The sequence below is a fragment of the Phyllobates terribilis genome, unplaced genomic scaffold, assembly GCF_046119375.1.
Source record: "Phyllobates terribilis strain yellow unplaced genomic scaffold, ASM4611937v1 Scaffold_1__5_contigs__length_1240528914, whole genome shotgun sequence".
NCBI classification, from domain to species: domain Eukaryota; kingdom Metazoa; phylum Chordata; class Amphibia; order Anura; family Dendrobatidae; genus Phyllobates; species Phyllobates terribilis.
Genome location: NW_027362761.1, coordinates 120,434,386 through 120,722,743, shown reverse-complemented (window position 1 = coordinate 120,722,743; position 288,358 = coordinate 120,434,386). Strand labels below are relative to the sequence as shown.

Genomic DNA, 288,358 nt, shown 5'->3' with positions numbered 1-288,358 from the left:
CTCAAGATACTTGCACATAAGACTCACAACAACAGTTACCACAAACAGAGCTTTCAAGCATTGTTGAACCTCCTACTCCAACATTATTCACGACATCAACTGCTCCTGAGCTGCCTGCAGGAAAAAGCACATCTAGATCTTCCTCCAGATTTGCCGGCAGGATATTGGCTTTGCTCTTTAATGTTGACTAGTATGGTCCACGGCAAATTATTCAATGTTTCTATGTTTTCCCTGAAGCCCCAGAGGGGAGAAAAAGAGAGAAAAACATGCTTGAGCCCATGCCCATGTGTGACACCCCAGGGGTCTGGTTGCCACAGTGATAGAGATATTACGTCTGAGAGCAGGTGGGAGGTCCTTTGGTCAGGGATCCTGTGCATGCCACACCTCCTGCCCAGTCTTGGGAGGGGAAGGACTTCCCCTATATAAACCCGGGGCTGAGGCAGAGTGAGTGAGAAAGAAGACAGAACAAAAGTAGAGAAGAGAAGCAGCATAGCAAGAAACATCAGGAGCTCTGTGGGGAGCAGTGTTACAACAAGTCAGGGGCTGGCAGCTACAGAGCTGGCCCTGACTGAGAAGATTTCTTACCGGACCCGGAGTCCGAGGCTGTGGGGACTAACTTCTACCCAGCAGCAGAAACCGTCCGGCAGAGGATTTCAGGTCCTCTGGCCCAGAAGCCCGAAGGCACGGTCACACGCGTGGGACCAGCACCGCCATCGTGGAGCGGAAGCCATTAGAAGGCCCCGAGTCACCGGCCATACGGGTGAGCACCACACGGTACACTCAGGGACGTGGGCTACTTATTCCCGCCTCTAGCAAGGTAGCCAGAAGAGTACAGTTAGTTGGGAAGGCCTACAACTCCGCCTGGCCAGGGGAGATCACATCTGCTCAAGGACTGACCAGGCCCCTATCACTAGCAAGTACTCCGGGAGGGTCTATCTTTGTCACCAGTAAAGACCCTGAACTACACCGCACCGTCTCTGAGTGGTTCCTGCTACCCCCATCATCCACGTCGGCTGCCCTGAGGCCATACCCCTCCCGTTGGGGGTTATACCATCCACGCTGCACCATCCTTCGACCGGCCTCAGCGGTCTGCCCTGCAGCGGCAGCTCCATAGCTGCATTCAACGGGTGGCGTAGTCATCAACCATCTACTGCTAGTACATCGCCGCTCAGTTTGACTCCCTGGGCACGGACCGGGTCGCCGCCACGAGACTACAACCCTCAAGAGATCCGGCTCCGGGTAAGCTCCCGCGTGCGCAACGCAGCGCGACACAGGCCCAGGGGCGCGTCAACTTTGGCGTAGTCGGCAGGATTTCGTGCCCGCAACCACCGGGTACTGCGTGTCTGAAAAGCAAAGACTGTTCAAACTTACCAGTGGTGAGGTTTCCCGCCATCCGGCGCCATCTTCTACCTTCTTCCCGCCATCCGCGAAGTTTTCCCGCCATCCGGCGCCATCTTCGACCTTCTTCCCGCCATCCGTGGAGTTTTCCCGCCATTGGACGCCATCTTGAGGACGCCGCGCGGGAAGAAGAGGGGCGTGGACTCCGAAAGCGCGCGAGAACTGAAGCCCCGCCTCACGTCCGGACGTTGCGTAAGGTCCTGGAAGGAGCCCAGCAGACGCCGACGTCACCGGAGCGCGACGGAAGGTCCTCAACCCTGACGATCCACTGCGGAGCCGCGGCCTACGGAACAGGATCATCGCAAGATAGGCCACGGTCCACTAGGGGGGAGGAAGATGTCGGATACGGAGGAGAGCTTCACTGCCTCAACCCCCGCCAGCGCCACCGCTGCTGCAGTTATGCCCTTCACCATGCCCTATATCCCGGGAGCAGCTTGGCTACCCCAGTACTCAGGGGAGTCACATACCCTGCATGACTTTAGAGAAAAGCTGGATAGCCTCTTCCAGGTGTACCCCCTCACAGAAGAGCAAAAAGTGAGCATCCTGGTGGCAGCCAAAAGGGAAGTAAAATCCTGGCCACCTGGGAGGAAGACTGTCGCAGGGATACTAACCCGGCTGAAGGACACCTTTGATACCCGCACCTCAGCTGAGATTAAGCTTAGATTCTACGGGTGCAAGCAGCGAGCGCATGAGAGTATAAGGGACTATGCACTAAACCTACAAGAGGCCCTGAGGGCCATAAAGCAGACCGACCCTGATGGGGTGGGAAACGAGGACAGGCTGTTGACTGAACAATTTATAGAGGGTTTATATTGCAATGCCCACCGAACCCAGTTGCGGGCAATGGCCTTACAGGATCCCCATCTAGACTTTGCACAGTTCAAGGACAGAGCCATCCGGGTGCTCCGAGAACCGGCACCGGGTGGCGTTGTGACCCACAGGCGCCCAGCTATCACTTACCACCAGGAGGCGGCGCCCTTGTCGGCAGGGCCTGTGGGAGCTGATGCGCAGGCTTTGGACAATGACCCGGCTCCAGACCTACGCCATCAGGTCCAAGAGCTAGCTAAGAGCGTTGCTGCGCTAACCCGAACTGTGCAGTCTTTACAGGTTTCCACCCCAGGGAAGATCCAGTTGGCATCCGGACCGGAGGACATCCCGTGGCGTCGACCAAGGAGGACCCCACCGGCCAGAGGAAGACCCAGTGACCGATACAGCGAGGACGGACGACCCATCTGCCGCCGCTGCAATCAACCCGGACATATGGAAAGGTACTGTTCTTTAAACGGGCACAACCTGGGGTAGAGGGCCAACCCCCAGGAAAAAGATCACCAGGCCCATCGAACTGGCGCGACAGATATGTGGGAGGACGTCCAGTCTTGCCTGTGGTACTGGATGGCATTCCCATGAGTGCCCTACTGGACACCGGGTCACAGGTCACCACCATCCCGTACGTGCTCTTTAAGCAGTACTGGAATGACTCGGATATTACCCGCTACCCTGACGACGACTTGAGTATCATCGCCAGCAATGGCCAGCCCGTGCCACAAATCGGATTTAAAGAGGTGACCATCAAAATCGGTAGAGTCGAACTGGCAGCACAGGGACTGATCATTGTAGACATTGACAAACATGAGAGCCACCCAAAAATAACTCTAGGAACTAATGTAATTGAGAATTGTCTTGCAGAAGTGATTTTCCTTCTACAGCAGGTTGCCAAGAACGCCAGCTCCGGCGAGCAGCGAGTGCTCCAGAAAGAGATCCGGGCACTGATGCGACGGCAACAGGTGGAACTCTCCGGCGGTGAGATTGGTAGCGTAAGAATGTGTGACCCTTTCCCTATTGCCATGCCCCCAAAAAGTGAAATGATGATTTGGTGCCGGGCAGCTATTGGTCTGAGAGGTAGAGATTACCAGGCAATGGTAGAACCAGTTTACTCAGACAGTAGGCCCACCATTTTGACAGCACGGGGGGTGATCAATGTACGCCATGGGAGGGTGCCCGTTCGCATAATCAATATCGGGGAGAGGGAAGTGTACCTGCCCCGGTATGCCACGCTAGCAAAATTATATACCATCAACCAAAACTCTATACAGTCTGTGGAACCCTTGCCTCCATCTCACCCGGAGGAAGGTAACGGCTCTAAGAAAGTAATGGAGGATTGGTGTCAGCAACTACACTTGGGAACTGACTCCACTCCCTCCCACCAGAAACAGGGAGTCTACCGGGTGGTTCAAGAGTATGAGAGAGTGTTTAGTAAACACCCGTTAGACTTCGGGCGAGTCAAGGGGGTAGAACACCGCATCCCCACGGGAGATCATCCTCCCATAAAAGAGAGGTATCGACCCGTACCCCCTGCACATTACCAACACGCCAAGGGGATGCTTAGAGACATGAAGGAGGCTGGGGTAATCCGGGATAGCTGTAGCCCCTGGGCAGCCCCGCTAGTTTTAGTCAAAAAGAAAGACAACACCATGAGGATGTGTGTAGATTACCGGAAAATCAACCGTATCACACACAAGGATGCGTACCCCTTACCAAGGATAGAGGAGTCATTGGCTGCTTTAAGGTCTGCTAACTTCTTCTCTACCTTGGATCTCACTAGCGGGTACTGGCAGGTTCCTGTAGCAGAGGCGGACCGGGAGAAGACCGCATTCACCACCCCGATGGGACTTAGCGAGTTCACCTGCATGCCGTTTGGACTCTGCAACGCCCCAGGAACCTTCCAACGATTAATGGAGTGCTGTCTGGGCCACAGAAACTTCGAGACGGTCCTGTTGTACCTGGACGATGTCATTGTATACTCCAAAACTTATGAGGACCACCTGAAACACCTGGCGGAGGTGTTCGAAGCTCTGGCGAGTTACGGCCTAAAGGTGAAACCCTCCAAGTGTCACCTCCTGAAACCAAAGGTGCAGTACCTGGGACACGTGGTGAGCGCTGACGGAGTGGCTCCCGACCCCGATAAGATCACCGCAATTAAGGGATGGCCAAGCCCCTCCAGCGTAAAAGAAGTGCGGCAGTTCCTCGGGTTGGTAGGCTACTACCGAAGGTTTATTCCCGGTTTCACCAAAAAGGCAGCGCCTATGCAGGACCTCCTGATAGGCCAGTCCCGGAAGGCCAAGAACCAGAAGCCGCCCTTCAAATGGGAAGAGCTAGAAGAAGAGTCCTTCCGCCAGATGAAGATGGCCCTCACGGGGGATGAAATCTTGGCGTACCCGGATTATAGCCAGCCCTTCATCCTCTACACCGACGCCAGTAACATCGGGCTAGGAGCCGTACTGTCCCAGATCCAGCAGGGGAAAGAACGAGTAATCGCCTACGCCAGCCGAAAACTGCGACCCACTGAAAGGAACCCCGAGAATTATAGCTCATTCAAGCTAGAGTTCCTGGCCGTGGTATGGGCAGTCACTGAGCGCTTTAAGCATTACCTTGCTTCTTCCCGGTTCACCGTGTACACGGATAACAACCCGTTGACACACCTGGACACGGCAAGACTCGGTGCCCTGGAGCAGAGGTGGATGGCCCGTCTGTCCAACTACGAGTTCATAATCAAATACCGGGCAGGGCGCTCCAATACTAACGCGGACGCCCTGTCCAGGATGCCCAACCTGCCGGACGAAGGAGAAGATCCGGAGGGACTGGAAGAGATTGAACTCCCTGCGTTCCACCGTCATGGGACTATCCAGTATTCCCACCGGGTAAGGAGTAAGCAGGCTGCTACGTTGAACCCCTTACCTCACTACAACTGGGCGGAAACGCAAGACAGCGACCCTGCCGTCCGACTGGTGAAGGAGATGCTGACTCGGCCGGAGGCTCGCCTTGAACCAGACGCTCCGGAGGAAGCCAAACAACTATGGGCAGAGAAGAGTCGACTGTTCCTTTACAAAGGGAAGTTGTGCCGCAGAATGGTTAACTCCCGGACGCATGAATTACTCTGGCAAGTAGTGGTGCCACGAAGAGACGCAGCCATGGTGATGGAGGCATACCACGACGGAGCTGGACACTTCGGGTGGAAGAAGCTGGAGTTCCTGCTGCGCGAGCGATTCCACTGGGTAGGCATGAGGGGAACCATTGAGAAGTGGTGCAGAGACTGTGGCCCTTGCAACCTGAGAAGGAAGGACCGCGCCAGCCAGAAGACTCCCCTGCAGTCCATCATCACCCGGCAACCGTTGGAACTGGTAGCCTTGGATCATGTAAAACTGACCCCAAGCAGAAGTGGCTACGTCTACGCGTTAACCATCGTGGATCATTACTCCCGGTTTCTGGTTGTCGTCCCCGTCAAGGACTTAACGGCTCAAACAGCAGCTAGAGCCTTCCAGCAGCACTTTTGCCGTCCACACGGGTACCCGGACCAAGTGCTGACGGACCAGGGACCTGCCTTTGAAGCGGAGGTCTTCCAGGAATTCTGCAATCTGTATGGCTGCCGGAAGATAAGGACGACACCCTACCATCCGCAGACTAATGGACTTTGTGAAAAAATGAACCAGGTGGTAATGGATCTTCTAAAAACGTTGCCCCTGGAAGAACGCAGTCTGTGGCCTGAAAAGTTGCCCGATCTGGTGGACCTATACAACCACATCCCGGTAGGTTCCACCAACTGTACCCCGGCTTACCTAATGAGGGCAAGACCTGGTAAGTTACCTGTTGACCTGGAAATGGGAGTCCTGACACCCGAGGACACTTCACCAGAAACAGACTGGGACACAGAGAGGCAGCAGCAGTACCGGAGAGTACAGGAGAGCGTGGAGCGAAGTCTCTGTCAGGCTAGGGAAAGACAAGAGAAAACTTATAACCAGTATGCTCCCGCTGTTCCCCTGGTACCCGGAGAGCAGGTCTTGAAGAGGAAAAGACGGCTCCACAAGTTGGACGACCAGTGGGAGAAGGACCCGTACACCGTACTGCCCTCAAGCCACGAAAACCCGAAGGTCTGTACCATCAGTAAAGACGGAGGGGAAACCACAGCCATTGTATCCCGGGACCACCTGAAGAAGTGTCCCGAACAACTGAGGAACCCTGAAGAGGAACAAGAAGACCATCGACCCGTAGAGGAAAGGGAAGATATGGTTAGTACCGTGCTCGGGGACTTCCCTCGGTCTTGGACTCAAGTCAATGGTGCAGTTGTGGTACCCGTACTCACCTTCCTCCAACCATCATCCCAAGAACCTACGGAGCAACCGGTAGAGCTGGAAGAACAGCCGGTCCAGGAGGCAGAAGACTCTACACAAGCAGACCCGGAAAGTCAACCCTCTGCTTATAGTGAGCCTGCCATACCCCTAGTGAGCCAGAGGGCCCATAGACAGCTGCCCAGTTTACCCTTGACAGCTCCTACACCCTGTAGTTCAGGGCCAGACAGTCAGCTCCGTAGGTCCACTAGGGCCACTAGAGGCCAGCTACCCGCACGTTGGAGGATCTAAATGTTTAAGCTATCTTATAATGTTTACTTGTTTATAGTTGCTTGTGCATAATTTTGTGTTTCTAGTTCTTTTTAGGAGTCCTTGGTGGATTTACCGGGAATCCTTGTACATAGTTGGAGCGTAACCCAGGATGGACTAAAGACTGTTAAGGACTCGGGGCAGGACAGGCCCCTACCTGGTTACGTCTCCCTGTTTTGGTGAAATGGACACCTTGCTTTTCAAAACTGCACCCGGTTGCGGACACGCCGTAACCATCTTATGTGTTTTTCTTATTGTATTGTTATTGCTATACCTTGTTATGTTTTTCTAAAAAATATGTTTAGTCCCGGAGTACTAAATTTCACTAGGGGGGAATGTGACACCCCAGGGGTCTGGTTGCCACAGTGATAGAGATATTACGTCTGAGAGCAGGTGGGAGGTCCTTTGGTCAGGGATCCTGTGCATGCCACACCTCCTGCCCAGTCTTGGGAGGGGAAGGACTTCCCCTATATAAACCCGGGGCTGAGGCAGAGTGAGTGAGAAAGAAGACAGAACAAAAGTAGAGAAGAGAAGCAGCATAGCAAGAAACATCAGGAGCTCTGTGGGGAGCAGTGTTACAACAAGTCAGGGGCTGGCAGCTGCAGAGCTCGCCCTGACTGAGAAGATTTCTTACCGGACCCGGAGTCCGAGGCTGTGGGGACTAACTTCTACCCAGCAGCAGAAACCGTCCGGCAGAGGATTTCAGGTCCTCTGGCCCAGAAGCCCGAAGGCACGGTCACACGCGTGGGACCAGCACCGCCATCGTGGAGCGGAAGCCATTAGAAGGCCCCGAGTCACCGGCCATACGGGTGAGCACCACACGGTACACTCAGGGACGTGGGCTACTTATTCCCGCCTCTAGCAAGGTAGCCAGAAGAGTACAGTTAGTTGGGAAGGCCTACAACTCCGCCTGGCCAGGGGAGATCACATCTGCTCAAGGACTGACCAGGCCCCTATCACTAGCAAGTACTCCGGGAGGGTCTATCTTTGTCACCAGTAAAGACCCTGAACTACACCGCACCGTCTCTGAGTGGTTCCTGCTACCCCCATCATCCACGTCGGCTGCCCTGAGGCCATACCCCTCCCGTTGGGGGTTATACCATCCACGCTGCACCATCCTTCCACCGGCCTCAGCGGTCTGCCCTGCAGCGGCAGCTCCATAGCTGCATTCAACGGGTGGCGTAGTCATCAACCATCTACTGCTAGTACATCGCCGCTCAGTTTGACTCCCTGGGCACGGACCGGGTCGCCGCCACGAGACTACAACCCTCAAGAGATCCGGCTCCGGGTAAGCTCCCGCGTGCGCAACGCAGCGCGACACAGGCCCAGGGGCGCGTCACATGCCCATGCCTATTTTTTGAGCTTCAATTGTGCAGCTAAGCTTCTGAGTTATACCGCCTATGCTTTGAACAGCATAAATCGAGCAACTGATTCCCTTTAACCACTTATGGATGTGGCGATTCTTCATTTTTATGCTTTCGGTATTATTTTCGCTTTCCTTATTCCAAGAACCATAACTTTTTTTCTTTTTCTTTCGACATAGACATGTGAAGGCTTGTTTTCTGCTTGACGAGTTGTACTTTTGAATGACACCATCCACTTTATCACGATTTACTGCAAAGCAGGAATAAAATTCCAAGTGTGGTGGAGTAGCAAAAACAACTTAATTTCACAATCTTTTTTTGGGGTTATTTATTTACAGCGTTCACGGTAAAAATGAGCTAGCAATATGATTCTCGAGGACAGTACAATTACAAAGATACCAAATATGCTATGATGTTTTGATCACCTCTTATTACATTTTTTTGTTATTGCGGTGGCTAAAAATAACGCAATTCTGGGGTTTTGAGCTTGTTAAGCCATTTACTGATCAGATTAATTCATTTTATATGTTGATAGATTGGATATAAAAATAGCAATATCAAATATGTGTATTTTTTACATTTTTGAGCTTTTATTTTTTTTCAGATTTTTTTTAACTTTTCACTGTATTTGTTAGTCCTCTTAGGAGACTTAAACCTGCGATCGTCCAATCACTTGTGCTATATACAGCAATGCTATAGTATTGCTGTATATAGCAAAAATCACAATCTCCTATGAGCGCCTGTCATGGGCTGGTTTTCACAGGAGTACATCACGACAGGCATGGGGGTCTTCAGCAGACCCCTGGCTGTCATGGCAACACATCAGCGCCCCCGTGATCAGGTGCTTAAAAAAAAACAACACAAAATAGCAAAAAACACATTTATTAAACCTGTAATCGTACCAACCGGTTCAAGAGCGAACAGCTTATTTATGGTGATCGGTAAATGGTACGAAAAGTGGCGTGATTGATTTTTTACTCCATTAAGCCCATACAAATTTCAATGTTCACACACAGTGTAAATGCTGCATTTCTTTCTGCTGCTTTTTATCTGCATGTTTTCTATAGGTGTCCACACCACACTGCGCTTTAACAATCTTCACTGATTATAGCATTTTTGTTGCAATTTTTTTATGCTCCCCCCTTATTTGATGCTGTTTAGGTGCAGATTTGATGCCGCATTTTATTGTGTTTTTTTTTTGTAGTATAGAAAAGATTTGATTCTGCAACAGTTTTTTTTTCATGCATTTTTTTTCAGACTCCCCATAGATGGGTAGCAACAAAACCGCACAGTTCAACAGCATCTTTAGACACACAGTGGGCAGGAGTTTTCATAAAATCACATATACTTCACTTGGACAGTTAGTACATGTACACACGTAGCATAAATGCTGCATATTTTGGCAGAATCTCTGCTGCGTTTAACTGTCCAAGCAAAGTGGAAGTGATTTCATTAAAACCCCTACTTGCTGTGTGTTTAAAGACGCTGTTGAACTGTGCAGTTTTGGTGCTTTTTATTTTTCTGTAGTGTTCAATGGGGAACCTGAAATAAACGCATGTTAAAAAAGTCATGTTTTTTCTCTAAAGGCTTCAATGTAGAACCTGAAATAAACTGAGAAAAAAAATCACATAAAAAAACTCATTTAAAAAAAAAAACGCAGTGGCTTTTTTAAGAGCAGAATCAAAGCTTTTCTGCACGATAAAAAAAAACACATTTTAAAAAAATGTGTAAAACTGTGTTAAAAAAAACACATGTAAATTGCTGCTTCAAATCTACACAAAGGGAAATTGCAGCAAAAATGCAGCAAAAATGCAATAATCAGAGATTTTTTTTTCTGCATAGTTTGTTGCGGACACATGCAGAAAACACGTAGATAAAAAGTATAAAAAAAATGCAACATTTAGGCTATGTGTGAACACAGCTTTACACACGTGTTTGACAAACTGGCACCTGAAAAAAAATAATACAGCTCATATAGACCTCATATAGAGAAGCTTACATAAAACTGAAAAAGTTATGAGTACTACAACTATGAACGAACGAACGAAAAAGAAATCCATAGGTTTGAACTGTCTCGGAAAGTCCCGAATTTGGGACTACGCCCTGCAGTCTCGGGGCGTCTACTGAATGTCCCTCACTACCACCAATACGTCTCCCTGTTTAATAAAGCTCTCCTCCTCGAGTGGGCTTATTAACCCTTTCCAGGCCACGTAAAGAGAAGTGTGTGAGGTCACCTGCATGAATCTAGTTAAAACGTCTGGAGACATTTGATGGATTAGACGCACTTGAATCTCTGGATGTTGGATTATGCTTATATTTATTTGTGTTTATCATGCTCGGGGATAAAATGTTAGTGTCCAATCTGGGTATTGCCTGTCCCGCAATCTAGAACAAATAGCATCTCCTCTACTTCATACATGTTCTCATTGGTGCAATTCCTGTAGGCACAAATTCATTCTCCGATAGGGATGGTACTTATGGGGTGACATGAACCAGCATTAAGAATAGTATTACCCATAATGGATTTGCAATAGGTACATTTATCAATTCTATTAGTAACAATATTAGACAGTAATAAATCAAGAAATGGAATATCTTTTTTTTGCCATTTATGAGTAAATTTGAGATTGTACAAATTATTATTAATACCTATGAAGTGGGGTACGGCCGACTCACTGCCAGACCAAATGATGATAGTCATCTATGTAGCCGCCGTACCACAAAAATTGATTTTACTTACTTGGAGTCTTTGTCATCAAGGTAGATCGTTTCTTTATAGTTGTTGAATTGTTCTTTTAGTACTTTTTTATTTCAATTAACATATGTTGTTTTCTCCCATGTCAAACATGACAAGAGGCTAATTTGTGATCTTATGTGCAGTCATACTATACCGTTCTCGTGAAAACACATTAAAATGATGTGATTAATGGAAATTGGGGATATAAAAGTAATAAACCTCACAGTCGATTGCTGGTGTTGTGCAAGTGGAAGACGATGAGGCTACTAAGAAAACAAAAATGTATCCTGACGTCATTCATTGCCCTATGTCCATATAGTAGTGTTCAAAATTATAGCAGTGTGTTCAAAAACTTGCCTGTGGGGGGCGCTCTATCTGGTGTTCTGCTTATATATTCATCTGTATGCTCTTATGACAGCTCATTGTGCCTTCACTGACTAGCCTCCTATTTTACATAATACATCTAGTAGTTCAGGGCTAGGTAAAATAGGAGGCAGGTCAGTGGAGGCACACTGAGCTGTCATAAGAGCATACAGATGAATATGTAAGCAGAGCACCAGATAGAGCGCCCCCCACAGGCTGCACCAGAGCACCAGCATATCATTATCTCCAAACTGAAAGTAAAGAATACACAAGAACCACAAGACGGATTTTATCAACCAAGGAATCATTTTAATCAGTGTAATGTCGCCCACCTGACAGTGTATGTGGTTTACTGATCACAATCCTGCTGACAGGTGTGCTTTATTCACAAAATCTTTATACTAGTTTTATTTCCATTCACTGGGAACATTGTACATTGTTTTCTAATTCAAAATATGAAGAGAAATGTGTATAATGTTTAACTACTTTACAGAGAGTAACAAAAAATGAACATTGGGCTGTTGTAAAAAAATGCCATCCAGTGTCTGCATTTGTCTTTACAAACTCACAATATGTACTCTTTTTTTGGAGGATTTAACATTCCTGTGAATCACTAACCTAATATTTGCATAGAGTCAACTAACTTCTGGTACCTGTCAACTATTATTCCAGCCCAGGATGATTTGACTACATCCCACAACTTTTTGCCATTTATTGGCTTTGCCTTAGAAACTGCATTTTTGATGTCACCCTACAATTGTTCTCTCGAATTAAGGTCCGGGGATTGGGCTGGCCACTCCATAACCTCAATTTTGCTGGACTGGTTTTGCTCATTTACTGGTGTGTTTAGGATCATTGTTTTGTTGAAACACCCATTTCAAGAGCATATCCTCTTCAGCGTAAAGCAACATAACCTCTTCAAGTATTTTAATATATGCAAACTGGTCCATGATCCCTGGTATGTGCTAACTAGGTGCAGCATAATAGTAAGAGAAACATTCTCATATCATGCTGTTTGCACCACCATGCTTCACTGTCTTCAGAGGGTACAGAGGCTTGAATGCAGAGTTTGGGGTGGTCTGACGAACTGTCTGTGGCCCTTGGATCCAAAAAGAACAATTTTACTTTCATCAGTCCACAAAATGTTTCTCCATTTCTCTTTAGGCCAGTTGATATGTTCTTTGGCAAATTGTATCTGCTTCAGTACATGTCTTTTTCTTAACAGTGGGACTTTGCGGGGACTTCTTGTTAAGAGATTAGGTTCACACAGGCGTCTTCTAACTGTCACAGTACTCACAGGTAACTTGAGACTGTCTTTGAACATCCTGGAGCTGATCGTTGGCTGAGCCTTTGTCATTCTGGCTATTCTTTGATACATTCAAATGGTAGTCTTCTGTTTACTTCGATGTCTCTCTGGCTTTGTTTTCCATTTTAAAACATTGGAGATCATTTTAGTTGAACAGCCTATCATTGTCTGCACTTCTTCATAAGTTTTACCCTCTCCAATCACCTTTTCAATCAAAGTACGCTGTTCTTCTGAACAATGTCTCGAACAACGCATATTTCTCAGGCTTTCAAGGAGAAATGCATGTACAACATGAGCAGGCTTCACCCTTAAATAAGGGCCACCTGATTCACACCTGTTTCTTCACAGAATGATTGACCTCACTAATTGAACTTCACACTGCTATTATTTTGAACATACCCCTTTCAATTAATTATTCAAATACACAGACTCAAAAACATGCAGATCATGAATGCGGAGTCTGGTGGTTTCTTAAAATCTACTGCCGCAACTGGTAAATTGTTTGACATGTGGTAATATAATTTATACCAAAAACAGTGGTTAATCTGGTTAGTCATATTAGACTGCTATTATTTTGAACACTACTGTAGACCTCATTAAATGGGTTGTTCTATTTCACACATTTTTGGCCCACAGACGTAGTGATATGCTTACTTAAGCTACCCTGGTCCAGTGCTGCCTCTCCGATTATTGTTGATCAGCTTGGTGATATCACAGTGCTATAGCCAATCACTGAACTCAGCAGCTCATGCTGTTTATACCTCGGCTAAGCTTAGTGATTGGCTGCAGCTCTGTTGATATGATGTCACAGTGCTGCAATCAATCACTGAATTCAGCAAGCAGCTTGCACTGGCTATACCTTGGCTGAGCTCAATGATTGACTGCAGCTCTGCTGACATGACGTCTCCACTGACGCAAATCAACAAAGAATGTAAGAGCAGCATAGACACAAAGCTGGACCCCAGTAGGGTAAGTGAAGCTCAGTTTGTTATTTTATGTGTGCCTGAGTTTGTCGCATAAATACAGTAGATGAAAGGGAACAAATCCCATTAATGGGAATTTTTCAGCAGGATTTAACTTCCCACCCAACTAATTATACAATGTGTGCATATAGCTCTTTCAAAGACAAGTCCAGTAACACCTTTATATTGGCAGTCATTTTCTTCATTACTGAGAAATGTGTTTGAAATTAATTGATATTCTAATAAGGCTGAAGAAATATTTGTAGGTCAGAAGCCTCGGTCACTCCAGGTCTATTCCCCACCTAGCGCCTCCTCCTCCTGCTTCACTGATGGCTCTTTTATCTGAAGTCACACAGCATATGGCTGTCAGTCAAAAGGGAGGCAGTGCTGGGTGGGGAATACAGTAGAGCTGGAGTGACTGAGGCTCCAGAACTACCATAGCCATTTATATAATCATTCGAACACTGATTTCTCAGTAACAGAGGAACGGACTGGCCATAGAAAGGTATTGCTGGACATGCTAAGAAACAAAAATAGTTTGCGTTGTGAAATTTTGATGTCCTTTTAAGGCCACATTCACACATTCAATATTTGGTCAGTATTTTACATCACATTTGCGTGCCCAAGTGCATTATTCCTCAGATAACCATTAGTAAAGTCATTAATAACAAGCCAAGCCGTGTGTATTTGTGTGTGCATTGCTCATACTTGAATTGAATAAAAAGAGATATTTTGAAAATGTTCTTTACATTTTTCATAATGTGCATATCATTACCAATTGTTTATCTCTCCTGTAATTTTCACGATTCTACGACTTTTTCTTCTTGTGTAGCAATTTCATTGTTGAAGAGTGAATGTGGAGATCACGTTAACATTACTAAACCTGTGTTTGCATTAAAGCATAAAATTGATTGCATATATTCCAAGGAGACCAAGGAGTGTTACATCTTTTCAGAGAAATTGGAGTATTGGCACATTATTGTATTATTTTGCCTCTGTTATAAAAATACAAAAAGAAAAGAAACAAAAGACCCTTTTTTGAGTCCCATTAGGGGACTTTTTACTCATTCTTATTATGAAGTCCAGTCACTCCTCTACATACCTGTACAGTATGACTGTGAATAATGACAATGTTGATACATTCATAAAGTGAACTCTGTTCCCGAGCAGATACACGCTAGTCTATTTTTACACACAATTTAATATTCCATTTAATATTCGAGTGAATGATTCATCATTAATAAGATCACATTCTCATATCGAGCAACTTGAAAACCACATAAAACATAAACAGAAACTAAGCAATGCTACCATGAGACCCATCGCTCTATAGAAATGACAGCTGATACCTCCAATGTTTCTGATGTTCAGAATGATGATTTTAAAACTTTAATGAAGCAGCTGGAGCAAAAAATGCTTAAAGAAACAAAAATTTGGTGGGATGCTACAACCCTTAAATCATACATTAAGGATATGATCCCCAGAGGACTTAGAATATGTAAACATTTTACTTATGTATATTCTGATGACATCCAATCTGAATGAAATCAAATCCTGTCTGCTTGTTCCCTGAAGCTCAGTACACATTAATTGTCAAATATGAGGAAATTGAATTAAGCAAATTAAATAATGACAACAAGATCATTCATAATTCCCTACATAAATATGAAAATACGTCAGATTTTTCCATATCTAAAGATAAAATAATGCAAAACGTGCAAAAGCTGCAGAATATTATTGCAACTACAAAAAAAACTAAATTCCAAAGGGATACAATTAATTTTGCTAACAAATCAATACCTGCAACCATAATAAATCGATTGTTAAAAACAGGAGGGGAGGTGTGAAGACCCGGGGTCTTCCGTTGGCGTAATGCTACTCAGACAACACAGAGTGAGGGTAAAACAGCATGGAAATACTCTATTGACCCACAAAGCAGACAATAAACACATAGAACAGTCCCAGCAAATACCCAAGATGGTACAACATTACACAGTCTCACCCTTCCCTTCTCTAGAACTGTTATGATCTGCAACAAGAACTAAGGAAAGAAGGGGAAAGCTGTCCCTACAGTAAGACTAAGCTGAATCTCTACGATGTAGCGGGCTGCCTGTTCCTAGCGAACAGACCCGCATTAGTCCTAGGCTAGTCTGAACGAAGACCTATAGAGTAAAGGAAAGGGGTCCCTAAAAGAACTAAGGACTGGAACAAAAAGGGACACCTCCTGAACAGAGAAGGTTGTTGCAGAAACGAAAGATAAACTGACAATAGGTACTAGAGGTCCCCAAAGGACCAAGCGAACTGAGATATAGGCACAGAAGCACCTGGCTAGCAAAACAGTCAAACAACACTGAAGTCCAGCAGAGCCAAAAAGGCGGAGCTGGAATATAAAGGCAGATGGTCATGTGACCGCAAAACACAAGATGGAAAAAAACAAACAGGAGGGTTCTAACAAGAACAGCTGCGTCTTTGGAGACTTCCAGGGCCGACTATCTCAACAAGTGGCCCCCAGCTTCTGGTGGGCCCACACAGAGAGAAGGTAGTGGCAAGCTTAGGAAGCTAGCAGTCCATCGAGGTACAAGGCCAGGAGACCCGAGAGCCCCACCCTGGCCTCTCTGAGAGTTTCCATGGGTTGCAGGCGACTGGAGGGTCCCCCCTGACAACCCCAAACGACATATCCATGGGGCCAGGTGACTTCCTTGTTCCACCCTGGTCTCCCCAAAATGTATCCACATCTCTCTGATGGGCAATGGAGCAGATCCATATCTTTCCAGTCAGGACTATATACCGTTAGGCTAGAATCATATAGAAGCCAAATATGTGTATCTTTAGGTAAAATCGTGCTTCCAAGCTGATGGTCTCAGAGTCAGTGTGTCCTCTTGCTTCTCCTTGATTCTCTCACCCAAGTCTCTTGTCAGCAGGATAGATAAACCATTTTTCTATTTACATATAAAGGTAATCAGTCACAGGTCAGGGTTAGGGAAGGCATTACTCACATGGCTCAGCTTTCATTGTTTGAGCTAATCTACATACATAATTGGTATCACAGAGGTTCTTGTAAATAACCTAGCTGACTTTTAGTACAATTTGTCATTAGCATAGTAAACATGATTGTTTCCAAATGAATAAAAGTCAACATTCAGGGTTATGCAAATAGTATGACCTTTTTGATCAGCAAGAGAAATACAAATACATTAATAAGACAACACAACACATGAGTGTACTTCTCTGGACTTAACCAATCTAATCTTCTGGCTAATTAAAATTTTAAGCTGTATTGTCACAGGAGGTTATTCCTATAGGGATCAGTTTTGCTAGCCCTAATACATCGATGGGATCCTCATCCTCCTATACAATTGAAGATTCTTCAGATTTTTCATTGAACAAAAACTTCTGTACATAAGTCTGCCTCAAGAACTTTCTATAATTCACAATAAAAAAAACATGCCGGAGGACAGGGAGAAAACATAAAAGCAAGAAGATACTCACCCCGCCTGAGGAACAGATATTAACTTGCCTTGTTTGGAATTTATCCAGTTATATTCCTTGTTACATGCAAATTTCTCTTCTTTCTAAGGGCTTAAGCTTCTCACGAAGAAACAAAATTAATGTATTCCAAACCATCTTAGATATCAACAAACTGGCAAGAAATGTAACTATAAAAAGCAAATTTATGGATGACGCTATGAATTTAGGAGGTTTCCAAATTTGACTATCGCACATCAAATTAATCCGGGACCAATTTTTCCTTCCAGGAATTAGTTCATCTCTCCAATCTCAAGACATTGCAATCTGATTCTTTATCACCAGTCGACTCATTAAATGATTGTTTCATTACTCATAATTAGTGTTGAGTGATACCTTCCGATATCGGGAAATATCGGATTGGATCGGACCGATACCCCAAAAATATCGGATATCGCCGATTCCGATACCGGAAACCAATGCAAGTCAATGGGACACAAATATCGGAATGAAAATAAACCCTTTCTTTCCTTGTAGGTTAATTCTACATGAAGGAAAACAACTAAGAGTAATGTAGAATGTATTGGGGGAGGTGGGGGAGACAATAAAGGCATAGAGGTTTAGCCCAATCAAATGGAATAGCAGGAATTAATATTTTTTTTAAGACGTTCGGAGTTACAAAGATATTGACTATGTTAAGCTTTTTTATATTTTGACAGATATTTATGTTTCGCTACTTCCATGCTCTTCACCTTCTTTTTTACTTCTCCCACACTTTCTCCTTCATCATCCTCAGCAGCAGCATCTTTTTCATCAACTTCTTCTTCACCTTATTCATCTTCTTCTTCTACACCTTCTTCCTATTATTCTTTTTTTTACATTCTTCATATTCTTCTTATTCAACTATTATTCTTCTTCATATTCTACTTCTTCATCTTCTTCATAATCTTCTTCTTCATCATATTCTTAGTTTTGACAGGCATTCCTGTAGTTGTTATCTATAAAAGTTTGAAGATTACACCTTCCGTTCTGTCTGTTACAAAAGATTTACAACAGGATTTGTCTGCGTTCAGTTTGGCCTGCAGCAGCAGGTATTTTCCAGGGGCACCACGAGGAGAAACGGACTCAGCCCCATACACTGCTTAGTCTTCTTCTGCTTATAATTTAGATAATATGTTTTGCTCTGATTTTTAGTCTTATGCTTAATGTTCTTCTGCTTTTTGTTCTGCAGCTTCTTGTTCTTCTGCTTCTTGGTCTTCTGTTTCTTGTTCTTCTGTATCTTGGTGGTTGTCTTCTTGTTCTTTGTCCTCTTGGTCATCTTCTTCAGGGTCATCTTCTTGGTCTTCTTTGGGGTGGTCTTCAGGGTCGTCGTCTTCGGGGTCGTCGTCTTCGGGGTCCTTGTCTTCTTCGGGGTGGTCTTCAGGGTCGTCGTCTTTAGGGTCATCGTCTTCGGGGTCCTTGTCTTCTTCGGGGTGGTCTTCAGCGTCCTCATCTTCAGGGTCGTCGTCTTCGGGGTCGTCATCTTCTTCGGGGTGGTCTTCAGGGTCGTCGTCTTCGGGGTCGTCGTCTTCTTCGGGGTGGTCTTCAGGGTCGTCGTCTTCAGGGTCGTCGTCTTCGGGGTCCTCGTCTTCTTCGGGGTGGTCTTCAGGGTCGTCGTCTTCAGGGTCGTCGTCTTTGGGGTCCTCGTCTTCTTCGGGGTGGTCTTCAGGGTCGTTCTCAGGGAGATCCAGAGTGATTACCAAAAACCATTTCAAAAAGCTTGAACTTGGAAATGTAGCAGAAGGTACAAGAAGGCTGAGGAACTGCCGAGAACCAGCTGACGGTACTGGAACCTGGATGGGTAGCAGAAGGTACAAGAGCCAATGGAACTACCGAGGACCAACTGATGGTACTGGAACCCGGTTACTAAGCAGGAGGTACCTGTGCCAGAAAGCACTACCAAGGACCAGCAGACATTGGTGGAACTCGGATACCGAGAAGGAGGAACCTAAGCCAAAGGCACTGCCTGGAACCAGCTGATGTTACTGGAACCCAGGGGGACATATTCAAGATTGACTTCCAAAGAACCAGCTAATGGTACTGGAACTCAGATAGGCAGCAGAAGGTACACGGTTCAACGGTGTTATGAGGCTTTGTAAGTTGTCCCGGTAGCGAGGATCTAGGAGGGTGGACACCCAATAAAGAGCAGTGTTGAGAATGTGGGCGATGCAGTGGTCGTTTCTCTGGCACTGCAGCATGAAATCAACCATGTGCTGCAGACTGCCAACTGGCCAAGAAACGCTGTCCCCTGCTTGAGGCGTGATCTCTGCCTGCTCTGCATCACCCCACCCTCGCTCTAGATACTGACTACTAGAGCATTGTGTACCTCCCTCCTCTGGACAGATGTCTTCCTCCTCCAATGACTCCTCCTCATCCTCACAAAGTGTCCCCTGCCTAGGCCTTTGTGAGGAACCACGTTGCGCAGACTGTACAGAAGCAGATGGCATTTGTGACTCCTCATCCTCCACCTCTTCCAAAACCTCCTCCCTTAGTGCTTGCAGTGTTTTTTCAAGCAGGCAGATAAGGGGGATAATCATGCTGACTAGTGCATCATCTGCCCTCGCCATCCGCGTGAAATAATCGAAGGCACGCAAAACGTGGCAGAAGACCTTCATAGAGGCTCACTCAGTGGTGGTGAAGCGTGAATGGCGCGCAGTGCGACTTGTTTGCGCCTGCTGCAGCTGGTACTCCATTACTGCTGAATGCAGCTCACACAACCTCTCCAACCTATGTAACGTTGAATTCCACCTGGTGGGTAGGTCACATATGATGCGATGTTCCGGAAGACGTAATCGGCGCTGCAGAGCTGCAATGCGCGATCTTGCGATGCTGGAGCGCCGCAGGTGAGCGCACTCTATGCGGACCTTGTGCAGCAGTGCATCAAGATCCGGATAGTCCCTCAAAAAACTCTGCACGACCAAGTTGAGCACATGTGCCAGACATGGGATGTGAGTGAGGTTGCCTAGGCCCAGAGCTGCCACCAGATTTCGGCCATTGTCACACACTACCATGCCTGGCTAGAGATTCGCTGGCACAAACCACACATCGCTCTGCTGCTTGATGGCATTCCAGAGCTCCTGCGCTGTGTGGCTTCGATTCCCCAAAGAAATTAATTTCAATACAGCCTGTAGACGTTTGGCCACGGCTGTGCTCATATCAGTCGTAACAGGTAACCGTTCACGGGTCGATGTGGAGGTAGACCGTGACGGCTCCTGCAGCGCTGATTCAGAGGAACTGGAGTATGAGGAGGAGTCAATGTGTACAGACTGGATTCCTGCAATCCTTGGAATTGGCAGAACACGTACAGCGCCACTCTCAAGATCTGTACCCGGCTCCACAACATTTACCCAATGGGCAGTGAGGGAAAGTTATCGTCCCTGTCCATGCTTACTGGTCCACGTATCGGTGGTCAGGTGGACCTTGCTACTGACGGCGTTTTGTAGCGCATGTTTAATTTTTCCCTCTACATGCTGTTGCAGGGCAGGGACGGCTTGCCTGCTGAAATAAAAGCGGCTGGGCACGTTGTATTGTGGAACTGCCAATGCCATAAAGTTACGGAAGGTGTCAGTCTCCACCAGCCTGAATGATAGCATTTCAAGGGCCAGTAGTTTTGCAATGCCAGCATTCAGAGCCTGTGCTCGGGGGTGGTTTGCCAAGTATGGGTGCCTTTTCTCCCATGCCTGTGCTAATGATGGCTGTAGACTGGCCTGGGAGTGTGAGGATGACAGGGAACGTGGTGCTGTGGGTGGAATGACACTGTGTCTCTGTACAACAGTGCCAGAGGTTCTTCCATGGCGATCCTGTGAGGAAGCCGAACCAGCTGTGTGTGAGCTGGAGGAAGAGGCTACAACATGAGCTGAAGAGGTGGTAGGTGGCGCTGTAGGTTGGCCTAGGTTTTCAGTGTGTCTTTGTAACTCCACCACGTGCTTGGTCCGCACATGTTTCCACATATTTGTGGTATTGAGGTTGCTGACACTTTTCCCTCTTTTCACTTTCTGATTACACAGCTTGCATTTGACAAAGCAAATGTCATCTGCAACTGTGTCAAAAAAGGACCAGGCACTGCAAGTCTTGGGAGCACCCGTTTTGGGTTTTGGAAGATGCATGCTCCTAATGGGTGCCGAAGTGGAGGCTACAGGCAACCAAGTCTGCCCCCTCCCTCTCCCTCCTTTTTGGGCCGTTTGGGGAATCTCTTCCTCAGAGCTGCTCCCACCACCTTCCTGTACCTCATGCCATGATGGGTCAAGGACCTCATCATCTTCACTACCCTCTTCAAACAACTGCTTCTCCTGGGTAGTCTCGAGAGCACAGTAAGCACCAGAAAGTGGCACCTGAGTCTCATCATCAGATGCGTACTGAGGTGTGCTGACCATAGGCACTGGCCCACCCGCCTCTTCAGATTCAGAGAGACAAAGCGGTTGCACATCACTGCATACTACCTCTTCTTTAAATTCTAGAATTCTGCTTGGCTGGCCCCCTCTTTCCAAGCCAAGAGATTCAGAGAACAGAAGTAGAGATGGCTCCTGTCCAGGGCTCTCTGACTGCCTGGGAAATTTGGCAGGTGGTGAAGAGACATAGTAACATAGTTTGTAAAGCCGAATAAAGACTTGCGTCCATCAAGTTCGACCTGTTAGTTCTGTAATTGACAGATGGGTGCTCTTCAGTGCTCAGGACCTGAGAGGATCTGGAACTAATTGAAGTCGATGCGTTAGCTGCCATCCATCCGACAACGTCTTCAATTTGTTCCTCCCGCAGCAGTGGGGTACGGCGAGCTCCTACAAAGCTCCGCATAAATGACTGTTCCCTGGTAAAACTGGGGGATGCTGAGTCACTGGTGCCCGCAGCAGGCACAGAATCCCCACGTCCTCTCCCTGCAGAAACTCCACGCCCACGCCCACGCCCATGACCACATGCCTTACTCCCTGCCTTCTTCATCTTGATAGACTGATAAAGATAGGCAGAAAAGTACTAAGGGCTTAGTGTGCTTATTCCTGAACAGCTGCAAACAGGTATAAGAAACACTAATTTTATAAAGTGTGAACTAGACTTTAATATGAGCTAATGTGGCCTACACAACTGTAAAGAGGAGTGTTAGGTGAACTTTATTTACGTTTTTTTTCACAAAAAGACACTGGATGTGCCCAAAGATGTAAAACCGATAGTATCACAAACTTTTTGTAGCTATTACAATGCAGGAAGGCAACCTACAATGCAATAGATGAGGCTACAAAAAATAGGCTAATACTAATCTGGCTGGGGCTGCAGGGCACAAGGCTGCAGAAAGGCTCCTCTATCTACTCCTATATAGTTTGCTTGCAAGCAATCTAGCTGGATACGGATGGAACCACCACACTAATAGGAGATATCAGGAAAAATGAGCAGCACTAATGCAAAAAAGGACAATGTATGAGGCAGTGATGCACGCTGAGCGGACTACAACCGGACGTGGCTGCAGAACACACTACAGCATGAGCTGCACTCACACACAGAGACCTCGCAGACAGCCGTGAACAGTACAGAGAACTGTGCACTAGCGCTGCAAGACAAAAGAAAGCTTCTCTAACTACTCCTATATAGTGTGTTTGGAAGCAATCTAGCTGGATACGGATGAAACCACACTAATAGGAGAAATCAGGAAAAATGAGCAGCACTAATGCAAAAAAGGACAATGTATGAGGCAGTGATGCACGCTGAGCGGACTACAACCAGACAAGGCTGCAGAACACACTACAGCATGAGCTGCACTCACACACAGAGACCTCGCAGACAGCCGTGAACAGTGCAGAGAACTGTGCACTAGCGCTGCAAGGCAAAAGAAAGCTTCTCTATCTACTCCTATATAGTGTGTTTGGAAGCAATCTATCTGGATACGGATGGAACCACCACACTAATAGGAGAAATCAGGGAAAATGAGCAGCACTAATGCAAAAAAGGACAATGCATGAAGCAGTGACGCACGCTGAGCGGACTACAACCGGACGTGGCTGCAGAACACACTACAGCATGAGCTGCACTTACACACAGAGACCTCGCAGACAGCCGTGAACAGTGCAGAGAACTGTGCACTAGCGCTGCAAGGCAAAAGAAAGCTTTATAAAGTAGCCTGGGTAAAGCACAATAAAGCCAATCGCTATCTCAAACTGTCCCTCAGAACAGCAGCGTCCTATCCCTAACTGAATTCACAGCAGAGTGAACCCAAAATGGTGGCGGCTTTTATAGTGCATCATGACATCATTTCAGCAGCCAATCACAGCCATGCCATTAGTTAAGATGCCTACATGCCTAACAGGATGTGCCCACACTTCTTAGGATCCTCATTGGCTGAATAAAATCAAACTGGCTCATTGCATTATGGGAACTTCCGATTCCGATATTCGATATTCTAAAAGTATCGGAATTAAGTATCGGAATTCCGATACAGCGAATATTGGTCGATACCCGATATTTCAGTAGCGGAATGCTCAACACTACTCATAATCCATTTTTTTACCCATACAATCGAGACCACAGATCCTGGATCAATTCCAGGATTTGATTGAAAAGGATCTGGTAATTCTTGATAAGAATTCACACTAGAACTTCAGCAATTTATCCTCAGAGGAGCATATAAGTCTTTAAACACTTAAAAACAACAAAGACATTTTAATCCACCCTGCAGATAAGTGGGGGGTGCGGTAGTAGTTATGAATTCCTCACTGTGCGATACTCCAAAAATGCAATTTTTAGAAGATATTACCACCTATACCAAACTTCCTTGCAACCCCAATATTATTTCCAAAAATACTATTTTCACTTCTAGAGGAGAATGGAGTCTATGGAGAGGAGAATGGAGTCTATGGAGTCTATGGAGACTATAGATAAAAAACTTATGGACTTACTAAATGTAGATAATCCCACTACACCTATATACCATGCATTACTGAAAATCCATAAGAAGGTTTCCCCCTTACTCTTTAGACCTATAATTTCGGGTATAGGTTCACTTAGCGAAAAATTAGGATCCTAGGTTGACCATTACTTGCAGCTGTGGTATCCAAATTCTCTTCCTATTCGTGGCAATCCAATTATGGATTGTTCAACTGTGATGTGATAGGGTTATACCCCTCTATATCTTAATAACAAAAAAATAGAATGAACGCTAGGATAGTTCAATAAAATTATTTTTTATTTCTGCATAAATGTGAAAACTGCCAATTGGCAGAGGGATAAAATTACATAAAAAAGGGGAGAAAACAGGAAAATCACAGGGAAACATATAGAAATGGTGGGTCTAATAAATTGGCATTATCTTCAGAATAACATATGAGCAGCACATTGTAAATATAATCATGAGGTTATACAGATATCTTTACAGGATTGTCGAGTGTCCAAGTGGACTTAAAAGACATATCACCATATACAGTACAGACCAAAAGTTTGGACACACCTTCTCATTTAAAGATTTTTCTGTATTTTCATGACTTTGAAAATTGTACATTCACACTGAAGGCATCAAAACTATGAATTAACACATGTGGAATTATATACTTAACAAAAAAGTGTGAAACAACTGAAAATATGTCTTATATTCTAGGTTCTTCAAAGTAGCCACCTTTTGCTTTGATGACTGTTTTGCACACTCTTAACATTCTCTTGATGAGCTTCAAGAGGTAGTCACCGGAAATGGTTTTCACTTCACAGGTGTCAGGTTTAATAAGTGGGATTTCTTGCCTTATAAATGCGGTTGGGACCATCAGTTGTGTTGTGCAGAAGTCAGGTGGATACACAGCTGATAGTCCTACTGAATAGACTGTTAGAATTTGTATTATGGCAAGAAAAAAGTAGCTAAGTAAAGAAAAACGAGTGTCCATCATTAATTTGAGAAATGAAGGTCAGTCAGTCCAAAAAATTGGGCAAACTTTAAATGTGTCCCCAAGTGCAGTTGCAAAAACCATCAAGCACTACAAAGAAACTGGCTCACATGAGGACCGCCCCAGGAAAGGAAGACCAAGAGTCACCTCTGCTTCTGAGGATAAGTTTATCCAAGTCACCAGCCTCAGAAATCGCAGGTTAACAGCAGCTCAGATTAGAGACCAGATGAATGCCACACAGAGTTCTAGCAGCAGACACATCTCTACAACAACTGTTAAGAGGAGACTTTGTGCAGCAGGCCTTCATGGTAAAATAGCAGCTAGGAAACCACTGCTAAGGACAGGCAACAAGCAGAAGAGACTTGTTTGGGCTAAAGAACACAAGGAATGGACATTAGACCAGTGGAAATCTGTGCTTTGGTCTGATGAGTCCAAATTTGAGATCTTTGGTTCCAACCACCGTGTCTTTGTGCGACGCAGAAAAGGTGAACGGATGGACTCTACATGCCTGGTTCCCACCGTGAAGCATGGAGGAGGAGGTGTGATGGTGTGGGGTGCTTTGCTGGTGACATTGTTGGGGATTTATTCAAAATTGAAGGCATACTGAACCAGCATGGCTACCACAGCATCTTTCAGCGGCATGCTATTCCATCCGGTTTGCGTTTAGTTGGACCATCATTTATTTTTCAACAGGACAGTGACCCCAAACACACCTCCAGGCTGTGTAAGGGCTATTTGACCAAGAAGGAGAGTGATGGGGTGCCACACAAGATGACCTGGCCTCCACAGTCACCAGACCTGAACCTAATCGAGATGGTTTGGGGTGAGCTGGACCGCAGAGTAAAGGCAAAAGGGCCAACAAGTGCTAAGCATCTCTGGGAACTACTTCACGATTTTTGGAAGACCATTTCCGGTGACTACCTCTTGAAGCTCATCAAGAGAATGCCAAGAGTGTGCAAAGCAGTCCTCAAAGCAAAAGGTGGCTACTTTGAAGAACCTAGAATCTAAGACATATTCTCAATTGTTTCACACTTTTTTGTTAAGTATATAATTCCACATGTGTTAATTCATAGTTTTGATGCCTTCAGTGTGAATGTATAATTTTCAAAGTCATGAAAATACAGAAAAATCTTTAAATGAGAAGGTGTGTCCAAACTTTTGGTCTGTACTGTACGTTTCGCCAGGTGGAGGAGTGCCTCTCTATATCTTGTCAAGTTGCCATCAGCAGTGTGGGAACAAGTATAGTTCCCACACTGTGCAGGTACAAGAATTTTTGATTATGGCCACTGTAACGGGTCTGGGAGGCGGAACCTCTGAGCTACTATACAAGGGGGCAGCCCTTGTAAGGGAGCGGGTGGCAGTCTCTGGATGAACGGACAGGGAGATACGGCAAGTGATCAGGGCAGTCTCTGGGTAAAGGGTAGGTACGACCTGTGATGGCAGAGCCTCCGGGTAGGCTAGCAGGCAGATGGTAGATGTGTGCTCCCAGGTGAGCAAGCGAGAGTCTCTGGAATAACAGGTGGTCACGGCACGTGACGGCGGAACCTCCGGGCTGGCAAGCAGGCAGGTAACGGAGAAGCGCTCCCAGGTGAGCGGGCAAGAGTCTCTGAAGTAGCTGATGGTCACAGCACGTGACAACGGAGCCTCCGGGCTGGCAAGCAGGCAGGTAACGGAGAAGCGCTCCCAGGTGAGCGGGCAAGAGTCTCTGAAGTAGCTGATGGTCACAGCACGTGACAACGGAGCCTCCGGGCTGGCAAGCAGGCAGGTAACGGAGAAGCGCTCCCAGGTGAGCGGACAAGAGTCTGAAGTAGCTGATGTTCACAGCACGTGACAGCGGAGCCTCCGGGCTGGCAAGCAGGCAGGTAACGGAGAAGCGCTCCCAGGTGAGCGGGCAAGCTGGTCCATAGACAGACTGACCGGAGTTGTAAGGCAGACCGTCGGACCTCAGGAAAGTAGGCAGGTAGCTGATGTGCGCTCCCAGGTGAGCGGGCAGGCTGGTCCTTTAGACAGACTGACAGGAGTAGTAAGGCAGACCGTCGGACCTCAGACTGGCAGACAGGTAACAAGTATTCAGGCAGGAATCAGGCAGGTAACTGGCAGGAAACTGGCAGGTAACTGACAGGAAACTGGCAACGGGACCTGAGGGCTGAAGCACAGGTGAGACACAGGTGCAAACAACATTGCTCGGGCACCTCCATTTTGGAGGAGGTGCCTTATATATGATGAAGTCCTCCGGCCATTGGCCGGGGACTCCTTAGGACGGCGCGCGCGGCCCCTTTAAGAGGAGGGGAGCGCGCACGCGCGCGCCCTAAGCACAGGGGCCGGGAAGGAGCGCGCGCTGAGAGCAGAGCGGGAGGAGGACGCCGGGAAGGAGCGCGCGCTGACAGCAGAGCGGGGAGAGGACGCCGGGCACGGAGCAGAGCGGTGAGGGGAGCAGCGTCCCTGCCTAGCAGAGGGCAGGGACGCCAGCGCTACAGTACCCCCCCCTTTAGGCCCCCCCTTTTTTAGGCCAGACAGAAATTTAGCTAGGATGAGAGGGGCATGGATGTTCTCCCGGGGCTCCCACGTTCTCTCCTCAGGACCAAACCCCTTCCAATCTACCAGAAAAAAGGTCTTTCCTCTTACCCTTTTGGTGGCAAGAATGTTCTCTACCTCAAACTCGTCCACAGCAGAAACCGGAGCAGGAGGCGTACCTGTAGACTTGGAAAAAGAGTTAAGTACCACAGGTTTGAGGAGAGATACATGGAAGGAGTTAGGGATCCGTAAGTTGGCCGGGAGTTTCAATTTATAGGCCACCGGGTTGATCTGACTGATGACCTCCAGTGGGCCGATGAACCGAGGCCCTAACTTATAGGAAGGGATCTTGAGCCGGACATATTTGGACGAGAGCCAGACTTTATCCCCAGGACGGAATTGAGGAGGGTCCAGACGTTTTTTGTCAGCGTGTCTTTTCATACGCTCGGAAGACTGAAGGAGTGCGGATCGGGTACTCTCCCAAATGGAGGAAAATTTGCTAACGAGAGATTCCGCAGCCGGGTTGTCCACCGAGGTGGAGACAGGAAAAGGAATCCGAGGATGCTGAACAAAGACTACAAAAAACGGGGATTTGGAGGAGGATTCGCTCTCGTGATTATTGTAAGAGAACTCGGCCCATGGTAGGAGATCCACCCAGTCAGAATGGTGGGCATTAACGAAGTGCCGGAGGTAACTGGTCAGGTTCTGATTGATCCGCTCCACTTGACCATTGGACTGTGGGTGGTAAGCGGAAGAGAAGTCCAGGGTGACGTCTAGTAGTTTACAAGTGGCTCTCCAGAAGCGTGAGGTGAACTGTACCCCACGATCCGACACGATGTGGAGGGGCAGGCCATGAAAACGGAAGATGTGACGAATAAAGTCTCTAGCTAGCTCGGGTGCAGACGGGAGGCCTGGCAGGGGAACGAAATGAGCCATCTTGGAGAAGCGGTCAGCGACCACCCAAATGACCGTACAACCGGCAGAGAGTGGGAGGTCGGTTATGAAGTCCATTGCAATATGCTGCCAGGGGGCAGCAGGTACTGGGAGCGGAAGGAGGCGACCGGCTGGCAGATGTCTCGGAACCTTGTTGCGGGCGCAGGACACACAGGCAGAAACAAAGTCTATTACATCCTTGTGCAGGGTAGGCCACCAGTAGTGCCGGGAAATAAGCAGGAGGGTCTTCTTCTGACCAGCGTGGCCAGCCAGTTTGGACGAGTGACCCCAGTGAAGGATCTTCTCCCGATCAGGTACTGATACGAACGTCTTTCCGGGAGGAAGACGATTTAGACTCACGGGAGCCACCTGCATTACTCTGGCGGGATCGATGATGTGTTTCGGATCTTCCTCGAGATCAGATACCAGAAAGGATCGAGACAAGGCGTCCGCCTTGACGTTTTTGTCAGCCGGGCGAAAATGAAGGACAAAATCAAAACGAGCAAAAAACAAGGACCACCGGGCTTGGCGCGGGTTAAGTCTCTGGGCATGCTGGAGATAAGCCAAGTTCTTGTGGTCAGTGTAAATTATTACCGGGTGAAGAGCCCCCTCAAGCAGGTAACGCCACTCCTCCAATGCCAGTTTGATGGCCAATAACTCTCGATCTCCTATGGAATAATTGCGCTCTGAGGAGGAGAAGAGTTTAGAGAAGAAGCCGCAAGTTACCATCCTCCCGGAAGAAGATTTTTGAGTAAGTACCGCTCCAGCTCCAGAGGAGGAGGCGTCCACTTCCAGGAAGAACTGCTTGTTGCCGTCCGGCGATGCAGCACCGGGGCGGAAGAGAAGGCCTGTTTTAAGGAAAGAAAGGCTTCTTCTGCTTCGGGCGGCCACTCTTTGGGATTAGTACCCTTACGGGTGAGCGCGGAAATTGGGGCAGTCCGGGAAGAGAAGTGTGGTATGAAGAGGCGGTAGTAGTTGGCGAAGCCCAGGAACCGCTGAATGGCCTTCAGCCCCTCCGGTCGAGGCCATTTCTCGATGGCAGACAGTTTCTCTGGATCCATTCGTAGGCCGGTCTGAGAAATAATGTAGCCCAAAAACGGAAGCGAGGTCTGCTCAAAGAGGCACTTCTCGTATTTAGCGAAGAGGTGATTCTGCCTGAGCCTGAGCAGGACCTGACGAACGTCCCTCCGGTGAGTCTGGAGATCCGGAGAGAAGACCAAGATGTCGTCCAGGTACACCACTACGCAGGAGTAGAGAAGGTCCCGGAAGATGTCATTGACCAACTCTTGAAAAACGGCAGGAGCGTTACAGAGACCAAAGGGCATTACCAGGTATTCATAGTGGCCATCCCGGGTGTTGAATGCCGTCTTCCATTCATCCCCTTGACGGATACGAACCAGGTTGTACGCCCCACGGAGGTCTAGTTTGGTGAAGATTCTAGCCCCCCTCAGACGATCAAATAATTCTGGAATGAGCGGAAGGGGGTACTTATTCTTCACCGTGATCTGGTTTAGGCCTCTATAGTCTATACAGGGACGGAGAGAGCCGTCCTTCTTTTTAACGAAAAAGAAGCCTGCTCCCGCCGGGGAGGTAGATTTCCGGATGAATCCCCTGGCCAGATTCTCCTCAATATATTCGGACATCGACCGGGTCTCAGCAGCGGATAAAGGATAAATACGCCCACGGGGAGGAGTAGTACCGGGTAACAGGTCGATGGGACAGTCGTATGGTCTATGAGGGGGTAATGTCTCTGCCTCCTTTTTATTAAAGACATCAGCATAAGACCAATAAGGAATTGGAAGTCCAGGTAGATTAGCTGGGGTAGGAGAGGGACGGACGGGATGGACGGGAACCAGGCAGGTCTTATGACAGTCTTGTCCCCAGCGAAGGACTTCTCCGGTTTGCCAGTCAAGCACGGGTGCATGTCTCTGGAGCCAAGGCAGACCTAGCAAGAGGGCGTGAGAGAGTCCAGGCAGAACATGAAAGGAGATACTCTCAGAATGCAGCATTCCCACCTGCAGAGTAATGGATTCGGTGATGAGTTGGATGGGGCGTGGTAAGAGCCCCCCATCCACGGCAGCCACAGACAAGGGTACAGCCAGAGGTTTGGTGGGGATGCGGTATTTCTCTACCAGGGACTGTGAAATAAGATTCCCGGCTGCTCCAGAGTCCAGTTGGGCTAGTTCGAAATAACGGTTCTCCCCGTAGACAATTGAAACTGACAACAGCAGGGATGGAGAGGATTTATTCTTGTCTAGGTGGACCTCTCTGAGCGAACCTAGACACAGGCGTTTCCCGACCTTTCCGGGCAGGCACGGATCTGGTGCTCCTTACTGCCACAGTAGAAGCAGGTCCCCTCGGCACGGCGTAAGTCCTGACGGGTCTTGACCATCTGGTCGACCTGCATAGGCTCAGGAGGGTGTACCTGGTTAGAGACAGAAGGAGTGACGGGTTTCTGAAAAGTAGGAGCTAGACGTGGTAACCTCCTCTCACGGGTGACCTCTCTGGCACGCTCCTGGAACCGTAGGTCAATCCGGGTGGCAAGAGTTATTAAGTCATCGAGAGTGGTAGGAGTGTCCCGACCGGCAAGTTCATCTTTAATACGGCCGGACAGACCCTCCCAGAAGACGGAAACCAGAGCGTCGTTATCCCAGGTCAGCTCCGAGGCAAGGGTACGGAACCGTATGGCATATTGGCCCACGGTGAGACTCCCCTGACGGAGGCGTAGCAACGATGATGCAGATGAGGTCTTCCGTCCGGGTTCGTCGAAGACTTTCCGGAAAGCCGTGAGAAAAGCAGGCAAGTTGGACACCAGGGGGTCTCCTCTCTCCCATAGAGGATTTAGCCAGGCCAGGGCCTCCCCGGTGAGATGGGACATGATGAAGGCAATTTTGGCCCGGTCGGAGTTAAACTGGTAGGACAAAAGTTCAAAATGCAGGGTGCACTGATTTAAGAAGCCCCGAGCCTGGACGGAGTCGCCTCCGAAGCAAGGAGGTGCAGAAAGCCGGGGTCCGGGGTAAGATACCATGGTATTAGTGGGCAGCGGAGCTGCCGGATTGCAAGATATGGCACTGGCGGAGGTTGTTGGTGGATCAGACAGAGTGTTCAGGCGAGTATTAACATTCCGCAGGTGACCCAGGATGGCCTCCTGTTGGGACCTCTGACGGGACAGTTCAAGACAGAGGTCCGAGAGCGAGGGAGCTTGGGTGCCACCGGGTTCCATGGCCCGAGCAAACTGTAACGGGTCTGGGAGGCGGAACCTCTGAGCTACTATACAAGGGGGCAGCCCTTGTAAGGGAGCGGGTGGCAGTCTCTGGATGAACGGACAGGGAGATACGGCAAGTGATCAGGGCAGTCTCTGGGTAAAGGGTAGGTACGACCTGTGATGGCAGAGCCTCCGGGTAGACTAGCAGGCAGATGGTAGATGTGTGCTCCCAGGTGAGCAAGCGAGAGTCTCTGGAATAACAGGTGGTCACGGCACGTGACGGCGGAACCTCCGGGCTGGCAAGCAGGCAGGTAACGGAGAAGCGCTCCCAGGTGAGCGGGCAAGAGTCTCTGAAGTAGCTGATGGTCACAGCACGTGACAACGGAGCCTCCGGGCTGGCAAGCAGGCAGGTAACGGAGAAGCGCTCCCAGGTGAGCGGGCAAGAGTCTCTGAAGTAGCTGATGGTCACAGCACGTGACAACGGAGCCTCCGGGCTGGCAAGCAGGCAGGTAACGGAGAAGCGCTCCCAGGTGAGCGGACAAGAGTCTGAAGTAGCTGATGGTCACAGCACGTGACAGCGGAGCCTCCGGGCTGGCAAGCAGGCAGGTAACGGAGAAGCGCTCCCAGGTGAGCGGGCAAGCTGGTCCATAGACAGACTGACCGGAGTTGTAAGGCAGACCGTCGGACCTCAGGAAAGTAGGCAGGTAGCTGATGTGCGCTCCCAGGTGAGCGGGCAGGCTGGTCCTTTAGACAGACTGACAGGAGTAGTAAGGCAGACCGTCGGACCTCAGACTGGCAGACAGGTAACAAGTATTCAGGCAGGAATCAGGCAGGTAACTGGCAGGAAACTGGCAGGTAACTGACAGGAAACTGGCAACGGGACCTGAGGGCTGAAGCACAGGTGAGACACAGGTGCAAACAACATTGCTCGGGCACCTCCATTTTGGAGGAGGTGCCTTATATATGATGAAGTCCTCCGGCCATTGGCCGGGGACTCCTTAGGACGGCGCGCGCGGCCCCTTTAAGAGGAGGGGAGCGCGCGCGCGCGCGCCCTAAGCACAGGGGCCGGGAAGGAGCGCGCGCTGAGAGCAGAGCGGGAGGAGGACGCCGGGAAGGAGCGCGCGCTGACAGCAGAGCGGGGAGAGGACGCCGGGCACGGAGCAGAGCGGTGAGGGGAGCAGCGTCCCTGCCTAGCAGAGGGCAGGGACGCCAGCGCTACAGCCACCTCCTATTTAATCATGCATAATTTTTTTCTCTTGACAATATATTCTTTTTACGAAAACAAGGTGTCAGTATGGGAGGGAAATTCTCCCCATCCCTGGCTAATTTAGTGATGGCGGTGCGGGAGGAGCAACTCTTGTTCAGTGATTTGAACCCCTTCAGGGATTACATACAATGGTATGAACGTTATATAGACAACCTCCTGTTTATCTGGAAAGGTACACAGGAGGACGCCTTAAAATTCACACATTACATTAACAACAATCCGTTTAACTTAAAATTCACACTTTTTTGACAAAGACAAAATTAATTTTTTGGATGTTACTGTCTGGAGACATCCATAACCATGCCATTGGTGTTTCCATATACAGAAAACCTACAGCTAGTAATTCCATGTTGCATGCAGAATCATGTCACCGACCACATATAATAAAGGATATCCAGTTGGGGAGCTTATACACACCAAGCGTAATTGCTCTAAACAAGAAGGGTTTTTGGCAGAGTAGAATAAAGTCCTGTCAGAAAGGGAAGATAAGTGGGTACAGCACTAAATTAAAGGGGCACATTAGTCCTGCGAGAGAGGGATCATAAATAGTAACAGAAGGAAAAAGACAGCAGGACAAAAAAGTTTGTGCACACCCAGAATATACAAGAAAATATTTCAATCTTTATTAAACAAAAATAATTTGAAGCAACAACAGGTACAAAAACAGTTTAAAAACATTTAAAAAAAATACAAAACAGGAAGGTGCTAAAGTGCGATAGCCTAATAACACCTTGTAGCAGGTAGAGGTAATATTAATTTTGACAGTATACTAACAATTTAAATATACTATAATGGACAAGATTGATGGTATAAGGTAGAAACAACAGATTGACCAAATACCAATAATAAATACAAAGAGCCTCTGATCAAGATTAGTTATAAGACAATCATGGCAAAAGAGTAGTCCTAATGATCAGCCAGACATATATGATAACCTGGTCAGTATACAGTGAAGGAAATAATTATTTGATCCCTTGCTGTTTTTGTAAGTTTGCCCACTGACAAAGACATGAACGGTCATTAATTTTAAGTGTAGGTTAATTTTAACATTGAGAGATAGAATATCCCAAAAAAAATCAAGAAAATCACATTGTATAAATTAGATAAATTTATTTGCATTTTGCAGTGAGAAATAAGTATTTGATCCCCTACAAACCATTATGAATTCTGGCTCCTACAGATCAGTTAGACGCTCCTAATCAACTCGTTACCTGCATTAAAGACACCTGTCTTACATAGTCACCTGTATAAAAGACTCCTGTCCACAGACTCAATCAGTCAGACTCTAACCTCTACAACATGGGCAAGACCAAAGAGCTTTCTAAGGATGTCAGGGACAAGATCATAGACCTGCACAAAGCTGGAATGGGCTACAAAACCATAAGTAAGATGCTGGGTGAGAAGGAGACATCTGTTGGTGCAATAGTAAGAAAATGGGAGAAATACAAATGACTGTCAGTCGACATCGATCTGGGGCACCATGCAAAATCTCACCTCGTGGGGTATCCTTGATCATGAGGAATGTGAGAGATCAACCTAAAACTACACAGGGGAACTGGTTAATTGTCTCAAGGCAGCTGGGACCACAGTCACCAAGAAAACCATTGGTAACACATTACGCCTTAAAGGTTTAAAATCCTGCAGTGCCCGCAAGGTCCCCCTGCTCAAGAAGGCACATGTGCAGGCCCATCTGAAGTTTGCCAATGAACACCTGGATGATTCTGTGAGTTATTGGGAGAAGGTGCTGTGGTCAGATGAGACAAAAATTGAGCTCTTTGGCATTAACTCAACTCGCGGTGTGTGTTCCACCAGTTCAGTGATGGTGGAACGCAGATACTGTCACTTCAGGCCGGAAGACTATTGGAATGATCGATATAGCGTACGTTTGGTTGGACCTTTTGGAGACCTGTGACATTGAGACCCTGAGGGCTACCTGCATGAGTATGTAAAAAATAAGGACTCATTCCAATAGTCTTCTTAAATTAGAATCCAGATGGATTTACACCTTAGACTCAGTAGCCCCCATAGGAATTAACGAGGATTTATTCTTTACTGGTTTCCTCATTAAATAATGAATTCATGTAGGGCCACATGTGCACATCTTCTGCACATCTCCTTCCCGGTCATTCTATTTCTGGATCATATATTCTCTTTGAGATAGTTGTTCATTGTCTTGTCACATATGGTTTCATGTTTGTCTCACTGAGCAATACTTTTATTATTTCTTGTCTTGTCATGTGTTACGGATCCGGATGGTGGAACCACTGTGCTGCGGTGCAAGGAGGGACCCAGAGGGGAGTAACTAGGTATCAACTCGGAGCGACCTAGGTCGTACGGCGGCAATCGACTCCGTGACCAGGGAGGATCCGAGCAGAGGGACCAGGTGCTACTCTGTGGACGACCTTGTAAGGGACCAGGTGACTCCCACGGTACAGATGGCAGGGACTGACCGATATTGCAGATGGGCACAGCAGGCAGGCTGACGAGTGATCCGGGTGGAGGGACTGGCAGACACGGCAGGTAATAGGCAGGAGCCTCTAGGTAGGCTGTCAGGTGGTCACGACAAGTGACGGGCAGGAGCCTCCAGGTAGGCTGACAGGTGGTCACCAGGTGGTCACGGCAACTGACGGGCAGGAGCCTCCAGGTAGGCTGACAGGTGGTCACGGCAAGTGACGGGCAGGAGCCTCTAGGTAGGCTGACAGGTGGTCACGGCAAGTGACGGGCAGGAGCCTCCAGGTAGGCTGACAGGTGGTCACGGCAAGTGACAGGCAGGAGCCTCTAGGTAGGCTGTCAGGTGGTCATGGCAAGTGACAGGCAAGAGCCTCCAGGTAGGCACGGCAGGTAGCGGGCAAGTGCTTCCAGGTAAGCAGGCGGGCAAAGCCCATAGACAGACTGGCGGACTGGACGGAAGACAGACTGTCGGGCTGGAGAGTAGTCAGGCTGGCGGACTGGACTGATGGTCAGGCTGGTGGGCAGGACTAGTAGTCAGGCAGCAGCGGGACCTGAGGGCTGAAGCAGAGGTAAGTACACTATGCATCAACTATTGCTCGGGCACCTCCATTTTGGAGGAGGTGCCTTATATATGGGAGGACCTCCGGCAATTGGCCGGGGACTCCTTAGGGCGGCACGCTCGGCCCCTTTAAAAAGGGAGGGAGCGCACACGCCCTAAGCAGAGTGCCCGGGAAGCTGTGCGCGCCGGCAGCAGGAAGAGGAGCGCTGGAGAACGCCGGACGGGGAGCGCGGCGGTGAGAGGGACGGCGTCTCTGCCTGGCAGGGGGCAGAGACGCAGATGCTACAGTACCCCCCCCTTTATGCCCCCTCTTTTTTAGGACAGAAAGAAATTTTTTAAGGAGAAGCGGGGCATGAATGTTCTCCCTGGGTTCCCAAGTTCTCTCCTCTGGGCCAAACCCCTTCCAATCCACCAGAAAAAGGTTTTTCCTCTTACCCTCTTGGTGGCCAGAATGTTCTCTACCTCAAAAACGTCCTCAGCGGAAACCGGAGCAAGGGGAGTACCTGGATTGTTGGAAAAAGAATTAAACACAACTGGTTTGAGGAGAGATACGTGTAAGGAATTGGGAATCCGCAAGGTGGCCGGGAGTTTTAACTTGTAGGCCACTGGGTTGATTTGTTTGAGGACTTCAAATGGACCGATGAACCGAGGACCCAACTTATAGGAGGGTATTTTGAGCCGAACATGTTTGGAGGAGATCCAATCCTTGTCTCCCGGACGGAATTGAAGCGGATCCAGACGTCTCTTGTCAGCATGTCTCTTCATAAGCTCGGAGGACTGAAGAAGTGCGGACCAAGTATTTTCCCAAATGGTGGAAAATTCGCTGACCAGAGACTCCGCGGCAGGGTTGTCCACAGAAGCGGAGACGGGAAACGGAATCCGGGGATGTTGACCGTAGACTACAAAGAACGGGGACTTGGAAGTCGATTTGCTCTCATGGTTGTTGTAGGAGAACTCGGCCCATGGTAAGAGCTCCACCCAATCGGTATGGTGAGCGTTAACAAAGTGCCAGAGGTAGCTGGAAAGGATCTGGTTGATACGCTCCACTTGGCCATTGGACTGTGGATGGTAAGCGGAGGAGAAATTCAGGGTGACATCCAGCAGCTTACACGTAGCTTTCCAGAAGTGTGAGGTGAACTGAACTCCTCGATCCGACACAATGTGCAGGGGTAGGCCATAGAGACGGAAGATGTGAAGGATGAAGTCCTTAGCCAGCTCCGATGCAGATGGGAGACCAGTCAGGGGGATGAAGTGGGCCATTTTAGAAAAGCAGTCGGCGACCACCCAAATGACTGTACAACCGGCAGAAACAGGGAGATCTGTAATAAAGTCCATAGCAATGTGCTGCCACGGGGCAGCAGGTACCGGGAAAGGGCAAGAGGTGACCGGCTGGAAGATGTCTGGGAACTTTGTTGTGGGCACAAGATGAACACGCCAAGATGAAGTCTACCACATCCTTGCGCAGGGTAGGCCACCAGTAATGCCGGATAATGAGCAGGAAGGTCTTCTTCTCACCGGCGTGGCCGGCTAGTTTAGATGAATGACCCCAGTGAAGAATCTTCTCCCGATCTGAAACCGCTACAAACGTCTTACCGGGTGGGAGACGAGTCAGATCCAAGGGGGCCATACTCATCACTTTGGAGGGGTCGATGATGTGCATAGGCTCCTCCTCTAGATCGAAGGACAGGAAGGATCGGACAAGGCATCAGCTTTAACATTCTTGTCCGCCGGGCGGTAATGTAGGATAAAGTCGAAGCGAGCGAAGAACAGAGACCACCGGGACTGACACAGATTGAGTCTTTGGGCATTCTGAAGATATGCTAGGTTCTTGTGATCAGTATAGATGATCACCGGGTATAGAGCCCCTTCAAGCAGGTAACGCCACTCCTCCAGTGCCAATTTGATGGCTAGCAGTTCTCGGTCTCCTATGGAGTAGTTGCGCTCAGATGAGGAGAAGAGTTTGGAGAAGAAGCCGCAGGTTACCATTCTCCCAGATGAAGATTTTTGGGTGAGCACCGCTCCGGCTCCGGAGGAGGAAGCATCAACCTCCAGGAAGAACTGCTTGTCGCAGTCCGGACGGTGCAGCACTGGGGCAGAGGAGAAGGCATGCTTTAAGGAAAGGAAGGCCTCCTCAGCTTCGGGCAGCCATTCCTTGGGATTTGCTCCCTTACGAGTGAGCGCAGAGATGGGAGCAGTCCGGGAAGAGAAGTGCGGGATGAAGAGACGGTTGTAGTTGCCGAAGCCCAGGAATCGCTGAATCACCTTCAACCCCCCCCCCCGGACGGGGCCACTTTAAGACAGCAGAGAGCTTCTCGGGGTCCATTCGTAGACCTGTCTGGGATATAATATAGCCCAGGAATGGAAGGGAGGTCTGCTCGAAGAGGCACTTCTCAAATTTGGCATAGAGGTGATTCTGCCTGAGCCTAAGCAGGACCTGACGAACATCCCTCCGATGTGTGGGAAGGTCCGGAGAGAAGACCAAGATCTCGTCCAGGTACACCACCACACAGGAATATAGAAGGTCACAGAAGATGTCATTGACTAATTCTTGGAAGACGGTGGGAGCATTGCAGAGACCGAAGGGCATCACACTGTATTCATAGTGACCGTCCCGGGTATTGAATGCCGTCTTCCACTCGTCTCCTTGACGGATCAGGACCAGGTTATACGCCCCACGTAGATCCAGCTTGGAAAAGATCCTAGCGCCCTTAAGGCGGTCAAACAACTCAGAGATGAGCGGCAGGGGGTATTTGTTTTTGACCGTGATTTGATTGAGTCCTCTATAGTCTATACAGGGACGTAGTGAACCATCCTTCTTCTTGACGAAGAAGAATCCGGCTCCAGCCGGGGAGGTAGATTTCCGGATGAATCCCCTAGCCAGATTCTCCTTAATGTATTCCGACATGGCCCGGGTTTCGGCCGACGACAATGGGTAAATACGGCCCCGGGGTGGAGTGGCACTGGGTACCAGGTTGATCGGGCAATCATATGGCCTATGAGGTGGCAGTGTCTCTGCTTCCTTTTTGTCGAAGACATCTGCATAGGACCAGTAAGGTGCCGGTAAACTGGGTAGATTATCCGGGGTGGGTGGCGGACGAACCGGGCGGACCGGGACCAGGCAGGTCTTATGACAATCCTGCCCCCAACGGAGAACTTCACCGGATTGCCAGTTCAGCACGGGTTCATGTCTCTGAAGCCAGGGTAGACCTAGCAATAGGGAGTGAGAGAGACCAGAAAGCACATGGAAGGAGATCCTCTCAGAGTGCAGCATTCCCACCTGCAGGGTTATAGGTTCTGTGACGAGCAGGATGGTCACCGGAAGGAGTCTTCCATCCACGGAGGCGACTGCCAATGGTTCAGCCAGAGGTTTGGTGGGAATATGATATATCTCTACCAGGGACTGGGAAATGAGGTTCCCAGCAGCTCCGGAATCCAAGTGTGCAATTTCAAAGTAGCGGTTCTCTCCCCAGGAGATAGAGACGGATAAAGTCAAGGAAGGAGAGGATTTACTTTTGCCTAGGACGACCTCTCCGAGCGGTCCTAGACTCTGGAGTTTCCCGGCTTCACCGGGCAGGAACGGATCAGGTGCTCCTTACTACCACAGTAGAAACAGCCCCCCTCGGTTCGGCGAGTTTCTAGATGAGACTTGACCATCTTGGTCTGGTCAATCTGCATAGGTTCGGGCGAGCGTGCCCGGGGAATTGCTGGTTGTGAAACTGGTTTCTGAAAAACAGGAGCAAGACGAGGAAATCTTCTCTCCTGGGCAACCTCCTTTGTACGTTCTTGGAAACGGATGTCAATCCGGGTAGCTAGTGACACCAGGTCATCCAGGGTAGTAGGAATGTCCCCACCGGCTAATTCGTCCTTAATCTGACCAGAAAGACCCTCCCAGAAGATGGCCACCAGGTCCTCGTTGTCCCAGGCAAGTTCAAAAGCGAGGGTACGGAACCGTATGGCATATTGGCCCACGGTGAGACTCCCTTGGCGGAGACGTAGCAGAGAGGAGGCTGAAGAGGATTTTCGTCATGGTTCATCGAAGACTTTCCGGAAAGCAGCGAGGAAAGATGATAATTCGGACACCAGGGGATCTCTTCTCTCCCACAGGGGATTTAGCCATGCCAGTGCTTCTCCAGTGAGATGGGACATGATGAATGCCACCTTGGCCCGGTCGGAGATTAACTGGTTTGCCAAGAGTTCAAAGTGCAGGGTGCACTGGTTTATGAAACCTCGAGCTAAAGCGAGGTTGCCAGCAAAACGTGGAGGTGCCGAGAGCCAGGGTCCATAGCCGGACGCCATAATAGAACTGGGTTGCGGTGCCGCGGAAGCAGGCGCTGCTTGACCAGAGACGGACACAGATGGGTCGGACAATGCGCCTAGGCGAGAGTTAACAGACCGCAGAAAGGACAGGACCGACTCCTGTTGAACTCTCTGACGTAAGACCTCCTGGTGCAGGTCGGAGAATGCGGGGGTCTGGGGGCCACCGTGTTCCATGGCCCGAGCAAACTGTTACGGATCCGGATGGTGGAACCTCTGTGCTGCGGTGCAAGGAGGGACCCAGAGGGGAGTAACTAGGTATCAACTCGGAGCGACCTAGGTCGTACGGCGGCAATCAACTCCGTGACCAGGGAGGATCCGAGCAGAGGGACCAGGTGCTACTCTGGGGACGACCTTGTAAGGGAGCAGGTGACTCCCACGGAACAGATGGCAGGGACTGACCGATATTGCAGATGGGCACAGCAGGCAGGCGGACGAGTGATCCGGGTGGATGGACTGGCAGACATGGCAGGTGACAGGCAGGAGCCTCTAGGTAGGCTGTCAGGTGGTCAAGGCAAGTGACGGGCAGGAGCCTCCAGGTAGGCTGACAGGTGATCACGGCAAGTGACGAGCAGGAGCCTCCAGGTAGGCTGACAGGTGATCACGGCAAGTGACGGGCAGGAGCCTTTAGGTAGGCTGACAGGTGGTCACGGCAAGTGACAGGCAGGAGCCTCTAGGTAGGCTGTCTGGTGGTCACAGCAAGTGATGGGCAGGAGCCTCCAGGTAGGCTGACAGGTGGTCACAGCAAGTGACAGCAGGAGCCTCCAGGTAGGCACGGCAGGTAGCGGGCAGGTGCTTCCAGGTAAGCAGGCGGGCAAAGCCCATAGACAGACTGGCGTACTGGACGGAAGACAGACTGTCGGGCTGGAGAGTAGTCAGGCTGGCGGACAGGACTGATGGTCAGGCTTTTTTTGGAAGTGCATTGAGGTGAAGGGTACATTGCTGGAAAAGGAAAAAAAAAAAACAACAAAAAAAAAAACTCTTTAAATCTCTTAGTTTGCGAGTGTGAACGAGCTGCGTGTGTCCGGAGCGTAAGTGCGAATGAAAGTAAATGTGTGACTTGTTTTTCAGTGAAGAGGTATTGGGAATCCTGCAGAAAATACCTGTGTGAATTGCGGTGAGTGCTGCATTGTGACCTGCTGAGTGCTTTTCTACCTGTTTAGATTTATTGGGCTTTTTAAAACCTATTTTCTCACTACAGTTTTAGTTTCTTAGTTTACTACCTGTGTATTTAAGGGTTAACTACATTGCACTAAAATCCTGAGGTGTAGATTTACTCACATGGGGTTAATTAAGGGGAAGGGGTCATAATTAAGGGTTTATAAGGGGCAGCTGGTTGGGCATCAAGTCCTTTGGAAGTGCATTGAGGTGAAGGGTACATTGCTGGAAAAGGAAAAAAAAAAACAAAAAACTCTTTAAATCTCTTAGTTTGCGAGTGTGAACGAGCTGCGTGTGTCCGGAGCGTAAGTGCGAACGAAAGTAAGTGTGTGACTTGTTTTTCAGTGACTTTGGATTCAGGGAGTTTGGAAGGGAGGACTTAGGACTGAATTGCTGACTGTATTTCATTCTTTCTTTACTTTACTTTTTACTTAATTAATCCACCTGACCTACTTATCTGATTCCCCCGTCCATACTTGATACTTAATTGATCCCCCGTCCATACTTAACTGATCCCCCGCCGATATCTAATTGATACACTTGCACATCCCTAATTGATCCCGTCCATACACCTATATATAAATAATTGTGTTTTGTACTTGTATTTATATACTGACTGTATCCCCATATTTAGAATGACGTCCATGTTGGCTGGAGCCGTGCAGTGTACATCTTGCGCAATGTATGCATTCCGTGAGCAACCGCTCGAGGATCCATACTGCTGCGAGAGATGTGAGCATATCGTGCACTTGGAAGCCCAAATTCTGGATCTAATTGCTCAGATAGAGATACTGAGGAGCATCGACAACATGGAACGGAGTTTGCTGCTCACCGAGCAGACACTCAATGGGTCAATACTGGGGGTGGAGCATAGAGGGGAAGTACAGGCTGAACAGGCAGGGAGCTGGATAACAGTTAGGAGGGATAGAGGGAAGAAGTATAGGAAGGCTGGTTCACAACCGGCATTATTGGAGCACGACAGATCCTCTGACCGCCGGGGGAGTGTATGCTCCAGTAATGAGGGGGAGGGGGGAAGTGTAGGGCAGGCAAGACAGGTTCTGGTAGTGGGTGACTCTATTATTAGGGGGACAGACAGGGCAATCTGTCACAAAGACCGGGATCGCCGAACGGTGTGCTGCCTCCCTGGCGCTCGAGTCCGGCACATCGCGGATCGGGTTGACAGGTTACTGGGTGGGGCTTGCGAAGACCCAGCGGTCATGGTCCACATCGGCACCAATAACAAAGTGAGTGGTAGATGGAGGGTCCTTAAAAATGATTTCAGGGACCTAGGTAGGAAGCTTAGGGCAAGGACCTCCAAGGTAGTTTTCTCAGAAATACTACCAATCCCGCGAGCCACACAGGAGCGCCAACGGGAAGTTAGGGAGGTGAATAAGTGGCTAAAGAGTTGGTGCAAGGCAGAAGGGTTTGGGTTCATGGAGAACTGGGACGACTTCGCGGTCGGCTACAGGCTCTACCGTAGGGACGGGCTGCACCTCAATGGGGAGGGTGCAGCGGTGCTGGGGAAGAAGATGGCTAATAGGTTGGAGGAGTTTTTAAACTAGAGACGGGGGGGGGGAACCAAGGAAATAGGTGGGATGTGAGGCAAGCAAGGGGGAAGGGGAGAAGTGAATATAATGAGGGTGGAGAGGGGGGTGGGGATAGTACAGTTAGATCGTTAGAGAAGAATAGGATGCTAAATAACCCCAAAGTTTTATCTTGCATGCTGACCAACGCAAGAAGCCTGACCAATAAGGCGGATGAGCTGCGGACGCTTATATCGGAGAAGAGGTATGACATCGTAGGTATAACAGAGACTTGGCTAGACGATAGCTACGACTGGGCGGTAAATTTATTAGATTATACTTTATTTAGAAGGGACCGGAAACAGGGGAAAGGCGGAGGAGTCTGCTTATATGTAAAGTCATGTCTAAAACCCAGACTAAGGGAAGATATAGGAGAGGGAGAAGAGGGGGTCGAGTCCATGTGGGTAGAGATAGAGGGGGCAAAAAATAATAATAAAATATTACTGGGGGTCTGCTATAAGCCACCAAATATAACAGAGGAGAATGAGAATCTGCTATTAGGACAAATAGACAAAGTAGCAAAACATAATGAAGTGATTGTAATGGGAGATTTCAACTACCCGGATATTGACTGGGAAACAGAAACCTGTAGATCTCAGAAAGGAAAAAGGTTCTTGACAAATATTAAGGATAATTATCTCTCCCAACTAGTGCAGGAACCAACGAGAGGGAAGGCCGTGTTGGACTTAATATTGACTAATAGGCCTGATAGAATAACTGAGGTACAGATAGGGGGGCACCTAGGTAATAGCGACCATAATATTATCGACTTCAAAATGCCCTTCAGTAGGGTTATCAATAAGGGAACAACAAAAACATTAAACTTTAGGAGGGCGAAGTTTGATCAGCTGATAGAAAGCCTTCAACTTATTGACTGGGACAAAGTTCTTAATCAATGGAATACGAATAGTAAATGGGAAACCTTCAAAAGAATTCTGAATACTCAGTGCGAGAGGTATATACCGTATGGGAATAAAAGGGCCAGAAATAAGAGGAAACCAATATGGTTGAACAAGAACGTAAAAGGGGCGTTAAATAGCAAAAAAGAGGCATTCAAGAGATTAAAACAGGAAAACAGTAAGGAGGCACTAATGTCTTACAAGGAAAAAACGAGAACCTGTAAAAAACAAATAAAATTAGCGAAGGAGGAAACAGAGAAACGTATTGCTAGGGAAAGTAGATCAAATCCCAAACTGTTCTTTACGTATATAAATAGTAAAAGGATTAAATCGGATAATATTGGACCGATAAAAAGTGAGGAAGGCAAAATCATAGAGAAAGATGAGGATAAAGCTAATCTATTAAATAATTTTTTTTCGACAACTTTCACAAAGGAAATAGAACTAACAGGAGAAATGAGAAGTGACAAGCTTAATCCTCCACTAAGTATGACTAATCTAACCCAAGTTAAGGTACAGAAACGCGTCAGTAACATTAAAATAAACAAATCACCAGGACCTGATGGCATATACCCACGGGTACTAAGGGAACTAAGTAATGTGATAGACAGACCGTTATATCTTATATTTAAGGACTCTGTTGAGACTGGGTCTGTACCACTTGATTGGCGACAGGAGAATGTAGTGCCAATATTCAAAAAGGGAGCGAAAAGTGACGCCGGAAACTATCGGCCGGTGAGTCTGACGTCCGTTGTGGGCAAAATTTTTGAAAGCTTCATTAAAGAGGCAATTACGGAGCATCTTGATGCTAATAATCTTTTAATCCCGAACCAACATGGATTCATGAGGAATCGCTCCTGCCAAACAAACCTGATTGACTTCTACGAGGAGGTTAGCTCTCGAGTAGATCAGGGGGAACCAGTGGATGTCGTGTATCTCGACTTCTCAAAAGCGTTCAATAGCGTGCCACATAATAGGTTGGTATACAAAATGAGAATGATGGGGCTGGGGGAAAATGTCTGCAAGTGGGTAGCTAACTGGCTAAAGGATAGAAGGCAGAGGGTGGTTATAAATGGAATATTCTCAGATTGGGTAAGCGTCACTAGTGGGGTACCACAGGGGTCTGTACTAGGCCCAATGTTATTTAATATCTTTATTAACGACATAGTCAACGGGATAAATAGTAAAATATCAATATTTGCAGATGACACAAAGTTATGTAAAACAATTAATACAAAAGAGGACAGTGCAGACCTACAGAGGGATTTGGATAAGCTGGGTATGTGGAGCATTAAATGGCAAATGAGGTTTAACGAGGAGAAATGTAAGGTCATACATATGGGAAGAAAAAATGGAAGTCACCAGTACTCACTGAATGGGAAATCATTGGGGAATTCAGAGATGGAGAAGGACTTGGGCATCTTGATTGATAGCAAACTAAATTGGAGTGCCCAAAGTCAGGCCGCTGCTGTAAGGGCAAACAGGGTAATGGGATGTATCAGAAGAGGTATAGCTGCAAAGGATGAGAACATTGTTCTTCCACTGTACAAAGCACTGGTCAGACCACACTTGGAATACTGTGCTCAGTTATGGGCCCCAATATATAGAAAGGATATAAAAGAGCTTGAAAAAGTACAAAGGAGGGCAACAAAATTAATAAAGGGAATGGAGGGACTGCAATACCCAGAGAGGTTGGCAAAACTAGGACTATTCAGCCTGGAAAAGAGAAGGTTAAGGGGGGACATAATAAATGTGTACAAATATGTTAGGGGACAGTATAGAGATCTTGCCCGGGATTTGTTCAAAAGGAGGGATATTAAGGTAACAAGAAGGCATTCACTAAGACTGGAAGAGAAAAGGTTTCAGCACCAGCATAGGAAGGGGTTCTTTACGGTAAGAGCAGTGAGAATATGGAATTCACTGAGTGAGGAGACGGTAATGTCAGATTCACTACACCAGTTCAAGCGGGGACTGGATGCATTTCTAGATACCAGGCAGATTTCAGCATATACTTAAAAATAAAATAAAATAGTAGGTTGATACAGGGATTTATTCTGACTGCTGGTTTCAGAGTCGGGAGGGAATTTTTCCTCAGGTGAAGATTGGCTAAATCATTTGGGGTTTTTGCCCTCCTCTGGATCAACTTTAGCAATTACAGAACTAACAGGTCGAACTTGATGGACGCAAGTCTTTATTCGGCTTTACAAACTATGTTACTATGACCTGAGGGCTGAAGCAGAGGTAAGTACACGGTGCATCAACTATTGCTCGGGCACCTCCATTTTGGAGGAGGTGCCTTATATATGGGAGGACCTCCGGTAATTGGCCGGGGACTCCTTAGGGCGGTGCGTGCGGCCCCTTTAAGCGGGAGGGAGCGCGCGCACCCCCTAAGCACAGTGCCCGGGAAGCTGCGCGCACTGGCAGCAGCAGGAAGAGGAGTGCTGGAGAACGCCGGGCGGGTAGCCCGGCGGTGAGAGGGACGGCGTCTCTGCCTGGCAGGGGGCAGAGACGCCGATGCTACATCATGTACATTGTCCTTGTGGTTTGTCTTTGTTACTTTTGTCCAGCATTTTCCTTGTTTATGTGGTATTTGTGATTCATGTGAGGACCCAGTGAAATTGACCCCTACAGTGCCTTGTGAAAGTATTTGGCCCCCTTGAACTTTTCTACCTTTTGCCACATTTCTGGCTTCAAACATAAAGATATAAAATTCTAATTTTTGGGGGAAGAATCAACAACAAGTGGGACACAATCGTGAAGTGGAACGAGATTTATTGGATATTTTAAACTTTTTTAAACAATTAAAAACTGAAAAGTGGAGCGTGCAATATTATTCGGCCCCCTTGAGTTAATACTTTGTAGCGCCACCTTTTGCTGTGATTACAGCTGCAAGTCGCTTGGGGTATGTCTCTATCAGTTTTCACATCGAGAGGCTGAAATTCTTGCCCATTCTTCCTTGCAAAATAGCTCGAGCTCTTTGAGGTTGGATGGAGGGCGTTTGTGAACAGCAGTTTTCAGCTCTTTCCACAGATTCTCGATTGGATTCAGGTCTGGACTTTGACTTGGCCATTCTAACGCCTGGATACGTTTATTTTTGAACCATTCCATTGTAGATTTTGCTTTATGCTTGGGATCATTGTCTTGTTGGAAGATAAATCTCCGTCCAAGTCTCAGGTCTTTTGCAGACTCCAACAGGTTTTCTTCCAGAATGGTCTTGTATCTGGCTCTGTCCATCTTCCCATCAATTTTAACTATCTCCCCTGTCCCTGCTGAAGAAAAGCAGGCCCAAACCATGATGCTGCCACCACTATGTTTGACAGTGCGGATGGTGTTTTGAGGGTGATGAGCTGTGTTGCTTTTACGCCAAACATATCGTTTTGCATTGTGGCCAAAAAGTTAGATTTTGGTTTCATCTGACCAGAGCACCTTATTCCACATGTTTTGTGTGTCTCTGTAAGGCGGCGGTGTTCACACCGTGCAGTAACTGAGGCAGTGACCCAAGCAAGTCCAACATAAACAGCTTTTATTCAGCAACTCACGGGTAAACAGAAAGTCCTCCGGTTCGCAGCCAGGTTAACATGAGTCCATAAACAACGGTTGCCGGGGACAACGGCCACGCTGGGCCGCTCAGAGCCTGACAGGTGCAGAGCCTTCCTAGGCGGTGGTTCAGCCACACTCAATCCTGCTGAGCTTTCCTGCTATGCTCCTAGCAGGTTGCAATATAGAACACCACTAATACTTAATGCAGGAATTTTAAAGGACCTGTGGCAAGAGCCACTGGAAAACCCGGGTTGGAGTGAGGAGGCCGCCCCACTGCCTCCTGTGACCTCCTCCAAGAAATGAAGGCCCTGCCGGGTTTTACTTACTCTGCCTTAGCCAGGTAGTCTGAAGAGGTCATTGCTCACCTTCATTCCTGCATTGCAGCCACAGCTGTGTCTGTGACTGCATTGCACTCCAATGGATTTAATAGGTCTCTGTACACATTCTGGGGGAGATATAAAGTCCCTCGTATACGATCCCGGTCACTGCCTCACATATCCCCCCCCTCTGTTCAAACTTGAGGGGTTGAACATTTGCCACCATACAGGGTGCCCACGACAGGGCATCCGTGTTTGCTTGCAACTTCCCAGGGCGATGTTCTACAGAGAAACTGAAATTTTGCAGTGACAGGAACCACCTGGTAACTCGCGCATTCCTCTCCTTGGCATTCCTCATCCATACCAAGGGTGAGTGGTCCGTCACCAAGCGGAACTGACGTCCGAGTAAATAATAACGTAGTGATTCCAAGGCCCACTTAATAGCCAAACACTCCTTCTCTACCACGCTATAGTTTTTCTCTGCCGGGACAAGTTAACTACTCAAGTAGGTGAGTGGGTGCTCTTCACCATTCACTTTTTGTGACAATACCGCCCCTAGGCCTACCTCCGAGGCATCTGTCTGTACAATGAAGGTTTCCTTGAAGTTGGGGCTGATGAGGACCGGCTGGCTGTCCACACAGAGCTAACTTCATGGACTGAAAAACTTCTTCTGCCTGAGGGTTCCACCGAACCATTACCGATTTTTTCCCTTTCAAGAGATAGGTCAGGGCCGCCATTCGCCCAGCAAAATTAGGTATAAACCGGCAGTAATACCCAAGGATGCCAAGGAACGCGCTCACCTGTTTTGTACTTGACGGTTTAGGCTAGTTTTTTATGGCCTCAACTTTATTGATTTGGGGCTTGATAGCTCCTCGGCCTATATCGGGCTTCCTCTAGCCCTATCGCACATTTTTTTGGGTTTGCCGTTAACCCCGCAGCTCTGAGAGAATCCAGCACCGCTTGTACCTGTGATAGGTGCGTATGCCAGTCGGTGCTAAAGATGATAATATCATCTAGATACGCGGACGCGTACTCCTGATGAGGCTTGAGCACTATGTCCATCAACCTCTGGAATGTAGCCGGGGCCCCATGTAACCCAAAAGGTAAGACCACATAGTGGTATAGACCCTCCGGAGTTACGAAGGCGGTCTTTTCCTTCGCCGAATCTATGAGAGGTACCTGCCAGTAACCCTTGGTGAGATTGAGCGTGGTAAAGTACTGGGCCTGCCCCAGTCTCTCAATCAGCTCGTCCACCCTGGGCATTGGATAAACTTTGACACTTCATTCAATTTCCGGAAATCGTAACAGAAGCGTAACGATCCGTCTGGTTTTGGAATCAGTACGATGGGGCTAGCCCACTCACTCCGTGATTCCTCTATGACGCCTAACTGAAGCATTTGTTTTACCTCAGCCGTGATGGCTTGCCTCCGGGCTTCGGATACCCGGTACGGTCTTATTCGCACCCTTACCCCAGGTTCGGTGACAATGTTATGTTGGATAATCGTAGTCCTACCTGGTAGCTCTGAGAACACGTCGGTATTGTGCTGCACCAGTGAGCGAGCCTCCCGTCGCTGCTGTTTAGTGAGGGCATCACTTATCCTGACCTCCCCCTCGGACGCTTCCCTGGCTGAAGGTAGAGAACACTCTGGTGATATGCCCGGGGTGACGTCTGTAACTAAACACTCTCTGTCTTTCCAACGCTTTAGCAGGTTTACATGGTAAAGCTGCTCAGGTTTCCTCCTTCCGGGCTGATACTCCCGGTAATTTACCTCCCCCACTTTTTCTCGAATCTCATATGGCCCTTGCCACTTGGCCATGAGCTTACTCTCGGCTGTGGATAACAGTACTAAAACCCGATCGCCCTTGTTAAAAAAACTGACTCTGGCTCTTTTATTATATGTGCGCCTCTGGGCTGCCTGGGCATCTACCAGATGTTCTTTCACGATGGGCACGACCGTCGAAATCTGGTCCTGCATACTAGCCACGTGTTCAATTATACTCCTATGTGGAGTCGGCTCTTGTTCCCATGTCTCTTTGGCTACGTCCAACAGACCCCTAGGGTGTCTGCCGTACAATAACTCAAAGGGAGAGAACACTGTGGAAGCCTGGGGTACCTCACGGACGGCGAACATCAAATAGGGTAGCAACATGTCCCAATCCCTTCCGTCCTTAGAAACCACCTTTTTTAACATGGACTTGAAGGTTTTATTGAACCGTTCTACTAGCCCGTCGGCTTGAGAGTGGTACACCGAGTTGCACAATTGTTTAATTTTTAGCAATTTGCACAGTTCCCTTGTCACTTTGGACATAAAAGGGGTCCCCTGATCCGTCAGGATCTCCTTAGGTAGTCCAAGGCGACAGAACATGGCAAACAGCTCCCGTGCAATCAGTTTTGCTGAGGTGTGGCATAGTGGTATAGCCTCCGGGTACCGGGTGGCATAGTCGACGACCACCAGTATATGTTGGTGGCCACGGGCGGATTTTACAATGGGTCCTACCAAATCCATTGCAATCCGTTCAAAAGGTACCTCTATCACTGGCAGGGGTACCAATGGGCTACGGAAACTTGCGGTGGGTGAGGTCAACTGACATTCGGGGCATGATTCGCAGTACCTTTTGACCTCCGCGTAAACCCCAGGCCAAAAGGACCGTTGCAAGATACATTCTTGCGGCTTTTTTTACCCCTAAGTGTCCACCCAGCAAGTGTGTGTGTGCCAAATCTAGAACCACCTGACGGTACGACTGAGGTACTACCAACTGTTCCACGACCTCGTCCCTGATCTTATCTATCCTATAGAGCAACTCACCGTTGACTACCATGCGTGGAAATACAGTATCTGCATTGGGCTGTTGGGCTACGCAGTTTACCTCTACCACCCTTTCCTGGGCCTGAGTCAGGGTGGGATCCTGTAGCTGAGCCGTCCCAAACGTGTCCCGGGACACTTCCAGCTCGGGGATCGATGGGGTCTCCTCGACCTCTCCTGCCAGCACCTCTAAGGGAAACCTATCGGGGTCACACTCTGTCCCTAGGTTGGACACCCCTACGGCAGGTTCGTCGGGTATAGCGTCTGTAATACATTTTACCGGGGGAGAGTGGATTTTGTTTTTCCACAGAGTCCAGAACAGGGGCAAGTCTCTTCCCAACACAGTCCCATAGGGAAGAGTTTTTACCACCCCTACCACATGTTTTATATCTCCACATGGCGTGGACAAAACTACCTCTGCAGTTGGGTACTCTCGGAGGTCCCCATGGATATACACAACCTCGACTGGCCGTCCACTGGGGTTGTCTCCTGCCACCAGCGACCCATGTACCAGAGTCACGAGGCTCCCTGAGTCCAGGAGGGCCTCCGTGGGATACCCATTAACCAGTACTTGGCATAGTTGGAGTTCACTGTCCCGGGGGTCGCCGTTCGCTGTGCAGACGGTCTGGGCATACATTGAGACCTGGCGGCTATATCCGCAGTCCATGGGTTCCGTAGTCAGGGGACAATTAGCAACCACATGTCCCGGCCCCTGACACCGCCAGCACCTAAGGGAGGAGGTACTGTTAGGTCTTATGACAGTTTGGGAGGGAATCGGTCTCCTGACACTCTCACTCCGAGGTTCCCCTTCAGCACGGGTACGGTGCTGACTGTCCCCAGCAGAGGTTGGCAGGAATCGGCGTGACAGCCGCGAGGGGGCAAAGTCCCGGATAAAGTCCTGAGTGGCCGAGTAGCGCTCGATCAGGCTGACCACCTGGTCGAGTGTGCCGGGGTCCCCTTGCCCCACCCAACGTTGGATAGTGGCTGGCAGAGTCCTCACCAGCCGGTCAACCACCACCCTCTCCACCATCTGGGCTGGAGACAATGTCTCAGGCTGGAGCCACCTCTTTACCAGCTGCAGGAGGTCATAAGCCTGAGACCGGGCGGGTCGGGCCTCCACAGAGGCCCACGAAAAACACGCTGAGCCCTCACGTATGTATTAACCCCCAGCCGGGCAAGGATCTCACCTTTGAGCCTCTGGTAGTCCTGGGCGTCCTCCCGACTGAGGTCGAAGTAGGCCTTCTGGGCATCGCCAACCAAAAACGGAGCCACCACTTCCGCCCATTGGCTGGCTGGTAGCTTTTCCCGCTCTGCTGTGCGTTCGTAGATGGTCAGGAAGGCTTCCACGTCGTCCTCTGGACCCATCTTCCTCAATGCTGAGCGAACCTTGTCCCGCGCCTCTCGACGTTCCGGAATCGGAGTTGTGGCCGTTTCCCGCAGGGCAGCAATCTGTTGCAGCATCAGTTCATTTGTTTTTTGCTGCTGCTGGTACAGTAGCTGCTGCTGCTAATTGTGCTGCTGTTCCCGCTCCTGCTGTTGCCATTGGAGACTCTGGTGCTGCTCCTGCTGTTGCCGCTGAGACTGTATCTGCTGCTGCTGGGTGAGTACTAGCTGCTTTAACAGCTCCTCCATTTTGTCCATGGGGTGGAACTGAAAGGTGGCAGGCCGAATTGTGGTCATGCAGCTGCCGGTGGGGGTATGCCTCAGTCACAATGCCCGCATTCTCCACCAAGCTGTAAGGCGGCGGTGTTCACGCCGTGCAGTAACTGAGGCAGTGACCCAAGCAAGTCCAACATAAACAGCTTTTATTCAGCAACTCACGGGTAAACAGAAAGTCCTCCGGTTCGCAGCCAGGTTAACATGAGTCCGTAAACAACGGTTGCCGGGGACAACGGCCGTGCCGGGCCGCTCAGAGCCTGACGGGTGCAGAGCCTTCCTAGGCGGTGGTTCAGCCACACTCAATCCTGCTGAGCTTTCCTGCTATGCCCTTAGAAGGTTGCAACATAGAACACCACTAATCCTTAATGCAGGGATTTTAAAGGACCGGTGGCAAGAGCCACTGGAAAACCTGGGTTGGAGGGAGGAGGCCGCCCCACTGCCTCCTGTGACCTCCTCCAAGAAATGAAGGCCCTGCCTGGTTTTACTTACTCTGCCTTAGCCAGGTAGTCTGACCAGGTCAATGCTCACCTTCATTCCTGCATTGCAGCCGCAGCTGTGTCTGTGACTGCAATGGACTCCAATGGATTTAATAGGTGTCTGTACACATTCTGGGGGAGATATAACGTCCCTCGTATACGATCCCAGTCACTGCCTCACAGTCTTCCCAGGTGGCTTGTGGCAAACTTCAAACGAGACTTTTTATGGATATCTTTGAGAAATGGCTTTCTTCTTGCCACTCTTCCATAAAGGCCAGATTTGTGCAGTGTACGACTGATTGTTGTCCTATGGACAGACTCTCTCACCTCAGCTGTAGATCTCTGCAGTTCATCCAGAGTGATCATGGGCCTTTTGGCTGCATCTCTGATCAGTCTTCTCCTTGTTCGAGATGAAAGTTTAGAGGGACGGCCGGGTCTTGGTAGATTTGCAGTGGTCTGATACTCTTCCATTTCAATATGATCCCTTGCACAATGCTCCTTGAGAAGTTTAAAACTTGGGAAATCTTTTTGTATCCAAATCCGGCTTTAAACTTCGCCACAACAGTATCTCAGACCTGTCTGGTGTGTTCCTTAGTCTTCATGATGCTCTCTGCACTTGAAACAGAACCCTGAGACTATCACAGAGCAGGTGCATTTATACGGAGACTTGATTACACACAGGTGGATTCTATTTATCATTACCAGTCATTTAGGACAACATGGAATCATTCAGAGATCCTCACTGAACTTCTGGAGGGAGTTTGCTGCACTGAAAGTAAAGGGGCCGAATAATATTGCACGCCCCACTTTTCAGTTTTTAATTTGTTAAAAAAGTTTAAAATATCCAATAATTTTCATTCCACGTCACGATTGTGTCCCACTTGTTGTTGATTCTTCCCCCAAAAATTAGAATTTTATATCTTTATGTTTGAAGCCAGAAATGTGGCAAAAGGTAGAAAAGTTCAAGGGGGCCAAATACTTTCACAAGGCACTGTAGGGGTCAATTTCACTGGGTCCTCACATGAATCACAAATACCACATAAACAAGGAAAATGCTGGACAAAAGTAACAAAGACAAACCACAAGGACAATGTACATGATGTAGCATCGGCGTCTCTGCCCCCTGCCAGGCAGAGACGCCGTCCCTCTCACCGCCGTGCTCCCCGCCCGGCGTTCTCCAGCACTCCTCTTCCTGCTGCTGCCGATGCGCGCAGCTTCCCGGGCACTGTGCTTAGGGCGTGCGCGTGCTCCCTCCCGCTTAAAGGGAATACTTTTTAAACATTTTGTCCCTCTATTTGATACTTACCTTTTGGAGCTTTATCTCTCTATAAAGCTCCATATAACATAACTTCCTCTCTATAAATAAAATTATCTGCGCAGATAAACAAATCGATGTTTCAGATTGTGCCCCACTGAACCTCTATCAGTGGGACACATCTGCACACTTACTTTAAATATTTAAACTCATATCCCTATTATAAATGGACCTTTCTATCTTATTAAAAATCGCCGCATCTGGAGCAACACCTCTGTATGATGCTTGCTTTCCTCCGGTATCATCAGGTGGAACTCATGGCGGCAACTAATACGTCACTTCGACGGAAGTGACGTTATCTGCTTTCCACCATCATTGAACTTATGGAACACACGCCGCAATTAAAGGAAACGTGTGATGTTAATATCACAGCTGCAGCCCACCTACTCCTTAAGCGCCTCACCTACATATATACGATCAGTGACACAGGTATGCTACCCCTGATGAAGCCGTGTCCAGCAGCGATACACGTAGGGCTTCTTATAGCAGGTAATATGTATATTTTTATTTGACTTTTATGCTCTTCTTATTTACATGACTATTATTATAACACTGACCAGGTTATCATATATGTCTGGCTGATCATTATGACTACTCTTTTGCCATGATTGTCTTATAACTAGGGTTGAGCGAGTATGTTCTGTTAACCCTTTCGGCGAGTATGCTCGGGCCGAGCACCGAGTATTTATAGCAGCTCGGTGATGTGGTTGAATCGCTCCCGTGTGCATGATTTACAACTGTTTGACAGCTTTATTACATGTGAGGAATGTGTAAGAAATAGACATTCCTCACATGTAATAAAGCTGTCACACGGTCGTAAATCATGCACATGGGAGCGATCTAACCTCATCACCGAGCAGCTGTAAATACTCGGAGCTCGGCCCGAGCATACTCGCCGAAAGGGTTAATAGAACATACTCGCTCAACACTACTTATAACTAATCTTGATCAGAGGCTCTTTGTATTTATTATTGGTATTTGGTCAATCTGTTGTTTCTACCTTATACCATCAATCTTGTCCATTATAGTATATTTAAATTGTTAGTATACTGTCAAAGTTAATATTACCTCTACCTGCTACAAGGTGTTATTAGGCTATCGCACTTTAGCACCTTCCTGTTTTGTATTTTTTTTAAATGTTTTTAAACTGTTTTTGTACCTGTTGTTGCTTCAAATTATTTTTGTTTAATAAAGATTGAAATATTTTCTTGTATATTCTGGGTGTGCACAAACTTTTTTGTCCTGCAGTCTTTTTCTTTCTATTACTATGAATAAATTCCTGTTCCAATGAAAAGAAAGTGGTTATGTGGCGCCCCAGCTGCGCATTAGTGCCACAGATCCTAGAGGGGTGCATGGACGGATTCCTCCACAAGAGGCCCTCACAGCATACACACACCTCCACCTTCCACCTCAGACAACCAGAGGGAGCCCGGATAGGGATATAAAAAGGGAAGGTGGAGCTAGGCAGTTCAGTCTAGTCTGTGAGAGAGTTCCTGCAGTAGATGTGCCTGAGAGAGGTCAGCCAGCAGTGGAGCTCAGTCTAGAGAACACAGCTAATAGTTCAGCAGTGGAGCACGAGGCTCCTGCAAGCTAGACTCAGGGAGCTCAGTTAGAGCCCAAGGCGTGCCGACGCCATAAGAGCGGTGAAGCGCGGCAAGCTGCCGCTAGTGTGTATAGCCTAGTGAGGGCCTCGAGCGCGGCCGAAGGCTAGAGGCGTGAGTAGCATTGGGGGCGGAGGAGCTGTACAAGCTCACCCCAGAAAATACATACCGGACACCGGGTCCGCGTCTACAGGGCCGTATATCCCCCTGTAGAGACAACCGGAGACCCCTGGAAGACTTCAGGTCCCAGGATCACCCAAGAGCTGATACATACCAGAGCCAGGAGTCACGGAGGCCCCGCAAGCTAGGAGCGTGTACTCAAAGAGAAGGCCCTACCACAAAGTCAGCCGGTGCAGGACAGAGACAAAGATAGGCCTAGCTCCAGGCAGGTCAGAAACTTACTACACAAAGGCAAGAAACAGGAGGCCCTACACCCGCTCATTGGGGAGGATCCTGATATGCACCCTTCACCTTACAGTGCTCCAGAATGTACCTGGACCTCCATCAGTAAAATTTACTTAAGTGAACTGTGTGTTTGCCTATCCTTCTTCAGTCCCGGCTGGGTTTCCCCTGTCCTGCATCCCTACATCCACGCTGCCCTGAGGCCTAGCTCCACCTGTGGGGAGCTATACCACCCAAGCTGCCTTAACACCGGCCTCAGTGGGCTGCCGCAGCGCTGGTGATCCTCACCAGACACCACAGGTGGCGTCACGAACTTTCACATAATTATCCACCCTTTTAAAAGAGAGGCCCAGGGTACGGGCCCGGGAGCCGACTACCGCGACATCCCCAAAACTAATAACAAGGCCCGGGCGCCGAGTCCTCCCCATCCCCTGGGCTCGTCAGTTACAAAAAGTCACACTTAAAGTGTGCGAGCAATATAGTAGTTGATATCAATAGACATTATTTACTAGATAGCAGTAATTACAAAAAAAAAATAAATAAATAAAAATCACTGTAAATCAAGGAATCCAATAACCTTTTCCATCCAATTCATTCCACTGTATGAGTAGAGCGTATCCATTATTAAAAAAATATTTACTGATGTGGAATCAAGACCTCAAACTGTCACAAATAAAAAATACTGATATTCGATTTATTGCCAAAAGGGCTCCCACCCTGGGAACTATTTTTTTTCTAGTATACACTGTGTAGCTTTACTGTCAGAGCCTTGCTGCAGTTCACATGTTAGGAAATAGAAAGAAAGCTTCCTGCTCACCACACCCGGATCACACACCTGCTTTTTTTCTGGAAGGGAGGAGGTTGTACAGAGCAGAACTGTATAAGGCCCCTTTCGCACGTTTGTGTTTCTGGTACGTGTGGCGTCTGCTTTCACAAGTACAGGAGACATGTACACATGCACACCCATCATAATCTATGGGGAAGCGCACATGTCCGTGTTTTCACACGTACCATGTGACCCACATATAGACATGCCCGTTTTTTTCCAGCAACACGGATAACCATACCTACCGCACACGCATGACATACGTGTCATCCATGTGACACGTACCAGAATAGAATGGAAAGATTTTTTAGGTGTTAAAGATGTGCAGATAGAAAAAGCAGGCAGCACTCCAATATGGACCAAAAACAAGTGGACTTTATATAGCCCATGTGGTGGGGCAACTTCCGGTGCAAGTGAACCTTTCTCAGGCTTTAAAAAGGTTCACGTGAACCGAAGCGTCACCACACCACATGGGCTATATAAAGTCCACTTGTTTTTGGTCCATATTGGAGTGCTGCCTGCTTTTTCTATTTTTATATACAATTTTAGAAAACTCAGATGTTTTGCATGGGAGGCCTTGCACTCACCACAAAGTGTGCAATTCCTTCTTTTGATTGATAGATATGGGGCAAATCAATAGATCTGGGTAAACAGATGATATATATTATCTATTACCCCAGATCTGTCTATCTGTGAGATATATAATCAGAGCCTTGCGTGTGTAGCTTACTGTATATCTATTAACCTAATAAATAAATGAAAAAAAGGACGTGAGGGTCAACCCCCATTTTTAATAATCAGAAAAGGTAAAGCAGACAGCTGAGAGCCGATATCGGGCTGGGAAGGTCCCTATTTATTGGGCCCTTCGCAGCTTAAAAATACCAGCCCGCAGCCGCCCCAGAAGTGGCGCATCACATTAGATGCACCGATTCTGGCTCTTAGCACGGCTCTTCCCGATTGCAATGGGGGAAATGGTTGTTGTGGTTGATGTCTGTGAAGTATCCAAAAACAGTAAGCTACACACGAAAGGCACTAAATATATACAGGTGCATCGCACAGAATTAGAATATCAAAAAGTTAATTTATTTCAGTTCTTCAATACAAAAAGAGTCATTACAAAACAGAGTGATCTATTTCATGTGTTTATTTCTGTTAATGTTGATGATTATGGCTTACAGCCAATGAAAACACAAAAGTCATTATCTCAGTAAATTAGAATACTTTATAACAGCTTGAAAAATGTTTTTAAAATCCAAAATGTTATCCTACTGAAATGTATGTTCAGTAAATGCACTCAGTACTTGGTCGCGGCTCCTTTTGCATCAATTACTGCATCAATGTGGCGTGGCATGGAGGCGATCAGCCTGTTGCACTGCTGAGCTGTTATGGAAGCCCAGGTTGCTTTGATAGCAGCCTTCAGCTCGTCTGCATTGTTGGCTCTGGAGTCTCTCATCTTCCTCTTGACAATACTGGCCAATCAAGCACAGTGATACTGTTGTGTGTAAACCAGGTATTGGTACTTTTGGCAGTGTGGACAGGTGCCAAGTCCTGCTGGAGAATGACATTTCCATCTCCAAAAAGCTTGTCAGCAGAGGGAAGCATGAAGTGCTCTAAAATTTCCTGGTAGACGGCTGCACTGACTTTGGTCTTGATAAAACACAGTGGACCTACACCAGCAGATGACATGGCTCCCCAAACCATCACTGATTGTGGAAACTTCACACTAGACCTCAAGCAGCTTGGATTGTGGCCTCTCCACTCTTCCTCCAGACTCTGGGACCTTGATTTCCAAATGAAAATTGGAACTCTGGGACCTTGTGGAGTGTGTCAATGACTGCCGTCTGGACATCTGTCAAGTCAGCAGTCTTTCCCATGATTGTGGAGCCTACTGAAACAGACTAAGGGACCTTTTTAAACGCTTAGGAAGCCTTTGCAGGTGTTTTTTGTTAATTATTCTAATTTACCGAGATAATGACTTTTGTGTTTTCATTGGTTGTAAGCCATAATCATCAACATTACCAGAAATAAACACTTGAAATAGATCACTCTGTATGTAATGACTCTATATAATATAGGAGTTTCACTTTTTGTATTTAAGAACTGAAATAAATTAACTTTTTGATGATATTCTAATTTAGCCAGATGCACCTGTATCTCATGGGATATCTAATTTATCTATTTACCTCATATTGATCTAAAATTAAAAAATGGAGGCAGCACACCAATTAGAATTATGAAATGGTTTAATATCCTATAGTGATGGCGACATTTTAGTTTAAAAAAAAAAGTGAAAAAAGTAAACCTTTCAGGTGTATAACACGGCCGAGTGCTTTGCAATGTCTTATTGGATAGCACACTGTAATAGTATTGGGCAGTGCAGATCCATTGTTTTTCTCATGACGATTTGGCATGAAAAAGACAATTGCAGCATGCTGCAAGTGCATCCGATGATTGGATCACCAGCACCCATACAAGCCTATGGGTGCGTGTGAAACATCGGACTGCACTCGGATGTCATCTGAGTGCAGCCCGACATCCGAGGACACAGAGAATGAAGAAACTAAGTTCTCCACCTTTCCGCACCTGTCAGACAATTCTCTCATGCGAGAGAATCGCAGCACAGTGACAGGACACGCGGATCAGACTCTGACAGAGTTTGATCCAAGTGATATTAGTATAAATCGGCCTAACTCACAGTCTGACGGATGAATTTCGGTATGGCAGATGTGCTGAAGAACACTACCTACTGGAATGACAAGTATCTAGTGGAGGAGGGATGAAATGGTATGGGGCTGTTTTTCAAGGTTTAGGCTTTTCTAGAGAAACAGTTTTGTTAATGCTGCAACATACCATGACACTTTTGACAATTAGGACTCCAATTTTATGGTAATAGTTTGGGGGGGGGGGGCACTTTTCTTTTCTACATAGCATGACTTTACCCAAGTGCGTAGAGAGGTACATAAAGACACTGATTAGTTAGATGTGGAGCCACATTAGTGTTCTGCATACAGCCCAGACCTCAACCCCATGGTTATGGCTCACCTGATTAGGTGAATTCGCCAAGCGCTAGATCGACAACTTGGATCAGAGCTGTTGGTGCAGCGAGCTACAGCTTCACTAGATGAGCTGCATGGAACATGGGTTACCTTTGTACCGCAGAGCCGAGTGTGCGGACAGGCACCTTGGAACAGCAAATAAGTATGTGAACAGGAACCTTGATACAGCAGAGCTGGGTGTGTGGACAGCATCTTCAAACAGAAGAGTCAAGTATGCAGACAGGTACCTTGACACAGCAGAACCAAATATGCAGGCACCCTTGGACAGCAGAGCCAAGTGTATGGACTGGCAGAGAAGAGATCATCCTGAGGCGCACTTTGTGGAAACTGTAACTACTATTATCAGTATTAAATGTAATCCTGGCTACAAAATATAACCAGGACCAAGAATTTAGCACATTTCATAAAAATGATTGCATTTCAGTCTCAGATTCATTTATTTCAGTTTTACATTTCAGGTTCTCAAACTTAACAGACATGCTAGTAAGGCTAGGTAAGGTCAAATAATTGTATTACAACATAAGTATCGTATATAGAAGCTAGGTCATGGTATTTACTAGAACATACAAAGTGATCATATATCCTGGCAGGACACAAGTCGGCTCTGCATCATTCTTCATTTATACAAGCGCTTGGTTCCCTTTTGGTCACTGGAATGACGCCATTATCATTAATTCCTTGCTTCAGATATTGATCAATGTCTCGGCAACATGACAGAAAGTTCAACTGTACACTAAAAAAAACAAAAAAAAAACCATGGTTACAAAAATTGCCCACACGTGGCACAGCGATGAATAATTAATTATAAAATAAACTGGAATATTTCAAAATGTCCCACAAAACGCTCCACACTCATTGAATCAGTATACAATTTTATGTATTTTATTTTTTGTTAACATATATAACAAACGCCTCAGCGCCTGAGACATACAGTACAGACCAAAAGTTTGGACACACCTCATTTAAAGATTTTTCTGTATTTTCTGTACATTCACACTGAAGGCATCAAAACTATGAATTAACACATGTGGAATTATATACTTAACAAAAAAGTGTGAAACAACTGAAAATATGTCTTATATTCTAGGTTCTTCAAAGTAGCCACCTTTTGCTTTGATGACTGCTTTGCACATTCTTGGCATTCTCTTGATGAGCTTCAAGAGGTAGTCACCGGAAATGGTTTTCACTTCACAGTGTGCCCTGTAAGGTTTAATAAGTGGGATTTCTTGCCTTATAAATGGAGTTGGGACCATCAGTTGTGTTGTGCAGAAGTCTGGTGGATACACAGCTGATAGTCCTACTGAATAGACTGTTAGAATTTGTATTATGGCAAGAAAAAAGCAGCTAAGTAAAGAAAAACGAGTGGCCATCATTACTTTAAGAAATGAAGGTCAGTCAGTCCAAAAAATTGGGCAAACTTTGAATGTGTCCCTAAGTGCAGTTGCAAAAACCATCAAGCGCTACAAAGAAACTGGCTCACATTAGGACCGCCCCAGGAATGGAAGACCAAGAGTCACCTCTGCTTCTGAGGATAAGTTTATCCGAGTCACCAGCCTCAGAAATCGCAGGTTAACAGCAGCTCAGATTAGAGACCATGTCAATGCCACACAGAGTTCTAGCAGCAGACACATCTCTACAACAACTGTTAAGAGGAGACTTTGTGCAGCAGGCCTTCATGGTAAAATAGCTGCTAGGAAACCACTGCTAAGGACAGGCAACAAGCAGAAGAGACTTGTTTGGGCTAAAGAACACAAGGAATGGACATTAGACCAGTGGAAATCTGTGCTTTGGTCTGATGAGTCCAAATTTGAGATCTTTGGTTCCAACCACCGTGTCTTTGTGCGACGCAGAAAAGGTGAACGGATGGACTCTACATGTCTGGTTCCCACCGTGAAGCATGGAGGAGGAGGTGTGATGGTGTGCGGGTGGGTTTGCTGGTGACACTGTTGGGGATTTATTCAAAATTGAAGGCATACTGAACCAGCATGGCTACCACAGCATCTTGCAGCGGCATGCTATTCCATCCGATTTGCGTTTAGTTGGACCATCATTTATTTTTCAACAGGACAATGACCCCAAACACACCTCCAGGCTGTGTAAAGGCTATCTGACCAAGAAGGAGAGTGATGGGGGGCTATGCCAGATGACCTGGCCTCCACAGTCACCAGACCGGAACCCAATCGAGATGGTTTGGGGTGAGCTGGACCGCAGAGTGAAGGCAAAAGGGCCAACAAGTGCTAAGCATCGCTGGGAACTCCTTCAAGATTGTTGGAAGACCATTTCCGGTGACTACCTCTTGAAGCTCATCAAGAGAATGGCAAGAGTGTGCAAAGCAGTCATCAAAGCAAAAGGTGGCTACTTTGAAGAACCTAGAATATAAGACATATTTTCAGTTGTTTCACACTTTTTTGTTAAGTATATAATTCCACATGTGTTAATTCATAGTTTTGATGCCTTCAGTGTGAATGTACAATTTTCATAGTCATGAAGATACAGAAAAATCTTTAAATGAGAAGGTGTGTCCAAACTTTTGGTCGGTACTGTATTACACCTCCTTAAAAATTGAAGCTGTACATATTTCATAATGCGCCACTCACAGCACACACATTTCCTCTGGCTGGTAATAGAATAATAAAGAAAAGTTCCTTCATGCCCGGTGTGGCCACTGGCAGGCTGTACAGGAGAAGGTAAGACAGCACAAGCAGCTTTCTTCTCTCTTAGGGCTCATTCACATGAAATTTTTATTGGACGTGCGCCATTGTTTGGCAACAGAGCCCTCCTCCGATTGAAAACAGACGTGTATATATCAATCTGGTTTGCAGATCAAGTTATATATATATTGTCATCCTCTGCTAGAACACATAACCATTGATGGCAGACGTGAGGAGGTCGTGTTACATAGTAGAGAATGACAGTCCATGTACGGCTGCTATTGATCCCGATGAATACGAGCAGCAGAAACGCGTCTTAAACACTTGCAGCAGCTGCAGGGCAGAGAAGGCTTTGATATTAGGAAGGAGGTAGTGCTGCTATGAATTGTCTGTAAAAAGGAGGGCATTATAGGCCAATTCCTATCATATACATACAATATCAATCTCTTCATTAACCCCTGCTGAACTCTGCAGACCCATAGAAAATGAATGGAGCAGAGGCTGTGCATGCGCACCTCTGCTCCATTCAAGGCAGGGCTAATTTCCAGATTCTAAAGCCCCTAATTTCAGGATAACAGGGGTTTGCAGAGGTTAGACCCTCAGCAATCAGCACGTTATTCCCTATCTTTTTGGGAATAAACCTTTTAGGGAATGAGGAGATGCACTACCAAGACAAGTTATCAGACTTGGTTTTTGTTTGCTTTTTACAAACTCAGTTTATTGCGGATCGAATTACACTGTAGAAATATACGGATGGACAATACAGAGATGTATACATGCACTACTTATGAAAGGAATGCAAAAGCCATGCCACCACGTCACGGTGACCCTATTCGGGACGGTCCTAACTCGAATATTTAAAACCTTACCGTTTGTCAAGTGACATGCATGTGGATAGGGGTTGAGAGGGACCGAGCCCGGGTAGTAGCCATGGGGAATAAGATGAATAGTATTCTCAGCTCAAGGGAAAGACAGGCCACACCTTTATATGCACAGGGTGCAAACTAAGAAAAAAACTAAAGAAATGAACTGGGAAATAAATTAGTGTGCATGCAGCATGTAAGTGCATGTTCATACATGTTCACTAAACAGAAAAAAAACAAATACAGAAACAACTTATGTATACTGGGTGTGAGAGCAATCTGCACCTCTACTGCTGCTGCAGGACATCATCTCCCAACATGCATTGTCCTAGGCTCCACTACAGGACATGTTGGTTTCATGGCTTCAGTGGAGCTTCAGCTTTCCCAAGTACCACTTTCTCTCCCCTACTTCTGTGAAACAACCGCTGCCATTACTCTGTGCTGTTAGACTGCGGGGTGTGGTGGTTTATGCGTGCAGCTTTCCGATATTAGTATTAAACTGTACTTCCCCTAATTTATGTTTAAAAGTGAAAAATGAAACTAAATAATAATGTTTTGGATTTCTTGTCTACGCGGTATGATCCAAGACTCCCTCCAAGGCATTATATGACGCTCCTGCAGTCTTCAGGTCTCTACCTGCAACAGTGGCTGGAAAGACTGGAGGAGTGCCTAAATTAGGGGCTGGAGCAAAGCCAGTATGAGTGGAATGGAGGATTAGACACAGGAATAGATACAGAAAAATACACAAAGTGCCGGTATACTAATACCAGAAGACGAAAGCTTGTACAAGGATTGAGTGCAGATAAGTCCCATGCTGAATACCAGAAGCTTCACTAACCAGACTGAGCGAGAAACTGGAAATAAAACATATTCCCTTGACACACTGTATGAAGTCCTATTTCGCACATTACTTGGATGCGCTCTGCTCTCCTTCAATGTGATGTCCGCTTGCTTTTGTTGCGCTTTGTTCACACATCAGTGGCACTCCCCATCATTATCGGTTTGCTGTGCTCACTTTTTATGGATCACGACATGCTGGGACTCCACCTATTTTTTTTTTTTTGTGCAATTTAAAGGGGTTGTCCCCTTTCAAAAGACTTGACTGCTACTTTATTTTTCTGTAAAAAAACAAAAGCAGCACTTGACTTACCCTTTCCAGGTCTGTAAACTGCAGCCCCGGTCTCTGCTTGGCTCTACGTCCCGTCGACAGAACTGCAGCCAATTACTAAACTCAATCGAGAATCATGCGGTCTACATTAGCAAGCTACTGAGCTTAGTGACTGGCTGTAGCGCTGTCGAGATGACGCCACGATCACCAAAGCAGCGCTTGAGAAGCAGCACTGGCTCGTGGGAGGGTTCATAAAGTGCGAATTGGTTTTCTCCAACAAAGATTTGTGAGGGGACAACCCCATTTTATACTGCTCACAACTCCTACCCTGCTCGTGGCAGGGCTGCATAGAAGTGCAAAGATGTCTAACCACTTAGCCAGTCAAATCGTAACTATGGTACCTAAGTAGTAAAACAGCTAGCTCAGACTTGTAGTTAGAGGTGGCTGACAGCTGTATAACACAGCGAGAACGCACTACATATAGAGCAGGCTTGTCTTCCTCTTCTTTGAACATGGTGTAGGCAGGAACAAAAAATTGCTCTTCTGTAAAACTGGTTTTATGCATTGCTGAAACATTGACAGACCAACGCTGGGTCTTCTGACCTGAGCTATTGGCTCCAATATGCCTATAAAGCTGTTCGCTCAGATCAGGACACCCAGTGGTCAGGTTGGGTCTTACATGAAACATGGACCATGCTTGAATTGGATGTGTAAAGTAGCTAAAAACACAACTACGCCATTTTTTTTTTGGCTTTCACTGTACAGTAAAAATGACTTTCAATATGATTCTTCAGGTCAATACAATGCAAGTGATTCCTTAACTGTTTTTACATTTTTTTATTTTAATGGTTAAAAACAAAAAGTACAAAAAAAAAAAAAAACACAACAAAAATATTTGGGTCAACATTTTCTGTCGAAGCTAAAGGGGGGCTTGTTTTTGGTGAGCGGACTTTTTATGCATTTTTTGGGTACATACAATGTTTCAACTGCTTTTTATTGCATTGCTTGTGGGATGTGTGGTAATTGAAAACTGGAAATTCTGGGGTTTCGATATTTTCTAATTACTGAATGGGTTAAATTAACATTTTGATATATCACACTTCGACAGACACATCAAAGCCAATACATAATTTTTCACAATTTCTTAATTACTAAAAGGGAATTTTTCAGTAACCTCAACCCCCCCCCTGCTCCCAAAGCCACGAATAGATCTTCTATCTGTTGCTGCATTCCTAAGGGATTAGCAATTTCATTCATATATACAGTGAATATAATAAGTCTACACACCCCTGCCAGGTTATTGTCATGTAAAATAAATCATATTAAGTAGAATCATTTTGCCACCTTTAACCCACAATCTACACAAATTCATTGAGACACAGGTGTCGATTGAAACAGAATTCTAAGACCTGTAGGCCACCCATGCAGTATGGGGTTGGGGGGTAAGAGGGTTGATCTCTCTGGACAAACACCCTTTAATGGAATGAAAAGGAGGCAATTTGAATTTATGTACATTTTAATTTTTGCATTTATTTATTTATTGTTTTTATTAAATTTCTTTAGGGAACTTGAAATCGATCTTCTGATGTTATTGCAGTGTATAGAACAAACAATTATTGTATTATATAGCCCAAATCACGATTTTCTGTGAAGCCCAATCTTCAGCATTTGGGTATTCAACATGGAGTGGCCCCAAGACAGAGCAATAAGTGCTACTGTCAGAGATTGACAGCTGCATTTAAGGGGTTACCGGCAGCTTAGAGCCAATCACTGCTGTTATGGGCAGATGCCAGCTGTATAAACCTGCATCCAGCGTGTAACATATATGTACTTCCCATGTCAGGAAGGGGGGGGTAAAAGGTCTTGCGTTCTAGGTGGTGCTACCTCTTCGCTGCCCTGGATGCTGCTCTCCATAAGACAATGCACCGTAATTTAGGATTTCTAAGAATATTGGAAGTCACCAGTACCTACAGGCTCAGTACACTTATTCAGCGATGGGACTGCACGCCGACTCCTAAAATTACATTTTTAGTAGGGGTTCCATATTCCTTCAAGTAGTCCTCTGGATCACAGCTCCAGACAATGCACTGGCCCCCCATATTCTCTCTCTATCCACAATGCCGCAAGAACGCCTTCAATAAAGAGAAAACGATAACACTTAGGAAGGTCCGGCTTAAGTGTTCTGCGCCCATCTAACACTCATTGTCTCTGATAATTGTCTTCTACCTGCACCATCAATGTTATGACTGATCAGGGAATAAAACTTAATAATTCATAGGCTAGATCATCAATATGAGATGGGTAGAGATTGGATACTGCAGTACTCGGCAGTGGCCTCTACACCATGTATAGGACTTAGGTGTTCTCTTCTGCAGCAGATAACAGGTGATCAGTGAGGGTACTGGGTGACAGACCCCTACAAATCTCACATTGATGACATACCCCTTCAAATCTAAGGCAAAATTACTACTTATTGTTGGAGCACTAATGTGAATGAGGTCTAAAAACAGCAGCCTGCCTATGATTACTAAAAGGTAGAACGTTTGTAGCAAACCACACTACAGTAAAAGTAAAGTGACAAACCAGTACCTTCATGTTCTGAATTGTGTCTGTCCAGTCCATGGCCGCTATCTGAGGTATGGCAGACAGTAGTATACTCGTCGCTTTATTGGAATTTTCTTTTAATGTTTTCAGCACCTTGTCTACAGAGACCTTAGAAAAGTAAAAAAGTGGTATAAATATCATTGGAAGGAGCAAAGACTAACTATTTTAAAGTTATCATCTGTGTATACAGAAGTGTCATCAGTCCTTGTAATCCTGCCTCTGATAAGAAATTGCTGTAAACTCTTTTTGGTAGGAAAGGACATACAAGTCTAAAATAGCACCAGTGGGAAAATGGCAAGATTATCATTATTTTTTTTTTTAATAAAAGGTTGTGATATGAAAAAAATATACCATAAATTTTAACAAAATACATCCAACACAAAAACCTGTTTTAAACAAGTCATTTTCTGATGAAATATTCCTTTTCTTTTAAAATATGAAACACATCAGATAGTGGTCAACTAAGAGCTCTTGGCCGAGCTCCCTCATACACATGTAACATACAGTACTTTTCATCATTTTTGCCTCCCCATATTTTGGCAAATGGCTTAGTTCTTTTTAAGTTTCATCTGGCATAGTAATTTTTGTCTTTAGAGGTCACAAATATGGCACTGCGGTAGTAGCGTGCGGGGTGCTGTCTCCAAAAGCACAGGCTGAGCAAAATGGACCCGAGTCATCAAAACTTTCTCTACAGAATTCTGGCTTAAAAGTCGTAAAATTTAGGCACAATTCGGGGGGACAAAATCTTCGCTAGCGAGAGCCTTATATTTTGGCTTCAGAAGAGGTTCTTCTTTGTGGTGTCTCCTTAAAGTCTGGATAGACAGGAAAGTTGACTCCATTATATACAATACTTTTACGCTCTCTCATTTCCCTAAGGATAACACCCCGATCAGATGAAAAACAAGCAAACATTACTGAATAAATTAATTCAACCCTTGCTCTCTAGGAAGCCCAAAATACATCAATTACAATGTCTAAATCTCCCAATCAAACATTTTGTTCTTTAACCGTGAATTTTCTTCTAATATTCTGGCCAAATCACTTCTAGACCTCTGATTTGCCTTCCATCTCTTCAAAATTTCTCAACCTCCAGCCCAGAGAACATCGAGCCTGGAAGAGACAGTGACTTGTGTAAGGGCCTTCCACAAACTGAAGAATTTTTCTGCGCAGATCTTATCCTGTGAGGTCCTTAAAATGTCACAATCTTAACACATTCTGCTTTACTTACCAGAGTTCAATGAGGAGATATCTGAGGCACCCTCCTGATTAGTTTTTTACTTTGTTTTGGTGAAATGTTTAACCTATATTGAGTAGCTGGGTTTATTAACCTCAACCTTAATTGTTACAGATGGACAAAAAACAACATCACAACAAAAACACCACCACCACCCAACTATCTGTAAAAGTAAAAAAACACAGATTTTATAAATTTGATAGGATTTCCCATATGGAGACAAGATATGAGAGCGATAGGTTAAACAAGAATTATATTTAGGTTTAAATCAGGTGTCAGCCAACAAAGGGCAAATAATAAAAGACGCTTAAATCCAGTCAGGTGAAATAGTGCTGATATATGAATATACACAGGGTCACAAGTTTGCGCTGAAAGTCCTTAGGATTTCATATCAGCCATCATCTGGCTTTAGTCCTCACCTCAGACTGACAGAAGGTGGCTCCAGGCTCATGAATCACAGCCACTGTGCTATAATGAGCGCTCAAAAGGAAACCCTCAGTGTAACACAGTTAAACAAGGAAAACCTCAGCAGGGGTTCTTAAGTTCACCCAGCCAGGTAACAGGCAGCCGAGCATAGCCACTTGAACATTCTGGACATCAGCTGTAGAAGGCAGGATGGTTGAGGAAGAAGCAACAATCAGCACGTCCTACGGCATATCGAGACAGGCGCCTCTTACTCCAACACACCCTCTGATCAAGACTGGCATGAACAACCGGTCTTGATGAATCAGGGCCTGTCTTTAAATGTGTGGCTTTGCCATCATGACCATGTCACAGACAGGAACTGAAGGTTTTTTGCTACCATGCTGTGTGCGGCCGTGTCTGCTGAATGAAATCATGTAGCGTGCCTTATGCAGTCTGTACCCGCCAGAAAAGATCTGCAAACTACAAGCCTCAACGGGAGACGAGACGTACCGGGAGAGGTAAGAGCTGTCCGTGTGGCCTTGGGGCCATCATACTGTGTGTCTGGACGGTTATAGGACATACTGCATACAGAAGACTTGTGGGGCCATCATACTGTGTATGGCGGCTGCAGGATTATCATATTGTATTTAGAGGGCATCACACTGTATACAGGGGGCTATGTGCCCATTTCTTTTACTCATATAGCGCCATTAACTCCACAGTGTTTTACAGACATCATTTATGTCCCAATTAGGGAATCTAGATTGTAAACCTCATCAGTATGTCTATGGAGTGTGGGAGGAAACCGGAGAACCCGGAGGAAACCCAGGCAAACACGGGGAGAACAAACTCCTTGCAGATGTTGTCCTTGGTGGGATTTGAATCCAGGACCCCAGCACTGGAATGCTGCAGTGCTAACCACTGAGCCCTATAACACTATATATAGGGGCTGTGGGGTCGCGGTGCACTAGACATCAAAATGGGAAACCATTTATTTGTATGAAACAGCGATGTAGGAGCTATGTAGAGAGACCTTTGGTCGCATTACCTCTGTCACAGAAAGTCACTGTGTAGCCTCAGCCTAAGTTGAAGTTTAACAAGGTGGCTCATATCCTAATGGATTATTTCTAAGTGGCTCTAGGACCCCTTTTTACTTTGAGACCTCAGATCTAATATATGGCACTGCTATGATGTGGGAAGAAGAAAGTCCCTATCTTCCTTTAGATGTCTCATAATTGGAATGGAACTGAAAGCAATGGGAGAGGTTGGTGCTTCCAGATAAGGTAAGCAGTTTCCTATAAAACAGCAGGTATCTCTGGGTAGGTGTAAGTACTACTAAAAAGCAAGCAGACACAAGCACTTTACAGAACTAAATATGTTGGATATGGGAAAGAAGTGCATGGGCTCAATACACGTACAAAATACAGTAGACAAAGATTATAATTTTAACAATGTTTTTCACAATTTTTTTTTTTACTATTGGGCCATTTGCTGCTCACACAATTTCTCAGAACTCTGATTTTGGAGGGTTTTACCAAACAGAAAAATACCTATTCTACAGATGAGTGAATACATTTCTAGGATGTCAACTGGCACAAAGTTTACACTTTTTTTGGGCAGAAGTTTGGAACAGCTTGCTTTTTTGTGCCATTTTTGAAATTTTGGTTGGGAAACATGGTTAGCCAGGCCAAACGCTGTATGCTATATATATGGATTGTGTGTGACTTTGAAAGTGTCACAATTCTCACTCCAGTAGAGGGATGGCATAAGTAATGGTATCAAACATGATGCAACACTGATACATTTTGTGCAGATATTGGCAAGGCAGCCTACAGAAAAACTTACATCCCTTCTTCTGCTGTATATCGAGATGCCTGCAGCACTGCCAACATCTAGATCTGGATGTTACCTAGGTCTCATTCTTAGGTCTGTGAATCACAGTGTTCTACATGGGTTTTTTATCAAGACCAAAGTCAGCGCAGCCGTCTACCAGGAAATTTTAGAGCACTTCATGCTTCACTCTGCTGACAAGCTTTTTGGAGATGGAAATTTCATTCTCCAGCAGGACTTGGCACCTGTCCACACTGCCAAAAGTACCAATACCTGGTTTAAAAACAAGACTATCACTGTGCTTGATTGGCCAGCAAACTCGCCTGACCTTAACCCCATAGAGAATCTATGGGGTATTGTCAAGAGGAAGATGGGAGACACCAGACCCAACAATGCAGACGAGCTGAAGGCTACTATCAAAGCAACCTGGGCTTCCATAACACCTCAGCAGTGCCACAGGCTGATCACCTCCATGCCACGCTGTATTGATGGAAAAGGAGCCCCGACCAAGTATTGAGTGCATTTAGTGAACATACATATCAGTACGATAACATTTCGGATTTTAAAAACATTTTTCAAGCTGTTGTTATAAAGTATTCTAATTTATGGAGACAATGACTTTTGTATTTTCATTGGCTGTAATCCATAATCATCATTAACAGAAATAAACAGAAATAAACACTTGAAATAGATCACTCTGATTGTAATGACTCTGTATAATATATGAGTTTCACTTTTTGTATTGAAGAACTGAAATAAATTAACTTTTCAATGATATTCTAATTCACTGAAAATAACCTCGGCACTCAATGGATATGAAAGAATAGGATTTTTTTATTTTAATTTATGCAGTCCAAAAGAAAAATAAACGTTTCGGTCACAATTGACCTTCATCAGTATTGCTGCAAAATACAAGTGATGCAGTACAAAAATTAAATTATTACAAGATCATACATTTGAACAATAACAAACTGAACTTAATGGGATAGGATGGGAAAAGGGGGGGGGGAAAGGGAAGAAGGTATAGGGTGCTGCCTAAAGTCGTGGAGGCAAAGCAACAAGCAACTAGGGAGGACATACCAGACTGCCAATGCTAGTGTGCGTGGCTGAACGGCCTGGACAGTAAGTCTCTAAGGCAGCCTAGAAGTATACAAATGCCAAGGTGAGAAACATTGGACTGGCTGTGCAACAAAGTATGGATAGTTCATTTGCGGTCTCTCTCATTAAATGCCCCTGTGGCATGATTTACATTGGCGAAACCACACAATCGGTAAAGGACCGTATCTCTAAACACAAATCCACCATAAGATGTAAAAACATGCTACTACCCATTCCCCACCATTTTATCACAAAAGGACACAATATATCACAATTAAAGTTCCAAGTCCTGGAACAAGTACCACCACCACGCAGAGGTGGCGATCGAATTAAAGTCCTCAAACAAAGAGAAGCTTTCTGGATCCACGAGTTGGAATCCAGAACCCCTAAAGGCCTCAATAGAGAATACGATTTATCAGCCTTTATACAAAAAGACTGCTTCTTTTCTTTTTTCACACATAATTTTGTTCTCATCTGTCCAGGCGGTATAGTCACAGGGTGGGAATACCCTAATATACTGCTCCATGGTTTTACTCTCATATAATGTTCCACAACTACTGGATGATTCTTATATTATCATAGATTAACATTATTGTACTATATTTTGTAATATGTATCAGGGTTGATGTGCATTTTTTCATTCTTTTTTTTTTCCTTTATAGAGATCCCTGCCCTCTGTTCCTGCCCTCCTATCCAGTCCCCTCCTCTGTTTCCACGGGGGCAGCGCACGCTCAGATCACCTGGCTCTCGTAGATAGTTACTTCCTCTTGCGTGGAACGCAAGCTCCTGGACCGCACGCATCATTCCTATCGTCACATCCGGTGACGTCATTTCCGTTTCCGCGCCAGCGCGCTCTGCAGCGTATTATTCAATTAGTTGTGCTCCCTATATATACTAGCGCCCTCCACACCACATGGCAGCGCTCTCTACCAGCGGGGGATACCGCGTAGCCCAAGCCATATTCAAGTCACCATTCAGGTATAGTACTCCCTGCTTCCCTTCCATACTTTGTTGCACAGCCAGTCCAATGTTTCTCACCTTGGCATTTGTATACTTCTAGGCTGCCTTAGAGACTTACTGTCCAGGCCGTTCAGCCACGCACACTAGCATTGGCAGTCTGGTATGTCCTCCCTAGTTGCTTGTTGCTTTGCCTCCACGACTTTAGGCAGCACCCTATACCTTCTTCCCTTTCCCCCCCCCCTTTTCCCATCCTATCCCATTAAGTTCAGTTTGTTATTGTTCAAATGTATGATCTTGTAATAATTTAATTTTTGTACTGCATCACTTGTATTTTGCAGCAATACTGATGGTCAATTGTGACCGAAACGTTTATTTTTCTTTTGGACTGCATAAATTAAAATAAAAAAATCCTATTCTTTCATATCCATTGAGTGCCGAGGTTATTTTCAGTACAGTATGGGTTCGGCCCCTACTCGTGCACCACTTTAAACAGCTGTGCAGTGTCTTTTTGATATTCTAATTCAGTGAGATGCACCTGTATGTGCTCATTCATTTTTATCCCTTTTTATACACACACACACACACACACACACACACACACACACACACACACACACACACACACACACACTTTAATAAAGTCTATACATTCTAGTGTTCTTAAATCATTAATTAAAAATGCACAAATTGAGGTCTGTTTGTTTCAAAAAAAGCTTTCCATCTGCTGTTCTCTTTGGAGCAACAACCTGACGATGGGGAACAGATTTCCCAGAAACACGTAGGTTTGTGGACACTGCAGGACTCAGTAGCTAACAATTGTGATGTCACACGCTACTACATCATCCATCCTAGTGTTTTAGTATATTTAAAACTTTTTTTGTTTTTGATGATTTATCATACGCTTCTGTGAACTTGGCCGCAACATTTTATCTTGATATATCTTGGCCTAATATAAAAGTATTACAAAAAAAAATACTAAAACTCCTATTTCTTTGTACTTACAGCCTGTTCATGCTCTTTCCAGCAGTCAAAGTCCGTTGCCATCGCAAGACTTGCATAACAGAGGCCAGCTTCTTTAGCCAGAACAACCTCCGGAACCGTCGTCATATTAATAACATCAGCACCCCAGAGACGAAACATGATACTTTCAGCTTTGGAACTGAAACGTGGGCCTTCTATGGTGATCATTGTACCTTTAGAGTGGCATTTCACACCAAGCTTCTTGGCAATATCTATTAAAACCTGCAACATAAAATAAAGCCCTCTTTAAATCAATCTTCTAAAAAAGTATATAAATAATGCCAAGGGTTGGTACGCCTTGTGTACAACCTACATTTTATATGTATACCATTCACAGATTCCCTTTAAGTTACATATTAATCCCATAGCTGCATTGGATACCACAATACCACAAATAGACCTTTTACAAATTTGGAATCCATCCAGAATATATGTTCTAGGAGAGCGCTACAGGGAGAGACCTGGCAGTCGGTGGCAGCCACAGGGGAGTCGTGGATTGGGTAGCATGTATCAGCTGTCATGTTCTGTTAGGGTACGCTCATACTAGTGCTTAGTGAAATGTATTTGTTATGGTGGCATAACACCTTTAAAGTGAAAAAACCTGAGTAGTCATTCAAACTTATGCTTCCCATAAATGTATGATTTTACGTATGAAGAAAAAAATAAATAAAATCTGGTCCTTAGCAGGTTAAATACCCTGCTGCTATTTAACAAAAAACTATGCCAAAATGTAGGAACAGAGTTGGAAAACTAAGTACATCCTTAATGCATCCATAATAATTAAAAGGGTAAGTAGCAGCTACAACGCAACTGCCCTGATTGACAGTGGGACCACATGTATAAAAGCATAAGTTTTGGCACTTTGCTGACCTGGATCATTCAAGTACGTGTTAAAGATGACCTTTCACTGTACTTTATAAATTTGCACAGAGCAACTTCTCCAGTTGGTGCTGCTCTGCTGATTCTGGGATAGTTCTCCTTTCTGCTCTGTGCCCCTCCATTCCAAAGTTATACCCCCCTGCGATAAACGTGCAAATTTTCTCTTCAACCAATGGGGCATATACCACCCTCACTGTGGGCACACCGTATACTTTGTTTAATGCTTGCCAATCAAAACATGGCTATGCCCACGGGGCAGCTGTGGTATACGCCCACTTGTCTGAAGGGAAAATTTGCACCAATATTACAATGGGGCATTACTCTGGAACAGTGGGGCACAGAAGAAAGAGGAGGAAAAAATATTAGATTTTATAATCAGTGTATTTGCACCAATTGGAGGAGGTACTCAAATAAAAAAAATCCAGTGAAAGGTCCTCTTTAACTCAATGCCAAAGAGGAAATACATCAGAAATTATCTACAGTCATGGCCGAAAGTATTGGCACTCTTGAAATTGTTCCAGAAAATTATTGCAATTACACTTGTTTTGTCAATAAGTCAATATAGAAGTCGTATCATATACGACATATGGACGTAGGTCGTATTATAAGTCAATACGACCACGCGTTTTAGAATTTGCAATGATCATTTCCATAACTTGAATTATGATATCATCAAGAGCTTGCTTTCGCGAAGCGTCCATCCAAAGCCTAGGAGGTTGTCCATCTGAGGCAGAATACAGATGTTTGCCAGTGATAAACTTTTGTTATACATGTTTATTTCCTTTTTGTGTATTGGACCAACATAAAAAACTGGAAAAAAGGCAAATTAGACATAATTTCACACACAGCCCCAAAAATGTGCAAAGCAAAACTGTTGCCACCTTTCCAAAATTGTGGATAAACAACTTTGTTTCAAGTATGTGATGTTTGTTCATATCCACCTGTGGCAAGTAACAGGTGTGAGCAATATGAAAATAACACCTGAAATCAGACAAAAAGGGGAGAAATTGACTCAATCTTTGCATTGTCTGTCTACATGTGCCACATTAAGCATGGAGAAAAGAAAGAGGAGATGAGAACTGTCTGAGGACTTGTGAACCAAAAATTGTCGAAAAATATCAACAATCTCAAGGTTACAACTTATAAGTCCATTTCCAGAGATCTTGATGTTTCTTTGTCCATGGTGTGCAACATTAATCAATCTGTTAACAACCCATAGCACTGTAGCTAATCTCCCTGGACTTGGATGCAGAGAAAAACTGATAAAAGGTTGCAATGCAGGATAGTGCGGATGGTGGGTAAGCAGCCCCAATCAATACCAAAGAAATTCAAGCTGTCCTGCAGGTTCAGGGCGCATCAGTGTCAGCACAAACTATCCGTCGACATTAGAATTAAATGAAAACTATGGCAGGAGACCCAGGAGGATCCCACTGCTGACACAGACATAAAAAAGCTAGAGTGCAGTTTGCCAAAATATACACAAGCCAAAATCTTTCTGGAAAATAGTCTTGTGAACAGATGGGACCAAGACAAAGCTTTTTGATAAAGCACATAATTATACTGTTTACAGAAAACAAAGAAAATAACAGTACCTATAGTCAAATATGGTGGATGTGCAAAGATGTTTTGGGGTTATTTTGATGCCTATGGCACTGGGTGCCTTGACTGTGTACAAGGTGTAATGAAATCTGAAGATTACCAAAGGATTTTGGGTCGCAGTATAGTGTCCAGTGTCAGAAAGCTGGGCCCCAAGTCATGGGTCTTCCGGCAGGACAATGACTCAAACATACTCCAAAAAGCCCCCAGAAATGGATGGAAACAAAGCGCTGGAGAGTTCTGAAGTGGCCAGCAATGAGTCCGGATCTAAATCCCTTTGAACACCTGTGGAGAGATCTTAAAATTGCAGTTGGGAGAAGGCACCCTTCAAATAAGAGAGACCTGGAGCAGTTTGCAAAAGAAGAGTGATCCAAAATTCCAGTTGAGAGGTGTAAGAACCTTGTTGATGGTTATAGGAAGCGATTGATTGCAGTTATTTATTCCATAGGGTGTGCAACCAAATATTAAGTTGAGGGTGGAAACAATTTTGTTCAGCCCATTTTTGGGGTTTTACGTGAAATTATGTCCAATTTGTCTTTTTTTCTCTGTTTGCTTTTGTGTTGTTCCAATACACACAAAGGAAATAAACGTGTGTATAACAAAACCTGTGTAATTGCAATAATGTTCTGGGAGAAATACTTCATTTTCTGGAACAATTTCAAGAGTGCCAACACTTTCGACCATGACCGTAAGAAAAGCAATTTTATATGTCCATCAATCTAGGAAACATTAATATGTCATTTCCAAACAATTTAGAGTCCATCATTCGATAGTGAGAAAGATTAAAAGTAATGTTCCCAGCTATGCGCTGGGCTGCAATATGCCTCTGTCCCTGCTAATTCCAATGTTCAGGTGTTACAGGAACCAGGACGGCAGCGGTAAAAGCAGATCCAGAGAACAGGGCAGAGGTGGTGATAGCAGGTATGGACACAAGGCAGCTAACATTGGTAGAACAACGTCAGGCTATCCAATGTGCTCTCACCTATGCAGCTTTTGTCCGGTCTGAATCTGCGATCACCACTGCAGTATTTGCTCCGCACACCCACTCAGATCTGCTACATCATAGTAACATAGTAACATAGTTTTTAAGGTTGAAGGAAGACTAAGTCCATCTAGTTCAACCCATAGCCTAACTTGTTGATCCAGAGGAAGGCAAAAAAAAAAAAAAACATGTGGCAAACACTAAGCTCCACATTGGGGAAAAAAATTCCTTCCCGACTCCATACGACAATCAGACTAGTTCCCTGGATCAACGACCTATCAAGGAATCTAGTATTTATAACCTGTAATATTATACTTTTCAAGAAAGGCATCCAGGCCCTTCTTAAATTTTAACAGTGAATCACTCATTACAACATCATGCGGCAGAGAGTTCCATAGTCTCACTGCTCTTACAGTAAAGAATCCCCGTCTGTGATTATGATTAAACCTTCTTTCCTCCAGACGTAGACGATGCCCCCTTGTTCCCGTCTCTGGCCTCAGAGTAAAAAGATCAGTAGACAGGTCTTTGTACTGTCCCCTCATATACTTGTACATAGTAATAAGATCACCCCTAAGCCTTATTTTTTCCACAGTAAATAACCCCAAGTGTAATAACCTGTCTTGGTATTGCAGACCCCACAGTCCTCTAATAACCTTGGTCGCTCTTCTCTGCACCCGCTCTAGTTCAGCTATATCTTTCTTATACACCGGAGACCAGAACTGTACACAGTATTCTAAGTGTGGTCGCACTAATGACTTGTATAGAGGTAAAATTATGCTCTCCTCATGAGCATCTATGCCTCTTTTAATGCATCCCATTATTTTATTTGTCTTTGCAGCAGCTGCCTGACACTGGCCACTAAACGTGAGCTTGTCGTCCACCAATACACCTAGGTCTTTTTCAGTTACAGTTTTGCTCAGTATTTTACAATTAAGCATATAATTATACATTTTATTTCCTCTGCCAAAGTGCATTACCTTACATTTATCCCCATTAAAGCTCATTTGCCATTTATCAGCCCAAGCTTCTAGTTTACATAGATCCTCCTGTAATATAAAATTGTCCTCCTCTGTATTGATTACCCTGCAGAGTTTAGTATCATCTGCAAATATTGAAATATTACTCTGTATGCCCCCTACAAGGTTATTAATAAATAAGTTAAAAAGAAGGGGGCCCAATACTGACCCCTGTGGTACCCCACTGTTAACTGAGACCCAGTCTGAGTGTTTTCCATTAATAACCACCCTTTGTTTCCTATCACTGAGCCAGTTCTTAACCCACATACATATATTTTCCCTTCTCCCCATTGTTCTCATTTTATGTATCAACCTTTTGTGTGGAACCATATCAAAAGCTTTTGAATAGTCCATATACACAACATCCTCCTCATAAAAGCTGATCAGATTAGTTTGACAGGAACGGTCCCTCGTAAACCCATGTTGATATTGGGTCATGAGGTTATTCTTCTTCAGATACTCTAGTATAGCATCTCTTAGGAAACCCTCCAGGATTTTACCCACAGTACAGGTTAAGCTTACCGGCCTATAATTTCCAAGTTCAGTTTTTGTCCCCTTTTTGAATATTGGCACCACATTTGCTATACGCCAGTCCTGTGGTACAGACCCTGTTATTATGGAATCTTTAAAGATTAAAAATAATGGTCTATCTATGACGTTACTTAATTCCTGCAGTACTCGCGGGTTTATCCCATCAGAGCAAAGCAAAGTAGACAAAGAGACTTATCGCTTTATCTGAATGTACAAAGCGCTATAGCAAGTGACAAAGTCATCTAGTCTTCTGTGCTTTGCAGAGGCAGCAGTTACACTAGCATAGCAGATCTCAGTGAGCGTGCATAGTGCTGCAGTCCTGATGATTTCATAGAATTCGTTTGACCCTCCTTCACCCTAATTCTTTAATGACTGGGAAATGTATTGTTTGAGCTTTCATTTTCCCTCTATTCTTCCAAGAGACATAACTTTTTTTTATTTTTCCATTGCAGTAGTCATGAGGATTTGTTCTTTGCGGGTGGAGTTGTAGCTTTCAATGACACAATTCACATTACTATTTTATGTACTGAAAAATGGGAAAAACATTCCAAGAGTGGTAAAATAAAACAATTCCCAAATTGCTTTTTGGGTTTGGTGTTTGTGGTATTCTTTATTTGGTAAAAATGACCTGACAGTATTATTCTTCATGTCAGTACAATGGTGATTTCAGTTTGCAATAACCTGCTAATGCTTATAATTTCAAAAATGACCATTTTTTGTTCTTTATTAAAACGAAAAGGTTGAAAACTCTGCTGTGCATAATAATTTGGAACATGCATTTTGCCATGTCGTGTTTGAAGAGCCCCTGACGTGTCTAAATAGTTGAAACCCCCCACAAGTGACATTTTGGAAACTACACCCCTCAAGGATTTTATTAAGGTGTATAGTGAACATTTTGAACCCAGAGGTACGACACAGAATTTGATAACATTAGGTCATCATATTGAATAAGTTGTCATTAGTCTTGAGCGCAAGTGCTCGCTACTTGAGTGTGCATCGGGTACTCAGGTATGCACCATGTATCACGGGTGCTCAAGTGACATGCTCGAGTCCCCGCCTGCATGTTTCACAGTTATTAGACACCCCAAAAAAACCATGTGGGGATCACTCGTGCATGGCAGGCAATCCCCGTGAGTTTTTTTTGGCCGCAAAGCATATGGTGTGGAGACTCAAGCACCCGCGATACTCAATGCATACCCGAGCACCCGATGCAAACTCAAGTAGCGAGCACTTGTGTTAAACACTACACTGTGTTCCATATTATTATGCAAATAATACATCTGCAATACATAACACATCTGCATCTCTGGCTGCTATGGGCGTAAAAGGGGACAAACTTATGGTGTGGCACCCATGCTCCCCTGACCTCTACCCCATTGAGAACGTTTGGAGCATCATCAAAAGGAGTGTCTATGATGGCGGGAGGCAGTTCACATCTAAGCAACAGCTCTGGGAGGGTATCTGTCCTCATGCAAAACAATTGAAGCAGAAACCATCCAAAACCTGATAAATTCAATGGACGAGAGAGTTCAGAAGCTCCTTTTGAACAAGGGGTCCTATATGCAAATGTTACATCACCTAGAATAAAGTTTTGAGTTGAAAACGGTTTGATTTCAGTTTGTAACAACCTGCTAATGCTTATAATTTCAAAAATGACCATTTTTTTGTTCTTTATTAAAATGAAAAGGTTGAAAACTCTGCTGTGCATAATAATTTGGAACATGCATTTTGAGTGCAGTTTGAGTGTTTTATTTTTTTTTAAATATACTGTTATCATAGGCAGTTTGTACAAAAACCTTTCAATTGTACTCTAATAGTTATTTGACTGGAAAATTACAATGACTGCAATTCATATACAGTACAGACCAAAAGTTTGGACACACCTTCTCATTTAAAGATTTTTCTGTATTTTCATGACTTTGAAAATTGTACATTCACACTGAAGGCATCAAAACTATGAATTAACACATGTGGAAATATATACTTAACAAAAAAGTGTGAAACAACTGAAAATATGTCTTATATTCTAGGTTCTTCAAAGTAGCCACCTTTTGCTTTGATGACTGCTTTGCACACTCTTGGCATTCTCTTGATGAGCTTCAAGAGGTAGTCACCAGAAATGGTTTTCACTACACAGGTGTGCCCTGTCAGGTTTAATAAGTGGGATTCCTTGCCTTATAAATGGGGTTGGGACCATCAGTTGTGTTGTGCAGAAGTCTGGTGGATACACAGCTGATAGTCCTACTGAATAGACTGTTAGAATTTGTATTATGGCAAGAAAAAAGCAGCTAAGTAAAGAAAAACGAGTGGCCATCATTACTTTAAGAAATGAAGGTCAGTCAGTCCGAAAAATTGGGAAAACTTTGAAAGTGTCCCCAAGTGCAGTTGCAAAAACCATCAAGCACTACAAAGAAACTGGCTCACATGAGGACCGCCCCAGGAAAGGAAGACCAAGATTCACCTCTGCTTCTGAGGATAAGTTTATCCGAGTCACCAGCCTCAGAAATCGCAGGTTAACAGCAGCTCAGATTAGAGACCAGGTCAATGCCACACAGAGTTCTAGCAGCAGACACATCTCTTCAACAACTGTTAAGAAGAGACTTTGTGCAGCAGGCCTTCATGGTAAAATAGCTGCTAGGAAACCACTGCTAAGGACAGGCAACAAGCAGAAGAGACTTGTTTGGGCTAGAGAACACAAGGAATGGACATTAGACCAGTGGAAATCTGTGCTTTGGTCTGATGAGTCCAAATTTGAGATCTTTGGTTCCAACCACCGTGTCTTTGTGAGACGCACAAAAGGAGAACTGATGGACTCTACATGCCTGGTTCCCACCGTGAAGCATGGAGGAGGAGGTGTGATGGTGTGAGGGTGCTTTGCTGGTGACACTGTTGGGGATTTATTCAAAATTGAAGGCATACTGAACCAGCATGGCTACCACAGCATCTTGCAGCGGCATGCTATTCCAGCCAGTTTGCGTTTAGTTCGACCATCATTTATTTTTCAACAGGACAATGACCCCAAACACACCTCCAGGCAGTGTAAGGGCTATTTGACCAAGAAGGAGAGTGATGGGGTGCTACGCCAGATGACCTGGCCTCCACAGTCACCAGACCTGAACCCAATCGAGATGGTTTGGGGTGAGCTGGACCGCAGAGTGAAGGCAAAAGGGCCAACAAGTGCTAAGCATCTCTGGGAACTCCTTCAAGATTGTTGGAAGACCATTTCCGGTGACTACCTCTTGAAGCTCATCAAGAGAATGCCAAGAGTGTGCAAAGCAGTCATCAAAGCAAAAGGTAGCTACTTTGAAGAACCTAGAATATAAGACATATTTTCAGTTGTTTCACACTTTTTTTTGTTAAGTATATAATTCCACATGTGTTAATTCATAGTTTTGAGGCCTTCAGTGTGAATGTACAATTTTATAGTCATGAAAATACAGAAAAATCTTTAAATGAGAAGGTGTGTACAAACTTTTGGTCTGTACTGTAGGTAAATTGGGAAAATCTGAGAAAATATTATTTGCATAATAATTTGGAACACAGTGTAGTTGCCATATCGTCATCTTTTTTTTAAATTTTTTTATTTATTTTTTTTTTACTTTTGAAAAAAAACCAAACCCTAACCCCAACCCTACCCTAGCCCAACCCTAACATTAGCACAACCCTAGCGTTTATTTTTTACGCCGTTCCTAGTGAAGTATAAGTGATTAGACGACCTTATTCTTCGGGTCGGTGCGACTACAGAGATACCAGAATGATGAGCTTCAAGAGGTAGTCACCGGAAATGGTCTTCCAACAATCTTGAAGGAGTTCCCAGAGATGCTTATCACTTGTTGGCCCTTTTGCCTTCACTCTGCGGTCCAGCTCACCCCAAACCATCTCGATTGGGTTCAGGTCTGGTGACTCTGGAGGCCAGGTCATCTGGCATAGCACCCCATCACTCTCCCTCTTGGTCAAATAGCCCTTACACAGCCTGGAGGTGTGTTTGGGGTCATTGTCCTGTTGAAAAATAAATGATGGTCCAACTAAATGCAAACAGGATGGAATAGCATGCAGCTGCAAGATGCTGTGGTAGCCATGCTGGTTCAGTATGCCTTCAATTTTGAATAAATCCCCAACAGTGTCACCAGCAAAGCACCCCCACACCATCACACCTTCTCCTCCATGCTTCACGGTGGGAACCAGGCATGTAGAGTCCGTCCGTTCACCTTTTCTGCGTCGCACAAAGACACAGTGGTTGGAACCAAAGATCTCAAATTTGGACTCATCAGACCAAAGCACTGATTTCCACTGGTCTAATGCCCATTCCTTGTGTTCTTTAGCCCAAACAAGTCTCTTCTGCTTGTTGCCTGTCCTTAGTGGTTGTTTCCTAGCAGCTATTTTACCATGAAGGCCTGCTGCACAAAGTCTCTTCTTAACAGTTGTTGTAGAGATGTGTCTGCTGCTAGAACTCTGTGTGGCATTGACCTGGTCTCTAATCTCAGCTGCTGTTAATCTGCAATTTCTGAGGCTGGTGACTCGGATAAACTTATCCTCAGAAGAAGAGGTGACTCTTGGTCTTCCTTTCCTAGGGCGGTCCTCATGTGAGCCAGTTTCTTTGTAGTGCTTGATGGTTTTTGCAACTGCACTTGGGGACACTTTCAAAGTTTTCCCAATTTTTCGCACTGACTGACCTTCATTTCTTAAAGTAATGATGGCCACTCGTTTTTCTTTACTTAGAATTTGTATTATGGCAAGAAAAAAGCAGCTAACGGTCTATTCAGTAGGACTACCAGCTGTGTATCCACCTGACTTCTGCACAACACAACTGATGGTCTCAACCCCATTTATAAGGCAAGAAATCCCACTTATTAAACCAAACAGGGCAGACCTGTGAAGTGAAAACCATTTCCGGTGACTACCTCTTGAAGCTCATCAAGAGAATGCCAAGCGTGTGCAAAGCAGTCATCAAAGCAAAAGGTGGCTACTTTGAAGAACCTAGAATATAAGACATATTTTCAGTTGTTTCACACTTTTTGTTAAGTATATAATTCCACATGTGTTAATTCATAGTTTTGATGCCTTCAGTGTGAATGTACAATTTTCATAGTCATGAAAATACAGAAAAATCTTTAAATGAGAAGGTGTGTCCAAACTTTTGGTCTGTACTGTATATCATTAAAAATGTAAATATTAATTCTTCACATTTTTGGTTTTTCTCATCATAAGCAACATTGTAAAAAAAGAGTGGGCCGAAATTCCTCCAGAACAATGTGACAGACTGATAAAATGATACGGAGTGCAACTACTCCAGGTCATTGCTGCTAAAGGTGCTTCTAGTAGATATACATTCCAGGGGTGTACTTAATTTATCACTGATTCTGCACTTTGTCATGTGCAATTCCTCATCTGAGGCTATATTTACTGAATTTTAATACCTTCTAAGGACTATGTTTTTTTTTTTTTTTACTATGTCCAGATACCTAAAACCACAGAATTTAAAGACGGAGTATTTAGTTTTTCTCTTTTTGGAAGGGATTCCATTAAAAAAAATGGCTACTGGGATAGTCCCCACGAATAGTAAAAGGTTAGCGTCTTATTCACCTTCTAGCCCATGTTCAGACAGCACAAGTGGAATAACTTGGAGAAAAGAAAGAAATGCATTAGCACTGCTGAGCGGCTCCATTTACCAAAACCCTTCGCAGTGCCATTTCTTTATTTTGTCCAAGTGTCAAAAGAAGGAAACAGCGCAGAGAGGCACATTTGGGGAGGAGGCGCTAGGGGCGACTGAAAGGACAGCACAGATATTGATGGACCTGAGGAGACCTCAGCTAGATAAGACACTAACTCTGTACTCAAGGGGAACACAGACAGAAGAGACCCCTGTGTAAGAACAATATATGGGCCCACAGTCCAATAGCTCATCATAATGCACAATTCCACCTGCGCTGTAGATGGAAGTGGCCCTCCCACCACCTCTTTGGCCCCTGGGCTCCTCTAGTGTCAGTGCACATGAACAGGGACTTGAGTAAGTTTAGAGTGAAAGTGAGCGCCGTCACTCAACCTCAGGGACAGTGCTAGCTATGTAAATCGGGGGCGTAACAGAGCTCCGAGACATTAGTCATGCCAAGGGTGCATTAAAACGCTCCTATTTGTATATGGATTAATATTATATTTTTCTGCAATTACACCACTAAAATGTATGTTACTGGTATGATTTTTATAGGGTCCAAGTCCCCAGCATCAGTATTTGGTCCGTATTCAGCCTAAGTATTTAAGTAGCTAAGCTTGCAGTTAGGGGGTGACACTCCCTTCAGAGCAAATTGCCACTTAAAAACCGAAGCAGCAAACTTTGTGCTACCCAAAATATGCTGCTTAAACCTAGCTCTATCTCTCGCCCAGTTCAGACGAGGCCTAGTTGGGCACATAGAGGCGCGAATCACAAGGGCTACGGATAAGGTCACCATGGCGCTGGACGGCTTTTACATTTTTTCATAAAAAAAATTCTTTTCATTGTATAGCAATATTGGAATTCATGCAATCATTAATTGCAGTGAACAGACACACAGTGTATATATGTTTGTATATTGGCTATGGCGGGTTTGTGCACCTGCATATTCGTGCAATGTTAAAAGGTATGCATGCCCTTTTTTATAGTATGTATTGAGGCCTGTCTGGGTACATGGAGAGGCAAGTCATCGTTAAAGGCCATCCAAAGCTAAAGAGTAATCATCAGAGAGATCAGCTTTCTCCTCCTGGACTGAGGTTTCATTTCCAAAATTCTCAATTCTGTAAGTGAAAGCTGATTATTACATTACTGAGATAAGAGATGGCAGGTGGTTCTGATAAGATTCTATGTGGAGGAAATGGAGAGGGAAGAGTTCTAGGCAGAGCTCCTCCCGGACGTCTACATAGAGTCCTATGAGCACCAACTGTCACATACTCTCAGTAAGGTAAAACTCTGTCTTCACTTACAGAATTGAGAATGAATGACGAGTCATGGAGAAAGAAGGACATTTCTCTGATAAGAAAATAAGCATCTTTGTTATATATATTGTGTACTATTGATTTATGAACTAGAAATGAAAAAGACAGTTCTTCTTTAACCTCTTGTTGTTGTGGTTGGATGACCTTTTCATTTCTTGATCAAAACATGGTAACTTAGTACCTTTTTGTTATGTGGTATCCATCGATTAAAACCTAATGCAAGTGAGCGCTAACAAATTCCGCCACTTTTTTCTGTCTAACAGTAAAATGAAGGATTTTGACAGTGTTTTTTTTTTTTAAATGGTATAAACTAGAAAAAGTTTCAACAACTGCAAACATTACATATGTATTAACATACAGTATATATGATGTGTAGATTTCTATATCCGCGCTCTCCATAGCTAACCTTGATCTGTGACATCTACCATCATGTACAGTCCTAAAGCTTAGGGGATGTAGTACTCACCTCTCGGGTTTTGTCACAGAAGGGCTCAGCCATCGGAATATGACAAACCCCTGGGAGACAGCTGGGCGACCCATCGTAAAACGTCTGCTGCCTTTTTGTGGTCCTGTGGACACAATCGCACATATACAGTTATGAAATCTTCAGCAAGCTCTGTAAGCACACCCCACTAAGAAGCTGACCGTCTGGACCTTGTCATGATACCATGCGGTGTGGAAATTACACTATATGGCACGTGGTCGTCCATGCCTCTTCCATGCGACGCTATGCTCCTTATGTTAACCCTTGCCTTCTTGTTGGAAGAGCCTCAATAAGGGTCTAAACCACATGAATGCCGTGGAAGGAATTCTGCGGCATAGTGAGGTTAATAAACACAATTATACTCTATAAAAAATTTTTTCAATTTCATGGGTTTGATAAAATTGCAAACAAATAACATTGGAATTTATGGAAAACAATTATTCAATAGATAAGTCTTTCAAGGAATTAAAAGGGAATTTCCAAGTTGCCCAACCTAAACCAGATCTTTAGTTAAAAATCCCCTTCATCCTCATGAGGACCAGTCTTTTAAATGGTAACATCTGTTAAACATGACATTATGTAACATAGTGACATCTGGTGGTAAAAAAGGGTTTTATCAGTCGACTAGTTTAGAAAAAAGGGTGACCTATATCACTTTGAAAAGGTGTCCACGTCCAACATGGTTAACCCCTTCACCCCCCTGCCTGTTTTAACCTTCCTGACCAGGGCAAATTTTACAATTCTGACCAGTGTCACTTTATGTGGTAAGAACTCTGGAACACTTCAATGTATATCAGTGATTCAGTGTTTCACAATACATTGTGCTTCATGTTGGTAGGAAATGGAGGTTGATATTTTTTAGAAATACAAATCATACCGAAAATTATACAAAAATGGGAGAAAATTTGTAATTTTCAAACTTTGAAATTTTATGCCCAGATAGTCCTACCGCACAAAATAAGTTACAGTATTTTTCGGAGTTCAATCAGCTGACGAGCTCTGGTGACCTCATTTACTGCACCGCTGCGTGAGAATTTTCTCACGCAGCACTCGTGCAGTAAGTGAGGTCATCAGAGCTAGTCAGCTGATCAACTCCAGTGACCTCACTCCCGGCAGCTCAGTGCTATACAGTGACAGGAGTGATTACACTCCTGTCACTGTATAGAGAGCTGTCCTCTAGAATGGTCACACCAGTGATTGCTGATGTGACAGCTCTAGAAGTGACCCAAATCTTCGTGGGACACTGGATTAGGTCATCATGTCGGACAAGTGAGGGATATGGTTGTTTTTTTTGTTTGTTTATTTTTTTGCAGGTGACAATGGCTTCAGCGGATTAGGCAATAGAAGAGTATAACCGTTTTTTACTTTTAAATAAATGATTAAAACCTTGTGGAATTTTATTTAAAATAAAAGACTTAATTCTTGCTGTGTCTTTATTTCCAAACCTTTACTACGGGGTTGCCACCGCAACAGGGCAAGTGGGAAGAGCTGAGACTAGGTGCCAGATTTTGCGCATCTTATTGATGCCCCATTTCTGGGGCCGCTGAGAGCTGATATTATTAGCCTCGGAGGTGGCCAGGATCCATGGCCCCTTCCCTGGCTATTAACATCAGCCTCCATGTGTCTGCTTAGCCTTTGCTGGTTAGATTTTATAGGGGGACCCTACGTCAATTTTTTTCTGGGGTCCCCATGTAATCTAGCCAGTAAAGGATAAGCAAACAGCTGTGGGCTGTTATTAATAGCCAGGGATGGCCCCTTCCCAGGCTAGTAATATCAGCCCCCAGTGGATGGCTTTTCCTCTGCTGGTTATGAAAATGACGTGGGAGCCCCTGTCATTTTTTTAATTTTAGGCTAAGTGCCCACGATCCGGACGTAGCAGCGCTTTGGATGCAGCATATTTTTGCTGCGTCCTATTGAACACAGGTAAATCCACATGTGTTTAGTGAACCAACCGCATTCAATACCTTCTAGTGGTCAAATTTCTGGTGCGGAGACTAGCGACTCTGCAAGAGAAATTGACATGCTGTGGTCCAGAAAGACGTGCCGCATGTCCGTGTCCATGGGTGATCCGCAGCCTCAGATGCACCTATAGTGGACAGGAGATTTCTAGAAATACCATCCACTATGCTGTAGCATCTGGCCGCTGCGAGGTTGACGCTGCATAAACACGCAGCGTCAAACCCGCAGTATTTCCTGATCATGGGCACGTACCCAAACTCACCCGCAGCATGTCAATTTCTGTAGCGGAGATGCTAGTCAGATTTTAATACATTGAAATTTCATTACATGCGGTGGAACGGTATGTACTGACAAAACAAGTGCGGCATTAGGAGTAATGGGATTATTTACCACATGTCTACTGTACGTTTGCATTATTTAAAAGACTTGCTACAATATTAGAAGGGTTAAAAGTTTAGATGCAATTTTTCATTTTTCCAAAAAAATTTACAAAGCCTATATTTTTAGCAACATTACTGAGGGACCGATATGTCAGAAAACCTGCAAACAAAACTGCAACTCAATGTATTCAAAACCCCATTCGGAAAGTTTGTTAATCCTTCAGGTTCTTCACAAGAATTAGTGAAAACAAAGTTTTATTTTTTTTTTTATTTTTTTTTTTTAACTTGTCGGAAACTTCTAGGTTTGGGCTCATGGGAGGGCTTGGAAGGGAAGGAGCACAATTTGATTTTTGGAGTGTACATTTTTCTGAAATAGATTGCTAATGCCATATTACATATGTAGAGTTTCCAAGGAGCCAAAACAGCAGAAACTTCCCACAATTGACCACATTTTGGAAATTACACCCATTTTGGAATTACAAGGAATTCATGTACAGATGTGGTGACCATCTTGAATCTACAGGTGCTTCACAAATTAAATCATGTCATATTATTGGGCTGTGAAAAATATTACGTTTTTTTCTACAAAAGTGTTACTTTAACCCCACATTTCTCATTTTCACAAGAGTGACCCCCACATGTGGTCAGAAATTACTGCTTGGGCACATAGCAGGGTTTGGGAAGGGAAGGAGTGCTAATTGTCTTTGGGAGGGCAATTTCTGCTGGAACAGGTTATGGATGCCATGTCACGTTTAGAGAGCCCCTGAGGTGCCAAAATAACAAAGCCCCCACAAGTGCCCCCTTTTTACAAATTACACCCCCCTGGGAATTCATCTATGGGTGTAGTGATGATTTTGACGCAATGAGTGTTTTCCTGAAACAAACAGGCAGTGGATGTTGCAGAGTGAAAATTGCAGATATGTCACTGTAGTGCCCAATACACTGTAGTGCCCAGCTTGTGTTTCTGCAGACATGGACCTCGGAAATTAAGTGGACTCTTCTCACTACCGTTCTGACAATCATGTGGACGCTAACTGCGGTTTTGGCATTGTGGGGCTAAGAAGGGAGGGGGGGCATTTGGATTTGAGCGCGCAGATGTCACTGGACTTCTTTTGAGGGGAGCAGTTTCACTTTCCCAGAGCCTTTGTGCTACCAGTAATGTGGAAACAAAGATTCAGACAGAACCTTTGACGGATCCATTCACAAGAATGAAGCAGACGGAGTCACTTTTGGATGACGCCTGGCCTCTGTTCAGCAGCGTCCATTTTCTTGGAGGTGCTCAAAACCGCGCTTTTTTGCATGCCTAAAAAGAGACCTTAAAAGATGGACACTGCAGGATCATAGGCCAGGCAGCATCCAAAGTGATTCCTTCAGCCTCATTATAGTGAATCTTTCGCCTGGGATTTAAAGGAATCACATTCCATAGATTTACACAGAAACCCTTATGTAAGTGCTCCGTTTAGAGCGCAGGATAAATGTGAACTGATAAACCAAAAGTAGGATATTCAGAAAGGGGCCCATAAACATGTAAACCAAGAGAAAAGAAAACCCCTTTAAAAATTCTATTTTATTTAATATATTTTTTAAAAATCCCAATAAAGCACCACATAAATGAACAAAAGACATCAAACTAGGTGATCTAGTGAATCTCTATATGGGTCCTTATTTTCCCTGCCTCACTGCAGGGGTTGGCGCCCTAGTGTAGTGAACGAGATTGGCGCCCCTGCTCCGTGTTGGCTGACCCTCCAAGTCCCTGTTATACCCTATATATAGCGTCTGCCTATATTAAAAAATCTAGGTGTGGTGTCACTTATTCCAGTTAAATAGATATATATAGGGACGACAGTATTGGATATATGGTTATCGTCTCAGGGCCTAATCTGGCCCTGTGCGTCACCCTACCTAACAGCGGATGTAAACTCTAATGTGTCATGGCTCCCCCGCTCATTGTCGGCTTGCCCTATACATCCCTATTGGGCTCTGCAGTGCTCAGTGGGTAAAGGGCTAAATGGGATAGAGGGAAAAAAAAAAAAAAGTAGAAATACCGCCCCACTATAAGAGACACCACATACCCTTTAATCAGAGATGCTTAAAGACAGAGGTATAAAGGCAAGCTAAATGAAACTCAGAGTAAATAATCAGTCCATTCCCATACAACCACTTATCAAAGCAGCTGTATATCACGATCAAGGATCCACGGCAATCAAATAGTTCCATTAATAAAGCGCATATATTTCCAGCGGGACAGGTGGTCCACAACTGTACCTTGTCATAACATATGCACTGTCATATAACTATCAATGCCAGTCAGTGCAGCTGCTCCCAGGAGTATGAAAACATGGATCCATTAAATAACATACTGCATTATATTCAAATGACGCATATATATTGCAGTCTGCATAATAGCAAAGAGTCTCCCTTCAAAAAATGCTAGTAGACAAGATTGTACTTATCTCATGAAGTTTTTTTCTCCCAAAGTAAAACCCAGCACGTCCCCCCCCACACTTTTTTGATAAGGGGTTCATCAGGGGATAACAACTGGAGAGCAGGGATACTTCAGTAAATTTCCCCAAACAGAGTGCAGGAGACTCAATGGAACGTTCCACTGAAGCGCTCCATTGAGTCCCCTGCACTCTGTTTGGGGAAATTTACCGAAGTATCCCCCAATAAGCGTCATCAGTATTCATCATAGTGACGCAGAGCTCTTTAATTGGCCAAGATATCATTGCAGACTCGTCAAGGTCAGCCACTTAGATTACGCAACATGGGCACAAAGGTCAACCAATAATAACCATAGGAGATGACGTGTTGCCACATAATTTGTTGACCTTTATGCCGATGTGGTGCAATCTAATTGACTAATTTGTCACTATGAAGAATACCGATGATGCTCATTACTGTCATTGGTAGGCACGGACTGAAGAATCATATCATTGGTAAATGACTATCTAGCCAATAGGAGAGCGCCACGTCATGATGGGTACCTATGACATGTACCATTGTCAGTTTCAGGAGTAGATCTAAAGATTATACGCTTGGTAAGCAGACTCTCTGATGTATATAATCACTATTATTATTGGATGCACTATATTATGCAAACATGCAACATACATATGTGGTGCTTTTCCAAGCAATGACAGTCCTGCATGTGATGTCAAAATCATAGGCTATATATAGGGGGCATGTCTGTGAGGATGCCATTCACCCTAATGTCACATCCCCTGATGATGCCGAAACTTTGGTGAAACATGTTGGTGGGACATGTGCTGTATGGTTGAATTTTATATACCCAATTATTGCTTAATCATATATTGATGGTACCCCGGGTTGCCATCTATAATATACAAAGATAAGCAACTGCACATGAACATATATTGAATAACTGATTATTTAAACTCACTATCTTACTCAAATGAATCACTTTAATTTAACGCAATGGTTTTACGGACCTAGAAGGGTTGTATGTCGTAGGGCTTAGCCCTTTTAGGATTCTTTAGTAAATATAATCTACACCCTTCCATAAGTGTACATATACATTTCCATTAATAAAGGATAGTACAGAAGATTTTATTCTCACCTATCAATAAACTGGTCAATTACAACTATATCTCCAGGCTGGATCTCCTCTCTCAGTGATCCGCAAGCTGTGGTGACCACAACGTGAGTACAGCCTTCCATCTTCAACGCCCAAATATTTGCTCGGAAGTTAACATTTGTAGGAGCTATTGTATGTTGCCTGCCATGTCTGCAGAACAGGGGGAAAAAAAAACACACAAAAGCAGAAAAAAAAAAGTAATTACATTTCAAGAACAGATTTCAAAGCAGATTTTTAAGGCTAATTATGTGTATAAAAATCAAACGCCATGTGATTTTGTAAGCATCAACTAATCCTATCTTTGATTTTAGCAACTAAATCATTGCGCTCACTGAATCTGCTTTTTGTCAGGCTTGTATGTAGAGTAACTGTGGTTGATGGTGAACTTGCAGCAGAACGGCTGTGTCTACCTCTGTCTCTCTAGCTCCTCCTCCTTCCATACACTTTCATGAGCAGCAACTGTCATATCCGTGAACTCCATTTTTCTTTCACTGGAGTTGGATTTTACCACTGATTTGAGAGTGATTAATCAGTACAGGCGAAGAAAGAAGTATTTTTCTATGATATACACTAGATATGAAATTGCAATACCAAGGAGGAGAAAAAAACAAACGGAAAAATAAGTCAAAATATGCATAAAAATAATATTTTACACAGCCAATACATGATGCATAAAAATCTGCTGCAAATATTCAACACGTACACATACCCATAGCATGCTATCAACAAGGTTATTAACCCCTATCTGACATATGATGTACTAGTACGTCATATGCCGGCTCCCTGACTTAGACGCGGGTTCAGGAACTGAGCCTGCATCTTTGCCGGCAGATGATGGCTGTAATATACAGCCGTCAACTACCTCTAACATGGAACGGAGCTGCGTCCACAACTGTTAACCTGTTAAATGCCACTGTCAATCCAAGACCGCGGTATTTACAGCGTGCGTCTCAGATGGGTGGCACTGTTCTAATGGCCCATCGGCATGCCCGCAACACGCCGACAGGTTGCCTTGACAGTCAGGGGTGTGCTGAAGACCCCATGCCTGTCATGACGATACACCTGAGAATGTCAGCCCGTGGCTGAATAGGAGGCCGTCATTTTTGTTGTATGTATCAGTACTGTAATGTCGTCGTGTATAATAGAAGCGATCAGACCACCACAGGTTCAAGCTCCCTGAGGGAACTAACAAGAAAAAAGATCAAAACGCCAGAATTGTGCTTTTTTTTGGATACCTTTAGCAGATTATTAAAAAAGGTACTGGTCTCGCAAAATGGTGACACAAAGCAAAATATATATATATATATTTTTTTTTACTATATTCTGAAAATTTTTTCATCACCTAAATAGAAAAAAAAATAAAAATTGAATGATGCATGTTTGGAATCACCATAATCAGACTGACCTGGGCAATCATGTTTACAGCACAATGAACGCCATAAAAGAAAACCTAAAAAACAATTGCATTTTTAATTCACTATTTTATCCCACTGGGAGCGTGTAGACCGTGTTTAATTTAGGAGAAAAAAAGATGGCTCCTCTTTAAAGATAATTATCACCAGGTTTTTGCCATCATATCGGAGCAGCAGCAAAATGTAGGGGCAGAGACCTCAATTTCAGTAATGTATCACTTACTGGGCTGTTTGCTATAGACCGATCAGTTCTCTAAATGTTGAGCTCTGTATAACTCTGCCCCCACCACTGATTTTCAGATTTCTGTGTACACTGTGCATAGGCAGAAAGCTGCCAATCAGTGGTAAGGGCAGAGTTATACAGAGCTCATGATTTTGAATGACTACCTGGTAGCAGGTTTGCTAGTTCTCGTCATAAAATTACTGTTTTATCTGCAGGTGATTATCAAAACTACAACAAGCAGCCCAGTAAGTGACATCGCTAAAATCAAGATCTGTCTCTACAATAAGCTCATCTCCGATTAAAGGGGTTTTCCCACGGACAAAAGTTCATTTTAATCAATAGATCTTGGAATAATAATAATTTCCACAATTGATGTGTTTAAATAAAATGTTCCTGTGCTGAGATAATCTTATACCTGTGCCCCTGCTGTGTACTGTGTAATGGCTGTGTCTGACCGTACAGGAACATGGTCTGATCATACCACAGCTCCTGCAGGAGAGGAAACAAAAAGTATACAGACATTACAGCAGGGGATCACAGCTAATTCTGTGAGGTGAAGTTATTTCTGCTTGTTTTTAATCATATTTTACCTCATAGAAAGCAGCAGCTGTGACCCCCTGCTGTAATGTCTGTATACTTTTTGTTTAAAGGGAACCCGTCACATCCTAGTTGCTATGTACACTGCCCCCCATTGCTTTGTTAGTGATACAATGTGCATCACGAACAAGCTTTTTTCATTAAAATCGGTAGTATTATAATGAGGTTATAACGTTTTATATACTTTGTACTACCTGCTCGTATTCAGTCATAGGGGTGTGATTCTCAGATTCAGTCATGGGCGGCGCTGTGTTCAGTCAGTGCTGGCGCCGCCCATGACATTTGAATACTGCCCCTGGCAAGCGCTACGTTTGTGGGGTGCATGCGCATTTGCACACATTGGGCCGCTGCTGATTACCAGCTTCAGTGCGCATGCGCTGTGAACCGTGGCTCCCGATGCGTGCGTGGTCAATGTATCTTGCGGTCACCGCATGCGCAGTAACACTGCAGTGGTGACCACACGACACATTGACTGCGCACACACGCCGAGAGCCACAGATCACAGTGCGTGCGCACTGAAGCTGGTAATCACGCAGCCTCAGTGCGCACGCACCGGAGCAGCAGCCGGACGCGTGCAAATGCGCATGCGCCCCTCAAACCTAGCGCTTGCCAGGAGCAGTATTCAAATATCATGGGCGGCGCCAGCACTGACTGAATGCTGTGCCCGCCCATGACTGAATCTGAGAATCACACCCCTATGACTGAATACGAGCAGGTAAGACAAAGTATATATAATGTTATAACATCATTATACTACCACCGATTTTAATGAAAACAGCTTGTTAGTGATGCACATTGCATCGGTAACAAAGCAATAGGGGCAGTGTAGATAGTAGCTAGGACGTGACAGGTTGCCTTTAAATTGTGTTCTCCTTTCCGTAAACATTATTTTTATTTATTGGACACATTTATTGTGATAGGGCTAGGAACAACAATTTATTTTTCATTTATAGCACACACAGGACGCTCTCCACAAGGTCATAAAAGACCTGTGGGGGCATTTCAACATTTAAAGACATTTTTATATTGCCGATTTCTGCTGTAACTGGGGTGGCTTTATTAGCCCCAGCTAGATGCATAGCAGAGCTGACTGAGTCTGCTAGAACCCGGATGCTTCTGCTCCTTCCTGGCACCCAGTGACCACATGATCTCTGGGTCCAAAAGAGGAAGCACTGTTAGCGCTTCCTATACTGTATGCTCAGCAATCAGGAAGGCAGGGATGGTAATAGACATCTCTGTCTTCTCTATGGGGAGTTCACCTACAAGTGCATCTCACTAAATTAGAATATCATCAAAAAGTTAATTTATTTCAGTTCTTCAGTAAAAACAGAGTGGTCTATTTCAAGTGTTTATTTCTGTTAATGTTGATGATTATGGCTTACAGCCAATGAAAACACAAAAGTCATTATCTCAGTAAATTAGAATACTTTATAACAGCTTGAAAAATCTTTTTAAAATCCAAAATGTTGGCCTGCTGAAATGTATGTTCAGTAAATGCACTCAGTACTTGGTCGGGGCTCCTTTTGCATCAATTACTGCATCAATGCGGCGTGGCATGGAGGTGATCAGCCTGTGGCACTGCGGAGGTGTTATGGAAGCCCAGGTTGCTTTGATAACAGCCTTCAGCTCGTCGGCATTGTTGGGTCTGGTGTCTCTCATCTTCCTCTTGACATTACCCCATAGATTCTCTATAATAGATTCTCTATGGGGTTAAGGTCAGGCGAGTTTGCTGGCCAATCAAGCACAGTGATACTGTTGTTTTTAAACCAGGTATTGGTACTTTTGGCAGTGTGGACAGGTGCCCAGTCCTGCTGGAGAATGAAATTTCCATCTCCAAAAAGCTTGTCGGTAGAGGGAAGCATGAAGTGCTCTAAAATTTCCTGGTAGACGGCTGCACTGACTTTGGTCTTGATAAAACACAGTGGACCAACACCAGCAGATGACATGGCTCCCCAAACCATCACTGATTGTGGAACCTTCACACTAGACCTCAAGCAGCTTGGATTGTGGCCTCTCCACTCTTCCTCCAGACTCTGGGACCTTGATTTCCAAATGAAAATTGGAACTCTGGGACCTTGTGGAGTGTGTCAATGACTGCCTTCTGGACATCTGTCAAGTCAGCAGTCTTCCCCATGATTGTGGAGCCTACTGAAACAGACTAAGGGACCTTTTTTAACGCTAAGAAAGCCTTTGCAGGTGTTTTTTGTTTTACTGAGATAATGACTTTTATGTTTTCATTGGCTGTAAGCCATAATCATCAACATTACCAGAAATAAACACTTGAAATAGATCACTGTTTGTAATGAATATATAATATGAGTTTCACTTTTTGTATTGAAGAACTGAAATAAATTAACTTTTTGATGATATTCTAATTTAGTGAGATGCACCTGTATGTCTGACAGCATTGCTCAGTATCTCCACTCTCCTACATCTCCTTGCAGCCGCTTCCAACGATGCTCTAATAACTATATGTAGACTGACCCAATGTGTAAAATCTATGGGCAGACAGGGAGCTATTACCATACTACTAAAGCTGGAATAGATCTTTAATATATCTACTCCTTCCCCCATGCGATCATCTGCAATCTCTGCAGTGACATTTCAAAAAGTCACTGCAGAGTAAAATGTGAATGCCCAAATGTTTAAAGGGAAGATGCCATAAAAAAATATATTTTCAACAATTGAAAAGATGTAAAGTATTAATGTTTTAATTTTTTTTTTACATATAAGTTTGTTTTCAATTACCATAAAATATGAAAAATTATTTTAAAAGCTTTGATATTTTCCACCTTTAAAACACAGGGAGAGCAGCTGCTGAAATTAGCCTTGAAAATCTAGCAGAGTTGTGTCAGTGATTACTCTGCTGTGCTCTGAACATGGTGGGGACAGCGGAGGGGGGTGGTGAGAGCAGCTCGGTGGCTCAGTGGTTAGCACTTTTGCTTTGCAGCACTGGGGTCCTGGTTTCAAGTCCCACAAAAGACAATGTCTGCAAGGAGCTTGTATGTTCTCCCTGTGTTTGTTCTCCATGTAGTTTCCTCCAACACACCAAAAACATACTGATAAGGAATTTAGATTGTGAGCCCCATTGGGGGAATAATGTACAGTTAGGTCCATATATATTTGGACAGAGACAACATTTTTCTAATTTTGGTTCTAGACATTACAGCAATGAATTTTAAACAAAACAATTCAGATGCAGTTGAAGTTCAGACTTTCAGCTTTCATTTGAGGGTATCCACATTAAAATTGGATGAAGGGTTTAGGAGTTTCAGCTCCTTAATATGTGCCACCCTGTTTTAAAAGGGACCAAAAGTAATTGGACAGATTAAATAATTGTAAATAAAATGTTCATTTCTAGTACTTGGTTGTAAACCCTTTGTTGACAATGACTGCCTGAAGTCTTGAACTCATGGACATCACCAGACGCTGTGTTTCCTCCTTTGAGGTGGAATAAGATTCTACAGGTGAACAACTGGCTACGTCGATGGTGCCGTCAACAAGGATTTGGATTTCTGGATCACGGAATGAATTACCTATACGATGGACTACTTGCTAGAGATGGGGTGCACCTTACGAAGACTGGAAAACATGTATTTGGAAGTCGCCTTGCTACACTCATCAGAAGAGCTTTAAACTAGAACAATGTGGGAAGGGAAGCAAAAGGCCAAAAAAAGCCATACAGCTGACAAATACTATTGAGATCTCTGCTACTGGAAGTGGAAAAGAAGAACAAAGACAAAAAAATCTAAATAATAAAAATATGGGAGGAAGAGAAACCAATCACAAACTAAAATGTTTTTATACAAATGCACAAAGCATGGGCAACAAACAAGGAGAATTGGAACTACTAATGCAGGAAAAGGAATATGATGTCATTGGAATCACTGAAACTTGGTGGGACGATACACATGATTGGAATAAAAGGCTAAAAGGATACAACTTATTTGCAAGAAACAGACTTGATAAACGAGGAGGAGGTGTTGTATTGTATGTTAGAAAAGCGTATATCTGCACAGAGATTGAAGCTTCAGAGACTGGGAGTTCTGTGGAAACTGTTTGGGTAAGAATACAAGGAGAGAACAACGGAAAGGACACCATTGTAGGCATTTACTACAGGCCACCTGGGCAAGCTGAAGATATGGATGAACTCTTTATGTATCAAATGACCAAGTTCTCCAAAAAATATGACGTAGTGGTCATGGGAGATTTCAACTATCCAGACATTTGTTGGGAATCTCTCTCAAGTAAAACTAACAGGTCAAGCAAATTCTTATCCTCTCTTGCTGACAACTTTATCTTCCAAAAGGTAGGGGAGAAAACAAGGGGATCTGTTACTTTGGATCTAATTCTTATAAACAGGGAGGAAATGGTTGAGGAGGTAAAGGTGGCTGGGACCCTAGGAGGCAGCGATCATGCTATTATAGAATTTTGGATAACTAGAGGAGGAAGACATGTGAAGACTCAAACTTCAAGGTTAGATTTTAGAAAGGCAGATTTTAAGAGTCTCAGAAAGAGAATAGGAGGGATCCAATGGCTGGATGTCCTTAAGGACAAAAATGTCCAGGAAGGATGGGAAATTTTTAAAAATGAGATTCTCAAAGCACAATCGTTAACAATCCCGAAAAGTAGGAAGAATGGGAAGCATTTAAGGAAACCAGGATGGATGAACACAGAACTTAAACACATGCTAAAAAGAAAGAAAGAAATGTTTATTAAATGGAAAGAGGGAGGCATATCTAAAGAAGATTATAATGCAGTCTGCAGATCCTGTAGGGCACGTATCAGGTTAGCTAAAGCTGACAATGAATTAAGGCTTGCAAGAGATGTCAAAAGCAATAAAAAAGGATTTTGGGGGTATGTCAAAAGTAAAAGAAAAGTCAAAGATGCTATAGGATTTTTACAGGATGAAAATGGAGAAATGGTAAGAGAGGATGTTGAGAAGGCCGAACTTTTTAATTCCTATTTTGCATCTGTTTTCTCTCAGAAAGAAAATGTAACATCAACTGATCTTCACTGTCCATTTAAAGGAATAGAGGAATCCAAGTTATCAGTAAACAGAAAGATTGTGAGGGAATATTTAGCTAACATAAATGAGTTCAAGTCTCCAGGTCCAGATGAATTACACCCCAGAGTACTGAAGGAGATTGTAGAAGAAATTTTAGAACCACTCTCCATAATCTTTGAAAATTCTTGGAGAACAGGAGAAGTCCCAGAAGACTGGAGAAGAGCAAATGTTGTTCCTATCTTCAAAAAGGGGAAGAAGGTGGACCCAGGGAACTATAGGCCGGTGAGTCTGACTTCTATACCAGGAAAGATCTTTGAACAAATTATTAAACAACATGTATGTAAGTACATGGATAAGAATGAAGTGATTAACCAGAGTCAGCATGGGTTTGTAACTAACAAGTCATGTCAGACTAACTTAATTTCCTTCTATGACAGAATCACTGACTGGGTGGATCAGGGAAATGCTGTAGATATAGTATATCTTGACTTCAGCAAAGCATTTGACAAAGTATCTCACATCATCCTTATTGAAAAAATGACCAAGTATGCAATGGACCAGGCAACTGTTAGGTGGATTCATAACTGGCTTAGTGATCGGACTCAAAGGGTGGTTGTAAATGGCTTCACATCCAGCTGGATTAATGTCTCAAGTGGGGTACCACAGGGCTCCGTCCTGGGACCTGTATTGTTCAACATCTTTATCAATGATTTAGATGAAGGAATTGAGGGTAAACTGATTAAATTTGCTGATGACACAAAGCTAGGAGGGATAGCTAATACTAGAGAAGAGAGAGAGAGGATTCAAAAAGACCTAAATAAACTGGAGCAGTGGGCAGCAACCAACAGAATGGTTTTTAACAGGGAAAAATGCAAAGTACTACATCTGGGCAATAAAAATGAAAAAAGCATATACAGAATGGGAGGAATAGAGCTAAGCAACAGTACATGTGAAAAAGACTTAGGTATACTAATAGATCATAGACTGAACATGAGTCAACAGTGTGATGCAGCAGCAAAAAAGGCAAATACAATTCTGGGATGTATTAACAGAAGCATACAGTCTAGATCACGTGAAGTCATTATCGGTCTTTACTCCTCTTTGGTCAGACCTCATCTGGAATACTGTGTACAGTTTTGGGCACCACATTTTAAAAAAGACATAGACAAACTGGAGCAAGTTCAGAGAAGAGCGACCAGAATGGTGACTGGTCTGCAAACCATGTCCTATGAGGAACGGTTGCAGGATTTGGGAATGTTTAGCTTGCAAAAAAGAAGACTGAGAGGAGACTTAATAGCTGTCTACAAATATGTCAAGGGCTGTCACATTGTAGAAGGATCATCTTTATTCTCATTTGCACAAGGAAAGACTAGAAGCAATGGGATGAAACTAAATGGGAGGAGACACAGATTAGATATTAGAAAAAACTTTTTGACAGTTAGGGTGATTAATGAGTGGAACAGGCTGCCACGAGAGGTGGTGAGTTCCCCTTCAATGGACGTCTTCAAACAGAGGCTGGACAGACATCTGTCTGAGATGATCTAGTGAATCCTGCTTTGAGCAGGGGGTTGGACCAGATGACCCAGGAGGTCCCTTCCAACTCTACCATTCTATGATTCTATGATTCTATGATGCTCTGCCAGGCCTTCACTGCGGTGGTTTTCAGTTGCTGTTTGTGGGCCTGTCTGAAGTTTAGTCTTTAACAAGTGAAATGCTGCTCAATTGGGTTGAGATCAGGTGACTGACTTGGCCATTCAAGAATATTCCACTTCTTTGCTTTAATAAACTCCTGGGTTGCTTTGACTTTATGTTTTGGGTCATTGTCCATCTGTAGTATGAAACGACAACCAATCAGTTTGGCTGCATTTGGCTGGATCTGAGCACACAGTATGGCTCTGAATACATCAGAATTGATTGGGCTGCTTCTGTCCTGTATCACATCATCAATAAACACTAGTGACCCAGTGCCACTGGCAGCCATGCATGCCCAAGCCATCACACTGCCTCCGCCGTGTTTTACAGATGATGTGGTATGCTTTGGATCATGAGCTGTACCACGCCTTCGCCATACTTTTCTCTTTCCATTATTCTGGTAGAGGTTGCTCTTGGTTTCATCTGTCCAAAGAATGTTCTTCCAGAACTGTGCTGGCTTTTTTAGATGTTTTTTTAGCAAAATCCAGTCTAGCCTTTTTATTCTTGATGCTTATGAGTGGCTTGCACCGTGCAGTGAACCCTCTGTATTTACTTTCATGCAGTCTTCTCTTTATGGTAGATTTGGATATCGATAAGCCTACCTCCTGGAGAGTGTTTTTCACTTGGTTGGCTGTTGTGAAGGGGTTTCTCTTCACCATGGAGATTATTCTGCGATCATCCACCACTGTTGTCTTCCGTGGGCGCCCAGGTCTTTTTGCATTGATGAGTTCACCAGTGCTTTCTTTCTTTCTCAGGATGTACCAAACTGTAGATTTTGCCACTCCTAATATTGTAGCAATTTCTCGGATGGGTTTTTTCAGTTAAGGATGGCTTGTTTCACCTGCATGGAGAGCTCCTTTGACCGCATGTTTACTTCACAGCAAAACCTTCCAAATGCAAGCACCACACCTCAAATCAACTCCAGGCCTTTTATCTGCTTAATTGAGAATGACATAACTAAGGGATTGCCCACACCTGTCCATGAAATAGCCTTGGAGTCAATTGTCCAATTACTTTTGGTCCCTTTAAAAACAGGGTGGCACATGTTAAGGAGCTGAAACTCCTAAACTCTTCATCCAATTGTAATGTGGATACCCTCAAATGAAAGCTGAAAGTCTGAACTTCAACTTCATCTGAATTGTTTTGTTTAAAATTCATTGTGGTAATGTCTAGAACCAAAATTAGAAAAATGTTGTCTCTGTCCAAATATATATGGACCTAACTGTATGTAAAGCGCTGTGGAATATGATAGCGCTAGGGTATGCTCAGGTCACAGCTGGAAGCAGCCACAATGCAGGAGATGTGATCAGAGAGACTGAAGTCTCCTATGTACAAGGGTGTCATATTTAAGGTGTGTAAGCGAAGCGCTCAGAGACTTACACACTCGCAAATGCAAATGGCAGCCCCCTGTGTCTGCAGAAAAAAAATTATGAAATAAAAAAAAAAAAGGTTCAAGTAGTGCATTTAATTTTGTATTAAAATAATTGATTATATAATCAATAATTATAAAAAAATAGCAGAACCTTCTCTTTAAAGTATTTATTGCTAAATTATATTATTTTAAACCGTAAAATCCTGCCAATTTCACAATGACCACGGAGACCCTTACAACACTTTTGCATGGTCGGTTTGGGTATGTATAGGGGCTGTGAAATGTGGATGGCAGAATTCAGCCCTACAAGCAGGTTTCTCACCCTTCTAGTTGGCCTATACAATGTACAGATATTGTGGGCAGCTTACATCAAGTAACATTTTATCCATCGCCTCTGTATATAAAACTGCAGAAATGGTCCTCCATGTCACAACTGAAGTGCCTAGAGGAGCAGGAAGGGGTTAAACTACAGGTCATTTTCTGACTATACATTCCTTTTAGTCCTTGTATAATGACATTATGCGACCTTCTAATATACCAGATTTTTCAGACTATAGGACGCATTTTATTATAAGACGCACCCCAGCTTCAGACAGTAGAACATAGGGGTCATTATCACTAATGTTACTGCACTAGGGTAGAGTATGAAGGTAACAGATCTACTGTTAGTGCTTCTCTGGAAATCATACACATAGCTGCACAGCACACACATTATGTACACTGTGCAGCACACACAAACAATGCTGTATGCACAGTACACACACATTATGTACACTCCGCAGCACACACAAACAATGCTGTATGCACAGCACACACACATTATGTACACTGTGCAGCACACACAAACAATGCTGTATGCACAGTACACACACATTATGTACACTCCGCAGCACACACAAACAATGCTGTATGCACAGCACACACACATTATGTACACTGTGCAGCACACACAAACAATGCTGTATGCACAGTACACACACATTATGTACACTCCGCAGCGCACACACACACACATTATGTACACTCCGCAGCGCACACACACACACACATTATGTACACTCCGCAGCGCACACACACACACACATTATGTACACTCCGCAGCGCACACACACACACAATGTACACTCCGCAGCGCACACACACACACACATTATGTACACTCCGCAGCGCACACACACACACATTATGTACACTCCGCAGCACACACACACACACATTATGTACACTCCGCAGCACACACACACACACATTATGTACACTCCGCAGCGCGCACACACACACACATTATGTACACTCCGCAGCACACACACACATTATGTACACTCCGCAGCACACACACACACATTATGTACACTCCGCAGCGCACACACACACTATGTACACTGTGCAGCACACACACACTATGTACACTGTGCAGCACACACACACTATGTACACTGTGCAGCACACACACACTATGTACACTGTGCAGCACAATCACACTATGTACACTGTGCAGCACACACACACACTATGTACACTGTGCAGCACACACACACTATGTACACTGTGCAGCACACACACACTATGTACACTGTGCAGCACACACACATTATGTACACTGTGCAGCACACACACATTATGTACACTGTGCAGCACACACACATTATGTACACTGTGCAGCACACACACATTATGTACACTGTGCAGCACACACACATTATGTACACTGTGCAGCACACACACACTATGTACACTGTGCAGCACACACACACTATGTACACTGTGCAGCACACACACACTATGTACACTGTGCAGCACACACACATTATGTACACTGTGCAGCACACACACATTATGTACACTGTGGAGCACACACACATTATGTACACTGTGGAGCACACACACATTATGTACACTGTGGAGCACACACACATTATGTACACTGTGCAGCACACACACATTATGTACACTGTGCAGCACACACACATTATGTACACTGTGCAGCACACACACATTATGTACACTGTGCAGCACACACAAACAATGCTGCATGCACAGCACACACACATTATGTACACTCCGCAGCACACACACATTATGTACACTCCGCAGCACACACAAACAATGCTGCATGCACAGTACACACACATTATGTACACTGTGCAGCACACACAAACAATGCTGTATGCACAGTAAACACACATTATGTACACTCCGCAGCGCACACACACACACATTATGTACACTCCGCAGCACACACACATTATGTACACTCCGCAGCACACACACATTATGTACACTCCGCAGCACACACACATTATGTACACTCCGCAGCACACACACATTATGTACACTCCGCAGCGCACACACATTATGTACACTCCGCAGCGCACACACATTATGTACACTCCGCAGCGCACACACATTATGTACACTCCGCAGCGCACACACATTATGTACACTCCGCAGCGCACACACATTATGTACACTCCGCAGCGCACACACATTATGTACACTCCGCAGCACACACAAACAATGCTGTATGCACAGTACACACACATTATGTACACTCCGCAGCACACACACATTATGTACACTCCGCAGCACACACACATTATGTACACTCCGCAGCGCACACACATTATGTACACTCCGCAGCGCACACACATTATGTACACTCCGCAGCGCACACACATTATGTACACTCCGCAGCGCACACACATTATGTACACTCCGCAGCGCACACACATTATGTACACTCCGCAGCGCACACACATTATGTACACTGTGCAGCACACACAAACAATGCTGCATGCACAGTACACACACATTATTTACACTGTGCAGCACACACAAACAATGCTGTATGCACAGTACACACACATTATGTACAATGTGCAGCACACACAAACAATGCTGCATGCACAGTACACACACATTATGTACACTGTGCAACACACACAAACAATGCTGCATGCACAGCACACACACATTATGTACACTGTGCAGCACACACAAACAATGCTGTATGCACAGTACACACACAGTATGTACACGCCGCAGCACACACACATTATGTACACTCCGCAGCACACACACATTATGTACACTCCGCAGCACACACACACATTATGTACACTCCGCAGCACACACACACACATTATGTACACTCCGCAGCACACACACACACATTATGTACACTCCGCAGCACACACACACACATTATGTACACTCCGCAGCACACACACACACATTATGTACACTCCGCAGCACACACACATTATGTACACTCCGCAGCGCACACACATTATGAACACTCCGCAGCGCACACACATTATGTACACTCCGCAGCGCACACACATTATGTACACTCCGCAGCACACACACATTATGTACACTCCGCAGCACACACACATTATGTACACTCCGCAGCACACACACATTATGTACACTGTGCAGCACACACAAACAATGCTGCATGCACAGTACACACACATTATTTACACTGTGCAGCACACACAAACAATGCTGCATGCACAGTACACACACATTATGTACACTGTGCAGCACACACAAACAATGCTGCATGCACAGCACACACACATTATGTACACTGTGCAGCACACACAAACAATGCTGTATGCACAGTACACACACACATTATGTACACTCCGCAGCACACACACACATTATGTACACTCCGCAGCGCACACACATTATGTACACTCCGCAGCACACACACACATTATGTACACTCCGCAGCACACACACATTATGTACACTCCGCAGCACACACACATTATGTACACTCCGCAGCACACACACATTATGTACACTCCGCAGCACACACACATTATGTACACTCCGCAGCACACACACACATTATGTACACTCCGCAGCACACACACATTATGTACACTCCGCAGCACACACACATTATGTACACTCCGCAGCACACACACATTATGTACACTCCGCAGCACACACACATTATGTACACTCCGCAGCACACACACATTATGTACACTCCGCAGCACACACAAACAATGCTGCATGCACAGTACACACAACTCTGCTACACACCGGTCAACTACATCAAAACAAACACACAGCACACACACCTGAGCAACATCAAAAGACACAGCACAGATCAACTACAACATCAAAACATACACAGCTCAACTACAAGACAACATTTCATACATCTTTTATTGTACGTTTTTATTTTTATGCAAGATGCAGCCAGTCCCTTTATTGTTGGCTGGGTAAATTGGGGTGTCTGTCCTTGTGGGGTGCACTTATATAGTGCTGGGAAGTCCATCTAATCTAATAGTAGGAGTCACCAATAGGCTGGAAGCCAGACATTGCGCATCACACGTATCTGTGTGATTAGCGTCCTATACAAGCCTCATCGATGTGCATTTATAATGATGGGCAGCCACCCCCTCCATGAATGGTAGGTGTGAGAGGTTGTTCATCGGTAATTCATTTATCATGGTGGTCTGCTGCATCCTTTACAGCATAGGTATTGGGACCTGGTGTTAGTAAGTAAGGCTGACATTTTTATGTGATGAGTATGTTGCAAAAACCAACAACATCAGAACAGCGCACAGACTAGAGAGGACCATGGTTTCAAGTTCTGACTGAAGGTTCCTCAGCTACTCCGGATGTGCAGCGTCCACGCAGGTCCTGGCAGCTTTCTCTCCTGTCCTGCACCAATCAGAATTATCAGTATCAGACAGGAAGAGAGAGCGGTTCTCAGCGATCGGAGAGGACGCCATGTCAGCTTTCTCCTCTATCACATGAAGATGCACATACTTTTTAAAAACATTTTTTCTTGTTAAGAAGTACACCTTATAGTCTGAAAAATAACCTAATTTACACAATGAATGTTCCTATCGTCTGAAAGGAAAAGAGACTGCCAATCTCTCAAGCCCCAATATCCGTTTACATCACACTCTGTTACCAGACTACTGCTCCTCACCGATGAAAAGCCAGAAGACCTTAATAACTTAAGGGGCGCCATGACATGCATAAACAGCAAATAGCAAGCAGAGATCTTAAAAACAGTGAGGAATCACAACAAAAAGTAGATTGCAAAGTTTCAGAAATTGTCTTTATATTATTCTTATGCTTACCTTGCAAGAAGCACGCAGTCCACATTTTTAATTTTTCCAAGAACCAAGGCATCTGATGGCTAAATAAGAAGAAAAAGATATTATAGTTTAGAGAAGCAACAAATAAAGTAGCACTCTGTAGCACTATAGTATGCAAACATATAGTTTGGTTATACATGGAGATGGTTACTCTTAGTAAGCACCTGTGCACACCCGTTTTCTGTTTTGGAAGTGACGGTCAGACTTTGGATATTTGCATACTTAGTTTAGAGAAGCTCCTAAGGGTTATCCCACATAATGTAAACCCAAAAATGTCTAAGAGATTGCTGTAAATGGCAAGGTTTTACTCTTAAAAGGGGATTGCCAGGACTCAGGGGTGGTCAGACACTGAACTTCCCCAGCTGTTAGTGGGTCCTGCAGCAGTTGGCTGTACATGGTGAATACAGTGCTGTGTGCTGGCCATTCCCATGGCTGCCATTCACTTCATCGGGAGCTGATCTGCAGGTCATCAGGTATATCCAGCTGCCGCAGGACCTGATCACTGGAGAAGTGGTGTGTCTGACCCCCAATCATCTGATACTGATGCCCTGTGCTACAATAGAGAAATACAAAAACTATCGGCCATTGTGGCAATGGTGCACGTGGAAAGATAGACTATGTAAAGTCGAAAAAGTCCCGGCATGTCCATTTAACAAAACCTATGTAAGGCTATGTGCCCACGATGCAGAAATGCTCCGGATTTTTCCTGAGCGTTTCTGCATCTCCCTGGCAGAAAAAACGCATGCGGATTGTACATGCGGATTGTACATGCGTTTTTCCTGCCAGGGACAAGCGGAAGTGACGCATTCTTCACATGCATTTCCGCATGCAGGTTGTCAAGCGCTTTCCAAGCGATTTTAGCATCACTTGGAAAGTGCTTGATAACTTGGTCACACTATATAAATCCATGCAAACGGCATGGATTTATATAGCGTGACCGAAAGAATGGTAAAAAATAAATATATACTTACCTTCTGATGGCCCCCGCAGTCTTTATTCGCTAAGTCCTGGCTTGCCGGCAGCTCCCTGTACACTACACTGAAGGACCTGCCGTCACATGACTAAATGACGTCAGCGCAGGTCCTTCAATCCACCGCGATCTGCCGGCAAGCGAAGACAAGGAGACCACGAGCCATCAGAAGGTAAATATAATGTTTATTTTATTATTTATTTTTTTACAGGTTCTATGGTACCCGGGTCCGGAGGAGAGTCTCCTCTTCTTCAAACCCAGGTACCATTGAACGCATGGAATGCGCATGTACAGATCCAGTGATGCAGATTACATGCGTTCCAAGTCAATGGCGGCGAAAACGCAGTGCTTCCGCAAAATAATTGGTAGTGCTGCGTTTTTTCCCCAATGATAATCCGCAGCGGAAATTTCCGCAGCATGTGCACAGCAGCTGATTATCATTGGGGGACATGGCAGGCCTTCTACCAAGCGTTTAAGCGTTTCTGCAGCGGAATTGCCGCTGCGGAAACGCTTAAAAAACGCATCGTGGGCACACAGCCTAAGTGCCAGGACCTTTTTGACTTTACATTATCCTAACAATAGGTCATCAATATCAATGTCCCGGAAAACCCCTCTAACACAAAACTATTAAAACACTAAACATTTGGGTTTTTGCAAAAGGGCAAGGTAAACATGAAAATTCTGTATTGTGGCAGTGCACTAACCGTGATCACGTGGCCCCAAGCTGGGAAATCCTGCAACATTGTAACATTTCCCCTATAAAAATATATTCTCATCCTAGGAAAAGTATCTTTGCCGCTGAAAATAAGTTCCATTCATCTGAATAGGGTTCTCTCTTCTGCAGGCCCTACTCAGCTGAAAATGACACTACAACATATCTTCCACAAGATAAAATCTGAATAAAAAATAATATTCACGTTTCGAAGGAGTCATCTAAATCGGTGAATATTTAGGACTTGAAGGCCTTGGTCACAACTTGGTTACACAATAACATGCCATCTATCTGCTGCCAACACTGGGGTGCACCATATAAATACAGCTCCCGTCCTATAAAGACCTATTATGAAATTTGGGAAATCTGACCCTAAAACCACAGACCATTTTTCCATCAATGTGTTATTGTAAATCGAGTGCTAAATATTAGTGAATGAACATACTTTGCCAAACGGCGTTTCAACATACTTCTCGGTTCTTCCTTCCAAAATGTCAGGGTCGTCCAGTCCAGATCCACCAATAATTCCCACCTATTGAAGAAGTAATAGGTTAGTAATTCAAGACTTTTACATAAATCAATCAATAAAATGACTAAAAGCAAAACCAAAATCCGCCGTCCAGATATTCTATAGCCAGAATGGATGGCACCCTCACTGGCATATCCATGCCTACAGCAGCCAATACTATCACAGGTTGTGCCAAAACATGGCCTGCACCAAATGATGGTGGCTTTTACACACATTTTATGCTCACTTCAATGGGTCTGAAATTTATGAGGTTACATGCTCATGGAACATATCTACTATGGGCCAACATATTACTGCAGCTATCATTGTGAAGATGGCATGGGGGAACTGCACATTTCACACTTAGAATTGAAAAGGGTAAAATTCACACTCACATCAGCAGTATGAACGGACAAGCAGCTCCTGTCAATATCAAATGCAGGCATTTTTCACACCCTGTGCAGGAGATTTCTTAAAAGGGTGCTTGCATCTTCAGGAGCACACTGCTCCTCTACCTCCTGTGGGCAGTGTGCTCCCGAAGACTGACCGCTCAGACCATTAGAATGGGGACTGAAGCTTACTGGATCCAGCTTGGAGCTTGCTTGTGCCGCGTCCTCCTAGCCTAGATATCTGGCCAGACTAGGACAGCAGGGTGACCAGTAGCATGGGCAAGGCATAGCCCTATAAAATGTAATATCCCTCTGATCTGAAGGATTTTTAATAAGATGGAAATTGCACAGTTGCTTGTTTTTACAAGCACTTTCCCATTATTAAAAAAAAACTTGAAAATTACATGAACTGTAAAACACAGATTTTCCACAAGCCAATTCGCAAGGGAAAGTCACACTGCATTTTCACAACGTGGGCATGAAACCTTAAAGCACCACTCCAGTGGGTTTTTATTTTCAGTGCTGGAGTGGCGCTTTAAATCTAAGCCCACTGCCCCTGGTCATATACTCACCCTCCGGCGTCTTCAGTTTTTTCAGCACAGCTCTTGTCCCCCCTCGCCATCTTGTCAGCGCAGCTTCTGACAGCCGGAAATCAGAAGCTACGTCTCACGCTCTCAATACAAGTCTATGAGAGGCAGAACGAGGCCAGAACGGGGCTCTCATAGACTTGTATTGTAAAGTGACCTCCGCACACAGCTCCATGAAACATTAGAGCTGCCCGGAAGGTCGCTTTACGCCGGAGAGCGACACTGAAAATGGATGAAGGCGGCGGCAGGTGAGTATCAGACAAGGTGCAGGGGACTTACATTTAAAGCACCACTCCAGTAGTAGAATAAAAGAAACACTGGAGTGGTGCTTTAAGAGAAAAATAGTCATAAAATACACCGAATGTATTATTTATGTGCACCATATTGTGGTGCACAGTATTAGTACAGATTTATGTATGAGGTGTCACCGTTGTGCTTCCTGATTCCTTGATGGTTTCTTTTTTGCAACCTATGATACGGAATGATTTCTAGGTGAAAAAAAAATAGATTTCTAAGGTCAGAATGCTACAGCATTTAAAGGAGTACTCCGGGGAGATAAAAAAAAAATTTGTACTGTCCAGTGCAGTTCTATTGTTTTTATAACACTTGTAATTCTGTGTGACAGCAGTTGCTCCTCACTGCTTATCACTGTCGGGGACATTATGTCACACAGCAGTGTGAAGCTCCCCACTGTATGTAACAGCCAGCTTGAGAATAGGAGGCATGGTTATTCTCTGCAGAAAAAGCTATTATCAGGAGACTGGCTGATAACAGCGGGGAGCTGCACACTGCTGTAATGTCCAAGATGGAGGGGTGAGCAGTGAGGAGCAGCTCCTGTCATACCAGCCCCATGATAATGTATCGCTGTCTGGAGTATGCGATGAGGGAGCGTAGCCTACATCCCAGCTTCTAGTAGCAGCCAGCCCCCTGATAATATCTCCTTCACTGCAGGGGTACTGGGGGGGGGGGGCAGGTCACGTTCCCACTTCTTGGACTGGCTGTAACTCAGAGTGGGAGAGCTGCACACTGCTGTGTGATGTAATGTCCCAGACGGGAGATGGGGGGGGAGCAGCTCCTGTCACACTGAATTACAAGTGTTCTAAAGATAACAAAACTGCACTGGGCATCTCATCTTTATAGTTTATGAGAGCAGGGACAGTAAAAAAAAATTCTAGCTCCTCAGAGTAGCCCTTTAAATCTAAAGAATTACTCCTTTATATATTTTCCCCACTATAGTAGCTGTAATACCCTTTAATATATCTACCCCACTGTAGTGGCAGAAATACTCCCTTTAAAGGGGTTATCCAAAACCTAACTGAATATGATGATTTAATGTAAAAAACAAAGCATTCTAATGTACAGTACTTCAATTCAAAAAATCCCTCCCCTTCCAATGTTTTTTTTTTTTTTTTTTACTTCAGATGGATTCCCGTTAGAGTCTCCCAACATGCAGTGAGGATTCTCAAACGAGACATCAGGGGTCTGCCGCTTGGGCTACTGTCCCCAACCTGAAACAGATAGTCAATGGAACAACCCTTTCTGGAGCGGAGCAATAGCCCAGCTCCTGAAAGGGTTGTTCTGATGATGATGCGTTTCAGGGCGGGGTGCAACAATGAAATGGATTGTTGGCTATACTGCGTATGTGCCGGTTGTCAGTTCAGTATTCTGTCTCTGCTCGCCACTGTTACTTTCAGTGCACTCCCTCACCAGCTCTAAAAAGAATTGCTGAGCTGGCAAAAGAGCACTCTATAGCCAGCAGACGAGGGAGTGCACTGTCAGTGCAGAATGAAAGTAGCACAGCGGCACTGGCAGCATACTGAACTGACACCGGTACATGCTCAGTATGGCAGAGAATAGCCCAGCTCCTGAAAGGCTCGTCCCTGATGACGATCTGTATCAGGCTGGGGACAGCAGTCGCGGCACTGACTGCAGCTCAAGCTCCCAAACGACATCTCATTTGAGAATCCCCAGTACATACTGGGAGGGAAACACAATCGGAAGCACAATAAATAAAAAACAAAAAAACACAGATAGGACAAAGTAGAGAAAGAAGGGTAGGGATTTTTTCTTTTTATTTAAGTATATTAGAAAAGTTCTTAGTTTTTTTTTTTACATTAAATAGATCCATAGTGGCAGGAATACCCCTTAAATTAATCCGCCCCATTGTAGTGGCAGGAATACCCCAGTAGGTGCCATTCAGATATCCGTGAGTACTCACATATGGAAAAATAAATGGATTGTACAGCTTCTCCTATTCATTACAATGATAACCACAAGGAGCGCACAGAATGTTCACTGATGCCATCCGTGATTTTCATGGACCCATAGACTTGTATGGGCAATTTCGATCATTGACTGATTAATAACGGACACACTGTCCAAAAAGCATGGACATGTGAACAGCCCCATAGACCATGCACCCATTAAAGTCCATCTGTGAATATCATGGATAGAACACGTACATGAAGAACAGATGTCTGAATGAGGCCTTAATATACCTACCCCGTTTTAGTGGCTGGAATAAACCTTTAATCCCTTCCCGATGCTGGATGTAATAGTATGTCTTATGTCGGGTGTGGGTGCAGAGCCAACACTGTACCTAGCAATGCTGGCTGTACTACACAGGCGGCAACTGACTGTAAAAGCAGCGACCCCTAAGTGATCTAAAACATTTTTTATAAGAAAAGTAAAAATAAAAAATAATAAAAAAATGTTTGAATCACCTCCTTTTCCAGATTGTAAAACAAAGTAAGAGAAACAAACATGTGACATCAGTGCATCTGGAAGTCTGATCTATCCGGATATAAAGTTAGTTATCCTGGATGGTAAACGCTGGAAATAGGAGAGAGGATCAAATTGCCAACAGTTTCAGTTGTTTTTTTATTTTAGCACCACACCTCAAATCAAAACATCGTATGTACAGCAAAACGGGACCAATAAAGAGTCAGCTCGCTACGCAAAAAACAAGTCCTGACACAGCTCGCCAGAAAAATATAAGAGGAACAGGTCGCAGAACAAGGCGACGCAACCCCAAAATCTCTGCCACCTGTTCAGCGCTGTGCGTACAGCAATCAGAGGTGGCAATAAGTCATCTATATATGGGGTCCGGAGGTGTCTGACAGCCGCCTCCACTATCCTGCACGATCCCCACACAGCGGATTATTCTGCAACAATATAATAAAATGTTCTATACGGACCGGTCCAACGTGTAGTGTATGGGCAGCCGGGAGCTAATACCCTGAAGTGACCGGAACACATCCGTAAGGCCGGAGTCACACTACCGTATAGCACGGCCGAGTGCTATGTGATAAAACATCTCACAGCTCTCGGCTCAGTGTTATACTATGGGGCAGCACAGATCAGCCATTATTATTTTCTCATGCTGAATTGACATGATAGAACAATCACACCATGCTATGATTGGCAGCGAGACTCGTTTCACTCGCACCCATACAAGTCTATGGGTGTGTGTGAAACATCTGACTGCACTCGGAAGTCACCCCAGTGCAGTCCAATATACAGTGAGTCAGGCCATGGAGATGGCCTCCATGGAAATTACTTTCTAAGTCTCCTCCACAGCTGTGCTCCGATCTTCTCATGCGAGAGAATCTGAGCACGGAGCACTGACACTCGGCTCACACTCGCAGCTGAGCAGGAGCCAAGTGTCATTAGCATATCGCATCCCATGCCATACGCTGGTGTGACTCCGGCCTAATAGATCTATCCCACTGCAGTGGCTGGAGCGTCTTATTAATGGCTACCACTGTACTAGCAGGCCCACCCCCCCAACATCTACCCCACTGTACTAGCAGGCCCAGCCCCCTACATCTACCCCACTGTACTAGCAGGCCCATCCCCGCCAACATCCACCCCACTGTACTAGCAGGCCCACCCCCCAACATCCACCCCACTGTACTAGCAGGCCCACCCCCCAACATCCACCCCACTGTACTAGCAGGCCCAGCCCCCAACATCCACCCCACTGTACTAGCAGGCCCAGCCCCCTACATCCACCCCACTGTACTAGCAGGCCCAGCCCCCTACATCCACCCCACTGTACTAGCAGGCCCAGCCCCCTACATCCACCCCACTGTACTAGCAGGCCCAGCCCCCTACATCCACCCCACTGTACTAGCAGGCCCAGCCCCCTACATCCACCCCACTGTACTAGCAGGCCCAGCCCCCTACATCCACCCCACTGTACTAGCAGGCCCAGCCCCCTACATCCACCCCACTGTACTAGCAGGCCCAGCCCCCTACATCCACCCCACTGTACTAGCAGGCCCAGCCCCCCAACATCCACCCCACTGTACTAGCAGGCCCAGCCCCCCAACATCCACCCCACTGTACTAGCAGGCCCACCCCCCAACATCCACCCCACTGTACTAGCAGGCCCAGCCCCCTACATCCACCCCACTGTACTAGCAGGCCCACCCCCCCCAACATCTACCCACTGTACTAGCAGGCCCAGCCCCCAACATCCACCCCACTGTACTAGCAGGCCCAGCCCCCAACATCCACCCCACTGTACTAGCAGGCCCAGCCCCCTACATCCACCCCACTGTACTAGCAGGCCCAGCCCCCTACATCCACCCCACTGTACTAGCAGGCCCAGCCCCCTACATCCACCCCACTGTACTAGCAGGCCCAGCCCCCAACATCCACCCCACTGTACTAGCAGGCCCAGCCCCCTACATCCACCCCACTGTACTAGCAGGCCCAGCCCCCTACATCCACCCCACTGTACTAGCAGGCCCAGCCCCCTACATCCACCCCACTGTACTAGCAGGCCCAGCCCCCTACATCCACCCCACTGTACTAGCAGGCCCAGCCCCCTACATCCACCCCACTGTAGTATCAGGCCCAGCCCCCTACATCCACCCCACTGTAGTATCAGGCCCAGCCCCCTACATCCACCCCACTGTAGTATCAGGCCCAGCCCCCTACATCCACCCCACTGTAGTATCAGGCCCAGCCCCCTACATCCACCCCACTGTAGTATCAGGACCACCCCCCTACATCTACCCCACAGTAGTATCAGGACCACCCCCTATATCTACCCCACAGTAGTATCAGGACCACCCCCTATATCTACCCCACAGTAGTATCAGGACCACCCCCTATATCTACCCCACTGTAGTAGCAGGACCACCAGCTATATCTACCCCACAGTAGTATCAGGACCACCCCCTATATCTACCCCACAGTAGTATCAGGACCACCCCCTATATCTACCCCACTGTAGTAGCAGGACCACCAGCTATATCTACCCCACTGTAGTAGCAGGACCACCAGCTATATCTACCCCACTGTACTAGCAGGACCACCCCCTATATCTACCCCACTGTACTAGCAGGACCACCCCCTATATCTACCCCACTGTACTAGCAGGGCCACCCCCCAATATCTAACCCACTGTACTAGCAGGACCACCCCCCAATATCTACCCCACTGTACTAGCAGGACCACCCCCTATAACTACCCCACTGTACTAGCAGGACCACCCCCTATATCTACCCCACTGTACTAGCAGGACCACCCCCTATATCTACCCCACTGTACTAGCAGGACCACCCCCTATATCTACCCCACTGTACTAGCAGGACCACCCCCTATATCTACCCCACTGTACTAGCAGGACCACCCCCCAATATCTACCCCACTGTACTAGCAGGGCCACCCCCCAATATCTACCCCACTGTACTAGCAGGACTACCCCCTATATCTACCCCACTGTACTAGCAGGGCCACCCCCCAATATCTACCCCACTGTACTAGCAGGGCCACCCCCCAATATCTACCCCACTGTACTAGCAGGACCACCCCCTATATCTACCCCACTGTACTAGCAGGACCACCCCCTATATCTACCCCACAGGAGTAGCAGGAATACCAGCTTAATATCACTACACCTCTGTAGCAGATAGAACAGCCCTTCCCCATTTCTTTGCTGTCCGCTCTGCAGCCGCTTTATAAGAGGGTGAACGGCTCGGTCTGACATCCTGTGTGCTGGTCACCCACAGAGCGCTGCCAGCCCCGGTACAGTGACAGCGGTCTCCACCCACAGGACGGGGAGAACGGGGAGACCGGGCAGTGCTGAGCCTTGGCCGGGCCCTGGTGTACAAGGAAGGACCAACCTTCACACAATGTCCTGCAGCCATAGCGAAGTCCACGTTGAGGGGCGGGGCTACACTCACACGCTGTGAGCATGTGCTACCTGCAAGGCTAGTGGAGAGAGGACCTCTGATGACGTCACCATCAGAGCGGGGCCAGGGGCTGCTGCTACAGAACTGTACGGACAGAGAGCAGAAGAAGCATTGTCAGAGGACTGGGCCGTGTACGGGAGCGTGTGCAGGAGCAGAACTACCGCCCGTGCAGCCGGTTCATTGAACGGGGGCAGGGCCGCCATCAGGGCATGTCTGCCCTGACTCCAGTGTGGGGCCCAGCCGGTAGGGGCCCCCTTGGAGCCCCGTTGGGGGCCCCCTCTTGTGAGTCTCTCTCCTCATGGGGCCCCCAGCCCCATGCCAAGCGCCGGGTCCGGGACATCTCAGCGCTGCGCTGCGCTCCTGCGGCAGCGCCTTCATGATTCCCCTGATTTCCGGTCATGTGACGGCGCCGTCACATGGCCGGAAGTCAGGAGAACCTAGTGTCAACGATTTGGACGAGCGCCAGGATTCTGCAGGGATCGCATGGGGGTAAGTATAACAAGTTTTGTTTTTTTCAAAATACAATTTACTAGGAGTGGGGGAAATGGGAGGGGTGTGTGTGTGTGAGTGAGATAAGAGATGCACATGGGGTGGGGGGAGATGATAAAAGATGCACATGGGGTGGGGGGGATGAGAGAGGTGCACATGTGGGGGGGGGGATGAGAGAGGTGCACATGTGGGGGGGGGGATGAGAGAGGTGCACATGTGGGGGGAGGGGGATGATAAAAGATGCACATGGGGTGGGGGGGATAAGAGATGCACATGGGGTGGGGGGGATAAGAGATGCACATGGGGGAGGGGGATAAGAGATGCACATGGGGGAGGGGGATAAGAGATGCACATGGGGGAGGGGGATAAGAGATGCACATGGGGGGGAGATAAGAGATGCACATGGGGGGGGAGATAAGAGATGCACATGGGGGGGGAGATAAGAGATGCACATGGGGGGGGGAGATAAGAGATGCACATGGGGGGGGGAGATAAGAGATGCACATGGGGGGGGGAGATAAGAGATGCACATGGGGGGGGGGAGATAAGAGATGCACATGGGGGGGGGGAGATAAGAGATGCACATGGGGGGGGAGATAAGAGATGCACATGGGGGGGGGAGATAAGAGATGCACATGGGGGGGGGGAGATAAGAGATGCACATGGGGGGGGGAGATAAGAGATGCACATGGGGGGGGGAGATAAGAGATGCACATGGGGGGGAGATAAGAGATGCACATGGGGGGGGGAGATAAGAGATGCACATGGGGGGGAGATAAGAGATGCACATGGGGGGGAGATAAGAGATGCACATGGGGGGGGAGATAAGAGATGCACATGGGGGGGGGGGAGATAAGAGATGCACATGGGGGGAGGGGGATAAGAGATGCACATGGGGGGAGGGGGATAAGAGATGCACATGGGGGGAGGGGGATAAGAGATGCACATGGGGGGAGGGGGATAAGAGATGCACATGGGGGGAGGGGGATAAGAGATGCACATGGGGGAGGGGGATAAGAGATGCACATGTGGGGGAGGGGGATGAGAGATGCCCATGGGGGGGATGAGAGAGGGGCACATGGGGGGGAGGGGGATGAGAGAGGGGCACATGGGGGGGAGGGGGATGAGAGAGGGGCACATGGGGGGTGGTGAGAGCTGCTCATGGGGGAATTGGGAGAAAATGAGCTGCACATGGGGGAATTAGGAGTAGGGGGATAATGAGCTGCACATAATGAATGTGGGGTGGGGGAGAGTAAATGATAAATGACGATGGGGTGGGGAGAGCACGGACATGATATAATGAATTGGGGCAGGGGGTGCATGTAAATAATGAATGCGGGGAACAGGAAGTATAGAGTAGAGGTTCTAATTAAATTATATATTAAGTGCCTATTTACAGTTAATGGGGGCACCGTGGTGGATTACAATTTATATTTGGAATGGTAGGTTGCATAATAACTAACCATATATTGATGGTGGATGCACGTTTGTATTCAGCTGCGTAATGTAGAAGTTGGGGAATGTGCTCTAGATAACTGTGTTATTTTATGCAGAGACGAGTCCTGGCTGGAAGACGTGATGGCGGTCTGTGCTGGATGAAGGAGAAAAGCGTAGCTGAAGGACTTCACCTAGAGACGTCACCAGTGAGTCAGTGCATTACATGTACACTTACACTATATACTATGTACCGGGCTCCTGTGTATAATGTCACTGGTGATCACTGTATTACCTGTACACTATATACAGAGCTCCTGTGTATAATGTCACTGGTGATCACTGTATTACCTGTACACTGACAATATATACAGAGCTCCTGTGTATAATGTCACTGGTGATCACTGTATTACCTGTACACTGACAATATATACAGAGCTCCTGTGTATAATGTCACTGGTGATCCCTGTATTACCTGTACACTATATACAGAGCTCCTGTGTATAATGTCACTGGTGATCCCTGTATTACCTGTACACTATATACAGAGCTCCTGTGTATAATGTCACTGGTGATCACTGTATTACCTGTACACTGACACTATATACAGAGCTCCTGTGTGTAATGTCACTGGTGATCACTAGATTACCTGGACACTTACATTATACATACCATGTATAGAGCTCCCGTGTATAATGACACTTATGGTAATATTAGTAATGTGGTGGTAATATTAGTAATGTGGTGGTAATATGTGGTCTGGTCATGGTGTCGCAGTTTTTCTCCCTTCTGTGTGGTATTATTCGGTCACTATGTTGTGGTAATATGTGGTCTGGTCATGGTGTGGCGGTATTCCCTGTATGTGGTATTATTGGTCATTTTAAAAAAAAATTTATATGACACATTCCCTTAAAGAAAACCTAAATAAAAATATTTCTAAAAAGAGTATTGGATATTTTAAGAAAATTTTAATAGGTTAGAGTAGGGCCCGGCCAGAAGAGTCTACCTTATCGTGGTGGCGGCTTTAAAAATCTTTTGGCCAAAACAAAAGCTGTTGGCTATTTATGTGGCACCGTCACATGGCCGAACGTCAGGAGAGCCTGGTGGCAGCGACGTGGACGAGCGCCAAGATTCTGCAGGGATCGCATGGGGGTAAGTATAACAAGTTTTATTTTTCTTAAATACAATTAATTAACTAGGAGTGGGGGGGATGAGAGATGCACATATGGGGGGGATGAGAGATGCACATGGGGGGGGGAGATGAGAGATGCACATGGGGGGGGGAGATGAGAGATGCACATGGGGGGGATGAGAGATGCACATGGGGGGGATGAGAGATGCACATGGGGGGGGTGAGAGATGCACATGGGGGGGGTGAGAGATGCACACGGGGGGGTGAGCTGCACATGGGGGGGTTATGTTTACATAACTTTGTTGCCTTATGAAGCGCAGGGGGGGCCCCCAAAAATTTCTTGCACAGGGGCCCACTACAGTCTGTGTCCGCCCCTGTGCAGGAGAATATACAGGACCGTGCAGTACAGGGGAGCGTGTGCAGGAGAATATACAGGACCGTGCAGTACAGGGGAGTGTGTGCAGGAGAATATACAGGACCGTGCAGTACAGGGGAGCGTGTGCAGGAGAGTATACAGGATCGTGCAGTACAGGGGAGCGTGTGCAGGAGAGTATACAGGACCGTGCAGTACAGGGGAGCGTGTGCAGGAGAGTATACGGGACCGTGCAGTACAGGGGAGCGTGTGCAGGAGTGTATACAGGACCGTGCAGTACAGGAGAGCGTGTGCAGGAGAGTATACGGGACCGTGCAGTACAGGAGAGCGTGTGCAGGAGAGTATACAGGACCGTGCAGTACAGGAGAGTGTGTGCAGGAGTGTATACAGGACCGTGCAGTACAAGAGAGCGTGTGCAGGAGTGTATACAGGACCGTGCAGTACAGGAGAGTGTGTGCAGGAGAGTATACAGGACCGTGCAGTACAGGGGAGCGTGTGCAGGAGAGTATACAGCACCGTGCAGTACAGGAGAGTATACAGCACCGTGCAGTACAGGAGAGCGTGTGCAGGAGAGTATACAGGACCGTGCAGTACAGGGGAGTATACAGGACCGTGCAGTACAGGAGAGTGTGTGCAGGAGAGTATACAGCACCGTGCAGTACAGGAGAGCGTGTGCAGGAGAGTATACAGGACCGTGCAGTACAGGAGAGTGTGTGCAGGAGAGTATACAGGACCGTGCAGTACAGGGGAGCGTGTGCAGGAGAGTATACAGGACCGTGCAGTACAGGGGAGCGTGTGCAGGAGTGTATACAGGACCGTGCAGTACAGGAGAGCGTGTGCAGGAGAGTATACGGGACCGTGCAGTACAGGAGAGCGTGTGCAGGAGAGTATACAGGACCGTGCAGTACAGGAGAGTGTGTGCAGGAGTGTATACAGGACCGTGCAGTACAAGAGAGCGTGTGCAGGAGTGTATACAGGACCGTGCAGTACAGGAGAGTGTGTGCAGGAGAGTATACAGGACCGTGCAGTACAGGGGAGCGTGTGCAGGAGAGTATACAGCACCGTGCAGTACAGGAGAGTATACAGCACCGTGCAGTACAGGAGAGCGTGTGCAGGAGAGTATACAGGACCGTGCAGTACAGGAGAGTGTGTGCAGGAGAGTATACAGGACCGTGCAGTACAGGAGAGTGTACAGGACCGTGCAGTACAGGGGAGCGTGTGCAGGAGAGTATACAGCACCGTGCAGTACAGGAGAGTATACAGGACCGTGCACTACAGGAGAGTGTGTGCAGGAGAGTATACAGGACCGTGCAGTACAGGAGAGTATACGGGACCGTGCAGTACAGGAGAGTGTACAGGACCGTGCAGTACAGGGGAGCGTGTGCAGGAGAGTATACAGCACCGTGCAGTACAGGAGAGTATACAGGACCGTGCAGTACAGGAGAGTGTGTGCAGGAGAGTATACAGCACCGTGCAGTACAGGAGAGTATACAGGACCGTGCAGTACAGGAGAGTATACGGGACCGTGCAGTACAGGAGAGTGTACAGGACCGTGCAGTACAGGAGAGTGTACAGGACCGTGCAGTACAGGAGAGTGTACAGGACCGTGCAGTACAGGAGAGTGTACAGGACCGTGCAGTACAGGAGAGTGTACAGGACCGTGCAGTACAGTAGAGTATACGGGACCGTGCAGTACAGGAGAGTATACGGGACCGTGCAGTACAGGAGAGTGTACAGGACCGTGCAGTACAGGGGAGCGTGTGCAGGAGAGTATACAGCACCGTGCAGTACAGGAGAGTATACAGGACCGTGCAGTACAGGAGAGTGTGTGCAGGAGAGTATACAGCACCGTGCAGTACAGGAGAGTATACAGGACCGTGCAGTACAGGAGAGTGTGTGCAGGAGAGTATACAGGACCGTGCCGTACAGGAGAGCGTGTGCAGGAGAGTATACAGGACCGTGCAGTACAGGAGAGCGTGTGCAGGAGTGTATACAGGACCGTGCAGTACAGGGGAGTGTGTGCAGGAGAGTATACAGGACCGTGCAGTACAGGGGAGTGTGTGCAGGAGAGTATACAGGACCGTGCAGTACAGGAGAGTGTGTGCAGGAGAGTATACAGGACCGTGCAGTACAGGAGAGTGTGTGCAGGAGAGTATACGGGACCGTGCAGTACAGGAGAGTATACAGGACCGTGCAGTACAGGAGAGTATACAGGACCGTGCAGGAGTGTATACAGGACCGTGCAGTACAGGAGAGCGTGTGCAGGAGAGTATACAGGACCGTGCAGTACAGGGGAGCGTGTGCAGGAGAGTATACAGCACCGTGCAGTACAGGAGAGTATACAGGACCGTGCAGTACAGGGGAGCGTGTGCAGGAGAGTATACAGCACCGTGCAGTACAGGAGAGTATACAGGACCGTGCAGTACAGGAGAGTGTGTGCAGGAGAGTATACAGCACCGTGCAGTACAGGAGAGTATACAGGACCGTGCAGTACAGGAGAGTGTGTGCAGGAGAGTATACAGGACCGTGCAGTACAGGGGAGCGTGTGCAGGAGAGTATACGGGACCGTGCAGTACAGGAGAGTATACAGGATCGTGCAGTACAGGAGAGTGTGTGCAGGAGAGTATACAGGACCGTGCAGTACAGGAGAGTGTGTGCAGGAGAGTATACGGGACCGTGCAGTACAGGAGAGTATACAGGACCGTGCAGTACAGGAGAGTATACAGGACCGTGCAGTACAGGATAGTGTGTGCAGGAGTGTATACAGGACCGTGCAGTACAGGAGAGCGTGTGCAGGAGAGTATACAGGATCGTGCAGTACAGGGGAGTGTGTGCAGGAGAGTATACAGGACCGTGCAGTACAGGAGAGTGTGTGCAGGAGAGTATACAGGACCGTGCAGTACAGGAGAGTGTGTGCAGGAGAGTATACGGGACCGTGCAGTACAGGAGAGTATACAGGACCGTGCAGTACAGGAGAGTATACAGGACCGTGCAGTACAGGAGAGTATACAGGACCGTGCAGTACAGGATAGTGTGTGCAGGAGTGTATACAGGACCGTGCAGTACAGGAGAGCGTGTGCAGGAGAGTATACAGGACCGTGCAGTACAGGGGAGTGTGTGCAGGAGAGTATACAGGATCGTGCAGTACAGGGGAGTGTGTGCAGGAGAGTATACAGGACCGTGCAGTACAGGAGAGTGTGTGCAGGAGAGTATACGGGACAGTGCAGTACAGGAGAGTATACAGGACCGTGCAGTACAGGAGAGTATACAGGACCGTGCAGTACAGGATAGTGTGTGCAGGAGTGTATACAGGACCGTGCAGTACAGGAGAGCGTGTGCAGGAGAGTATACAGGACCGTGCAGTACAGGGGAGCGTGTGCAGGAGAGTATACAGCACCGTGCAGTACAGGAGAGTATACAGGACCGTGCAGTACAGGGGAGCGTGTGCAGGAGAGTATACAGCACCGTGCAGTACAGGAGAGTATACAGGACCGTGCAGTACAGGAGAGTGTGTGCAGGAGAGTATACAGCACCGTGCAGTACAGGAGAGTATACAGGACCGTGCAGTACAGGAGAGTGTGTGCAGGAGAGTATACAGGACCGTGCAGTACAGGAGAGTATACAGGACCGTGCAGTACAGGAGAGTATACAGGACCGTGCAGTACAGGAGAGTGTGTGCAGTACAGGAGAGTATACAGGACCGTGCAGTACAGGAGAGTATACAGGACCGTGCAGTACAGGAGAGTATACAGGACCGTGCAGTACAGGAGAGTATACAGGACCGTGCAGGAGAGTATACAGGACCGTGCAGTATAGGAGAGTATACAGGACCGTGCAGGAGAGTATACAGGACCGTGCCGTACAGGAGAGTGTACAGGACCGTGCAGTACAGGGGAGCGTGTGCAGGAGAGTATACAGCACCGTGCAGTACAGGAGAGTATACAGGACCGTGCAGTACAGGGGAGCGTGTGCAGGAGAGTATACAGCACCGTGCAGTACAGGAGAGTGTGTGCAGGAGAGTATACAGCACCGTGCAGTACAGGAGAGTATACAGGACCGTGCAGTACAGGAGAGTGTGTGCAGGAGAGTATACAGGACCGTGCAGTACAGGAGAGTGTGTGCAGGAGTGTATACAGGACCGTGCAGTACAGGAGAGTATACAGGACCGTGCAGTACAGGAGAGCGTGTGCAGGAGAGTATACAGGACCGTGCCGTACAGGAGAGTATACAGGACCGTGCCGTACAGGAGAGTATACAGGACCGTGCAGTACAGGAGAGTATACAGGACCGTGCCGTACAGGGGAGCGTGTGCAGGAGTGTATACAGGACCGTGCAGTACAGGGGAGCGTGTGCAGGAGAGTATACAGGACCGTGCCGTACAGGAGAGCGTGTGCAGGAGAATATACAGGACCGTGCAGTACAGGAGAGTGTGTGCAGGAGAGTATACAGCACCGTGCAGTACAGGAGAGTATACAGGACTGTGCAGTACAGGAGAGTGTGTGCAGGAGAGTATACAGCACCGTGCAGTACAGGAGAGTATACAGGACCGTGCAGTACAGGAGAGTATACAGGACCGTGCAGTACAGGAGAGTGTGTGCAGGAGTGTATACAAGACCGTGCAGTACAGGAGAGTATACAGGACCGTGCAGTACAGGAGAGCGTGTGCAGGAGAGTATACAGGACCGTGCCGTACAGGAGAGTATACAGGACCGTACAGTACAGGAGAGTATACAGGACCGTGCAGTACAGGAGAGCGTGTGCAGGAGAGTATACAGGACCGTGCCGTACAGGGGAGCGTGTGCAGGAGAGTATACAGGACCGTGCAGTACAGGGGAGTGTGTGCAGGAGAGTATACAGGACCGTGCAGTACAGGAGAGCGTTTGCAGGAGAATATACAGGACCGTGCAGTACAGGGGAGCGTGTGCAGGAGAATATACAGGACCGTGCCGTACAGGAGAGCGTGTGCAGGAGAGTATACAGGACTGTGCCGTACAGGAGTGTGTGTGCAGGAGAGTATACAGGACCGTGCCGTACAGGAGAGTGTGTGCAGGAGAGTATACAGGACCGTGCAGTACAGGGGAGCGTGTGCAGGAGAGTATATAGGACCGTGCCGTACAGGAGAGTATACAGGACCGTGCAGTACAGGGGAGCGTGTGCAGGAGCGTATACAGGACCATGCCGTACAGGAGACTGTGTGCAGGACCGTGCCGTACAGGAGAGTGTGTGCTGGAGAGTATACAGGACCGTGCAGTACAGGAGAGTATACAGGACCGTGCAGTACAGGAGAGTATACAGGACCGTGCAGTACAGGAGAGTATACAGGACCGTGCAGTACAGGAGAGTATACAGGACCGTGCAGTACAGGAGAGCGTGTGCAGGAGAGTATACAGGACCGTGCAGTACAGGAGAGCGTGTGCAGGAGTGTATACAGGACCGTGCAGTACAGGAGAGCGTGTGCAGGAGAGTATACAGGACCGTGCAGTACAGGAGAGTGTGTGCAGGAGTGTATACAGGACCGTGCAGTACAGGAGAGTGTGTGCAGGAGTGTATACAGGACCGTGCAGTACAGGAGAGCGTGTGCAAGAGTGTATACAGGACCGTGCAGTACAGGAGTGTGTGTGCAGGAGAGTATACAGGACCGTGCCGTACAGGAGAGTGTGTGCAGGAGAGTATACAGGACCGTGCAGTACAGGGGAGCGTGTGCAAGAGTGTATACAGGACCGTGCAGTACAGGAGAGCGTGTGCAGGAGAGTATACAGTACCGTGCAGTACAGGAGAGTGTGTGCAGGAGTGTATACAGGACCGTGCAGTATAGGAGAGCGTGTGCAAGAGTGTATACAGGACCGTGCAGTACAGGAGAGTGTGTGCTGGAGAGTATACAGGACCGTGCAGTACAGGAGAGTGTGTGCAGGAGAGTATACAGGACCGTGCAGTACAGGAGAGTGTGTGCAGGAGTGTATACAGGACCGTGCAGTACAGGAGAGTGTGTGCAGGAGTGTATACAGGACCGTGCAGTACAGGAGAGTGTGTGCAGCAGTGTATACAGGACCGTGCAGTACAGGAGAGCGTGTGCAAGAGTGTATACAGGACCGTGCAGTACAGGAGAGCGTGTGCAAGAGTGTATACAGGACCGTGCAGTACAGGAGAGCGTGTGCAGGAGAGTATACAGGACCGTGCAGTACAGGAGAGTGTGTGCAGGAGTGTATACAGGACCGTGCAGTACAGGAGAGCGTGTGCAGGAGAGTATACAGGACCGTGCAGTACAGGAGAGCGTGTGCAAGAGTGTATACAGGACCGTGCAGTACAGGAGAGCGTGTGCTGGAGAGTATACAGGACCGTGCAGTACAGGAGAGCGTGTGCAGGAGAGTATACAGGACCGTGCAGTACAGGAGAGTGTGTGCAGGAGAGTATACAGGACCGTGCAGTACAGGGGAGCGTGTGCAGGAGTGTATACAGGACCGTGCAGTACAGGAGAGCGTGTGCAGGAGAGTATACAGGACCGTGCAGTACAGGAGAGCGTGTGCAAAAGTGTATACAGGACCGTGCAGTACAGGAGAGTGTGTGCTGGAGAGTATACAGGACCGTGCAGTACAGGGGAGCGTGTGCAAGAGTGTATACAGGACCGTGCAGTACAGGAGAGCGTGTGCAGGAGAGTATACAGGACCGTGCAGTACAGGAGAGCTTGTACAGGAGAGTGTACAGGACCGTGCAGTACAGGGGAGCGTGTGCAGGAGTGTGTGCAGGAGAGTATACAGGACCGTGCAGTACAGGAGAGTGTGGGCAGGAGAGTATACAGGACCGTGCAGTACAGGAGAGCGTGTGCAGGAGAGTATACAGGACCGTGCAGTACAGGGGAGCGTGTGCAGGAGTGTATACAGGACCATGCCGTACAGGAGACTGTGTGCAGGAGTGTATACAGGACCATGCTGTACAGGAGAGTGTGTGCAGGAGTGTATACAGGACCGTGCAGTACAGGGGAGCGTGTGCAGGAGAGTATACAGGACCGTGCAGTACAGGAGAGTGTGTGCAGGAGAGTATACAGGACCGTGCAGTACAGGAGTGTGTGTGTAGGAGAGTATACAGCACCGTGCAGTACAGGAGAGTGTGTGCAGGAGTGTATACAGGACCGTGCAGTACAGGAGAGTGTGTGCAGGAGTGTATACAGGACCGTGCAGTACAGGAGAGCGTGTGCAAGAGTGTATACAGGACCGTGCAGTACAGGAGTGTGTGTGCAGGAGAGTATACAGGACCGTGCCGTACAGGAGAGTGTGTGCAGGAGAGTATACAGGACCGTGCAGTACAGGGGAGCGTGTGCAAGAGTGTATACAGGATCGTGCAGTACAGGAGAGCGTGTGCAGGAGAGTATACAGTACCGTGCAGTACAGGAGAGTGTGTGCAGGAGTGTATACAGGACCGTGCAGTACAGGAGAGCGTGTGCAAGAGTGTATACAGGACCGTGCAGTACAGGAGAGTGTGTGCTGGAGAGTATACAGGACCGTGCAGTACAGGAGAGTGTGTGCAGGAGAGTATACAGGACCGTGCAGTACAGGAGAGTGTGTGCAGGAGTGTATACAGGACCGTGCAGTACAGGAGAGTGTGTGCAGGAGTGTATACAGGACCGTGCAGTACAGGAGAGTGTGTGCAGGAGTGTATACAGGACCGTGCAGTACAGGAGAGCGTGTGCAAGAGTGTATACAGGACCGTGCAGTACAGGAGAGTGTGTGCTGGAGAGTATACAGGACCGTGCAGTACAGGAGAGCGTGTGCAGGAGAGTATACAGGACCGTGCAGTACAGGAGAGTGTGTGCAGGAGAGTATACAGGACCGTGCAGTACAGGGGAGCGTGTGCAGGAGTGTATACAGGACCGTGCAGTACAGGAGAGCGTGTGCAGGAGAGTATACAGGACCGTGCAGTACAGGAGAGCGTGTGCAAAAGTGTATACAGGACCGTGCAGTACAGGAGAGTGTGTGCTGGAGAGTATACAGGACCGTGCAGTACAGGAGAGCGTGTGCAGGAGAGTATACAGGACCGTGCAGTACAGGAGAGCTTGTACAGGAGAGTGTACAGGACCGTGCAGTACAGGGGAGCGTGTGCAGGAGTGTATACAGGAGAGTGTGTGCAGGAGAGTATACAGGACCGTGCAGTACAGGAGAGTGTGGGCAGGAGAGTATACAGGACCGTGCAGTACAGGAGAGCGTGTGCAGGAGAGTATACAGGACCGTGCAGTACAGGGGAGCGTGTGCAGGAGTGTATACAGGACCATGCCGTACAGGAGACTGTGTGCAGGAGTGTATACAGGACCATGCTGTACAGGAGAGTGTGTGCAGGAGTGTATACAGGACCGTGCAGTACAGGGGAGCGTGTGCAGGAGAGTATACAGGACCGTGCAGTACAGGAGAGTGTGTGCAGGAGAGTATACAGGACCGTGCAGTACAGGAGTGTGTGTGTAGGAGAGTATACAGCACCGTGCAGTACAGGAGAGTGTGTGCTGGAGAGTATACAGGACCGTGCAGTACAGGAGAGCGTGTGCAAGAGTGTATACAGGACCGTGCAGTACAGGAGAGTGTGTGCTGGAGAGTATACAGGACCGTGCAGTACAGGAGAGCGTGTGCAAGAGTGTATACAGGACCGTGCAGTACAGGAGAGTGTGTGCAGGAGTGTATACAGGACCTTGCAGTACAGGAGTGTGTGTGCAGGAGAGTATACAGCACCGTGCAGTACAGGAGAGTGTGTGCTGGAGAGTATACAGGACCGTGCAGTACAGGAGAGCGTGTGCAAGAGTGTATACAGGACCGTGCAGTACAGGAGAGTGTGTGCTGGAGAGTATACAGGACCGTGCAGTACAGGAGAGCGTGTGCAAGAGTGTATACAGGACCGTGCAGTACAGGAGAGTGTGTGCTGGAGAGTATACAGGACCGTGCAGTACAGGAGAGCGTGTGCAAGAGTGTATACAGGACCGTGCAGTACAGGAGAGTGTGTGCTGGAGAGTATACAGGACCGTGCAGTACAGGAGAGTGTGTGCAGGAGTGTATACAGGACCGTGCAGTACAGGAGAGTGTGCAGGAGTGTATACAGGACCGTGCAGTACAGGAGAGCGTGTGCAAGAGTGTATACAGGACCGTGCAGTACAGGAGAGTGTGTGCTGGAGAGTATACAGGACCGTGCAGTACAGTGGAGCGTGTGCAAGAGTGTATACAGGACCGTGCAGTACAGGAGAGCGTGTGCAGGAGCGTATACAGGACCGTGCAGTACAGGAGAGCGTATACAGGACCGTGCAGTACAGGAGAGCGTGTGCAGGAGAGTATACAGGACCGTGCCGTACAGGAGAGTGTGTGCAGGACATTGCCGTACAGGAGAGTATACAGGACCGTGCAGTACAGGGGAGCGTGTGCAGGAGTGTATACAGGACCGTGCCGTACAGGAGACTGTGGGCAGGACCGTGCTGTACAGGAGAGTGTGTGCAGGAGTGTATACAGGACCGTGCTGTACAGGGGAGCGTGTGCAAGAGTGTATACAGCACCGTGCAGTACAGGAGAGCGTGTGCAGGAGAGTATACAGGACCGTGCAGTACAGGAGAGCGTGTGCAGGAGTGTATACAGGACCGTGCAGTACAGGAGAGCGTGTGCAGGAGAGTATACAGGACCATGCCGTACAGGAGACTGTGTGCAGGACCGTGCTGTACAGGAGACTGTGTGCAGGAGTGTATACAGGACCGTGCTGTACAGGGGAGCGTGTGCAAGAGTGTATACAGCACCGTGCAGTACAGGAGAGCGTGTGCAGGAGAGTATACAGGACCGTGCAGTACAGGAGAGCGTGTGCAGGAGTGTATACAGGACCGTGCAGTACAGGAGAGCGTGTGCAGGAGAGTATACAGGACCGTGCAGTACAGGAGAGTGTGTGCAGGAGTGTATACAGGACCGTGCAGTACAGGAGAGTGTGTGCAGGAGTGTATACAGGACCGTGCAGTACAGGAGAGCGTGTGCAAGAGTGTATACAGGACCGTGCAGTACAGGAGAGTGTGTGCTGGAGAGTATACAGGACCGTGCAGTACAGGGGAGCGTGTGCAAGAGTGTATACAGGACCGTGCAGTACAGGAGAGCGTGTGCAGGAGAGTATACAGGACCGTGCAGTACAGGAGAGCGTGTGCAGGAGTGTATACAGGACCGTGCAGTACAGGAGAGTGTGTGCAGGAGTGTATACAGGACCGTGCAGTACAGGAGAGTGTGTGCAGGAGAGTATACAGGACCGTGCAGTACAGGGGAGCGTGTGCAAGAGTGTATACAGGAGAGTGTGTGCTGGAGAGTATACAGGACCGTGCAGTACAGGGGAGCGTGTGCAAGAGTGTATACAGGACCGTGCAGTACAGGAGAGCGTGTGCAGGACCGTGCAGTACAGGAGAGCGTATACAGGACCGTGCAGTACAGGAGAGCGTATACAGGACCGTGCAGTACAGGGGAGCGTGTGCAGGAGAGTATACAGGACCGTGCAGTACAGGAGAGCCTGTTCAGGACCGTGCAGTACAGGAGAGTGTGGGCAGGAGAGTATACAGGACCGTACAGTACAGGAGAGCGTGTGCAGGAGAGTATACAGGACCGTGCCGTACAGGAGAGTGTGTGCTGGAGAGTATACAGGACCGTGCAGTACAGGGGAGTGTGTGCAGGAGTGTATACAGGACCGTGCAGTACAGGAGAGTGTTTGCAGGAGTGTATACAGGACCGTGCAGTACAGGAGAGTATACAGGACCGTGCAGTACAGGAGAGTGTGTGCAGGAGAGTATACAGGACCGTGCAGTACAGGAGAGTATACAGGACCGTGCAGTACAGGAGAGTATACAGGACCGTGCAGTACAGGAGAGTATACAGGACCGTGCAGTACAGGAGAGTATACAGGACCGTGCAGTACAGGAGAGCGTGTGCAGGAGTGTATACAGGACCGAGCAGTACAAGAGAGCGTGTGCAGGAGAGTATACAGGACCGTGCAGTACAGGGGAGCGTGTGCAGGAGAGTATACACGACCGTGCAGTACAGGGGAGCGTGTGCAGGAGTGTATACAGGACCGTGCAGTACAGGGGAGCGTGTGCAGGAGAGTATACACGACCGTGCAGTACAGGGGAGCGTGTGCAGGAGAGTATACACGACCGTGCAGTACAGGGGAGCGTGTGCAGGAGAGTATACAGGACCGTGCAGTACAGGAGAGCGTGTGCAGGAGAGTATACAAGACCGTGCAGTACAGGGGAGCGTGTGCAGGAGTGTATACAGGACCGTGCAGTACAAGAGAGCGTGTGCAGGACAGTATACAGGACCGTGCAGTACAGGGGAGCGTGTGCAGGAGAGTATACACGACCGTGCAGTACAGGGAGCGTGTGCAGGAGAGTATACACGACCGTGCAGTACAGGGGAGCGTGTGCAGGAGAGTATACAGGACCGTGCCGTACAGGAGAGCGTGTGCAGGAGTGTATACAGGACTGTGCAGTACAGGAGAGCGTGTGCAGGAGTGTATACAGGACCGTGCCGTACAGGAGAGCGTGTGCGGGAGAGTATACAGGACCGTGCAGTACAGGGGAGCGTGTGCAGGAGTGTATACAGGACCGTGCAGTACAGGAGAGTATACAGGACCGTGCAGTACAGGAGAGCGTGTGCAGGAGAGTATACAGGACCGTGCAGTACAGGAGAGCGTGTGCAGGAGTGTATACAGGACCGTGCAGTACAGGAGAGCGTGTGCAGGAGAGTATACAGGACCGTGCAGTACAGGAGAGTGTGTGCAGGAGTGTATACAGGACCGTGCAGTACAGGAGAGTGTGTGCAGGAGTGTATACAGGACCGTGCCGTACAGGAGAGTGTGTGCAGGACCGTGCCGTACAGGGGAGCGTGTGCAGGAGAGTATACAGGACCGTGCAGTATAGGGGAGCGTGTGCAGGAGAGTATACAGGACCGTGCAGTATAGGGGAGCGTGTGCAGGAGAGTATACAGCACCTTGCCGTACAGGAGAGTGTTTGCCGGAGTGTATACAGGACCGTGCCGTACAGGAGAGTGTGTGCAGGAGCGTATACAGGACCGTGCAGTACAGGAGAGTGTGTGCAGGAGAGTATACAGGACCGTGCAGTACAGGGGAGCGTGTGCAGGAGAGTATACAGGACCGTGCAGTACAGGGGAGCGTGTGCAGGAGAGTATACAGGACCGTGCAGTACAGGAGAGCGTGTGCAGGAGAGTATACAGGACCGTGCAGTATAGGGGAGCGTGTGCAGGAGAGTATACAGCACCTTGCCGTACAGGAGAGTGTTTGCCGGAGTGTATACAGGACCGTGCCGTACAGGAGAGTGTGTGCAGGAGCGTATACAGGACCGTGCAGTACAGGAGAGTGTGTGCAGGAGAGTATACAGGACCGTGCAGTACAGGGGAGCGTGTGCAGGAGAGTATACAGGACCGTGCAGTACAGGAGAGCGTGTGCAGGAGAGTATACAGGACCGTGCAGTACAGGGGACCGTGCCGTACAGGAGAGTATACAGGACCGTGCCGTACAGGAGAGTATACAGGACCGTGCAGTACAGGGGAGCGTGTGCAGGAGTGTATACAGGACCATGCCGTACAGGAGACTGTGTGCAGGACCGTGCCGTACAGGAGAGTGTGTGCTGGAGAGTATACAGGACCGTGCAGTACAGGAGAGTATACAGGACCGTGCAGTACAGGAGAGTATACAGGACCGTGCAGTACAGGAGAGTATACAGGACCGTGCAGTACAGGAGAGTATACAGGACCGTGCAGTACAGGAGAGTATACAGGACCGTGCAGTACAGGAGAGCGTGTGCAGGGGAGTATACAGGACCTTGCAGTACAGGAGAGCGTGTGCAGGAGAGTATACAGGACCGCGCAGTATAGGGGAGCGTGTGCAGGAGTGTATACAGGACCGTGCAGTACAAGAGAGCGTGTGCAGGAGAGTATACAGGACCGTGCAGTACAGGGGAGCGTGTGCAGGAGAGTATACACGACCGTGCAGTACAGGGGAGCGTGTGCAGGAGAGTATACACGACCGTGCAGTAGAGGGGAGCGTGTGCAGGAGAGTATACAGGACCGTGCAGTACAGGAGAGCGTGTGCAGGAGAGTATACAAGACCGTGCAGTACAGGGGAGCGTGTACAGGAGTGTATACAGGACCGTACAGTACAAGAGAGCGTGTGCAGGAGAGTATACAGGACCGTGCAGTACAGGGGAGCGTGTGCAGGAGAGTATACAGGACCGTGCAGTACAGGAGAGTGTGTGCAGGAGAGTATACAGGACCGTGCCGTACAGGAGAGCGTGTGCAGGAGTGTATACAGGACCGTGCCGTACAGGGGAGCGTGTGCAGGAGTGTATACAGGACCGTGCAGTACAGGAGAGTGTGTGCAGGAGTGTATACAGGACCGTACAGTACAGGAGAGTGTGTACAGGAGTGTATACAGGACCGTGCAGTACAGGAGAGCGTGTGCAGGAGAGTATACAGGACCGTGCCGTACAGGAGAGCGTGTGCAAGAGTGTATACAGGACCGTGCAGTACAGGAGAGTGTGTGCTGGAGAGTATACAGGACCGTGCAGTACAGGGGAGCGTGTGCAAGAGTGTATACAGGACCGTGCAGTACAGGAGAGCGTGTGCAGGAGAGTATACAGGACCGTGCAGTACAGGGGAGCGTGTGCAAGAGTGTATACAGGACCGTGCAGTACAGGAGAGCGTGTGCAGGAGAGTATACAGGACCGTGCAGTACAGGAGAGTGTGTGCAGGAGTGTATACAGGACCGTGCAGTACAGGAGAGCGTGTGCAGGAGTGTATACAGGACCGTGCCGTACAGGAGAGCGTGTGCAAGATTTTATACAGGACCGTGCAGTACAGGGGAGCGTGTGCAGGAGAGTATACAGGACCGTGCAGTGCAGGGGAGCGTGTGCAGGAGAGTATACGGGACCGTGCAGTACAGGAGAGCGTGTGCAGGAGTGTATACAGGACCGTGCAGTACAGGAGAGTGTGTGCAGGAGAGTATACAGGACCGTGCAGTACAGGAGAGTATACAGGACCGTGCAGTACAGGAGAGTGTGTGCAGGAGAGTATACAGGACCGTGCAGTACAGGAGAGTGTGTGCTGGAGAGTATACAGGACCGTGCAGTACAGGGGAGCGTGTGCAAGAGTGTATACAGGACCGTGCAGTACAGGAGAGCGTGTGCAAGATTTTATACAGGACCGTGCAGTACAGGGGAGCGTGTGCAGGAGAGTATACAGGACCGTGCAGTACAGGGGAGCGTGTGCAGGAGAGTATACGGGACCGTGCAGTACAGGAGAGCGTGTGCAGGAGTGTATACAGGACCGTGCAGTACAGGAGAGCGTGTGCAGGAGAGTATACAGGACCGTGCAGTACAGGAGAGCGTGTGCAGGAGAGTATATGTGACACCCCAGGGGTCTGGTTGCCACAGTGATAGAGATATTACGTCTGAGAGCAGGTGGGAGGTCCTTTGGTGAGGGATCCTGTGCATGCCACACCTCCTGCCCAGTCTTGGGAGGGGAAGAACTTCCCCTATATAAACCCGGGGCTGAAGCAGGGTTAGTAGTCAACGAGAGTAGAGACAAGAAACAGTCACAGGAAGAAACAGCAGAAGCTCAGTGGGAGCAATACTACTACAAGTCAGGGGCTGGCAGCTGCAGAGCTCGCCCTGACTGAGAAGCTTTCTTACCGGACCCGGCGTCCGAGGCTGTGGGAACTAACTCTTACCCAGCAGCAGAAGCCGACCGGCAGGGGATTTCAGGTCCTCAGGCCCAGAAACCCGAAGGCACGGTCACACGCGTGGGACCAGCACCGCCATCGTGGAGCGGAAGCCATTAGAAGGCCCCGAGTCACCGGCCATACGGGTGAGCACCACACGGTACACTCAGGGACGTGGGCTACTTATATCCACTTCTAGCAAGGTAGCCAGAAGAGTACAGTCAGTTTGGGAGGCCTACAACTCCGCCTGGCCAGGGGAGATCCCATCTGCTCAAGGACTGACCAGGCCCCGTTCACTAGCAAGTACTCCGGGAGGGTCTATCGTTGTTACCAGTAAAGACCCTGAATTACACCGCACCGTCTCTGAGTGGTTCCTGCTACCCCCATCATCCATCTGCTGCCCTGAGGCCATACCCCTCCCGTTGGGGGTTATACCATCTACGCTGCACCATCCATCCACCGGCCTCAGCGGACTGTCCTGCAGCGGCAGCTCCATAGCTGCATTCAACGGGTGGCGTAGTCGTCCTACATCTACCGCTGTTACATCGCCGCTCAGTTTGACTCCCTGGGCACGGACCGGGTCACCGCCACGAGACTACAACCCTCAAGAGATCCGGCTCCGGGTAAGCTCCCGCGTGCGCAACGCAGCGCGACACAGGCCCAGGGGCGCGTCAACTTTGGCGTAGTCGGCAGGATTTCGTGCCCGCAACCACCGGGTACTGCGTGCCTGAAAAAGAGACTTTTCAAACTTACCTGTGGTGAAGATTCCCGCCATCCGGCGCCATCTTCAGCCTTCTTCCCGCCATCGGTGAAGTTTCCCGCCATCCGGCGCCATCTTCTGCCTTCTTCCCGCCATCCGTGGAGTTTTCCCGCCATTGGACGCCATCTTGAGGACGCCGCGCGGGAAGAAGAGGGGCGTGGACTCCGAAAGCGCGCGAGAACTGAAGCCCCGCCTCACGTCCGGACGTTGCGTAAGGTCCTGGAAGGAGCCCAGCAGACGCCGACGTCACAGGAGCGCGACGGAAGGTCCTCAACCCTGACGATCCACTGCGGAGCCGCGGCCTACGGAAGAGGATCATCGCAAGGTAGGCCACGGTCCACTAGGGGGGAGGAAGATGTCGGATACGGAGGAGAGCTTCACTGCCTCAACCCCCGCCAGCGCTACCGCTGCTGCAGTTATGCCCTTCACCATGCCCTATATCCCGGGAGCAGCTTGGCTACCCCAGTACTCAGGGGAGTCACATACCCTGCATGACTTTAGAGAAAAGCTGGATAGCCTCTTCCAGGTGTACCCCCTCACAGAAGAGCAAAAAGTGAGCATCCTGGTGGCCCAACTAACCGGGGCAGCCAAAAGGGAAGTAAAATCCTGGCCACCTGGGAGGAAGACTGTCGCAGGGATACTAACCCGGCTGAAGGACACCTTTGATACCCGCACCTCAGCCGAGATTAAGCTTAGATTCTACGGGTGCAAGCAGCGAGCGCATGAGAGTATAAGGGACTATGCACTAAACCTACAAGAGGCCCTGAGGGCCATTAAGCAGACCGACCCTGATGGAGTGGGAAACGAGGACAGGCTGTTGACCGAACAATTTATAGAGGGACTATATTGTAATGCCCACCGAACCCAGTTGCGGGCGATGGCCTTACAGGATCCCCATCTGGGCTTTGCACAGTTCAAGGACAGAGCCATCCGGGTGCTCCGAGAACCGGCACCGGGTGGCGTTGTGACCCACAAGCGCCCTGCTATCACTTACCACCAGGAGGCGGCGCCCTTGTCGGCAGGGCCTGTGGGAGCTGATGCGCAGGCTTTGGACAATGACCCGGCTCCAGACCTACACCATCAGGTCCAAGAGCTAGCTAAGAGCGTTGCTGCGCTAACCCGAACTGTGCAGTCTTTACAGGCTTCCACCCCAGGGAAGATCCAGCTGGCATCCGGACCGGAGGACATCCCGTGGCGTCGACCAAGGAGGACCCCACCGGCCAGAGGAAGACCCAGTGACCGATACAGCGAGGACGGACGACCCATCTGCCGCCGCTGCAATCAACCTGGACATATGGCAAGGTACTGTTCTTTAAACGGGCACAACCTGGGGTAGAGGGCCAACCCCCAGGAAAAAGATCACCAGGCCCATCGAACTGGCGCGACAGATATGTGGGAGGACGTCCAGTCTTGCCTGTGGTACTAGATGGCATTCCCATGAGTGCCCTACTGGACACCGGGTCACAGGTCACCACCATCCCGTACGTGCTCTTTAAGCAGTACTGGAATGACTCGGATATTACCCGCTACCCTGACGACGACTTGAGTATCATCGCCAGCAATGGCCAGCCCGTGCCACAGATCGGATTTAAAGAGGTGACCATCAAAATCGGTAGAGTCGAACTGGCAGCACAGGGACTGATCATTGTAGATATTGACAAACATGAGAGTCACCCAAAAATAACTCTAGGAACTAATGTAATTGAAAATTGTCTTGCAGAGGTGATTTTCCTTTTACAGCAGGTTGCCAAGAACGCCAGCTCCGGCGAGCAGCGGGTGCTCCAGAAAGAGATCCGGGCACTGATGCGACGGCAACAGGTGGAACTCTCCGGCGGTGAGATTGGTAGCGTAAGAATGTGTGACCCTTTTCCTATTGCCATGCCCCCAAAAAGTGAAATGATGATTTGGTGCCGGGCAGCTATTGGTCTGAGAGGTAGAGATTACCAGGCAATGGTAGAACCAGTTTACTCAGACAGTAGGCCCACCATTTTGACAGCACGGGGGGTGGTCAATGTACGCCATGGGAGGGTGCCCGTTCGCATAATCAATATCGGGGAGAGGGAAGTGTACCTGCCCCGGTATGCCACGCTAGCCAAATTATATACCATTAACCAAAATGCTATACAATCTGTGGAACCCTTGCCTCCATCTCACCCGGAGGAAGGTAACGGCTCTAAGAAAACAAAGGAGGACTGGTGTCAGCAACTACATTTGGGTACTGACTCCACTCCCTCACATCAGAAACAGGGAGTCTATCGGGTGGTTCAAGAGTACGAGAGAGTGTTTAGTAAACACCCGTTAGACTTCGGGCGAGTCAAGGGGGTAGAACACCACATCCCCACGGGAGACCATCCTCCCATAAAAGAGAGGTATCGACCCGTACCCCCTGCACACTACCAACACGCCAAGGGGATGCTTAGAGACATGAAGGAGGCTGGGGTGATCAGGGATAGCTGTAGCCCCTGGGCAGCTCCACTAGTCTTAGTCCGAAAGAAAGACAACACCATGAGGATGTGTGTAGATTACCGGAAAATCAACCGTATCACACACAAGGATGCGTACCCCTTACCAAGGATAGAGGAGTCATTGGCTGCTTTAAGATCTGCTAACTTCTCTACCTTGGATCTCACTAGCGGGTACTGGCAGGTTCCTGTAGCAGAGGCGGACCGGGAGAAGACCGCATTCAACACCCCGATGGGACTTAGCGAGTTCACCTGCAGGCCGTTCGGACTCTGCAACGCACCAGAAACCTTCCAACGACTAATGGAGTGTTGTCTGGGCCACAGAAACTTCGAGACGGTCCTGTTGTACCTGGACGATGTCATCGTATATTCCAAGACGTATGAGGACCACCTGAAACACCTGGCGGAAGTGTTCGAAGCTCTGGCAAGTTACGGCCTAAAGGTGAAACCCTCCAAGTGTCACCTCCTGAAACCAAAGGTGCAGTACCTGGGACACGTGGTGAGCGCTGACGGAGTGGCTCCCGACCCTGATAAGATCACCGCAATTAAGGAATGGCCAAGCCCCTCCAGCGTAAAAGAAGTGCGGCAGTTCCTCGGGTTGGTAGGCTACTACCGAAGGTTTATTCCCGGTTTCACCAAGAAGGCAGCACCTATGCAGGACCTCCTGATAGGCCAGTCCCGGAAGGCCAAGAACCAGAAGCCGCCCTTCAAATGGGAGGAGCTGGAAGAAGAGTCCTTCCGCCAGCTGAAGATGGCCCTCACGGGGGACGAAATCCTGGCGTACCCGGATTATAGCCAGCCCTTTATCCTCTACACCGACGCCAGTAACATCGGGCTAGGAGCCGTACTGTCCCAGATCCAGCAGGGGAAGGAACGAGTAATCGCCTACGCCAGCCGAAAACTGCGACCCACCGAAAGGAACCCCGAGAATTACAGCTCATTTAAGCTGGAGTTCCTGGCCGTAGTATGGGCAGTCACCGAGCGCTTTAAGCATTACCTCGCTTCTTCCCGGTTCACCGTGTACACGGATAACAACCCGTTGACACACCTGGACACGGCAAGACTCGGTGCCCTGGAGCAGAGGTGGATGGCCCGTCTGTCCAACTACGAGTTCACAATCAAATACCGGGCCGGACGCTCCAATACCAACGCGGACGCCCTGTCCAGGATGCCCAACCTGCCGGACGAAGGAGAAGATCCGGAGGGACTGGAAGAAGTTGAACTCCCTGCGTTCCACCGTCATGGGACTATCCAGTACTCCCACCGGGTAAGGAGTAAGCAGGCTGCTACGTTGAACCCCTTACCTCACTACAACTGGGCGGAAACGCAAGACAGCGACCCTGCCGTCCGACTGGTGAAGGAGATGCTGACTCGCCCGGAGGCTTGCCTTGAACCAGACGCTCCGGAGGAAGCCAAACAACTATGGGCAGAGAGGAGTCGACTGTTCCTTTACAAGGGGAAGTTGTGCCGCAGAATGGTTAACTCCCGGACGCATGAACTACTCTGGCAAGTAGTGGTGCCACGAAGAGACGCAGCCATGGTGATGGAGGCATACCACGACGGAGCTGGACACTTTGGGTGGAAGAAGCTGGAGTTCCTGCTGCGCGAGCGATTCCACTGGGTAGGCATGAGGGGAACCATTGAGAAGTGGTGCAGAGACTGTGGCCCGTGCCAGCCAGAAGACTCCCCTGCAGTCCATCGTCACCCGGCAGCCGTTGGAACTGGTAGCCTTGGATCATGTAAAACTGACCCCAAGCAGAAGTGGCTACGTCTACGCACTAACCATCGTGGATCACTACTCCCGGTTCTTGGTTGTCGTCCCCGTCAAGGACTTAACCGCTCGAACAGCAGCGACCACCTTCCAGCAGCATTTCTGCCGTCCACACGGGTACCCGGACCAAGTGTTGACAGACCAGGGACCTGCCTTTGAAGCGGAGGTCTTCCAAGAATTCTGCACTCTGTATGGCTGCCGGAAGATAAGGACGACACCCTATCATCCGCAAACTAATGGACTTTGTGAGAAAATGAACCAGGTGGTAATGGATCTTCTGAAAACGTTGCCCCTGGAAGAACGCAGTCTGTGGCCTGAGAAGTTGCCCGATCTGGTGGACCTATACAACCACATCCCGGTAGGTTCCACCAACTGTACCCCGGCTTACCTAATGAGGGCAAGACCTGGTAAGTTACCTGTTGACCTGGAAATGGGAGTCCTGACACCCGAGGACACTTCACCAGAAGCAGACTGGGACACAGAGAGGCAGCAGCAGTACCGGAGAGTACAGGAGAGCGTGGAGCGAAGTCTCTGTCAGGCTAGGGAAAGACAAGAGAAAACTTACAACCAGTATGCTCCCGCTGTTCCCCTGGTACCCGGAGAGCAGGTCTTGAAGAGGAAGAGACGGCTCCACAAGTTGGATGACCAGTGGGAGAAGGACCCGTACACCGTACTGCCCTCAAGCCACGAGAACCCGAAGGTTTGTACCATCAGTAAAGACGGAGGGGAAACCACCGCCATTGTATCCCGGGACCACCTGAAGAAGTGTCCCGAACAACTGAGGAACCCTGAAGAGGAACAAGAAGACCATCGACCCGTAGAGGAAAGGGAAGATATGGTTAGTACTGTGCTCGGGGACTTCCCTCGGTCTTGGACTCAAGTCAATGGTGCAGTTGTGGTACCCGTACTCACCTTCCTCCAACCAGCATCCCAAGCACCTACGGAGCAACAGGTAGAGCTGGAAGAACAGCCGGTCCAGGAGGCAGAAGACTCCACACAAGCAGAACAGGAGGATCAACCCTCTGCTTATAGTGAGCCTGCCGTACCCCTAGTGAGACAAAGAGCCGGTAGACAGCTGCCCAGTTTACCATTGACAGCTCCTACACCCTGTAGTTCAGGGCCAGACAGTCAGCTCCGTAGGTCCACTAGGGCCACTAGAGGCCAGTTACCCGCACGCTGGAGGATTTGAAGTGTATAAATTGTTTTATTTATGTTTATCTGTGTATTGTTGCTTGTGTATAATTTTGTGTTTCCAGTTATTTTTAGGAATCCTTGGTGGATTTACCGGGAATCCTTGTACATAGTTGGAGCGTAACCCAGGATGGACTAGAGACTGTTAAGGACTCGGGGTAGGACAGACCCCTACCTGGTTACGTCTCCCTGTTTTGGTGAAATGGACACCTTGCTTTCTTCAAAGACTGCACCCGGTTACGGACATGCCGTGACCACCTTTATGTGTTTCTTATTGTATTGTTATAGTTATATCTTGTTATGTTTTTCTAAAATATGTTTAGTCCCGGAGTACTAAATTTCACTAGGGGGGAATGTGACACCCCAGGGGTCTGGTTGCCACAGTGATAGAGATATTATGTCTGAGAGCAGGTGCGAGGTCCTTTGGTGAGGGATCCTGTGCATGCCACACCTCCTGCCCAGTCTTGGGAGGGGAAGAACTTCCCCTATATAAACCCGGGGCTGAAGCAGGGTTAGTAGTCAAGGAGAGTAGAGACAAGAAACAGTCACAGGAAGAAACAGCAGAAGCTCAGTGGGAGCAATACTACTACAAGTCAGGGGCTGGCAGCTGCAGAGCTCGCCCTGACTGAGAAGCTTTCTTACCGGACCCGGCGTCCGAGGCTGTGGGAACTAACTCTTACCCAGCAGCAGAAGCCGACCGGCAGGGGATTTCAGGTCCTCAGGCCCAGAAACCCGAAGGCACGGTCACACGCGTGGGACCAGCACCGCCATCGTGGAGCGGAAGCCATTAGAAGGCCCCGAGTCACCGGCCATACGGGTGAGCACCACACGGTACACTCAGGGACGTGGGCTACTTATATCCACTTCTAGCAAGGTAGCCAGAAGAGTACAGTCAGTTTGGGAGGCCTACAACTCCGCCTGGCCAGGGGAGATCCCATCTGCTCAAGGACTGACCAGGCCCCGTTCACTAGCAAGTACTCCGGGAGGGTCTATCGTTGTTACCAGTAAAGACCCTGAATTACACCGCACCGTCTCTGAGTGGTTCCTGCTACCCCCATCATCCATCTGCTGCCCTGAGGCCATACCCCTCCCGTTGGGGGTTATACCATCTACGCTGCACCATCCATCCACCGGCCTCAGCGGACTGTCCTGCAGCGGCAGCTACATAGCTGCATTCAACGGGTGGCGTAGTCGTCCTACATCTACCGCTGTTACATCGCCGCTCAGTTTGACTCCCTGGGCACGGACCGGGTCACCGCCACGAGACTACAACCCTCAAGAGATCCGGCTCCGGGTAAGCTCCCGCGTGCGCAACGCAGCGCGACACAGGCCCAGGGGCGCGTCATATACAGGACCGTGCAGTACAGGAGAGCGTGTGCAGGAGAGTATACAGGACCGTGCAGTACAGGAGAGCGTGTGCAGGAGTGTATACAGGACCGTGTCGTACAGGGGAGCGTGTGCAAGAGTATATACAGGACCGTGCAGTACAGGAGAGTGTGTGCAGGAGAGTATACAGGACCGTGCAGTACAGGGGAGCGTGTGCAGGAGAGTATACAGGACCGTGCCGTACAGGAGAGTGTGTGCAGGAGTGTATACAGGACCGTGCAGTACAGGGGAGCATGTGCAGGAGAGTATACAGGACCGTGCAGTACAGGGGAGCGTGTGCAGGAGAGTATACAGGACCGTGCAGTACAGGAGAGCGCGTGCAGAAGAGTATACAGGACCGTGCAGTACAGGGGAGCGTGTGCAGGAGAGTATACAGTACCGTGCCGTACAGGAGAGCGTGTGCAGGAGAGTATACAGGACCGTGCAGTACAGGGGAGCGTGTGCAGGAGAGTATACAGGACCGTGCCGTACAGGAGAGCGTGTGCAGGAGAGTATACAGGACCATGCCGTACAGGAGAGCGTGTGCAGGAGAGTATACAGGACCGTGCCGTACAGGAGAGCGTGTGCAGGAGAGTATACAGGACCGTGCCGTACAGGAGAGCGTGTGCAGGAGTGTATACAGGACCGTGCCGTACAGGAGAGCGTGTGCAGGAGTGTATACAGGACCGTGCCGTACAGGAGAGCGTGTGCAGGACCGTGTCGTACAGGAGAGCGTGTGCAGGAGTGTATACAGGACTGTGCCGTACAGGAGAGTGTGTGCAGGACCGTGCCGTACAGGAGAGTGTGTGCAGGAGAGTATACAGGACCGTGCAGTACAGGGGAGCGTGTGCAGGAGTGTATACAGGACCGTGCTGTACAGGAGAGTGTGTGCAGGAGAGTGTACAGGAGAGTGTGTGCAGGAGTGTATACTGGACCGTGCAGTACAGGACAGTGTGTGCAGGACCGTGCCGTACAGGAGAGTGGGTGCAGGACCGTGCCGTACAGGAGAGTGTGTGCAGGAGAGTATACAGGACCGTGCAGTATAGGGGAGCATGTGCAGGAGTGTATACAGGACCGTGCCGTACAGTAGAGTGTGTGCAGGAGAGTATACAGCACCGTGCCGTACAGGAGAGTGTTTGCCGGAGTGTATACAGGACCGTGCCGTACAGGAGAGTGTGTGCAGGAGCGTATACAGGACCGTACAGTACAGGAGAGTGTGTGCAGGAGAGTATACAGGACCGTGCAGTAGAGGGGAGCGTGTGCAGGAGAGTATACAGGACCGTGCAGTACAGGGGAGCGTGTGCAGGAGAGTATACAGGACCGTGCAGTACAGGGGAGCGTGTGCAGGAGAGTATACAGGACCGTGCCATACATGGGAGCGTGTGCAGGAGAGTATACAGGACCGTGCCGTACAGGAGAGTGTGTGCAGGAGAGTATACAGCACCGTGCCGTACAGGAGAGTGTTTGCCGGAGTGTATACAGGACCGTGCCGTACAGGAGACTGTGTGCAGGAGCGTATACAGGACCGTGCAGTACAGGAGAGTGTGTGCAGGAGAGTATACAGGACCGTGCAGTACAGGAGAGCGTGTGCAGAAGAGTATACAGGACCGTGCAGTACAGGGGAGCGTGTGCAGGAGAGTATACAGGACCGTGCCGTACAGGGGAGCGTGTGCAGGAGAGTATACAGGACCGTGCCGTACAGGAGAGTGTGTGCAGGAGCGTATACAGGACCGTGCAGTACAGGAGAGCGTGTGCAGGAGAGTATACAGGACCGTGCAGTACAGGGGAGCGTGTGCAGGAGAGTATACAGGACCGTGCAGTACAGGGGAGCGTGTGCAGGAGAGTATACAGGACTGTGCCGTACAGGGGAGCGTGTGCAGGAGAGTATACAGGACCGTGCCGTACAGGAGAGTGTGTGCAGGAGCGTATACATGACCGTGCAGTACAGGAGAGCGTGTGCAGGAGCGTATACATGACCGTGCAGTACAGGAGAGCGTGTGCAGGAGTGTATACAGGACCGTGCAGTACAGGAGAGCGTGTGCAGTAGTGTATACAGGACCGTGCAGTATAGGAGAGCGTGTGCAGGAGTGTATACAGGACCGTGCAGTACAGGAGAGCGTGTGCAGGAGAGTTTACAGGACCGTGCAGTACAGGGGAGAGTATACAGGACCGTGCCGTACAGGAGAGTGTGTGCAGGAGAGTATACAGGACCGAGCAGTACAGGGGATCGTGTGCAGGAGTGTATACAGGACCGTGCAGTACAGGGGAGCGTGTGCAGGAGAGTATACAGGACCGTGCCGTACAGGAGAGCGTGTGCAGGAGAGTATACAGGACCGTGCAGTACAGGGGAGCGTGTGCAGGAGAGTATACAGGACCGTGCCGTACAGGAGAGCGTGTGCAGGAGAGTATACAGGACCGTGCCATACAGGAGAGCGTGTGCAGGAGAGTATACAGGACCGTGCCGTACAGGAGAGAGCGTGTGCAGGAGTGTATACAGGACCGTGCCGTACAGGAGAGCGTGTGCAGGAGTGTATACAGGACCGTGCCGTACAGGAGAGCGTGTGCAGGAGTGTATACAGGACCGTGCCGTACAGGAGAGCGTGTGCAGGAGTGTTTACAGGACTGTGCCGTACAGGAGAGTGTGTGCAGGACCGTGCCGTACAGGAGAGTGTGTGCAGGAGAGTATACAGGACCGTGCAGTACAGGGGAGCGTGTGCAGGAGTGTATACAGGACCGTGCTGTACAGGAGAGTGTGTGCAGGAGAGTGTACAGGACCGTGCAGTACTGGAGAGTGTGTGCAGGACCGTGCCGTACAGGAGAGTGTGTGCAGGACCGTGCCGTACAGGAGAGTGTGTGCAGGACCGTGCCGTACAGGAGAGTGTGTGCAGGAGAGTATACAGGACCGTGCAGTATAGGGGAGCATGTGCAGGAGTGTATACAGGACCGTGCCGTACAGTAGAGTGTGTGCAGGAGAGTATACAGGACCGTGCAGTACAGGGGAGCATGTGCAGGAGTGTATACAGCACCGTGCCGTACAGGAGAGTGTTTGCCGGAGTGTATACAGGACCGTGCCGTACAAGAGAGTGTGTGCAGGAGCGTATACAGGACCTTGCAGTACAGGAGAGTGTGTGCAGGAGAGTATACAGGACCGTGCAGTAGAGGGGAGCGTGTGCAGGAGAGTATACAGGACCGTGCAGTACAGGGGAGCGTGTGCAGGAGAGTATACAGGACCGTGCAGTACAGGGGAGCGTGTGCAGGAGAGTATACAGGACCGTGCCGTACAGGGGAGCGTGTGCAGGAGAGTATACAGGACCGTGCCGTACAGGAGAGTGTGTGCAGGAGAGTATACAGCACCGTGCCGTACAGGAGAGTGTGTGCAGGAGAGTATACAGCACCGTGCCGTACAGGAGAGTGTTTGCCGGAGTGTATACAGGACCGTGCCGTACAGGAGACTGTGTGCAGGAGCGTATACAGGACCGTGCAGTACAGGAGAGTGTGTGCAGGAGAGTATACAGGACCGTGCAGTACAGGGGAGCGTGTGCAGGAGAGTATACAGGACCGTGCAGTACAGGGGAGCGTGTGCAGGAGAGTATACAGGACCGTGCAGTACAGGAGAGCGTGTGCAGGAGAGTATACAGGACCGTGCAGTACAGGGGAGCGTGTGCAGGAGAGTATACAGGACCGTGCCGTACAGGGGAGCGTGTGCAGGAGAGTATACAGGACCGTGCCGTACAGGAAAGTGTGTGCAGGAGCGTATACAGGACCGTGCAGTACAGGAGAGCGTGTGCAGGAGAGTATACAGGACCGTGCAGTACAGGGGAGCGTGTGCAGGAGAGTATACAGGACCGTGCAGTACAGGGGAGCGTGTGCAGGAGAGTATACAGGACCGTGCAGTACAGGAGAGCGTGTGCAGGAGCGTATACATGACCGTGCAGTACAGGAGAGCGTGTGCAGGAGTGTATACAGGACCGTGCAGTACAGGAGAGCGTGTGCAGTAGTGTATACAGGACCGTGCAGTATAGGAGAGCGTGTGCAGGAGTGTATACAGGACCGTGCAGTACAGGAGAGCGTGTGCAGGAGAGTTTACAGGACCGTGCAGTACAGGGGAGAGTATACAGGACCGTGCAGTACAGGAGAGGGTGTGCAGGAGAGTATACAGGACCGTGCCGTACAGGGGAGCGTGTGCAGGAGAGTATACAGGACCGTGCCGTACAGGAGAGTGTGTGCAGGAGAGTATACAGGACCGTGCAGTACAGGAGAATATGTGCAGGAGAGTATAGAGGACCGTGCAGTACCGGAGAGCGTGTGCAGAAGAGTTTACAGGACCGTGAAGTACAGGAGAGCGTGTGCAGGAGAGTATACAGGACCGTGCCGTACAGGGGAGCGTGTGCAGGAGAGTATACAGGACCGTGCCGTACAGGAGAGTGTGTGCAGGAGAGTATACAGCACCGTGCCGTACAGGAGAGTGTTTGCCGGAGTGTATACAGGACCGTGCCGTACAGGAGACTGTGTGCAGGAGCGTATACAGGACCGTGCAGTACAGGAGAGTGTGTTCAGGAGAGTATACAAGACCGTGCAGTACAGGGGAGCGTGTGCAGGAGAGTATACAGGACCGTGCAGTACAGGGGAGCGTGTGCAGGAGAGTATACAGGACCGTGCAGGAGAGTATACAGGACCGTGCCGTACAGGAGAGTGTGTGCAGGAGCGTATACAGGACCGTGCAGTACAGGAGAGCGTGTGCAGGAGAGTATACAGGACCGTGCAGTACAGGGGAGCGTGTGCAGGAGAGTATACAGGACCGTGCAGTACAGGGGAGCGTGTGCAGGAGAGTATACAGGACCGTGCCGTACAGGGGAGCGTGTGCAGGAGAGTATACAGGACCGTGCCGTACAGGGGAGCGTGTGCAGGAGAGTATACAGGACCGTGCAGTACAGGGGAGCGTGAGCAGGAGAGTATACAGGACCGTGCAGTACAGGAGAGCGTGTGCAGGAGAGTATACGGGACCGTGCAGTACAGGAGAGCGTGTGCAGGAGTGTATACGGGACCGTGCCGTACAGGAGAGCGTGTGCAGGAGTGTATACATGACCGTGCAGTACAGGAGAGCGTGTGCAGGAGTGTATACAGGACCGTGCAGTACAGGAGAACGTGTGCAGGAGCGTATACAGGACCGTGCCGTACAGGAGAGCGTGTGCAGGAGTGTATACATGACCGTGCAGTACAGGAGAGCGTGTGCAGGAGTGTATACAGGACCGTGCAGTACAGGAGAGCGTGTGCAGTAGTGTATACAGGACCGTGCAGTATAGGAGAGCGTGTGCAGGAGTATATACAGGACCGTGCCGTACAGGAGAGTGTGTGCAGGAGCGTATACATGACCGTGCAGTACAGGAGAGCGTGTGCAGGAGTGTATACAGGACCGTGCAGTACAGGAGAGCGTGTGCAGGAGTGTATACAGGACCATGCAGTACAGGAGAGCGTGTGCAGTAGTGTATACAGGACCGTGCAGTATAGGAGAGCGTGTGCAGGAGTATATACAGGACCGTGCAGTACAGGAGAGCGTGTGCAGGAGTGTATACAGGACCGTGCAGTACAGGAGAGCGTGTGCAGTAGAGTATACAGGACCGTGCAGTACAGGAGAGTATGTGCAGGAGAGTATAGAGGACCGTGCAGTACAGGGGAGCGTGTGCAGGAGAGTTTACAGGACCGTGCAGTACAGGGGAGAGTATACAGGACCGTGCAGTACAGGAGAGCGTGTGCAGGAGTGTATATAGGACCGTGCAGTACAGGAGAGCGTGTGCAGGAGTGTATACAGGATCGTGCAATACAGGAGAGTGTGTGCAGGAGAGTATACAGGACCGTGCAGTACAGGGGAGCGTGTGCAGGAGAGTATACGGGACCGTGCAGTACAGGAGAGTGTGTGCAGGAGCGTATACAGGACCGTGCAGTACAGGAGAGTGTGTTCAGGAGAGTATACAAGACCGTGCAGTACAGGGGAGCGTGTGCAGGAGAGTATACAGGACCGTGCAGTACAGGGGAGCGTGTGCAGGAGAGTATACAGGACCGTGCAGGAGAGTATACAGGACCGTGCCGTACAGGAGAGTGTGTGCAGGAGCGTATACAGGACCGTGCAGTACAGGAGAGCGTGTGCAGGAGAGTATACAGGACCGTGCAGTACAGGGGAGCGTGTGCAGGAGAGTATACAGGACCGTGCAGTACAGGGGAGCGTGTGCAGGAGAGTATACAGGACCGTGCCGTACAGGGGAGCGTGTGCAGGAGAGTATACAGGACCGTGCCGTACAGGGGAGCGTGTGCAGGAGAGTATACAGGACCGTGCAGTACAGGGGAGCGTGAGCAGGAGAGTATACAGGACCGTGCAGTACAGGAGAGCGTGTGCAGGAGAGTATACGGGACCGTGCAGTACAGGAGAGCGTGTGCAGGAGTGTATACGGGACCGTGCCGTACAGGAGAGCGTGTGCAGGAGTGTATACATGACCGTGCAGTACAGGAGAGCGTGTGCAGGAGTGTATACAGGACCGTGCAGTACAGGAGAACGTGTGCAGGAGCGTATACAGGACCGTGCCGTACAGGAGAGCGTGTGCAGGAGTGTATACATGACCGTGCAGTACAGGAGAGCGTGTGCAGGAGTGTATACAGGACCGTGCAGTACAGGAGAGCGTGTGCAGTAGTGTATACAGGACCGTGCAGTATAGGAGAGCGTGTGCAGGAGTATATACAGGACCGTGCCGTACAGGAGAGTGTGTGCAGGAGCGTATACATGACCGTGCAGTACAGGAGAGCGTGTGCAGGAGTGTATACAGGACCGTGCAGTACAGGAGAGCGTGTGCAGGAGTGTATACAGGACCATGCAGTACAGGAGAGCGTGTGCAGTAGTGTATACAGGACCGTGCAGTATAGGAGAGCGTGTGCAGGAGTATATACAGGACCGTGCAGTACAGGAGAGCGTGTGCAGGAGTGTATACAGGACCGTGCAGTACAGGAGAGCGTGTGCAGTAGAGTATACAGGACCGTGCAGTACAGGAGAGTATGTGCAGGAGAGTATAGAGGACCGTGCAGTACAGGGGAGCGTGTGCAGGAGAGTTTACAGGACCGTGCAGTACAGGGGAGAGTATACAGGACCGTGCAGTACAGGAGAGCGTGTGCAGGAGTGTATATAGGACCGTGCAGTACAGGAGAGCGTGTGCAGGAGTGTATACAGGATCGTGCAATACAGGAGAGTGTGTGCAGGAGAGTATACAGGACCGTGCAGTACAGGGGAGCGTGTGCAGGAGAGTATACGGGACCGTGCAGTACAGGAGAGTGTGTGCAGGAGTGTATACAGGACCGTGCAGTACAGGGGAGCGTGTGCAGGAAAGTATACAGTACCGTGCAGTACAGGAGAGCGTGTGCAGGAGTGTATACAGGACCGTGCAGTACAGGAGAGCGTGTGCAGGAGAGTATACAGGACCGTGCAGTACAGGAGAGCGTGTGCAGGAGAGTATACAGGACCGTGCAGTACAGGAGAGCGTGTGCAGGAGAGTATACAGGACCGTGCAGTACAGGAGAGCGTGTGTAGGAGAGTATACAGGACCGTGCAGTACAGGAGAGCGTGTGCAGGAGAGTATACGGGACCGTGCAGTACAGGAGAGCGTGTGCAGGAGTGTATACGGGACCGTGCCGTACAGGAGAGCGTGTGCAGGAGAGTATACGGGACCGTGCAGTACAGGGGAGCGTGTGCAGGAGAGTATACGGGACCGTGCAGTACAGCAGAGTGTGTGCAGGAGTGTATACAGGACCGTGCAGTACAGGAGAGTGTGTGCAGGAGAGTATACAGGACCGTGCAGTACAGGAGAGCGTGTGCAGGAGAGTATACAGGACCGTGCCGTACAGGAGAGCGTGTGCAGGAGAGTATACAGGACCGTGCAGTACAGGGGAGCGTGTGCAGGAGAGTATACGGGACCGTGCAGTGCAGGAGAGTATACGGGACCGTGCAGTACAGGAGAGCGTGTGCAGTAGTGTATACAGGACCGTGCAGTATAGGAGAGCGTGTGCAGGAGTATATACAGGACCGTGCAGTACAGGAGAGCGTGTGCAGGAGTGTATACAGGACCGTGCAGTACAGGAGAGCGTGTGCAGGAGAGTATACAGGACCGTGCAGTACAGGAGAGTATGTGCAGGAGAGTATAGAGGACCGTGCAGTACCGGAGAGCGTGTGCAGGAGAGTTTACAGGACCGTGCAGTACAGGAGAGCGTGTGCAGTAGTGTATATAGGACCGTGCAGTACAGGAGAGCGTGTGCAGGAGTATATACAGGACCGTGCCGTACAGGAGAGTGTGTGCAGGAGCGTATACATGACCGTGCAGTACAGGAGAGCGTGTGCAGGAGTGTATAGATGACCGTGCAGTACAGGAGAGCGTGTGCAGGAGTGTATACAGGACCGTGCAGTACAGGAGAGCGTGTGCAGTAGTGTATACAGGACCGTGCAGTATAGGAGAGCGTGTGCAGGAGTATATACAGGACCGTGCAGTACAGGAGAGCGTGTGCAGGAGTGTATACAGGACCGTGCAGTACAGGAGAGCGTGTGCAGTAGAGTATACAGGACCGTGCAGTACAGGAGAGTATGTGCAGGAGAGTATAGAGGACCGTGCAGTACAGGGGAGCGTGTGCAGGAGAGTTTACAGGACCGTGCAGTACAGGGGAGAGTATACAGGACCGTGCAGTACAGGAGAGCGTGTGCAGGAGTGTATATAGGACCGTGCAGTACAGGAGAGCGTGTGCAGGAGTGTATACAGGATCGTGCAATACAGGAGAGTGTGTGCAGGAGAGTATACAGGACCGTGCAGTACAGGGGAGCGTGTGCAGGAGAGTATACGGGACCGTGCAGTACAGGAGAGTGTGTGCAGGAGTGTATACAGGACCGTGCAGTACAGGGGAGCGTGTGCAGGAAAGTATACAGTACCGTGCAGTACAGGAGAGCGTGTGCAGGAGTGTATACAGGACCGTGCAGTACAGGAGAGCGTGTGCAGGAGAGTATACAGGACCGTGCAGTACAGGAGAGCGTGTGCAGGAGAGTATACAGGACCGTGCAGTACAGGAGAGCGTGTGCAGGAGAGTATACAGGACCGTGCAGTACAGGGGAGCGTGAGCAGGAGAGTATACAGGACCGTGCAGTACAGGAGAGCGTGTGCAGGAGAGTATACGGGACCGTGCAGTACAGGAGAGCGTGTGCAGGAGTGTATACGGGACCGTGCCGTACAGGAGAGCGTGTGCAGGAGAGTATACGGGACCGTGCAGTACAGGGGAGCGTGTGCAGGAGAGTATACGGGACCATGCAGTACAGCAGAGTGTGTGCAGGAGTGTATACAGGACCGTGCAGTACAGGAGAGTGTGTGCAGGAGAGTATACAGGACCGTGCAGTACAGGAGAGCGTGTGCAGGAGAGTATACAGGACCGTGCCGTACAGGAGAGCGTGTGCAGGAGAGTATACAGGACCGTGCAGTACAGGGGAGCGTGTGCAGGAGAGTATACGGGACCGTGCAGTGCAGGAGAGTATACGGGACCGTGCAGTACAGGAGAGCGTGTGCAGTAGTGTATACAGGACCGTGCAGTATAGGAGAGCGTGTGCAGGAGTATATACAGGACCGTGCAGTACAGGAGAGCGTGTGCAGGAGTGTATACAGGACCGTGCAGTACAGGAGAGCGTGTGCAGTAGAGTATACAGGACCGTGCAGTACAGGGGAGCGTGTGCAGGAGAGTATACAGGACCGTGCAGTACAGGGGAGCGTGTGCAGGAGAGTATACAGGACCGTGCCGTACAGGGGAGCGTGTGCAGGAGAGTATACAGGACCGTGCCGTACAGGAGAGTGTGTGCAGGAGAGTATACAGCACCGTGCCGTACAGGAGAGTGTGTGCAGGAGAGTATACAGCACCGTGCCGTACAGGAGAGTGTTTGCCGGAGTGTATACAGGACCGTGCCGTACAGGAGACTGTGTGCAGGAGCGTATACAGGACCGTGCAGTACAGGAGAGTGTGTGCAGGAGAGTATACAGGACCGTGCAGTACAGGGGAGCGTGTGCAGGAGAGTATACAGGACCGTGCAGTACAGGGGAGCGTGTGCAGGAGAGTATACAGGACCGTGCAGTACAGGAGAGCGTGTGCAGGAGAGTATACAGGACCGTGCAGTACAGGGGAGCGTGTGCAGGAGAGTATACAGGACCGTGCCGTACAGGGGAGCGTGTGCAGGAGAGTATACAGGACCGTGCCGTACAGGAGAGTGTGTGCAGGAGAGTATACAGCACCGTGCCGTACAGGAGAGTGTTTGCCGGAGTGTATACAGGACCGTGCCGTACAGGAGACTGTGTGCAGGAGCGTATACAGGACCGTGCAGTACAGGAGAGTGTGTGCAGGAGAGTATACAGGACCGTGCAGTACAGGGGAGCGTGTGCAGGAGAGTATACATGACCGTGCAGTACAGGAGAGCGTGTGCAGGAGCGTATACATGACCGTGCAGTACAGGAGAGCGTGTGCAGGAGTGTATACAGGACCGTGCAGTACAGGAGAGCGTGTGCAGTAGTGTATACAGGACCGTGCAGTATAGGAGAGCGTGTGCAGGAGTGTATACAGGACCGTGCAGTACAGCAGAGCGTGTGCAGGAGAGTTTACAGGACCGTGCAGTACAGGGGAGAGTATACAGGACCGTGCAGTACAGGAGAGCGTGTGCAGGAGAGTATACAGGACCGTGCCGTACAGGAGAGTGTGTGCAGGAGAGTATACAGGACCGTGCAGTACAGGAGAGTATGTGCAGGAGAGTATAGAGGACCGTGCAGTACCGGAGAGCGTGTGCAGGAGAGTTTACAGGACCGTGCAGTACAGGAGAGCGTGTGCAGGAGAGTATACAGGACCGTGCCGTACAGGGGAGCGTGTGCAGGAGAGTATACAGGACCGTGCCGTACAGGAGAGTGTGTGCAGGAGAGTATACAGCACCGTGCCGTACAGGAGAGGACCGTGCCGTACAGGAGACTGTGTGCAGGAGCGTATACAGGACCGTGCAGTACAGGAGAGTGTGTTCAGGAGAGTATACAGGACCGTGCAGTACAGGGGAGCGTGTGCAGGAGAGTATACAGGACCGTGCAGTACAGGGGAGCGTGTGCAGGAGAGTATACAGGACCGTGCAGGAGAGTATACAGGACCGTGCCGTACAGGAGAGTGTGTGCAGGAGCGTATACAGGACCGTGCAGTACAGGAGAGCGTGTGCAGGAGAGTATACAGGACCGTGCAGTACAGGGGAGCGTGTGCAGGAGAGTATACAGGACCGTGCAGTACAGGGGAGCGTGTGCAGGAGAGTATACAGGACCGTGCAGTACAGGGGAGCGTGTGCAGGAGTGTATACAGGACCGTGCAGTACAGGGGAGCGTGTGCAGGAGAGTATACAGGACCGTGCCGTACAGGGGAGCGTGTGCAGGAGAGTATACAGGACCGTGCCGTACAGGGGAGCGTGTGCAGGAGAGTATACAGGACCGTGCCGTACAGGGGAGCGTGTGCAAGAGAGTATACATGACCGTGCAGTACAGGAGAACGTGTGCAGGAGCGTATACAGGACCGTGCCGTACAGGAGAGCGTGTGCAGGAGTGTATACATGACCGTGCAGTACAGGAGAGCGTGTGCAGGAGTGTATACAGGACCGTGCAGTACAGGAGAGCGTGTGCAGTAGTGTATACAGGACCGTGCAGTATAGGAGAGCGTGTGCAGGAGTATATACAGGACCGTGCCGTACAGGAGAGTGTGTGCAGGAGCGTATACATGACCGTGCAGTACAGGAGAGCGTGTGCAGGAGTGTATACATGACCGTGCAGTACAGGAGAGCGTGTGCAGGAGTGTATACAGGACCGTGCAGTACAGGAGAGCGTGTGCAGTAGTGTATACAGGACCGTGCAGTATAGGAGAGCGTGTGCAGGAGTATATACAGGACCGTGCAGTACAGGAGAGCGTGTGCAGGAGTGTATACAGGACCGTGCAGTACAGGAGAGCGTGTGCAGTAGAGTATACAGGACCGTGCAGTACAGGAGAGTATGTGCAGGAGAGTATAGAGGACCGTGCAGTACAGGGGAGCGTGTGCAGGAGAGTTTACAGGACCGTGCAGTACAGGGGAGAGTATACAGGACCGTGCAGTACAGGAGAGCGTGTGCAGGAGTGTATAAAGGACCGTGCAGTACAGGAGAGCGTGTGCAGGAGTGTATACAGGATCGTGCAATACAGGAGAGTGTGTGCAGGAGAGTATACAGGACCGTGCAGTACAGGGGAGCGTGTGCAGGAGAGTATACGGGACCGTGCAGTACAGGAGAGTGTGTGCAGGAGTGTATACAGGACCGTGCAGTACAGGGGAGCGTGTGCAGGAAAGTATACAGTACCGTGCAGTACAGGAGAGCGTGTGCAGGAGTGTATACAGGACCGTGCAGTACAGGAGAGCGTGTGCAGGAGAGTATACAGGACCGTGCAGTACAGGAGAGCGTGTGCAGGAGAGTATACAGGACCGTGAAGTACAGGAGAGCGTGTGCAGGAGAGTATACAGGACCGTGCAGTACAGGGGAGCGTGAGCAGGAGAGTATACAGGACCGTGCAGTACAGGAGAGCGTGTGCAGGAGAGTATACGGGACCGTGCAGTACAGGAGAGCGTGTGCAGGAGTGTATACGGGACCGTGCCGTACAGGAGAGCGTGTGCAGGAGAGTATACGGGACCGTGCAGTACAGGGGAGCGTGTGCAGGAGAGTATACGGGACCGTGCAGTACAGCAGAGTGTGTGCAGGAGTGTATACAGGACCGTGCAGTACAGGAGAGTGTGTGCAGGAGAGTATACAGGACCGTGCAGTACAGGAGAGCGTGTGCAGGAGAGTATACAGGACCGTGCCGTACAGGAGAGCGAGTGCAGGAGAGTATACAGGACCGTGCAGTACAGGGGAGCGTGTGCAGGAGAGTATACGGGACCGTGCAGTGCAGGAGAGTATACGGGACCGTGCAGTACAGGAGAGCGTGTGCAGGAGTATATACAGGACCGTGCAGTACAGGAGAGCGTGTGCAGGAGTGTATACAGGACCGTGCAGTACAGGAGAGCGTGTGCAGTAGAGTATACAGGACCGTGCAGTACAGGAGAGTATGTGCAGGAGAGTATAGAGGACCGTGCAGTACCGGAGAGCGTGTGCAGGAGTATATACAGGACCGTGCCGTACAGGAGAGTGTGTGCAGGAGCGTATACATGACCGTGCAGTACAGGAGAGCGTGTGCAGGAGTGTATACATGACCGTGCAGTACAGGAGAGCGTGTGCAGGAGTGTATACAGGACCGTGCAGTACAGGAGAGCGTGTGCAGTAGTGTATACAGGACCGTGCAGTATAGGAGAGCGTGTGCAGGAGTATATACAGGACCGTGCAGTACAGGAGAGCGTGTGCAGGAGTGTATACAGGACCGTGCAGTACAGGAGAGCGTGTGCAGTAGAGTATACAGGACCGTGCAGTACAGGAGAGTATGTGCAGGAGAGTATAGAGGACCGTGCAGTACAGGGGAGCGTGTGCAGGAGAGTTTACAGGACCGTGCAGTACAGGGGATAGTATACAGGACTGTGCAGTACAGGAGAGCGTGTGCAGGAGTGTATATAGGACCGTGCAGTACAGGAGAGCGTGTGCAGGAGTGTATACAGGATCGTGCAATACAGGAGAGTGTGTGCAGGAGAGTATACAGGACCGTGCAGTACAGGGGAGCGTGTGCAGGAGAGTATACGGGACCGTGCAGTACAGGAGAGTGTGTGCAGGAGTGTATACAGGACCGTGCAGTACAGGGGAGCGTGTGCAGGAAAGTATACAGTACCGTGCAGTACAGGAGAGCGTGTGCAGGAGTGTATACAGGACCGTGCAGTACAGGAGAGCGTGTGCAGGAGAGTATACAGGACCGTGCAGTACAGGAGAGCGTGTGCAGGAGAGTATACAGGACCGTGCAGTACAGGAGAGCGTGTGCAGGAGAGTATACAGGACCGTGCAGTACAGGGGAGCGTGAGCAGGAGAGTATACAGGACCGTGCAGTACAGGAGAGCGTGTGCAGGAGAGTATACGGGACCGTGCAGTACAGGAGAGCGTGTGCAGGAGTGTATACGGGACCGTGCCGTACAGGAGAGCGTGTGCAGGAGAGTATACGGGACCGTGCAGTACAGGGGAGCGTGTGCAGGAGAGTATACGGGACCGTGCAGTACAGCAGAGTGTGTGCAGGAGTGTATACAGGACCGTGCAGTACAGGAGAGTGTGTGCAGGAGAGTATACAGGACCGTGCAGTACAGGAGAGCGTGTGCAGGAGAGTATACAGGACCGTGCCGTACAGGAGAGCGTGTGCAGGAGAGTATACAGGACCGTGCAGTACAGGGGAGCGTGTGCAGGAGAGTATACGGGACCGTGCAGTGCAGGAGAGTATACGGGACCGTGCAGTACAGGAGAGCGTGTGCAGTAGTGTATACAGGACCGTGCAGTATAGGAGAGCGTGTGCAGGAGTATATACAGGACCGTGCAGTACAGGAGAGCGTGTGCAGGAGTGTATACAGGACCGTGCAGTACAGGAGAGCGTGTGCAGGAGTGTATACAGGACCGTGCAGTACAGGAGAGCGTGTGCAGTAGAGTATACAGGACCGTGCAGTACAGGAGAGTATGTGCAGGAGAGTATAGAGGACCGTGCAGTACAGGGGAGAGTATACAGGACCGTGCAGTACAGGAGAGCGTGTGCAGGAGAGTATACAGGACCGTGCAGTACAGGGGAGCGTGTGCAGGAGAGTATACAGGACCGTGCCGTACAGGGGAGCGTGTGCAGGAGAGTATACAGGACCGTGCCGTACAGGAGAGTGTGTGCAGGAGAGTATACAGCACCGTGCCGTACAGGAGAGTGTTTGCCGGAGTGTATACAGGACCGTGCCGTACAGGAGACTGTGTGCAGGAGCTTATACAGGACCGTGCAGTACAGGAGAGTGTGTGCAGGAGAGTATACAGGACCGTGCAGTACAGGAGAGCGTGTGCAGGAGAGTATACGGGACCGTGCAGTACAGGAGAGCGTGTGCAGGAGTGTATACGGGACCGTGCCGTACAGGAGAGCGTGTTCAGGAGAGTATACAGGACCGTGCAGTACAGGAGAGCGTGTGCAGGAGAGTATACGGGACCGTGCAGTACAGGAGAGCGTGTGCAGGAGTGTATACGGGACCGTGCCGTACAGGAGAGCGTGTGCAGGAGAGTATACGGGACCGTGCAGTACAGGAGAGCGTGTGCAGGAGAGTATACGGGACCGTGCAGTACAGGAGAGTGTGTGCAGGAGTGTATACAGGACCGTGCAGTACAGGAGAGTGTGTGCAGGAGAGTATACAGGACCGTGCAGTACAGGAGAGCGTGTGTAGGAGAGTATACAGGACCGTGCCGTACAGGAGAGTGTGTGCAGGAGAGTATACAGCACCGTGCCGTACAGGAGAGTGTTTGCCGGAGTGTATACAGGACCGTGCCGTACAGGAGACTGTGTGCAGGAGCTTATACAGGACCGTGCAGTACAGGAGAGTGTGTGCAGGAGAGTATACAGGACCGTGCAGTACAGGCGAGCTTGTTCAGGAGAGTATACAGGACCGTGCAGTACAGGAGAGCGTGTGCAGGAGAGTATACGGGACCGTGCAGTACAGGAGAGCGTGTGCAGGAGTGTATACGGGACCGTGCCGTACAGGAGAGCGTGTGCAGGAGAGTATACGGGACCGTGCAGTACAGGAGAGCGTGTGCAGGAGAGTATACGGGACCGTGCAGTACAGGAGAGTGTGTGCAGGAGTGTATACAGGACCGTGCAGTACAGGAGAGTGTGTGCAGGAGAGTATACAGGACCGTGCAGTACAGGAGAGCGTGTGTAGGAGAGTATACGGGACCGTGCAGTACAGGAGAGTGTGTGCAGGAGTGTATACAGGACCGTGCAGTTCAGGGGAGCGTGTGCAGGAGAGTATACGGGACCGTGCAGTACAGGAGAGCGTGTGCAGGAGAGTATACGGGACCGTGCAGTACAGGAGAGCGTGTGCAGTAGTGTATACAGGACCGTGCAGTATAGGAGAGCGTGTGCAGGAGTGTATACAGGACCGTGCAGTACAGGAGAGCGTGTGCAGTAGAGTATACAGGACCGTGCAGTACAGGAGAGTATGTGCAGGAGAGTATAGAGGACCGTGCAGTACAGGGGAGCGTGTGCAGGAGAGTTTACAGGACCGTGCAGTACAGGGGAGAGTATACAGGACCGTGCAGTACAGGAGAGCGTGTGCAGGAGTGTATAAAGGACCGTGCAGTACAGGAGAGCGTGTGCAGGAGTGTATACAGGATCGTGCAATACAGGAGAGTGTGTGCAGGAGAGTATACAGGACCGTGCAGTACAGGGGAGCGTGTGCAGGAGAGTATACGGGACCGTGCAGTACAGGAGAGTGTGTGCAGGAGTGTATACAGGACCGTGCAGTACAGGGGAGCGTGTGCAGGAAAGTATACAGTACCGTGCAGTACAGGAGAGCGTGTGCAGGAGTGTATACAGGACCGTGCAGTACAGGAGAGCGTGTGCAGGAGAGTATACAGGACCGTGCAGTACAGGAGAGCGTGTGCAGGAGAGTATACAGGACCGTGAAGTACAGGAGAGCGTGTGCAGGAGAGTATACAGGACCGTGCAGTACAGGGGAGCGTGAGCAGGAGAGTATACAGGACCGTGCAGTACAGGAGAGCGTGTGCAGGAGAGTATACGGGACCGTGCAGTACAGGAGAGCGTGTGCAGGAGTGTATACGGGACCGTGCCGTACAGGAGAGCGTGTGCAGGAGAGTATACGGGACCGTGCAGTACAGGGGAGCGTGTGCAGGAGAGTATACGGGACCGTGCAGTACAGCAGAGTGTGTGCAGGAGTGTATACAGGACCGTGCAGTACAGGAGAGTGTGTGCAGGAGAGTATACAGGACCGTGCAGTACAGGAGAGCGTGTGCAGGAGAGTATACAGGACCGTGCCGTACAGGAGAGCGAGTGCAGGAGAGTATACAGGACCGTGCAGTACAGGGGAGCGTGTGCAGGAGAGTATACGGGACCGTGCAGTGCAGGAGAGTATACGGGACCGTGCAGTACAGGAGAGCGTGTGCAGGAGAATATACAGGACCGTGCAGTACAGGAGAGCGTGTGCAGGAGTGTATACAGGACCGTGCAGTACAGGAGAGCGTGTGCAGTAGAGTATACAGGACCGTGCAGTACAGGAGAGTATGTGCAGGAGAGTATAGAGGACCGTGCAGTACCGGAGAGCGTGTGCAGGAGTATATACAGGACCGTGCCGTACAGGAGAGTGTGTGCAGGAGCGTATACATGACCGTGCAGTACAGGAGAGCGTGTGCAGGAGTGTATACATGACCGTGCAGTACAGGAGAGCGTGTGCAGGAGTGTATACAGGACCGTGCAGTACAGGAGAGCGTGTGCAGTAGTGTATACAGGACCGTGCAGTATAGGAGAGCGTGTGCAGGAGTATATACAGGACCGTGCAGTACAGGAGAGCGTGTGCAGGAGTGTATACAGGACCGTGCAGTACAGGAGAGCGTGTGCAGTAGAGTATACAGGACCGTGCAGTACAGGAGAGTATGTGCAGGAGAGTATAGAGGACCGTGCAGTACAGGGGAGCGTGTGCAGGAGAGTTTACAGGACCGTGCAGTACAGGGGATAGTATACAGGACTGTGCAGTACAGGAGAGCTTGTGCAGGAGTGTATATAGGACCGTGCAGTACAGGAGAGCGTGTGCAGGAGTGTATACAGGATCGTGCAATACAGGAGAGTGTGTGCAGGAGAGTATACAGGACCGTGCAGTACAGGGGAGCGTGTGCAGGAGAGTATACGGGACCGTGCAGTACAGGAGAGTGTGTGCAGGAGTGTATACAGGACCGTGCAGTACAGGGGAGCGTGTGCAGGAAAGTATACAGTACCGTGCAGTACAGGAGAGCGTGTGCAGGAGTGTATACAGGACCGTGCAGTACAGGAGAGCGTGTGCAGGAGAGTATACAGGACCGTGCAGTACAGGAGAGCGTGTGCAGGAGAGTATACAGGACCGTGCAGTACAGGAGAGCGTGTGCAGGAGAGTATACAGGACCGTGCAGTACAGGGGAGCGTGAGCAGGAGAGTATACAGGACCGTGCAGTACAGGAGAGCGTGTGCAGGAGAGTATACGGGACCGTGCAGTACAGGAGAGCGTGTGCAGGAGTGTATACGGGACCGTGCCGTACAGGAGAGCGTGTGCAGGAGAGTATACGGGACCGTGCAGTACAGGGGAGCGTGTGCAGGAGAGTATACGGGACCGTGCAGTACAGCAGAGTGTGTGCAGGAGTGTATACAGGACCGTGCAGTACAGGAGAGTGTGTGCAGGAGAGTATACAGGACCGTGCAGTACAGGAGAGCGTGTGCAGGAGAGTATACAGGACCGTGCCGTACAGGAGAGCGTGTGCAGGAGAGTATACAGGACCGTGCAGTACAGGGGAGCGTGTGCAGGAGAGTATACGGGACCGTGCAGTGCAGGAGAGTATACGGGACCGTGCAGTACAGGAGAGCGTGTGCAGTAGTGTATACAGGACCGTGCAGTATAGGAGAGCGTGTGCAGGAGTATATACAGGACCGTGCAGTACAGGAGAGCGTGTGCAGGAGTGTATACAGGACCGTGCAGTACAGGAGAGCGTGTGCAGGAGTGTATACAGGACCGTGCAGTACAGGAGAGCGTGTGCAGTAGAGTATACAGGACCGTGCAGTACAGGAGAGTATGTGCAGGAGAGTATAGAGGACCGTGCAGTACAGGGGAGAGTATACAGGACCGTGCAGTACAGGAGAGCGTGTGCAGGAGAGTATACAGGACCGTGCAGTACAGGGGAGCGTGTGCAGGAGAGTATACAGGACCGTGCCGTACAGGGGAGCGTGTGCAGGAGAGTATACAGGACCGTGCCGTACAGGAGAGTGTGTGCAGGAGAGTATACAGCACCGTGCCGTACAGGAGAGTGTTTGCCGGAGTGTATACAGGACCGTGCCGTACAGGAGACTGTGTGCAGGAGCTTATACAGGACCGTGCAGTACAGGAGAGTGTGTGCAGGAGAGTATACAGGACCGTGCAGTACAGGAGAGCGTGTGCAGGAGAGTATACGGGACCGTGCAGTACAGGAGAGCGTGTGCAGGAGTGTATACGGGACCGTGCCGTACAGGAGAGCGTGTTCAGGAGAGTATACAGGACCGTGCAGTACAGGAGAGCGTGTGCAGGAGAGTATACGGGACCGTGCAGTACAGGAGAGCGTGTGCAGGAGTGTATACGGGACCGTGCCGTACAGGAGAGCGTGTGCAGGAGAGTATACGGGACCGTGCAGTACAGGAGAGCGTGTGCAGGAGAGTATACGGGACCGTGCAGTACAGGAGAGTGTGTGCAGGAGTGTATACAGGACCGTGCAGTACAGGAGAGTGTGTGCAGGAGAGTATACAGGACCGTGCAGTACAGGAGAGCGTGTGTAGGAGAGTATACAGGACCGTGCCGTACAGGAGAGTGTGTGCAGGAGAGTATACAGCACCGTGCCGTACAGGAGAGTGTTTGCCGGAGTGTATACAGGACCGTGCCGTACAGGAGACTGTGTGCAGGAGCTTATACAGGACCGTGCAGTACAGGAGAGTGTGTGCAGGAGAGTATACAGGACCGTGCAGTACAGGCGAGCGTGTTCAGGAGAGTATACAGGACCGTGCAGTACAGGAGAGCGTGTGCAGGAGAGTATACGGGACCGTGCAGTACAGGAGAGCGTGTGCAGGAGTGTATACGGGACCGTGCCGTACAGGAGAGCGTGTGCAGGAGAGTATACGGGACCGTGCAGTACAGGAGAGCGTGTGCAGGAGAGTATACGGGACCGTGCAGTACAGGAGAGTGTGTGCAGGAGTGTATACAGGACCGTGCAGTACAGGAGAGTGTGTGCAGGAGAGTATACAGGACCGTGCAGTACAGGAGAGCGTGTGTAGGAGAGTATACGGGACCGTGCAGTACAGGAGAGTGTGTGCAGGAGTGTATACAGGACCGTGCAGTTCAGGGGAGCGTGTGCAGGAGAGTATACGGGACCGTGCAGTACAGGAGAGCGTGTGCAGGAGAGTATACGGGACCGTGCAGTACAGGAGAGCGTGTGCAGTAGTGTATACAGGACCGTGCAGTATAGGAGAGCGTGTGCAGGAGTGTATACAGGACCGTGCAGTACAGGAGACCGTGTGCAGTAGAGTATACAGGACCGTGCAGTACAGGAGAGTATGTGCAGGAGAGTATAGAGGACCGTCCAGTACAGGGGAGAGTATACAGGACCGTGCAGTACAGGGGAGCGTGTGCAGGAGAGTTTACAGGACCGTGCAGTACAGGGGAGAGTATACAGGACCGTGCAGTACAGGAGAGCGTGAGCAGGAGAGTATACAGGACCGTGCCGTACAGGGGAGCGTGTGCAGGAGACTATACAGGACCGTGCCGTACAGGAGAGTGTGTGCAGGAGAGTATACAGCACCGTGCCGTACAGGAGAGTGTTTGCCGGAGTGTATACAGGACCGTGCCGTACAGGAGACTGTGTGCAGGAGCGTATACAGGACCGTGCAGTACAGGAGAGTGTGTGCAGGAGAGTATACAGGACCGTGCAGTACAGGGGAGTGTGTGCAGGAGTGTATACAGGACCGTGCAGTACAGGAGAGTGTTTGCAGGAGTGTATACAGGACCGTGCAGTACAGGGAAACGTGTGCAGGAGATTATACAGGACCGTGCCGTACAGGAGAGTGTGTGCAGGAGAGTATACAGAACCGTGCAGTACAGGAGAGCGTGTGCAGGAGAGTATACAGGACCGTGCCGTACAGGAGAGCGTGTGCAGAAGAGTATACAGGACCGAGCAGTACAGGAGAGCGTGTGCAGGAGAGTATACAGGACCGTGCCGTACAGGAGAGTGTGTGCAGGAGAGTATACAGGACCGAGCAGTACAGGGGATCGTGTGCAGAAGTGTATACAGGACCGTGCAGTACAGGGGAGCGTGTGCAGGAGAGTATACAGGACCGTGCCGTACAGGAGAGCGTGTGCAGGAGAGTATACAGGACTGTGCAGTACAGGAGAGCGTGTGCAGAAGAGTATACAGGACCGAGCAGTACAGGAGAGCGTGTGCAGGAGAGTATACAGGACCGTTCCGTACAGGAGAGTGTGTGCAGGAGAGTATACAGGACCGAGCAGTACAGGGGATCGTGTGCAGGAGTGTATACAGGACCGTGCAGTACAGGGGAGCGTGTGCAGGAGAGTATACAGGACCGTGCCGTACAGGAGAGTGTGTGCAGGAGAGTATACAGGACCGAGCAGTAGAGGGGAGCGTGTGCAGGAGTGTATACAGGACCGTGCAGTACAGGGGAGCGTGTGCAGCAGAGTATACAGGACCGTGCCGTACAGGAGAGTGTGTGCAGGAGAGTATACAGGACCGAGCAGTAGAGGGGAGCGTGTGCAGGAGTGTATACAGGACCGTGCAGTACAGGGGAGCGTGTGCAGGAGTGTATACAGGACCGTGCAGTACAGGAGAGCGTGTGCAGGAGTGTATACAGGACTGTGCAGTGCAGGAGAGCGTGTGCAGGACAGTATGCAGGACCGTGCCATACAGGAGAGTGTGTGCAGGAGTGTATACAGGACCGTGCAGTACAGGGGAGCGTGTGCAGGAGAGTATACAGGACCGTGCAGTACAGGAGAGCGTGTGCTGGAGAGTATACAGGACCGTGCAGTACAGGGGAGCGTGTGCAGGAGAGTATACAGGACCGTGCAGTACAGGAGAGCGTGTGCAGGAGAGTATACAGGACCGTGCAGTACAGGAGAGCGTGTGCAGGAGTGTATACAGGACCGTGCAGTACAGGAGAGTGTGTGCAGGAGAGTATACAGGACCGTGCAGTACAGGGGAGCGTGTGCAGGAGTGTATACAGGACCGTGCAGTACAGGAGAGCGTGTGCAGGAGTGTATACAGGACCGTGTCGTACAGGGGAGCGTGTGCAAGAGTGTATACAGGACCGTGCAGTACAGGAGAGTGTGTGCAGGAGAGTATACAGGACCGTGCAGTACAGGGGAGCGTGTGCAGGAGAGTATACAGGACCGTGCCGTACAGGAGAGTGTGTGCAGGAGTGTATACAGGACCGTGCAGTACAGGAGAGCGTGTGCAGGAGAGTATACAGGACCGTGCAGTACAGGAGAGCGTGTGCAGGAGTGTATACAGGACCGTGCCGTACAGGAGAGCGTGTGCAGGAGAGTATACAGGACCGTGCAGTACAGGGGAGCGTGTGCAGGAGAGTATACAGGACCGTGCCGTACAGGAGAGCGTGTGCAGGAGAGTATACAGGACCGTGCCATACAGGAGAGCGTGTGCAGGAGAGTATACAGGACCGTGCCGTACAGGAGAGCGTGTGCAGGAGAGTATACAGGACCGTGCCGTACAGGAGAGAGCGTGTGCAGGAGTGTATACAGGACCGTGCCGTACAGGAGAGCGTGTGCAGGAGTGTATACAGGACCGTGCCGTACAGGAGAGCGTGTGCAGGAGTGTATACAGGACCGTGCCGTACAGGAGAGCGTGTGCAGGACCGTGTCGTACAGGAGAGCGTGTGCAGGAGTGTATACAGGACTGTGCCGTACAGGAGAGTGTGTGCAGGACCGTGCCGTACAGGAGAGTGTGTGCAGGAGAGTATACAGGACCGTGCAGTACAGGGGAGCGTGTGCAGGAGTGTATACAGGACCGTGCTGTACAGGAGAGTGTGTGCAGGAGAGTGTACAGGAGAGTGTGTGCAGGAGTGTATACTGGACCGTGCAGTACAGGAGAGTGTGTGCAGGACCGTGCCGTACAGGAGAGTGTGTGCAGGACCGTGCCGTACAGGAGAGTGTGTGCAGGACCGTGCCGTACAGGAGAGTGTGTGCAGGAGAGTATACAGGACCGTGCAGTATAGGGGAGCATGTGCAGGAGTGTATACAGGACCGTGCCGTACAGTAGAGTGTGTGCAGGAGAGTATACAGCACCGTGCCGTACAGGAGAGTGTTTGCCGGAGTGTATACAGGACCGTGCCGTACAGGAGAGTGTTTGCAGGAGCGTATACAGGACCGTGCAGTACAGGAGAGTGTGTGCAGGAGAGTATACAGGACCGTGCAGTAGAGGGGAGCGTGTGCAGGAGAGTATACAGGACCGTGCAGTACAGGGGAGCGTGTGCAGGAGAGTATACAGGACCGTGCAGTACAGGGGAGCGTGTGCAGGAGAGTATACAGGACCGTGCCGTACAGGGGAGCGTGTGCAGGAGAGTATACAGGACCGTGCCGTACAGGAGAGTGTGTGCAGGAGAGTATACAGCACCGTGCCGTACAGGAGAGTGTGTGCAGGAGAGTATACAGCACCGTGCCGTACAGGAGAGTGTTTGCCGGAGTGTATACAGGACCGTGCCGTACAGGAGACTGTGTGCAGGAGCGTATACAGGACCGTGCAGTACAGGAGAGTGTGTGCAGGAGAGTATACAGGACCGTTCAGTACAGGGGAGCGTGTGCAGGAGAGTATACAGGACCGTGCAGTACAGGGGAGCGTGTGCAGGAGAGTATACAGGACCGTGCAGTACAGGAGAGCGTGTGCAGGAGAGTATACAGGACCGTGCAATACAGGGGAGCGTGTGCAGGAGAGTATACAGGACCGTGCCGTACAGGGGAGAGTGTGCGGGAGAGTATACAGGACCGTGCCGTACAGGAGAGTGTGTGCAGGAGTGTATACAGGACCGTGCAGTACAGGAGAGCGTGTGCAGGAGAGTATACAGGACCGTGCCGTACAGGGGAGAGTGTGCGGGAGAGTATACAGGACCGTGCAGTACAGGAGAGCGTGTGCAGGAGCGTATACAGGACCGTGCAGTACAGGAGAGCGTGTGCAGGAGAGTATACAGGACCGTGCAGTACAGGAGAGTGTGTGCAGGAGTGTATACAGGACCGTGCAGTACAGGAGAGCGTGTGCAAGAGTGTATACAGGACCGTGCAGTACAGGAGAGTGTGTGCTGGAGAGTATACAGGACCGTGCAGTACAGGGGAGCGTGTGCAGGAGAGTATACAGGACCGTGCAGTACAGGAGAGCGTGTGCAGGAGTGTATACAGGACCGTGCAGTACAGGAGAGTGTGTGCCGGAGTGTATACAGGACCGTGCAGTACAGGAGAGCGTGTGCAGGAGTGTATACAGGACCGTGCAGTACAGGAGAGTGTGTGCAGGAGTGTATACAGGACCGTGCAGTACAGGAGAGCGTGTGCAAGAGTGTATACAGGACCGTGCAGTACAGGAGAGTGTGTGCTGGAGAGTATACAGGACCGTGCAGTACAGGGGAGCGTGTGCAGGAGAGTATACAGGACCGTGCAGTACAGGAGAGCGTGTGCAGGAGTGTATACAGGACCGTGCAGTACAGGAGAGCGTGTGCAAGAGTGTATACAGGACCGTGCAGTACAGGAGAGCGTGTGCAGGAGCGTATACAGGACCGTGCAGTACAGGGGAGCGTGTGCAGGAGTGTATACAGGACCGTGCAGTACAGGGGAGCGTGTGCAGGAGAGTATACAGGACCGTGCAGTACAGGGGAGCGTGTGCAGGAGTGTATACAGGACCGTGCAGTACAGGGGAGCGTGTGCAGGAGAGTATACAGGACCGTGCAGTACAGGGGAGCGTGTGCAGGAGTGTATACAGGACCGTGCAGTACAGGAGAGTGTGTGCAGGAGTGTATACAGGACCGTGCAGTACAGGAGAGCGTGTGCAAGAGTGTATACAGGACCGTGCAGTACAGGAGAGTGTGTGCTGGAGAGTATACAGGACCGTGCAGTACAGGAGAGCGTGTGCAGGAGAGTATACAGGACCGTGCAGTACAGGGGAGCGTGTGCAGGAGAGTATACAGGACCGTGCAGTACAGGGGAGCGTGTGCAGGAGAGTATACATGACCGTGCAGTACAGGAGAGCGTGTGCAGGAGCGTATACATGACCGTGCAGTACAGGAGAGCGTGTGCAGGAGTGTATACAGGACCGTGCAGTACAGGAGAGCGTGTGCAGTAGTGTATACAGGACCGTGCAGTATAGGAGAACGTGTGCAGGAGTGTATACAGGACCGTGCAGTACAGGAGAGCGTGTGCAGGAGAGTTTACAGGACCGTGCAGTACAGGGGAGAGTATACAGGACCGTGCAGTACAGGAGAGCGTGTGCAGGAGAGTATACAGGACCGTGCCGTACAGGGGAGCGTGTGCAGGAGAGTATACAGGACCGTGCCGTACAGGAGAGTGTGTGCAGGAGAGTATACAGGACCGTGCAGTACAGGGGAGTATGTGCAGGAGAGTATACAGGACCGTGCAGTACCGGAGAGCGTGTGCAGGAGAGTTTACAGGACCGTGCAGTACAGGGGAGAGTATACAGGACCGTGCAGTACAGGAGAGCGTGTGCAGGAGAGTATACAGGACCGTGCCGTACAGGGGAGCGTGTGCAGGAGAGTATACAGGACCGTGCCGTACAGGAGAGTGTGTGCAGGAGAGTATACAGCACCGTGCCGTACAGGAGAGTGTTTGCCGGAGTGTATACAGGACCGTGCCGTACAGGAGACTGTGTGCAGGAGCGTATACAGGACCGTGCAGTACAGGAGAGTGTGTGCAGGAGAGTATACAGGACCGTGCAGTACAGGCGAGCGTGTTCAGGAGAGTATACAGGACCGTGCAGTACAGGGGAGCGTGTGCAGGAGAGTATACAGGACCGTGCAGTACAGGAGAGCGTGTGCAGAAGAGTATATAGGACCGTGCAGTACAGGGGAGCGTGTGCAGGAGAGTATACAGGACCGTGCCGTAGAGGGGAGCGTGTGCAGGAGAGTATACAGGACCGTGCCGTACAGGAGAGTGTGTGCAGGAGAGTATACAGGACCGTGCCGTACAGGAGAGTGTGTGCTGGAGAGTATACAGGACCGTGCAGTACAGGAGAGCGTGTGCAGGAGAGTATACAGGACCGTGCAGTACAGGGGAGCGTGTGCAGGAGAGTATACAGGACCGTGCAGTACAGGGGAGCGTGTGCAGGAGAGTATACAGGACCGTGCCGTACAGGGGAGCATGTGCAGGAGAGTATACAGGACCGTGCCGTACAGGGGAGCGTGTGCAGGAGAGTATACAGGACCGTGCAGTACAGGGGAGCGTGTGCAGGAGTGTATACAGGACCGTGCAGTACAGCGGAGCGTGTGCAGGAGCGTATACAGGATCGTGCCGTACAGGAGAGCGTGTGCAGGAGTGTATACATGACCGTGCAGTACAGGAGAGCGTGTGCAGGAGTGTATACAGGACCGTGCAGTACAGGAGAGCGTGTGCAGGAGTATATACAGGACCGTGCCGTACAGGAGAGTGTGTGCAGGAGCGTATACATGACCGTGCAGTACAGGAGAGCGTGTGCAGGAGTGTATACAGGACCGTGCAGTACAGGAGAGCGTGTGCAGTAGTGTATACAGGACCGTGCAGTATAGGAGAGCGTGTGCAGGAGTATATACAGGACCGTGCAGTACAGGAGAGCGTGTGCAGGAGTGTATACAGGACCGTGCAGTACAGGAGAGCGTGTGCAGTAGAGTATACAGGACCGTGCAGTACAGGAGAGTATGTGCAGGAGAGTATACAGGACCGTGCAGTACAGGGGAGCGTGTGCAGGAGAGTTTACAGGACCGTGCAGTACAGGAGAGCGTGTGCAGGAGAGTTTACAGGACCGTGCAGTACAGGAGAGCGTGTGCAGTAGTGTATATAGGACCGTGCAGTACAGGAGAGCGTGTGCAGGAGTGTATACAGGATCGTGCAGTACAGGAGAGTGTGTGTAGGAGAGTATACAGGACCGTGCAGTACAGGGGAGCGTGTGCAGGAGAGTATACGGGACGGTGCAGTACAGGAGAGTGTGTGCAGGAGTGTATACAGGACCGTGCAGTACAGGGGAGCGTGTGCAGGAAAGTATACAGTACCGTGCAGTACAGGAGAGCGTGTGCAGGAGTGTATACAGGACCGTGCAGTACAGGAGAGCGTGTGCAGGAGAGTATACAGGACCGTGCAGTACAGGAGAGCGTGTGCAGGAGAGTATACAGGACCGTGCAGTACAGGGGAGCGTGAGCAGGAGAGTATACAGGACCGTGCAGTACAGGAGAGCGTGTGCAGGAGAGTATACGGGACTGTGCAGTACAGGAGAGCGTGTGCAGGAGTGTATACGGGACCGTGCCGTACAGGAGAGCGTGTGCAGGAGAGTATACGGGACCGTGCAGTACAGGGGAGCGTGTGCAGGAGAGTATACGGGACCGTGCAGTACAGGAGAGTGTGTGCAGGAGTGTATACAGGACCGTGCAGTACAGGAGAGTGTGTGCAGGAGAGTATACAGGACAGTGCAGTACAGGAGAGCGTGTGCAGGAGAGTATACAGGACCGTGCCGTACAGGAGAGCGTGTGCAGGAGAGTATACAGGACCGTGCAGTACAGGGGAGCGTGTGCAGGAGAGTATACGGGACCGTGCAGTACAGGAGAGCGTGTGCAGGAGAGTATACGGGACCGTGCAGTACAGGAGAGCGTGTGCTGTAGTGTATACAGGACCGTGCAGTACAGGAGAGCGTGTGCAGGAGTGTATACAGGACCGTGCAGTACAGGAGAGCGTGTGCAGTAGAGTATACAGGACCGTGCAGTACAGGAGAGTATGTGCAGGAGAGTATAGAGGACCGTGCAGTACAGGGGAGCGTGTGCAGGAGAGTTTACAGGACCGTGCAGTACAGGGGAGCGTGTGCAGGAGAGTTTACAGGACCGTGCAGTACAGGAGAGCGTGTGCAGGAGAGTATACAGGACCGTGCCGTACAGGGGAGCGTGTGCAGGAGAGTATACAGGACCGTGCCGTACAGGAGAGTGTGTGCAGGAGAGTATACAGCACCGTGCCGTACAGGAGAGTGTTTGCCGGAGTGTATACAGGACCGTGCCGTACAGGAGACTGTGTGCAGGAGCGTATACAGGACCGTGCAGTACAGGAGAGCGTGTGCAGGAGAGTATACGGGACCGTGCAGTACAGGAGAGCGTGTGCAGGAGTGTATACGGGACCGTGCCGTACAGGAGAGCGTGTGCAGGAGAGTATACGGGACCGTGCAGTACAGGGGAGCGTGTGCAGGAGAGTATACGGGACCATGCAGTACAGGAGAGTGTGTGCAGGAGTGTATACAGGACCGTGCAGTACAGGAGAGTGTGTGCAGGAGAGTATACAGGACCGTGCAGTACAGGAGAGCGTGTGCAGGAGAGTATACAGGACCATGCCGTACAGGAGAGCGTGTGCAGGAGAGTATACAGGACCGTGCCGTACAGGAGAGTGTGTGCAGGAGAGTATACAGGACCGAGCAGTACAGGGGAGCGTGTGCAGGAGAGTATACGGGACCGTGCAGTACAGGAGAGCGTGTGCAGGAGAGTATACGGGACCGTGCAGTACAGGAGAGCGTGTGCAGTAGTGTATACAGGACCGTGCAGTATAGGAGAGCGTGTGCAGGAGTATATACAGGACCGTGCAGTACAGGAGAGCGTGTGCAGGAGTGTATACAGGACCGTGCAGTACAGGAGAGTGTGTGCCGGAGTGTATACAGGACCGTGCAGTACAGGAGAGCGTGTGCAGGAGTGTATACAGGACCGTGCAGTACAGGAGAGTGTGTGCAGGAGTGTATACAGGACCGTGCAGTACAGGAGAGCGTGTGCAAGAGTGTATACAGGACCGTGCAGTACAGGAGAGTGTGTGCTGGAGAGTATACAGGACCGTGCAGTACAGGGGAGCGTGTGCAGGAGAGTATACAGGACCGTGCAGTACAGGAGAGCGTGTGCAGGAGTGTATACAGGACCGTGCAGTACAGGAGAGCGTGTGCAAGAGTGTATACAGGACCGTGCAGTACAGGAGAGCGTGTGCAGGAGCGTATACAGGACCGTGCAGTACAGGGGAGCGTGTGCAGGAGTGTATACAGGACCGTGCAGTACAGGGGAGCGTGTGCAGGAGAGTATACAGGACCGTGCAGTACAGGGGAGCGTGTGCAGGAGTGTATACAGGACCGTGCAGTACAGGGGAGCGTGTGCAGGAGAGTATACAGGACCGTGCAGTACAGGGGAGCGTGTGCAGGAGTGTATACAGGACCGTGCAGTACAGGAGAGTGTGTGCAGGAGTGTATACAGGACCGTGCAGTACAGGAGAGCGTGTGCAAGAGTGTATACAGGACCGTGCAGTACAGGAGAGTGTGTGCTGGAGAGTATACAGGACCGTGCAGTACAGGAGAGCGTGTGCAGGAGAGTATACAGGACCGTGCAGTACAGGGGAGCGTGTGCAGGAGAGTATACAGGACCGTGCAGTACAGGGGAGCGTGTGCAGGAGAGTATACATGACCGTGCAGTACAGGACAGCGTGTGCAGGAGCGTATACATGACCGTGCAGTACAGGAGAGCGTGTGCAGGAGTGTATACAGGACCGTGCAGTACAGGAGAGCGTGTGCAGTAGTGTATACAGGACCGTGCAGTATAGGAGAACGTGTGCAGGAGTGTATACAGGACCGTGCAGTACAGGAGAGCGTGTGCAGGAGAGTTTACAGGACCGTGCAGTACAGGGGAGAGTATACAGGACCGTGCAGTACAGGAGAGCGTGTGCAGGAGAGTATACAGGACCGTGCCGTACAGGGGAGCGTGTGCAGGAGAGTATACAGGACCGTGCCGTACAGGAGAGTGTGTGCAGGAGAGTATACAGGACCGTGCAGTACAGGGGAGTATGTGCAGGAGAGTATACAGGACCGTGCAGTACCGGAGAGCGTGTGCAGGAGAGTTTACAGGACCGTGCAGTACAGGGGAGAGTATACAGGACCGTGCAGTACAGGAGAGCGTGTGCAGGAGAGTATACAGGACCGTGCCGTACAGGGGAGCGTGTGCAGGAGAGTATACAGGACCGTGCCGTACAGGAGAGTGTGTGCAGGAGAGTATACAGCACCGTGCCGTACAGGAGAGTGTTTGCCGGAGTGTATACAGGACCGTGCCGTACAGGAGACTGTGTGCAGGAGCGTATACAGGACCGTGCAGTACAGGAGAGTGTGTGCAGGAGAGTATACAGGACCGTGCAGTACAGGCGAGCGTGTTCAGGAGAGTATACAGGACCGTGCAGTACAGGGGAGCGTGTGCAGGAGAGTATACAGGACCGTGCAGTACAGGAGAGCGTGTGCAGAAGAGTATATAGGACCGTGCAGTACAGGGGAGCGTGTGCAGGAGAGTATACAGGACCGTGCCGTAGAGGGGAGCGTGTGCAGGAGAGTATACAGGACCGTGCCGTACAGGAGAGTGTGTGCAGGAGAGTATACAGGACCGTGCCGTACAGGAGAGTGTGTGCTGGAGAGTATACAGGACCGTGCAGTACAGGAGAGCGTGTGCAGGAGAGTATACAGGACCGTGCAGTACAGGGGAGCGTGTGCAGGAGAGTATACAGGACCGTGCAGTACAGGGGAGCGTGTGCAGGAGAGTATACAGGACCGTGCCGTACAGGGGAGCATGTGCAGGAGAGTATACAGGACCGTGCCGTACAGGGGAGCGTGTGCAGGAGAGTATACAGGACCGTGCAGTACAGGGGAGCGTGTGCAGGAGTGTATACAGGACCGTGCAGTACAGCGGAGCGTGTGCAGGAGCGTATACAGGATCGTGCCGTACAGGAGAGCGTGTGCAGGAGTGTATACATGACCGTGCAGTACAGGAGAGCGTGTGCAGGAGTGTATACAGGACCGTGCAGTACAGGAGAGCGTGTGCAGGAGTATATACAGGACCGTGCCGTACAGGAGAGTGTGTGCAGGAGCGTATACATGACCGTGCAGTACAGGAGAGCGTGTGCAGGAGTGTATACAGGACCGTGCAGTACAGGAGAGCGTGTGCAGTAGTGTATACAGGACCGTGCAGTATAGGAGAGCGTGTGCAGGAGTATATACAGGACCGTGCAGTACAGGAGAGCGTGTGCAGGAGTGTATACAGGACCGTGCAGTACAGGAGAGCGTGTGCAGTAGAGTATACAGGACCGTGCAGTACAGGAGAGTATGTGCAGGAGAGTATACAGGACCGTGCAGTACAGGGGAGCGTGTGCAGGAGAGTTTACAGGACCGTGCAGTACAGGAGAGCGTGTGCAGGAGAGTTTACAGGACCGTGCAGTACAGGAGAGCGTGTGCAGTAGTGTATATAGGACCGTGCAGTACAGGAGAGCGTGTGCAGGAGTGTATACAGGATCGTGCAGTACAGGAGAGTGTGTGTAGGAGAGTATACAGGACCGTGCAGTACAGGGGAGCGTGTGCAGGAGAGTATACGGGACGGTGCAGTACAGGAGAGTGTGTGCAGGAGTGTATACAGGACCGTGCAGTACAGGGGAGCGTGTGCAGGAAAGTATACAGTACCGTGCAGTACAGGAGAGCGTGTGCAGGAGTGTATACAGGACCGTGCAGTACAGGAGAGCGTGTGCAGGAGAGTATACAGGACCGTGCAGTACAGGAGAGCGTGTGCAGGAGAGTATACAGGACCGTGCAGTACAGGGGAGCGTGAGCAGGAGAGTATACAGGACCGTGCAGTACAGGAGAGCGTGTGCAGGAGAGTATACGGGACTGTGCAGTACAGGAGAGCGTGTGCAGGAGTGTATACGGGACCGTGCCGTACAGGAGAGCGTGTGCAGGAGAGTATACGGGACCGTGCAGTACAGGGGAGCGTGTGCAGGAGAGTATACGGGACCGTGCAGTACAGGAGAGTGTGTGCAGGAGTGTATACAGGACCGTGCAGTACAGGAGAGTGTGTGCAGGAGAGTATACAGGACAGTGCAGTACAGGAGAGCGTGTGCAGGAGAGTATACAGGACCGTGCCGTACAGGAGAGCGTGTGCAGGAGAGTATACAGGACCGTGCAGTACAGGGGAGCGTGTGCAGGAGAGTATACGGGACCGTGCAGTACAGGAGAGCGTGTGCAGGAGAGTATACGGGACCGTGCAGTACAGGAGAGCGTGTGCTGTAGTGTATACAGGACCGTGCAGTACAGGAGAGCGTGTGCAGGAGTGTATACAGGACCGTGCAGTACAGGAGAGCGTGTGCAGTAGAGTATACAGGACCGTGCAGTACAGGAGAGTATGTGCAGGAGAGTATAGAGGACCGTGCAGTACAGGGGAGCGTGTGCAGGAGAGTTTACAGGACCGTGCAGTACAGGGGAGCGTGTGCAGGAGAGTTTACAGGACCGTGCAGTACAGGAGAGCGTGTGCAGGAGAGTATACAGGACCGTGCCGTACAGGGGAGCGTGTGCAGGAGAGTATACAGGACCGTGCCGTACAGGAGAGTGTGTGCAGGAGAGTATACAGCACCGTGCCGTACAGGAGAGTGTTTGCCGGAGTGTATACAGGACCGTGCCGTACAGGAGACTGTGTGCAGGAGCGTATACAGGACCGTGCAGTACAGGAGAGCGTGTGCAGGAGAGTATACGGGACCGTGCAGTACAGGAGAGCGTGTGCAGGAGTGTATACGGGACCGTGCCGTACAGGAGAGCGTGTGCAGGAGAGTATACGGGACCGTGCAGTACAGGGGAGCGTGTGCAGGAGAGTATACGGGACCATGCAGTACAGGAGAGTGTGTGCAGGAGTGTATACAGGACCGTGCAGTACAGGAGAGTGTGTGCAGGAGAGTATACAGGACCGTGCAGTACAGGAGAGCGTGTGCAGGAGAGTATACAGGACCATGCCGTACAGGAGAGCGTGTGCAGGAGAGTATACAGGACCGTGCCGTACAGGAGAGTGTGTGCAGGAGAGTATACAGGACCGAGCAGTACAGGGGAGCGTGTGCAGGAGAGTATACGGGACCGTGCAGTACAGGAGAGCGTGTGCAGGAGAGTATACGGGACCGTGCAGTACAGGAGAGCGTGTGCAGTAGTGTATACAGGACCGTGCAGTATAGGAGAGCGTGTGCAGGAGTATATACAGGACCGTGCAGTACAGGAGAGCGTGTGCAGGAGTGTATACAGGACCGTGCAGTACAGGAGAGCGTGTGCAATAGAGTATACAGGACCGTGCAGTACAGGAGAGTATGTGCAGGAGAGTATAGAGGACCGTGCAGTACAGGGGAGCGTGTGCAGGAGAGTTTACAGGACCGTGCAGTACAGGGGAGCGTGTGCAGGAGAGTATAGAGGACCGTGCCGTACAGGGGAGCGTGTGCAGTAGAGTATACAGGACCGTGCCGTACAGGAGAGTGTGTGCAGGAGAGTATACAGCACCGTGCCGTACAGGAGAGTGTTTGCCGGAGTGTATACAGGACCGTGCCGTACAGGAGACTGTGTGCAGGAGCGTATACAGGACCGTGCAGTACAGGAGAGTGTGTGCAGGAGAGTATACAGGACCGTGCAGTACAGGCGAGCGTGTTCAAGAGAGTATACAGGACCGTGCAGTACAGGGGAGCGTGTGCAGGAGAGTATACAGGACCGTGCAGTACAGGAGAGCGTGTGCAGAAGAGTATACAGGACCGTGCAGTACAGGAGAGCGTGTGCAGGAGAGTATACAGGACCGTGCAGTACAGGGGAGCGTGTGCAGGAGAGTATACAGGACCGTGCCGTAGAGGGGAGCGTGTGCAGGAGAGTATACAGGACCGTGCCGTACAGGAGAGTGTGTGCAGGAGCGTATACAGGACCGTGCAGTACAGGAGAGCGTGTGCAGGAGAGTATACAGGACCGTGCAGTACAGGGGAGCGTGTGCAGGAGAGTATACAGGACCGTGCAGTACAGGGGAGCGTGTGCAGGAGAGTATACAGGACCGTGCCGTACAGGGGAGCGTGTGCAGGAGAGTATACAGGACCGTGCCGTACAGGAGAGTGTGTGCAGGAGCGTATACATGACCGTGCAGTACAGGAGAGCGTGTGCAGGAGTGTATACATGACCGTGCAGTACAGGAGAGCGTGTGCAGGAGTGTATACAGGACCGTGCAGTACAGGAGAGCGTGTGCAGTAGTGTATACAGGACCGTGCAGTATAGGAGAGCGTGTGCAGGAGTATATACAGGACCGTGCAGTACAGGAGAGCGTGTGCAGGAGTGTATACAGGACCGTGCCGTACAGGAGAGCGTGTGCAGTAGAGTATACAGGACCGTGCAGTACAGGAGAGTATGTGCAGGAGAGTATAGAGGACCGTGCAGTACCGGAGAGCGTGTGCAGGAGAGTATACAGGACCGTGCCGTACAGGAGAGTGTGTGCAGGAGAGTATACAGCACCGTGCCGTACAGGAGAGTGTTTGCCGGAGTGTATACAGGACCGTGCCGTACAGGAGACTGTGTGCAGGAGCGTATACAGGACCGTGCAGTACAGGAGAGTGTGTGCAGGAGAGTATACAGGACCGTGCAGTACAGGGGAGCGTGTGCAGGAGAGTATACAGCACCGTGCAGTACAGGAGAGTATACAGGACCGTGCAGTACAGGAGAGCGTGTGCAGAAGAGTATACAGGACCGTGCAGTACAGGGGAGCGTGTGCAGGAGAGTATACAGGACCGTGCCGTACAGGAGACTGTGTGCAGGAGCGTATACAGGACCGTGCAGTACAGGCGAGCGTGTTCAGGAGAGTATACAGGACCGTGCAGTACAGGGGAGCGTGTGCAGGAGAGTATACAGCACCGTGCAGTACAGGAGAGTATACAGGACCGTGCAGTACAGGAGAGCGTGTGCAGGAGTGTATATAGGACCGTGCAGTACAGGAGAGCGTGTGCAGGAGTGTATACAGGATCGTGCAGTACAGGAGAGTGTGTGCAGGAGAGTATACAGGACCGTGCAGTACAGGGGAGCGTGTGCAGGAGAGTATACGGGACCGTGCAGTACAGGAGAGTGTGTGCAGGAGTGTATACAGGACCGTGCAGTACAGGGGAGCGTGTGCAGTAAAGTATACAGTACCGTGCAGTACAGGAGAGCGTGTGCAGGAGTGTATACAGGACCGTGCAGTACAGGAGAGCGTGTGCAGGAGAGTATACAGGACCGTGCAGTACAGGAGAGCGTGTGCAGGAGAGTATACAGGACCGTGCAGTACAGGAGAGCGTGTGCAGGAGAGTATACAGGACCGTGCAGTACAGGAGCGTGTGCAGGAGAGTATACAGGACCGTGCAGTACAGGGGAGCGTGTGCAGGAGAGTATACAGGACCGTGCAGTACAGGGGAGCGTGTGCAGGAGAGTATACAGGACCGTGCAGTACAGGAGAGCGTGTGCAGGAGAGTATACGGGACCGTGCAGTACAGGGGAGCGTGTGCAGGAGAGTATACAGGACCGTGCAGTACAGGGGAGCGTGTGCAGGAGAGTATACAGGACCGTGCAGTACAGGAGAGCGTGTGCAGGAGTGTATACGGGACCGTGCCGTACAGGAGAGCGTGTGCAGGAGAGTATACGGGACCGTGCAGTACAGGGGAGCGTGTGCAGGAGAGTATACAGGACCGTGCAGTACAGGGGAGCGTGCGCAGGAGAGTATACAGTACCGTGCAGTACAGGAGAGTGTGTGCAGGAGTGTATACAGGACCATGCAGTACAGGAGAGGGTGTGCAGGAGAGTATATAGGACCGTGCAGTACAGGAGAGCGTGTGCAGGAGAGTATACAGGACCGTGCCGTACAGTAGAGCGTGTGCAGGAGTGTATACAGGACCGTGCAGTACAGGGGAGCGTGTGCAGGAGAGTATACGGGACCGTGCAGTACAGGAGAGCGTGTGCAGGAGAGTATACGGGACCGTGCAGTACAGGAGAGCGTGTGCAGTAGTGTATACGGGACCGTGCCGTACAGGAGAGCGTGTGCAGGAGAGTATACGGGACCGTGCAGTACAGGGGAGCGTGTGCAGGAGAGTATACGGGACCGTGCAGTACAGGGGAGCGTGTGCAGGAGAGTATACGGGACCGTGCAGTACAGGAGAGTGTGTGCAGGAGTGTATACGGGACCGTGCAGTACAGGAGAGTGTGTGCAGGAGAGTATACGGGACCGTGCAGTACAGGAGAGTGTGTGCAGGAGTGTATACGGGATCGTGCAGTACAGGAGAGCGTGTGCAGGAGAGTATACAGGACCGTGCAGTACAGGAGAGCGTGTGCAGGAGTGTATACAGGACCGTGCAGTACAGGAGAGCGTGTGCAGGAGAGTATACAGGACCGTGCAGTACAGGAGAGCGTGTGCAGGAGAGTATACAGGACCGTGCAGTACAGGAGAGCGTGTGCAGGAGAGTATACAGGACCGTGCAGTGCAGGAGTGTATACAGGACCGTGCAGTACAGGAGAGCGTGTGCAGGAGAGTATACAGGACCGTGCAGTACAGGAGAGCGTGTGCAGGAGAGTATACAGGACCGTGCAGTACAGGAGAGCGTGTGCAGGAGAGTATATAGGACCGTGCAGTACAGGAGAGCGTGTGCAGGAAAGTATACAGGACCGTGCAGTACAGGGGAGCGTGTGCAGGAGAGTATACAGGACCGTGCAGTACAGGAGAGCGTGTGCAGGAGAGTATACAGGACCGTGCAGTACAGGAGAGTGTGTGCAGGAGTGTATACAGGACCGTGCAGTACAGGGGAGCATGTGCAGGAGAGTATACAGTACCGTGCAGTACAGGAGAGCGTGTGCAGAAGTGTATACAGGACCGTGCAGTACAGGAGAGCGTATGCAGGAGAGTATACAGGACCGTGCCGTACAGGGGAGCGTGTGCAGGAGAGTATACGGGACCGTGCAGTACAGGAGAGCGTGTGCAGGAAAGTATACGGGAGCGTGTGCAGGAGAGTATACAGGACCGTGCAGTACAGGGGAGCGTGTGCAGGAGAGTATACGGGACCGTGCAGTACAGGAGAGCGTGTGCAGGAGAGTATACGGGACTGTGCAGTACAGGAGAGTGTGTGCAGGAGTGTATACGGGACCGTGCAGTACAGGAGAGTGTGTGCAGGAGAGTATACAGGACCGTGCAGTACAGGAGAGCGTGTGCAGGAGAGTATACAGGACCGTGCCGTACAGGAGAGCGTGTGCAGGAGTGTATACGGGATCGTGCAGTACAGGAGAGCGTGTGCAGGAGAGTATACAGGACCGTGCAGTACAGGGGAGCGTGTGCAGGAGAGTATACAGGACCGTGCAGTACAGGAGAGCGTGTGCTGTTGAGTGTACAGGACCGTGCAGTACAGGAGAGCGTGTGCAGGAGTGTATACAGGACCGTGCCGTACAGGAGAGCGTGTGCAGGAGAGTATACAGGACCGTGCAGTACAGGGGAGCGTGTGCAGTACAGGGGAGCATGTGCAGGAGAGTATACGGGACCGTGCAGTACAGGAAAGTGTGTGCAGGAGTGTATACAGGACCGTGCAGTACAGGAGAGTGTGTGCAGGAGAGTATACAGGACCGTGCAGTACAGGAGAGTGTGTGCAGGAGAGTATACAGGATCGTGCAGTACAGGAGAGTGTGTGCAGGAGAGTATACAGGACCGTGCAGTTCAGGGGAGCGTGTGCAGGAGAGTATACGGGACCGTGCAGTACAGGAGAGTGTGTGCAGGAGTGTATACAGGAACGTGCAGTACAAGGGAGCATGTGCAGGAGAGTATACAGGACCGTGCAGTACAGGAGAGTGTATACAGGACCGTGCTGTACAGGACAGTGTGTGCAGCAGTGTATACAGGACCGTGCAGTACAGGGGAGCGTGTGCAGGACCGTGCAATACAGGAGAGTGTGTGCAGAAGTGTATACAGGACCGTGCAGTACAGGAGAGTGTACAGGACCGTGCAGTACAGGGGAGCGTGTGCAGGAGTGTATACAGGACCGTGCAGTACAGGGGAGCGTGTGCAGGAGAGTATACGGGACCGTGCAGTACAGGGGAGCGTGTGCAGGAGAGTATACGGGACCGTGCAGTACAGGAGAGTGTGTGCAGGAGAGTATACGGGACCGTGCAGTACAGGAGAGTGTGTGCAGGAGTGTATACAGGACCGTGCAGTACAGGAGAGTGTACAGGACCGTGCAGTACAGGGGAGCGTGTGCAGGAGTGTATACAGGACCGTGCAGTACAGGGGAGCGTGTGCAGGAGAGTATACGGGACCGTGCAGTACAGGGGAGCGTGTGCAGGAGAGTATACGGGACCGTGCAGTACAGGAGAGTGTGTGCAGGAGTGTATACAGGACCGTGCAGTACAGGAGAGTGTACAGGACCGTGCAGTACAGGGGAGCGTGTGCAGGAGTGTATACAGGACCGTGCCGTACAGGAGAGCGTGTGCAGTAGAGTATACAGGACCGTGCAGTACAGGAGAGTATGTGCAGGAGACTATAGAGGACCGTGCAGTACCGGAGAGCGTGTGCAGGAGAGTATACAGGACCGTGCCGTACAGGAGAGTGTGTGCAGGAGAGTATACAGCACCGTGCCGTACAGGAGAGTGTTTGCCGGAGTGTATACAGGACCGTGCCGTACAGGAGACTGTGTGCAGGAGCGTATACAGGACCGTGCAGTACAGGAGAGTGTGTGCAGGAGAGTATACAGGACCGTGCAGTACAGGGGAGCGTGTGCAGGAGAGTATACAGCACCGTGCAGTACAGGAGAGTATACAGGACCGTGCAGTACAGGAGAGCGTGTGCAGAAGAGTATACAGGACCGTGCAGTACAGGGGAGCGTGTGCAGGAGAGTATACAGGACCGTGCCGTACAGGAGACTGTGTGCAGGAGCGTATACAGGACCGTGCAGTACAGGCGAGCGTGTTCAGGAGAGTATACAGGACCGTGCAGTACAGGGGAGCGTGTGCAGGAGAGTATACAGCACCGTGCAGTACAGGAGAGTATACAGGACCGTGCAGTACAGGAGAGCGTGTGCAGAAGAGTATACAGGACCGTGCAGTACAGGGGAGCGTGTGCAGGAGAGTATACAGGACCGTGCCGTAGAGGGGAGCGTGTGCAGGAGAGTATACAGGACCGTGCCGTACAGGAGAGTGTGTGTAGGAGCGTATACAGGACCGTACAGTACAGGAGAGCGTGTGCAGGAGAGTATACAGGACCGTGCAGTACAGGGGAGCGTGTGCAGGAGAGTATACAGGACCGTGCAGTACAGGGGAGCGTGTGCAGGAGAGTATACAGGACCGTGCCGTACAGGGGAGCGTGTGCAGGAGAGTATACAGGACCGTGCCGTACAGGAGAGTGTGTGCAGGAGCGTATACAGGACCGTGCAGTACAGGAGAGTGTGTGCAGGAGTGTATACATGACCGTGCAGTACAGGAGAGCGTGTGCAGGAGTGTATACAGGACCGTGCAGTACAGGAGAGCGTGTGCAGTAGTGTATACAGGACCGTGCAGTACAGGAGAGCGTGTGCAGGAGTGTATACAGGACCGTGCAGTACAGGAGAGCGTGTGCAGGAGTGTATACATGACCGTGCAGTACAGGAGAGCGTGTGCAGGAGTGTATACAGGACCGTGCAGTACAGGAGAGCGTGTGCAGTAGTGTATACAGGACCGTGCAGTATAGGAGAGCGTGTGCAGGAGTATATACAGGACCGTGCAGTACAGGAGAGCGTGTGCAGGAGTGTATACAGGACCGTGCAGTACAGGAGAGCGTGTGCAGTAGAGTATACAGGACCGTGCAGTACAGGAGAGTATGTGCAGGAGAGTATAGAGGACCGTGCAGTACCGGAGAGCGTGTGCAGGAGAGTTTACAGGACCGTGCAGTACAGGGGAGAGTATACAGGACCGTGCAGTACAGGAGAGCGTGTGCAGGAGTGTATATAGGACCGTGCAGTACAGGAGAGCGTGTGCAGGAGTGTATACAGGATCGTGCAGTACAGGAGAGTGTGTGCAGGAGAGTATACAGGACCGTGCAGTACAGGGGAGCGTGTGCAGGAGAGTATACGGGACCGTGCAGTACAGGAGAGTGTGTGCAGGAGTGTATACAGGACCGTGCAGTACAGGGGAGCGTGTGCAGGAGAGTATACGGGACCGTGCAGTACAGGAGAGTGTGTGCAGGAGTGTATACAGGACCGTGCAGTACAGGAGAGCGTGTGCAGGAGAGTATACAGGACCGTGCAGTACAGGAGAGCGTGTGCAGGAGTGTATACAGGACCGTGCAGTACAGGAGAGCGTGTGCAGGAGAGTATACAGGACCGTGCAGTACAGGAGAGCGTGTGCAGGAGAGTATACAGGACCGTGCAGTACAGGGGAGCGTGAGCAGGAGAGTATACAGGACCGTGCAGTACAGGAGAGCGTGTGCAGGAGAGTATACGGGACCGTGCAGTACAGGAGAGCGTGTGCAGGAGTGTATACGGGACCGTGCCGTACAGGAGAGCGTGTGCAGGAGAGTATACGGGACCGTGCAGTACAGGGGAGCGTGTGCAGGAGAGTATACGGGACCGTGCAGTACAGGAGAGTGTGTGCAGGAGTGTATACGGGACCGTGCAGTACAGGAGAGTGTGTGCAGGAGAGTATACAGGACCGTGCAGTACAGGAGAGCGTGTGCAGGAGAGTATACAGGACCGTGCCGTACAGGAGAGCGTGTGCAGGAGAGTATACAGGACCGTGCAGTACAGGGGAGCGTGTGCAGGAGAGTATACGGGACCGTGCAGTACAGGAGAGCGTGTGCAGGAGAGTATACGGGACCGTGCAGTACAGGAGAGCGTGTGCAGGAGTGTATACGGGACCGTGCCGTACAGGAGAGCGTGTGCAGGAGAGTATTCGGGACCGTGCAGTACAGGGGAGCGTGTGCAGGAGAGTATACGGGACCGTGCAGTACAGGAGAGTGTGTGCAGGAGTGTATACGGGACCGTGCAGTACAGGAGAGTGTGTGCAGGAGAGTATACGGGACCGTGCAGTACAGGAGAGTGTGTGCAGGAGTGTATACGGGATCGTGCAGTACAGGAGAGCGTGTGCAGGAGAGTATACAGGACCGTGCAGTACAGGGGAGCGTGTGCAGGAGAGTATACAGTACCGTGCAGTACAGGAGAGCGTGTGCAGGAGTATATACAGGACCGTGCAGTACAGGAGCGCGTGTGCAGGAGTGTATAGAGGACCGGACAGGAGAGTATACAGGACCGTGCAGTACAGGAGAGCGTGTGCAGGAGAGTATACAGGACCGTGCAGTAAAGGGGAGCGTGTGCAGGAGTGTATACAGGACCGTGCAGTACAGGAGAGCGTGTGCAGGAGAGTATAGAGGACCGTGCAGTACAGGAGAGCGTGTGCAGGAGAGTATACAGGACCGTGCAGTACAGGAGAGCGTGTGCAGGAGAGTATACAGGACCGTGCAGTACAGGAGAGCGTGTGCAGGAGAATATAGAGGACCGTGCAGTACAGGAGAGCGTGTGCAGGAGAGTATACAGGACCGTGCAGTACAGGAGAGCGTGTGCAGGAGAGTATACAGGACCGTGCAGTACAGGAGAGTGTGTGCAGGAGAGTATAGAGGACCGTGCCGTACAGGAGAGTGTGTGCAGGAGAGTTTACAGGACCATGCAGTACAGGGGAGAGTATACAGGACCGTGCAGTACAGGAGAGCGTGTACAGGAGTGTATATAGGACCGTGCAGTACAGGAGAGCGTGTGCAGGAGTGTATACAGGATCGTGCAGTACAGGAGAGTGTGTGCAGGAGAGTATACAGGACCGTGCAGTACAGGGGAGCGTGTGCAGGAGAGTATACGGGACCGTGCAGTACAGGAGAGTGTGTGCAGGAGTGTATACAGGACCGTGCAGTACAGGGGAGCGTGTGCAGTAAAGTATACAGTACCGTGCAGTACAGGAGAGCGTGTGCAGGAGTGTATACAGGACCGTGCAGTACAGGAGAGCGTGTGCAGGAGAGTATACAGGACCGTGCAGTACAGGAGAGCGTGTGCAGGAGAGTATACAGGACCGTGCAGTACAGGAGAGCGTGTGCAGGAGAGTATACAGGACCGTGCAGTACAGGAGCGTGTGCAGGAGAGTATACAGGACCGTGCAGTACAGGGGAGCGTGTGCAGGAGAGTATACAGGACCGTGCAGTACAGGGGAGCGTGTGCAGGAGAGTATACAGGACCGTGCAGTACAGGAGAGCGTGTGCAGGAGAGTATACGGGACCGTGCAGTACAGGGGAGCGTGTGCAGGAGAGTATACAGGACCGTGCAGTACAGGGGAGCGTGTGCAGGAGAGTATACAGGACCGTGCAGTACAGGGGAGCGTGTGCAGGAGAGTATACAGGACCGTGCAGTACAGGAGAGCGTGTGCAGGAGAGTATACGGGACCGTGCAGTACAGGAGAGCGTGTGCAGGAGTGTATATGGGACCGTGCCGTACAGGAGAGCGTGTGCAGGAGAGTATACGGGACCGTGCAGTACAGGGGAGCGTGTGCAGGAGAGTATACAGGACCGTGCAGTACAGGGGAGCGTGCGCAGGAGAGTATACAGTACCGTGCAGTACAGGAGAGTGTGTGCAGGAGTGTATACAGGACCATGCAGTACAGGAGAGGGTGTGCAGGAGAGTATATAGGACCGTGCAGTACAGGAGAGCGTGTGCAGGAGAGTATACAGGACCGTGCCGTACAGTAGAGCGTGTGCAGGAGTGTATACAGGACCGTGCAGTACAGGGGAGCGTGTGCAGGAGAGTATACGGGACCGTGCAGTACAGGAGAGCGTGTGCAGGAGAGTATACGGGACCGTGCAGTACAGGAGAGCGTGTGCAGTAGTGTATACGGGACCGTGCCGTACAGGAGAGCGTGTGCAGGAGAGTATACGGGACCGTGCAGTACAGGGGAGCGTGTGCAGGAGAGTATACGGGACCGTGCAGTACAGGGGAGCGTGTGCAGGAGAGTATACGGGACCGTGCAGTACAGGAGAGTGTGTGCAGGAGTGTATACGGGACCGTGCAGTACAGGAGAGTGTGTGCAGGAGAGTATACGGGACCGTGCAGTACAGGAGAGTGTGTGCAGGAGTGTATACGGGATCGTGCAGTACAGGAGAGCGTGTGCAGGAGAGTATACAGGACCGTGCAGTACAGGAGAGCGTGTGCAGGAGTGTATACAGGACCGTGCAGTACAGGAGAGCGTGTGCAGGAGAGTATACAGGACCGTGCAGTACAGGAGAGCGTGTGCAGGAGAGTATACAGGACCGTGCAGTACAGGAGAGCGTGTGCAGGAGAGTATACAGGACCGTGCAGTGCAGGAGTGTATACAGGACCGTGCAGTACAGGAGAGCGTGTGCAGGAGAGTATACAGGACCGTGCAGTACAGGAGAGCGTGTGCAGGAGAGTATATAGGACCGTGCAGTACAGGAGAGCGTGTGCAGGAAAGTATACAGGACCGTGCAGTACAGGGGAGCGTGTGCAGGAGAGTATACAGGACCGTGCAGTACAGGAGAGCGTGTGCAGGAGAGTATACAGGACCGTGCAGTACAGGAGAGTGTGTGCAGGAGTGTATACAGGACCGTGCAGTACAGGGGAGCATGTGCAGGAGAGTATACAGTACCGTGCAGTACAGGAGAGCGTGTGCAGGAGTGTATACAGGACCGTGCAGTACAGGAGGGCGTATGCAGGAGAGTATACAGGACCGTGCCGTACAGGGGAGCGTGTGCAGGAGAGTATACGGGACCGTGCAGTACAGGAGAGCGTGTGCAGGAAAGTATACGGGAGCGTGTGCAGGAGAGTATACAGGACCGTGCAGTACAGGGGAGCGTGTGCAGGAGAGTATACGGGACCGTGCAGTACAGGAGAGCGTGTGCAGGAGAGTATACGGGACTGTGCAGTACAGGAGAGTGTGTGCAGGAGTGTATACGGGACCGTGCAGTACAGGAGAGTGTGTGCAGGAGAGTATACAGGACCGTGCAGTACAGGAGAGCGTGTGCAGGAGAGTATACAGGACCGTGCCGTACAGGAGAGCGTGTGCAGGAGTGTATACGGGATCGTGCAGTACAGGAGAGCGTGTGCAGGAGAGTATACAGGACCGTGCAGTACAGGGGAGCGTGTGCAGGAGAGTATACAGGACCGTGCAGTACAGGAGAGCGTGTGCTGTTGAGTGTACAGGACCGTGCAGTACAGGAGAGCGTGTGCAGGAGTGTATACAGGACCGTGCCGTACAGGAGAGCGTGTGCAGGAGAGTATACAGGACCGTGCAGTACAGGGGAGCGTGTGCAGTACAGGGGAGCATGTGCAGGAGAGTATACGGGACCGTGCAGTACAGGAAAGTGTGTGCAGGAGTGTATACAGGACCGTGCAGTACAGGAGAGTGTGTGCAGGAGAGTATACAGGACCGTGCAGTACAGGAGAGTGTGTGCAGGAGAGTATACAGGATCGTGCAGTACAGGAGAGTGTGTGCAGGAGAGTATACAGGACCGTGCAGTTCAGGGGAGCGTGTGCAGGAGAGTATACGGGACCGTGCAGTACAGGAGAGTGTGTGCAGGAGTGTATACAGGAACGTGCAGTACAAGGGAGCATGTGCAGGAGAGGATACAGGACCGTGCAGTACAGGAGAGTGTATACAGGACCGTGCTGTACAGGAGAGTGTGTGCAGGAGTGTATACAGGACCGTGCAGTACAGGGGAGCGTGTGCAGGACCGTGCAATACAGGAGAGTGTGTGCAGAAGTGTATACAGGACCGTGCAGTACAGGAGAGCGTGTGCAGGAGTGTATACAGGACCGTGCAGTACAGGGGAGCGTGTGCAGGAGTGTATACAGGATCGTGCAGTACAGGAGAGTGTGTGCAGGAGTGTATACAGGATCGTGCAGTACAGGAGAGTGTGTGCAGGAGAGTATACAGGACCGTGCAGTACAGGAGAGCGTGTGCAGGAGTGTATACAGGATCGTGCAGTACAGGAGAGCGTGTGCAGGAGAGTATACAGGATCGTGCAGTACAGGAGAGTGTGTGCAGGAGAGTATTCAGGATCGTGCAGTACAGGAGAGCGTGTGCAGGAGAGTATACAGGACCGTGCAGTACAGGAGTGTATACAGGACCGTGCAGTACAGGAGAGCGTGTGCAGGAGAGTATACGGGACCGTGCAGTACAGGAGAGTGTGTGCAGGAGTTTATACAGGACCGTGCAGTACAGGAGAGTGTACAGGACCGTGCAGTACAGGAGAGCGTGTGCAGGAGAGTATACAGGACCGTGCAGTACAGGAGAGTGTGTGCAGGAGAGTATACGGGACCGTGCAGTACAGGAGAGTGTGTGCAGGAGTGTATACAGGACCGTGCAGTACAGGAGAGTGTACAGGACCGTGCAGTACAGGGGAGCGTGTGCAGGAGTGTATACAGGACCGTGCAGTACAGGGGAGCGTGTGCAGGAGAGTATACGGGACCGTGCAGTACAGGGGAGCGTGTGCAGGAGAGTATACGGGACCGTGCAGTACAGGAGAGTGTGTGCAGGAGAGTATACGGGACCGTGCAGTACAGGAGAGTGTGTGCAGGAGTGTATACAGGACCGTGCAGTACCGGAGAGTGTACAGGACCGTGCAGTACAGGGGAGCGTGTGCAGGAGTGTATACAGGACCGTGCAGTACAGGGGAGCGTGTGCAGGAGAGTATACGGGACCGTGCAGTACAGGGGAGCGTGTGCAGGAGTGTATACAGGACCGTGCAGTACAGGAGAGTGTACAGGACCGTGCAGTACAGGGGAGCGTGTGCAGGAGTGTATACAGGACCGTGCCGTACAGGGGAGTGTGTGCAGGCTTATATAATGCCAACATATTCCGCATCTCTTTACAGACATCATCACACTGTCCCCCTTGATGCTCACAATCTAAATTCTCTTTCAGTATGTATTTGGTGTGGGGGTGGACACCCAACTACATACAGGGAGAATGTACAAACTTCTTTTGGAATTAAACCCAGGACCAGATGCCAGAGCTGCAAGGTGGCAGTGCCAACCACTGAGCCGCTGTGCTGGTCCTGTCTGTGGCTGTCAGCAGTGTCAAAACTACTTACAGTTTTCCTTTTATTTGCAACTAAAAGATCTGCGCTTGTACTCTGCATGCAGCAGAGCTGTGTGTGCTAGGTTTCGATCACACGCTGTGACAGGCCACGGTAACATTATTGTGCCAACATATGGCTGCACCCCTAGTGCTGTCTAACCTGTGTATGATGTGCATGTAACATGCACTGTAAGGATTAAAATATTGGGACATAAGTCTTAATGTCCTTCATTCATTCCCTTTGGCACAGGTGTATGAAATTGGGCCCCAGTCATGTGGTCTGCATTTACTACAGAATGGCTCGTTCTAAACAGCTCACTGACACCAGCATGGTAAAGTAATAGGATTATAACTAGCTCCATTACCTACCTATCTAGTGTGCCAACCTCCACGGATAGGTAGGGATGGGGCCTTACTAGAGACCTTTATATACCGTGAATTTTTCTCATATATCCTTCTGACCCTACTGTTACCAAACACCTTGTCTTTACATGTTCTACTATGAGTGTGTATGATTTTAGAGCATATTTATTAAGTTATATTTTCCCATAACCCATGACAGCACCACCTGAGAGAGGATCCGCCCATCCAGGACAGGAAACCCACTGAAATAAAGGGGTGGCGCCTCTCCCCCGCATCAGTTCAGTTTCCTGTCCTTGATGGGAGACCTCAAGGAGAAGTTGCGGCTGGAGACTGTCCCAGGCCTGATCCGGTACCTGGAAGAGCAACTTACCTGGCCGTGGTACTGGTGTGTCTGGTCTGGAAGCACCACCCCAGGGCCTTAAATAACCTATGCGGTACTGCTAGCACACTGTTCGGGTCTGCGCGCACGCACTGTTGTACACTAGATGTTAGAAGAGCCCCAATTAAATAAACAGAAACAACTAAAGGGTGGAAGAAAATCCAATCATTGTGCTCTTTTAGGGGGGCTAGGAAGGGGCTTAAAGTCTCAGAGGGCACCCTAGCAAGGTGGATTAGGGAAGCCATCAGTATAGCTTATTCGACCAGTAGTGTGTTAATACTAGAAGGCATTAAAGCTCGTTCATACCAGAGCGATTGTGGCTTCCTGGGCAGAGAAGCCAGAGGTAACCCATTGACCAGATCTTTAAGGCAGCAACTTGGTCCTCTCCCTCAATCCAAGTATTGAGTGCATTTACTGAACATACATTTCAACAGGCCAACATTTTGAATTTTAAAAACATTTTTCAAGCTGTTATGAAGTATTCTAATTTACTGAGATAATGACTTTTGTGTTTTCATTGGCTGTAAGCTATAATCATCAAGATTAACAGAAATAAACACTTGAGATTGATCACTCTGTATAATATACGAGAGTTTCACTTTTTGTATTGAAGAACTGAAATCAATTAACTTTTTGATGATATTCTAATTTAGTGAGATGCACCTGTAGTTAGTTTAATGGACAAGTCTGGGTTTGGCGATGGCCAGGAGTATCAGTGCTCAGTCACAAACCAATGTTTGTATATAATATATCTTTATCAAAAATGGCCAAAAGTCCAGAAGTGTCCCTAATGCCTCCCTAAGAGACCAGACTTTCTAGCAAAATTTGGGTCTGAACTGTTGAGTTGTGGGATCCCGTCATACAGAGCAGGATCCCAAAAAACCCTCTTCAGCTTCCCTGGCTGTGAAAGTGCAATATCTCGCTTGTTATCATGAGATCTCGGTCTTTGTACTAGCTCACCACTGCCGTATCTTTTACTAGGTGGTAATTGCTCTAATGTAACTGTGGCACCCCAGGGGTCTGGTTTCCACAGTAACAGCAATGTTATGTCTGAGAGCAGGTGGGAGGTCTCTTGGTCAGGGATCCTATGCATGCCACACCTCCTGCCCAGTCCTGGGAGGGGAAGAACTTCCCCTATATAAACCTAGGGCTGAGGCAGGGTTAGTGAGTAGAGAAGAAGTAGAGACAGAGAAGCAGATATAGGAAAAGAACACCAGGAGCTCTGTGGGAGCAGTGCTGCAAGGAGTCAGGGGCTGGCAGCTGCAGAGCTCGTCCTGACTGAGAAGTTATCACCGGACCCGGAGTCCGAGGCTGTGGGGACTAACTCCTATCCAGCAGCAGAAACCGACTGGCAGGGGATTGCAGGTCCTCTGGCCCAGAAACCCGAAGGCACGGTCACACGCGTGGGACCAGCACCGCCGTCATGGAGCGGAAGCTACTAGAAGGCCCCGAGTCACCGGCCATACGGGTGAGCACCACACGGTACACTCAGGGACGTGGGCTACTTATACCCGCCTCTAGCAAGGTAGCCGGAAGAGTATCGTTAGTTTGGGAGGCCTACAACTCCGCCTGGCCAGGGGAGATCCCATCTGCTCAAGGACTGACCAGGCTCCAATCGCTAGCCAGTACTCCGGGAGGGTCTATCTTTGTCACCAGTAAAGACCCTGAACTACACCGTACCGTCTCCGAGTGGTTCCTGCTACCCCCATCATCCACGTCGGCTGCCCTGAGGCCATACCCCTCCCGTTGGGGGTTATACTATCACGCTGCACAATCCTACCACCGGCCTCAGCGGTCTGCCCTGCAGCAGCAGCTCCTTAGCTGTACTCAACGGGTGGCGTAGTCGTCCAACATCTACCGCTAATACAGCGCCACTTAGTCTGACTCCCTGGGCACGGACCGGATCACCGCCACGAGACTACAACCCTAAAGAGATCCGGCTCCGGGTAAGCTCCCGCGTGCGCAACGCAGCGCGACACAGGCCCAGGGGCGCGTCAACTTTTGGCGTAGTCGGCAGGATTTCGTGCCCGCAACCACCGGGTACTGCGTGCCTGAAAAAGACTGTTCAAACTTACCTGTGGTGAAGATTCCCGCCATCCGGCGCCATCTTCCGCTTCCTTCCCGCCATCGGTGGAGTTTTCCCGCCATCCGGCGCCATCTTCGGCCTTCTTCCCGCCATACGTGGAGTTTTCCCGCCATTGGACGCCATCTTGAGGATGCCACGCGGGAAGAAGAGGGGCGTGGACTCCGAAAGCGCGCGAGAACTGAAGCCCCGCCTCACGTCCGGACGTTGCGTAAGGTCCTGGAAGGAGCCCAGCAGACACCGACGTCACAGGAGCGCGACGGAAGGTCCTCAACCCTGACGATCCACTGCGGAGCCGCGGCCTACGGAAGAGGATCATCGCAAGGGAAGCCACGGTCCACTAGGGGGGAGAAGGATGTCGGATACGGAGGAGAGCTTCACCGCTTCAACCCCCGCCAGCGCCACCGCTGTTGCGGTCATGCCTTTCACCATGCCCTATATCCCGGGGGCAGCCTGGCTACCCCAGTACTCAGGGGAGTCACATACCCTGCATGACTTTAGAGAAAAGCTGGATAGCCTCTTCCAGGTGTACCCCCTCACAGAGGAGCAAAAAGTGAGCATCCTGGTGGCCCAATTAACCGGGGCAGCCCAAAGGGAGGTAAAGTCCTGGCCACCTGGGGGGAGGACTGTCGCAGGGATACTAACCCGGCTGAGGGACACCTTTGATACCCGCACCTCAGCCGAGATCAAGCTTAGATTCTACGGGTGCAAACAGCGGGCACATGAGAGTATAAGGGACTATGCCCTGAACCTACAAGAGGCCCTGAGAGCCATTAAGCAGACCGACCCTGACGGCGTGGGAGACGAGGACAGGCTGTTGACTGAACAATTTATAGAGGGTTTATATTGCAATGCCCACCGAACCCAGTTGCGGGCAATGGCCTTACAGGACCCTCATCTTGGATTTGCACAGTTCAAGGACAGAGCCATCCGGGTGCTTCGAGAACCGGCACCAGGTGGCGTTGTGACCCCCAGACGCCCCACTACCACTTACCACCAGGAGGCGGCGCCCTTGTCGGCAGGGCCTGTGGGAGCTGGTGCGCAGGCTTTGAACAATGACCCGGCTCCAGACCTGCACCATCAGGTCCAAGAGCTAGCTAAAAGCGTTGCTGCGCTAACCCGAACTGTGCAGTCTTTACAGGTTTCCACTCCAGGGAAGATCCAGCTGGCATCCGGACCGGAGGACATCCCGTGGCGTCGACCAAGGAGGACCCCACCGGCCAGAGGAAGACCCAGCGACCGATACAACGAGGACGGACGACCCATCTGCCGCCGCTGCAATCAACCCGGACATATGGCAAGGTACTGTCCTTTAAACTGGCACAACCTGGGGTAGAGGGCCAACCCCCAGGAAAAAGATCACCAGGCCCATCGAACTGGCGCGACAAATATGTGGGAGGACGTCCAGTCTTACCCGTGGTACTGGATGGCATTCCTATGAGTGCCCTACTGGACACCGGGTCACAGGTCACCACCATCCCGTACGTGCTCTTCAAGCAGTACTGGAATGACTCGGATATCACCCGCTACCCTGACGACGACTTGAGTATCATCGCCAGCAATGGTCAGCCCGTGCCACAGATTGGATTTAAAGAGGTGACCATTAAAATTGGTAGAGTCGAATTGGCAGCACAGGGACTGATCATTGTAGACATTGACAAACACGAGAGTCACCCAAAGATAACTCTAGGAACTAATGTAATTGAAAATTGTCTTGCAGAGGTGATTTTCCTTTTACAGCAGGTTGCCAAGAACGCCAGCTCCGGCCAGCAGCGAGTGCTCCAGAAAGAGATCCGGGCACTCATGCGACGGCAACAGCTAGAACTCTCCGGTGGTGAGATTGGTAGCGTGCGAATGTGTGACCCTTTCCCTATTGCCATGCCCCCGAAAAGTGAAATGATGATTTGGTGCCGGGCAGCTATTGGTCTGAGAGGTAGAGATTACCAGGCAATGGTAGAACCAGTTTACTCAGACAGTAGGCCCACCATTTTGACAGCACGGGGGGTGGTCAATGTACGCCATGGGAGGGTGCCCGTTCGCATAATAAATATCGGGAAGAGGGAAGTGTACCTGCCCCAGTATGCCACGCTAGCCAAATTGTATACCATCAATCAAGATTCCATACAGTCCGTAGAACCCTTGCCTCCATCTTCCCCGGAGGAAGGTAACGGCTCTCAGAAAACAATGGAGGACTGGTGTCAGCAACTACATTTGGGTACTGACTCCACTCCCTCACACCAGAAACAGGGAGTCTATCGGGTGGTTCAAGAGTACGAGAGAGTGTTTAGTAAACACCCGTTAGACTTCGGGCGAGTCAAGGGGGTAGAACACCACATCCCCACGGGAGACCATCCTCCCATAAAAGAGAGGTATCGACCCGTACCCCCTGCACACTACCAACACGCCAAGGGGATGCTTAGAGACATGAAGGAGGCTGGGGTGATCAGGGATAGCTGTAGCCCCTGGGCAGCTCCACTAGTCTTAGTCAAAAAGAAAGACAACACCATGAGGATGTGTGTAGATTACCGGAAAATCAACCGTATCACACACAAGGATGCGTACCCCTTACCAAGGATAGAGGAGTCTTTGGCTGCTTTAAGATCTGCTAACTTCTTCTCTACCTTGGATCTCACTAGTGGGTACTGGCAGGTTCCTGTAGCAGAGGCGGACCGGGAGAAGACCGCATTCACCACCCCGATGGGACTTAGCGAGTTTACCTGCATGCCGTTCGGACTCAGCAACGCACCAGGAACCTTCCAACGATTAATGGAGTGCTGTCTGGGCCACAGAAACTTCGAGACGGTCCTGCTGTACCTGGACGATGTCATCGTATATTCCAAGACGTATAAGGACCACCTGAAACACCTGGCGGAAGTGTTCGAAGCTCTGGCAAGCTACGGCCTTAAGGTGAAACCCTCCAAGTGTCACCTCCTGAAACCAAAGGTGCAGTACCTGGGACACGTGGTGAGCGCTGATGGAGTGGCTCCCGACCCTGATAAGATCACCGCAATTAAGGAATGGCCAAGTCCCTCCAGTGTAAAGGAAGTGCGGCAGTTCCTCGGGTTGGTAGGCTATTACCGCAGATTCATCCCCGGTTTCACCAAAAAGGCAGCTCCTATGCAGGACCTCCTGATAGGCCAGTCCCGGAAGGCCAAGAACCAGAAGCCACCCTTCAGATGGGAGAAGTTAGAAGAAGAGTCCTTCCGCCAGCTGAAGATGGCCCTCACGGGGGATGAAATCCTGGCGTACCCTGATTACAGCCAGCCCTTTATCCTCTACACCGACGCAAGTAACATCGGGCTAGGAGCCGTGCTGTCCCAGATCCAGCAGGGGAAAGAACGAGTAATCGCTTACGCCAGCCGAAAACTGCGACCCACCGAGAGAAACCCTGAGAATTACAGCTCATTTAAGCTAGAGTTCCTGGCAGTGGTGTGGGCAGTCACCGAACGCTTTAAGCACTACCTCGCTTCTTCCCGGTTCACCGTGTACACGGATAACAACCCGTTGACACACCTGGACACGGCAAGACTCGGTGCCCTAGAGCAGAGATGGATGGCCCGTCTGTCCAACTACGAGTTCACAATCAAATACTGGGCAGGACGCTCCAATACCAACGCGGACGCCCTGTCCAGGATGCCAAACCTACCGGACGTAGGAGAAGATCCAGAGGGACTGGAAGAAGTCGAACTCCCCGCGTTCCACCGTCATGGGACTATCCAGTATTCCCATCGGGTAAGGAGTAAGCAAGCCGCTACGTTTAACCCCTTGCCTCACTACAACTGGGAGGAAACGCAAGACAGTGACCCTGCCGTCCGACTGGTGAAGGAGATGCTGACTCGGCCAGAGGCTCGCCTTGACCCAGACGCTCCGGAGGAAGCCAAGCAACTGTGGGCTGAGAAGAGTCGACTGTTCCTTTATAAGGGGAAGTTGTGCCGCCGAATGGTTAACTCCCGGACGCATGAACTAATCTGGCAAGTAGTGGTGCCACGAAGAGACGCAGCCGTGGTGATGGAGGCATACCACGACGGGGCTGGACACTTCGGATGGAAGAAGCTGGAGTTCCTGCTGCGCGGGCGGTTCCACTGGGTAGGCATGAGGGGAACCATCGAGAGGTGGTGCAGAGACTGTGGCCCGTGCAACCTAAGAAGGAAGGACCATGCCAGCCAGAAGACTCCCCTGCAGTCCATCGTCACCCGGCAGCCGTTGGAACTGGTAGCCTTGGATCATGTAAAACTGACCCCAAGCAGAAGTGGCTACGTCTACGCACTAACCATCGTGGATCACTACTCCCGGTTCTTGGTTGTCGTCCCCGTCAAGGACTTAACCGCTCGAACAGCAGCTAGAGCCTTTCAGCAGCATTTCTGCCGTCCACACGGGTACCCGGACCAAGTGTTGACAGACCAGGGACCTGCCTTTGAAGCGGAGGTCTTCCAAGAATTCTGCACTCTGTATGGCTGCCGGAAGATAAGGACGACACCCTATCATCCGCAAACTAATGGACTTTGTGAGAAAATGAACCAGGTGGTGATAGATCTTCTGAAAACATTGCCCCTGGAAGAACGCAGTCTGTGGCCTGAGAGGCTGCCCGACCTAGTGGATGTAACATACCTGGCGGCGTCCTTGCATAGTGGTCCATCTCCCACTGTGCAAGAGCGCGCACTTGATCTCCTGTCCAGAATGTCTCTCTGGCTTCCCTCCATGCTGTCTGTTTGTGTCTGTTTCTGCTGCTTAAGGGCGGCGCCCGATCACTTCCTGCTTTTTGTACCTGCTGTGGGTCACACCTCTTGTGCGTCCTCAGCCTATTGCTGTCTGTCACCTGGTATATAGCTCAGCTGCGCCATCTATCCCTGCCTGAGCATAGTGTTTCATTCAGTGTGTGCTTGCACTCTGAAGGTGCCAGGTCCCGTTCTGTGTTCTCTTGTCTGCCTATCCTGGAGGCTGTATTTCCAGGCCTGTCTGAACACGCTCCTAGCCTGTTCCTCCTGCCTTCTAGGGGCCGATTACCTAGACCTGTTCCTGTATCTTGTCTGACCTGTCTGAACACGCTCCTAGCCTGTTCCTCCTGCCTTCTAGGGGCCGGTTCCCTAGACCCGCTCCTGTATCTTGTCTGTCCTGTCTGAACACGCTCCTTGCCTGTTCATCCTGCCTCTCTGGGGGCCGTATTCCCAGACCCGCTCCTGTATCCCGCTGCAGTGTCGGTCTCCTCCGTACACTCAGTTCCAGTCTGAACTCTCTCCTATCCTTTACCTGTTTTTCCTCTATGTCCGTTCCCTTCCTTTTTCTGCAGAGTCTGAACTCGTACCTAACTCCTGCTTGTTGTCTCTGTACTCCCGTTTGTGAGTTTGTGGTCCACTCGCTACTTCACTGCAAGTACCCTGTGGGTGTCTGGCTCTGCCTTTCCCTTCCTGTCTGTTCCGTGTGAACAGAGCCCTGTCCCCCCTACTCAGCCTAGCCTGCTCTGACTCCTCTGCCCGCTGCTCCGGCAGTCCTGTCCTGCCCTGCTTCTGCCCGCTGCTCCGGCAGTCCTGTCCTGCCCTGCTTCTGCCCGCTGCTCCGGCAGTCCTGTCCTGCCCTGCTTCTGCCCGCTGCTCCGGCAGTCCTGTCCTGCCCTGCTTCTGCCCGCTGCTCCGGCAGTCCTGTCCTGCCCTGCTTCTGCCCGCTGCTCCGGCAGTCCTGTCCTGCCCTGCTTCTGCCCGCTGCTCCGGCAGTCCTGTCCTGCCCTGCTTGTGCTCGCTGCTCCGGCAGTCCTGTCCTGCCCTGCTTGTGCTCGCTGCTCCTGCAGCCCCGTCCTGCTCTGTTCTTGCCCACCGCTTCGGGCGTTCCCTCTCTGCTGTGGTTGTCTACCGCATCTGCGGTTCTGTGACCCAGTCTGTACTGGGTCTTAACCTTTCTGTGCTCCAGCCCGTCCTTTCGGCCAGTACCTCCCTGCCTGCATACTCGCCTGTATCCACCCATCTGCATACCTGCCGTGTTTGCTTATATCCACCAGTCTGTGCCAGCCTAACCTGCCTGTTCCTGAGTCCCAGTGTGTACTGGGTCCTATCCCGCCTGTGTTCCTACCTGCTAGTGCCTCCCTGTCTGCACTCTAGCTGTGCTTGCCTGTACCCCTCTACCTGTATTGTTCCTGAGTCCCAGTGTGTACTGGGTCCTATCCCGCCTGTGTTCCTACCTGCTAGTGCCTCCCTGTCTGCACTCTAGCTGCGCTTGCCTTTACCCGCCTGCCTGCATACCAGTCGTGCCTGCCTATACCCTCCAGTCTGTGCGCCAGCCTAACCAGCCTGATCCAGTAATCCCTGTGTGGGTCAACCCCCGTGTCCGGAGTTTGACCTGGAGTAGCACCTGGTCCCTCTGCCCGGTTTCTCCCTGGTGCACTGGCGTCGTATGCCGTCGTGCCATCTTGGTCGGATCGGCCAGATACTTAGTCACGCCCCTCCAGGCACTCTCCGGTTCATGGTCCAGTGGAATCACTACAATCACACGCACACGCCGCTCAGCCCGGGCGTGTGCATAACTGCATGCTCAGGCCATGGTTCCCGTTGAGCCCCACGGCCTTCGCTCTCTGAGAAGTTTTCCAGCGAATACATGCATTAAAATAAATAAATAAATAGATATTTTTTTTTTCCTTTAGCTGAGTTCCAGGCGAATTACGCACCCGTCCAGATGGATCTATCTGCTCTCGTTCCCGCGGATCCGCTACGTTATTATGGGGATCCTAGACAAAGTCGTGCATTTGTGGAGCAATGCATGCTACACTTCAAGTTCTACCCTCTATGTTTTCCCACCGATCGGGTTAAGGTGGCATTCATTATGTCTTACCTGGCGGGTGATGCCTTGGAATGGATCAACCCCCTATATGAAACACAGGATCCGATCCTCCTGGACCTAATGGCCTTCCTGGTGGCCTTTCTAATGGTCTTCGATGATCCTAACCCGGAGGCTCCTGCTGAAGCTTCACTTCCCAATATCCCGGAGCAGCCCCAATGGGTAATGTGTGTGGGTAGCGCAATAGTCCTCCAGCCCAATGAGACTACTGCCCACCCAGAATCCTCACAGGGTGACTACGCTTTCCGGAATACTTCTCCCAACCTCAAGAGGCAGTCCAGACGTGCTAGACGTAGAGGCAAGCCGTCACGCCAGGGTCTGTCCTCCCTGAGACCTCCTGACCCCAACCTTGAAGTCCCTACTGAAGCTTCATCTCCCTGTATCCCGGAGAAGCCCCAATGGGTAATGTGCGTGGGTAGTGCACCAGTTCTCCTGCCCGAAGAGACTTCTGCCCATTCAGACTCCACACAGGAGAACTTCCTGCACCCGGCATCAGATGCTTCACCCACTTTAACCGGTGTGCATGTTCAAGGATGCTCCAAAGCTGTGGTTACCTCAGAGTCTGTGCACCTCTACTACCTGGCGGAGGACCCCCTGTTGCCTCCTGAATCCTCCGGGATACCACTCGATGACAAATGGAGAGAGAATTCTCTACACCCGGTACTCGATACTTTGTCCGCTTCGTCCTGTGAGCCTGACAATGGGTACCCCAAAGTGGTAGTTACCCCCGAGTCTCTACACCCCTCCGACCAGGCGGAGGACCTCCAGTTGTCTCCTGAACCCTTCGGGGTGCTACCTGGTAGCGAAAGGACAGAGACTCTCCTATACTCTGTACCTGATACCTCGCTCGCTTCGTCCAGTGAGTCCAACCTAGTGTACTCTGAAGCAGTGGTTACTCCCGAGTCTCTACACTCCTCTGACCAGGCGGAGGACCTCCAGTTGTCTCCAGAACCCTTCGGGGTGCCACCTGGTGGTAAATGGACAGAGACTTTCCTATATCCTGGATCTGATACCTCGCTTGCTTCGTCCAGTGAGTCCGACCTAGTGTACTCTGAAGCAGAGGTTACCCGTGAGTCTCTACACCCCTCTGACCAGGCGGAGGACCGCCAGTTGTCTCCAGAACCCTTCGGGGTGCCACCTGGTGGAGAATGGAGAGAGACTTTGCTATACTCGGTACCCGATACCTCGCCTGCTTCGTCCAGTGAGTCCGACCTAGTGTACTCTGAAGCAGATGTTTTCTCTGAGCCTCTGCACTCTTCTGACCCGGCGGAGGACCTCCAGTTGTTTCCTGAATCCTCCGGGGTACCACCAGAAAACAAAGAGACAGTGACTTTTCCTCATTATGTACCTGATAACCCGTCTATTTCTTCCTGTGAGCTTGACAAGATGTACCTCGAAGCAGAGATTACCCCCAAGTCTCTGTCCCCCTCCAACCCGGTGGAGGACTTCCAGTTGTCTCCTGTACCCTCTGGGGTGCCACCTGAAAATATGTGGAGAGAGACTTCCTTGTGTGCTGTTCCTGGTACTCCACCCGTTTCGTCTGTTGCTAAGGGTGGCTGGATGGGAGGTAGCATCCTAGCTACCCAGAGGAGACCAGTTTTTCCGGTGGACAGTGGGAGTGATCTCTTCGAAGTGAAGAATTGGCCCTCGAATTCCCTGCGGAAGATTCTGGCAGGCCTGAAGAAGAGGGGGCGTAAGGGGGGGGGTACTGTAACATACCTGGCGGCGTCCTTGCATAGTGGTCCATCTCCCACTGTGCAAGAGCGCGCACTTGATCTCCTGTCCAGAATGTCTCTCTGGCTTCCCTCCATGCTGTCTGTTTGTGTCTGTTTCTGCTGCTTAAGGGCGGCGCCCGATCACTTCCTGCTTTTTGTACCTGCTGTGGGTCACACCTCTTGTGCGTCCTCAGCCTATTGCTGTCTGTCACCTGGTATATAGCTCAGCTGCGCCATCTATCCCTGCCTGAGCATAGTGTTTCATTCAGTGTGTGCTTGCACTCTGAAGGTGCCAGGTCCCGTTCTGTGTTCTCTTGTCTGCCTATCCTGGAGGCTGTATTTCCAGGCCTGTCTGAACACGCTCCTAGCCTGTTCCTCCTGCCTTCTAGGGGCCGATTACCTAGACCTGTTCCTGTATCTTGTCTGACCTGTCTGAACACGCTCCTAGCCTGTTCCTCCTGCCTTCTAGGGGCCGGTTCCCTAGACCCGCTCCTGTATCTTGTCTGTCCTGTCTGAACACGCTCCTTGCCTGTTCATCCTGCCTCTCTGGGGGCCGTATTCCCAGACCCGCTCCTGTATCCCGCTGCAGTGTCGGTCTCCTCCGTACACTCAGTTCCAGTCTGAACTCTCTCCTATCCTTTACCTGTTTTTCCTCTATGTCCGTTCCCTTCCTTTTTCTGCAGAGTCTGAACTCGTACCTAACTCCTGCTTGTTGTCTCTGTACTCCCGTTTGTGAGTTTGTGGTCCACTCGCTACTTCACTGCAAGTACCCTGTGGGTGTCTGGCTCTGCCTTTCCCTTCCTGTCTGTTCCGTGTGAACAGAGCCCTGTCCCCCCTACTCAGCCTAGCCTGCTCTGACTCCTCTGCCCGCTGCTCCGGCAGTCCTGTCCTGCCCTGCTTCTGCCCGCTGCTCCGGCAGTCCTGTCCTGCCCTGCTTCTGCCCGCTGCTCCGGCAGTCCTGTCCTGCCCTGCTTCTGCCCGCTGCTCCGGCAGTCCTGTCCTGCCCTGCTTCTGCCCGCTGCTCCGGCAGTCCTGTCCTGCCCTGCTTCTGCCCGCTGCTCCGGCAGTCCTGTCCTGCCCTGCTTCTGCCCGCTGCTCCGGCAGTCCTGTCCTGCCCTGCTTGTGCTCGCTGCTCCGGCAGTCCTGTCCTGCCCTGCTTGTGCTCGCTGCTCCTGCAGCCCCGTCCTGCTCTGTTCTTGCCCACCGCTTCGGGCGTTCCCTCTCTGCTGTGGTTGTCTACCGCATCTGCGGTTCTGTGACCCAGTCTGTACTGGGTCTTAACCTTTCTGTGCTCCAGCCCGTCCTTTCGGCCAGTACCTCCCTGCCTGCATACTCGCCTGTATCCACCCATCTGCATACCTGCCGTGTTTGCTTATATCCACCAGTCTGTGCCAGCCTAACCTGCCTGTTCCTGAGTCCCAGTGTGTACTGGGTCCTATCCCGCCTGTGTTCCTACCTGCTAGTGCCTCCCTGTCTGCACTCTAGCTGTGCTTGCCTGTACCCCTCTACCTGTATTGTTCCTGAGTCCCAGTGTGTACTGGGTCCTATCCCGCCTGTGTTCCTACCTGCTAGTGCCTCCCTGTCTGCACTCTAGCTGCGCTTGCCTTTACCCGCCTGCCTGCATACCAGTCGTGCCTGCCTATACCCTCCAGTCTGTGCGCCAGCCTAACCAGCCTGATCCAGTAATCCCTGTGTGGGTCAACCCCCGTGTCCGGAGTTTGACCTGGAGTAGCACCTGGTCCCTCTGCCCGGTTTCTCCCTGGTGCACTGGCGTCGTATGCCGTCGTGCCATCTTGGTCGGATCGGCCAGATACTTAGTCACGCCCCTCCAGGCACTCTCCGGTTCATGGTCCAGTGGAATCACTACAATTACACGCACACGCCGCTCAGCCCGGGCGTGTGCATAACAGTGGACCTATACAACCACATCCCGGTAGGTTCCACCAACTGTACCCCGGCTTACCTGATGAGGGCAAGACCTGGTAAGCTACCTGTTGACCTGGAGATGGGAGTCCTGACACCCGAGGACACTTCACCAGAAGCAGACTGGGACACAGAGAGGCAGCAGCAGTACCGGAAAGTACAGGAGAGCGTGGAGCGAAGTCTCTGTCAAGCTAGGGAAAGACAAGAGAAAACTTACAACCAGTATGCTCCCGCTGTTCCCCTGGTACCCGGAGAGCAGGTCTTGAAGAGGAAAAGGCGGCTCCACAAGTTGGACGACCAGTGGGAGAAGGACCCGTACATCGTACTGCCCTCAAGCCACGACAACCCAAAGGTCTGTACCATCAGTAAAGACGGAGGGGAAACCACAACCATTGTATCCCGGGATCACCTGAAGAAGTGTCCCGAACAGCTACGGAACCCTGAAGAGGAACAAGAAGACCCTCGACCCGTAGAGGAAAGGGAAGATATGGTTAGTACTGTGCTCGGAGACTTCCCTCGGTCTTGGACTCAAGTCAATGGCGCAGTTGTGGTACCCGTACTCACCTTCCTCCAACCAGCATCCCAAGCACCTACGGAGCAACAGGTAGAGCTGGAAGAACAGCCGGTCCAGGAGGCAGAAGACCCCACACCAGCAGACCAGGAGGATCAACCCTCTGCTTATAGTGAACCTGCCATGCCTCTAGTGAGCCAAAGGGCCCGTGGACAGCTGCCCAGTTTACCCTTGACAGTTCCTACACCCTGTAGTTCGGGGCTAGACAGTCAGCTCCATAGGTCCACTAGGGCCACTAGAGGCCAGTTACCCGCACGTTGGAGGATTTGAAGTGTATAAGTTGTTTTATTTATGGTTACCTGTTTTTCTTGTTACTTGTAAATAATTATGTGTTTCTAGTTATTTTTAGGAGTCCTTGGTGGATTTACCGGGAATCCTTGTACAATTGGTTGGAGCGTAACCTAGGAATGGACTAAAGACTGTTAAGGACTCGGGGCAGGACAGACCCCTACCTGGTTACGTCTCCCTGTTTTGGTGAAATGGACACCTTGCTTTTCTTCAAAACTGCACCCGGTTGCGGACACGCCGTAACCATCTTTATGTGTTTTTCTTATTGTATTATTATTGTTTATACCTTGTTACGTTTTTCTAAAAATATGTTTAGTCCCGGAGTACTAAATTTCACTAGGGGGGAATGTGGCACCCCAGGGGTCTGGTTTCCACAGTAACAGCAATGTTATGTCTGAGAGCAGGTGGGAGGTCTCTTGGTCAGGGATCCTATGCATGCCACACCTCCTGCCCAGTCCTGGGAGGGGAAGAACTTCCCCTATATAAACCTAGGGCTGAGGCAGGGTTAGTGAGTAGAGAAGAAGTAGAGACAGAGAAGCAGATATAGGAAAAGAACATCAGGAGCTCTGTGGGAGCAGTGCTACAAGGAGTCAGGGGCTGGCAGCTGCAGAGCTCGCCCTGACTGAGAAGTTATCACCGGACCCGGAGTCCGAGGCTGTGGGGACTAACTCCTATCCAGCAGCAGAAACCGACCGGCAGGGGATTGCAGGTCCTCTGGCCCAGAAACCCGAAGGCACGGTCACACGCGTGGGACCAGGACCGCCGTCGTGGAGCGGAAGCTACTAGAAGGCCCCGAGTCACCGGCCATACGGGTGAGCACCACACGGTACACTCAGGGACGTGGGCTACTTATACCCGCCTCTAGCAAGGTAGCCGGAAGAGTATCGTTTGGGAGGCCTACAACTCCGCCTGGCCAGGGGAGATCCCATCTGCTCAAGGACTGACCAGGCCCCAATCGCTAGCCAGTACTCCGGGAGGGTCTATCTTTGTCACCAGTAAAGACCCTGAACTACACCGTACCGTCTCCGAGTGGTTCCTGCTACCCCCATCATCCACGTCGGCTGCCCTGAGGCCATACCCCTCCCGTTGGGGGTTATACTATCACGCTGCACAATCCTACCACCGGCCTCAGCGGTCTGCCCTGCAGCAGCAGCTCCTTAGCTGTACTCAACGGGTGGCGTAGTCGTCCAACATCTACCGCTAATACAGCGCCACTTAGTCTGACTCCCTGGGCACGGACCGGATCACCGCCACGAGACTACAACCCTAAAGAGATCCGGCTCCGGGTAAGCTCCCGCGTGCGCAACGCAGCGCGACACAGACCCAGGGGCGCGTCATAACCATTTGGCTATTATCACTTAGTAAAGGATGCAGCAGCACAGGGTTAGTACAACATGTACAACATTCAAGATCTCACCATAATACTCAAGATATCACGCTTTCATGGACAGGAGGGCCACAAATGGTTGTGGGATTCCACTCTATGACCCAGTAGTTCAGACTCACCTTTTGCTAGAAAGTAGGGTGCTTTTAGGGCGGGGGTGGGCATTTAATTTTCTCGAGAGGCCACATGAGAGACCGTGACTGTTGTGGAGGGCCGAACCAATAGGCTGAAATTAACTCTGCTCAATATTAATATTAACATATTAATTATAATTACTTTACATTAATATTAATTCTATGACTTAAGATTGAGCAGAATTAAGTATGCAGACATCCCTCTACATACCGTTTGAGCCCGCACACATCCCCCTATATACCATAAGAGCCTCCACATAGCCTCCCCATGGTCAGCATGAGCCTCCACATAGCCTCCCCATGGTCAGCATGAGCCTCCACATAGCCTCCCCATGGTCAGCATGAGCCTCCACATAGCCTCCCCATGGTCAGCATGAGCCTCCCCATGGTCAGCATGAGCCTCCACATAGCCTCCCCATGGTCAGCATGAGCCTCCACATAGCCTCCCCATGGTCAGCATGAGCCTCCACATAGCCTCCCCATGGTCAGCATGAGCCTCCACATAGCCTCCCCATGGTCAGCATGAGCCTCCACATAGCCTCCCCATGGTCAGCATGAGCCTCCACAGAGCCTCCCCATGGTCAGCATGAGCCTCCACATAGCCTCCCCATGGTCAGCATGAGCCTCCACATAGCCTCCTCATGGTCAGCGTGAGCCTCCACATAGCCTCCCCATGGTCAGCGTGAGCCTCCACATAGCCTCCCCATGGTCAGTGTGAGCCTCCACAGAGCCTCCCCATGGTCAGCGTGAGCCTCCACATAGCCTCCCCATGGTCAGCGTGAGCCTCCACATAGCCTCCCCATGGTCAGCGTGAGCCTCCACATAGCCTCCCCATGGTCAGCGTGAGCCTCCACATAGCCTCCCCATGGTCAGCGTGAGCCTCCACATAGCCTCCCCATGGTCAGCATGAGACCCACATAGCCTCTCCATAGTCAGCATGAGACCCACATAGCCTCCCCATGATCAGCATGAGACCCCATAGGCTCCCCATGACCAGCAACTGACCCCCATAGCCTCCCCATGTCTAACAACTGACCCCCACAGCCTCCCCATGTCCAGCAACTGCCCCCACAGCCTCCCCATGTCCAGCAGGAAAACCCCACAGCCGCCTCATGTCCAGCAAACTGACCCCCATAGCCTTCCATGTCTAGCAACTGACCCCCATATCCTGCAACTGACCCTCATAGCCTCTCCATGTCTAGCAACTGACCCCCACAGCTTCCCCATGTCCAGCAACTGACCTCCACAGCCTCCCCATGTCCTGCAACTGACCCCCCACATGCCCAGCAACTTACCCCCACAGCCTCCCCATGTCCTGCAGCTGACACCCATAGTCACACCATGTCCAGCAACTGACCCCCATAGCCTCCCCATGTCCAGCAACTGACCCCCATAGCCTCCCATGTCCTGAAACTGACCCCCATAGCCTCCCCATATCCTGCAACTGACCCTCATAGCCTCCCCATGTCTAGCAACTGACCCCCACAGCCTCCCCATACCCTGCAGCTGACACCCATAGCCTCCCATGTCCTGAAACTGACCCCCATAGACTCCCCATATCCTGCAACTGACCCTTATAGCCTCCCCATGTCCAGCAATTGACCCCCATAGCCTCCCATGTCCTGAAACTGACCCCCCATAGCATCCCCATGTCCTGCAACTGACCCCCACAGCCTCCCCATGTCCTGCAACTGACCCCCACAGCTTCCCCATGTCCAGCAACTGACCCCCATAGCCTCCCCATATCTAGCAACTTACCCCCATAGCCCATCCATGTCCAGCAACTGACCCCCACAGCCTCCCCATGTCCTGCAACTGACCCCCCACATGCCCAGCAACTAACCCCCACAGCCTCCCCATGTCCTGCAGCTGACACCCATAGTTTCACCATGTCCAGCAACTAACCCCCATAGCCTCCCCATGTCCAGCAACTAACCCCCATAGTCTCACCATGTCCAGCAACTAACCCCCACAGCCTCCCCATGTCCTGCAGCTGACACCCATAATCTCACCATGTCCAGCAACTGACCCCCATTGCCCTGAAAAAAAAACATCACATACTCGCCTCGCTCCCTTTGCCCCTGCGCTGTGCCTCTGCTCCTGACTCCGGTGCACGGCTCAGCTGATGAAATAACGTTATCGCATCAGATATCTCACTCGCTGATTGGTGGGGGGGGGGGGCGCGGTGCGGCCAGTGGGCTACCGTTTTCAGCCCACGACTGTCTCGGTCCGCTTTAGGGTGCAAGCTGTTGGTAACTTTTGATAATTTTTCTAAATATAATGTGTGTCTGTGGCTTCCCTAGGGTTTTTTAAAGAGGTGTTCTAGAACAAAATTTTATTTGGCTCCTAAATGCCTATCTATTTAATGTCATAGTCTAATCTGTTTTCTAATATCCTTTAATTAAAAATTCCCTACTGTTCCCTCAATATTCTAACTTCTCTTTTTTTTTTTTTTTTTTTAGTACTTCCTCTTTGATAACGCTTCTTTGAAAATCCTAATGCATGCTGGGATAGTCAAACAAGTCGTCATCCGTGCCCTATCCCTGACACGAAGCATTATCAGTGACCTCTCCTCAATTCCAACCTATCCTCAGTAGATTCTTGTCACTGTGCAATATGTAACATAGTATCATAGTAACATAGTTTTTAAGGTTGAAGGAAGACTAAGTCCATCTAGTTCAACCCATAGCCTAACATGTTGATCCAGAGGAAGGCAAAAAAAAACCATGTGGCAAACACTAAGCTCCACATTGGGGAAAAAAATTCCTTCCCGACTCCATACGACAATCAGACTAGTTCCCTGGATCAACGCCCTATCAAGGAATCTAGTATATATAACCTGTAATATTATACTTTTCAAGAAAGGCATCCATGCCCTTCTTAAATTTTAGTAGTGAATCACTCATTACAACATCATGCGGCAGAGAGTTCCATAGTCTCACTGCTCTTACAGTAAAGAATCCGCGTCTGTGATTATGATTAAACCTTCTTTCATCCAGATGTAGAAGATGCCCCCTTGTCCCCGTCTCTGGCCTCAGAGTAAAAAGATCAGTAGAAAGGTCTTTGTACTGTCCCCTCATATACTTGTACATAGTAATAAGATCACCCCTAAGCCTTCATTTTTCCAAACTAAATAACCCCAAGTGTAATAACCTGTCTTGGTATTGCAGACCCCACAGTCCTCTAATAACCTTGGTCGCTCTTCTCTGCACCTGCTCTAGTTCAGCTATGTCTTTCTTATACACCGAAGACCAGAACTGTACACAGTATTCTAAGTGTGGTCGCACTAATGACTTGTATAGAGGTAAAATTATCTTCTCCTCATGAGCCTCTATGCCTCTTTTAATGCATCCCATTATTTTATTTGCCTTTGCAGCAGCTGCCTGACACTGGCCACCAAACGTGAGCTTGTTGTCCACCAATTCACCCAAGTCTTTTTTAAGTGACATTTTTGCCCAGTGTTTTACAATTAAGCATATAATTATACATTTTATTTCCTCTGCCCAAGTGCATTACCTTACATTTATCCCCATTAAAGCTCATTTGCCATTTATCAGCCCAAGCTTCTAGTTTACATAGATCCTCCTGTAATATAAAATTGTCCTCCTCTGTATTGATTACCCTGCAGAGTTTAGTGTCATCTCCAAATAGTGAAATACTAATCTGTATGCCCCCTACAAGGTCATTAATAAATGTTAAAAAGAAGCGGGCCCAATACTGACCCCTGTGGTACCCCACTGTTAACTGAGACCCAGTCTGAGTGTTTTCCATTAATAACCACCCTTTGTTTCCTATCACTGAGCCAGTTCTTAACCCACATACATATATTTTCCCCTATCCCCATTGTTCTCATTTTATGTATCAACCTTTTGTGTGGAACCGTATCAAAAGCTTTTGAAAAGTCCATATACACAACATCCACTGCATTTCCTTGGTCCAGTCCAGAACTTACCTCCTCATAAAAACTGATCAGATTAGTTTGACAGGAACGGTCCCTCGTAAACCCATGATGATATTGGTTCATGAGGTTATTCTTCTTCAGATACTCTAGTATAGCATCTCTTAGGAAACCCTCCAGGATTTTACCCACAATAGAGGTTAAGCTTACTGGCCTATAATTTCCAAGTTCAGTTTTTGTCCCCTTTTTGAATATTGGTACCACATTTGCTATACGCCAGTCCTGTGGTACAGACCCTGTTATTATGGAATCTTTAAAGATTAAAAACAATGGTGTATCTATGACGTTACTTAATTCCTGCAGTACTCGCGGGTGTATCCCATCCGGGCCCAGGGATTTGTCAACTTTAGTGATTTTTAGACGCCGCCGTACTTCCTGCTGGGTTAAGCAAGTGACATTTAATGGAGAATTTTTGTTATCACTAATCATGTTTTCTGTCATGCGATTTTCTTGTGTAAATACTGTTGAAAAAAAATAATTTAGCATATTGGCTTTTTCCTCATCCTCATCCATCATTTCACCCAGACTATTTTTAAGGGGGCCAACACTATCATTTTTTAGTTTCTTACTATTTATGTAGTTAAAGAATATATTGGGATTATTTTTACTTTCTCTGGCAATGAGTCTCTCTGTCTCAATCTTTGCTGCCTTGATTTGGTTTTTACAGAATTTATTTAATTTTCTGTATTTATTTAATGCCTCATCACTACCTACTTGCTTTAGTTCTCTAAATGCTTTCTTTTTGTCACTTATTGCGCCCCTTACAGCTTTATTAGCCATAGTGGTTTCCTTCTATTTCTAGCATGTTTTTTCCCATAGGGTATATATTGTGCACAGGTCCTATTCAGGATGCTAATAAATGTCTCCCATTTGCTTTGTGTAGTTTTATGTCTCAGGATCTCGGCCCAGTTTATTGCACTAAGATCATCTCTCAACCATTGGAAATTTGCCTTCCTGAAGTTTAGTGTCCTTGTAACCCCTCTACTGCACATCTTATTAAAGGATACATGAAAACGTATTATTTTGTGATCACTATTACCCAAGTGACCCCCAACTCGTATATTTGATATGCGGTCTTGCCTGTTCGTTAATATTAGGACTAGCAGTGCCCCCCTTCTTGTTGGGTCCTGAACCAGTTGTGAAAGGTAATTGTCTCTCATAGTTGTCAAAAAACCTATTACCTTTACTGGAACTACAGGTTTCTGTTCCCCAGCCTATTTCAGGGTAGTTAAAGTCCCCCTTAATAATGACTTCTCCTTGAGTCGCTGCCTTATCTATTTGCTTAATGAGGATATTCTCCGCTGCTTCCATTATTTTTGGAGACTTTATAACAAACCCCTATCAGTAATTTATTATTTTTCCCCCTCCCCTTATCTCTACCCACAGGGACTCTACATTTTCATTAGATTCACATATTCTCATGCAAGATGGGTTTTAAGGATGATTTTACATATGAACTCTTATACCCCCCCCCCCATTGCTTGTTTGTACGGTCATTTCTGAACAGACTATAGCTCTGTAAATTAACTGCCCAGTCATGGCTCTCATCCAAACATGTCTCAGATATCCCTACCATGTCATAATTATTTTCCAACAAAATTAATTCTAATACCTCCATTTTGTTGGTGAGGTTTCTGGCATTAGTGTACATGCATTTTATGCATCTCTCTGTACCTCTATTCCTTCTTACTATATTGACTGTTCTAACCCCACCCCCAATTTCTTTATTTGTGCCTAGGTTACTATCTGCACTATCTTCACCACCTATAAAATGAATACCCTCCCCCCAATCCCTAGTTTAAACACTCCTCCAACCTTCTAGCCATTTTCTCCCCCAGCACAGCTGCACCCTCCCCTAGCATAGAACCTGTAGCCAACTGAGAAGTCGGCCCAGTTCTCCAGGAACTCAAACCTCTCCTTCCTACAACAATTCCTAAGCCACTTATTTATCTCCCTAATCTTCTGTTGCCTCTCTGGCGTGGCACATGGTACAGGCAGTATTTCAGAGAATACCACCTTGGAGGTCCTTGCTTTAAGCTTGACATTGCGCTCGCTTTCTGGCTCTGATAAGAAGTAAAGAGCCGGCAAGAGAGTGACATCATTTCCAGGGGCGACACTGATCTCTGCTTTTCCTGCATGCGGGATATTTTTCCTACAATTTGTACTGAGCATGCGCTCTCTTCCGGGCTCGTTTCTCCTGATCAGAACCGGCGAGGGAGTGCACTGTAACTGTGCACATCGCACAGTGACAAGATAATACTGAGCATACATCATAATTGACAATCAATGCATGCTCAGTAGAGCAGTGACTAGCCCAGACCCTGAAACGGACATTGTTGATGCGCCGTACAGGGGAGTGTGTGCAGGAGTGTGCCGCCGTACATGCTCATATAATGCCAACATATTCCGCATCGCTTTACAGACATCATCATCACACTCCCCATTGATGCTCACAATCTAAATTCTCTTTCAGTATGTCTTTAGTGTGTGGGTGGACACCCAACTAAATACAGGGAGAATGTACAAGCTTCTTTTGGAATTAAACCCAGGACTAGATACCAGAGCTGCAAGGTGGCTGTGCCAACCACTGAGCCGCTGTGTTGGTCTTGTCTGTGGCTGTCAGCAGTGTCAAAACTACTTACAGGTTTCCTTTTATTTGCAATTTAAAGATCTGTGCTTGTACTCTGCATGCAGGAGAGCTGTGTGTGCTAGGTTTCGATCACACGCTGTGACAGGCTGCGCGGTAACATTCTTGTGCCAACATATGGCTGCACCCCTAGTGCTGTCTAACCTATGTATGATGTGCATGTAACATGCACTGTAAGGATTAAAATATTGGGACATGAGTCTTAATTAGTGATGGGTGGACCCGTGGATGTGTGTCTTTGGCCGAACATCTATTAAAAGTTCAAGTTTCGGTACTAGAACAGTACCCGGACTCCATTCATATGAATGAGGGACCCGAACATCCGTATTTTCCGTTTTCTGCGTAACAGTGTGGGAAACAAGGGCTTTGATTGGCGGTAAGATAATTACCGCTGGTCAGAGCGCATGATCCCGCAGCTGTGACTGTGACCCACGGTAAAAAGCTTATCATCGGTCACAGGCGTCGACTAATGACACTACTACCCCCATCAGCTGACGCCTGCTATCACTGTTAACGGTGAGCATAGGCGCCGCCGATGGGAGTATTCATCAACTGGTGCCTGTGCTCAAAGTAAAAAAAAAAAAAGTTCAAATAAATACATATTGAAATAAAAAACAGAGTTATACTCACCTACACCTAATCCCCAATGCCCTTGTCCCCTGTAAAAATCAAAAATAAAAAGATAATAATATGCACCTTGGCGCCTAATCCCCAAAGTCCATGTCACCTGTAAAAGAGAAAAAATAATAAACCACCATGATACTCACATATCCACCATAATCCACGTAATCAATAGTCTCCCACGACAATCGGATCACTTCTAGAGCAGTCACGTCAGCTGATGTGACTGCTCTACCTGGCAGCCGGTGATACACTGTCAAGAGCGTAATTGATCCCGCAGTGTATAGCACTGAGCTGCCGTGAGAGAGGTCACAGGAGTTCAGCTGCTGAACTCTTGTGACCTCTCTTACGGCAGCTTAGTGCTACACACTCCTTGTGTCAGTGTGTAGCCTGCTGTCCTGTAGAGCAGTCATATCAGTGACTGCTCTACAAGTGATCCAATCGTTATGGGACACTATGGATTTCATCACTTCAAACAGGTGAGGGATATGGTTGTTTTTTTATTAATTTATTTTTTTTACAGGGGACAATGGCTTCAAATGGATTGGGCGTTAGGTGAGTATACCTGTTTTTTTTTATTTTTAAATAAATGTATAAAAAAATGGTGTGGACTTTTATTTCTAATAAAGAATTTTTTTTCATGCTGTGTCTTTATTTAAAAACTTTTTCTATGGGGTTAGTAATGGGGGTGTCTTATAGACGCCTCCCCATTACTAGCCCCTGCGCCTCATGTCAGCTGCCAATACAAGGCTGACATGAACCCCAACCCTACTACCCCACTTGCCACTGCACCAGGGCAAGTGGGAAGAGCTGAAAATTGGCGCATCTTATTGATGTGCCATTTCTGGGGCCACTGAGGGCTGATGTTATTAGCCTCGAAGGGGGCTAGTATCCATGGCCCCTTCCCTGGCTATTAATATCAGTCCACAGCTGTCTGTTTAGCCTTTGCTGGTTAGAATTTATAGGGGGACCCTACGTCAATCTTTTTTTGGGTCCCCCTGTAAACTATTAGCTATCTATTATATATCATTATCTATCTATTGGCAAACTAATGTTTATTTGGTCCTGCCAATAAAGCTTCTTTGAATTGAATGATAGATAATTATAGATACACATCCTCAAAAAGACCTCCCTTGACCCATCCTCTCTGTCTAGCTATCGCCCCATATCACTTCTCCCCTATGCCTCAAAACTACTGGAACAACACGTCCATTTTGCACTGTCCTCCCACCTCTCCTCCTGCTCCCTCTTTCACCGCTTACAATCTGGCTTCCGACTACATCACTCCACTGAAACTGCCCTGACTAAAGTCATCAACGACCTACTGACCGCCAAATCCAAGCGACACTACTCTGTCCTCCTCCTCCTTGACCTGTCCTCTGCCTTTGACACAGTGGACCATTCCCTCTACTACAGACTTTCTCATCTATTTTGGATCTCGTAAGAATAGAGTGAGGGTCACGGTATGATCACCGTCCCTATGACAACTCTCACAATAATTATCGGAGTATTCAGCTGGAGAGAATATGAAATATATACAGTGCCTTGTGAAAGTATTTGGCCCCCTTGAACTTTTCTACCTTTTGCCACATTTCTGGCTTCAAACATGAAGATGTAAAATTCAAATTTTTTGGGGAAGAATCAACAAGTGGGACACAATCGTGAAGTGGAACGAGATTTATTGGATATTTTAAACTTTTTAAAAAAATTAAAAACTGAAAAGTGGGGTGTGCAATATTATTTGGCCCCCTTGAGTTAATACTTTGTAACGCCACCTTTTGCTGCGATTACAGCTGAAAGTCGCTTGGGGTATGTCTCTTATCAGTTTTGAGCATCGAGAGGCTGAAATTCTTGCCCATTCTTCCTTGCAAAACAGCTCGAGCTCATTGAGGTTGGATATAGGGCGTTTGTGAACAACAGTTTTCAGCTCTTTCCACAGATTCTCGATTGGATTCAGGTCTGGACTTTGACTTGGCCATTCTAACACCTGGATATGTTTATTTTTGAACCATTCCATTGTAGATTTTGCTTTATGTATAGTAACTTGACAAGATATAGAGGGGCACTCCTCCACCTGGCGAAACGTACACTGTAGATTTTGCTTTATGTTTGGGATCATTGTCTTGATGGAAGATAAATCTCCGTCCCAGTCTCAGGTCTTTTGCAGACTTCAACAGGTTTTCTTCCAGAATGGTCCTGTATTTGGCTCCGTCCATCTTCCCATCAGTTTTAACCATCTTCCCTGTCCCTGCTGAAGAAAAGCAGGCCCAAACCATGATGCTGCCACCACCATGTTTGACAGTGGGGATGGTGTTATGAGGGTGATGAGCTGTGTTGCTTTTACGCCAAACATATCGTTTTGCATTGCGGCCAAAAAGTTTGATTTTGGTTTCATCTGACCAGAGCACCTTATTCCACATGTTTTGTGTGTGTCCCAGGTGGCTTGTGGCAAACTTCAAACAAGACTTTTTATAGATATCTTTGAGAAATGGCTTTCTTCTTGCCACTCTTCCATAAAGGCTAGATTTGTGCAGTGTACGACTGATTGTTGTCCTATGGACAGACTCTCCCACCTCAGCTATAGATCTCTGCAGTTCATCCAGAGTGATCATGGGCCTTTTGGCTCCATCTCTGATCAGTCTTCTCCTTGTTTGAGATGAAAGTTTAGAGGGACGGCCGGGTCTTGGTAGATTTGCAGTGGTCTGATACTCCTTCCATTTCAATATGATCGCTTGCACAGTGCTCCTTGAGATGTTTAAAACTTGGGAAATCTTTTTGTATCTTTAAACTTCGCCACAACAGTTTTTCGGACCTGCCTGGTGCGTTCCTTGGTCTTCATGATGCTCTCTGCACTTGAAACAGAACCCTGAGACTATCACAGAGCAGGTGCATTTATACGGAGACTTGATTATACACAGGTGGATTCTATTTATCATTACCAGTCATTTAGGACAACATTGGATCATTCAGAGATCCTCACTGAACTTCTGGAGTGAGTTTGCTGCACTGAAAGCAAAGGGGCCGAATAATATTGCACGCCCCACTTTTCAGTTTTTAATTTTTAAAAAAAGTTTAAAATATCCAATAAATTTCGTTCCACTTCACAATTGTGTCCCACTTGTTGTTGATTCTTCCCCCAAAAATTAGAATTTTATGTCTTTATGTTTGAAGCCAGAAATGTGGCAAAAGGTAGAAAAGTTCAAGGGGGCCCAATACTTTCACAAGGCACTGTAAAAATACAGTAATATAAAATATAACCTTTAGTGATATGTACTAAAATACAATACCTGAGAATTCCCTGAACCATGCAGTCCATGAATAGGACCAGAAGTGACCTCAGACGACAATAATAAGGCAGAGAGCATATGAAATGGGGGATCAGATGGGTCTTAGACAGAACCACTTGTAGCTAGCAGTGACCACGCTAGTTGGATCTTATCATTGGTTACCTGCCACTGCAGGAACCCGTACCCTTTATCTATTATATCCCCTGATGAGTCTTCCATATTGGGGACGAAACGCATAGGGATAGAGTACACTTTACTGTTGCGGAAAGCACACTAGCTCACAGTTGGGGTCTGCCCTTGTTAGGGCAGGAGCAATACAGGGGCACGACAGGGGAGTTTGATGTATTGTGTAAATTCCCAGTTCTGTCGGCTCCTGATTTACCAGTCTCCTGCTCTTGGAAAAAAACATTGAAGTGGTGAGATCCAACCATTTTTTTATTGAGCACTGGTTGATAATTTAAGCACTTGCACTTTAAGGTATTATGTGTCTCATTGATTCTCATGTATTGAGATCTCTGCAGAACTTAAACACATGCTAAAAAGAAAGAAAGAAATGTTTATTAAATGAAAAGAGGGAGGCATATCTAAAGAAGATTATAATGCAGTCTGCAGATCCTGCAGGGCACGTATCAGGTTAGCTAAAGCTGACAATGAATTAAGGCTTGCAAGAGATGTCAAAAGCAATAAAAAAGGATTTTTGGGGGTATGTCAAAAGTAAAAGAAAAGTCAAAGATGCTATAGGATTTTTACAGGATGAAAATGGAGAAATGGTAAGAGAGGATGTTGAGAAGGCCAAACTTTTTAATTCCTATTTTGCATCTGTTTTCTCTCAGAAAGAAAATGTAACATCAACTGATCTTCACTGTCCTTTTAAAGGAATAGAGGAATCCAAGTTATCTGTAAACAGAAAGATTGTGAGGGAATATTTAGCTAACATAAATGAGTTCAAGTCTCCAGGTCCAGATGAATTACACCCCAGAGTACTGAAGGAGATCGTAGAAGAAATTTTAGAACCACTCTCCATAATCTTTGAAAATTCTTGGAGAACAGGAGAAGTCCCAGAAGACTGGAGAAGAGCAAATGTTGTTCCTATCTTCAAAAAGGGGAAGAAGGTGGACCCAGGGAACTATAGGCCGTTGAGTCTGACTTCTATACCAGGAAAGATCTTTGAACAAATTATTAAAAAACATGTATGTAAGTACATGGATAAGAATGAAGTGATTAACCAGAGTCAGCATGGGTTTGTAACTAACAAGTCATGTCAGACTAACTTAATTTCCTTCTATGACAGAATCACTGACTGGGTGGATCAGGGAAATGCTGTAGATATAGTATATCTTGACTTCAGCAAAGCATTTGACAAAGTATCTCACACCATCCTTATTGAAAAAATGACCAAGTATGCAATGGACCAGGCAACTGTTAGGTGGATTCATAACTGGCTTAGTGATCGGACTCAAAGGGTGGTTGTAAATGGCTTCACATCCAGCTGGATGAATGTCTCAAGTGGGGTACCACAGGGCTCCGTCCTGGGACCTGTATTGTTCAACATCTTTATCAATAATTTAGATGAAGGAATTGAGGGTAAGCTGATTAAATTTGCTGATGACACAAAGCTAGGAGGGATAGCTAATACTAGAGAAGAGAGAGAGAGGATTCAAAAAGACCTAAATAAACTGGAGCAGTGGGCAGCAACCAACAGAATGGTTTTTAACAGGGAAAAATGCAAAGTACTACATCTGGGCAATAAAAATGAAAAAAGCATATACAGAATGGGAGGAATAGAGCTAAGCAACAGTACATGTGAAAAAGACTTAGGTATACTAATAGATCATAGACTGAACATGAGTCAACAGTGTGATGCAGCAGCAAAAAAGGCAAATACAATTCTGGGATGTATTAACAGAAGCATACAGTCTAGATCACGTGAAGTCATTATCGGTCTTTACTCCTCTTTGGTCAGACCTCATCTGGAATACTGTGTACAGTTTTGGGCACCACATTTTAAAAAAGACATAGACAAACTGGAGCAAGTTCAGAGAAGAGCCACCAGAATGGTGACTGGTCTGCAAACCATGTCCTATGAGGAACGGTTGCAGGATTTGGGAATGTTTAGCTTGCAAAAAAGAAGACTGAGAGGAGACTTAATAGCTGTCTACAAATATGTCAAGGGCTGTCACATTGTAGAAGGATCATCTTTATTCTCATTTGCACAAGGAAAGACTAGAAGCAATGGGATGAAACTAAATGGGAGGAGACACAGATTAGATATTAGAAAACACTTTTTGACAGTTAGGGTGATTAATGAGTGGAACAGGCTGCCACGAGAGGTGGTGAGTTCCCCTTCAATGGACGTCTTCAAACAGAGGCTGGACAGACATCTGTCTGAGATGATCTAGTGAATCCTGCTTTGAGCAGGGGGTTGGACCAGATGACCCAGGAGGTCCCTTCCAACTCTACCATTCTATGATTGCCTTTTAGTACATATCATTAAAAGTTATATTTTATTGTATCTATATATTTCATATTCTCTCCTGCTGAATACCCTATCTTGGATCTCCTCATACCTAACAGACCGGACATTCAGCGTCTCCCACTCACACACAACCTCCTCATCTCGCCCCCTATCTGTTGGTGTCCCCCAAGGTTCAGTTCTAGGACCCCTGCTCTTCTCCATCTACACCTTCGGCCTGGGACAGCTCATAGTCTCACGGCTTCCAGTATCACCTCTATGCTGATGACACACAGATCTACCTCTCTGGACCTGATAACCTGATATCACCTCCTTACTAACCAGAATCCCACAATGTCTGTCCACTATTTCATCTTTCTTCTCTGCTAGATTCTTAAAACTTAATATGGATAAAACCAAATTCATCATGTTTCCACCATCTCACTCAACCCCTCCACCTGACCTATCAATCAAAGTCAATGGCTGTCCACTCTCCCCAGTCCTGCAAGCTCGCTGCCTCGCGGTAACCCTTGACTCTGATCTCTCCTTCAAACCTCATACCCAAGCCCTTTTCACTTCATGCCGACTCCAACTCAAAAATATTTCCCGGATCCGTACATTCCTCAACCGTGAATCTGCAAAAACACTAGTGCATCGTCTCTCGCCTCAACTACTGCAACCTCCTGCTCTGTGGCCTCCCTTTTACCACTCTCGCACCCCTGCAATATATCCTAAACTCTGCTGCCCAACTAATCCACCTGTCCCCCTGCTATTCCTTTGCCTCTGCCAATCCCTGCACTGGCTCCCCATTGCCCAGAGACTCAAGTTCAAGACCCTAACCTTGGCATATAAAGCCATCCACAACCTGTCTCCTCCATACATCTGTGATCTAGTCTCCCGATACCTACCTGCACGCAACCTCCGATCCTCACAGGACCTCCTTCTCTACTCACCTCTGGTCTCCTCTTCCCACAATCGCATACAAGATTTCTCTCGTGCATCCCCCGTACTCTGGAACTCTCTACCCCAACACTTCAGACTCTCACCTACCGTGGAAACCTTCATAAGGAACCTGAAGACCTACCTCTTCCGACAAGCCTACAACCTGCAGTAACCCACCGCTGCACGACCAGCTGTGCCCTCAGCTACTGTATCTTCACCCCCCCCTTTTAGATTGTGAGCCCTCGCGGGCAGGGTCCTCTCTCCTCCTGTTCCAGTCAGTGACTTGTTTTTGATCAAACTATTGTACTTGTTGTCTGCTACATATGACGCCCCCCCCTGGGCCGTGGGGTTACTCGGTGCCGGGCCGGTCGTTGCTAGGGGTGATGTCACAGTGGCGGTGACCCGGTACATGACCCAGGGCGGTCAATAAAAGGGGTTATTTACAGGGGATTTATAGTTTTTATATAAAGTTCGTGATGCCACCTGTGGTATGCGGCTATATGGAGCCGCCGTTGCGGAGAAGGTCCTCTGGAGCTGTTGGTAATGCAGCAGAGTTGGTTCAGCTCTCCACAGGTAGAGCTAAGCTCCAGGGCGTTGCTGTGGTGATTATAGATTTTGCTGTGCAGTGTAGTGCAGGGGATGATGGCGCAGTAATAATTCGCAGAGACAGTGGGGTGCAGTCTTCAGGGTTTTACTCACGATTTTTAGACTCCTAGTTACCAGGGCCAGGGTAACTTCCCACGTCGTCCTGTGCTTACTCAGGGAGGGGTTCAGCAAACCCGCAGGTACCTCCGGAGTACATAACGGGACCCCCTTCTGTGTGTTCCTTCTGGCCGTCTCACTGCACCTCACACCCAGTTTCCCAAGCCAGTGACCGCGGACCTTGTCGGGCGACGTCTTCTCTGTCCCCTGGGTCCTCTATGGCCACCTTTTTGGTGAGTTAGATGTGGCTTTTGGCTGCAGCACCTGAAATGCTACACCCTCCGGTTACCTAGTTGAACGTTGCAATTCTCACTAGTTAGGGGCCGGTCCCCTCTGCGGCTCGATCCCTCCACGGCCTGGTAGATTCGGGCGTATGGGTGGCCTCCAGCACTGCCCGTACTCCTGGGATCCCTTCTTCACTCCTGGAGCCTTCCCTCTGCTCCCGTTCCTTCCTCCTCTCCTTCTCCTGGGCCTCCTCACTCAGGCCCGCGCTTCCCTGAGCAGAGCTCCTGCTCCCAACTCTTCCACTGACTCAATCTCCTCAGACTCAGCCTCTCTAGAATGTTCCACCCTCTCTTTTATATCGCTTCTTACTGAGCTCCCCTGAACTACTACCTCCACCCCACCCACTACATGGTTTCCCCTACTTTGGTTCCCCCCTCTCCAGCCAGGGACAGGGCTCAGCAGAGGAGCAGCGCATCTTGCCCCTCTTGCTGGTCTGGAGTAGTGTAATGTTGGATGCAGGTCTTAGGGTCCCGGGCAGTACTCCATCCTTACCTGAGAGTGAGATACCACACCTCTGGGTGAGATGCAGTACCTCTGTGGCGACTGAACCCGCAGGGGCGCCACACATATACCCATTTTTCACATGTAAAGTGCCATGGAATTAATGGTGCTATAATAATAACTTATTTTTCCCACTGTATTATTATTATTATTTGATACACTGCTGATTTTGCAAGTTTTCCCACCTACAGAGGTCTGTAATTTTTATCATAGCTACACTTCAACTGTGAGAGACTGAACCTAAAAAAAGAGTCCAGAAAATTACTTTGTATGATTTTTAAATAATTAAATTGCATTTTATTTCAAGAGATAAGTATTTGATCACCAACCAGCAATAATTCTGGCTCTCACAGACCTGTTAGTTTTTCTTTAAGAAGCCCTCCTACTCTGCATTTATTTCCTGTATTAATTGCACCTGTTTGAACTCGTTACCTGTATAAAAGACACCTGTTCACACACTCAATCAATCACACTATAACCTCTCCACCATGGCCAAAACCAAACAGCTGTCTAAGGACACCAGGGGCAAAATTGTAAACCTGCACAAAGCTGGTATGGACTACAGGACAATAGGCAAGCAGCTTGTTGAGAAGGTTGGTGCAATTATTAGAAAATGGAAGAAACACAAGATGACTGTCAATCTTCCTTGGTTTGGGGCTTCATGCAAGATCTTGCCTCGTGAGGTAAGGATGATTCTGAGAAAGGTCAGGAATCAGCCTAAAACTACATGGGAGGGCCTGGTCAATCAACTGAAAAGAGCTGGGACCACAGTCTCAAACATTACCATTAGTAACACACTACGCCATCATGGATTAAAATCCTGCAGGGCACGCAAGGTCCCCCTGCTCACGCCAGCACATGTCCAGGCCGGTTTAAGTTTGCCAATGACCACCTGGATGATCCAGAGGAAGAATGGGAGAAGGTCATGTGGTCAGATGAGGCCAAAATAGAACTTTTTAATATCAACTTCACTCGCCGTGCTTGGAGGAAGAAGAAGGATGAGTACAACGACAAAAACACTGTACAAACCGTGAAGCACGGTGGGGGAAACATCATACTCTGGGGGTGCTTTTCTGCTAAGAAGACAGGATGACTGCACCTTATTGAAGGGAGGATGGATGGGGTCATGTATCGCAAGTTTTTGGCCCACAACCTCCTTCCCTCAGGAAGAGCATTAAAGATCATGGCTTGATCTTCCAGCATGACAATGACCCAAAACACACAGCTAGGGCAACTAAGAAGTGGCTCCGTATGAAGCATTTCAAGGTCCTGGAGTGGCCTAGCCAGTCTCCAGACCTAAACCCAATAGAAAATCTTTGGAGGGAGCTGCAAGTCAATGTTGCCCAGCAACAGCCCCAAAACATGAAAGATCTGTATGAACGTGGCCAAAATCCCTACTGCACTGTGTACAAACTTGGTCAAGAACTACAGGAAACGTCTGACCTCTGTAATTGCAAACAAAGGTTTCTGTACCAAATATTAACTTCTGTTTTTTTTATTGTATCAAATACTTATTTCTTGCAATACAATGCAAATTGATTATGTAAAAACATACAATGTGATTTTCTGGATTTTTTTAGATTCTGTCTCTCACAGTTGAAGTGTACCTACAATAAAAATTACAGACCTCTACATTTTTTGTAGGTGGGCAAACTTGCAAAATTGGCCGTGTATCAAATACTTATTTTCCCTACTTTATATAATTTCACAAGACCCCTACATATTATAAACTTGCACCCTTTAGTGCCTTTCATGTGGAGTTCATTGTTAAGCTTTATAGGCTTGTTTAGCCAAATGAATAAATAAATGAAAAAAATGACGTGGGGACCCCCCTATTTTATGAAACCAGCACATGTAAAGCAGACAGCTGTGAGCTGTATTATCAGGCTGGAAAGGTCCCTGATTATTGGGTTCTTCCAAGCCTAATATTACCAGCACGTTCATCTCTGGAACACAGAACCTTTCCTTCCTGAGCGGTATGATGGCTGGACATTCCCATCTTGTTTGTACTTGCGTATAATTGTTTGTACAGATGAACGAGGCACCTTCAGGTATCTTGAAATTGTACCCAAGGTTGAGCCAGACTTGTGCAAGTCCACAATTCTCTTCTTGATATCCTGGCTGATTTGTTTAGACTTTCCCATGATGCTACACAAAGAAGCAGTGTGCTTCAGGTGTGCATTAAAATACATCCACAGGTGTGTCTCTAATTAACTCAGATGTTGCCAAAAAGCCTATCAGAAGCTTCCAAACACATGACATTATCAAATGGGCAGTCCAGAATTGTTTAAAGGCATAGTAATGTTAGAGTATGTAAATTTTTGACTTTGCAGTAAGTAATAAAAATGCCTTAAAACATTCTCTCTTCCTTATTATTCTGGCATTTGACAAATATTAAAAATTATGGTAATCCTAATTGACCTAAAACGGGAAAGGTTTATTCTGATTTCACGTCAGATATTGAGAAAAACATGCATATGTGTCTTTTTATATAGTGTATGTAAACTTCTGGTTTCAACTGTATCTCCATTTACTTGCCTGTCTATCAGTCATGTCCACCTGCCTGTTCATAAGCCGTGCTCGCCAGCCTGTCCTTCAGCCTTGCCCGCCTTCCTGTCTACCAGCCATGCCTATCTGCTTGCCTACCAGCCATGCCCGCCTGCTTGTCTACCTGTCGTGCCTGCCTCCTTTCCCTTTGGGGGTCAGCTGCCATCCACCCGAAGTCATTCCCGGAGTAGCACCTGGTCCCCCTCCCTCATCTCCCCTCGGAACACACAGTCATCAAGCCATCATTCATCCGAGGTCAGACTTGGTGAGGTCCCTAGTAGTTCCACCACCCGCCCCGTTACAGTTTGCACAGGCCATGGATTTCGCTGGCTCCCAGGCTCCTTCCATTTCTGACGTAAACCAGGAGTTCTCCCGCCAGAAAACCCAACAGGACACAATGCTGTCCTTTCTGCGGACTGTGCACACCCGCCTGGATGTGCTGTCAACTCCGGCCACATCTGCATCTACCTAAGCGGCAATGACTTAGGCTTCATCTCAACCCCCTGGCAATGTTATACTCGACTTCGGATCCTGACTGTCTGGTCCTTCACGCTATGGCGGGGATCCTGCTCTATATCGGGGGTTCATAAATCAGTGCAGTCTCCCATGCTCCTTCCATCTCTGACCTATACCAGGAGTTCTCCCACCAAAAAACCCAACAGGACACAATCCTGTCCTTTTTGCGGACAGTGCACACCCGTCTGGATGTACTGTCAACTCCGGCCGCATCCACATCTATTTAAGCGGCAATGACTTAGTGTTACGGATCCGGGTGGTGGAACCTCTGTGCTGCGGTGCAAGGAGGGACCAGAGGGGCGTGACTAGGTATCAACTCGGACTGACCAAGGTCGCACGGCGGCTCAATCGACTCAGTGAACCAGGGAAGGACCGAGCAGAGGGACCAGGTGCTACTCTGGGCCAGTCCTTGTATGAGAGCAGGTGACTCCCACGGGTCAGAAGGCAGGGACTGACCGGTACAGTGGATGAGCACGGCAGGCAGGCTGACGGGTGATCCGGGTAGACGGACTGGTAGACACCCCGTGTAACTGACAGGAGCCTCCAGGTAGGCTGGCTGGTAGGCACGGCAGGTAATTGGTATGTTCTCTGGGTAGGCAGGCAAGCCTGGCCCATAGACAGACTGGCGGGTTTGGACCGTAGGCAGACCGTCAGGCTGGAGAGTGTACTTGGCTGGCGGAGACAGGTAGTCAGGCTGGCGGACTGGACTGGTAGTCAGGCTGGCGGACTGGTAGTCAGACTAGCAGCGGGACCTGAGGGCTGAAGCAGAGTTTAGAAAACAAAGCTACAACCTTGCACGGGCACCTCCATTTTGGAGGAGGTGCCTTTTATATGAGAGGTCCTCCGGCCATTGTCCGGGGACTCCTTAGGATGCCGCGCGTGGCCCCTTTAAGAGGGAGGGAGCACGCACGCACACGCGCCCTAAGCAAAGTGCTCGGGAAGCTGCGTGCGCCGGCAGCAGGAGGGCCGGAAGACGCCGGGCTCGGAGCGCGCCGGTAAGGGGGACGGCATCTCTGCCTGTCAGGGGGCAGAGACGCTGATGCTACACTTAGGCGGCATCTCGACCCCTGGCAGTGTTATACCCGGCTTAAGACCCCGACTGTCTGGTCCTTCACGCTATGGCAGGGATCCTGCTCTATATCGGGGGTTCATAAATCAGTGCACTCTACACTTCGAGCTCTTCGCCCATCAGTTTGCTTCAGACCGGGCTAAAGTGGCCTTCATCATGTCAAATCTCATTGGTGAAGCTTTGGCGTGGCTCAATCCACTATGGGAGAGAGGGGATCCTCTGGTGTCAAACTTTCAGTCTTTCCTAGAGGCCTTCCGGAGTGTCTTCTATGAGCCCAGCCATGCATCCTCAGCTGCCTCTTCTCTCCTCCGACTGCATCAGGGGAACCTAATAGTGGGCCAGTATGCTGTACGTTTCCGCACTGTTTGGTCTGAACTCGCCTGGAATAACGAGGCTCTGGTGGCTACCTTATGGGAGGGACTTTCTGGGTGAATCAAAGACAAGCTGGCTGGTCATTACATACCCACCTCACAGGATGACCTAGTGTCTCTGACCAGGCCACACAGATTGACATCCAGTTCCAGGAGCTTTCCAAGGAGTTGATCCGTGAGAGAAAGCCTCTCCGTTGATCCGTCAAAGAAAACCTTTATGCCTGGCACCTACCTTTCAGAGGCTGGTCTTACAGCAAGCCGCTGCCTCTCCATCCTCCCTAGAATCTATGCCAGTTGACCAGGTGACGATGGTCAAGCACCATTAGGAAGCCCATCATGCTGAGGGAAGGTGCTTTTATTGTGGCAAATCTGAACATGTAATTCGCTCCTGTCTGGAGAGACAGAGCCTATGGTCTGTTGGAGAGGTCAACCTGGGCGAGAATCATTCCTCTCCATTGATGACACTGTCAGTGTCCGTATCCTGCGGCAATACCCATTTTGCCAAGTCTGCCTATCTGGACTCCGGCGCCGCAGGTAATTTCATCCAACAAGCCGTTGTGGAGCGGTATCAGATCCCGATCCAACATCTCCCGGATCAGTTGGCGATTTCTTCAATGAATGGGAAACCCCTTTCCGAGACCATTCTATTTGCTACTGAGCCTGTGGTACTCCAGGTAGAAATGCTACACTTTGAGAACATTTCCTTCTTTGTGCTGTCCGGCCTCTCTCATCCTCTGCTACTAGGGCTGCCATGGCTGCGGAAACACAAACCTCACTTGAACTGGAGTTTCAGAGAGGTACTCCGTTGGCGTCAGGAGTGCCACAAAACCTGCCTGGTTTCCTGCTCAACCTCTGGCTTCTCCATCTAATCTACCTGGCTTGCCAACACCTTATTGGACGTACGCTGACGTCTTTGACAAGAAGGAAGTCGAGACACTACCACCTCATAGGCCATATGACTGACCTATTGATCTCATTCCTGGTGCTTCTCCTCCTCAAGGCCGAATCTATCCTCTGTCGCAGGCAGAGACCCGTTTCATGTCTGAATATATAGAAGAGAATCTTGCTAGGGGATTTATCCATAAATCTACCTCTCCGGCTGGTGCAGGATTCTTCTTTGTCAGGAAGAAAGATGGCTCTCTTTGGCCCTGTATCGATTATAGGGCACTAAATCAAATAACTATATAGAAGAAGTACCTTCTGTCTCTCATCTCCGAGCTGTTTGATCACCTTAAAGGCTCTAGAGTCTTCACAAAACTCAACCTTCGAGGGGCATACAACCTGGTCCGAATTCACCAGGGAGATGAATGGAAAATGGCATTTAATATTCGGGAAGACCACACCGAGTATCGTGTAATGCCATTTGGACTCTGCAATGCACCAGCAGTCTGTCAAGAGCCAGTGAACGGCATCTCCCGGGACCTTCTCTACACATACGCAGTAGTATACCTGGATGATATCCTGGTGTTTTCTCCCGACCTGCCCTCACTCTGAAGAGATGTTCACCAGGTTTTGCAGTGGCTTAGGAAGAACTGTCTGTATGCCAAATTTGAAAAGTGCATTTTTGAGCTGACTTATCTTCCATTTCTGTGATACATAATCTCGGAGACTGGTCTGAAAATGGATCCCAAAAAGGTGTCTACCATTCTAAAGTGGCCCCGGCCAAATGGTCTGAAGGCTATCCAGCAGTTTCTCTGTTTTGCAAGTTACTACCGCCTGTTCATTCCCCATTTCTCTTCCTGGACTGCTCCTATCTCAGCCCTGACTCGCAAGGGGGCCAATCCAAAGATATGGACTCCTGAGACCGAAAGTGATTTTGTGTCCTGAAAACAAGTCTTCTCTTCTGCTCCTGTGCTGCATCGTCCTGACAGCAATAAGCAGTTCTTTATGGAGGTGAATGCCTCTTTCTCAGGGACCGAAGCCTTCTCACCCAAAAGTCCTCATCGGGTCACATGGTGACCTGCGGTTTCTTTTCTAAACGCTACTCTTCTTCGGAGTGCAATTATTCTATTGGAGATCGGGAACTGCTGGAGATACAACTGGCACTGGAGTAGCGATACTTACTGGAGGGGGCTTTGCATCTGGTGATTATCTACATGGACCATAAGAATCTTGCCTACTTGCAGTCTGCCCAACGGCTTAATCCTCGACAGGCTAGATAGTTTCTGTTCTTCTTCCTGCTGCTGAATCCCTCATAAAAGCTTCTCTGAAATTTGGAAGGACACCAAGTCTACATTACTGAAGTCCTCGGAGCGGATGAAGAGACATGCAGACAAGAGATGTCTGGATCCACCTGTTTCATCCTGGAGACAAGATCTGGTTGTCGTCCAAGTATATCCGTCTCAAGGTACCCTCATATAAACTGGGTCCTCACTTCATTGGTCCCTTCAAGGTTCTAAAACAGATTAATTCAGTGACTTCCAAACTCAAACTCCCTGCCTCTTTATGGACCCCCAATTCCTTTCGTGTGTCTCTCCTTAAGCCTGTCATCCTCAGTCCTTTTTCTGAAGACCCTGGTACCACTCCTGCTCCAGTCAGCACTGAAGATGTTTTTGAGGTAGAGAATGTTCTAACTGCCAAGAGGGTAAGAGGAAAAACCTTTTTTCTTGTAGATTGGAAGGGGTTTGGTCCTGGGAGAGGTTCTGGGAGCCCAGGGAGAACATCCATGCCCCTCTCCTCCAGGAGAGATTTCTTGTGGGCTTGAAAAAGAGGGGGCTTAAAGGGGAAGTACTGTAGCGCCGGCGTCTCTGCCTCCTGCCTCCCTCCCCTGGCAGAGACGCCAATCCCCTCACCACCATGGTCCCCGGCCGGAGTGTCCCGCTCCTCCGTCCTCTTCGCACGCTGACACTTCCTGGGGTATGCGCACAGGTCCCTGGGCACTGTACTTAGGGCGCATGCTCTCCACCTTTTAAAAGGGCCGCGCCCGCCATCCTAAAGCGTCCCTGACCAATGGCTGGAGGACACTGACTATTTACGGCACCTCCTCCTACATGGAGGTGCCTGTGCAACATTGTAAGTTGGTTTCCTAACACTCTTGTTAGTTCGCTGGTCCCAGTGCATGTATCTCCATTTACTTGCCTTTCTACCAGCCGTGCCTGCCTGTCCATCAGCCGTGCCCGCCTGCCTGTCAGCCGTGCCCTCCTGCCTGTCTACTAGCCTTTATCGTCTGCTTGTCTAACAGCTGACTGCCTGCCTCCTTTCCCTTTGGCAATTTATATTGTAGGCAAAAGGGCCAACAAGTGCTAAGCATCTCTGGGAACTCCTCCAAGATTGTTAGAAGACCATTTCCGGTGACTACCTCTTGAAGCTCATCAAGAGAATGCCAAGAGTGTGCAAAGCAGTCATCAAAGCAAAAGGTGGCTACTTTGAAGAACCTAGAATATAAGACATATTTTCAGTTGTTTCACACTTTTTCGTTAAGTATATAATTCCACATGTGTTAATTCATAGTTTTGATGCCTTCAGTGTGAATGTACAATTTTCAAAGTCATGAAAATACAGAAAAATCTTTAAATGAGAAGGTGTGTCCAAACTTTTGGTCTGTACTGTATGTTTTCAGAAAATACTGCCATTTCTGGCCTCCATTAAAAAAAAATTTCAGTGTGTCAGTGAAGCAATTGACACCAGATTGCTGTTCAAAATAGTTACCTACAGGCCAGGTATTCAAAACTGTGTTTTCTCTGTCACACGGCTCACATATACGTTGTCAGAAAATACTGCCATTTCTGGCCTCCATTAAAACATTTTTTCAGTGTGTCAGTGAAGCATTTCACACCAGATTGCTGTTCAAAATAGTTACCTACAGGCCAGGTATTTAAAACTCTGTTTTCTGCGTCACACGGATCACATATACGTTTTCAGAAAATACTGCCATTTCTGGCCTCCATTAAAAAATGTTTTCAGTGTGACAGTGAAGCAAATCACAGCAGTTTGCTGTTCAAACTACTTACCTACAGGCCAGGTATTTAAAACTGTGTTTTCTGCGTCACACAGATCACATATACGTTTTCAGAAAATACTGCCATTTCTGGCCTCCATTAAAACATTTTTTCAGTGTGTCAGTGAAGCAATTGACACCAGATTGCTGTTCAAAATAGTTACCTACAGGCCAGGTATTTAAAACTCTGTTTTCTGCGTCACACGGATCACATATACGTTTTCAGAAAATACTGCCATTTCTGGCCTCCATTAAAACATTTTTTCAGTGTGTCAGTGAAGCAATTGACACCAGATTGCTGTTCAAAATAGTTACCTACAGGCCAGGTATTTAAAACTCTGTTTTCTGCGTCACACGGATCACATATACGTTTTCAGAAAATACTGCCATTTCTGGCCTCCATTAAAAAATGTTTTCAGTGTGACAGTGAAGCAAATCACAGCAGTTTGCTGTTCAAACTACTTACCTACAGGCCAGGTATTTAAAACTGTGTTTTCTGCGTCACACAGATCACATATACGTTGTCAGAAAATACTGCCATTTCTGGCCTCCATTAAAACATTTTTTCAGTGTGTCAGTGAAGCAATTGACACCAGATTGCTGTTCAAAATAGTTACCTACAGGCCAGGTATTTAAAACTCTGTTTTCTGCGTCACACGGATCACATATACGTTTTCAGAAAATACTGCCATTTCTGGCCTCCATTAAAAAAAAATTTCAGTGTGTTAGTGAAGCAATTCACAGCAGTTTGCTGTTCAAACTACTTACCTACAGGCCAGGTATTTAAAACTGTGTTTTCTCCGTCAAATGGCTCACATATAAGTTCGCTCCAAACTCAGTCATTTGTAGTGAGCGTGGAAGATACTGTCCTCCATTTAAAATGGGCAAGGCACGTGGCTAGGGACGGGGAACTGGACGTGATGGTAATGGTGCATGCAGAGGCCGAGGACAAGGCCGTGGGCAAGCCGAAATTGTGCCACAACAAACACCCACATCTTATCGCCTGACCTTCCCGTCCCAATTTCTAGGGGACCGCAGCACACCACTATTGAACCCAGAGCAGTGTCAAAAGGTTGTTGGTTGGATAGCTGATAATGCTTCCAGCTACTTACCCACCACCACCCTGTCTTCCACACGGTCAAGTCTCAGTAGCCGTGAGTCTGGACCGCATATTCCTCACCCTTATCCTCCTTCCTCCCACCATGCCGAGTACCCAGAGACAACTGATCCCACACTTGGACACTCTGAAGAGCTGTTCACTTTTCCATTTATAGATTCGGGCCTCTCGTCCGGTCCACTTGAAGCGGGGCAAGAGGAGATCGCGTGTAGCGATGCCCAAATATTTGAGCAGCCACGGTCACACAAAGGCGACGGTGGGAAAGTGTCACAAGAGGTGGACGATGATGAGACACAATTGCCAGAAAGTCAGGAGGAGGACCAGGGTGCGGAAGTGGAAGACGAGGTGGTGGACGATATAGTAACTGACCCAACCTGGCAGGAGGACATGCAGAGCGAGGACAGCAGCACACAGGGGGAGGGAGGCAGAGCACCCCAACAGGCAGGAAGAAGCAGTGTGGTGGCCGCAGACAGAAGGCAGGCAACCGTTCCCCGTAACACCAACACGAAGGAAGTTGCCAGTACAACTGTTAGGTCTTCCCGAGTCTGGTTGTTTTCTAAAGACTCTGCCGATAACCCCAAAAAGGCCATTTGCACCACCTGCCAGGCCATCATCAGCAGGGGTGGCAAAACGACCAGCCTGACCACTACCAGCATGATCAGGCACATGGCAGCATAGCACCCGACTTTGTGGGCCGAACCCCAGGGTCCAGGAACAGTGTCTGCGGGTGGCACCATTGCTTCTTCCGCTGTTGTGGATGCAGGCCAATCCCCTGTACATGGTGCATGCGAAGATGCCTCCTGCCCTGCACCTGTCGTTGTACAATCTCAAGTAGCAGCATCAGGAAGCACGTCCATGTCCTTGTCCCAGCGCAGCATTCAGTTGTCCATACCCCAGTCCTTGGAACGCAAGCGCAAATATGCAGCCAACGCCCCACAGGCCACACTACTAAATTCTCACATTTCACGACTGCTTGCGCTCAAAATATTCCGCAACCTGATGGCGGCGGCCGTCCCTCGGTACTCGGTCCCCAGCCGCCACTATTTCTCCCCGTGTGCCGTCCCTGCATTACACAAGCACGTGTCCCAAAACATTAGCCGTGCTCTCAACAATTCAGTTACAGGTAAAGTCCACCTAACCACGGACACGTGGACAAGTGCTTGTGGGCAGAGACGGTACATCTCGCCGACAGCACATTGGGTTAACATAGTGGAAGCTGGGACCCAGTCGGACCTTGGGACGGAACACGTCCTCCCGACGCCAAAGCCCTAGGTCAATCACGTTTGCCCCCATGGTCTACAGCTCCTGCACCTCATCCTCCTCAGCCTCCTCCTCCTCTTCAGCCTCCATCTCCGAAATGACCACATCAGTCACAATCTGGAAGCACTGCAGCACTGCCTCAGCCAAGCGGCAACAGGCTCTGCTGAAGCTAATATGCTTAGGTGAAAAACCGCACAATGCTGAAGAGTTGTGGACAGCTCTGAAAGAGCAGGCAGATATGTGGCTCACACCGCTGAACCTATAGCCAGGCATGGCCGTGTGTGACAATGGCCGGAACCTGGTGGCGGCTCTGAGGCGAGGCGAGCTCACACACGTACCATGCCTGGCCCATGTGCTTAACCATGTGCTTAATTGGGAAGGATTTGTGAGCAGAAGAGGGCAGTTGTTGAGTACCAGCATCAACAAGGCCATCGGTATTCAGTTCAGACTCCACACATAAGACCTCAGGAGTGGACATGGATGTCAGACATATGTACCATCCTCCAAAACTTTGAGGACTCCACCAAGATGGTGAGCGGCAATGACGCCATAATTAGCATCACCATCCCGCTTCTCTCTCTTCTGAAACGCTCTCTACTCACAATCAAAGAGGATGCATTGCAGGCGGAGCACGATGAGATGGAGCAAGGAACCATACAGGGTGATTACACACAGCCAAGCCTCATCTCATCCCAACGTGGATTGGGTGACAATGAGAAAGAGGAGGAGGAGGAGGAAGGACAGGAGCTAGTTTCATGCACTATAGATGGTACTACCTGCACAGCTGTCATACCGTCTGTTCAGCATGGATGGCCAGAGGACAGAGAGGAAGAGGAGGAGGAGGAGAGCATGGTCAGTCATCCTCTTGGTGAGGACACGGAAGTCTTGCCTGTTAGTAGCCTGTTAGTAAACTCATGGCTGAGTTTATGTTACGCTGCCTTTCCCATGACCCTCACGTTCTCAAAATTTTGGGTGACAGCCATTACTGGTTGGTGACACTTCTAGACCCATGCTACAAGGAGAACTTTACATCTCTTATTCCTGAGGCAGACAGGTCTACAAAAATGGGGCTGTACCAGAAGGCCCTTGTTGCAGAACTATTAAAAAAATTCCCATCTGAAAACGCTGGCAATCCAGCAGAGGCAGGGGAACACTGTCAAAGTTCTGGGAGAGTTTTCTCAGACCCTCCCATCGGACAGGCCCTGAGGCGCGGGGTACTCTCACATGGAGTGCAAAGTTTGGGAAGATGCTGAGGGAGTACCTTGCCGACCGTACCAACGTCCTTCGTGATTCCGCTGTGCCTTATAATTATTGGGTATCCAAGCTGGATACGTGGAATGAACTGGCTCTCTATGCCTTGGAGGTCCTGGCCTGCCCTGCCGCCAGCGTTTTATCAGAGCGGGTTTTTAGTGCCGCTGGTGGAATTATACTGTAACTGATAAGCGCATCCGCCTGTCAACTGAAAATGCTGACAGGCTGACTCTTATAAAAATGAACAAGGGCTGGATTGGGCCAGACTTCTCAACACCACCGAATGATAGCAGCGTAACATAAACTCCAATCCAGTGTCTTTTCTTGAGAGGTGTATTCCCATGCACCTTTTCACACCTACACATGGGTATACGCTTCCTGATTTTGGCTATTTGCTCTTGTCCACCTCCTTCTCCTCATCCTCCACCACCATATCACCAGGGTGACCGTGGTCCGTGATGCAACACCCACCTAATTTTTTTAAAGGGTGTTTATGATGCCCGTAAAAAAAAATTTTGATACAGTATGTTCATGTATACCCCCCAGGGGTAAATGTTTGTCAGCCCATACACTTAGTGCATGGACATTACAAGTATAGGAGGCCCGCTCCTTTCTAATGGGAACATTTTTTTTTGAGGCCCTCCTCCACGTCTCTTCCAAGGGGCATTGAAGTGCCTCCAAATTTTTGGCAGCCCTTGCATTCACTGCTTAGGCCAACAATATGGGAGACTCTCTCCTTTCTAATGAGAATTTGTCGTTACTGTGGCCCTGCTCTATGTGCCTTTAAATTCTTAGTGGGGTTTTTCCTAAAATTGGTCAGCCGTTGGACTCACTGCATACCCTATAACTGTATAGCAGACCCTCTCCATTCTAATGGGAACATGTCGTACTTGTTACTGTGGCCCTGCTCTGTGTGTCTTTAAATTCTTAGTGGGATTTTCCTAAAATTGTCAGCCGTTGGACTCACTGCATACCCTATAACTGTATAGCAGACTCTCTCCTTTCTAATGGGAACATGTCGTACCTTGTTACTGTGGCCCTGCTCTGTGTGTCTTTAAATTCTTAGTGGGGTTTTTCCTAAAATTGTCAGCCGTTGGACTTACTGCATACCCTATAACTGTATAGCAGACTCTCTCCTTTCTAATGGGAACATGTCGTACTTGTTACTGTGGCCCTGCTCTCTGTGTCTTTAAATTCTTAGTGGGGTTTTTCCTAAAATTGTCAGCCCTTGGACTCACTGCATACCCTATAACTGTATAGCAGACTCTCTCCTTTCTAATGGGAACATGTCGTACCTTGTTACTGTGGCCCTGCTCTATGTGTCTTTAAATTCTTAGTGGGGTTTTTCCTAAAATTGTCAGCCCTTGGACTCACTGCATACCCTATAACTGTATAGCAGACTCTCTCCTTTCTAATGGGAACATGTCGTACTTGTTACTGTGGCCCTCCTCTCTGTGTCTTTAAATTCTTAGTGGGGTTTTTCCTAAAATTGTCAGCCCTTGGACTCACTGCATACCCTATAACTGTATAGCAGACTCTCTCCTTTCTAATGGGAACATGTCCTACTTGTTACTGTGGCCCTGCTCTGTGTGTCTTTAAATTCTTAGTGGGGTTTTTCCTAAAATTGTCAGCCGTTGGACTTACTGCATACCCTATAACTGTATAGCAGACTCTCTGCTTTCTAATGGGAACATGTCGTACTTGTTACTGTGGCCCTGCTCTGTGTGCCTTTAAATTCTTAGTGGGGTTTTTCCTAAAATTGTCAGCCGTGGGACTCGCTGCATACCCTATAACTGTATAGCAGACACTCTCCTTTCTAATGGGAACATGTCGTACCTTGTTACTGTGGCCCTGCTCTATGTGTCTTTAAATTCTTAGTGCGGTTTTTCCCAAATTTTGGGAGTGACGGAGAAATGACAGCCGGGGTAGATACGGTTTCCCTCTATGCCAGTCCTTTCACCAAGCTAAAGAATATGGTTGTGGTGAAATACAACTCCCACTGAGAAGCTGTTTCAGATTGAAAAACATTGTGCCCACCAGAGAATTTGATTCTGAGGGCTAACCTTTCCCCCCGCTCAACAGCCCCATAGCAGCTGCAAAGTTAGCGCTATCATGAACTTTCCTGAGGTAGAAGCCAAGGCACACCAGAGGATTCTCTGGTGGGACCGTCCAACCCTGCTTAGAAGCAGTCCTGGCTAAGAAAAGTGTGGGGGAAGGTTCCCGGACATTCTATGGCTGTTTTTGTAATGTGGATCAGCCATGCTTATGCATGTTATTTCTCAAACCGCATTACAGATCAGGCCATTGTCCAACTCTGTATTCAAGAAATTAAATGCGCAAAGAAAGATGTGTGTGTGTGTGTGTGTCAAAGCACCACCGACAAGGGCGAGTTGATGTTGGACGGGCTGCCATTGCTTCTGCAACAAGCTGCATTACAGGACTTCCTGTGAGAAATGACATGCAGGGTAGATAGGGTTTCCCTCTATGCCAGTCCTTTCACCGAGCTAAATACAACTGTCAGCAAAAAAAGTTGTGGACTGGCTCCGTACCATCCCTGGCCACATTCACCTGTCCACGTGTTTGTGGTTAGGCGGTCCTTCCCAGTAAGTGCACTGGGGAGGGCACGCGTAATGTTGTGGGACCCGTGCTTGTGGAAGGCGGAGGCGATACCGGGAAATATAATGGCGGCTGGGGACCGAGTATGGACACCCGGCCGCCGCCGGCATGAGTTTGTGAAAAGCTTCTGCCTCCACGAGCTTAATAGGCCACATTTCAAGTGCAAGCAGCTGTCAAAAATTTGGCAGTATAGTATTGCAGCCTGTCTGTGGATGGCTGGCTGCCTGTATACTTGCGCTTGAATTCCAAGGAATGGGGTAGGGACAAATGAACGCTGCAGTGGGACAAGGACGTGGACGGTGATTGTTGCAAGTCTGCAACGACAGGTGCATGGCGGGAGACATCTTCGCATGTGCCAAGGATCACTTATGATGGGCACACTTTTAGGCAGTGACCTGGAAGTCAGAGATGCTTCCAGAGGTCTTCCCCATGCTGTTCCCATGTCTTTTCAGCACTGTATGCATGTGTCTGATGGTGTGTCACACACCACATGGCCAGATAAGGTTGTAAAATTTTAAAATTACATTTCCTGGTGAATGCATTTGTCTTGGTTGAAAGCAATGCAAAAGTGCAAAAACGCATCAAAAACGCAACGTGTGAACATAGCCCAAGGTGTGGAGGAGTATTTTTGGTTTTGGTTATTTATTTATTATTTTTGCCTTCTATACAAGTAGAAGGATGTTCCTTAATATATTTCCCAGGAAAATCCATTTTGGCTTCGTTTTTGTATGTTTTATTGTGAGTCCGTAAAAGTGGCGTAATACTCTGACAACGTTGTTAACAGCAGTGACCTGGGAGTCAGAAATTCTTCCAGGGGTCTTCCCCATGCTGTTCCCATGTGATTTGAGCACTGTTCCCATCGATTTGGGCAATTTTTAGGCCCCCTGCAGACCGCCGGGGGGAGCCGCCTGAAAAATGCTCGAGTTTCCCATAGATTTACATTGGGCTCGTTGCTCGGGTCGAGCACCTGAGTGTTCCAATTTGCTCAACCCGAGCAACGAGTACCCGAGCATTTTAGTGCTCGCTCATCACTAATGGGCATACATGAATTGGCCAGTTTATGAGCTAAGAGCCTTCATTTTTTGTAAGTACATTTTTTTTAGCAATGATGCGGTTTAACTCTTATTTTCTCAGTGTTTGCATATGTCTTGGCCCTTACAGTGTGCCACTATGGTTTCTTATTGTATGTTATGCAGTCATTGCAGCTTGCACCTGTTCACACTATATGGAGTTGCTGGTCAGGTTTCTTGTTTTCTTGCTCCTTCCCCTTTGGGGGTCAGCTGCCATCCACCCGTGGTCAGTTCCCGAGTAGCACCTGGTCCACCTCCCTCGTTTCTTCTCAGAACACGGAGTCATCAAGCCACCGTTCATCTGAGGTTGGACTTGGTGAGGTCCCTAGTTACGCCCCTCTGGGCTCGCCTCGGTCCATGGCACAGTGGTTCCACCACCAGCCCCTTTACAGTGCACAACATAATCAAGACGTTTACAATCCATGGCACTGTGGGTAATCTCCCTGAACGTGGACGTCAGAGAAAATTTGATAAAAGGGTGCAATGCAGGATAGTTCGGATGGTGGATAAGCAGCCTCAATCAAGTTCCAAAGAAATTCAAGCTGTAATGCAGGCTCAGGGTGCATCAGTGTCAGCACGAACTATCTATCGACATTTGAATGAAATGAAGCGCTATGGCAGAAGACCCAGGAGGACCCCACTGCTGACACAGAGACATTAAAAAGATAGATTGCAGTTTGCCAAAATGTACGTGAGTAAGCGATAATCCTTCTGGGAAGGCATCTTGTGGAAAGATGAGACCAAGATAGAGTTTTTTTATAAAGCACATCATTCTACTGTTTGCCGAAAATGGAATGAGGCCTACATAGAGAAGAACACAGAACCTACAGTCAGATATGGTGGAGGTTAAAAGTTTTGGGGTTATTTTGCTGCCTCTGGCACTGGGTGCCTTGACTGTGTGCAAGGCATCATGAAATCTGAAGATTATCAAAGGATTTTGGGTCATAATTAGTGAAGGGCGAGCACTATAATGCTCCGGTGCTCGATGCTCGGGTTGAGCAAATTGGAATGCTTGGGTGATCGATCTGATCAACGAGCCTAATGTAAGTCTATGGGAAACTAGAGCATTTTTCCAGCGGCTCCCCCTGGCGGTGTGTTGAGAGCCTAAAAATTGCCCTAATCGATGGGAACAGTGCTCAAATGACATGGGAACAGCATGGGGAAGACCCCTGGAAGCATTTCTGACTTTTTTTCAACATTGTCAGAAGTATTACGCCACTTTCACGGACTCACAATAAAACATACAAAAATGAAACCAAAATGGATTTTCCTGGGAAATATGTTAAGGAACATCCTTTCCAGGGTAATGACTTGTATATAAGGCAAAAAAATGCTCCTCCACACCTTGGGCTATGTTCACACGTAGTGTTTTTGATGCGTTCTTGCACTTTTGCATTGCTTTCAACCAAGACAAATGCATTCACTGAGAAATGACATTTTAACATTTTACAACCTTATCTGTCCATGTGGTGTGTGACACATCATCAGACACATCCTGTTTCATTTATGATGGAGGGACTCTGAAAGTCACAAAGACTAGTTTTATATAGCCATCATGCGGCCCTTACTATTCCTAAAGGGCCAGCAGTCGGCCCTCGCTATTGTTAGAGAGCCATCAGCCGGCTATGCTTTGTTGTTCCCATTATTAACGAGTGGGTCTCCTATACTGTTATTGCGTATGCAGTGACTGCAAGGGCTGGCAAACATTTGGAGGCACTCCAATGCCCCTTGCACGAGATGTAGAGATCAGAGAGCCTCCTAAAAACAATGTTCCCATTATTAGGAAGTGGGTCTCCCATAGTGTTTGCCTATGCAGTGAAGCAACAGCTGACAAAAATTTGGAGGAACTCCAATGCCCCTTCCAAGAGACGTAGAGGTCGGAGAGCCTTCTAAAAACAACATTCCCATTATTAGATAGTGGGTCTCCCATTGTGTTTGCCTATGCAGTGAAGCAACGGCTGCCAAAAATTTGGAGGCTCTCCAATGCCCCTTGGAAGAGACATAGAGGGCCTCATGAAAAAATGTTCCCATTATTAGGAAGTGGGTCTCCCATAGTGTTTGCCTATGCAGTTCATGCAAAAGCTGCCAAAAATTTGGAGGAACTCCAATGCTCCTTGCAAGAGACATAGAGGAGGTGATGTGGTAGATATGGTGGTGAATGATATGGTGATGGAGGATGAGGAGAAGGAGGAGGACAAGAGCAAATAGACAAAATCAGGAAGCGTATACCCATGTCTGGGTGTGAAGAGGTGCATGGGAATAAGCATCCCAAAAAAAGACTGGATTTGAGTTTATGTTACGCTGCTATCATTCGGTGGTGTTGAGAAGTCTGGCCCAATCCAACCCTTGTTCATTTTTATAAGAGTCAGCCTGTCAGCATTTTCAGTTGACAGGTGTATGCGCTTATCAGTTATAATTCCACCAGCGGCACTAAAAACCCGCTGTGACAAAACGCTAGCGGCAGGGCAGGCCAGGACCTCCAAGGCATAGAGAGCCAGTTCATGCCTCGTGTCCAGCTTAGATACCCAAGAATTATAAGGCACAGAGGAATCACGGAGACATTGGTATGGTCGGCAAAGTACTCCCTCACCATCTTCCAAAACTTTGCACTCCTTGTGAGAGTACCCCGCGCCTCAGGGCCTGTGCGATGGGAGGGTCTGAGAAAACTGTCCCAGAACTTTGACATTGTTCCCCTGCCTCTGCTTGATTGGAGATGTGTCTCTCTCGCTTGTACTCCTTGGTTGTCCAACGAACTGTGACCTCTTCAGCCAGCGTTTTCAGATGGGAATTTTTTTAATAATTCCGCAACAAGGGCCTTCTGGTACTGCCCCATTTTAATAGACCTGTCCGCCTCGGGAATAAGAGATAGAAAGTTCTCCTTGTAGCATGGGTCTAGAAGTGTCACCAACCAGTAGTGACTGTCACCCAAAATTTGGAGAAAGCGATGGTCACGGGAAAGGTAGCGTAACATAAACTCAGCCATGCGTGTCAGACTGCTAACAGGCAAGACTTCTGTGTCCTCACCAAGAGGACGACTGACCATGCTCTCCTCCTCATCCTTCTCCTCCCTGTCCTCAGGCCATCCACGCTGAACAGACGGTATGACAGTTGTGCAGGTAGTACCATCTATATCACATGAAACTAGCTCCTCCTCCTCTTCCTCATTGTCACCCAATCAATGTTGGGATGAGATGAGGCTGGGCTGTGTGGAATCACTCTGTATGGTTCCTTGCTCCATCTCATCGTGCTCTGCCTGCAATGCGTCCTCTTTGATTGTGAGCAGAGAACGTTTCAGAAGACAGAGAAGCCGGATGGTGACACTAATTATGGCGTCATCACCTCTCACCATCTTGGTGGAATCCTCAAAGTTTTGGAGGATGGTACAGATGTCTGACATCCATGTCCACTCTTGAGGTCTTATGTGTGAAGTCTGAACTGAATACCGACGGCCTTGTTGATGCTGGTACTTAACAACTGCCCTCTTCTGCTCACAAATCCTTTCCAACATCTGCAATGTAGAGTTCCAACACGTGGGGACATCACACACCAGTCGGTGAGCCGGAAGCTGCAAACACTGCTGAAACACTGCAAGGGCGGCGGAAGCTGTAGGTGACTTTCTAAAATGGGCACACAGGCGGCGTACTTTGACAAGCAGATCCGGCAGCTGAGCCATGAGGTTAAGCACATGGGCCAGGCATGGTACGTGTATGAGCTCGCCTCAGAGCCGCCACCAGGTTCCGGCCATTGTCACACACGACCATGTCTGGCTGTAGGTTCAGAAGTGTCAGCCACAGATCTTCCTGCTCTTTCAGAGCTGTCCACAACTCTTCAGCGTTGTGTGGTTTGTCACCTAAGCATATTAGCTTCAGCACAGCCTGTTGCCGCTTGGCCGAGGCAGTGCTGCAGTGCTTCCAGCTTGCAACTGATGTGGTCATTTCGGAGATGGATGCTGAAGAGGAGGAGGAGGAGGTGATGCAGGAGCTGTAGAATGTGGGGGCAACCCTGATTGACCCTGGGCCCGCAATCCTCGGCATCGGGAGGACGTGTTCCGTCCCAAGGTCCGACTGTTCCCGGCTTCCACTATGTTAACCCAGTGTGCCGTCAGCGAGATGTACCATTCCTGCCCACAAGCACTTGTCCACGTGTCCGTGGTTAGGTGGACTTTCCCAGTAACTGCGTTGTTGAGGGCACGGCTAATTTTGTGGGACATGTGCTCGTGTAATGCGGGGACGACACACCAGGAGAAATAGTGGCGGCTGGGGACCGAGTACTGAGGGACGGCCACCGCCATGACGTTGCGGAAAGCTTCTGTCTCCGCGAGCCTAAAAGACAACATTCAAATTTGTTTGAATGCCGATTGCACATTTTCTGTTAGTACAATAAACCTCATTTCAAGGCAGAAACATTACTGTGTCCAACAGTTATTACATATATCAAACTGAAATAGCTGTTGCAAAAACACCAATTTTAAGAAAACATTAAGCTTAAGATTAATAGGGGTGCCCAAACTTTTTCATATAGCTGTATATGGTGGTATACCTACACTAACTAAGAAACAAGCAAATCTCTCCCTAGCTCAGCAGCACCTCTCCCTACACTGCCTGTTTCCAGGGTAGACTGTGACGAGCATGGCAGCGCCAGGTCTGATATAGACCTGATGACGCTGTTCGACCAACCAGTCACTGTAATGCCACAACCAACATGGCTGCGGCATTACAGTGTGTGGCAGACAATCCCTACATCTTTATTGGCTCTCGAAAGAGCGCCAAACATGCAGGGAGGGGACCCGAGCTCCCGCCGAGCAACCAGGAAATACTCGGCGAGCTCCGAGCATCTCGAGCAGTGAGATGCTCGGGCGAGCACCGAGCAGTAGCGAGCATGCTCGCTCATCACTAGTCACAATGTAGTGCCCAGTGTCAGAAAGCGGGGTTTGCATCCTAGGTCGTGGGTCTTCCAGCAGGATACTTCAAGAATCACCCAGAAATGGATGGAAACAAAATGCTGGAGAGTTCTGAAGTGGCCAGCAATGAGTCCGGATCTAGATCCCATTGAACACATGTGGAGAGATCTTAAAATTGCTGTTGGGAGAAGTCACCTTTCAAATATGAAAGACCTGGAGCAGTTTGCAAAAGAAGAGCGATCCAAATTTCTAGTTGAGAGTGGTAAGAAGTTTATTGATGGTATAGGAAGTGATTGATTGCAGTTATTTATGCCAAAGGGTGTGCAACCAGATATTAAGTTGACGATACTAACAATTTTATCTGACTTTGTTTTTTTGTGTTGTTTCAGTACATACCGAGGAAGTAAACGTGTATACCAAAACATGTGTAATTGTAATATTTTTATGGGAAAAATGCATCATTTTCTGGAACAATTTCAAGGGTGTCAACAGTTTTGGCCATGACTGTATCTATCTATATCTTTATATATGATTGCTTTATTATTTTTACCAACTAGCTTGAAGTTTACAATGAATATTATAGTATGTGTAACGGGACCGGGAGGTGGAACCTCTGAGCTGCAATACAAAGGGGAAGTCCTTGTAAGGAAGCGGGTGACTCCGAGGGAAGGCAAACAGGTAGTCACGGCAAGTGACGGGGACAGTCTCTGGGTAAGCAGGCAGGTGGTCACGGCAAGTGACGGGGACAGTCTCTGGGTAGACAGGCAGGTGGTCACGGCAAGTGACGGGGACAGTCTCTGGGTAGACAGGCAGGTGGTCACGGCAAGTGACGGGGACAGTCTCCGGGTAGACAGGCAGGAGGTCACGGCAAGTGACGGGGACAGTCTCTGGGTAGACAGGCAGGTGGTCACGGCAAGTGACGGGGACAGTCTCTGGGTAGACGGCAGGTACCTTCAACCCAGCGGGCAGATCGACACGGCAGGTACTGCCAGGTGCTTCCGGGTAAGCAGGTGGATAGCCGCGGCAGGTGCTGGCGGGCGCTTCCGGATAAGCAGGTAGATAAACTCAGCGGGTGCTGGCAGGAGCTTCCAGGTAAGCAGGAAGATAGACTCAGTGGTTGCTGGCAGGTGCTTCCAGGTAGCAGACAGGTGACAGGCAGGAATCAGGCTGCACTAGTCAGGCTAGCGGAGGAACCTGAGGGTTGAAGCAGAGGTGAAGACACAGTGCGACAACTGTTGCTCGGGCACCTCCATTTTGGAGGAGGTGCCTTAAATGTGGAAAGTCCTGTGGCCATTGGCCGGGGACTTTTTAGGAAGACGCGCGCAGTCCCTTTAAGAGGGGGGAGTGCGCGCGCCCTAAGCACTCTGCTGGAGGAGGAACGCGCTCCGGCCACAGCAGGGAACGGAGCGCAGGGAGAAGCCGCGCCAGGAGCCGGGGGGCGAGAGAGAGAAGCGCTGGAGGGACCCACATGAGGAGCGCGGAGGTGAGAGGGACGACGTCCCTGCCTAGCAGAGGGCAGGGACGCCGATGCTACAGTATGCAAAAGTTGATGTTAAAAACACTTTGCATATACATGCCATACAGATGTCAAACGGATGCTAAGCGAGAAAATAAAAAAAAAAAATATCGCACACTCGCATAGCACTTGCATGACATACGGAATGACATACGCATGACACTCGTCCAACTATTTGGGATGAACATCAGAGCGATTTTTTTATATGCAGATGTGAGCGGGTATTTACTCATGCTGGAAATTTGCAATTTTATCCATTATTGATGTTGAGACAGCCTCTTTAAAGACTAGCAGTGCTAAACTGGCCATAGCCGCTTAAAGATTGACCAGTGATGACAGCTATTGCTAGAAACAGCAATGTCCATCCAAGTTGTAAATGATGGATGTGATGTGTGGCTACTGCAGAGTGGGCACGAATGTTAGAAAGCGGAGCTGGTAATGTTGTGAACTGGAAGGAGAGCACTGCTGGGAAATTGGAAGCATGCATGATAAAAAAGAGGATGTGCTGTTGGTTGGCTCAGTGAGTGAATGTTGGTTGATGATAAGGTGATGTGTCAGCATGACTAGCTCAAGGGGGGCAACAGAGGGGTGTAACTTCCAAAATGGGGTCACATCAGGGGGATTCTGCTGTTCTGACGCTTAGCGCCTCTGCATATGGAGTCCACAAACTATTCTAGGAAAATCTTTGCTCCAATAGTCAAATAGCGCTCCTTCCTTCCTCAGTCCTGCTGTGTTGCCAAACAGTACTGCACAGCCACATATGGGGTATTGCAAAAATTGTGAGACAAATTAAGGGGACACGTTTACCTATTTCTCCATGTAAAAATGTAAAATCTGGGGTTAAAACAACATTTTAGTGGTAGATATGTAATTATTCACCACTTAGCTGTATAAAATTCTATGAAGCAGCTGTGGTGTCAGTATGCTTACTGCACCACTGGATAAATTCATTCAGGAGAGTAGGTTGTAAAATGACGTCACTTATGGGGGGATTCTGCTATTGTGTCACCTCATGGGCTCTGCCAATGTGACATGTCACCCACAATTCATTCCAGCAAAATCTGCCCTGTAATATGGTGCTCCTTTCTTTCTGAGCTTTGCAGTGTGGCTGAAATGTAGTTTCTGACTACATATGGAGTATTGGCGTACTCAGGAGAAATAGACTGTGGGGTCCATTTTCTTCTTTTACTCTTGTGAAAATGAGAAATCTGAGGCTAAATTAACTTTTCCATGAAAAAAACATAAGACTTTATTTTCACGTCCCAATATTTTAAAATTCTGTGAAGCACATGATGGTCATCACATCAGCAGATGGATTCCTCAAGGGGTGTAGTTTCCAAAACAGGGTCACTTGTTGAGGGTTTTCCCTGTTTAGGCACATCAGGGGCTCTGCAAACACAACATGGCGTCAGCAGACAACAGACACAATGAATGGTGGAATCATGACAGCAGGGTTCTCTCTCCCACTCTTTTGTATTGTCTGAGAATTTACAAGCTTTCCAAATTTATTTGCTGTGACTTAAACTTTTGGGGATAATTAAGTGAATTCGAATTTCAAACGATCCACTCAGTTCTACTATCTATAGTACATGCAAATTCAATGGGAAATCATCATCACGATTGCAGGTTTCCTAATGGCCACTAGATGTCAACTTGCTCAAGTGCTTTCCATGCTTTATATTAAAAGAACTGTATAATTAGAAAATGACCTATTGATTAAAACCGGTTTTCAAATTAAGTGTTTTTTTTAATAATTTTTTTATCATGTTTTTTTTCCATATCGCTATATATTATTAAAAAAATTAGAAAACTTGCAATACTAAACTCATACTTCCATTGTCCTTACATGTAATAAAAGTTAAAAATGATGGTGTGCGTCATAATTACATCACAATTTTCCTGCTTATTTCCCCTCCGCTCACAACACTTTTGTAAAAAGTGGATGCAAGTTAGTAAATGAAGGTTGCGCCATGCATATCCATTAAATAATTTATTTTTCATGCCAGAAAGTGATGGAAATTACAGTATATTGTAAATCTATTTGATTTTCTGGAGCACGCACCGCAAGAGATACGCCTATTATTAACAGACATCTTACTTTTTATTGAGATTGGTGTAAACACTGCTTGCTCTGATAGGATCAAGACCATGTGCATGGAGGGGGAAGAGGTGAGCTGTGACTTTAGCTATTTTGAATGGTGCAAACTGTGTTATCTATTCTAGAGATGTTATCCGTCATAGTAGTCTTGCTTGTAATGATAATGAAAATGGGATATGCCGTGGTAAGGACAGAAAGGCTAGGTTTCCACGCTGAACTTCTGGTGAGTTTTTTGACTGCACTATTTTTGCACCTACAGTATTAAGTAAATTATATTAAATGGGGTTTCTCATTGCGTTTTTGTATATAGTTTTTTAAAATTGACATTTTTATTGCGTTTTTGACTCTTTTTGGTGTGTCATGCTTTAAATAAAGCTGCTTTGTTTTTGATACTTTCTGGTATGTGGTTTTAACAAAACTTTATTGATATATCTTGGTGCAGATTACATGCGTTTTTGATGTGTTTCTGCCACGGAAAAGCGCTAAAAACACATATGCGTTTTTTACCTGTGGATTTTCCGCAGCTAATAAAAGTCTATGAGGCAAACCTGCACAGAAAACTCTCAGCATACTCGTAATAGAAATTGACATGCTGTGGATGTGAAGCACGCACCGCAGGTCAGTTTACGCCGAGTTAAAAAAAAAAGCGCAGTGGGCATGAGATTTCTATAAATCCACTTTGCTGGAACTGTAAGACGTTTTTGATGCAAAATTACACAGTGTCAAAAACACAACGAAAGCTCATCGTGGGAACGTAGCCAAGGGGTCCAAGGGATTCCTGTTTAAGCCTCAATCTGACATCAGAAAGAAAAAAATCACAACTGTGGCAACAAGGCTTAAGATGGGATCATTTGTCACTCTTTAGAAAATGGAGAGCGGGTTTGTTGGAGACAACATGTTCTTGGAATTCTGACTAGAATTTAAGACCCAACAGATCTGATTTTACCAATATTTAGCCCAATTAGGTAAACAAGTGACTTTGAATTTTTAAGTATCTTCCTTCATCCAGAATCTTAATAAGATAAATATGCCACATTCTGTTTCCGGATTATATTATGAAAATTACTCTTAACCTAATAGTTTTTGCCCTTACCAGGTTTTCAGTAAAGTGGCTGAAAAAAATAGTCAAAAAATGCTCATGGGTTTGAGAAAATTATGATTATTGCTAGCAGCAAACAGTTTTTACATGGCTTTTTATTTAATATTTTTCCAAAAGGAGATTTTTATTTCCCATTCTTTTTACTGTAATATACAGTGTGGTAAAGCGACTTGCTCGGCTCTCTGGAGGCAGACATAGGACACACAGTTCGGGTAAACTTCCTGCAGGTTTATTGTGCAGCATAAACTCCAGCAGCGTCCCATAAAAAAATAAACAGGCCCACTCGGGGTTAAGGGGAAAACAAAAGAGAAAGTACAACAGAGTCTATTAGCCAGCAAGGCTTGGCCTGATCCAGGTAGCACAGTGAAGTCTCAGCAACACCAGTCCTCCGGTGTTGCTCCCTGGCTTCAGCCCAACACAGCCTGGAGACTTTCCTCTCCAGACCACACAATACACAGAACAAACTGCTGACTGAGTATTTAACCCTACTCAGCCACACAATGAGGAGAGGTAGGGGAATGGCCTCCCACCCTCTTTGCCATTCCCATAAAACCAAACCCTTTAAGAGAGTTAACCCCCAGCATATAACATGCTGGCAGAAATTTAGTAGGTTTCAGTTCACACAGGAGAGCAGCTTGAGTGACACATACCTCCCCTCGTATATCATACCAGTGACTCTGTCACATATTCCCTCCTTTGCCCAAATCCGGGGGTTTGGGCACCTTCCGATACCATGCAGGGAATCCTAGAGAGGGCATCAGAGTTCCCTTGTAACTTCCCGGGTCTATGCTCCATGTGGAAGTTAAAGCCCTGAAGACCTAGGAACCATCTAGTTTCCCTGGCATTTTTACCCTTCTTTTCCCTCAACCATCTGAAAGGGGCCTGGTCTGACACCAACTTAAACTTCTAGTAGGTAACATCTTAGAGTATCTACGGCCCATTTTATGGCTAAACACTCTTTTTCTACTATTGCATAGTTCTTCTCGCAGGACGAAAGCTTTCGGCTCAGATAGAGAATGGGATTGTAACGGGTCTCGGAGGCGGAACCTCTGAGCTACTATACAAGGGGGCGGTCCTTGTAAGGGAGCGGGTGGCGACTAGGGAAGACGGGCAGGCAGTCACAGCAGGTGACCGGGACAGTCTCTGGGTGAACGGGCTGGAGGTCACGGCAAGTGACCGGGGTAGTCTCTGGATGAACGGGCAGGAGGACACGGCAAGTGACCGGGGCAGTCTCTGGATGAACGGGCAGGAGGTCACGGCAAGTGACCGGGGCAGTCTCTGGGTAAAGGGTAGGTACGACCTGTGATGGCTGAGCCTCCAGGTAGGCTAGCAGGCGGATGGTAGATGTGTGCTCCCAGGTGAGCAAGCGAGAGTCTCTGGATAAACGGGTGGTCACAGCATGTGACGGCGGAGCCTCCAGGTAGGCTAGCAGGCAGGTAGCAGATGTGCGCTCCCAGGTGAGCGGGCAAGCTGGTCCATAGACAGACTGACAGGAGTAGGAAGGCAGACCGTCGGACCTCAGGCTAGCAAGCAGGTAGGAGGAATGTCAGGCAGGAAACAGACAGCAAACTGGCAGGATTCTGGCAGGTAACTGGCAGGTAACTGGCAACGGGACCTGAGGGCTGAAGCAGAGTAGTGAACAGTGCAACAACATTGCTCGGGCACCTCCATTTTGGAGGAGGTGCCTTATATATGGTGAAGTCCTCCGGCTATTGGCCGGGGACTCCTTAGGACGGCGCGCGCGGCCCCTTTAAGAGGGAGGGAGCGCGCGCGCGCCCTAAGCACAGTGGCCGGGAAGGAGCACGCGCTGCCAGCAGAGCGGGAGGAGGACGCCGGGCTCGGAGCAGAGGGGTGAGGGGAACAGCGTCCCTGCCTAGCAGAGGGCAGGGACGCCGGCGCTACAGGGATGTTCTTCTCCATTTATCTCCTGAGAGAGTACGGCTTCTAGACCAACCTCTGAAGCATCTGTCTGGACCACAAACTCTTTCTTAAAGTTTGGTGCAACCAGGACCGGCTGCTTACACAGTGCTAGCTTCAACTGTTGAAACGCAATCTCTGTTTCCTCTGTCCACTTCACCATGGTTGATCTAGTGCCTTTTAGGAGATCTGTCAGTGTCACGGCCATCATGGGAAAATTTGGGATAAACCGCCGGTAATATCCCACCATTCCCAGGAATGCTCTTACTTGCTTCTTGGAGAGCGGTTGCTACCAGGTGTGGATTGCCTCCACTTTATTAACTTGCGTTTTTATTCCACCTTTCCCGATGACATAGCCTAAGTACTTGGCCTCCTCTTTTCCGACGGCACATTTTCTCGGATTTATGGTAAATCCCGCCTTCCTCAGAGCATCCAGAATGGCCTGTAGCTTAGGTAGATGACTAGCCCAGTCTGGACTAAAGACCACAATGTCGTCAAGGTAAGCTGCGGCATACTTCTTATCTGGGGCTAGGATCCGATCCGTAGCCCTCTGGAAGGTGGGTGGGGCCTCCTGAAGTCCGAACGGCATCCGAGTGTGTTGAAAGCACCCATCAGGTGTCGAGAAAGCTGTCTTCTACTTGGCTGTCTGGGACATGGGGATCTGCCAGTAGCCCTTCGTCAGGTCAAGAGTGGTGATGTACCTCGACGGTCCAAGCCTCTCAATGAGTTCGTCAACACGTGGCATCGGGTACGCATCACACTTGGACACCTCATTCAGCCGGTGGTAGTCATTACAAAACCTCCACTCTCTGTTGGGTTTTGGCACGAGGATGATTGAACTCGACCACCCAATCTTTGACTCCTCTATCACCCCGAGAACTAACATCCTCTTCACCACGACCGAGATTACCTCCCGGCGTGCTTCCGGAATCTGGTACAGCTTCAGATTCACTCTTACATGTGGCTCTGTTAGCACATCATGCTCTACCACCTGAGTATGCCCCAGCAACTCTGAGAACACCTCCCGATTCCGCTGTAGTAGTTCTCGACACTGTTGCTTCTTGGCCGGCGATAGAGTCTCTGCAATAGTGACCTCCTCCACCTTGCCTTCGGGAGCGGCTCCCAGGCAAGGAGTTTCCACAGGTTCTCAGTTGCGCCACAGGTTGAGCAAGTTCACATGGTATATTTGGTGCGGCTTTCTTCAGCCAGGCTGGTGGACTTTATAAATAACCTCGCTGACTTTCTCCACTACTTCGTATGGACCTTGCCATTTGGCCAGGAACTTGCTCTTGACTGTAGGGATTAGCAACAAAACATGGTCTCCGGAATGGAACTGCCTCAGCCTCGCTGATCGGTTATAGACCCTTTCCTGGGTTTCCTGCACCTGGAAGAGATGCGCTTTCACGATCGGCATCACTTTCGCTATTCTTTCCTGCATGTAGGCGACATGTTCAATGATACTCCGGTGTGGCGTAACCTCGTCTTCCCAGGTTTCCTTAGCGATATCCAGGAGCCCTCGCGGATGTCGTCCATTCAGGGGCTCGAACGGAGAAAACCCGCTAAAAGATTGTGGGACCTCCCTTACTGAGAAGAGCAGGAAGGGCAGCAGGTAGTCCCAGTCACGTCCATCCTTCTCCACGACTTTCTTGAGCATCGCTTTCAGGGTCTTGTTAAAGCCCTCTACTAAGCCGTCTGTCTGCTGATGGTACACAGAGGTTCGCAGCTGGGTAATCTGGAGGACCTTGCACAGCTTCTTCATTACCTTACTCATAAACGGGGTCCCTTGGTCTGTTAGGATTTCCATATGGACAAGTTCCCTGGCTATGCATTTACTCGATGAGTTTCTTAGCGGCACTGCTTCTGGATACCGGGTCGCATAGTCCATGATCACCAGAATGTATTGGTGGCCTAGGGCTGATTTGACTAAGGGCCCTACTAGGTCCATAGCAATCCTCTCAAAGGGAACCTCTATAACCAGTAGTGGAACTAATGGACTATAGAAGTGGGAAGAGGGAGCGGTTATTTGGCAGGTGGAGCAGGACTACAATAGTTGAAAATTTCTTGGTAACACCCAGGCCAATAAAACCTTCTTAAAACCTCTTCTGAGTTTTCTCAACCCCTAGGTGTCCCCCCCAGAACATGTGAATGGCCAATATCCAGTACTGTCCGTCTGTATGGCCCCGGCACTAATAGTTGTTCCACTATCTCACCATCCCTTAGTTTGGCCACCCGATATAACAACTTCCCCTGAACTGCAAAGTGGGGGAACCTTTTGTCGGCTCCCGGCTCTTGAGCAACCCCATTACATACAGTAACCTGGTCAAACGCCTGCTTTAAGGTCAGGTCCCGAACTTGAACAGTCCCAAAGTTCTCTCCGGACAGGGAGGTCGGCCTTCTTGGTCACCGTTCCACCCTCATCGCTGGCAAGGACTCACAGTGGGAACTCATCCACTTCAGACTTCATCAGGGGTTCTTCTCTAGGGACTTGGTTTTTACCCACGCTACTTAGTCCAGTTCCCTTCCCCCACAAGTCTCAAAACAAAGAAAAATCATGGCCCAGTATGACAGGATGTATCAGGTCCTTAACCACCAGAAACCTCGTGGGACTGGGCACCACAGTCTGTTCCCACTGTCACTGTGGCCATGAGGTACTTCTTGGCATCCCCATGGATGCACCAAATGCCCACAGTTTTGGAAGGGACCTACTGGTGGGGAAGCGTAGCTCTGATTAAGGTCACCAGACTCCCAAAGTCCAACAGTCCAAGCACCGGGCGGCTACGTGTCCAGGGTTGTGACACCAACAGACTATAGCTTTAACAACAGTCCTTGTGGCACCTTCAGTGGGAGTGGGACGCCCCCCAGTGGTGGCTCTTGACCCCTTCCGTGGTGAACCCGCCCCCTTTTGGGTAACCCAGTGTAGCGCTGGCGTCCCTGCCCTCTGCTAGGCAGGGACGCTGCTCCCCTCACCGCTCTGCTGTCAGCGCGCGCTCCGTCCCGGCGTCCTCTCCTCGCTCTGCTGGCAGCGCGCGCTCCGTCCCGGCGTCCTCCTCCTGCTCTGCTCCGTGCCCGGCGTCCTCTCCCCGCTCTGCTGTCAGCGCGCGCTCCTTCCCGGCGTCCTCCTCCCGCTCTGCTCTCAGCGCGCGCTCCTTCCCGGCCCCTGTGCTTAGGGCGCGCACGCGCGCGCTCCCCTCCTCTTAAAGGGGCCGCGCGCGCCGTCCTAAGGAGTCCCCGGCCAATGGCCGGAGGACTTCATCATATATAAGGCACCTCCTCCAAATTGGAGGTGCCCGAGCAATGTTGTTTGCACCTGTGTCTCACCTGTGCTTCAGCCCTCAGGTCCCGTTGCCAGTTACCTGCCAGTTACCTGCCAGTTACCTGCCTGATTCCTGCCTGAATACTTGTTACCTGTCTGCCAGTCTGAGGTCCGACGGTCTGCCTTACTACTCCTGTCAGTCTGTCTAAGGACCAGCCTGCCCGCTCACCTGGGAGCGCATATCAGCTACCTGCCTGCTTGCCTGAGGTCCGACGGTCTGCCTTACTACTCCGGTCAGTCTGTCTATGGACCAGCTTGCCCGCTCACCTGGGAGCGCTTCTCCGTTACCTGCCTGCTTGCCAGCCCGGAGGTCCCGTTGTCACTTGCGGTGACCACCAGCTATTCCAGAGACTCTTGCCCGCTCACCTGGGAGCGCTTCTCCGTTACCTGCCTGCTTGCCAGCCCGGAGGCTCCGTTGTCACGTGCTGTGACCACCAGCTATCTCAGAGACTCTTGCCCGCTCACCTGGGAGCGCATCTCCGTTACCTGCCTGCTTGCCAGCCCGGAGGTCCCGTTGTCACTTGCGGTGACCACCAGCTATTCCAGAGACTCTTGCCCGCTCACCTGGGAGCGCTTCTCCGTTACCTGCCTGCCTGCCAGCCCGGAGGCTCCGCCGTCACGTGCCGTGACCACCTGCTATTCCAGAGACTCTCGCCTGCTCACCTGGGAGCACCCATCTACCATCTGCCTGCTAGCCTACCCGGAGGCTCTGCCATCACAGGTCGTACCTACCCCTTACCCAGAGACTGCCCTGATCACTTGCCGTATCTCCCTGTCCGTTCACCCAGAGACTGCCCTGATCACTTGCCGTATCTCCCTGTCCGTTCATCCAGAGACTGCCACCCGCTCCCTTACAAGGGCCGCCCCCTTGTATAGTAGCTCAGAGGTTCCGCCTCCCGGACCCGTTACAGTTTGCTCGGGCCATGGAACCCGGTGGCACCCAAGCTCCCTCGCTCTCGGACCTCTGTCTTGAACTGTCCCGTCTGAAGTCCCAACAGGAGGCCATCCTGGGTCATCTGCGGAATGTTAATACTCGCCTGAACACCCTGTCTGATCCTGCAACTACGGCCAGTACCATGGTATCCTTTTCCGGACCCCGGCTCTCTGCACCTCCTCGCTTCGGAGGCGACTCCGTCCTGGCTCGGGGCTTCATAAATCAGTGCACCCTGCATTTTGAACTATTGTCCCACCAGTTTAACTCCGACCGAGCCAAAATTGCATTCATCATGTCCCATCTCACCGGGGAGGCTCTGGCCTGGCTAAATCCTCTGTGGGAGAGAGGAGACCCCCTGGTGTCCGACTTGCCTGCCTTTCTCACGGCTTTCCGGAAAGCCTTCGACGAACCCGGACGGAGGACCTCATCCGCCTCATCTCTGCTACGCCTCCGTCAGGGAAGCCTCACCGTGGGTCAATATGCCATACGGTTCCGCACCCTTGCCTCGGAGCTGGCCTGGGATAACGAAGCTCTGGTATCCGTCTTCTGGGAGGGTCTGTCCGGCCGTATTAAAGATGAACTGGCTGGTCGGGACATTCCTACCACTCTCGATGACCTAATAACTCTTGCCACCCGGATTGACCTACGGTTCCAGGAACGTGCCAAAGAGGTCACCCGTGAAAAGGGGCTTCCACGTCTGGGTCCTACTTTTCTGAAACCCGTCACTCCTTCCGTTTCTCCCCAGGTACACTCTCCTGAGCCTATGCAGGTCGACCAGACCAAGATGGTCAAATCCCGTCAGGACTTTCGCCGTGCCGAGGGGAGATGCTTCTACTGTGGCAGTAAGGAGCATCGGATCCGTGCCTGCCCGGAGAGGTCGGGAGAACGCCTGTGTCTAGGTTCGCTCAGAGGACTTGATCTAGACAAAAATAAATCCTCTCCATCCCTGCTGCTGTCTGTCTCAATCATCTGCGGGGAGAATCGTTATTCCGAACTAGCCCAACTTGACTCTGGAGCAGCCGGAAATCTTATTTCACTGTCCCTGGTGGAGAAATACCGCATCCCCACCAAACCTCTGGCTGTACCCTTGTCTGTTGTTGCCGTGGATGGGGGCCTCTTATCTCGCCCCATCCAATTCATCACCGAATCCATTACTCTGCAAGTGGGTATGCTGCATTCAGAGAGTATCTCCCTTCACGTTCTGCCTGGACTCTCTCACGCCCTCTTGCTAGGTCTGCCTTGGCTCCAGAGACATGCACCCGTGCTTGACTGGCAAACCGGAGAAGTCCTTCGCTGGGGACAAGACTGTCATAAAACCTGTCTGGTTCCCGTCCATTCCGTCCGTCCCTCTCCTATCCCAGCTAATCTACCTGGACTTCCGATTCCTTATTGGTCTTGTGCTGATGTCTTTGATATGGAGGAGGCAGAGACATTACCACCTCGTAGACCATGTGACTGCCCCATCGATCCCGCCAGAGTAATGCAGGTGGCCCCCGTGAGTCTAAATTGTCTCCCTCCTGGTAAGACGTTCGTATCGGTACCTGATCGGGAGAGGATCCTACACTGGGGTCATTCGTCTAAACTAGCTGGCCACGCCGGTCAGAAAAAGACCCTCCAGCTTATTACCCGGCACTACTGGTGGCCTAACCTGCACAAGGATGTTATGGACTTTGTTTCTGCCTGTGTGTCCTGCGCCCGCAACAAGGTTCCGAGACACTTGTCGGCCGGCCGCCTTCTTCCTCTGCCAGCACCTGCTGCCCCCTGGCAGCATATAGCGATGGACTTCGTAACTGATCTGCCCGTCTCTGCCGGTTGTACGGTCATTTGGGTGGTCGCTGACCGCTTTTCCAAGATGGCTCACTTCATTCCCCTGCCAGGTCTTCCGTCTGCACCCGAGCTGGCCAGAGTCTTTATCCGCCACATCTTCCGTCTTCATGGCCTGCCCCGTCACATCGTGTCGGATCGAGGAGTACAGTTCACTTCTCGTTTCTGGAGAGCCACTTGTAAATTGCTAGACGTCACTCTGGACTTCTCCTCCGCTTACCACCCACAGTCTAATGGTCAAGTGGAGCGGATCAATCAGAACCTGACCAGTTACCTCCGGCACTTCGTTAATGCTCACCATTCTGACTGGGTGGATCTCCTGCCAAGGGCCGAATTCTCGTACAACAATCACAAGAGCGAGTCTTCCTCCATATGGGAGAGTACCCGGTCCGCACTCCTTCTGTCATCCGAGCGTATGAAAAGGCACGCTGACAAAGGACGTCTGGATCCTCCTCAATTCCGTCCTGGGGATAAAGTCTGGCTCTCGTCCAAATATGTCCGGCTCAAGATCCCTTCCTATAAGTTGGGGCCTCGGTTCATCGGCCCACTGGAGGTTATCAGTCAGATCAACCCGGTGGCCTATAAATTGAAACTCCCGGCCAACTTACGGATCCCTAACTCCTTCCATGTATCTCTCCTCAAACCTGTGGTACTTAACTCTTTTTCTAAGTCTACAGGTACGCCTCTTGCTCCGGTTTCTGCTGAGGACGAGTTTGAGGTAGAGAACATTCTTGCCACCAAAAGGGTAAGAGGAAAGACCTTTTTCTTGGTAGATTGGAGGGGGTTTGGTCCTGAGGAGAGAACGTGGGAGCCCCGGGAGAATATCCATGCCCCTCTCATCCTAGCTAAATTTCTGTCTGGCCTAAAAAAGGGGGGGCCTAAAGGGGGGGGTACTGTAGCGCTGGCGTCCCTGCCCTCTGCTAGGCAGGGACGCTGCTCCCCTCACCGCTCTGCTGTCAGCGCGCGCTCCGTCCCGGCGTCCTCTCCTCGCTCTGCTGGCAGCGCGCGCTCCGTCCCGGCGTCCTCCTCCTGCTCTGCTCCGTGCCCGGCGTCCTCTCCCCGCTCTGCTGTCAGCGCGCGCTCCTTCCCGGCGTCCTCCTCCCGCTCTGCTCTCAGCGCGCGCTCCTTCCCGGCCCCTGTGCTTAGGGCGCGCGCGCGCGCGCTCCCCTCCTCTTAAAGGGGCCGCGCGCGCCGTCCTAAGGAGTCCCCGGCCAATGGCCGGAGGACTTCATCATATATAAGGCACCTCCTCCAAATTGGAGGTGCCCGAGCAATGTTGTTTGCACCTGTGTCTCACCTGTGCTTCAGCCCTCAGGTCCCGTTGCCAGTTACCTGCCAGTTACCTGCCAGTTACCTGCCTGATTCCTGCCTGAATACTTGTTACCTGTCTGCCAGTCTGAGGTCCGACGGTCTGCCTTACTACTCCTGTCAGTCTGTCTAAGGACCAGCCTGCCCGCTCACCTGGGAGCGCATATCAGCTACCTGCCTGCTTGCCTGAGGTCCGACGGTCTGCCTTACTACTCCGGTCAGTCTGTCTATGGACCAGCTTGCCCGCTCACCTGGGAGCGCTTCTCCGTTACCTGCCTGCTTGCCAGCCCGGAGGTCCCGTTGTCACTTGCGGTGACCACCAGCTATTCCAGAGACTCTTGCCCGCTCACCTGGGAGCGCTTCTCCGTTACCTGCCTGCTTGCCAGCCCGGAGGCTCCGTTGTCACGTGCTGTGACCACCAGCTATCTCAGAGACTCTTGCCCGCTCACCTGGGAGCGCATCTCCGTTACCTGCCTGCTTGCCAGCCCGGAGGTCCCGTTGTCACTTGCGGTGACCACCAGCTATTCCAGAGACTCTTGCCCGCTCACCTGGGAGCGCTTCTCCGTTACCTGCCTGCCTGCCAGCCCGGAGGCTCCGCCGTCACGTGCCGTGACCACCTGCTATTCCAGAGACTCTCGCCTGCTCACCTGGGAGCACCCATCTACCATCTGCCTGCTAGCCTACCCGGAGGCTCTGCCATCACAGGTCGTACCTACCCCTTACCCAGAGACTGCCCTGATCACTTGCCGTATCTCCCTGTCCGTTCACCCAGAGACTGCCCTGATCACTTGCCGTATCTCCCTGTCCGTTCATCCAGAGACTGCCACCCGCTCCCTTACAAGGGCCGCCCCCTTGTATAGTAGCTCAGAGGTTCCGCCTCCCGGACCCGTTACACCCAGTACTGGGGAAGTGACTATATCCGGTTTCCCGAGGGATTTCTCAACCACCTGGTACCTCTCTACCAGGCCAATGAAGTCATCTGCATACTGGGGATCGCCCTGGGCAACCGAAAGTCTGTACCGACTTGAGAAGGGAGTGCACGAATCTATCAATCACCACTCGCTCCACCATCTGGGCCGGAATGGAGGACTCTGGCTGCAACCACTTCTGAACGAGATGCAGTAGGTCAAACATCTGCGAGCGAGGGAGTTTGTCACTGGCATACGCCCAGTGGTTGACTCTTTGGGCTCTCAGAGCCATATTCACTCCCAGGTGTGCCAAGATCTCTGTCTTTAGTTTTGCATATTCTTTGGCATCCTGCAGTGCCAAGTCATAATATACCTTTTTTGGTTCACCCGACAAATATGGCGCCAGAACCACCGCCCACTGTTCTGGTGGCAGTCTATCCCGATCAGCCAACCTCTCGAAGACTGTCAGAAAAGCCTCCACATCATCCCCGGGGGTCATTTTCTGCATGACTCGTCTTACCACCTTCCTGACGTGGGAGTCCTCAGTCTGCCCTGAGGGTGGGGAGGTTACCTTGCCCTGGATGGCATCCGCCAGAAGCTTTATCTGCTGCTGGCACTGCTGCTGCATCTTTTGCTGCAACTGGATCTGTTGCAGCAACAGTTTGGTCATCCCCTGGTGCTGCTGCTTGCTCTGCGGGCTCTGCAGGAACTGGGCTTGCTGCTGCTGATGCTGTGTTTGTTGCACCTGCTGTGCCTGCAACAGATACTTAAGCAGGTCCTCCATGCTGCCGAACTACTCTGGCTGGCTGGTGGCCTTTACCCAGGACATCCACTGGACTCTGTGGCAGGTACACGTGTTCCTGGAATCTTGCCCGCATTCTCTACCAACTGTGGTAAAGCGACTTGCTCGGCTCTCCGGAGGCAGACACAGGACACACGGTTCGGGTAAACTTCCTGTGTGTTTAATGTGCGGCATAAACTCCAGCAGCGTCCCATAAAAAAATAAACAGGGTCTCTCGGGTTTAAGGGGAAAACAAAAGAGAAAGTACAACAGAGTCTATTAGCAGAGTCTTTTTTCACACATGCTGTTGTTTAGCTCTATTACTCCCATTCTGTAGATATAATTTTCATTTTTCTTACCCAGATGTAGAATCTTGCATTTCTCTCTGTTAAACACCATTCTATTAGTCACTACCCATTGTTCAAGCTTATTTAGATTCTTCTGAATGCTTTCTCTGTCTTCTCTAGTGTTAGCTATCCCTCCTAGCTTTGCATCATCTGCAAATTTGATTAGTTTACCTTCAGTTCCCTTATCTAGATCTTTTATCAAAATGTTGAACAACACTTAAGGCCCCGTCACACTTAGCGACGCTGCAACGATCCCGACAACGATACGACCTGTCAGGGATCGTTGCTGCGTCGCTATGTGGTCGCTGGTGAGCTGTCAAACATGCAGGCTCACCAACGATCAGGGGAGCAGCGACATCGTGGAAAGAATCTTTCCACGTTGTCCTGCTCCTGGTTACCAGCCTGCTGAAGCAGGAGCAGGCTGGTAACCATGATAAACATCGGGTTACTAGGGGCACACGCGCACCTAGTAACCCGTTGTTTATCATGGTTACCACTCTGCTACGGTGAGCGGGAGGTTACCGCTCACTTTAGCAGGCTCGTAACCATGATAAACAGCGGGTTACTAAGTGCGCGTGTGCCCCTAGTAACCCGATGTTTATCATGGTTACCAGCCTGATCGCTGCTCCCGCTGGTCACACACAGCGATGTGTGCTGACCAGCGGGAGGGCAACAACAAAAAAATGGTCCAGGACACTTTGCAGCGATCAGCGACCTCACAGCAGAGGCCTGATCGCTGCAAAGTGTCACACATAGCGACATCGCTGGTGAGGTCGCTGTTGCGTCACCAAAACCGTGACACAGCAGCAATCTCGCTAGCGATCTCGCTATGTGAGGGGGGCTTTAGGCCAGAGACATACACCATTTGAAACACTCTTCTAATTAGATGTGCAACCATTTATTACCACTCTTTGAGTACGATCACTGAGCCAGTTATGAATCCACCTTACCGTAACCTTGTCAATTCCATACTTGGTCATTTTTTCAATAAGGATAGTATGAAATACTTTATTGTATGCTTTGCTAAAGTCAAGATAAACTATATCTACTATACTTTCCTAATCCACCCAGTCAGTGATTCCATCATAGAAGGAAATTAGATTTGTCTGGCATGACTTGTTTGCTACAAACCCATGCTGGCGCTTGTTAATTACTGTATTCTTATCCAAGTACTTACATACATGATGTTTAATAATTTGTACAAAGATCTTTCCTGGTATAGAAGTAAAGCTCACTGGCCTGTATTTCCTGGCTCCATCTTCTTTCCTTTTTTTGAAGATAGAGACAATATTTGCCCTTCTCCAATCTTATAGGATGTCTCCTGTTCTCCAGGAATTTTCAAAGATTCTGGCTAGTGGTTCTGAAATTTTCTCTGCTATCTCTTTCAGTACCCTAGGATGTAATTCATCTGGACCAGGAGATTTAAATTAATTTAAATTAGCTAATTGTTTTCTTGCCATCTCTCTGTTTATAGATAGTGTGGATTCTTTAATTCCCTTGACAGCACAGTGAAGATCAGTTTATGTTACATTTGCACATTTAGAGCACAGATGCAAAATAGGAATTTAAAAGTTCGGCCTTCTCAACATCATTTTTGACCACTTCACCCTTTTCATCCGGTAAAAATCCTAGAGCATCTTTGACTTTTCTTTTGCTTTTGACTTACCCCCAAAATCCTTTTTTATTGCTTTTGGTCTCCCTTGCAAGCCTCACTTCTGTAGTATCGGTGTCTCTGCCCCCTGACAGGCAGAGACGCTGTCCCTCTTACCGCCGCGCTCCCAGCCCGGCGTCTTCCGGCTCTCCTGCTGCTGCCGGCGCGTGCAGCTTCCCGGGCACTGTGCTTAGGGCGTGCGCGCTCCCTCCCTCTTAAAGGGGCCGCGTGCCGTCCTAAGGAGTCCCCAGCCAAAGGCCGGATGACCTCTCATATAAAATGCACCTCCTCCAAAATGGAGGTACCCGTGCAAGGTTGTAGCTTTGTGTCCTAAACTCTGCTTCAGCCCTCAGGTCCCGCTGCCAGCCTGACTACCAGTCCAGTCCGCCAGCCTGACTACCAGTCCATTCCGCCAGCCTGACTACAAGTCCAGTATGCCAGCCTGATTACCAGTCCTGTCCGCCAGCCTGACTACCAGTCCAGTCCGCCAGCCTGACTGCTAGTCCAGTCCGCCAGCCTGACTGCCAGTCCAGTCCGCCAGCCTGACTGCCAGTCCTGTCCGCCAGCCTGACTACCAGTCCTGTCCGCCAGCCTGTGTACCAGTCCAGTCCGCCAGCCTGTGTACCAGTCCAGTCCGCCAGCCTGACTACTTGTCTCCGCCTGCCAAGTGTACTCTCCAGCCCGATGGTCTGCCTACGATCCAAACCCGCCAGTCTGTCTATGGGCCTGGCTTGCCTGCCTACCCGGAGAACGTACTTGTTACCTGCCGTGCCTATCCGTCAGCCTACCTGGAGGCTCCTACCAGTTACCTGCCGTGTCTATCAGTCAGCCTACCTGGAGGCTCCTGTCTGTTACCTGCCGTGCCTATCCGGAGGCTCCTGCCAGTTACCCATGGGAGTCACCTGCTCTCATACAAGGACAGGCCCAGAGTAGCACCTGGTCCCTCTGCTCGGTCCTTCCCTGGTTCACGGAGTCGATTGAGCCGCCGTGCGACCTTGGTCAGTCCGAGTTGATGCCTAGTCATGCCCCTCTGGTCCCTCCTTGCACCGCAGCACAGAGGTTCCACCACCCGGATCCATAACAACTTCATTACTGGCATTGGCTCTTCTAATGCTTGCGCTACATTCCCTTCAGACAGCATTGTATTCTTCTTTAGATATGGCACCCTCTTTACATTTGATATACATTTCTTTTTTCCTTTTTAGCCAGTGTTTAAGTTCTGTGTTCATCCATCCTGGTCTCTTTAAATGCTTCCAATTCTTCTTTCTTTTCGGGATTGTTACTGATTGTGCAGTGAGAATTTCATTTACCAAAATCTTCCATCCTTCTTGGACATTTCTGTCCTTTAGAACATCTAGCCATTGGACCTTTCCTACTTTCTTTCTGACTTCATTAAAATCTGCCTTTCTGATGTCCTATTTGAAAGTCTGAGTCCTTGCAGATCTTCCTCCTCTTGTAATCCAAAATTCGAGGATAGTATGATCGCTGCCTCTTAATTTCCCAGCCACCTTTACTTCCTCAACCATTTCCTCCCTGTAGATAAGAATTAGGTCTAGGGTGGCAGATATTCTTGTTTTCTCTTCTACGTTTTGAAAGATGAAGTTGTCAGCGAAAGATAAGAATTTTCTGGACCCATTACTTTTGCCTGAGAGAGATTCCCAACAAAAATCTGGATAGTTAAAATCTCCCATGATCACTATGTCGTACTTTTTTGAGAGCAAAGACATCTAATATAGGTGGACTTAGTGGACCTTATGCAATGTTTGCTGAAGTAAATAAAGCTGGCTGTACAAGTGGCATATTTTTCCTCTGCAAATCCATCAGCAATATTTTGGCGCAAAAACCACACTGAATTTGCAGCAAATTCTGCATGTGTAACTTGCAGTCTTCTCAGGATTTAGTGTGGATTCCATACCCAACATTGAAAGGGGTGACATTTCAAGAGAAGAGCTGCATCAGAAATTGACAAGCTGCAGGTTTAACTATAGGTCAGGTTTCATGTGAAAAATTCATGCAGGGATAGGAAGAGATTTGGTAAAATTTTATCCAAATTCTTTCTACTTTATTCTGTTGAGGATTTTACCTGAGAATATCTGGAGGTAAAATTTGCAAATTTTCTTTCCAATATAGACCTCAGGGTATGTGTTAATGTGGCGCGGGGCGGTAGCTGTGGGCAAGGTATTTATCTTTCACTCCCCAGCACGCTACATGAAGATGGGGGTCCTGGCTGGGTGTGTGGACTTTCTCTACGGGGCCATAAGGCTATGTGCCCACGTTGCATTTATGAAGCAGAATATTTCTGCTGCATAAATGCAAGTCCTCTCCCGGAAAAACGCATGCGGAATTCCGCACGCGTTTATCGCGCATTTTTCGCGCGTTTATCACGCGTTTTCCACATGCGGAATTGCCTTGCGTTTTTTATGCATTGGACAAAGGCAATTCCGCTTGCGGAAACGCAAAATTAAATGACATGCTGCGGATTTTTGAACGCGGCATAAACGCTGCGGAAAAATCCGCAGCATGTGCATAGAACTTGCGGAATCCCATTGGGGACCATGGGGTGCGGATATACATGAGTTTTTCAAGCGTTTACGCTGCGGAAATTCCGCAGCATATACGCTTGAAAAATGCTACGTGGGCACACAGCCTAACGCCCTTGCAGGCCGCGCAGTGCCGGTGACTTTGGCTAGCCAGGACCAGATGGTGAAAAGTTCAATGAGGGAGACCACCAGTCAACAATAAACAGTTTTTTACTGATCAGTAACTTGGTGGGAATAATGTACAATAGATAGGTGATGCATAAATTCCTCCACCTTCACCGCATCCCAGCACAATACTACAGTCCAGTAAGTGAGAGTCCTATACTTCAACCCACGGTTCCTCTCCTCTTTTCCCCTTAGAGGAGCTAGACTGCCACTATGGCCTTTACCTATCTTATCTGTTTGCTGACGCCTTGGAACTACCACCAGAGTCACTCTCTTCATCTCACATTCCCTGTTCCGTCCTGACCCGTTACAACTCTGAGTTATAAACTTGGGGCAATACTGCTAGGTGTCTTGTCCCAGGACCCGTCTCTAGTGCTTCACTCTTTCTTTGTGTCACTTTTCCTCATCTATGCTACAGATCTTGCTATCCACTGCCTTCTATCCACTGGTCTTCACTCACGACAGGGACACCCACGTCACGTGACTCTGCTCTCTGGTCAGACTTTAGGTCTGCTTCTACTGCAGGCTGAGCCCTATCTGACCTCCTGACAAGAAACTGTCTCTGTCCCTTTATTTTATCCCCTCCCACTCTGGGCTAGTCCCAGCTATTAACTCTAACTCTCCCTACAATTGGGCAGAACGTGACGCTGTCACCAATAATGCATGTCACAATACACATTATACATTCAAATGCATCATAACAACCCACCTGTCTTCAAGGGAGAACGTGGACAGTATGTTCATTTCCTTACATGTTCACATGGAGTTTTTTGAGGTGGTCAAAAAAGAAAAGTTTTCTAGTGGAAACTCTCCATCCCTAGGGTATGTGCATATGATGCCATGTTCAGGTGGCCAAAAAATCTGTATTTCAAGCAGAAGACGCTTCAGAAAACACTTATTTTTTCTGTCTTTTTGAAAACGTGAAGTGTCTTTTTGTAGCAATTTTTTTGGCCATTTCCTGAATGCTTTTTCAAATTTTTTGACCAACGGCGGGTTTTTAATATTTTCCCTACATTTTTGGCGAGTATTTGAAACTGGTAAAGTGAAGTTTTTGACGCAAAAATGATGAGAAAATGCTGAAAAGGGCATCTGGACGTCTCTTGAGTCTTCTCATTGACTTGTATTGGAAAGTATAGAGCATATTCAGAGCAGAAGGCACCTAAATAATTGTCAAGTAATTTCTTTTAGTTGCTTGGCATCTTTGGAAACTTGAAGTAGTTGAAAGACGCTCAAACGCTTGTAAATATGAACATGTCTTTTTACGTGGATATAAATATGTTCATTCTTTTGAGTATTTTATTAATGTTTTCTCATTCAGGTTCTGGAGTGGGCCCACTCCAAGCCCACTTGTAAAAAAACATTGTGTGAACATACTCTTGGGGGTATGTTTACACTTAGTTTTTTCAATGAAAACTCGTGGTTTTTGAATTCCAGTTTCTGATCCAAAAACTCAGTGTGAACATACCCTTTGGATATGTGCAAGCAATCTCTTTTAGGCCTCACTCACACGTCTGTGTTGCATGTTCATAATCTATGACGCTATTCACTTGCCATGTTTTTCTGGTTTTGCAATCCTCACGGAGACATGTCCATTTTTTTCCAGCAGCAGAGATGAAAAGTGCCAATTCAAGTCCATGAGTCCGTGTAAAATGCATACAGCACACGGATGGCTTCCTTTTGTAATATTGCAAAGGATAGCATAAGATTTGTAATGTATTTATCCTTCCGTGAAAAACACCAATGACACACTGATGGTGTAAACGGACACAGTTTCCAAACGCTGATGACACACTGATGGTAAAAACAGACACACGGATCATACACTGAAGACACATTGATCAAAAATACTGATTTTTTCCATGGATGTGTGAATAACACCTTGTATGTTTGCAAACCATTTGTGTTTTTCAGACGGAAGACTCTTCACGACACATTGGCATCTTCTGTCCTGAAGCGTATTCTCTGGTTCCTTTTTGGTCATTTTTTTCCCAATGTCTTTGGCTGTTAGCTTTTATTTTATTTAAAACTTGTATTGAATAAGCTAGTGAGCAGCTTCCAAGAGGCCACCTCAAGAATGATCAGGTCACTTCTTTTAACCGTTTTGAGTCTTTGGAAATCTGAAGGGGTTAAAAGAAGCTCAAAAGACTGAATATATGCATAGCAGGTGGTTCTTAGTTTCAAATGCATATGTTAATTGTTTTTAGAGTGTATTTAGAGCTTTTTCAGGAAGTTACAGAGCGTACCTACTTGAAAAAGATGTTCAGTTTTTAGGAGATTTTGGAACAAAACTGAGCAGATACTCACCAAATCCGCCTCAGAAACTTAAGACGCCTCAAAAATTAGGTGTTTTTGCTCAGTTTCCGCTACAAAAACTCAGCAAAATGATTCCATGTGCCCATACCTTTTGGGTTTAGCCATTGTTTTCTGCAGCAGCACAACCGCCAGTGTTTTTTCCTATACTTTCAATTATAAAGAATTAGAAAAAGTGAACATGTTCCTTCTTTTACCTGCTTCATGGTGTTTGAACCCTGAAGTGGTTAAAAAAATGAACAAAAGACTGAACATGTATACAGCAACATCATTTATACATTGCTGTGCACCAGGATAATTTTTTGGCTGCGGTTTTGCTGCACTTTTTCAGGGGAGTTCCAGACAGAATTTGCTTGTAAAAGATGTAATGTGTACATACCCCAATAAAGTTTTTGGAAGATGTTTTTATTTATCAAAGCTATTCCTTTGCAGCTTTTTGATTGGAGAGTGCCTAGTTCCATCAGGAGACACTTCATAGATATACTTAAGATGTACCGTATTTTTTCGGACTATAAAATGCACCGGCCCATGAGATGCACCCCAAATTTTGGGGTGGAATATAGGAAAAAAAATTTTTTTTATAAGATGGGGGTCCGTCTTATAGTTTGAATAGGTATCTTACCTGGGGGGCGGTGAAGCGAGGGTCACAGTGTAACATTCCTTGCGGCGTGCTTGCATGGTGCACCACCTCCCACCATGCAAGACCGCAATCTTACCTGTCAGTCCATGCTGCACTCTTTGTTTCAGTTCCTGCTGTGTCCATGTCTCTTGTCTGATTGCTTAGGGCGTCGGCGCGGCTTTCTGCTTGTTTCTTATAGCTACCGTGTGCACAGTCCTAATGCATCCCCAACCTATTGCTGTGAGTCACTGGATACTTAAACCCCCTCCACCCAGTAGGAGGTGCCTGAGCAACACTTTCACTCAGTTTGTCTTTTTCAACTGAGGTGCCAGGTCCTGTCCTGGCTCTAGTCTGTCCGCCACCCTGGGGCTGAGTACCCAGGGCCTCTTCCTGTACCTGTGACTTCTAGTCTGTTTCCACTACCCTGGGTGCCGAGTACCCAGGGCCGCTACTTGTATTTTTGACTTCTAGTCTGTTTCCTCCACCCTGGGGGCTGAGTTCCCAGGCTCGTCCCTGTGTCTTATTCCCGGTTCAGTTCCTGTCTTAACAGTGTCCTAGCCCGTTACTTGTTTATCTCTATGTCCGTACCTTCCCTTTGCCTGCAGTGTCTGAACTTGCACCTAACTCCAACTCGTTGTCTCTGTACTTCTGTTTGTGAGTTTTGTGTCCACTAGCTACTTCATTGTAAGTACCTTGTGTGTATCTGGTTCTGCTTGTCCCCTTTCCCTGCCTCCGTATCTACCTCCTGTGTTTTAACCATCTTCCTGTATTTTCCAGTCTGTTCCATGTGAACAGAGCCCTGTCCTATCTGCCTTCACCTTCTGCTCTGCTTGTTCACCGCTCCGGCGGTTCCGCTCTGCTTCGCTTGTTTGCCGCACCTGCGGTTTTGCTCCGCTCTGCTTGTTCTACCGCATCTGCGGGTTTTGCTCTGCTCTGCTTGTCTACCGCATCTGCAGGTTTTGCTCTGCTCAGCTTGTCTACCGCATCTGCGGGTTTTGCTCTGCTCAGCTTGTCTACCGCATCTGCGGGTTTTGCTCTGCTCAGCTTGTCTACCGCATCTGCGGGTTTTGCTCTGCTCTGCTTGTCTACCGCATCTGCGGGTTTTGCTCTGCTCTGCTTGTCTACCGCATCTGCGGGTTTTGCTCTGCTCTGCTTGTCTACCGCATCTGCGGGTTTTGCTCTGCTCTGCTTGTCTACCGCATCTGCAGGTTTTGCTCTGCTTGTCTACTGCATCTGCGGGTTTTGCTCTGCTCAGCTCGTGTTTGCCAGTACCCACCTGTCTATATGCCAGTCTAACCTGCCTGTTCCTGCATTCCCCGGTGTGGGTCAACAGCTGTGACCAGGGTCTGACCTGGAGTAGCACCTGGTCCCTCTGCTTGGTTCCTCCTTGGTTCACGGAGTCGACTGAGCCGCCGTGCGACCTTGGTCGGATCAGGTTGATACTTAGTTACGCCCCTCCAGACACTCCTTGGTTCATGATACAGTGGGATCACTAATCACGCTCACGCCAGTCAGTCCGGGTGCGAGCGTAACACACAGGAGGCATGTCCTTCAGGAAGCCGGTGCTCCAGCAGCAGGGAGTTGCGGTGGTGGTGGAGCTGGATCGCAGGGCCATCCGTTCCCTCCCTCAGGAACCTGGCGGCTGCAGCAGAAGAGGAGAGGTGGCTGAGGCCCGATGTCTGGCTGAGGCCCGGGGCCGATGTCTGGCTGGGAGCCAGTGGGCGGCATGGCAGAGCGGCGTGCACGGCTTTCCATGGCCTCAGGCTGTGATCTACAAGAAAATGGCTGCCTGAGCAACCAGTCTGTGCATGCTCCAGCTTGGGCAGCGATTTTTTTCTGCAGATCACAGTTTCAGGAAGACTGCTTTCCGGTGGCCTCAGGCTGTGATCTACAGGAAAATGGCTGCCCGAGAAACCAGTCTGTGAATGCTCTGGCTTGGGCGGCGATTTTCCTGCAGATCAGTTTCAGGAAGGCAGCCACCGGAAAGCCACTCTGTCTCTCCGCCACCCCACTCACCGGGCCCCAGCCAGACACCGGCCCAAAGCATGTCACCTCTTCTGCTGCCGCTGCTGGGTTCCTGAAGAATGGAGGGGATGGAGGGCCCTGCGATCCCACTCCACCACCACCGCAACTATCCGGTAAGCTTTACGTTCGGACCATAACATACATGTGGTGGGCCACTGGGGAGGCGCCAGATGTTGCAGAAGGGCCAGCTGGGGTATGTAGTCTCACTAGCAGCAGATAATGATGTCACAGTAGCTGGAGTGGGTCGCTGGACCCCTCAACATTTCCCTCATGTCCACGACAATTTCAAAGGTGGGAGGTGGCACTTGTGGATGGTATAGGACACCTGTAGCGGTGGTGTCTGGGTGCAGGTTTTGGAGTACCCGTGATGTTTGTGCAATCTCAAGCAGCCAGAAACGCAGGTAAACTTGTAACCATAACAATTTTACTGAAGGAGGTAATGGGGTACAGTCTCTCTTAAAGGCAAAGTTCACAGTATATTGTGCATATGAAAGTAATGGTTTTCTCCTCATGTGATAAGTGAGGTTATGGCCTCTCAAGGTGGCTGGAGGTTCTCTTCACTTGCTAGTAGAGGGAATATTGCACTGATGGAGGGACCTTCACAGATTGAATCTCTGTGGAAACACACTGAAGTGTGGATGTACTCACAGTTTTTATCCCACCGTTCCCTCTCGCAGGGGTAGGTTCGAACAAAGTCAGCGACATGGCCGCCACGTGGATCTGGTCTTTGCTAGAAGCAAAACAGGATAACCAGTGTGCAGGAGAGCCCATGTGCAGCGTTATCTCTCCTGACTGGAAGAGGATTCACTCTTTTTGTGAAGGAGATTATGTGAGGAAAAATGTCCCCCCAACATGGACTGGCATTGAAAAACTCTTATCTGAGAGAATAGTATCTCTCCTATCTCTTCCTTAAGGCCCCGTCACACATAACGAGATCGCTAGCGAGATCGTTGATACGTCACGTTTTTTGTGACGCAATAGCGATCTTGCTAGCGATCTCGTTATGTCTGACAGGTAGCAATGATCAGGCCCCTGCTGTGAGATCGCTGATCGTCACAAAGCTTCCTGGACCATTCCTGGGTCGTTGCGCTCCCGCTGGGCAGTGTGCATCGCTGTATTTGACACCTTATCAACGACCTCGTTAGCGATTCAGAACTGAGACACGTAGGTGTGCATAAATTGGACTTTTCCGCGTCCCTCGTCCCCGATTGGTGGTCGCTACAGCGTTCTCATTTTCCGCCGTGCATAAAGAAGGCAACAGAATAGCGATTCCATCCTTTGTTTCTGACCTCGTGCTGGATTGCAGATCCTAGCAGAATTCTCCGGGCTGCTGATATCCGTTCATTCGACTGAGTCCTGATTTCGCGTAATTTTATGCACGCCTTTGTGACACAGTACAGTCCCTGTCAAGGTGTGGATTGTTGAAATAGCTGCTGTGTGAAAGCATCCCAACGACCGCCGAGATCGTTAGTTAGATCGCTGGGGCGGCCGAAATCGTTGGGAAGTTCTGCATGTTTGACAGCTCCCCAGCGATCACGAAACGACTCTCCAGCGATCCCAAAACTGTGACGTAATAACGATCTCGCTAGCGATCTCGTTATGTGTGACTGGGCCTTTAGGCAGCTTGAACTGCCCCCAACTGGTTTGTACCAGTGCTCATTCAGTGTGTGCCCTGAGCTGGGAGGTTCCTCCCAGCCGTTTCTATGGCAGCTAGTGATGAACGAGTATGTTTTGTTAACCCTTTCGCCGAGTATGCTCGGGAGAGCACCGAGTATCTACAGCTGCTCGGTTTGAATTGCTCCTGTGTGCATGATCTGTGACTGTTTGACAGCTTTAATACATGTGAGGAATGTCTATTTCTTACATATTCCTCACATGTAATAAAGCTGTGTAATGTGGGGCAGGGTGGCAGTCGGTGGCGAGTGGCACGTCAGTTTCAGTGATTAAACCCTCACCCTGGCCCGCTACAGAAAAAGGGGACTCGGAGAATTCCTGGGTGTGTGTGTGTGTTGTGGTGTCTCCGTGGAGGATACCTCCATACTCACTTCTGTCTCGCCGTCCCGGATGTTGAGTCTTTTAGCCTTCAGAAGGAGAAAACCAGACCAGCTTAAAAATGTAAAAACTTCTTTACTTGCAGCTACAGTCACATACAGGGAGTAACAAGTAATACAGTCTCTTTGTGATCTCTTCACATACAGCGGCTCTTTACCAGTGACGAAAGACACAGACACCGATTTGGATATGAAGATTAACGCCGAATGCGTCAGCTCTCCGGGTAACTCCATTCTCTGTCCCACTGCCTGACCTGCTTGGATCCACCTCCCTGATGAGGCTGTCCTGTCCTGGCATGTAAGGTGAAGTTCCCTCATTGACCTCTCCATGTACATCTGTTCTTGTTGTCCCCGCTGTTTTAGACTGTTCGGATTCACCTTCCAGATAAGGTTGTCCAAAAACTCCCAGACTGTGACACACACACACACACACACACCCTTCTCCTGTACTTTGTCCTGTGTCCTCCTGACAAGTCTTCTCTAGTCACTGTCCCTCACTCAACTCTAACTCTCTGCAAAACAGGAAATGTCTCAGTTCTTCACTGAACCTGCTCCTCCCACACTGAAGCTGCTCACAAGACTATTAACTGTTTCAACTACTATAGTGCCTACATCTGTACTCTCATACCTAACCTCTAGCTGTCTCTTAACACAGATCTTAGGCACTAATCTCTACATATGACACAAACACATTATGCATTTAGCAGAAAACATATTAAAGCAGTACTTTAACCGTGTAACTTTAGTGCTTATGAGATTCTATGCAGAAGGTATAATTCTATTTACCACACAATTTATAACCATTTTTCCTGCTTAAGGAGGGAACCTGCGAACGCATCGGTCACCCCCTTACATACCTCCCTCCTAAAACATGGTCATCCCGACCATGACAACACCTGTAAAAAGAAACACCAATGCACATTCAACACATATGTTTATATCAAAATGCACGATAGATCAATTCACTTTAATCACTTCTTCTTGCTGGTCAACATTGACCTCGCTCCAACTCGGTTGGGACCCTGGAACACAGAGTTCAAGTTCCTTTGAATATGGGTCCGTCTGACCCCGGTCCCCTTGCTCCTGGGACCCAAAAAAAATGGCCATCACAGGCCCGCTGGCCAACAAATCCTGCTACGACAGTCCTGGAGCAGGGACCCGGCACGATCCTCGGGTCGTCCTGACAGTTTTCTCCCCCTCCCTCCTTTTTGCTGAGTATGGTCCCTTTAAGAACCATGTACTGCTCACTAGCTTCCATACAAGAGCACAGTCCATGAAGCAGATGCACACAGTCCTTCAATTAACCCTATCAGGGTTCAGTCCTGTAATCCAGCAGGGGAATGCGCCAACGTGCGCAACAGAACTTGGAGAGAGGGAAACACACAAACAAAGTCATCTTCTGGCCGTCCGGCCAGCACCATTTCTTCCTGGTGCTATCAGGGCCGCTTGCCCTTTAAGAGACGTGGAACAGTCTCTGTTAGTGACCACATCCTTGGCCACCTCCGGTCATCATCGGGCTGAATAGGGGCTCCTGCCCGAAGGAACGCGGAACAGTTCCTTTTTGTAGGCTTCACCGTGCAACTAGCACAACCAGATGTTTTCTTCTTTTAAAGCAACCGCTCACTCTGGGATTCCCCTGGTACCGCCATAGTGGGCCACTCCCTGGCCTTGGATATAGATGATGGTGGTCCCAGAGGATGAATCACTGGAGGCCGATCCCCCGCTGTTGCTCCAGCTCCTTGTCTGTGATGTTGACAGACTCGGGGACTCCGACTGTACGCTTCCCTGGGAGCCGGCCGTTGCTCCCAATGACTCCGCTGCAGGGGATGCTGTTCTGTGACTCACACTTTCACTTTGGCCCACGGCCAGCTGTACTGCGGCCACCACAGTTGGCCGCACAGGCTGGTTCATCGCCTGCTGCTGCTGCTGAATCTCCTGGCGCTTTTTGCGCCGGTCCCATTTCATCCGCCCGAGGCCTCCATGATAGGACATGGTGTTACGTTGCTGTAGCTTTACCGTCTCCTTCAGCAATGGAGCGGCACTGCTTGACATGAGGGATCCTCCATCTAGGCTCCGCCCATCCATGGGTAGAGCCACCTTCGGCAATTCTTCCCACTCTGTTTCTGGGATCTTCAATAGTAGGCGGAACTTCTTTCTTCGCCGCGCCCATCGTGGGCGGATACCGCTCACAGGGGGCCGCAATCTCCATCTGGCCCGGCGTCCATACCATACTGTTTTCCGCACCGTTTGGTGCTCAGGACGCCCATGATGGGCGGAGCTATCGCCAGCCTCCGCGCCATCATCCGCCATCTTGGGACTCACGTTGCCGGCCGCCATCTTGAGATCTCCATTTTCGTCCACCATCCTGGTTTGCAAGTTTTTCAATTCTTTCCGTTTTATCTGTTTATCTTCAGGTGCCTCATCTGCACCAGGGGCATTTTTCTTGCGGTCCTTGTCCGGCATCTTCTCTCTCTTGTCACAGGACCTGTTCACCCCGCTGTTTGGATGCGAGGACTTCGCATCCTGCTGACTATGCCAAGTGTAACGGGGGGCAGGGTGGCAGTCGGTGGCGAGTGGCACATCAGTTTCAGTGATTAAATCCTCACCCTGGCCCGCTGCAGAAAAAGGGGACTCGGAGAATTCCTGGGTGTGTGTGTGTGTTGTGGTGTCTCCGTGGAGGATACCTCCATACTCACTTCTGCCTCGCCGTCCCGGATGTTGAGTCTTTTAGCCTTCAGAAGGAGAAAACCAGACCAGCTTACAAATGTAAAAACTTCTTTACTTGCAGCTACAGTCACATACAGGGAGTAACAAGTAATACAGTCTCTTTGTGATCTCTTCACATACAGCGGCTCTTTACCAGTGACGAAAGACACAGACACCGATTTGGATATGAAGATTAACGCCGAATGCGTCAGCTCTCCGGGTAACTCCATTCTCTGTCCCACTGCCTGACCTGCTTGGATCCACCTCCCTGATGAGGCTGTCCTGTCCTGGCATGTAAGGTGAAGTTCCCTCATTGACCTCTCCATGTACATCTGTTCTTGTTGTCCCCGCTGTTTTAGACTGTTCGGATTCACCTTCCAGATAAGGTTGTCCAAAAACTCGCAGACTGTGACACACACACACCCTTCTCCTGTACTTTGTCCTGTGTCCTCCTGACAAGTCTTCTCTAGTCACTGTCCCTCACTCAACTCTAACTCTCTGCAAAACAGGAAATGTCTCAGTTCTTCACTGAACCTGCTCCTCCCACACTGAAGCTGCTCACAAGACTATTAACTGTTTCAACTACTATAGTGCCTACATCTGTACTCTCATACCTAACCTCTAGCTGTCTCTTAACACAGATCTTAGGCACTAATCTCTACATATGACACAAACACATTATGCATTTAGCAGAAAACATATTAAAGCAGTACTTTAACCGTGTAACTTTAGTGCTTATGAGATTCTATGCAGAAGGTATAATTCTATTTACCACACAATTTATAACCATTTTTCCTGCTTAAGGAGGGAACCTGCGACCCGCATCGGTCACCCCCTTACAGCTGTAAAACAGTCGCAAATCATGCACACGGGAGTGATTCAACCATATCACTGAGCAGCTGTAACTACTCGGAGCTCAGCCCGAGCATACTCGACGAAAGGGTTAACAAAACATACTTGCTCATCACTAATGGCAGCTTGTTGTGAGGAGAGTAATCACTTAACTTTCATATGCACACATTGGCCAGTAGATGGCAGGAAAGTACAATTTGCAATTCAATGTATTATATCCCCTAACTCACAGTGCCCACACAGTGGAACAAATCTACTGCCACACGGCAACTCTCTCATTTATGGCAGTGGAACAGGTACCGGAATGCCACACGCACCCCCCATTTTCTTCCCAATTATGTGGGAAAAAAAGTGCGTCTTATGGTCCAAAAAATACAGTACTTAATTTTTCTAAATCAGTAGTGGAAAAAAATGAAATAAAAAATGATCATATGACCGCTTTTATTCTAAGTTCCCATGAAGTGTATTTGGTGAGTTTTTGATGTTGCAGATTTTGTGTGTCATTTCTGCATCTATTAGGGCTCATACTCATCCGCGTTCAAAACGGGTGATTGCAATCCAATATAAAATCGGATTGCACTCTAACTAATGTTGGTCAATGATTTTATGTTTGTCTGCGATTTTTTTTTTTTTCAGCTTGGATTGGACTGAGAAAAAAATTTCAGCATGCTGCGAGAGGCCACGTAAATTGGACGAGACTCGTTAAAGCAAGTCAATAAGTGAGAGAGAACTAAATGCGTGTGCCGTGTGATTTTTACGCACCCATCTCATAGGAAACCCAACATTTCATCAGCCGTGTAGAGTAAATTCACAGCGTGAATCGTCAGAATAGAATAGATATGGATAGAATAAAAGAAAAAAAATGGCATGGGGTCCCCCATATTATTCTTAACCAGCTGAGGGAAAGCCGACAGCTGGGGGCAGATGTTTATAGTCTTGGAAGGGGATAATAAACAGGGAGCTTCCCAGGCAGTTAATATCAGCTCACAGCTGCCTGCATAGCCTTTACTGGTTATTACAAGGGGGCACCCCCCCAAAATGACGTGCACTCCCCTCTATATTTAATAACCAGCAAAGGCTAAGCAGTCAGCTGCGGGCTGATTTTAATAGCCTAGGAAGGGGCCATGGGTATTGGCCCCCTCCCAGACTAAGAACAGCAGCCCTCAACCGCCCCAGAAATGGCACATCCATTAGATGCGCCAATTCTGGTGCTTAGCCTCAGCCCTTCCCACTTGCCCTGGTGTGGTGGCAAGTGGGGTAATAGTATTAGGGTTGATGCAAGCTTTGTAATATCATCTGACATCAAGCCCAGGGGTTAATAATGGAGAGGCATCTATAAGATATCTTCATTACTAACCCTGTAGTGGAAATTAAGTAAAGACACATACGGAAAAAGTCCTTTAATTTAACAAAACACACAGAAAAAGTCCTTTATTTGAAATAAACACTCCCCATCCTCTTTTACCCATTTATTAATGTATAAATAAAAAAATCACAGTATTCCTTACCTGTCTGCCGATAATCCATATGTCCAGCGACAAGCCCAACTCAGCTACATCTGGATGCATTGCTGAGCGGTGACATGATGCAGCTGAGGGCTGATGTTCTCAGTCTGGGAGGAGACCAATATCTATGGCCCCTTCCTAGGCTATTAATATCACCCCATAGCTCTCTGTTTAGCCTTTGCTGGTTATTAAATATAGGGGGACCCCACGTCATTTTTTTTGGGTTCCCCCTTGTAATAACCAATAAAGGCTACGCAGACAGCTGTGAGCTGATATTAATAGCTTGGGAAGCTCCATGTTTAGGGCTCGCTCGCATTTGCAATTAAATCGGACAAGTGCAATCCGATTAAAAATTGGATTGCATTCGTACCCATTTAATCCTATGCTTGTGTTCTCAGTGGCATTTTTTTTTTCTTGCTCTGATCAGATCGCAATCGAACGAAAAAAAAAAATGCTGCATGCGCAGTTCAGGTTGCACACATCCATATAAGCCTACGGGTGCGTGTGAAACATCGCACTGCACTCGGATATCATTCAAGTGCAGTGCAATTCCCACCGACGCCGGCAAAAGAGATGGAGAAATACATTTCCCCGTCTCCTCTGCAGCTATGCTGCAATCCTCTCGCAGCAGAGCTGGAGCCGAATGTCATTAGCATATCGCATCAGATGTGATACGCTAATGGGACCCTGGCCTTATTACCATTTTCCCAGACTATAAACATCAGCCTCCAGCTGTTGGCTTTCTCTCAGCTGGGTAAGAAAAATATGGGGGACCGCACGCCATTTTTTTCTTTAATTCTTCATTAGCTAAATACATGTACAGTAAACTACACATGCATTGCACTAATTATATATCTCACTGACATATTTCTTACTATCATCTATCTATCTATGATTGTTTTATTAGTTAGAAAACTAGCTTGAAATTACAGAATTACTGTATGTAAAAGATGTTAAAAACACATTGCATATGGATGTCATATGGATGGTAGGTGAGAAAAATCGCATCGTACTCGCATGACACATCCAACTTTTCAGGAACAACATGGGACCGATTTTATTTAGCTGATGAGTGTGAGCCTTTAGGCTATGTGCCCATGTTGCATTTATGAAGCAGAAAATTTCTGCTTCATTTCTGCAAGTCCTCTCCGGAAAAACGCATGCGGAATTCCGCACGCGTTTATCGCGCATTTTTCGCGCGTTTATCATGCGTTTTCCACATGCGGAATTGCCTTGCGTTTTTTATGCATTGGACAAAGGCAATTCTGCTTGCGGAAACGCAAAATTAAATGACATGCTGCGGATATTTGAACGCAGCATAAACGCTGCGGAAAAATCCGCAGCATGTGCATAGAACTTGCGGAATCCCATTGGGGACCATGGGGTGCGGGTTACCTAGCGTTTTACAAGCGTTTCCGCTGCGGAAATTCCGCATCAAAAACGCTTGAAAAACGCTACGTGGGCACACAGCCTTAGGCAAATTAAGTTACTTGCATTTTCTCATTGTGTTTTTCTTCAGCTACGGCTGTCTTCTTTTGATATGTCATGTTTTAAATTAGACTACTTTGTTTTGGATACTTCATGTTACTTAGCTTTTAAAACGTCTCTGATGATACAGTCTTGTGCAGATTACATGCATTTTTAGTGTGTTTTCACTGTAGAAGTGCACTAAAATAACTCATGTGTGTTTTTAACTGTGGATTTTTGTCAACTTATTGTCTATGGGGAAAATCTGCAAATAAAACGCATATTTAATGCAAGTGGAGTTGACATGTTGGACTTTTTAAAAACGCATGGCAGATCAGTTTTTGGTGCATAAAAAAGCACAGTGGCCATGAGATTTCTATCAATCCCATTCACTTTTCTGGAACTGCCATTTGCTGTGTTTTTTTACGCAATGTCAAAAATGCACCCAATGCTCATCGTGGGAACTTAGACGTCCACGGCCCCACTATCAGTATTTGGTCAGTATTTTTTCCTATTTATTTGAATGAGTGAAAAATGTTGCAAAAAGCGCTGAAAAAAAATTGACATTGACACTGCTTCAGATCTGCAATGAAAAAATAAGCAAAATGTGCAAGAGATTTGCAAAATCTCATTTATTTTGCAGGTACTATAAACAGCAGAGTTTTCGTGCAGCAGTTGTGGTACAGAAATTTCAGCTGCAAATACTTAGGCTATGTTCACACACGTTGGGTTTTTCAGCGTATTTTTATGCAGATTTTTGTGCATATTTTCAGCTGCGTCTAGCAGTACCAGCAAAGTCTATGAGAAACCAGAATTCTCTGTTCACACATCATGGCTTTTTTTGTTGTGTGTTTTGTGCCTTGGTTGGGTTTTTGGAAAATAGAATGTGTCACTTCTTTCAGCATTTTTGCAGCAGAAAACGCACCTGTGTTTTTGCTGCTTATTTGCAGCGTTTTTTCACCCACGAAAATAATGGGTGGTCAAAAAAAGTAGCAAAAAACTCAACAAAACCTGCATTTTTAACACAGCTGTTTTCTTGCCAGAGAAAAGTTAGCAGCAGAAAAAACACAACATGTGTGAACATGTTTTTTGTAACATTTTTTGTTCATTTTTAATGCAAATTAAAACCTGCTTTTCACAGTACCGGCAAAAGCTATGAGACTCCACAAATCTCATGTACACACTTTTCTTTCAGCACTGCAGCTTTTTTGAAATCTGCAGCATGTCAATTCTTTCAGCCTTTTTGTAGCTTTTTTGAAGTGTCTTTTTACACAGAGAAATTAGAAAAAAAAATGCTGCAAAAAATGCACAAAAGATGCTTTTGCAGTGTTTGCTGAATTTTTAAGCATTTTTGGTGAATAAAACGAACTTTATTAAACATATACTGTACACAAAGCACATATGTAATCCAAATACAGAATAACACTGCAAAAACATGTAAAAAAAACATTGCCGGAAAACAGGCATTTTGAACATTGCATTTTTACTGGCTAGAGAGCAGGTTTTGGTTGCAGAAAAAAACGCAGCAGTGTGAACATAGCCTAAAAAGTTGTTTTGTAATAGGAAAAGTTTGACACTTTTTTTGACTGATTTTTCAGGTGTTTTTTGGAGCAAAAACCTTTATTAACTGATCTTGCTGAAATCTATATGATCATATGATAAAAGTTTATCTAGACAGGAACCCTGGAGACCTTTATGACCACAGAGGAGGACTTTACACAACAAATGAATATTAATACTAATTTTTATGCTACTGCACACAAAATAGACATGGACAAAAAGGTTTTATGTATAGATTGCTTTTAACGTAAGAGGTGGCTGTAAATGAATGGAAATGCTGATTTTGTGGAATTTCACTATATAGGCATCGGTGAGTCATCCAGAAAACCTGGACCCACACTCTCCAGGTCTCAACAAGAATGAAACAACAGTGACTCATCAGCTAAAGAACAGAAAGGGTAAATGTCATTTAAGGCTTGGCATTTTAAATTGGTAATGAAGCTAAAATATGCTGATGTGGACTCCATAGGAGTGCCCTCACGTCTGTAGCAGTGCGTGTATACAGTAATTATCTGTATATATATTAACCTGTTTATGGCTGGAGATGTTTGGGCACCTGATGCACAGAGAACATCGTCATGTTCTGCTGAAATATGGCTTTATTGCTGTTCCATATTAGAGCAGAAATATTTTTCTGCTGTTATTTTTTTTATTTTTACAAAATAAAATATAAGTTTTTTTTTTAAATTATTTTCTATTCTTTAGTATTGGTCCAATTAATAATATTTATCCCTAAAAACTGTCTGATGCAGGGTCATTGAACCACAATATAATTCTTTGAGGATTTAACATAGAGAAAATAATGGTGCTATAGTCTGATTATGGCTGGCAGCCAACAAGCGTATGAAAAATTGTCCATATCAGCCATGTGCCATCCGTGTGTCAGTTTTCTACGTCCATCTGTTTTCATACATCTACATTAAAAAAAGGAACAAAATCAAATGCAGTTTCCCAGATTTTGGAGGAGTTCACACGATGCGTTTTTAATGCGTTTCCGCGGCGGTTTTGCAGTTGCGTAAACGCATTAAAAACGCATGGTAGAAGGGCAGCAATGTTCCCCAATTGAAATCCGCTTGTGCTGTGCCCATGATGCGGATTTTTCCGCAGCGTAAACGCTGCGCTCAAAAATCCTCAGCATGTCAATTAATTTTGCGTAAACGCGGCATTTTCGCCGCCATTGACTTGCATTAGAACGCACCAATTCCGCAAGACTGCATCTGTACTTGCGCTATTGGCGTGTTCTAATGTGCGGATGGTACCCGAGTGTAGAGGAAAGGAGAGTCTCCTCCACACCCAGGTACCATTAAAAAAGCTGTAAAACAAGAATAAAATAAAAAATAAATGTATACTTACCTTCTATCTGCCCGCGCTGCGCTCCTGCTTGGTTCCCGGCACTTTGCAGTGAGTTGAAGGACCTGCGCTGACGTCAGAGTCATGTGACGGGTCACGTGACGCTGACGTCGGCAGGTCTTTCAATTCAAAGTTGCCGGCGAGGGAGAACGGATTGAGCAGGACACCGGGGGCCATCAGAGGGTAAAGTATACATTTTATTTTTACCACTCTCTTGGGTCACACTATATAAATCCATGCTGTTTGCCATTTCTGCCAGGGAGATGCAGAAATGATGCAGAAATTTTCTGCTTCATTTCTGCATCGTGTGCACATACCCTTATGATGTTTCTGTACAAATCGGATGCCACTTGGATATTCAATGTGGGATCAGATTTTTTTTTTTATATATAAAATCTATATTATACAAATACACATATTTGGCATTGCAAAGTTAATTGTACTGACCTGGAGAATTAGGTTTTAGAACATTTTACCACAGAATGAATGGTATAAAGCAAAACCCAAAATACCATGGCAAAAATGCATTTTTTTTCACCATTTATTCCTAATTTACAGGTCAGTGTGATTACACACATGCTACATTTACATTCCTCAACATTAAGGCTATGTTCCCGTGATCAGTAATACTAGCGTTCTGGATGCAACGTATTTTCGCTGCTTCCAAAACGCTGCGTTGTACAGTACAAACACCGTGGATTGGATTAATAGAAATCTCATGCCCACTGTGCTTCTTTTTTATGCTGCGCAAAATTTTGTCAAAAATCACAGCTGTCATTAACCCCAACTACCTTTACACCGATTGCTACCCCACTCGGGCAAAGCACCAGAATTGGATTTTTAAAGGATTTCTTCTGACCCCTTTGTACATATGGGTGTAACTGTAGGTCATGTGCTGGGGTCTGGGAGCTGTCCACACAAGTCAGATGCCATCTCCTACCTGCCTCTAACAGCAATTGCAGCCGAGTTCCAGCTGCAGCAGTTAACCTTTCAAATGCCTGTATCAATCTCTGACAGTGGCATTTAAATGCTGCCACGGCTATTGAAGTTTATACTATATGCGGTCAGACAAATTCTCTTAGGGTATGTGGTGCAGAAATTTCTGTATCTCTTGGCAGGAAAATCATTTTGTAAAATAGGTGTGTTTTTGTAGCATTTTTGAAATGTGTTTTTGGTGCAGATTTTCCCCACTCATTAGTATCGGTGAAATCTGCAGAAAAAACCCTGAAAGAATTGACATGCTGCAGATTTGAATCTGCAAGAAGAAAATAAGCAATATGTGCATTAGACTACAGGAATCTCATTCACTTTGCTGGTACTAGGAAATCCTTCAGGTTTTGTGACAAATCTGTGCAGAAAAAAACGGGACAAATCTGCAACATGTGCACAGGCCCTAAGAGAACCTTGCCCACATATGATCATATCATGCACATTATGTGATTGACAATATATGCTGCTAGCCCCTGAAGCAGTAAACAGGATTGAAGAAACATATAGGGCTTACTAAATAGGTCACTTTTCTAGTTATTGAGCTAAATTATAAAGGGCTATTTATCAGCAAATCTCATTACAGTGGTGTTATGAGGATACCTATCATCATTGCAAGGTTGCAATGACGTCATGGCTGTTCAGAGACTTCGGGTCTCAAGCAGCACAACGAGATCCGGCAGTGGCTGTTTGCAAACACTATGGAACCTCAGAATGAGGCTTCATACTCTTTGCACGAAGGATTCGATGGACTTTGCTGGATTCACTTGGACTACGTCGTATTCAATGGACTACAGTGGGACTGTTAATTTTTTTTCTTTAAATAAAGTGGTGAATTAGGGAAAGTGTTTGGGAGTGTTTATTTGAATAAAATATATATATATATTTTTTTTGCTCTTTTATTACTGGGTTACTAATGGGGGAGTCTGATAGACACCTCTCCATTGCTAACACCAGGGATTGATACCAGCTGTGTTTTTGGACAATTTACAGCTGACATCAAACCCAAGCCCCATTACCCTGATTGCCACTGCACCAGGGCAATCGGGAAGAACGAAAGTGAAGCACCAGAATTGGAGCATCTCATGTGATACGCCACTTCTGGGGGCGGCTGAGGGCTGGAATTTTTAGGCTGGGAAGAATCCAATAACCATCGACTTTCCCAGTCTGATAATATCAGCGCTCAACTGTCTGCTTTACCTTTACTGGTTACCATGTCATTTTTTTCATTTATTTATTTATTTGTTTAATACATGTACAGTAAACTACACACACAAGATACTAATATATATATATATATATATATATATATATATATATATATATATACAGTACAGACCAAAAGTTTGGACACACCTTCTCATTTAAAGATTTTTCTGTATTTTCATGACTATGAAAATTGTACATTCACACTGAAGGTATCAAAACTATGAATTAACACATGTGGAATTACATACTTAACAAAAAAGTGTGAAACAACTGAAAATATGTCTTATATTTTAGGTTCTTCAAAGTAGCCACCTTTTGCTTTGATGACTGCTTTCACACTCTTGGCATTCTCTTGATGAGCTTCAAAAGGTAGTCACCAGAAATGGTTTTCACTTCACAGGTGTGCCCTGTCAGGTTTGATAACTGGGATTCCTTGCCTTATAAATGGGGTTGGGACCATCAGTTGTGTTGTGCAGAAGTCAGGAGGATACACAGCTGATAGTCCTACTGAATAGACTGTTAGAATTTGTATTATGGCAAGAAAAAAGCAGCTAAGTAAAGAAAAATGAGTGGCCATCATTACTTTAAGAAATTAAGGTCAGTCAGTCCGAATAATTGGGAAAACTTTGAAAGTGTCCCCAAGTGCAGTTGCAAAAAACCATCAAACGCCACAAAAAAACTGGCTCACATGAGGACCGCCCCAGGAAAGGAAGACCAAGAGTCACCTCTGCTTCTGAGGTTAAGTTTATCGGAGTCACCAGCCTCAGAAATCGCAGGTTAACAGCATCTCAGATTAGAGACCAGGTCAATGCCACACAGAGTTCTAGCAGCAGACACATCTCTTCAACAACTGTTAAGAGGAGACTTTGTGCAGCAGGCCTTTATGGTAAAATAGCTGCTAGGAAACCACTGCTAAGGACAGGAAACAAGCAGAAGAGACTTGTTTGGGCTAAAGAACACAAGGAATGGACATAAGGCCAGTGGAAATCTGTGCTTTTGTCTGAGGAGTCCAATTTTGAGATCTTTGGTTCCAACCACCGTGTCTTTTTGCGACGCAGAAAATGTGAACGGATGGACTCTACATGTCTCGTTCCCACCGTGAAGCATGGAGGAGGAGGTGTGATGATGTGGGGGTGCTTTGCTGGTGACACTGTTGGGGATTTATTCAAAATTGAAGGCATACTGAACCAGCAAGGCTACCACAGCATCATGCAGTGGCATGCTATTCCATCCGGTTTGCGTTTAGTTGGACCATCATTTATTTTTCAACAGGACAATGACCCCCAACAAACCCCCAGGCTGTGTAAGGGCTATTTGACCAAGAAGGAGAGTGATGGGGTGCTACGCCAGATGACCTGGCCTCCACAGTCACCAGACCTGAACCCAATCGAGATGGTTTGGGGTGAGCTGGAGCGTAGAGTGAAGGCAAAAGGGCCAACAAGTGCTAAGCATCTCTGGGAACTCCTTCAAGATTGTTGGAAGACCATTTCCGGTGACTACCTCTTGTAGCTCATCAAGAGAGTGCCAAGAGTGTGCAAAGCAGTCATCAAAGCAAAAGGTGGCTACTTTGAAGAACCTAAAATATATGACATATTTTCAGTTGTTTCACACTTTTTTGATAAGTATATAATTCCACATGTGTTAATTCATAGTTTTGATGCCTTCAGTATGAATGTACAATTTTCATAGTTATGAAAATACAGAAAAATCTTTAAATGAGAAGGTGTGTCCAAACTTTTAGTCTGTACTGTGTATATATATATATATATATATATATTTTTTTTTTTACGGATATCTATCTATATCTTTGCACATCTTTAGCACCTAAAAATCTGTAATTTCTTTTCTGCATTCTATTCCGGTACGAGTCACACGGACAGCACACGGGTGGCACACATGGACACATGGACAGCCAAAAGAAAGCTACACGGATAGTAAAAATGGACCATCTCACGCGTAAGATTTTTGAAGCAGAAGTGTGAGCAACGCGTAAAGAAGTTGAGTATCATTGGAACACATTAACCCTATATCTGTGGGTTAAAAGAGTTTGAGGACATAAGTTCCCTTGAAGTAAGCTTGTGTTCACATTGAAGATTTTGAATCTCATCTGCCCTAAAATCCACATCAAAAACCGCTTCATGTGCGCTTTGAATTGATTTAAATGGAAGATTCACTTTGCTGTTTATGCAAGTTTTTTTTTTTTTTTTTTTTTTTTTTTTTTAAGTGTTTTTTTTTCCCAACAAGATTTTGAAAACCTTGTTAAGGAAAAAAAAGTGACATCTCACTTCTTTGAGGAGGATTCTTCATTGCATCAGTTCCAAACTTGACATTGTCAAGTTAAACGGATGCAAAAGAAAGTGTTGAAAAAAAAACCCTTTTCATCACAATTTCAAAATTTCTTCAGGAAAAAAACCCAAACAAGCTAAAAAAAACAGAATTAGGTCTCTTTCACTCATCCAGTTATTTCCGGTACCGGAAAAAACAGTACCGGAGATATCCGTGTCCGTGTGCCGCATCAGGAGCACACATACCGGCGCTTGAGAATCAGTGTACAGTTAGCGCTGTTCCCACTATGTGATGAACGCTGCCCTCATCATAGTCCCCTGCTGGCGCTGTGATCAGCACCAGCAGGGGACCATGATGAGAGTAGTAGTCTGCTCCTGGTGTCTCCACCTGTAAAAATAAGATTAAAATAAAAAAAATCCATATACTCACCTGTCCCAAGTGTCCCCCGCTGTTGTCCATGTGACCGCTCAGTAGAGGAGCCGGGCAGAATGACTCCTGCAGCGAGGGGCTCCGGACCTCCGCTGAGCTCAGTGAGTGACAGGACACTGCTCGCTGCAGGAGTCATTCTGCCCGGCTCCTCTGCTGAGCAGTCACATGGATAACAGCGGGGGACACTTAGGACAGGTGAGTATATGGATTATTTTATTTTAATTTTATTTTTACAGGTGGAGACATGAGGAGCAGACTACGACTCTCATCGTTACTTCTTGCTGGTGCTGATTGCGGCGCCGGCAGGGGACTATAATGAGGGCAGCATTCAGCATCCGGCGCTTGGGAACAGCGCTAACTGTACCGCTGATTCCCAAGCGCCGGTATGTGTCACACGGATGGCATCCGTGTGCGGCAGTTGTTTACACGGACCCATTGACTTGAATAGGTCCGTGTGATCCATGCTGCCGGCCAAAAACGCACATGTCTACTTGTGGATCACATGGACACAAGGTCAGTGGAAACACACTGACATGTGCACAGACCCATCAATTTGAATGGGTCTACGTGTGTCAGTGTCTCCGGTACCTGTGGAAACTGTCACCACACGTACCGGACACACTGACGTGTGAAAGAGCCCTTACCTGAAGTTGATTCCCGTTGAAAAACTCAGTTTTTACAACATGAGGGTATGTGAAAATGCTGTGGATTTTGTGTACAGATTTGAACATCGGAAAACCTGCAAGGCTACAAAGCTGAGGTGAGATTTTACCAAATCTGTTTTACTTGCTGTAGAATTTTACCACCTGGATACGGATGCGAGGATGTCATGGTGTTTCAACCTTTAATATAAACAAATCTGGTGAATCCACATTTTACAAATGCAAAGTCTGCTGCAGATTTACAGCAAAATCCATAGAAAATTTGCAATAGATTACACTGTCCGGTGTAAGCAACTCCTAAATGTATGGCAGATCATCACAGTTGTAAAAAGAATTTCAGATTTATTAAGAATCTTTTACGGTTAAGAACGAGGGACCTTTTAATAAATCAGGCACAATTTTAATCAACCACCATCTCCAATTTCATTGGGGCAACGTACTCCATTAATAAATGGGAACGATCGGCTTAGCTGTAATCATTAGAACATTTTTTACATTTGTGGTTATTGTAAGTTGACACAAAAGTGCTGTATATTGAAGAAATATTCCTAACTTACAAGCATTATGGAAATAGCTGTGGTATAATGAATGTGTTTCATCCATATTATTCTCTATAACCACAGGCTATGAGGTACAGCCAAAAACCAGATCATCTCTGAGCCAGTGCTTGTTATTTCCTCAGGAGAAGACTTTAGGACTAAATGTTGGCTTTCACTTTTACATCCTCTCTGTATTTGAACTCGATACTTCCACTCTATTATTTGTCGGCCAAATCCATTCATTACATTTCATGATTACTGTCTTGTCCTTCCTTTCCAAACAAACACTTCTACAGTGCTCCTTCAAAGTAAAGTCTACCTTTAAAGATGTGTTGGGTCGGGAAAATAACTGTATGGTCATTCCAATTTAACCAGTGATTATGGAGAATGTTTTACATGTGTTACATACTTTAATTATTTTTTAAATAACCCGAATATTCAACTTTTACAATGATTTTTTTCTCTCAAATTTGTCAGGCACCTTGATTGCCTGTAGATTGGTTGGGGTCTTGGTCCTGAGAAACCCATTGATCGCACAATAAACCCTAAAACAGTGGCGTACCGCTAATAGTGGCAGACTACGCAGGCTGCTATGGGGACCGGTGCAAGCACTCCCGCCCGGCATCACACTTTCAACTGTATCTGTATTGTGGATGCAATTGGGACAGTTGAAAGCAATGTTGGGACATGGAGGCATCAGCTCCATCCTTCATCATTTTACCTGTTCGTCTGACATCTCAGCACAGTGGATGAGATGACGACACTTCATCACGCCTTCTGTACAGAGCTTCAGACCACACGTTGCAGAGACCGGAGCAGCAGGGGAACAGGGAGAGGTGAGAATTTTTTTTTAACTATTTAAAATAATGAGTACGATGTGAAGGCCATTATACTGTTTGGAGGATTGTGTGAGGGGCCATTATACTATTTGGAGAGCTTTGTGGAGGTTATTATACTGTTGCAAGGGCTATGTGGGGGCCATTATTCTGTTTGGAGGGATATGTGAAGGGTTATGATATTGTTTAGAGGACTATGAGGAAGCCATGATATTATTTGGAGAGATATCTGGGGCCCAATTATACTATTTTGTGGGCTATGTGGGGGTCATTATACTATTTTGAGGGCTATGGAGGGCCATATTACTGCTTGTAAAGCTATGTAGGGGCCATTATACTGTTTGGAGGGCTATGTGGGGCCGATTATATTTTTGAAAGGCTGTGTGGGGGCCGATTATACTTTTTGGAGGGCTATGAGGGAGTCATTATATCATTTGAGTGCCATTATACTATTTCAAGGGCTACTCGAGGTCCATTATACTATTTTGAGGGCTATGTGGAGGTCATTGTACTATTTTGAGGTCTCGCTGTGAAGGCCATTTTACTGTTTGAAGGGATGTGTGAGGGCCAATTAAATTGTTTGGTGGGCTATGTGGGGGCCAATTATACTGTTTTGACAGCTATGTGGGACCAGTTATACTGTTTGAAGGGCTATGTGGGGGCCATTTTACGGCTTTGAGCTATGTGAGGGCCATTATACTGTTTGGAGGGCTGTGTAGAGGGCCATTATATAGTGTGCAGGGTTATGTTGGGTCCATCATACTGTGTGGAGAGATTTGGGGGCCATTATACTGTATGGAGAGCCTTCATACTGTATGGAGGGCTGTGTTGGGGGACATCATACTGTGTGGAGAGCTGCCTCTAACTTTATAAAAGGGATGTGTATGGGCCATCATAGTTTGTTGGGCCCACTGAGGGTATCATACTTTGCATAGCATGGTGAGTTCTGTAGCGTCATCATACTGTGCGTGTGGAGGGAACTGTGGAGGAATTCACTGTGGGGGTATCATACTGTGTTTGGATGAGGACACTTTTGTTGGCATCATATTTTATGGGGGCCATGAAAGGGATATTTTAGTGTGTAGGAAAACTAAGGGGCTTCAATAGGAGCAAAATTACTTTTTAAGGGTTGCAAAGTTGTGAAACATGCTCTTCTGTGACCCCACCCCACCGAATAGTATTATTTTTTGTTTGGGGGGGGGATTAGGACATTTGCTATGGGGCTCCATGATTTCTATGTGGGCCCCTGCACCCAATTAATGTGCATCACAGCAGACAGGAGCACACAGCTCCTGTATGTGTTGTGCACACAGAACAGGATAAGGATTCAATAGAAAGCATGGGCTATGAAGTTCAGCAGACAGGAGCGCACAACTCCTGTCTGGGCATGCACATAGTGGTGCATGGAGTATGCATTCAATAGAAAGTATAGGGTATGAAAGCCCATGCTTGCTATTGAATCTGTACCCCATTCTGCAAATACACTCAGACTGGAGCTATGTGATCCTGTCACCTGACCTGCATATTGTTCGGTAGTCTATAGAATAATCAGTGGAAGTCTCAGTGAAGGCAATAAAAGTGCCTGCCAAGTATGAAATACTCAGTAAAAGTGTAGTTAGTTACTCTTTAAAGGGATTGTCCAATTTATCTTTATTTTAAAAAAATGTGTTGTGGACATGTTTTTTTTCGCCTTAGAGAAGTATTGCAGTCTACAAAATGGCTGCTGATGAACGACCATCATGTGACTAGGGAGCAGGGCAGGGAGTGCTGTCAATCAATAATTGATGATTGCTGTCATCTTTGCTTGTATATCTACACTTCTACTGGGATTTTACAGACCAACAGTCTCCATAGGTAATCCAATCAATTATATTTAACTCTTAGACTATGTGTACACAACATCTTTTTCAGGCAGATTATTTTTGTCTGTAAACTACGTGAAAAGCGCTGAAAAACCAATGAATAAATTAATGTAATATGCAGTAATTTGAAAATGACATTGCTGTTCACATGTTCAGTCTTTTGCTACTTATTTTAACCATTTCAAGATTCAGAAACCATAAAGTGGTTACAAGAAGTATCATGTTCATTCTTAGGCCAGGTTCACATGAGAGTCTAAAAAATTGTCAGAGTTTCATTCAGAAAACTCAGGCGATTATTTTTTCTCTCTTGTCATCTGTGTGCAGTCCATATGCAGTCCCATTTTAGAAGCAGCAGCTATTAATCATTTACAAGATCACTTACAGTTTCCTATGCTACAGACCTGTAATTTGGCCATAAAACATGAATGCTATACAGATGTCCATATGGGACTTGAATGGGTGAGTCTGATAGTGGGGCCGTGGCCTTAGGGTAAAATACAGAGAAAATACACCTAACAGAAGAGAAAGAAAAAAAAGCGAGTTTGTCTAGAAAAAATTGGCTCCACCAGAACAAAGACGTTGTGTGCATATTGTGCTTATTCCCTTAGTGTTTCTTCAGATACTTTGTTATACCATGCCTGATGAAGAGACCTAAGAAGTCTCAAAAGCTTGCTTTGTAACATCACTTATTTTATTTTTGTTAGCCATTAAAAGGTATCATAGCTACAAGATTATTATTTTGTTTCTCCCAATCTTTTTTCAACTGGCAAACATGGTACCAAAACTTTTTTTTTGTTTCGTTTCAAGCAGAAACACCTTAAGAATTGACTTTTTGCTTCTATTTCCATGTAGAAAAAAAATAGCGCCAGGTGCACTCCATGCATGTTTTACCATTATTACCAATAAATGCTTATTTAAAACATATTTCAAATATTTTGTTGTGGGTTTTGGGGAAATATCCCCTTATAATCTGTGTTGCGTCAAAGAGTGGGTGAAAATTGTGCTGAGATGCTAGAGGGAGTGGTTTTAAAATGGCAGCGGTTAAAAGCCTTTTAATTATCATCCTAAGGGTATGTGCCCACGATGCGTTTTTCAAGCGTTTTTGCTGCGGAATTTTCGCAGCGTAAACGTTTGTAAAACGCTTGGTAATCCTTCCCCCATGGTCCCCAATGACAATCCGCAATTTCAATGCCCATGCTGTGGAATTTTCTGCAGCGTTTTTGATGTGCGGAAAACTCCGCAGCATGTCCATTATTTGTGCGTTTACCCATGCGGAATTGCCTTCTCAATGCATTAAAAAAGGCAAGGCAATTCCGCATGTCCAAAACCCTTCAAAAACGCACGAAAAACGCGTGTCAAATTCCGCACGCATTTTTCCGGGCAAGGACATGCAGAAATGAAGCGGAAATTTTCCGCTTCATTTCTGCATCGTGGGCACATAGCCAAAAAGTTCCACAGTAAAATGGATGTGCATAGCATGGCCATTGACAATGAAATTGCTTTCAGTTGCCGTCAGTTGCAAACTGTACCCTCAGCATGTCATTGCAATTTTCAGACACATTTTGGGTGCAACGCGGCTACCGTGTGCAGCTGTGACTGAAATGTCTACAGAGTTGTTTGTTAATGCAAATTTAAATAGGAGATGGATGAATAATACAGCTTAAATGGTTGTCCACACTCGGGGCTCAAGTCTGCCGTCACTCTATGTCCTCACAAAACACAACGTGCGTTGTCCGGATTCTCCGGTGTCGGGAGCGGTTGGACATTTGACCACATTTGCATACTTTTGGCCACTTTCCGACTAGATGTGTGTGGCCTCGCTCAAGACACTCGTATTGAATGAGGCTGCGCACGTCTAGTCGGCATATGATCGCGTGTATGCAAATCACATACTTGCCAGTCCGCTCCCAATGATGGCGAATCCTGACAAAGCGCACGCTGTGTGTTGTGAAGATTCACAAGACTGCAGTCACATAAAGTGTGACATAGAGTGACTGCCGATTTGGGCCCCAAGCCAGGACAGCCCCTTTAATTGAAATTTGTTCCTAGGGTAGGTTCATACATAGCGGTTGGCAAGTAGCCAAGGTGCGAGTGCTATAGTTTGTGTCTTATTCTGAGATTCACTTTTTTTTTACTTTTCCATTGATAGGGCTGCAGAAGAACTTGTTTTCTTACACATCAAACTGTGTTTTTGAGGTACATACAATGCTTTGATCTCGTTTTAGCAGGTAAAAGGAGCAGCAATTTTGCCAATTTGTTAATCGATATTTACACAGCAGGATTAATAACCCAGTGATACTAATTATGGGTGGTTTAAATCATTTTATTCTGTAGGTTGATTTTTTATTTTCTTAAACTCTTCCTCAGCACTTTACATTTTAGACGGGACTTGTGCAGACAATAAAGACATTTCCAACAACATTTTTTTTAGGGACCACATCACATTTGAAGTGACTTTGAGGGGCATTTATGACAGAAAATACCCAAAAGTGACACCATTCTAAAAACTGCACCCCTCAAGGTGCTCAAAACCACATTCAAGAAGTTTATTAACCCTTCAGGTGCTTCACAGGAATTTTTGGAATGTGGAAGAAAAATATGAACATTTATTTTTTTTTCACAAAAATGTTACTTTAGACCCCAACTTTTTTATTTTTGCA

The 288,358-nt window shown here is 48.7% G+C and overlaps 1 protein-coding gene and 2 long non-coding RNA genes across 6 annotated transcripts; 2 read left to right on the top strand and 1 right to left on the bottom strand.

Annotated features, from left to right (window-relative positions):
- Positions 1–60,208: 60,208 nt before the first annotated feature.
- MTAP (methylthioadenosine phosphorylase) lies at positions 60,209–116,907 on the bottom strand. Of its 2 annotated transcripts, none has more exons than XM_073666963.1 (8): positions 116,702–116,907; positions 109,526–109,612; positions 107,381–107,439; positions 91,939–92,106; positions 86,005–86,107; positions 73,551–73,790; positions 67,007–67,129; positions 60,209–60,528 (listed from the first exon to the last, which is right to left on the bottom strand). In XM_073666963.1, the coding sequence occupies exons 1-8, from the start codon at positions 116,723–116,725 to the stop codon at positions 60,490–60,492; spliced, it is 843 nt and encodes a 280-aa protein (XP_073523064.1). In that variant the 5' UTR covers positions 116,726–116,907; the 3' UTR covers positions 60,209–60,489. The 2 variants fall into 2 exon arrangements, with proteins under 2 accessions (XP_073523064.1, XP_073523054.1); XM_073666953.1 differs by lacking the exon at positions 116,702–116,907 and adding an exon at positions 116,475–116,695.
- Positions 69,732–72,705, top strand: LOC141166027 (uncharacterized). The gene is made up of 3 exons (XR_012251238.1): positions 69,732–69,943; positions 72,251–72,566; positions 72,649–72,705. It is a non-coding gene; the product is annotated as an uncharacterized lncRNA (long non-coding RNA).
- Positions 116,908–116,966: 59 nt separating the features above from the next.
- On the top strand, positions 116,967–271,874 carry LOC141224803 (uncharacterized). Of its 3 annotated transcripts, none has more exons than XR_012292288.1 (5): positions 116,967–117,259; positions 118,813–118,902; positions 267,596–267,746; positions 270,298–270,453; positions 271,643–271,874. It is a non-coding gene; the product is annotated as an uncharacterized lncRNA (long non-coding RNA). The 3 variants fall into 3 exon arrangements; XR_012292237.1 differs by having other exon boundaries at positions 267,596–267,751; positions 270,298–270,448; XR_012292186.1 differs by having other exon boundaries at positions 267,596–267,751.
- Positions 271,875–288,358: the final 16,484 nt, after the last annotated feature.

Excerpts from the sequence above, each read along its gene's own strand:
- MTAP (XM_073666953.1), bottom strand. The coding sequence starts at position 116,507 with ATGGGGAAGGGCTGTTCTATCTGCTACAGAGGT. Across the intron at positions 107,440-109,525 it reads TTGAAACGCCGTTTGGCAAA|CCATCAGATGCCTTGGTTCT; the intron begins GTATGTTCATTC and ends CTTCTTATTTAG. Across the intron at positions 60,529-67,006 it reads ACACAATTCAGAACATGAAG|TGTACAGTTGAACTTTCTGT; the intron begins GTACTGGTTTGT and ends TGTTTTTTTTAG.